Genomic DNA, 235818 nt, shown 5'->3' with positions numbered 1-235818 from the left:
AAGATTTAAATAACAAAAATAAAAACATAACCCCACAAGGCTGGAGAGATTGCTCAGTGGTGAAGAGTACTGGCTGTTCTTCCAGAGGACCCGGGTTCAATTCCCAGCGTTGACACGGCAGCTCACAACTGTCTGTGGCTCCAGCTCTAGGGGATCTGGCACCCTCACATACATGTGAGCAAAACACCAATGCACATAAAATAAAAATAAACACTTTTCTTTCTTTTTGGGAGATGTGTTCAGACAAGGTTTCTCTGTGTAGCTTTGGCTGTTCTGGACTCGATTTGTAGTTGGCCTTGAACTCACATCAATGGGCCTGCCTATTCCTCCCGAGTGCTGGGATTAAAGGAGTGCGTCACCATGCCTGGCTTCCCTGCCCCCCACCAAAACAGAGTTTCTCTTTGTAATTCTGGCTGTCCTAGAACTCACTGTGGACCAGCCTAGCCTCTGCCTCCTGAGTGCTGGGATTAAAGGTGTGTGCTGCCACCACCCGGCAATAAATCTTTAAAAAGAAGAAGAGCTGAGGTCCCAAGAATGGCACCCTCTCATTCTCGGCTCCATCAAGAAGCTGAGTGTCCAACCTTTTGATTCTTGGCATTTCGCACCCCTCGTGATGCCCAAAAAACTCCAAAATGTGTAAAATAATGCTAGTGTTGTTGTGAGCTATTCACCAGAGAAGATGGCCCAGACATGGTTTAAGCCAATAGAAAATCTTTATTATTTGATAGGCAAGTGCGATCCCACTGTAGTCCTGAGCCTCTCTCTCTCTCTCTCTCTCTCTCTCTCTCTCTCTCTCTCTCTCTCTCTCTCTCTCTCTCTCTCTCTCTCTCTCTCTCTCTCTCTCTCTCTCATTTGGTTTTTCGAGACAGGTTTTCTCTGTGTAGCCTTGGCAGTCCTGAACTAACTTTGTAGACCAGTCTGGCCTCAAACTCACAGCAATCCCCCTGTCTCTGCCTCCCGAGTGCTGGGATTAAAGACGTGCACCACCACCGCCTGGCTGAGCCTTTCTCAGGGTGAGCTTTTAAACACAAAAACCATGGGTGAGGCCTATGTAACCCCTATTTCTGAACAGGAAACTCTTTTTTTTTTCCCCCTCCAGGAAACTCCATTTTTAAGGGAAAATGGCCTGGGCTGGAATTCCAGTTTCAAAAAGTCCACAAGAATGTGACTCACCTCTGATAATGTTTAACTATTACCCTAGCAACGGACAGCCAATCAGGAGCGGCCAGGATTGGCCTGAGGAAAATAAGGTTGCTTAACTACTAGTTTTTAAAGCCCCTAACTCCTGACCAGAGTCACGTAGCCTCCTTGGGTACTGGCCAATCTCAACCGAGGCCAAAGCAGAATCTCCCCTTTCTGGCCTTTAAAGGAGGAGGTCTGCATGTTCCTCTCAGGGTTATCACCACTTTGTTTGAGTGTTCGACCCCAGCTTGCTGTAATAAAAAGGATCTTTAATTTTACATACGACTCGGTCTCCTGGTGGTTTTAGAGGTCCTGGCAATCTGGGCATAACAAATGTTCACTAAACAAGAACAGTTACCCAGACACATAACTATAGGCGCTAACAAGCAAGGTTAGTTCTTTTTGAGACTTTCCCAGAGCTATATGGACTCGGACGGATTAGACCTTTGTTTTAGTTCGGGCAGGTGATGCTGTCTGTGTACTGAGTTTTACAGCCTGAATGGAACTTCCGTCATGGAATCAGTTGTGCTAAGGCCTGGGGCCCTGTTACAGTCTCCCACTGGTCTTAGTGAGTAGTGGCTATTGCTCTTATTCAGATTAATTAACCCAGAAGGCGGAATAGCCAACTGCTGGTCTCTGAGTCTGGGAAGCAGGAGGTCTTCCAAACAATCTCATAGCAGGGTAAACCCCCCCTATGTGGGTACCGCAGGCCAAAGCGAAGCAAAGAGGCCTATCCATCCTTTGCTAGACTCTAATCAGAGTTCTGTTAGGTTTTTGTTTTTTCAATGTTTTTACCTGGCCAGAACTCAGATCTATATGCACAATGAAGTTTTCAATCTATGTTAGCTTTTAAGAGATTTTGGCTATGAAAGCCAGACCACTGTGGGACACCATTGCTAGCAGGGAGGCCAAACCAGGCGACCGTTCCTGGAGGACCTTTTTTTGAGCAGTTTCAGTCTGAATGAGGAATGTTTCTCCCCACCCGCAAAAGGTATCTATTAAAACTAGCAAGCATGGGCTGGAGAGATGCCTCAGAGGTTAAGAGCAATGTCTGTTCTTCCAAAGGTCCTGAGTTCAATTCCCAGCAACCACGTGGTGGCTCACACCCATCTATAGTGAGATCTGGTGCCCTCTTCTGGTGTGCAGGCAAAACGCTGTATATGTAATAAATAAATCAATCTTTAAAAAAAAAAAAAACTTAAACAGGGGGCTGGAGAGATGGCTCAGAGGTTAAGAGCACTGACTGTTCTTCCAGAGGTCATGAGTTCAATTCCCAGAAATCACATGGTGGCTCACAACCACCTACAATGTGATCCGATGCCCTCTTGAGCACTGTATATATAATAATAAATAAATCTTAAAAAAAAAACTTAACAAACAAAAAACTAGCAAGTGTGTTTGTGTTCCCTGAGCAGGTTGGATCTTGGTGTAGTTCATTTTCCCAGAGTTTGTGGGGGGTTGGTCTTCCATTCGGGCCCCTTCCTAGGTGAGGGCACTCAGTTTTAGATTTACTTGGGCACACACCTGGCATCTGGCTTAGACGGTCCACTCTAGTCTAGGTATAACATACCTCGGTCTGAGCAACTCAAAAAGTTTCTTTGGATCCCAGATGAGCAGCCCGGTGAAGGTCCGTTTCCAGCAGTTGTTTCTGGGAGTATTGTCTCTTTGAGAATTTTGGTTTCTTTAGAAACCCAATTATGTAGTTGAGTGTTGTAGCGCATGCCTTTAATCCCAGGACTTGGGAGGAAGAGGCAGGTGGATCGCTGTAAGTTTGAGACCAGCCTGGTCTACAAAGTAAGTCCAGGACAGCCAAGGCTATACAGAGAAACTCTGTCTTGAAAAAAAAAAAAAACAAATAAATGATCAACTATATCTACTTTAAATCTTTAAGGCAAACATCTACTCATTAATAGTTTTTATTAAGGACCAGGCAATAGTTGTGCACTCCTTTAATCCAGCACTTGGAAGGCAGAGGCAGGTAGATATCCATGAGTTCGAGGCCAGCCTGATCTACAAAGTGAGTCCAGGACAGTCAAGGCTACACAGAGAAACCCTGTCTCAAAAAACCAAAAAAACAAAAAACAAACAAACAAAACAAAAATCATATCAAGAAGCAGAGGGCAAAAAAAATAAGTATAAGGAAATTAACTGTCATTTCAGTCGCCAGCCCAGCTTGGAAGAGTCACATCAGCCAGTGCTACTATGAGCTTTTTTATTTAATTAAATTTTTTTTTTGTTTTTTTTTTTTTTTTTTCGAGACAGGGTCTCTCTGTGTTAGCCTTGGCTGTCCTGGACTCACTTTGTAGACCAGGCTGGCCTCGAACTCACAGCGATCCGCCTGCCTCTGCCTCCAGAGAAAGGCGTGTGCTACCACGCCCAGCTGAGCTGTTGTTCTTGCTTGCCAACCTCAAAAAGTCCCTAGCTTTGCTGGGCATGGTGGCTCCATGCCTTTAATCTCAGCCCTCAGGAGGCAGAGGCAGGCAGATCTCTGTGAGTTTGAGGCCAGCCTGGTCTTCAAGGAGAGTTCTAGGACAGCCAGGGCTATTACACAAAGAAACCCTGTCTTGAAAAGAAAAAAAAGTTCCTGGATTTATTTTTTTCTCTTTCTTTTCTTTTTTTCTTTTTGTTTTGTTTTGTTTTTGAGACAGGGTTTCTTTTGTAGTCCTGGCTGTCCCAGACTCATTTTGTAGACCATTCTGGCCTCAAACTCACAGATCTGCCTGCCTCTGCCTCCTGAGTGCTGAAACCAAAGATGTGCGCCACCACGCCTGGCTAAGTGTACTTCTTAACTTCAACTTATTCCTTAAGATTTTCTGCATCAGAGCTACTACCAACAACATCTTTATCTAACCTTGCTAAACAATCTCTTTTTCCAGATGATTTCTTCTTCTTCTTTTTTTTTTTTTTTAATTTATGTGTATTGGTGTAGGGGTGTCAGATCTTGGAGTTACAGACAGTTGTGAGCTGCCATGTGGTTGCTGGGAATTGAACGCGGGTCCTTTGGAAGAGCAGCCTGTGCTCTTAACCACTGAGCCATCTCTCCAGCCCCCTCCAAATGATTTCTAAGGGTAGTGGTCATTGCTAGTAATCTACATCTGCAGATTCTTTTCAAGGCTGGTGCTTGAATCATTAATCTGCTCCAGCAGCAGTGCCTGAGAGAGAGAGAGAGAGAGCAATCATTGTTATTGCGAGTGCCAGGGGTACTGCCTAGGGAGGGGCTGGAAGCCCCCTCAGAGCTCTCCTCATCCATTATGAGGATTATGAGGACTGCAAGGGTAGCAAGCAGAGCTAAGTTCCATAACAGCATGAAGTCCTCAGGACACAGTAGTTCTTGGGGGTGGGGGGGTGGGGGGGTGGGGTTGCCGGAGACACTTCCGTTGTAGGTATGCTAACTGATGGACCACATTCCTCCGTGAGTTCTACTGCTGTTGGCTCTTTCTCATGCCCAGACCCCAGCAGGGATTGGGAAATACAGCTCAGCTGATAAAGTGCACGTTTGTAAGAAGTTCCATCCCCAACACTGGTAAATTGGCCACTTGTGGTGCAATCCTTGTCCCACTGTTCGGGAGGTAGAGGCAGAAGGGTCAGAAGTTTAAGGTCATCCGTGGCTATACAGAGAATTCTAGTAGAGTCTGGTTTTTTTGCTTTGTTTTGTTTGGGTGTCTCAGCAGCTCACTAACTGCAGTCCTCCCTGAGACTGGCCATTAAGTGAGGTGCCAAGAAAATGAGTCATTGGTTTCTAATTGTCTGTTTAAGGTATTAGAAATCATCACGCAAGCCAGGCGTGGTGGCGCATGCCTTTAATCCCAGCACTCAGGAGGCAGAGGCAGGTGGATTGCTGTGAGTTCAAGGCCAGCCTGGTCTACAAAGTGAGTCCAGGACAGCCACAGAGAAACCCTGTCTCGGGGGGAAAAAAAAGAAAGATAGAAAGAAAGAAATCATCATGCCTGACTAGGGTGGCACGCATATTTAGTCCCAGCACTCAGGAGGGGAGGCAGAAGGAGGCAGATCTTTATGAATTCAAGGCCAGCCTGGTCTACAAAGTAAGTTCCAGAACAACTGAGGCTAGTGGAGACCCTCTCAAAAAAAAAAAAAAAAGTCACTATGTCCTCAGACTCAACATATTTAGAATCCCACTGCTAGAGTACAGCACTTTGCTTTTTATTTTTGACCTTATTGTTCTTTTTTTTTTCCTTATTGTTCTTTTAAAAAGAAAATCCGGGGCGGTGGTGGCACTCACCTTTAATCCCAGCACTTGGGAGGCAGAGGCAGGTGGATCGCTGTGAGTTCGAGGCCAGCCTGTTATACAAAGCGAGTCCCTACAAAGTGAGTCCAGGACAGTCATGGCTAACACAGAGAAACCCTGTCTCGAAACACACACACACACACACACACACACACACACACACACACACACACAAGCAAAATCCCAACGTTCAATTTTACCAATGAAGACTCAGGAGCCAGATGCTGGGGTGAAAGCCTACTAGCTCAGAGAGGCAGAGAAAGCACCCAGCTGACTTTCCTACTCCACCAAAGGAAAAAGCTCCTCCTTTTCCGTGCTGTCTCAAATACTCTACAACTCTATGCCCCTCCTTTCTCTGTTAACTTATGTTCACTCCCTGTCGACTAGTTGCTTGCTCAGCCTTTTGACCTACTGTTGGCTTTATTTAGCCCTTGGGGCTAAAAGGTGTTGCCTGGGCTGAACTACACCACAAGAAACAGGTTTTTCCAGTTCACAATCTCAGAGTTCACAATGGGGTCAAACCTCCTGCAACACCTTTTTTTTGTAAAGATTTATTTATTTATTTTATGTATGAGTGCTCTATTTGCATGTACATCTACATGCCAGAAGAGGGCATCAGATCATATTAGAGATGTTTTTTTTTTGAGCCACCATGTGGCTGCCGAAAACTGAACTCAGGACCTCTGGAAGAGCAGACAGATGCTCTTAATCACTGAGCCATCTCCCCAGCCCTGCAACGCCTTATCTTAAACGCAGGTGGTCACATCAATTACTGTGAAAAGTAAAAACCAAAAATACATAACAAATAGTGTTGTCAAAGCCTTTACTTAAGTATAATGGTTTCTGGCACGCCTTTAATCCCAGCACTCGGGGAGGCAGAGTCAGGCGGATCACTGTGAGTTCGAGGCCAGCCTGGACTACGAAGGGAGTCCAGGACAGCCAAGACTACACAGAGAGACCCTGTTTAATAAATAAATAAATAAATAAATAAATAAATAAATAAATAAATAAATAAAAAAAACAACAATCCTTTGGCACGGGAATTTTATGCCTTTTTGCTAATGGCAGATGGGCATAGAAGTTTGTGCACTCCACTTGTCCAGCACTGACCCCTAGAGGAAGTCTTTGTTACTACTTGGTACAAATGGAAGGCCAGGCTTCTTATAAGCCTCTACTTTAGACTGACATCGCCTTGGCTGGGAAGGGAAACAGTATCTAGGTGCTGCTCTCGGAACCGGCTCCTTCCACACATGAGAAGTGGTCTGGTTGCCAGTAAGGAGTGCTCCTGACTCTCTCCTTGGCTTCTGCTTACAACACACCGCTGAGATAGGGGGGAGGGGGGACTTAAGTGGGGATGGAAGCCGCTGCTTCGCTGATCCCATCGGGCAAGAGCCGTTTTACTGCCCACTGGGAATGGAAGCTCCAGCCTAACACGCGGCCTTCCCTAAGACGATACCAGTGGAAGAGGTAGTGGCGGCATGTGCGGAGCTCCAGGCTTCCTACTAGGCAAGCACGGAGTAGGGCTGAAGGCTTTTTTCTGAGGCTTTGGAGAGAGTTGAACTGTCCATGTCTGAAAGTTGTCTTTTTTTCTAAGCTGCTGCTTTCCTGGTCCTTTGCTAGAGAGAAGAGGCTTTTCCTAAAGTATCTAGTAACCTCCAGCATCTAGGCCGGGATACATAAAGCCGCCCTGTTACTCCTTGAGGTCTCAGGTCTTAGCTGGTCTATTTTCTCCCTACCTTTCAGTCTTCCAGTGGTGTTCAGGTGTGACTCATACATAATGAGAGAACCAGAAAAAACAAAACAAAACTGCATTCAGTCTGTCTTCCAGGAAATCAAAGTCCCCTGTCTTGTTTCTGCAGAAGAGTGGTGATACGCTCTAACCCGTGGGGGTCTGTTTGTATAATATCCTGGCTGGATCATTCAAGTTCTTTTTTAAAAAAATATTTTTATTTAATTTTAATTTATGTGCATTGGTGTGAGGGTGTCAGATCTTGAAGTTACAGACAGTTGTGAGCTGTCATGTGGGTGCTGGGAATTGAACCCTGGTCCTTTTGAAGAGCAGTCAGTGCCCTTAACCATTGAGCCATCTCTCCAGCCCCACATTCAAGTTCTTTTTTATTTTTTATTTCTGGAGACAGGGTTTTCTTGGCTGTCCTAGACTCGCTTTGTAGACCAGGCTGGCCTCGAACTCACAGCGATCCGCCTGCCTCTGCCTCCCAAGTGCTGGGATTAAAGGCGTGCGCCACCACGCCCGGCTCCACATTCAAGTTCTTATTCCTGCATTTGATGAATCTAATTTAGATGGTCTGCAAAGTACATTGGAATTCATTGTCTTGCTTCTAGAACGATCACTAAGCAGGAAAGAAGTGTGAGTTCACTACGGTGGTTGTAGATTCGGTAAACTGGATTAGTCTTCTGGAAGTATTCGGGATTACCCCGAACTGGCAAACAGGAGTACAGAGCATTCAGGAGGGCACATAAACTTCTGTGGCTATGTCAAAGAAAAAGATACAGAACATGGCTGAAATGTCGCTAACACATATGAAAAGAAAAGTGTAGTGAGAATTTTGTAATTTTTTTTTTAAGACAGGGTTTCTCTGTGTAGCCTTGGCTGTCCTGAACTCACTTTGTAGACCAGGCTGGCCTTGAACTCAGAGTGACCCACCAGCCTCTGCCTCCTGAGTGCTGGGATTAAAGACATGCACCACCACGCCATGTGAATTTTGTAATTGGTGTGCACTGCCAGGCCCAGCGAATTTTGTAATTTTTATTCCTTTAAAAAACACAAAAATAGCCGGGCGTGGTGGCGCACACCTTTAATCCCAGCACTTGGGAGGCAGAGGCAGGCGGATTGCTGTGAGTTCGAGGCCAGCCTGGTCTACAAAGTGAGTCCAGGACTGTCAAGGCTACACAGAGAAACCTTGTATTGAAAAAAACAAAAAACAAAAATAAGGGCTAAAGAGATGGCTCAGTGGTTAAGAGCACTGTCTGCTCTTCCAAAGGTCCAGGGTTCAATTCCCAGAACCCACATGGCAGCTCACAACTGTCTGTAACTCCAAGGTCTGACACCCTCACACCATTGCACATAAATTAAATAAAAATATTAAAACAAAACAAAACAAAACAAAACCACAAAAATAGGCCCTGGCTGTCCTGAAACTTGCTATGTAGATCAGGATAGTCTAGAAACGCAGAGATTCACCTGCCTCTTCATACTCCTCCTATGTTAATTTTTATCAGCCTTTTAAAAAAATTTTCCCTCTCTATGGCCATAATAGTTTGTTATTGTCTAGATTTGTACTTTTTACACTTAGGTCGGTGCTCTGTCTAGAATTCTTTTGCGTGAGGTAGAAGTCTTGCTAAGCGTGGTGGTATGAACCTTGTGACCCCTGCATTTAGGAGGGTGAAGCTGGTGGATCAGGACAGCCGAGGCTACCAATGTAGTGAGACAGTCTTAAAAAGAAAGTTGTGGCTGGCAGTGGTGGCGCACGCCTTTAATCCCAGCACTCGGGAGGCAGAGGCAGGCGGATTGCTGTGAGTTCGAGGCCAGCCTGGTCTACAAAGCGAACCCAGGACAGGCAAGGCTACACAGTGAAACCCTGCCACAAGCAAGCAAACAAACACACAAAACCCCAGAACAAAAATAGCCCCCCCAAAAAAACAAAAGAAAAAAAAAAGAAAGTTGTATCCCCAGTCTCCAGTTGTTAGACGTAGCATAATTGGTAGAATAGTACGTTCCTAGTTGTGTTAACCATGGCTACTTGTTGGGAGGAAAAGTGACTTTTGTGTAGGTCTGTTTCTAACCTCTTTAAACACACACACACACACACACACACACACACACACACACACACACACTAAAACTGAACAGTCCCCCAATCTTTTGATTTTGTTTTTCGAAACAGTATTTCCCTATACATAGTGCGCCACAGCGCTGGGCTCTGTTCCCTAATCCTCGTACTAACATCACATCGCTCTTGACAGCTGTAGTATTTGGTTTTGCTTTTTGAGACAATATCCTGTAGCCTACCCGGAAAGTGACCTTCAGTTCCTGAGCCTCCTCCACTTGCCAAGCCCTGGGATAACAGCAGTAAGCCATCACTCTAGCCTTGCAGCGTTAATTTAGTTTTCCTGAAAACCAACGGAACCCAAAATCACTATTCCAGAATTTCCCTCCGGAATACTTAAGGGAAAGGACTTAAGCAGGCTGATCTCGTATGTTAAACCAACGCCTAGTGGGCGGTGCATCTCCAAAGCGCATGTGTTTTCCCAAGCGTTGTGATTGGACAGAGCCAAGCTGTTCTACATCGATTCCGAGGCGTGAGGATGAAGTTGGTTGACCATGGTCTCTCCTTCCACTAGGTAAAAGCTAGAGTAGGAACCCTTTGGTGTGGACAAATGAGCAGGATAGTGCGCTGTCTAGAGCATCCTCCGTGCATCCGATTCGATCCGATCCGAGTCAGGAGCACCCTGGGTGGAGGCCGTGGGCCCTGCTGACTTCCGGTTCCCCTAGGCGCCCCACTTTGAAGGAGGCTGGGTTCAGGCTTGGGAACTGGAATGCTGCGGGGTGTGCTCCTCGCTGAGGTCGCGTGTTCTGCGTGTGCGCGAGTCGGGGCCTGCGAGTGGCACCCGCGCCTGGAGCGTGCTAGGTCGCGCGAGCACAGCTACTGCGGTTTGACGTGACCCGGCGCCGGTGACACCCACCAGGGAAAATTAGCACTAGAAAAGAAGATGTGGATTTTTTGGAATGCCGGGCAAGATACTCATTCCGGAACACCCGTGGGAATAGCTTTTTTAGATTAGACACTCTTCCAGTCCTGGCTGTGCCGTTTAACGGGTGCATCTTTGGCCGAATGTCTTAAACATTCAGCGACCGTTTCTTCAGTTAAAACTTTAGGTATGTGGCAATAGTGAAGTGCAGATGAGATTTCACTTGCAAGGGCTTGGCCAGTAGCTGCACGTAAGGTACTCAACACATGGCACACATGAAATTCTCTTCACTTCATAAGTCTTCAGTTATAGTAACTTGAGAGTTGATACACCTTTTCACACGAACACGACCTTGCACTCTCTCTCAGGTGGGTATCTGATTTTGTTAATTTTTTTAAATCTTTGTGCGATATTATATTAAATGTCTTTACAGGGCGACATGCAGCCTCCAGATGCAGTTAGTAAAACCCTGTAGGCATGGCTGGGGCCTGGCATGTGGCTCTGGCTTCCCACCTTTTTCTTCTGAGATAGGAGTGGTGGGCAGAATGCTCACACGGTCAGGGGGAGGCTTCTTAGGGCTGATTTTACCACTTGGGTCCTAGGGCAGCATGGCTTTTACTTCGATGCCCAGCACAGACGCTCTGAGCAACACACAGGGCAGGCAATGACAGTATAGTAGTTTAGCAGGGTCTCCACTGTGGGGGATCTACAAACGTCTTGGACTTGGCCGGCCGTCCTCAGAGCTTCCCATGTGCCACAGCCTGGAAGCCCTTGGCCTCACTCTCCATAATGAACTGAATGAACCGTAGCTCACCACAGCGGGCCCTTGGAACAGCAGGCGGTCCTAGAGGTCTGTAACCTAGAGATTCCAAGTGGTTATTATTGTGCCTCAAGTGTACACACACTTGCTACTTTTAGTGGAATTGCCTGTAAGGGCTTTCCAATCGTTTAAGGCTGTGGGGGCAGAGGAAAGCTTTAGAGGCGTGGCAGGTGACAAGGGGAGCCATCCCTTAGTGAGACAGTTTGAATTAGTCATCAGATCTGCTTGTTTTGGAAGCACCGGGAGGAGACCCCGCAGCACCCACTGTGCAGATCCCATCTTCCTTTTCACTGAGGGAGAGCTGGTGGTATTGCCGAGTCACGGGAGCTAAGCTGCAGCAAATTAATGATGGGCAGGCTTTTCCATACATGCCTCTGTGCAGAAGCTGTGCTCATTGGGAGCAGGGACAGAGTGCCTTTGAGTTGGTCATTGTAAATGGAGCTATCCTGAAAGATTGTTACAAGTGTGTATCTCAGTGCTGGCAGGGGCTTAGTATGGAGGCCCAAATTCATCCTTATACCCCAGCACCAGGCACTTGGGGATGCCTGGAGTTCCAACTACTCCGAGGCAGGAGGTCACAAGGCCAGGGCCTGGAGGCCAGACCCCTGATAGAATTACTTTTTCTGGGGATACGAAAATGCCTATTCCAGATGGAGAGTAGTGAGAGACTAAAAGCAATGATTTTATCCAAGTCCAGTTTGATAAGCCAGTGAGTTTATCAGGGTGACTTCCCAGAGCCCGGGTGATGGATTAGTCACAGGAAACAGCAGCAATTCCAAGGCAGCTGTACCACTGACATGCCCATCCCAGAATGTGAGATACATTATTGGCCTCTCTCCAACTCGCAGGCAGCTCTACACTGCTGAGCAGTCTCGGCTTTACTCATAGCCTTCAGGATTGGCACTGGGGAGTCTTGAACATTTTATTTATGAACTTTGAGACTTAGAAGTTTCCTGTTTCTTGAGCTCGGTGACCCCTCCTCGCTTGTTTAGTTTTTCCGTTCCAACATTCAGAGTTCGTTTGGGATCATTTATTTTTATTCTAGTACATTGATTAATAGCCGTTTCTTTTTTTTTTTAGATTTATTTATTTATTATTTATTAATTATGTGTACAATGTTCTGCATGCATGCACACCTACAGGCCAGAAGTGGACACCAGATCTCATTATAGATGGTTATGAGCCACCATGTAGTTGCTGGGAATTGAACTCAGGACCCCTGGAAGAACAGACAGTGCTCTTAACCTCTGAGCCATCTCTCCAGCCCTAATTAGCCGTTTCTTTTTCTTTCTTTCTTTCTTTCTTTCTTTTTTTTTTTCTTTTCTCGAGACAGGGTCTCTCTGTGTAGCTTTGGCTGTCCTAGACTCACTTTGTAGACCAGGCTGGCCTCAAACTCACAGCGATCGGCCTGCCTCTGCCTCTTGAGTGCTGGGATTAAAGATGTGCGCCACCACGCCCAGTATTTCTTTTTATTGTAGAGAACAGACTCTGAAAAACCACTTGCTATATTGGAAAGGATCTTTGTTCAGTTTCTTCTTCTTCTTCTTCTTCTTCTTCTTCTTCTTCTTCTTCTTCCTCCTCCTCCTCCTCCTCCTCCTCCTCCTCCTCCTCCTCCTCTTCCTCCTCTTCTTCTTCTGAGTTACAGGTTGACTAGGGATTTGGTAAGAGCAGTCAGACAAAGTTCCCTTGTGCTAGTCACACATCAAATGCTTATCTAAGAGGAACATGTAGCTTAGTTCCTTTCCTTTCCCTCCTTGTTTCACAGTCTAACTTGGCTGCCAACCTGGCTTGAGAGACGTGTACATAACCAAGCGCACTCTGAGGCATGTCTGCAAAGGCGGTCACAGAGACCATTCACTGGTGACATAATTACTGATGGATCTGCAGGTTGAATATATTACGGGCATAGAGTACATTGTGAACCATGTGTTGGTGGTACATGGCCCTGGCTGCTCCTGTCTGGGTCACCTTTTGGGACACTAAGAACCCTGTCCTACTGTGCCCTTCCACTCTGAGGTACTGCCTTACCTGAGGCCCAGAAACATTGAACCAGCCTGCTGAGGGCTGGACCCTCTGAAACCACGAACCTAGATAAATCTTATCCCAGGCTAGTCTCTCAGGTATTTTGTCCAGTGATGAAAACATTGCTTCTTGAGGAGCTGTCAGCTCTTTAACTGCAGCCCCGAGCTCTCTTCCACATTGTGGCTGGTCAGTCTCTACCGCCAGCAATTGTTTGTTTGGTTTTGGGTTTGTTTTGTTTTGTTTTGTTTTGTTTTTGAGACAGAGTCTCTCTGTGTAGCCTTGGCTGTCCTGGAGTCGCTTTGTAGATCTGCCTGTCTTTGCCTCCCTAGTGCTGGGATTAAAGGCATGTGCCACCACGTCCGGCTGTAAGACATTTTCTCTACCTCCCAGTGCTCCTGAGTCTCCCTTTCCTTCCTGGAGGAAATGTTTTAACTTGAAGGGAAATGTACAACAACATTAGAAATCCCAGCTTTTGCCTATGTCACGGTGTGCATTGTCATAGTCACATCTGGATTAAAGGCCAACAGCTGAGACTGCCTGTAACAGCAGTTCCAGGGAACCCGGTGTTTAGTGTTTAAGCTCTTTGGATGTTTTAGACACTAATCCTCTGTCAGATGTTAGCTGGCAAAGACTTTCTCCCATTCTGTAGGCTCTTTTCACCATTAGCAATTTTCTTTGTAGAGCAGAGAGGCCTTTGAATTTTTCAGGTCGCACTTGCTGCTTGTTGTCTTATTGCCTGTGTGCCTAGAATCCTAGTCAGAAAGTCCTATGTATGCCTGTTTCTTTAAATGTACACCCAACTTTAAATTGAGACTCAAGGAAATCTTCTTTTGTTTTGTTTTGTTTTTCGAGACAGGGTTTCTCTTATAGTCTTGGCTGTCCTGGATTTGCTTTGTAGACCAGGCTGGCCTTGAACTCACAGAGATCCGCCTGCCTCTGCCTCCTGAGTGCTTGGATTACAGGTGTGTGCCACCGTGCCCGGCTCACTGCAAATTCTATAAAAGAAAGCATTTAATTGTGTTTGGCTTACAGTTTCAGAGATTTAATCCATTTATCACCATGGCGGGGAGCATGGTGGCGTGCAGGCTGGAGAAGTAGTTGAGAGTTCTACATCCGGGTCTTCAAACAGCAACAAGAGAGAGACTCTGGGCTTGGAGTGGGCTTTTTGAAACTTCAAGTCCCCAGTGACTTCCTCCAACAAGGCCACACCTCCTAATCCTTACAAATACCACTTCTGTGGTGACCAAGTATTCAAGTCTGTGAGCCTATGAGGGAATTCTCATGCAAAGGACCCCATTCCACTCCCTGGCTCCTATAGGCTTGGAGCCATATCATAAGGCAAATGCATTTAGTCCAATTTCAAAAGTCCACATAGTCTTTCACAGTCCCAACACTAGTTAAAAGCCCAAAGTCTCTTTTGAGACTAAAGGCAGTCTCTTACCTGTAACCCTGGCAACATCAAAATCAAAAAGCACATCACATACTTCTAGCATACAGTGGCACAGAGTACACACTGCTATTCTGAAAGGTAGGGAAAGGGAGCAAGCATGGTGAGGAAACACTGCATGGAAGCAAGACAGAAAACCGGCAGGGCGTCTCCATGTCTGATGTCAAAGTGCTCTTCCTATCTCCAGCTCCTTTCAGCTTTGTTGACTGCAGCACACGGCTTCCTCCTGGGCTGGCTCTGCTTCCTGTTAGCAGCTCTCCTCAGCAGATGTCTTACAGCTCTGGCATCTCCAACATCTTGGAGTTTCTAACACAATCCAGGCTTCACCTTCACAGCGCCACACGCTGGCCTCTCTGGGCCCCCTGTAAACGTACCTTTTATTCGCCTGGTTTAATTGTTGTCTCCAAGGCTTACTGCCTCCATCTGCTAACCTAGGCCTAGTCCTAGAAGCTTCTAGATTCTGTACAATCTAATGTAGACCTACAGTGTTTTCAGCCTGTGAGATTTACTGCTGAATAAGCTCACCCTTTCTAGCTCTTTCTGAACTCTGACTGGCTGGTTTAACTCAGCTGTTGGGCTCAAATGCCTCTCCTAGCTGACTGGTTCAAACTGGCTTCTCTAGCTTCTGGCTGAATTGTTCTGTTTGGCTTCATACTAACTTTGGCAATCAATCTGTTCTTATCTTCTGGCTCCTTCTCATTCTTTGGCTTATTCTGTCTTCACCTGTTTCTAGCTTGTTCTCTCTCTGCAACCTGTCTCTGTACAACTGTCCCAGTAAAACTGCCTCTGCTCCCCCACTCCTTGCACTGCTTTTCTTGTGTTCTTTATTAAAAAATATATTTGTTTATTATGTATACAAGGTTCTGTCTGATGTATGCCTGCCCACCTACCAGAAGAGAGCACCAGAGTGCATTATAGATGGTTGTGAGCCACCATGTGGTTGCTGGGAATTGAACTCAGGACCTTTGGAAGAGCAGCTAGTACTCTTAACCTCTGAGCCATCTCTCCAGCCCTTCTTGTGTTCTTTGTTTTGTTTTGTTTTTTTGAGACAGGATTTCTCTGTTACACAGAGCCCTGGCTGCCCTGGACTCTCTTTGTAGACCAGGCTGGCCTTGAACTCACAGAGATCAGCCTGCCTCTGCTTCACAAGTGCTGGTATTAAAGGCCTGTGCCACCACGTTCTGCCTGCACTGCTCTTCTTGAGTCACCTCTCTTTCCAAACGAGAGTTGGGCATATCCTGTTCTGTCAAGTATTTCTATGATCCCATCACTTTGTCTGCTTCTCAATTAAACATCCCTTTCAAACATGGGTGCTTCCTTCTGTAAACTAACTGTACGTTCACTGTTCGAGATTAAAGGTGTGTGGGAGCAAAGGCCATGAAGATGGATTGCTAGTTGCCATAGGATCCTCATTCCTTCTTTAAGCATTGACTGTGTTAGAGAGTAAAGGGACACCAGCAGTACTGTGTGCACTATGTGTGCTCGTGTGTTATTGTGGTTATGAGTGGGGAAAATGAAAAAGAAAGAAGTCAGAGATCACTGTTCAGTAATAGGGTGCCATATGGAAGAGGGGGTACACACAGGAGGAATGGTAGACAGAAAGAAAAAAAGGTGGGGCTGAGATGGAGGAGTTCCAGTTAAAGGAAGACTAAGAAAGGAGGGTTAAAGATAACGCTCACAAAAAACAGAGCAGTCCTTTTTCTCAGGATGTTGAGTCACAACCACATGAGAACAGCTAGGGCGCTTGCCTATAGTGAGAAAAGAAAGAGAATAGAATACTAAGAAGAAGCAAAAGCCAACAGCAGCAATGAGGGACATGGTGGCCTGCTACACTGGCATACGTGTGTATTATAAACAGGAAAGAGCTGCAGAAGGGAGCAAGAGCTGGGCGGAGACTGGGTGTGAGGCCAGATACTGTGCCGACGCCCTGGCCAACTAGGCAAGGTCTCAGTCTTCTCAGCAGTGAAGGTGACGAGGAGCTGGGACCAACGAGGAGGCGGGTTCCCTAACTTCGGATGGTGAGGCAGAGAAGATGGGCTTTCTCGCCACTGATGGTCACCCAGGCGAGCGGTCTGGGTGTCTCTCCCTCCCACTTCCTCTTTGACTGAAGCCTTGTCAGGTCTGGTACTTAGTGGCTCTTCTTCCCGCTTTTTGCCTTGAGTGCTTGAATTACAACTCTGCACCATTACTCGTGGCCCTGCTCAGACTCTTCGAAAATAGACAGGTATTTTCAGATTTCTTTAGATAAATCTTTGTCTTCTATTTAAAGCCCTGTCAGCCCTTTGGCCCAGTTTGCTTGTAATGTGGCTTGATACTGCATGATTCCCTTCTTACAGACCTGGACCAATTCCTCCCTACTCTCTGGAGAGTTCTTAGGACTTTGTCTTGTGATTTTCAGATTTACATGTTTAATTTCTGTGCATAGTTTCTGAATAGAGTACAATTGCCCATTTTTACTGATGATTTTTTAAAATATTGCTCGAGGCTGGGCATGGTGGTGCATGCCTTTAATCCCAGCACTCAGGAGGGAGAGGCAGGTGGATTGCTGTGAGTACAAGGCCAGCCTGGTCTACAGAGCGAGTCCAGGACAGCCAAGGCTAACACAAAGAGAGACCCTGTCTGGAAAAACCAAAAAAAAAAAAAAAAAAAAAAAAAAAAAGAAAGAAAGAAAAAGAAAAAAGGAAAAAAGGAAAAAAACCAAAAAACCCAAAACAACAAAAACATTGCCTTGCCAGGCATGGTGGTGCACGCCTTTAATTCCAGCACTCGGGAGGCAGAGGCAGGCGGATTGATGTGAGTTTGAGACCAGCCTGGTCTACAAAGTGAGTCCAGGACAGCCAAGGCTACACAGAGAAACCCTGTCTGGAAAAAACTAAAAAACAAAAAACATTGCCTGAGAGAATAAAGGAGTCTTGGGAACAGATTCCATCTGTGGCTTACAGTGGTGAACTTTGGCCAAAGTAATTGAACAAGGAGTAATGTCATCACAGCTGACATAGTTTATATCTAAGCTGGTATTTCAGAAGCCATTGGCAAAACACTTCTTGGAAGAGAAAGAGCAGCTGACTGTGAGAGCTCATAACCCTAGCTGCCTGGCCTGAGGAACACAGGCGCTCTTGCTATAGGTCTAGAATTTACGAACCTCCTAGTGTATGAAGATACAAACAAGCCAGGTGCGGTGGCGCACACCTGTAATCCCAGCATTGGGAGGCAGAGGCAGGCGGATCTCTACAGTTCGAGGCCAGCCTGGTCTACAAAGTGAGTCCAGGACAGCCAAGGCTACACAGAGAACTCTGTCTTGTCTCAGAAAACAAAACAAAACAAAACAAAAACAAAAACAAAAACAGGAGGAGAAGGAGGAGAAATAAAGAAAATGCAGGTGGATAGCCTTAGCCTGTGAGCCCCTCAGCTCTGTCTCTTCCTTATGCCAGTTTATACAGCTCATTAGTGCAACTTCCGGCCTTAGGTCTCTCGCTGGCAGCTAGGTTGCTGTGACTGGCGTCCATTACTGCATGTGTAGGTGGCACATCCTCACTTCTGGAGGGTCTGTGCTCTGCTTTCTGTTGAGGGAGCCTTCCTTTTCTGAGTCTCCATTTCCTGTCCTGCTTCCTGCTGTGGTCAGATAGCCCTGGGAAGACACTGTCCCTTTTTCCTACCAGTTGATATATGGAAAACGTGAGAAAGTCAGTCCACCACCCTTACACTATTGTTTTGGGTTGGGTTTTTGTTTTTTGATTTTGAGGCGAGGTCTCACTGTGTAGACCAAGCTGGCCCCAGACTCACCGAGATCCCACTGCTTCCTCCTTCAAAGTGCTGGGATCTGTGCTTTTTTTCCTGTCACTCTTGCCTCCTGGCCTCTGATTTGGCCACACCCTGAACTGGAAGCTAATAAGCATTTGGAAGTCAAATGCATACTTTTAAGCATAGTAAAGCCTTCTCCCATGCCACTTTGAAAGAAAATGCCTTTGATCTTTCTTATATAGAAGATTTAGGGCTGGAGAGATGGCTCAGAGGTTAAGAGCACTGGCTGCTCTTCCTTGGGCCCTGAGTTCAATTCCCAGCAACCACATGGTGGCTCATAACCATCTATAATGAGACCTGGTGCCCTCTTGTGGCCTGCAGGTGTTACACTGTATGCATTATAAATAAATCTTTTTAAAATAAATTTATTTCCTGCTCTGGAAATATGATTGCCTGAGACAAAATTCCCTTCTACTTTTTTTTTTTTTTTTGGTTTTTGGACAGGGTTTCTCTGTGTAGCCATGGCTGTCCTGGAACTCGCTCTATAGTCCAGGCTGGCCTTGAGCTCAGAGATTCATCTGCCTCTGCCTCCAAATTGCTGGGAACAAAGACGTGCATCACCGCCACCTGTCCTACTTCTCAGTGGGATTACCCATATGTATCAATCTGGGCCTATTCATCCCAACTGTTTGAGAGAGGCCTGCAAGGCCCAACAACCTGGGGCCCATTGGTTGGTTGTTCTGCAGTGTAGAATAGGTTGGTAGGCATCTAAGCATTTGAAAGGTGAACATGTCTTAGTTGGGTTATCATCACTGTAATGAAGCACCATGACCAAAAGCAACTCGGGGAGGAAGGGGTTATTCGGCTTACACGTCCACATCATGGTCCAACATAGAAGGAGGTCAGAACAGGAACCTGGAGGTAGGAGCTGATGCAGAGGCCAGGGAGAAGTGCTGCTTGCTGGCTTGCTCCTCATGGCTTCCTCAGACTGCTTTCTCATAGAGCCCAGGACCACCAGCCCAGGGATGGCACCACCACAATGGCTGGGTCCTCCCCCATCATCAGTCCCTACAGCTGGATATTATGGAAGCATTTTCTTTTTTCTTTTCTTTTTTTTTTTTTTCTGAAACAGGGTTTCTCTGTGTAGCCTTGGCTGTCCTGAACTCACTTTGTAGACCAGGCTGGCCTCAAACTCACAGCGATCCACCTGCCTCTGCCTCCCCAGTGCTGGGATTAAAGGCGATCGCCACCTGGAGGCGTTGTCTTAGTTAAGAAACTAACCAGCCCAGGCTGTGTGAATATGAATATTTTTACCTATTCAGGAAAATGACGTCATAGTCATAGTTGAGCCCTGTTCACCAGGAAGATGGCTGACTCTGAGGATGTCTCTCCCCGTGTTGGTTATGCTGAGTTAGTGTGTAGTTCAGTTTACTGTGTGTCTGCTTCCGACGTGCCTTGCCAGACTGAGTGACTTGCTGTGCTGAGTGCAGCTGTGAACACTCCCCACTGGCAGTGGCATTGACTGAGGATGGGTCCTGTTAGTCCTGCACTGTGCTTGTCCTGTATGGATTGTGTCACATAGTCCTTTCTATTCTGTGACAAAACATCCACCGTGCCCGGTGTTAGGTAAATTCTTTTCTTTTCTTATTATTTTTCTTTTTTTACATATAAATTTATATTATTACACATATATACAATAAACTACCTACAGTGAGAACAACCATGAAACAATCAGGAATTATATAAATGATATAGTGTTTTGGCTGTTTGTATTTGGCAACCTTGAAGACTTAGGTAAATTCTTTTTTTGTTTGTTTGTTTGTTTTTCTGAGACAGGGTTTCTCTGTGTAGCCTTGACTGTCCTGGACTCACTTTGTAGACCAGGCTGGCCTCGAACTCAGAGTGATCCGCCTTCCTCTGCCTCCCGAGTGCTGGGATTAAAGGCATGTGCCACCACGCCCGGCTCAACTTCTTCCCTAAACTAACACCCCAAAGTTTTTCACATTACTCCAGAAGCCAGCATGGTTAGGGAGTTCACAGCAATAGCCCACTCCCTGGTATCAGGTTCAGTCTTAGTGACTTTCCATTGTGACACAACTCCATGGCCAAGGCAATTTACAAAAGAAAGCATTTAAGTTGTGCATGGAGCACACAGCTGTAGTCCCAGCACTGGGGAGGCAGAGGCAGGTGGATCACTGTGAGTTTGAGGCCAGCCTGGTCTACAAAGGGAGTCCAGGACAGCCGAGGCTACACAGAAAAACTGTGTCTCGAAAAATCAAAAAAGAAAGTGTTGACTTTGGCTCAGGGCTCCAGAGATTAGAGTGCATTGCAGAGCTAAGGAATGGCACCGGGACCAGCTGAGCTCTTCCAGCTGGACCCCCACAGCCCCCAACAAGCCCACACCCCAATTCATCCCAATAGTTCACCACCTGGGAATCCATCTCACCTGTTAGCAGGCCTGAGTGATGAGGACAGAGGCCTGGGTGGGAAGCAACCCCAGGGCTCTGCGCAGCTTGTTCAGTGTCTTAAGTGTCTGGAACCTCTGAGTCACTCTTGACGTTTTGCCCTTGTGGCCTTGGGCGCAGATGGGGCTCAGTTCCACGTTTGAAATGGGGCTGAGACCCTGCTGGTTGTGGTCTTGAGAAGTCCATGAGAAGATGTGCCGAGTGGTCCTTGTCCCCGAGGCTAAGCCCTGCTGTCCTTCCCTGTGCAGGGGCCCTACCAACCCACCTGCCTATTGTCTGGGACCAGCTGTTGTCTGACCATCGCCTGGGCTGTTCTGGACAAGGCAGGATTGTTCCACTCTGAGACCTGCCTGGTACAAGGAGCTGGGGTTGTAGTGAGAAAAAAATGTCCCCAAGTCCTCAACTCTGCTGGCTTGAGCCCCAGGCCCCTCCTGTCCTGGCCCTAGTTCATTATGTGGAAAAGCACATGGGATCTGCGTAACGTAGAGAGGGGCTGTGGCTAGTGCCTGCTTCTCCTGCTGTGTTTGCTTTTCCAGGAAGAGTATGCTGAAGAAGAAGGCCATGGACTTGTTCACCCAGACGACCATCCTGCCCCTGCTGTTCGGCTGCCTAGGGATTTTCAGCCTCTTCCGCCTGCTGCAGCGGATCCGCTCGAAGACTTATGTGAAGAATGCTGTCGTGGTGCTTACAGGTGCCACCTCAGGGCTCGGCAGAGGTAAGCGGTGGGGTCTGGGATGTCGGGAGTGGAAGTGGAATCAGGCTTCACGGGCACCACAGGGCAATGCAGAAGGGACCCGCTGCCGTGGTCCAGTTGGGAAAAGTCACGAGAGCGATGAAAAAGGCGAATGAAGAGGCTGCTGCTGCTAAGCACTGGCCTTCCTCAGCTCAGCTGCTTGTTGAAAGAGGGATTTTCAGATGTGGAGAAGTAGATGAGAAAGTGTTTGTACCTTTTCCTGGATTTGGTTGGTACACTGGCTTTGGTTTGGGGACATGGCACTGCCTTTCATAGTTTCTCATCAGGAACCTAGAAGGATTAGCGGTCAGAGCCATGAGGCCTTCCAGCTCAGTGCCTGTGCCCTTCAGTGATGATACCTTTGGAGCTCAGGGAAAGTGTGCTGGATGCAGGCTCCGCCCTTTCCTCCCATGGAGCTCTGCCAGTGACTCCAGCAGCCCAGGAAAGGGTTCACAACAGACCTGCCACTTAGAGTGCCCTGCCCTCTCTCCTCAGTCTTTGCCCCGCACAACATGGCAGCTCCCTGTGGCTCCAGTGCCATTCCAGGATGGAAGGCTGAGCCCTGGCCTGCAACTCTTGCCCCAGTATTGTGTTCCCAACAGGTGTGGTGGGGAGGGACAGTTACCGGCGCTCTCACCGTGCCAACACCGCTGAGAATTGAGGCCCTGTGACTGATCCAAGACTTGCAGCAGCCGCCGCAGAGCCAGGAGCCAAACCTAGGTTTGACCTAGTCCTAAAGCCACAGCTGGGGAAGTGTGTGGGGCCTAGGGATAGTCCAGATGCCCCCACAGGTGGGAACAGAAGGGTGGTAAAAGATGTGGGAAAGCCAGGTGCAGTGGCACATGCCTGTAATCCCAGCACTCGGGAGGCAGAGGCAGGTGGCTCTCTGTGAGTTTGAGGCCAGCCTGGTCTACAAAGCAAGTCCAGTACAGCTAAGGCTACACAGAGAAACCCTGTCTCAAAAAAAAAAACAAGGGGGAAAAGGTGTGGGAAGGCAGATGTTCTAGAAATACAAAGGAACAGACAGGCATGTGGTGTGCCAGAGGAGCTGGGGAGGTCTTGGGTTCACTTGTACACCTGATGCTATGGCTGGTAGGTGAGGTTCTGAGGGTGCCCTTGTGTCTACTGTTGGAGCTTTGGACTTTTTTTTTTTGTGTGTGTGTGTGGGGGGTTGTTTGTTTTGTTTCTCTGTGTAGCCCTGACCTGGACTTGCTTTGTAGACCAGGCTGGCCTCGAACTCACAGCAATCCGCCTGCCTCTATCTCCGAGTGCTGGGATTAAAGGTGTGCGTCACCGTGCCTGGCCAGCTTTGGGCTTTTTAAAGCACAACTGTGCAGGCCCAATGCCACTGGTCAGGTCTCTGTCCTTACGCAGCTACTATAAATAGGATGGCTAGCAGCTGCTGTTAGTCTCAGCGACCAGGGGCAATCTGAGTTTATTGTTTATTTTTATTTTCTTTGAGACAGGGTCTTACTGTGAAGTCCCAGCTGGCCAAGAACCTGCTATATAAACCAGGTTGGCCTTGAACTTGTGATAGTCCGCTGGCATCCTGGTGCTGAGATTACAGGCATGTGTCACCTTGCCATACTTAGTAAAAACAAATTTTCAAGTCTTTGAAGAGCAACCACTGGCTCAATTGGAAGGGAAGTGCGCTGTGGGTGCTGGACGTGAGGGTGTGCAGGACACTGTCTTTATAGCCGCACTTCTCTCCCAATTCCAGGACTGAAGGGAACAGCCAGTGTGACGAGGAAACCATATCTGAGCATAGTGAACAATGTGCTTCTCCAGGCTCCAGCCAGGGTGCTTCCCTCTGCCTCCTTTAAGGCCACAGCAGGAGTCCATCCAGATAGTGGACAGAGCCTTAGGTGGCCACCTCAGAGGCAGATGCTGCTGGCCCCTGGCATCTGCTAGGAGGCACATCCCTGGGGTCCTGCCTGCCATGCCCGCTGTACCAAGGGTTAGCGTTTCAGGATGAGTTTTCTATTTTCTTTTTTCTTTTTGGTTGTTTGAGACAGGGTTTCTCTGTGTAATAGCCCTGGCTAGCCTCGAATTCACAGCCATCCACCTGCCTCTGCCTCCCGAGTGCTGGAATTAAGGGCGTGCGTGTGCCACCATGCCAGGCCAGAATGAGTTTTCAGACTGATTCTCAAAGTATGTCTTCTGTTTTGTGCATTTAAGCTACAGGACCTTGTCCTTGAGGAACATTGACTGAATGTCCAGAATGTTCTGGGTGCTGACTTCTGGCAGCCTGAAGCATAGCTGTGCACAGCTGTCTTGATTGACAGCCCAGGCACCCCAGGCATGTTGGTAGTGCTGGGACTTGTGTGCAGCCATAGGCAACTGTTGGCCTTTTCCCTCAGCTTCCTACCTCCCGGTAGCAGCTTTTTCTTTCTTTCTTTTTTTTTTTCTTTCTTAGGCTTTTTCGAGACAGGGTTTCCCTGTGTATCCTTGGCTGTCCTGGACTTGCTTTGTAGAGCAGGCTGGCCTTGAATTCACAGAGCTCCGCCTGTCTCTGCCTCCTAAATGCTGGGATTAAAGGTGTACCCGCCTGGTTTGTAGCAGCTTTTTCAAGAAGTGACAGTGGAAGCTGGGCGTGGTGGTGCACTCCTTTAATCCCAGCACTCGGGAGACAGAGGCAGGCAGATAGTGGTGAGTTCGAGGCCAGCCTGGTCTACAAAGCAAGTCCAGGACAGCCAAGGCTACACAGAGAAACCTTGTCTTGAAAAACAAAACAAAAAGAAGTGACAGTGGCGTCCTTCAGTCCTGTTCTTCATTCTGTCCCTCCCTACACTCCCTTGTAGCATCTCTAGGAAGCAAAGCTGGCACAGGCTGTAGGAGATCCTTCTCTAGACGCTGTCTTCTACCCCAGTATGACTCCTCACTTTTAGTCAGGACAGGACGAAATGGGGTGAGGAAACCAGCAGGGCCCCAGCTTCTGACTAGGAGGATGACAGAGTAAGCCAGGTGAGCCGGTCTAGCCTCAGGAGTGCCAGCAGCTGGTCTGTGCACAGCCCTTCCCCGCCTGAGCTGGGGACCTTTGCTGCTTGCTTTGCTGGAGACTGTGACAAGGTGAAGCCAACTCCCCACCCCCTACCCCCTCACCCCCGACAGACAGACAGACAGACAGACAGACAGACACACACACACACACACACACACACAGGTAGAAGTGGTGTCTGGTCCTCTCATTAGGATGAGCCAGTGAGTGGCGTTGCTGGCCTTCTTTCAGAAACGACAGCATCCCTGACTGTGTACTTGTGCAGTCTGCTTAGCACCTCCTCCCAGAAGCGCATGTGAGGGGTGCTGGCCTGATGTGCTGGGGAATGCTGTACAGGAGGCTGAAGGGCAGCCACCGGGTACGGAGGTGACCTCTCTGTCCCATGAGCTGCTCAGTTGGCAGAGCACCTCTCTCTTTTGTGAAGGGCACTGAATCTCTTCTGCCCTCCTGTCTGACTCTTACCTGAGGAAAGGGTTGTTCATAGTAGTGTACACTGCATAGACCTTTGACCCTGCCCCTTCTTGGCTAAGCAAATGACAGCCCCACTCCTTGCCAACCTTTTGGTGATGGCTTTCAGGGGTTGAGTTGCCCTGTGAGGCAGGCTTGACACATCCCTGAGCCATGGGACCTAAGAAGCCACTGGACCACCTGGGCCTCTAAGATTGGTTCTGAGACCTGTGGTCAATCAGGGTCCATGTGTCCTGAGAAGATACATTCATGAGCATTTGCAGGGCAGTCAGTGCCTGGTTTGCACACTTACGCCAGCTCATTAATTTGTGGAACACTTGTGAAGGGCAGTTTGAAAGCATTAAAGTATTAGCCAGTCAAGGTGGTGCACGCCTGTACCCTAACACTTGGGTGGTAGAGGCAGGAGGACCAGGAGTTTAAGGCCATCCTCAGGAACATGTTGAGTCTGAAGGCCAGACTAGACATGAGACCCTGTCTCCAAAACAAACAAACAAAACAGAAAAACAAAAACAAAACCAGAAAAAGTATTAGCTGAGTGGTGGTGGTGCATGCTTTTAATCTCAGCACTTGGGAGACAGAGACAGGTAGATCTCTGAGTTCAAGACCAGCCTGGTCAGCAGATTGAGTTCAAGGATAGCCAGAGCTGCACAAAAAAACCCTGGCTCGGAAAGGAAAAAAAAGGGGGGGGGGGAGATTAAAGTATTAAAAACAGGTATTAAAAATACTTCATGGGCTGGAGAGATGACTCAGAGCTTAAGAGCACTGGCTGCTCTTCCAAAGGTCCTGAGTTCAATTCCCAGCACCCACATGGTGGCTTACAACCACTTGTAATGAGATCTGGTGCCTTTTTATGGTGGGCAGAATACTGTATAAATGATAAATAAATCTTTAAAAAATACTTCATAATGCTTTACCTTTGAAATAGTTGCCTGCTTCAACTTATTCAACCTCAGTCCCCTCTGGCTTAGGTACTGTTGTTTGCATCTTACAGAGAAACAGGCTGTAACTTAGGTAACTTACAACCCAGAGGCAAAGAAGTCTAGAGAGGTGTCCACAGACTCCGCTCAAATCCATTCTCTGGAGCACTGGGCTGCACTCTGTCCAACCTGCAGTGGCCAGGGCACTGAGAGTTTGCTAGGACACACTTGGGAGGGTCAGCAAGGAACCAGAGGCTCTTCCCGGTCTCCCTCTACTTAATTTTGCTGCCCAGACCTCTCTTCTCCAGCCAGCAAGGCCTTAGTCCAGCATCACCTTCCATAGCTTCTCAAGTGCCTTATGTACCATCCCCCTGCCTCCAGCGTTTCCTTGGCACCTTCCCTTTGGGGCCAGGACTCCTGAAGGGGTGTTTTGATTTTCTGAAGAACTGTGCATGTATATCTGCCAGTTGCCTTAGTGGTCTAGGGAGCAGTGTTGGTGGTGCTGGACATGTGGGACACAGCCTCCAGGGGCCACAGCAACAGGGGAGCTAGTACTACTTATGGAAGTGGATTGTTGTGGGGCGGGTTCCCAGCTTGCTGGGTCTCGAACTCTGCTTAGTCTTGCTGGGCTTCTTCTATTACATGAGAGTTGATGCCCACAGGATTGCTCAGCGTTACATAAGAACACCACGGAGGGGCTGGAAAGATGGCTCAGTGGATGAGAGCACTGTCTGCTATTCCAGAGGTCCTGAGTTCAGTTCCCAGTAACCATCTATACTGATGCCCTCTTCTGGCATACAGGTATATATGCAGATAGAGCACTCATACATAAAATAAATAAATAAAATATTCAAAAAAATAATTAGGAAAAAAAATCAACCATGGTGGCGCACTCCTGTAATCCCAGCACTCAGGAGGCAGAGGCAAGTGGATCTCTGAGTTCAAGGCCAGCCTGGTCTACAAAGGGAGTCCAAGCCAGCTAAGGTTACACAGAAACCCTGTCTCTGAAAAACAAAAGAACAACAATGAAAGTTCTGTGTAGTTGGGCGTGGTGGTGCACGCCTTTAATCCCAGCACTCGGAGGCAGAGGCAGGTGGATCGCTGTGAGTTCGAGGCCAGCCTGGTCTACAAAGGGAGTCCAGGACAGCTAAGGCTACACAGAGAAACCCTGTCTCAAAAAACCAAAAAAAAAAAAGAAAGTTCTGCGTATCGTACTCATGAACTTGTCCACTGTCCCTGCTTTTCTCCGCCTCCTAGATATGTGTTACACCGTTGGATGGGACTGCTACACTGAGCTCCCTCCCTCCCTCCCTCCCTCCCTCCCTCCCTCCCCCCCTCCCCTACACCAGTCTAGTCTGAGAGGAGCAGTGGGCCTTGTGCTGGGTGACTTTGAACTCCACTGCCTGGAGGAAAAATGGCTCTGGATCATTTCAACTATTAGAGTTTGTTTCTTTTCTCTTAGAATGTGCCAGAGTCTTCCATGCCGCGGGGGCTAAGCTGGTGCTCTGTGGCCGAGATGCGAAGGCCCTTGAGGAGCTCACCCGGGAACTCGCTTGTTCTTGTTCCTCCAAGGTGAGCCTGCAGCAAGGGGTCTGTGGGGAAGAGGGAAGAACCTCCGTGGGCCACAGTGGTCTACTCCATAACTGCTGAACTACGAGGCGTCCATCCGTCCGTCCGTTCGTCCGTCCGTCCGTCCTTCCGTGTGGCTACACTGGGCTGGCAGGCTCCATGCAGCTTGCCTCCACATGACCTCCCCAGCCACTACTTTAGGCTGACAACTAAGGAAGTCCCCTCTGTGCTCATCTAGTTGGGTGTTGTCTGGGGAGGTAGTGATGATGGTTTTAACATTTTAGTTGTATTATAATATTTATAGTACTAATCATTCTTAACATAATAGGCTTTGTTATCTGAGAGTTTCATACATGCATACAATGTGCTCAGTCATAGTTCTTACCCCGTCTCTTCTGGCTCCTCCCAAATGCCCCTTCCCCGACCCCCTCCTAACCTCATGACTTTTAAAAATAACCCAAGTCCATTTGTGCTCTTATAAACGTTGCCAAATCCAATAGCATGAAGAACCGCTAGGGTTTTCTCCTGTGAGTTATGATAGTTTCAAACCTTGCATTTCTGTTTTTGAAGTCATTTATGGTCTGCCTTAGTCTTTGTTTGTGAGTGTGTATTCTGTGTGTGTGCTAGTGCCCTTGGAGGCCAGAAGATGGCATCAGATCCCCTGGAGCTAGAGTTACAGGTGGCTGCGGGCTCCCAGCATAGGTGCTGGTGCTGGGAACTGAACTTGGGTCCTTAACCACCAAGCTATATATATCATCAGTCTCGTCTGAGTTAATTCTAATATATTGTATTAGGAAAAGGTCGAGTTTGGTTCTGTAATTTTTTTTCCCTCTTATTTTATTTTTTAATGTTTCGGGGGCTTGCCGGGCATGGTGGCGCATGCCTTTAATCCCAGCACTCAGGAGGCAGAGGCAGGCGGATCGCTGTGAGTTCGAGGCCAGCCTGGTCTACAAAGTGAGTCCAGGATGGCCAAGGCTACATAGAGAAACCCTGTCTCGAAAAACCAAAAAAAAAAAAAAAAAAAAAAAGGAAAAAATGTTTCGGGGGCTTGGCCCTTTCTCATAGGTTTGAGTTACTGTCTGGCTTCTTGTCATTTTAGCCCTAAGGGACCAACTCCTTGAACATTCCTCGTAGGGCAGGTCTGATGGACCCCTTCAGCTATTATCTGGGAATATCTTAATCTCTTTTTCACTTTTGTTTGAGCCCAGACTTTAGTGCCTGAGCCATCTCTCCAGTGAGTACTCTTCTCCACTTTTGATTTTGTTGTTGTTGTTATTCTTTTGTTTTTTGTTTTATTTGCTTTTTGACAAGGTCTCTCTGTGTAGCCTTGGCTGTCCTGGACTCACTTTGTAGACCAGGCTGGCTTTGAACTCACAGCGATCCTCCTGCCTCTGCCTCCCAAGCGCTGGGATTAAAGGTGTGTGCCACCACGCCTGGCTCTCTTCTCCACTTTTGAAAGGCTGTGGTGCTATATCCTGATTTAGCTTTTTATTTTTAAAATAATTTTTAAAATATTTATTAATCATTATTGTTTATTTTTTATTATCTATCTGTTTATTTATTTGGTTGGTGGTTTGTTTGGTTGGTTCGTTGATTGGTTTTGGGTTTTGGTTTTTCAAGACAGGATTTCTATGTGTAGCCTTGGCTGTCCTAGACACGCTTTGTAGACCAGGCTGGCCTCGAACTCACAGCAATCCACCTGCCTCTGCCTCCTGAGTGCTGGGATTAAAGGCGTGTGCCACCACCGCCCAGCTATTTATTTTAGTTTTATGTACATTGGTGTTTTGACTGCATGTATGAGGGAGTTAGATCCCTGGACCTGGAATTACAGACAGTTGTGAGTTGCCATGTAGGTTCTGGGTCCTCTGGAAGATGAGCCAGTGCTGTTAACTGCTGAGCATTTCTCCAGCCCCTCCTTACCTGTTTTTAAACTCTAGCATCTTTACCACTTCACTTACTGTACTTTTAGCTCTAGAATTTTTTACAAAATAATTTCTCCTAGCTGAAGAGATGGCTCAGTGGTTAAGAGCACCACCTGCTCTTCCAGAGGTCCTGAGTTCAATTCTAAGCAACCACATGATGGCTAGAATGTGACAATAAATAAATCTTTTTAAAAAAAATTTTTCCCCTTTTATTGAAATACTCACTTTTTAAAAAAACTTTATCTATTATCTGCCTTTGCAAATGTCTTCCTTCACTTTCTCAGCATTGCAGAAATAGTTGTTTTAATGTCTTTATTTATTACATTTAGCATCTCAGCTTCCTGGGGATTCTTTTTAGAGATTTTTTTATTTTTTATTTTTTGTTTGTTTGTTTTATTTTATTTTATTTTGTATGTGAGTACTCTAGCTGCATGTACACCTGTGTGCCAGAGGAGGGCATCAGATCACATTATAGATGGTTGTGAGCCACCATATGGTTGCCGGGAATTGAACTCAGGACCTCTGGAAGAGCAAACAGTGCTCTTAACCACTGAGCCATCTCTCCAGCTCACTCCCTCCCCATTTTCTTTTTTGGTTTTTCAAGATCAGGTTTCTCTGTGTAGCCTTGGCTGTCTTGGACTCGATTTGTAGGCTAGGTTTTTTTTTTTTTTTTGACTAGGTTGTTCTTGAACTCAGAGATCCACCTGCCTCTGTCTCCCTGAGTGCTGGGATTACAGGTGAATGCCCCTATGCCTGGCTTGTTTTGGTACTTTTGAGAAAGGGTTTCTCTGTGTAGCCCTGGCTGACCTGGACTCACTTTGTAGACCTGGCTGGCCTCGAACTCACAGAGATCAGCCTGCCTCTGCCTCCCAAGTGCTGGGGTTAAGGTATGTACCACCGTTGCCCTGCCAGAGATTTATTTATAATTATGATGTTCCAAGGCAGTCTCCTGGCAGCTGTTTTCAGTGGTAGCAATTGAAATAGAGCCACCTGTCTCCATGTCACACCTTTGGCGTGAGTGGCAGGTCAGCAGTATTTAGAAGCTAAGGTCCTCCTTGCCTGCCCTGGGTCCCATAGGCCATATCAGAAATATGGACCGCCTTCCCTGCAATTGACTGCCAGGATGTAGTGGGAGCGGCTCCCAGCAGCCCGGTAGCTGCAGTCCACCACTGGTAGCTGTGATTTACCAGCAAAGCATCCTTTGGGAGTTATGTTCAAGTCACTTCACAGGGTTCCCGTTAGGACAGCTGTCAGCTGGGCATGGGCTGCCAGCGCCTCCTATTTCTGCCATATTCTCTGCTCCCCCTCACTCTCTGCCCTTGCTGAGCTGCACAGCTGAACTGTGCTGGGCCCATTTTCCTAGCACCTGGCAGCGTTCTTTGTGAACGCTGTTCACAAAGTTAACCACCTGCCCCTCCAGGCTGGGGCAGGAGCCTTGTCCATTGTGCTGTGACCCGGTGTCAAGCGTACCGGGACCACGTGAGTCAGCTTTCCTGAGCAGATGACTAGCAGTCTGGGTGGACAGTGCCTGTGCGTCAGTGCCTGTGAGTGGTATCGTGATGTGCAGTGTGAGCAGCACTCATGCGGTAATGTACAAGTCACAGCACACATGATGCTCACCTACAGGGCTCACAGGCTGGCGGGTAAAAGTAAAAGGAGCCTGTTATCACATCCTGTGGTGTAAGACAGTCACCGTCAATTTAGGAGAAAAGTTGCCCAGACATGTGAATTCCACATCAGGAACTTCATAGGTTGCTTTTTCGGAAGAGGGTTGCCACAGCCTGTAACATTTGCGTCAAGTGGGACAGTCTCAAAACTCTGAAAAGTAGGAACATGGCTGTCATTCTTTAAGGTGCATTTTGTGTTTTGTGTTTAACCAGGGACTGACACACAAACCCTTCACGGTGACCTTTGACCTCACAGATCCTCGTGCCATCGCTACAGCAGCAGCTGAGATCTTACAGTGCTTTAGCTTTGTGGACATCCTCATCAATAATGCTGGTGTCAGCTACCGTGGTACCATCAGTGAGACCATATTGGACGTGGACCGGAGGGTGATGGAGATAAACTACTTTGGCCCTGTTGCTCTAACAAAAGGTAGGCATCTAGTCGCCAGCTTGGTTTCTTTTTGGTGAGACACTGCCTGTTTCTGTGCATTTGCCCCCTGCAGCAGGTGTAGCCATTAAAATGACGGTGTTTTACCTTTTCTGGGTTTATATTTGCATTGTATCTATTTTGCACCCTCACATCAGTGTTGGTCGCATTAGTGCAACTTTGCATTTCTGATCCATGGTACCTGCATCCCACTGAGGGCAGTATTTGAATGTACTTTAAAGATCAGAGGCCAAGCTCCCGATAGGGACCTGTGCTGTTTGTATGTTCTGTTCCCTCTTCCTCCTCTGCCATGGAAAACTCTGGTGTCTCCTCCAGCAGCACCGGGCACAGTGACTGGGAGAGGCTAACTTTCTGCCCTGTCCCCTCAGCTCTCCTACCCTCCATGATCAAGAGGAAGCGAGGCCACATTGTTGCCATCAGCAGCATCCAGGGCAGGATCAGCATTCCTTTCCGGTCGGCATGTAAGTACTTCTACCCTCCTTTCCCAGGGCATTTCTGCTTTATTTTATTTTGAATTGTAAAAATGATGTGTTTGGGCTGGAAAGATGGCTCAGAGGTTAAGAGCACTGTCTGGTTGGGCATGGTGGCACACGCCTTTAATCCCAGCACTTGGGAGGCAGAGGCAGACGGATCTCTGTGAGTTCGAGGCCAGCCTGGTCTACAAAGCAAGTCCAGGACAGCCAAGGCTACACAGAGAAACCAAAACCAAAACAAAACAAAACAAAAAAAAGAGCACTCTCTGCTCTCCAAAGGTCCTGAGTTCAATTCCCAGCAACCACGTGGTGGCTCACAACCATCTACAGTGGGATCTGGTGCCCTCTTCTGGTGTGCAGGTGTACATGCAGGCAGAATATTGTATAAATAGTAAATAAATATTTTTTTTTAAAAAGTGTTCATCCGGGTGTGGTGGTGTACACCTTTCAACCCAGCACTTGGAAGGCAGAGGCAGAAGGATTTCTGAGTTCGAGGACAGCCTGGTCTACAAAGTGAATTCAGGACAGCCAAGGCTAATACAGAGAAACCCTGTCTCAAAAAAAAAAAAACAAAACCAAAACCAAAACAACAAAAAGAGCTCTCCCTCTCACCTCTTACCTCTCTCTTTCTTATTTCTCTGCCTCTGTCTCTCTCCCTGGAGTATCCCTCCCCCCTTTCCTTCTCTCCCTATGTTCATATAATAAACCTCATATAATATAAAAACAAAAACAAAAACAAAACAAAACAACAAAAAGAGATGTGTTCACTAGCTAGATTCATACACTGTAGAAATACCCTATAGATACATTAAGTAACCCCATCAGAATGTTCTTTCTGGTGTGTGGGTTTTTTTATTTTCTTAAGATTTATATGCCGGGCGTGGTGGCGCACGCTTTTAATCCCAGCACTCGGGAGGCAGAGGCAGGCGGATCGCTGTGAGTTCGAGGCCAGCCTGGTCTACAAAGTGAGCAAGATGGCCAAGGCTACACAGAGAAACCCTGTCTCGAAAAAAAACCAAAAAAAAAAAAAAAAAAAAAAGATTTATTTAATTGCCAGGCATGGTGGCCCACACCTTTAATCCCAGCCAACGCTCCACAGAGAAACCCTGTCTCGGAGAGAAAAAAAAAGATTTATGTAGTAATATATAATTATTATAATATATAACATCTTGCCTGCATATACTCCTGCAGGCCAGAGGAGGGCATCAGATCACACTGTAGATGGTTGCGAGAGCCAACATGTGGTCCTGGGAATTGAACTCAGGACCTCTGGAAGAGCAGCCAGTGCTCTTAACCACTGAACCATCTCTCCAGCCCCCTTGTCCTGTTTTTTTGAGACTTAGTCTCTACAGATCCCTGGCTATCCTGGAACTCACTGTGTATATCAGGCTGTCCTTGATCTCAGAGACCTGCCTACCTCTGTCTCTCAGGCATTAGAGTTTAAGGTGTGTGCTGCCACGCCCAGCCATGACCTAAGTAGTCCTAAGTATTCATACCTTCCTTTAAATCCTAATTTACTCCTTATCCCTTAGGTGACCTTGGACAGGGCTCCCTAACTCTACATGCCCGTCCTTATGTGCAAATGGAGGCAGCTCAGCCTGGAAGGATGTTACGGGGAAGGACCTGCAGAGGCCCTGGACTGAAATCCCTTCAGCATTCTGGGGCATATTACTCCAATTTTTTTCTGCATATAATGGAGTGTCTAAAATGGGATCACACTTTACATAGTGTTTCTGACTTGCTCAGTTCACTAGATAAGCATAGAGTCTTTTAAGTAGATGCAATTCAGTAAATGGCTGTGACAAAAAAAGTTTTTTATAGATTATTTATTACCCTATGAGTGCTGTTTGCATATACACCTGCAGGCCAGAAGAGGGCATTAGATCCCATTACAGATGTTTGTGAGCCACCATGTGGTTGTCTGGAATTGAAGTCAGGACCTCTGGAAAAACAGACCATGCTGTTAACTGCTGAGCCATCTCTCTAGCCCTTGGCTGTGACAAAATTAACATAGCCATTTTCATTTATTTATTTATTTTTATTTTTTATTTTTTGAGACAGGGTTTCTCTGTGTTAGCTTTGGCTGTCCTGGACTCACTTTGTAGACCAGGCTGGCCTCGAACTCACAATGATCTGCCTGCCTCTGCCTCCTGAGTGTTGGAATTAAAGGTGTGAGCCACCACGCCTGGCAACACCATGCTTGGCAACGTAGCCATTTTCATAGACACTGGGGAATCCCTGTGTCCCTCAAGCTTTTACCTTTAGTAGAGATTATGACAGAAGTCCTTGGGTATGTATGTCTCTAGGTATTCTCAGGGCCATTAAGATAAGCCCCAAGAGCTGAGCTGCTGAAAGAAATTCCTTTGTCGATGGGCGTGGTGGCGCATGCCTGTAATCCCAGCACTCGGGAGGCAGAGGCAGGCGGATCGCTGTGAGTTTGAGCCCAGCCTGGTCTACAAAGTGAGTCCAGGACAGCCAGGGCTACCCAGAGAGACCCTGTCTCCAAAAAAAAAAAAAGAAAGAAAGAAAGAAGGAAAGAAAAGATAAGCCCCAAGAAATAGAAACTTTAGGTAACACCAAAACATTAAGACCACCTCCTTGGCGTCTAGTTCACGTGCTCACTGTTACTTCACTTGCCTGCCCTCCTGTTACACATACAGACAGGCACGCAGAGTGTAGCTTCTAGTGGGGTGCCTTTTACAAAAAGATGAAAGGTGGTATCACAAATTCCTTAGGTTTCCTTTTTATGTGTCATTCTCTGAAACACTGATTTGATGACAGCTGCTGCTCATCCACCTCTTAGGACCAGAGCAGTCTGCTAGCCCAGTGGAGGCAGGGCTGTACTGTTCCAGCCCTTGGAAAGGACAGTGTCAACACTCAGTTCAATAAAGGGCAGCTGGCCATTAAACAAAGCATATTCTTTCCCCAGGCCTGGACCTCTGTTCTGACTTTTGGCTCTAAATGTGTGTCCTTGGACCTTCACTTAACTTCAGGCCTTAAGCTTTCTTACTCCCCACAGTGACTCACAGCCGTCCTCATCCCTGCCTCCCAGCGCCGGCTCAGATACAATGAGATGTGCTGTGTAACTTACAAGCAGTGCAGTCTTATGCCTCTGTGGGTGTTTCTCTGTTGTCTTTTCTTTGTCTAATCCAGATAGCCTTGCACAGATACCTAAGGCTGCTCAGATGAATCTTCAGAAAAAAACACAACCAAATGGCTGTGATCAGGAAGGAGTAAGCAGCTAAGGCACAGTGTTAATAATGGGCAAACTGGAGTAAGGGTCACAGAGCATGTAATGAATTATTATAGTCCACATTTTACTTTGACTTAGTGCCACTAGCTTTTCTTCTCTAACTGCCCACTGACTACAGCAGGTATGCATGGTGGTCTGGATACTATGTGGTTAACTAGATTTGAGTCTGGCCAGCTTCCTAGGGAGAGGTCTACAGCACAGCATACACACTGGGGAGCGGCACTCTGCGTGCCCAGGGGAGAGGCCAGCTGTAACTGGCAGCCTTGTGGGCTTGGTCTAGACAGCATAGCTGAAAGCCCATGGCCTGGGAGCTTTGGAGTGGCCCAGCGGTCAATATGGACTTACTTGTGTTTTGAAGACCCAGAATGGCTGCTCTCTTCAATACTCGGGCTGCCTCCCAGAGTCACAGACGTTAGGCATTTCTCCACAGTCATCCAGGCCAGCACCTCTAGTCACACTGTCCTGCTGCCTCCTGGAGCCTGCAGTGACACTCCTTGCTTTGCCCTCCCAGTATATTTGGCTAACTGGAACCCCTTTTTGACGAGGACTGAAATATTTAGGACTCCAAACTAGAGGAAACAGGCTTTGTGTGGAGATGCTAGTTTGTTTCCTAAGAGCCTCACTCCAGTGTCACTCAGTGTCTCCTTGAGTACCTGGCACTGGACTAGGGAGCTGCTGCTGGGGGACAGAGGAGCCCCTGTCTCTCACAGGTAGCACAGCCTCAGATTCCTCCATATGAAAAGTGCTTGGGGCCAGGTGGTGGTGGCGCACGCCTGTAATCTCAGCACTCGGGAGGCAGAGGCAGGCGGATCTCTGTGAGTTTGAGGCCAGCCTGGTCTACAAAGTGAGTCCAGGATAGCCAAGGCTACACAGAGAGACCCTGTCTGGAAAAAAAACAAAAAACAAAAAACAGCAAAACCCAACCAACCAACCAACCAACCAAGCAAATTGAGAAGTGCTTGCACCAGCCTTGTGTCTGTACAGCCCTGCATGAGGCTCCCTGGGGCTATGCTCAGTAGCAACTGGGAACAATTTGTACAGGTTCCTGTGGGACCCCTCCCCCCCACAGGACTAGATAGACCCATTTAGCAGGGCTGAATATATTTATAGGTGTGTGTGTACATACACCCACCCACACACCATATATAGCATGTTTTCCCTTAACCATCTGAGGAAGCTGAAGACATGGTGGCACTTTATTCCTATCACTCGGTGTCTTCTAAGAACAAAACCACATGCATCTGTCAGAACCAGGACGTGAACATTGCTGTAGTGTTGTAATCTCCCCCTCCCCCTCCCTAGACAGGGGTTCTCTGTGTAGCCTTGGCTGTCCTAGCCTATGGACCAGGCCGGCCTGGAACCCAACAGAGATCCACCTGCCTCCGCCTCCCAGGTGCTGGGATTACAGGTGTGGGCCACGGCTCCCGGCGGTAGTGTTGTGATCTTACACGGTAAGCCCACACCAGCACGCTTTCCTGCCTCTGTCTCCAACTACAGATTCAGCCTCCAAGCATGCCACCCAGGCATTCTTTGACTGTCTGCGTGCAGAGATGGAACAGGATGGCATCGAGGTGACTGTGATAAGCCCTGGATACATCCACACCAACCTCTCTGTAAATGCTGTCACTGCTGATGGCTCTAGATATGGAGGTAGGTCAACAGACAGGACAGACAGTCCCTCAGCTGAAATGTCACCAAACTTCCCACTAACTCCTCTGAAGATCCCAAGGCCCAAGGAATCTTATTACCAGGACTTAGAAACTCAAACTTAGGGCTGATGGGGGCGGGGGATGTGGGGGGGGCGGGGCGTGGAAGAAAGAGGGGCATACGGGGGGGGGGGGGGGGGAAGGGTCAGGATCAAAGGAAGAAGGGAGCATGATTGGCTCCTGCACAGGGTGTTGGGGAAGCGGCTGGCTTCAGGGAGTGTTGGGGTGAGGCTGGGTCGGGCCCAGCAGTGTCAGGTCTCCAGCTTACTCAGCCAGAAGCAGTGCTGAGCTGACCTGCAGGTTCAGCGCATGGGCGGAGCAGCCTGACCCCTGCATATACATATAGGAACAAACAAACAGAGCAGTTGACTGCCATCTTGCGTCAGCTGGTCCATGTGTGCTGGAACTATTAGACCAAGCCTTATCTTCCTGAGCTTGGAGCAAGCCTGCCTTGCCCCCAGGATGTGTCCTCTGTGGGGTTGTGTTGCCACAGCCGCCCAAGTGCTGCAGGTCTTGAGCCCATCTGGCCAGGTCTGAATCAAGACCGCCCCAGTCTAGGTGGCTGCTTTGCCACACAAGCTGCTCCACAGAAAGCCACAGGGGGGCTGGAGAGATGGCTCAGAGGGTAAGAGCACCCGCTACTCTTCCAAAGGTCCTGAGTTCAATTCCCAGCAGCCACATAATGGCTCACAACCATCTATGAGATCTGGTGCCCCTTGGGGCGTGCAGGTACACATGCAGGCACAACACTGTATACATCATAGATAAGAAAATAAATCTTTAAGGAAGGAAGGAAGGAAGGAAGGAAACCACAGTGGTAGGAGCCAGACAGCTGCAAACATGGTTATCTCAGAAAATTTAGCTCGGACTGTTCTCCACTTCCCACTCTCCTGTGGTGAACACAGTGAGGACAGCCACCGGCGAGGGAGTTCGGGTTCCGGGCAGCGTGTGCTAATGGCCTCTTGTGCGTCTGCGGCTGGTTCTGCTCTGTTAGCAAGGTAGATGCGTCACCAGCAAAGAAGGAGCATGGATGCTGTTACCCTACCCCTCCCAGCTGCCCCAGCTGCTCCTCATCCAGCCTTCCTGCCACTGGGAACTGGGACAGCTGTTCACTCCACACTCAGTGCATAGGGGTGCAATGGGGTCACATGGTTGTGAAGCAGCCAGGACAGAGCAGATGATATAGCATGCCTAGCATCCCCTAGTCACTGGCTGTTGCCCAGATGCGGACTGAGGTCAAGAAGACTTTCCTGCCAGTGCAGGGGCTCAGTGGGTAAACACCTGCCACCGAGCCTGACAACCTTCCGGGGTTTTTACACTTATTTAAGTATTTTATGTACATAAGTGCTCTGTCTTCATGCATGGTAGAAAGAGGGAACCAGGTCCCATTACAGATGATTCTAAGCATGTGGGTGTTAGGAACTGAACTCAGGATCTCTAGAAGAATAGCCAGTGCCCTTAACCTACTGCTGAGCCATCGCTCCAGCGCCCATAATCATCTTTAGATGTGGGGTGGCGTCCACTCTGAGACCTATCTGTGTGGCTTTTGGCATCTGTCACAGACCACCAAACAGGCGCTCGCTTTGGTCCCCCGCACTAACTGGTCTACCCGGTCTCTCACCCTGTGTCTTTTATCCCCATTTACCTGCCCCTCACTTTTTCAGTGTAATTGTCCACTTCCTGGAAGAACTCTGGCATGTTGGCCCCATGCCTCCTCATTTGTCCTTACATTCTTTTTCAGTGTAATTGTCCACTTCCTGGAGGAACTCTGCCACGTTGGCCCCATGCCGCCTCATTTGTCCTTACATTCTTTTTCTTTTGTTTACTGTAGCTCTAGACAAGAACACAGCCCAGGGCCGAAGCCCTGCAGAGGTGGCCCGGGATGTCCTTGCTGCTGTGGGGAAGAAGAAAAAAGATGTGCTCCTGAGTGACCTCGTGCCGGCCATGGCTGTCTATCTCAGAACTCTGGCTCCTGGCCTTTTCTTCAGAATCATGGCCTCCAGGGCCAGAAAAGAGCGAATATCCAAGAACTGCTGATCTTGATAGAGCTGCTAGCTTGGCCAGCCTGATCGCAAGGGGTCCACAGCTGTGGCCTGGTGGGAGGCTGTCTCGTTCTCAGGGGTGGGCAGGAGCACTTCTGTTTTCCCCAGGAGCGGGTTAACCCTTACCTTAAGGAGTGAAGTGTAGACTTGGGCTGAGACTCTAAAAGATGCAAAATAAAGGGCTGAATAAATAGGGTCAGAGTTCTCAGTAGAGTCCTGTGCGTGCCAGATTTCAGAAGTGGTTCTGGAGCTTTGGGAACCAGACCCAAATCAGTTTTTTGTTTGCTTGGGGATTTTTTGTTTTTTGAGATAGTTTCTCTGTGTGGCCCCTGCTGTCCTAGAACTCATTCTGTAAACCAGGCTGGCCTCGAACTCAGAGATCCACCTGCTTCAGCCTTGAGAGTGCTGGCATTAAAGGTGTGTGCCACCAACCCCACCGTAGACACCCCCACCCCACTCCACCCACCCCCGGCTTCCAAAATCAGCTTAGTTGGGTTTGTTGGAGACCACTGACCCAGCTCTTATGGAAGAAGCCTGAGGAGAAGGCTGGTAATCCTACGATGTTTCCAGGTCCTGCAGCAGCTCACTGGAACATGGGTAAGTGTAAATGGATGCCTCCTACATAGTGCCAACCTTAGCCTCAGGAAAAACTCCCCTAGTCCTCTCCCCTGGCCCTGCTGACTTTCAGAGTAGCCTTGCAAGGGCACTGGGTACTATTCTAAGCTTAAGATGAACCTGTTAAGAGAAGAGCCAACAAGGAAAGCTCCTGCTTGGCTCTGGGTGTGAGGTGGCAAGAAGGCTCTCAGACACTGCGGATGTTAGCTGCGGTTGCACTTCTCACTTCTCAGGCAGCGCCTTGACTCAGGGTGGGAAGACTTCCTTAGAGAGGTCAGAAGGCCCTTGTGTTCACCTCTCACTGTTTTTGTTTTTCAAGTCAGGGTTTCTCTGTGTAGCCCTGGCTGTCTTGGAACTCCCTCTGTAGACAGGTTGGCCTGAAACTCAGAGATCGGCCTGCTTCTGTCTCTGAGTGCTGGGATTAAAGTCATGTGCCACCCCTATATGGCCACCTGATTTATTAAAAAGGCATGATGGGTTCACTGAGCAGGTCAACTTTATTTTCCAAGTTTAGAAAGAAAAATTTCCTGTTACAGAAACTGAAAGCTGAAACCATAGGAGGCCTGTTGGAGATTTCTCCACCATGTAAGAGTAAAACTCCCATATAAAGCTGTCATCGCCGGGCAGTGATGATACACACCTGTAATTCCAGCACTCAGGAGGCAGAGGCAGGCGGATCGCTGTGAGTTCGAGGCCAGCCTGGTCTACAAAGCGAGTCCAGGACAGCCAGGGCTACACAGAGAAGCCCTGTCTTGAAAAACAGAAAAAAAAGAGAACAGAAAAAAAGAAGAAAAACAGCTGCCCATGGGCTGACAGAATCACTTAGAGACCCTTAGATCCTGGACCAGGCCTCCTCTCAGTCTTCTCTTTGCCCAGATTTCCAAAGCTAGATAAAGGTGATCATTGATTTAAAAAGGAGAAAACCTTAAAAAAAAAAAAAAAAAAGAAAAGAAAAAGAAAAAAAAAGCCGGGCGTGGTGGCGCACGCCTTTAATCCCAGCACCTGGGAGGCAGAGGCAGGCGGATTGCTGTGAGTGCGAGGCCAGCCTGGTCTACAAAGCAAGTCCAGGACAGCCAAGGCTACACAGAGAGACCCTGTCTCAAAAAACCAAAAAAAAAATTGTTTTTAATTTCATGTGCATTGGTGTTTTTGCCTGTATGAGGGTGTCAGAGGCCCTGGAACCAGGATTCCAGACAGCTGTGAACTGCTATGTGGTTGCTGGGAATTGAACCCAGGTCCTCTGGAGGAGCAGCCAGTACTTTTAACTGCCGAGCCATCTGTTTTCTTTTCTTTTTTTCTTTTTGGTTCTTTGAGACAGGGTTTCTCTGTGTAGTCTTGGCTGTTCTGGACTCCCTGTATCTGGAAATATTCTCCCACATTTTCTTAGGAGGTTTGAGTTTCACATCTTACATGAAGGTGTTTGATCTATTTGGAATTGATTTTTGTGCAGGGTGAGATAAAGATCTAGTTTCATTCTTTAGCATGCAGATGCGGATGCCCAGGCTTTGTAGCACCACTTGTGTGTTCCTGGCATCTTTGTAAAAGCAGGTAGTTGCTTTTTGAGACAGGGTTTCTCTATGATAGCCTTGGCTGTCCTTCACTCGCTTTGCACCCGCCTCTGCCTCCCGAGTGCTGGGATTAAATGCGTGCACCACCACCGCCCAGCAAAAGCGGGTAGCTGTAATGTGAGTTTCTGTGTTTTATTTTGTCCCATCAGTGTTGATACCATGCTGTTTTGTTGTGACTGTAATATAACTTGAAGTCATTTATGGTGATGACCTCCTCCATTAGTTATTTTTGCTCAAGATTACTTTGTCTGGAGTCTGGTTTTTCTAGTTTTTTCTTATTTTTAAGAATGGCTTTTGAATTTTGATGCAATTGCATTGAATCTGTAGGTATCTGATATAGCAGCTAGTTTTCTTCCTTCCTTCCCTCCCAGACTGTATCTCAGTCCTGCCTCAAACTTACTCTGTAGCCAACACTTTAATTGTGGACCTTTAACTCCTGGTCCTCCTGCCCCTGCCTCTCAAGTGCTGGGTTTCCATGCACATGCCACCATGCCAGTTTATGGAGTGGTAAAGGTCACACCTAGGGCCTCATGAATACCTGGTAGTCACAAACTGAGCTACACTCTCCAGCCAAGATGGCCATTTTCACAAAGTAATTCTTCCAGCACGTAAGGATGGAGGTCCTTCCACCTTTTCTTGTCTTTAGTTTCTCTCTGTACTGTTTTATTGTTTTCTCTGTATAGGTCTTAATCCTGTCACTTTGCTGAGAATGCTTGTCAGTTGTTTTTCTGTGAAGTCTAGAGTCATGGAGAAGCATAATTTGCAAATAAGGAGACTTCTCCCCTCTCCTATCAGTGTTTTATTCACTTCCTATTGTTGAGCTTTTTTTTTTTTTTTTAACATTTTCTGGGTATGGGTTTTGTCTGCGTGTTTATCTACATGTGCAATGCAATGCTTGCTGCTGTGGAGACCGGCAGAGGGCATCAGATTTTCTAGGACTGGAATTAGTTTTAAGCAGCCATGTGCTTGCTGCGGGTTGAATCTGGGTCCTCCGGAAGAGCATCCAGAACTCTCTAACCACTCAGCCATCTCTCCAATGCACTGCGCTTCTCTCCTGACCCTGATAGGTGATTTAAAATGGCTGCAGATAGCCTAGGGTTAAAGGCTTTCAAGTTCCATGGGAGAAGAAAGTGAGTGGGCGATCAGACCTAGCAGCTTATTTTCCCTGGCTCACACTTTATCCTGGATGGCCCGAGAACTGTAGGTGAAATGTGGATACAGATCATGGGCGGCCTCTCATCTTCCACAGATAGCATCCACCCTCCTATCAGGGAGAAAGGACTCCTTAGTGTTCACAGTAGATCCTAGTGCCAGGGAGGAAAATCAGGGCCAGCAGCAACTGTACTAGGGCTGCAGCCTAGGCCCTGGTAGCACAAAGCTACAAAGCGCCAGCCTTTTCCTAGTGAACGGCAGCAACAAACATACTGCCCTATGTGGAAATGAGAAGACCTTCTCTGACCCACTGAGAAGGGCCACGCCCAGCTACCATTCTTTCCTCTCCACTAAATAAGCCATAGCTACAGCAGTCACCAGAGGACACCAAGGATTCATGCAATCTGCAGACTCATGTCCTCTGCTGCTCACACCAGATGCCCAAGGCTGAGTATGAGGGCAAGAGAGCCACCTGCAAGGCTCTGGGATGCACAGCTGCTCCCAGCCAACCTGAATCTCCTCTTCCTACCTACCAGAGAGCTGTGTGCTTGAAAGGCTCAGCCCTAGCCTACCTTCAACTCGAGTTTATTTTGTTCCAACATTTTCAGCCCAGTACCTCAATATGAGAGCTGCTGGCACCTGACGTTACAGTGTTGTGGCAGTCCTGACTTTCTGTTCTGTGTCCTGTCCCAATCCCCCCCTTCAAGCTTCAATTCCTTAAGTGTCTAGGTGATAATGGTTCGGTTCAGTCTCCACTTTGCTCTTTAAACCATGTGGTGTCTGACCACTGATGCTTCTTGACCTAGCAGCAGTCCATCCTGCAGGGCAGGAGACAGGGTGAGTGCATGCATCAAGGAAGGACAGAGCCACTGAACCAGATGTGTAACTGGGGTGAGACACAAATGGGACACAAGTGGAAGGAGCTCCCCAAGATCTGCCTGCCTGTTTACTCTTAACTGTCCCTGTAGACCCTTTACTCCTGAAAGTGGTAATAGGTAGGCAATTGAGACTAGATTGCTTTGTCAAGTTCCTCCCATGACCCGTTCCCTAAAGGGTCCCACAGAACTCTTATTGGGTGGCTCCAACAGGTTTAAACCACCACCCTGATAGGTGATTGGAAATGGCCGAAGATAGCCTAGGGTTAGTGCTGGATGGCCTAATAGGAGGGCCAAAGCCATTTTCTTCTCCACATAAAAAGGTATTGTGAAAGCATTGTGGTGTCACCAGAATGTGAGGTTGATATGCTGCCCCTCTCACAGGCCAGCCCCACCCACACCTGCCCTTCTGGCCAGGGGCCAAAGTACCAAGGTGGCATTTTAGAATCTGGGTTAGCACAGTTAACAAGAGTCACTTTGTTCAGGACGGCTTGGGAAATAGGAAAGAGCTGTTTGCACCTGGTTTCTATTTTGGGTAAGGGCATCTGCTCAGCTGGAATGAGGTCCACAGCCCATAGTCTACCCCCCCCCCCCATGCAATCTGATGTGCTGAAAGAACACAGCCAGACCAGGTGACTGCTTGTCACAAAAGCCCCTCCCATGCTGTGCTTGCCCACAGGCTCAGAGCCAGCCTTTAGTTACCTAGGGCTCTATCTCAGAGGCAGCAGATACCAATTCATCTGGGGCTGCTGTGGCAGCTACCTCTTCACCATCCTGAGCTGTTAGTTCTACAGCACTTGGAACTCAGTCAAGGTTTCTTATAACTCTGATTTCTCCTGTTACAAATGGCCCAATCAATCACCCCTGAAATTTCTCTAAAGCCTTTCTCCAGGTTAGGCCCCCTTCCTGATGCTGGGCATCACAATTTTCTAAGAAGCTGGCTTGGCTATCTACTACAGAAGCGCCATGCAAAACTCTTTGAGCAGATCATTTTCCACTGAGAGCCCTGGGAGAGAGCGGGGAGGAGGTGTGTGGTGGCCTTTAATCCCAGCACCCAAGGGGCAGAGACACCATCTCTGAGTTCCAGACCCACTTGGCCTACGCAGTCAAGTGAGTTCTCTTAAAACTCACTGCCCTAAGCCGGGTGTGGTGGCGCACGCCTTTAATCCCAGCACTCGGGAGGCAGAGACAGGCGGATCACTGTGAGTTCGAGGGCAGCCTAGTCTACAAAGCGAGTCTAGGACAGCCAAGGCTACACAGAGAAACCTTGTCTCAAACAAACAAACAAACAAACAAACAAACACCTCACTGCCCTGGGCAGGGGCACCTTGCACAACCAGGGCACTGGATTGAATTCAGGGCTACATAGGAACAGCAGAGATTTCTGTTTTCTTTTTGGTTTTTTCGAGACAAGGTTTCTCTATGTAGCCTTGGCTGTCCTAGACTCGCTTTGTAGACCAGGCTAGTCGGGAACTCACAGCGATCCACCTGCCTCTGCCTATGAGTGCTGGGATTAAAGGTGTGCACCACCACACCCGGTCAGATTTCTGTTTTCTGTGCTCTCCTAAATCAGTCTTTGGAGAAGGGCTTCAGGGATGGATGTCCTCAGATGAGCCAAAGGGAGAGCAAGGCCACCTTATACTGTATTCACTTCAACAGTTCATCAATAGTGCTAATGAACAATTCGGGCGTGGGGAAGGGGGGCATGACTGGGCTAGACTAGCAAGCCAGGAGCCAGGGTAGCTGTTGCTATTATGTCATGTGCACTCTAGCTGGCAGTGTGTTCGCTTTAGTGCTGCTGAGCAGCAACACATAGCATAGCAGGGTGTGTCTGCAGCACTTGCCCATCTCACATACAGCAGCAGCTACAGGCATAGAAAGCGAGAACAGAAGTTGAAATTCTCATAATTTTAATGGTCAATAGCTTCTGGTTGGCTTCTGAATGGTATAGTTAAACAATATACTTAAGATACCCCCACAGCGAGTTCACACCCCTCAGAAAGTAGCATTGGCTCCTGTCCATATTCCACTGCCCAGTCAGGCTTGCACAGCCTGGGACCCACTCCTGGGTTATGGAAATAGACATCTTAGTGTAGTGAGCTGAATAACCCCTGGCATACCCATGATCTGTTATTTTTGCTTAAAAAATAACAAGTATTAAACCAAACACTTTCCCAGGTGCTGTTGCTTCACAGAGAAAACCCAAGTGTTGCTGTAGGGATCGGAGTCCTGTGGGCTCCGTGCTTCTGCTTCGTGTCCCACGCTCCTGCAGTCATACGGCGTAGAGCTCATAAACCTTCTTTACACAGTACACCAGGGCAGCCAGTGCTATTGTGTTGTGCAGTCTCTTCCTGTGGAGGTCGTCCTTCCGAACCAGCACCACTGGTGTGGAGGAGGTGAGCGTGTGCAGAGGCAGGCGGGACAGTTTATAGGCATCATACTCCACCTGGTACTTGCAGCAAGGGTCAAACTGCCAGGAGATCCCATAGAGGGTGCAGCAGGCCAGGCTCAGCACACCAGCGGGCAGGGAGATGTAGTGGGAGTAATCCAGGGGCAGTGCCAACGGGGTGAAGAGGCAGGCAGTGCCTGCCAACACGGCCGTCTTGTGCAGGCAGTTGCCCACGGTGATCCAGCGTGCTGTCTCATCCCCAATCCGGGTGGGCTCGATCACAATGTACTTGTACTGGGCTTCCAGCGCCTGCTCCAGCTCATACTCAAACTGGTCCTGGGCGTTCTCCCCGCTGTAGATTTCATGTACTATGTAGCAGTCTGTGGCCGACAGGCTGACCCTTCAGTGGAGGGACAGAGACAGGAGGTTAGATTAATTGGTCTAGCTTATTTGGGTGTGCAGGGTTGGACAAATATTTGTCTCAGCTTCAAGGACATCCCACTTACAGAGTCATTTGCTTCAGAACCCAACCTATAAGACAGCAATTTTTCCCCATGGAATTATTGTGCAGCAAAAAGCCCACAGTGGTGAGCAGGCAAGGTGATCCACACCTTTATCTCAGTATCTGGAGGCAGAGCCAGGTGGATCTACAAAGTGAGTCCAGGACAGCCAAGGCTATTACACAGAGAAACCCTGTCTCGAAAAACAAAAAACAACAAATCTGGAGGCAGAGGCAGAGACAGGCAGACCTCTATGAGTTCAAGACCAGTCTGGTCAACACAGTGAGTTCCAGATAGCCAGAGCTACATACATAAAAAGACTTTGTCTTGAAAATGCTCCACTCAAAAAAGACTACTCCAAGTACAGGGCTGGGGGAACCCATACCCAGACCAGCATGCCTTTAGTAAAAAGGCACTGGCTTATACTCCGGTAATCCAAATGCTTTACCGTAATCCAGTGACTGCAATTATGCTGGGCTCAGGTAAGGCTTAATTAAATCACAAGCCCCAAGTCAGCTGTGCACCAGGGAGAACGCTGTTCCCTGGGGTGGGACCAGAAGCCTCAGCCTGGGGAATAGAGGTGGCTCAGATACAGAGCTTGCCTCATCTTCCCAAGGCCCCTAGACTCACCCCTAACAAGACAAAAAATAAAAATGAAAACAAGCCACAGCAGGTGGGCATGGCCGAAGTAGGCTGTTCACTGACATGCCATGCTGCAGGCTACTCAAGACCCCAACCCCAGGAAAGCAGTATTTTCCCATGAAAGTCTTGTGTGGCACATCTCTATTTAGAGTAAATTCCAAGGGGAGGAAGATGAACAGGCCCCTGCACTTGCCTCTTCACAACAGGACACATTCTCAGACACGTTTAGCAACTAAGTAAGCTTGAGCTCATTCCAGCTCAAAGTCAAGAGTTGAGAGCAGCCATGGTGGCACACTCTTGCAAAACCAGTGCTCAGGAGTCTGCACTAGGAGGCCTGTTCCAGGCTGGCATGAGCTGCACAGAGAGACCCCACCTCAAAACCAACAAGATCCCCTGATAATCCTATTCTCAAGTGGGTGCACTTATAGCTAAGAGATTCCCTTTGTGGCCTCATGTCCATCAGCCAATAAAAGCCAAAGCACCAATTTACACACCCATCTGTGAAACTGAGATTCCAGGCAGAGCCACTTCCAAATCATCCCAAGTCCCGCTCAGAGTCAACACAGGGCACCTCCCTGTGCACACAGCATCTGCAGCCAGCCCTCCACCCCCCAACACTCAAGGCAGAATGTGGGTTCAAGCTGGGATTGCAGTGCTCTTACAACGCACTACAACTCTACTGTCATGTCCTCTACCTGTTGCCTGTGGCCATCCTGAACACAGGAGAAAGGTTGTTTCAGTAAGGCATAACCAGCACCTGCAACAGACTGCTCTTTCTTAAAACCATGTCACTAGGCAGACTACACTTCTGATCTCTTCCTGGCCAGTGCCAGCATCTTCTGCATGCCTAGCTGGCGCCCAATCCACCCGGGCTAGCCCAAGAGAGCCTATCTCTTGCTGTTTGTCAAGACAAATGTGTGGGTGTGTTCATGATTATAGACATGTCTGGAAATGGGAGGCCAGTGCTCCATAATACAAGGTGACATGAAGCAGACACAGCCACGGAAGAACTGAGTCACTGGGTCATAATTCTCACAGGTTCTCACGGAAACAGTTTTGTGAACATCCCAGCTTGCAGCAGCTATAAACACAGGAATGCCCCCGGATCTTCATGTGGATGCCTGTGGTACATGCTCCCACTGACTGTAGAAGGCAAGTAAGCTACTTTTGTCATGGTCTTGATGATCAGGGTTACAACCAAGAAAGATGGACATAGAAGGTTTCTGTAACAACCCCTACCCCCACCCCCAGGAGAAACAGCCCTAGACAGAAAGCCAATGAAGAGATAAAGGGCCGGGTGTGGTAGCGCACACCTTTAGTCCCGGCGCTGGGAGGCAGAGGCAGGTAGATATCTGTGAGTTTGAGGCCAGCCTGGCATACAAAGAGTGTCTAGGACAGCCAGGGCTACACAGAGAAACCTTGTTTCAAACAAAACAAAGAAAGTTTAAAATCCTGAAGCTTTTCAGATTAGAAATGTACTGTCTGTAGCTGATCAGAACCCTGAGCTTTTCGCTGCACCCAGGCAACGATGCTGCAATGTGAAAATGACAGCTGAGAGTCAGGGGGCGGGGGACACTGATAACCAAATGCCAAAGAAATTGAGTCAAGTGGGAAAAGACAAAGTAGAGAACTCTTGTCTAATAATACAGCTCTGTCTTTTGTGTGTGTTGTATGCATGTGTAGATACTCAAGTAGGTGTGTGCATGTAGGGCTCAGTGTCAGATTGTTTTTCTCTATTCTCCCCACACCCCCCAGACATGGGTTTCTTCTTGGAGCCCTGGCCATCCAGGAACCTTGAACTCAAGAGATCCGCCTGCCTCTGTCTCAACTGCTGGGATTAAAAGCATGCGCGCTGAGGGCCTGGCTCCACCTTTTTTTTTAAAGGTGCCTCTCACTGACCCTGGAGTTTGCCAAACTGGCTAGACTGGCAGGCAAGGGAGAGCTCCAAGGATCCATTGTCTCTTTCTGCCCTCTGCCAGCACTGACTGAGGTTCCAGACACAGGCTGCCACATCCAGCTTTTATTCAGGTGCCCTTCCTACAAGCGGAGTACACACCATCTCCTCAGCCCTATAGATTGTACTTAAGAACACTGTCCTAGCTGGGCAGTGGTGGTGCACACCTTTAATCCTAGCACTCCGGGGAGAGGCAGGTGGATCTCTGTGAGTTCCAGGCCAGCTAGGGCTACACTGAGAAACCCCTGTCTCAAGCAAACAAAGAAGATTATGCTATGCACTTTGCTAACACTGGGCGAGTGTTACTCTATCCTGAGCCTGCCTTCAGTGGAGCAGGCGGCAACTCTGCTCCGGTACCTCAGGTCATGGCCTGCTGCCCTCCAGCTTCCTGCAACAGCTCTGCCATGCCTAGAGCATCCAGTGTGGGGTAAGGGAAGGGATTAGTTAGCAGGAGTCACTTGGAAATGCTGGCATTACAGCCAACATGGGCTATACATAAGGAAACTCTACAGTCCATACATGCTCTGCCCGCTCTGAGATACAGGTGCCCTGACAATGGCTGGCCGGCTGTGCAGAGGGCGCTGTAGTTCCTGTCTCACCCTGACCCAAGGCCAAATCTTCCCAAAGTCTAAAAGCATCTGTTCAAGAGCAAGTCTGTTTAGAGCTGAGCTGTATAGTGAGTGCAAAATCTGCCCGGTAAGTGAGAAAGAAGAAAACTGGGTTGTCCACTGCTCCGGGCAGCGGATGGCACGGCATCCTGTGATGGGGAGTCAAGCAGAAGGCTCTCTCATGCTTCGCTTAGGTACAGAGTTAATAAGGCCACAAGGTAGTCAGTCCTCTTCCTAGGGAGCTAGGTGGGAGCTAAGCCAGGCAAGACTTGCTTCCTACTCAGAAAGTTAAGTGGTAAGTTTTCAAATAGGGTATCCCTGGCTGGCCTTGTGCTCACAGAGACAGACCTGCCTGTCTCTGCCTCCTGGGATTAAAGATGTGGGCCACCAGAAATGCTTGGCTCAAATACAGGCTTTGTTATTATCTGTGATAAAGTATACCTAACAAAATTTAGCACCTTGTTAAATAGTCACATCATTAGACAACCAATCTCCAGAAGTTACAACTCCAAAACCACGCCCGCTGAGCCGCCCTGGTGTACCCACTGTTCTATTCCTAGGAGCTCAACTATTCTAGGTATTACACTTCCATGGAAGCACCTGTTTATGTGGAGGCACATGCCTTTAATCCCAGCACTGGGAGGCAAAGGCAGGTGGAAAGCCAGCCTGGTCTACACAGTGAGTCCAGGACAGCCAAGGTTACACAGGGAAACCCTGTATAGAAAAGCTCCGACTCCCCAAAAACAAAATAAAAATCTAGCATTTAGTCCTCTTCCTCCTCTCTTCCTTCTGAAATAGGGTCTCGCTACGTAGCCCTAGTTGTTCTGGAACTTGCCATATAGACCAGGCTGGCCTTCAACTCAAGAGACCCTTGCCTCTCCCTTTTAAATGCTGGGATTGGATTAAAGGTGTGCACCACACTCGGCTATACCTCGGGTTATTTTGTGTGTGTGTGCATGCACGAAGTCCGGGACAACTGGCAGACGTCAGCTTTCTCCTACCCTTATGTGAGTTCCAGGGATAGATCTCACCTGGTAATGTTTCTACCTGCTGAGCTATCTCTCTGGCCCCTTATTTTCAATTCTCTTGGATGAATGCTCAGATGTAGAGCTGCAAGGTTACACAGTAATGTTATTTTTAAATTAATTTTTTTTTTTTTTTTTTTTTTTTTTTTTTTTTTTGGTTTTTCGAGACAGGGTTTCTCTGTGTTAGCCTTGGCTGTCCTGGACTCACTTTGTAGACCAGGCTGGCCTCGAACTCACAGCGATCCGCCTGCCTCTGCCTCCCGAGTGCTGGGATTAAAGGCGTGCGCCACCACGCCCGGCAATAATTTATTTTTATTTTATGTGGATTGATGTTTTGCTTGTGTGTATGTCTGTGTGAGGGCGTCAGATCTTGGAGTTACAGATAATTTTAAGATGCCATATGGGTATTGGGAATTGAACCTGGGTCCTCTGGAAGAGCAGTCAATACTTTTTTGGCTTTTCAAGACAGGGTTTCTCTGTGTAGCCTTGGCTGTCCTGGAGCTCAGAGAAATCCAACAGCCTCTGCCTCTGAATGGTGGGATTCCAGGCAAGCATGGCTGTTTCACCATGCCTGGCTTGTTGCATGCCTGGCTGTTGCAGTCAGTAAGTACTCTTAACTACTGAGCCATCTCTCCAGCCCTTAAAACTCTATTTTCAATCCTGAGGACCTGTGAGCCTGTCTTTCACTGTGGCCTTATCACTTTACCTTTCCATTAACAGTGCAGAAATGTAGCTGGTCTTTGCTACTTTGTGTGTTCTTCTTTTTCCCACCCTTTGTCCCCACTCCCACCCCTTTCACCCCCTAACACTAGATAAAACAAAAACAAGGACCAATGGGAGAGAGCAAATAGGAAAATCCCTGAATCTAATTTCTTTCTTTTTGTCTCTTTTTGACCAAGGCTACTAACAAACCATAAACAGCCTCCCTAAATGACCAAAAACCACTGATCCTGCCTCTCAAGACCCTAGCACACATATACCCTATGAAAAGTTCCCAGAATTCAAAGTAATACAGTAGCAGAAACTACCTGCAGCTTACAAAAACTATGCCTCTGCTAGAGCATGAGGCAAATCACAGTCAGCAGCTGCAGTCCAAAGCAGCACCGCATCCCGACACCTAGGATTAACACAGGACCATATTCTTAAAACTTTTCTGTAGTTTTAAAAATTAATTTAAGTCGGGTGGTGGCTTTAATGCCTTTAATCCCAGCACTTGGGTGGCAGAGACAGACGAATCTCCATGAGCTCCAGGCCAGCCTGGCCTACAAATAAGAGTCCAGGATAGTCAAAGCTACACAGAGTAACCCTGTCTCTAAAAATAAAAAAAATAATTAATTCATTCATTTTCATTTTATGTGCATTGGTGTATAAAGGTGTCAGCTATTGGAGTTACAGACAATTGAGTTGCCATGTGGTTGCTGGGATTTGAACCCAGTTCCTTTGGATGGGCAATTAGTGCCCTCAACCACTGAGCCATCTCTCCAGCCTCATTTCTGTGTTTTTTTGTTTGTGTTTGGTTTGGGTTTTTTGGTTTTTTGAGACAGAGTTTCTCTGTGTAGCCTTGGCTGTCCTTAACTTGCTTTGTAGACCAGGCTAGCCTCGAACTTAAGAGATCCACCTACCTCAGCCTCCGAGTGCTGGGATTAAAGGCGTGCACTACCATGCCCGGCTGTCATTTCTGTTTTTTTAAAGAAACCAACCTTTCTAGAATTTTCATTACACACAAAGGTTCCAACTTCTCTACAGCTTCACTGACCCTTGGTATTTTATGCTTAATTTTAAGTTAAATTTTATGTTACATGTAAGGTTGCTTTGCTTGCATGTCCAGTGCTGGTAGATATCAAAAGAGAGCATGAGAGTTATTGACAGTTGTGAGCTGCCACATGGGACTAGAAGTCCGGTTCTCTGCAAAAGCAGCTAGTGCTGTTAACATCAAGACAGTTCTCTCTAGTCTAATATCTTCATTTGGGAGGAACACATACACGCCAGAGTGCATATGGAAGTCAGGACTTTATGCAGGAGTCAGCTTTCTCTTCCCACTAAGAGTCCCAGGATACAGACAGCCATGTCCAGCCTTTTACATGAGTGCATCTTACCCACTCAGCTACCTCCCCAGCCCCATGCTTCTATACATCACCTCCCCCACTTTTTTGTTTTTTGAGACAGGGTTTCTCTGTGTAGCCTTGGCTGTCCTGGGCTGGCTTTGTAGACCAGGCTGTCCTCGAACTCAGAGCTCTGCCTGCTTCCTCCTCCTCCTCCCCAAGTGCTGGGATTACAGGTGTGTGCCACCTCTCCAGGTAGAGCCTTTAAAACAACAACAAAAACCGGAGGATGTTGCCATCAAGGCATTCCCTTCTAAGTATGCCAAATGCAACAAGCTCCCAAGAATGTTTGTAACAAAGGACAAGAGAAAAAAATATTGTGGCAATTAAGGTATCTGTGGCCTGAAAATGTAGAGCATAGTCAGCGGGTCAGGCTGCTTTTATGTTGGTTTGTTTTCAGACCTGGCCTCACTATGTAGCACTGCCTGTATTCCAAATGTTAGGTTTAGGGTGTGTGCCACCTCAACCATCACATCACTCACTCTTAACTGAGCCACTTCTTTGAACACACACACATACACACATACACACATACACACATACACACACACACACACACACACACACACGAACACATTTTATCTTATTTTTTATGTATGGGTGTTTTGCTCCCATGTATATCTGTGCATCATGTGTGCAGTGCCCAAGGAGGCAAGAGGACCCGGAGGCTCAGGAACTTAATGTTACAGACAGCTGTGGGCCTCCATGTGGAAAACCCAGGTCATCTGGAAGAGCAGCCAGTGCTCATAAGCGCTGAAGCCATCTCTCCACCTGGCATGCATACCCTCACTGCAGGGGCAGAAGGGCTTCTCAGTCACTAGGCCAAATGGTACAAGGCTTGCTTGAATGAAACAAAGAAACAGAATCGTCCTCTTCCTGCACAACACAGCTACGAGAGCCTTAGTGCCGCTGCAGCACTACGCTTATGGAGAACACCAGCTCCCACACCCACACGAAGGAGGTGGCTTACAACCACTTGCAACTCAGCTCCAGGAGACCCAGTGGCCTCTTCTGGACTCCACAGATGCCTACTCTCACATGTGCGCACATGCAATCACACCCTTAAAACAAATCTTGCTGGGTGGCAGGGGCGCACACCTTTAACCCCAGAACTCAGAAGGCAGAGGCAGGCAGATTTCTGAATCTGAGGCTAGCCTGGTCTACACCATTCTATGACTATCTCCTGCTTCTCCCCTGCTCCACTTCGTCTACCTCCCTTTCTGTTGCCCCTCCTCACGTTCACTCTCTTTTGCTTTTAAGTCCAAGGACAGAACACCCTGAGCCAGTTTCCTTGGTCTCCCAGAGCACTGGAGGGTGCAGACCTGGCTGGGTGCAGAAACCAAAGAGGACTGGAGCAAACCCTCTGCAGCTGCTTACACACACAAACTGGTTGATAAAGTAAGAGCCTCACGCTGCTAGCACACAGACACTTCTAGCGCTGACAGACACAGGCAACAGTGGGATCCCCAGCAGTCGTCTGCACAGCCTTCACCTGAAGAACCGTGGTGAACCCAGTGGTCACTGGCTCCCCCAGGAACTCTGCACCCACTAAAGTTGCTGTTGGCATCAGGACCCGAAAGAGGCAGAAAGAATGTTCCTTGTGGGTGCTGCTCATGAATCACTCTTCCTACCCCTGCCACAGCTCTTCGCTCACTGAAGAAGCAAGCCACGGCCAACCCAAGCTAGGTAGAGAGGTCTCAGCCTGTTGCTCCTCCCTGGACACTGCCAGCCCTGCCTTTCTCAGAGGTGGGATCCACTGGAATGAGCTTGCAGAACTGAATCATAGAAGCAGGCATCAAAGCGAGTGGAAGCCAGACTGCTTGAGTAAAACCCAGAAAAACAGAAATATACACCAAAGGCTGGACCATGGCAGAATGGTGGACTTGGACATCCAGGTCTGTGAGCAGAGCGTCTGGGTCAGCCATGAGTGCTGTCACCTCTCAATAGCCAACAGGCAGGACTCCCACCCGTTACCTCCATCCAGTGGCTATAGCTGGACTTTGGTGTATGTCCCAGCCCTGCTCACCTCATCCAGACCAGGAGGAGGAATCCCAACACACACCAAAGCCAGAATGGGAAGCTCTTGAAATAGTAAGTGTCTCAAATCCCTAGAGTCCCCAGCTCTAAAAGGGAAGGACCAAAGCAGAAAGAGGGTCTATCACCCCAAGATGTAAACCAACCTGTCCACATAGCTGTTCCTCTGGAGTAGGCACTAACCCTACATTGGCCACCGGGACCTTGTACCCCTGGAATTCACAAATGACATGGTCTTCCACGAGAAGGTGGCAGGAAAGGCTGTGGAGGCATGCAACCCCACGGTCACTGACTGCATAACAGATGCACAGAACAGAGGAAGTTTGAACACCCCAGGCCACCGTTTATCATGATCAGATGCAGATCAAGTATCTCCACAGGACCATCAGAAAAGGAACTCAGAGTACAGGGCTATATGCACGCTCCAACAATCATGGAGATCTCGGGGATGCTCAGGGGCACTGAGAGAGAGCAGCACCAAGTAGCCCAAGAAAGGATAGACAGGGCTGTCTGAGAGTTGGTCCAGGCTGGCATACAGGTGGCAGAATGCAAATACCTTCTCTGCTTTCCTAGATGGGTAAGTGTGCCTCAAAGAGGCCGGCAATCTGTTTGCTGTGCTGGCTGTCAGTATGCTCAATTTTGGGCTAGAATTCAGGTTACAACTCAAGAGTCTGACGCTCTTCATTACAAATACTGTTGTTTCCCTAGGTTTAATGGAGTGGAGAGAAAAATCAACACATAGGGGACTCGCAGTTTGCTCCTTCCCCCTCCAATTTCAGTCTAGAGAAGAAACATTCCTATCTGCAGCGCTGATGGCAAAGTCTTCTCCGTGCTTACCATTAGTCCACAGTGAGTACTGGGCACTTGAAATATGGTCCAGGGTCTAAGAGCCAAACTTTTCATTGTATTTAACTTTAATGTCAATGTAATCACCACTTGTGGCTAGCAGCTACTGGACTGCTACAATAGTTGCTACTCAGCTCTAGTACTAGCCTGTGTTTCTAGCCTTAGGAAGCAGGAAAAGCAAGAAGCACCCATCCGCACACTAAGCCGTCAATCAGCACCAAGCAAAGCCTTAAGTACAACACATGCTCCATACTATGCAGAACATGGTTTTTCAAGACAGGGTTTCTCTATATTATCTTGGCTGTCCTGGACTCACTTTGTAGACCAGGCTGGCCTCGAACTCACAGCAATCTGCCTGCCTCTGCCTCCTGAGTGCTGGGAATAAAGGCGTGCACGACCACACCCAGCATCCTTCAGTTTCAGCACAGGGCAGGCAGCAAGGTGTGAGCACCCCTGGACGTGCTCTTAACATGAAACTGAAATTTGAGTCACTCCAAATGTGACATGGAACAAAGTCACTTAGGATCCATAAACAGCTTACTTGTGTCATGAGAGCCAATAATACACTCAGTCCTCAAAATCTATGGTGCTGAGCATACAATTATTCTGGCTTGCTCCACCCAGTCAGGCCACCAAGTAGGCAGGAATGGAGGTGTGCCCAGAAGTCAACTTGCTAGCCAGGGGGTTATGTTTCCAAGCGCTGCTGAGAGTAGGAGGACCTGAAGGAGATGGGATCCTCCGAATGGGTCTTTTGGGAAGGGCCACCACACAAAAGCAAACAGAGGGACAGCCTCCAGTCACTACACATTACCCAGAAGGAGGGCAGATGGCAACTCTCAAATCATAAAATCAGATACCCCATTCCTGGCAAACACACAGCATCTGTATGCATGGGTAGAACCTGCAGTTCCTGGCCAAAGGTCACAGCCTAAACACCTACAGGGCCCTGGCAGATAACCTTAATTGGTCAAGATGTCAGGTGAGCGGGGCGTGGTGGCCCACGCCTTTAATCCCAGCACTCGGGAGGCAGAGACAGGAGTGTCGCTGTGAGTTCGAGGCTAGCCTGGTCTACAAAGCGAGTCCAGGACAGCCAGGGCTACACAGAGAAACCCTGTCTTAAAAAAAAAAAAAAAGATGCCACGGGCGAACCAAGCAGCAGTTGCTCTGAACAGAGTCAACCACTATCAAGTTTTATAGCAAAATCTTCATTTAATTTAAATTCCCTTAAAAGCTGTTGGAAATTGCTAGCCAAGGGGTTATGGGACTCTGGATGTGGGAGGGAAGGGAGCACGACTAAGAGGGGCGGGTGGTGAACTGGGGTGAGCGGCTGGGAGGGAGTCAAGGACTGGACTCATACTATGGGTGGCTGGCTGACAAACTTTTATTTGTTTCATGACAAAGGAGGAAATTCTTTTTTCTTTCTTTCATTCTCTATCTTCTTAGGTAGACCAGCAAGGCTCCTGTCCCATGATTGAGGCATACCTGTTTGATCCTTTCAGTCTATATCCAAGATTAAGCATATGGTAGGGTCTGACACTGTAGGGTGTGGCCGTGCAAACTTCTGGTCCTAGCATTTGGGAAGCAGAGGCAGGCTGATCTCTGTGCACTCAAGGTCAGTCTGGTCTATGAATCTCAGGGCCCTGACTATAAAAACAAACAAAAAGTATGTCTGATTCTGGGTCTTGTTACTAAGAAGATTCTTCCTTATTACTAAGAGGCTGAAATTAAAATCCTGAAAGCATTCTTTAGGATTTAAGGACATGGAAAAACAACAAGATAATCTCCTTTTAGTGTCCTTATCTAAGAAATAAATGGAAGTTAAAAAGACCACTGCTTTTCCACGAAACAATAAATGCAGAATGGATTATTTTGCATAAATGAACTCGTAAGAACACTCTCGCTATCACTGCTGACAAGCAGGAAGAATTGTGTGGGACGGGAAAGCTCTCTGTAGCAAGGGTCATGAGATGCATCAGTCAAAAAGGAACGCAGACTAGTTGAGACAAAACTACTCATCAGAAAAGGGGGAAAGGCCCAACTTTCTTTTCTTCTGACATTCACAGTAAGATTCGGAGGGCTTAGCAAAACGGACTGTTCAGGTTAATCCACCACGGCCACCGATATACACTTCTAAGTGGTCGAATAGTTTCTAGTAACCTATTAGCTAAAAATACTTCCCAGTGGGAAAAACATACAAGTTCAACATGAAACACGCCAACTGCACTTGTCATCGGGAAATAACTGGAAGAAACAAAAACCCCTAGCGCCCCCAAACGTATTCAGTAGAAAAGGTCACTTTAAAGGACTTAGGGCAGAAGCGCTTGAAGAGAACCCTCAAGGATTGCTTGTTTTAGAAGGCGGCCGCCAGGCACAGGCTTTTGGAGGTGCGCCCGGCACGTTGCTGCTCTCAGCAGACGCCCCTAGAGCACACCGCCCCGCGAGCCTCTATCCTCCTCCTCTCCCCGGAGCCCATCCACGCCACATTGGGCTCCCAGGCCGGGCCAGCCACGTGCGCGAGCCAGCGGCCCGGAGTCCGTGCGTCGCTCGGTAGGACAGCGTGGCGGCCCTCCCAGCCGCTCGCCCCAGTTCACCGCCCTCCTGATGCGGGTCGCCGCCCCTCCTAGTCGCGCTCCCTTCCCTCCTCGGCCGTCGCGCCAGTCTGTTCCTCCCACACCCAGGCCCCCGCGGACTGGGCCCCGCGCGCGTCGGACACACGATCCAGAGTCGCGCGCGGCACAGAGGCTTCGCCGACTCTCCGGTCGGCCTTCGCCCGCGGTCGCGAGCCCAGCTTACCTCTCTCGGGAGCCGCCGCCGCCTGGACCCAGACGCCTCCTTCCCCACGCGGCCATCTTGGAGACTTTCGGCTCGTCGGGAGTTGGAGCCGACGCGGCTCGGGGCGCGCGCGGGCCGAAGGGAAACGTAGTCCGGTGGAGCGCAAGTAACGCGAGGGGAGGTTGCGAGCGGACTACACTGTCCACAAGGCGGCACGCCGGAAGCCAGCTGTAAGCTGCCGCGCGCAAGAGGGCGAGGGGTGGGCTCAGCCGGAGGAAAAGAGTCTCCGAGTCGCACAGTGCGAGTCGCAGCGCCCACCGCCTGGACGTCCTTGGGCGCCTAGAGCGAGTGGCTGAAGGAGAGCGGAAAGAAAGCGCCTACCACTCCCAGAACGCCTCGCGGCGACCCCGCCCTCGCGGACTGAGAGATCCAACTCTTGGCCCCGGCCATCCTGCCCTTCACGGTGGCCTCGGGCTTTAGGCGCTTGCCGTCTCCGGGTCTCACACTTTACGATGACTTGAGCAGCTTAAACTCCGTTTCTCGCTTCTCATCTGCAAGACTCGAACTCGCGCGCCCCCAGTTTGAAGGTTACTTCTGCCTCCGCAGTGTCAACTGCTCCCCTTTTCCTGAGAGGAACCTGCCAGGCTGACAAGATTCAGAGATTTTGAGGGTCTGTAGATGGGCTTGACCTAAAATGCCTTTGCCTCCCAGCCAGTTTTTATACGTCAGGACCTTAGACCTGTCTGGTTTCTAGTAAGTTCCTGGTTTTCACATTGAATATGCAACCCCGCCTCCAATTGCCAAACTCTAGTACAGTGCAAGTGTGGCCAAAGAGTAGGGGACATGTAAGAGAAGTATTAAGGATCAATAAGAACGGGTGGGGGGGGTGGCGCACGCCTTGAATCCCAGCACTCGGGAGGCAGAGGCAGGTGGATGTCTCTGAGTTCGAGACGAGCCTAGTCTACAGAGTGAGTCCAGGACAGTCAGGGTTACATAGAGAAACCCTGTCTCGAAAAACAAAACAACAAAAAGAATTGATAAGAATAAAGACCAGCAGCTAAGATCGCTGACAGGTCTAACAGGGGACTCCGGACCAATTTTTGGCACATGGCGGCTAACAGTAGTGTGCTGTTTGCTGTCCCAGTATGTCCACCGCTGTCTAATGGCCCCAGGAGCACTGCACACGTGGAGTGCACAAACACACAGACAAAACACCCAGACACATAAACAAACAAAAAAGAGTAAGGTCTGAGAAAAGCCAGTTGAAACTGCCTGAACGCCCTTCCCTGCCTAGGCTACTGGAGCAAGCATGCGGGAGAAAACCTTGGCCTGGAGAAGGCAGGTGATGTGTGGGCAGCCTATGAAGGGTCATGAGGTGCGTGACCAGGGACTCGCCTTAGTGCATTTTTCCAAATCACTACCCCATTCCCGTTGTAAAAAAAAAAAAATTGTTTTTTTGAGACAGTGTCTCCGTTGTAGCCTTGGCTGTCCTGGACTCTCTTTGTAGACCAGGCTGGCCTTGAACTCACAGCAATCCTCCTGCCTCTGCCTCCCGAGTGCTGGGATTAAAGGCACGTGCCACCACGCCTAGCTTCCATTCTGTCTTTTTAATAGTTATGGCTGTTTCATTGACTGTACTCTTCTGTGAAACTTTAAGCTCGTCTAAATACTTGTCCTCTGTCAAAAAAAAATTAGTCCATTATCCCTAAATTCAGCTTCCCTCAAGTTCTCAGGACATGACGAGAATGGAAGCAGCAGCTTGGCCGAGAGACCACAAGAATAGCCCCTGACCTAGGTCCTGACATGGTCCTTGCTCTCCTGTGAAATCTCCCGAGCCAGGCCCCCTCCATTATGTTTCCCTCAGCATTACTATCTTCCCAGCTCCCATCACAGTGGCCCATTAATCTGTACTTCAAGTCTAAAATTCCAACTTCTTCCGTACCCTTCCCACAAAACAATTCCAAAGGCCTAAAAGCCACGTGGTCAGGGTTATCACAGCAGCATCTCCACTTCTGTTGCCAGTTTCTGTCTTGGTTTTTTGTTTGTTTGGTTTTTTTTGTTTTGTTTTGTTTGCTTTTCGAGACAGGGTTTCTCTGTGTAGCCTTGGCTGTCCTGGACTTGCTTTGTAGACCAGGGTGGCCTCGATCTCACAGCAATCCACCTGCCTCTGCCTCCCGAGTGCTGGGATTAAAGGCGTGCGCCACCATGCCCGGCCCACCAGTTTCTGTCTCAGTCCCAGTTCTTGTTGCTGGGATTCCCTAACAGAAACACACATCTGGTCACAGTTGCAGGTTATAGTCTATCATGACATAGATGTGTCAGTGGGAGAAGTTTGAGAGAACTGGTCACATTACATTCAGAGTCAAGAAGCAGACAGCAATGGACACATACTTCTGCTCAGTCCCTCATACAGTCCAGGTTCCTGTCCATGGAGTGCCGTAACCCACAATGGGTAGGTAGCCTTCCCACCTGTGCTGGCTGGTCTTATGTCACCTTAACACAGGCTAGCGTCATCTGAAAGGAGAGAACCTCAATATGAGAAAGCGCCTCCATATTATACTGCTGTAGGGCATTTTCTTAGTGATTGGTGGGTGAAGGCCCAGCCCATTGTGAGTACTGCTATCTCTGGGCTGATGGCCCAATATGCTATAAGGCTGAGCAAGCCATGGGGAGCAAGCCTATAAGCAGCACCCCTCCATGGCCTCTACGTCAGTTCCGGCCTCTAGATTCCTGTCCTGTTTGAGTTCCTGCCCTGACTTCCTTCAATGAGGGACCATGATGTGGAAGTGTAAGCTGAATAAACCCTTTCTTCCCCTTCCTTTTGGTCACAGTGTTTCATCATTGCAATAGTAACTTTAACTAAGACATCACCCATCACGTGCCCATAGGCCAAACTAGGGAATTCCTCATTAAGACTCCATTTCCAGGAGCTGAAGAGCTGGCTCAGCAGTTAATACAGACTGCTCTTCCAGAGGACCCAGGGTCAGTTCCCAGCACCCACATGGCAGCTCACCACTGTCTGTAACCCCAGCTCCAGGAGTTCTGACACTTCACACAGATACACACGCAGGCAAAACAATATATATAAAGACTCCGTTTCCAGCCCTGCCATGGTAGCACACCCCTTTACTCCCAGCACTCAGGAGGCAGAGGTAGGTGAATCTCTGTGAGGTTTGATGTCAGCCTGGTCTACAGAGCAAGTTCCTGTCTCCAAAAACCAAACCAAAACACTCCATTTTTCAGATGATTGTAGATTACATCAAGATGACAATTAAAACTAACCATTATAGGCCGGGCGGTGGTGGCACACGCCTTTAATCCCAGCACTCGGGAGGCAGAGGCAAGTGTATCACTGTGAGTTCGAGGCCAGCCTGGTCTACAAAGTGAGTCCAGGACAACCAAGGCTACACAGAGAAACCCTGTCTCGAAAAACAAAACAAAAAAACAAAAAACTAACCATTATAGCCCCCACTGGGAAATGGGCCTGTGCTGGCACACAGTTGACTGCTGGCCATATGGGCAATCAGATATGGTGTGGCCACATTGGTGCTAATAATACTAGCTTCTGCATCCCAAGACTTTCCTGTGCTGCAGCCGTTTAATTGCCCACTTCTATTCTTTATTCCCTCATCCATCTGTCTATCTTCCTCGGGTAGTGGGAAGGGCAAATGTGCTACACTGCAAATGCTGACTGTTTCCTTCACGGTCCAGCACCTGTTGGCTTCATATGCTGACCCAGCCAGACTATTTCGGCAGACTGTGCTCCTTGCTCTTCTAACGCTCTGGTTTGTTTACTTCTGCCTTGTTATATTGTAACTGCTAACTCTTCCCTGTCTAATTACAGTGGGCAGTGCCACCCTGAGAGTATACAGATTCCTTGAGCATTAGATCCAAAGGAAGAAACTGCCATTTGGACTTTTTTTTCCCCAGACAGGATTTCTTTGTGTAGTCCTGGCTGTCCTGGACTCACTTGTAGACCAGGCTGGTCTTGAACTCACAGAGATCTGCCTGCCTTTGCCTCCCCATTTGGGGACTTTTAACTGAATGGTGATTTAAAACATAGAAGTAGACACTATTCATACAAACATGTCTTTTTTTCTTTTTCTTTTCTTAGGCCAGGCGTAGTGGCGCATGCCTTTAAGCCCAGCACTTGGGAGGCAGAGGCAGGCAGATCTCTGGGAGTTTGAGGCCAGCCGGTCTACAAAGAGAGTCCAAGACAGTGAGGGCTACACAGAGAGACCCTGTTTCTTGAAAAAACAAAAACAAACAATCAAAAAAGCCAACCAACAAACAAAAACACCAAAATCCCAAACAACCAAACAAAAGAAAAAAATCCTCAGAGCTGCTCATAGCAGGGAATAATATTTCATTTTTAGTGACTGAATCCTGGGAGAGGGACAACGTAAGCAATTGGTTTAAACCCCATTTAGGTAGAGTAATTCCAGAAGCATTTGGGATCAAGCTAGAGCTCCTGACTTTCCTATGACTATTCTCAGACATACCAGAGGATGCTTAGGAGTTAGAAGATAGGACGGTTGATTCCTATTTAGGGCGAGAGAAATGCCTCTGTGGCTAAAAGCATTTGATGCCCTTGTATACCAGGCTCAGTTTTCTGTACCCACACATATGAAGGATCTGGCATTCTCTTCTGACCTCTGAGAACACTAGGCATACATGCAGTACGTATAAGCTTATGCAAGCAAAACACCACACCAATAAAAAATTGTGTGTGTGGTATGGTGGCACACACCTTTAATCCCAGCAATCAGTAAGAAGAGGCAGGCAGATCTCTGTGAATCTGAGGCCAGCCTGGTCTACAAAAAGAGTTCCAGGACAGCCAGGGTTATTATATAGAGAAACCCTGTCTCAAAAAAAACAAAACAAAACAAAACAAAACAGTAACAATAACAAAAAAACCTTTTTGTTTGGTTTTTCTGGAACTTTCTCTGTAGACCAGGCTGGGCTCAAATGTAGAGATCCGCCTGCCTCTGCTTCCTGAGTTCTGGGATTAAAGGCATGGCCCACTATTACCCAGTACAAAAAAGTCAGGAGAAGACAACACAGTGAGGACAAGATGGAGGACATCTTTCAAAGACTGAGTGGGCAAGAGAGATGCTGTCTTTCCACTTGGAAGGCCCTAGTAGTCTCTCCACTTAGCACCCTTTGGATTTCGATGCATCCTTAGGAATTGGAATCATGTTGATCTTTGAAAGTGTCCCTGAGAGCCTGTATGCATGCATGCATGCGTGCGTGCCTCTGTAGGTGTGTGTGTGTGCGTGTGTGTGTAGTGTATGGGTTTATGCACATAAGCTTATAGAGGGCTGAGGTAGGTGTCGTGAGTTTTCCACCACTGCCACCATTTACTTTTTGAGACAGTGTCACTCAATGAATCAGGATGTCACTAGACTGTCTGGTCAGCAAGCTCAAGTAACCTTACTGTCTCCATCAGAAGTGGGCCTCAGATCCCTTGGAATGGAATCACAGATGGCTGTGAGCCTCTTTTCCTGGGAATCACACCCATCTGGTCAAATTTTAGCAGGAATATTAGAAAAATTCCCTGTTGCCTTGGAAGTTAAACACATACACCAGAACACAGACACAGACACACACATAGATGATTTATTGCTGTCAGCGAAATAAGAGAATAAAATTCTAAGATTAACAATTCCTAGGGGAAAGAGACTTGAAGTTTCTTTCTTTTTTGTTTTTTGTTTTTTGAGAAAGGGTTCTCCTTGGCTGTCCAGGAACTCACTCTTAAACGACACTAGGCTTGAACTCACAACAGTCCACCCGCCTCTGCCAAGTGCTGGGATTACAGGTGTGTGCCACCGTGCTCAGCTAGAGACTTGGAGTTTCTAAAAGGAAGTGACAAGGGCTGGAGAGATGGCTCAGTGGTTAAAAGCACACGCTGCTCTTCCTGAGGACCTGAGTTTGATTCGATCACCTATATCAGGCCTTTTACAACTGTCTGTAACCCTAGCTCCAGGGGAATCTGACACCTTGGACCTCTGTGAGCACTTGCATTCATGTGCACATACTCTCCTATACACATAATTAAGAATAATAAAAATATCTTGCTGGACGAACATGGTGGCGCATGCCTTTAACCCCAGCACTCTGGAGGCAGAGGCAGCTGGATCGCTGTGAGTTCGAGGCCAGCCTGGTCTACAAAGTAAATCCAGGACAGCCAAGGCTACACAGAGAAACCCCGTCTCGAAAAACCAAAAAAATAAAAAAGTAAATAAAAAATAAAAATAAAGTAGAGGCTAAAGAGATGATGTGATAAGCATAATAAAATATGCCTTTTAGACCTTTAGTATGAGCTGGGCGGTGGTGGCGCACGCCTTTAATCCCAGCACTCTGGAGGCAGAGGCAGGTGGATCTCTGTGAGTTCGAGGCCAGCCTGGTCTACAAAGTGAGTCCAGGACAGCCAAGGCTACACAGAGAAACCCTGTCTCAAAAAACTAACTAACTAACTAACTAACTAAATAAATAAATAGGCCTTTAGTATGACCCTCGTATGATGACCCTCAGCATACTAAAATATAACTTGTTATAGCACACGGCAGCTCACAGCCATCTGTAACTACAACTCCAGAAGACCTGGTGCCCTCCGTCAGGCATGCAGGCAGTACACAGACATACATGGCAGCAAAACAGCCGTATACATTTGTAAAAACGCTTAAAGGAAAAAGGGAATATATAGAGAGAGTAGTTCCTGCTTTAGGGGCTAATTAAAAGTCAGGGAAGAGATTAAATTCATAAGGAACCAATTACCCAGGTATTGGAAAACTTACAACAGCCTAAGGAAGTTGCAGTTATCCAATCCTAAGGAAATTGCACTTCTCCAACCCCTAGGCACCAAAGAAGACACAGAAACAGATTGGCTAATGAAAATAACATGAGAAGCCACGATGGGCTCCCTCCCCTCCCAACACCTATGACTGTAACTTGCAACCTGAACTGAGAAAATGCCTCCCCCAGATTGCTTATAGCCAAGACTTGCTGGGTTGGGAGGGCATTTTCTTTTTTCTTTTTTCTTTTTCTTTTTTTCTTTTTTCTTTTTTTTTTCCCGAGACAGGGTTTCTCTGTGTAGCCTTGACTGTCCTGGACTCACTTTGTAGACCAGGCTGGCCTCGAACTCACAGCGATCCGCCTACCTCTGCCTCCCGAGTGCTGGGATTAAAGGCGTGTGCCACCACAGCCGGCTCTCTTTCTTGTTTCTTATTTCCTTGTAGATTTGCAAATAAATTAGCAGGCTCAGGGCTTTAGCATCAGCCTTTTAGGATTAACATGCTTGTTTACACTTGTTTACTGGAGATCTCCGCAAAGAAGCCTATCTAAAGATCAAAGAGCCTCCTTTTACGACATCCCCCCCACCCCCCCCCACCCCCACCCCCTGTGCAGTCTCTAGCCAGAAGCTGCTTTAACAGCCTCAGCCATAGGAAACTGTGGGCAGTTTAAGCTCTCCTCCTCTGCTGCAGTACAGCCAGTCCCTAGAGAAGGAACCTTGGGCTCTTTTTTGTTTTCCTTCTTTCAATCCTGATCAGTTGCCTGAGCCATCAGCTGTGACCACCCAGGAGATGAAGTGAACGGGAAGGGCATCCGCATCCACCAGAGATCCTACCCTGGACCTCTTCAGAGCAGCAGCTGGGCATGACAATAAATACATCTTAAAAAAAAGAAGTGGAGCCGGGCGTGGTGGCGCACGCCTTTAATCCCAGCACTCGGGAGGCAGAGGCGGGCGGATTGCTGTGAGTTCGAGGCCAGCCTGGTCTACAAAGTGAGTCCAGGACAGCCAAGGCTAACACAGAGAGACCCTGTCTCGAAAAACCAAAAAAAAAAAAAAAAAAAAAAAAAAAAAAAGAAGTGGGGGCTGGAGAGATGGCTCAGAGGTTAAGAGCACCGATTGCTCTTCCAAAGGTCATGAGTTCAATTCCCAGGAACCACATGGTGGCTCAGAACCATCTATAATGAGATCTGGTGTCCTCTTCTGGCTTGCAGGCAGGATATTGTATACATAATAAATAAAGAAATCTTAAAAAAAAAAAAAAAAGAAATGTTTTTACTGTTTATTTTGGGAAACAGTGTGTGTCTAGTCCTTCTCTGTGGCAACTTTATGGGCTGGACAAGTGTGTGTTTACCCTCCTGTCATTGTCTTCTCCATGACCCTTGTGTGATGCTGTGTAATAACAGGATACTCACTGTCATGGCGGGGCCTTCACTATAGGAGCTCCTTTGTTTTGATAATCCAAGGAATCGGACCAGGAACTGTTCATCGTCTGAACATATGGCCTAGATGTACATAAGTCATATCTGGGAAATAACCCAAGGAGTGATTTTCTGTTAATTTAGTCACCTAAACACAGCCCCACCTCTAAACCACATATTTTCTTTCTTTCTTTCTTTCTTCCTTTGTTTCTTTGAGACAGGGGTTTCTCTGTGTAGCAGCAGCCCCGGATTTCCTGGAACTCATTCTGTAGGTCAGGCCTTTAACTCCCAGAGATCCCGCCTGCCTCTGCCTCCTGAGTGCTGGGATTAAAAGCTTGCTCCACCACACCTAGCTCTAAACCAGAGAATTTTTTTTTTAAACCAGAGATTCTTTTTTTTTTTTTTCCCTTTGGTTTTTCGAGACAGGGTTTCTCTGTGTAGTCTTGGCTGTCCTAGACTCGCTTTGTAGTCCAGGCTGGCCTCGAACTCACAGCGATCCACCTGCCTCTGCCTCCCAAGTGCTGGGATTAAAGGCATGCGCCACCACGCCCGGCTTAAACCAGAGATTCTTAAAGATGACAAAAGGGTTCACATGATTAAAGATTTAGCTTGGGATGGTGCATACTTTTAATCCCAGCACTCAGGAGGCAGAGGCTGGCAGGATCTCTCCAGGATAGCCAAAGCTACACAGAGAAACCCTGTCTCAAAAAACCAATTTTTTAAAAAATTGTTTTTACATTCATTTATTAGTGTGTGTGTGTGTGTGTGTGTGTGCGCGCGCGCATGTGTGCAGGCAGGTCAGAGGAAAACTTGCAGGGGTCAGTTCTTCCATCGAGTGCCTTCCAGGGATCAACTCAAGTCATCAGGCTTGATATCAAGCATCTATTCCGTGGTGAGCCATCTCCCCGGCCCCAGACTTATTTCTACGGAGAGCTCGGCTGCTCTCAGCCACAGGCCCCCCAGGTAGCAGCTGACCTAGGTAACCCTAATCTTGGAGCTCTAAATCCAGACCCTCAGCGTTTAAGATGAGCACTGGAGTATCCTGGTGAGTTTTTTGGGGTTTTGGGTTTGTTTTTTGTCAACTTGACTCAAGCAATCTGCCAGCCTCTGCCTCCCGTGTGCTGGTGTTAAAGGTGTGCCACCACAGTGCGCTCTTCTTGGGCCCTTTAAGTAGTAAAACAAGTAGTTGCAAAGCAGGATGACAGAAAAGAGACAATGAAGCAATCAGGAAGTACAGACAAATCTTAAAACCCAGACCAAAACCACCATATGATGCGGGAGATTGATGGGGGTGGGGTCCAGAGCAGAGAGGGCGGTAAAGACAAACACGTCAAGGTCATGGACGAAAGCAGGTCAGGCTGCAGGGAACAGATTTAAAAACAACAATTTAATCTTACAGTAAATGGAAACTTTTTAAAAAATTTTTATTTATTTTTATTTTATGTGCATTGTATGTCTACGGGTGTCAGATTTTGGAGTTACAGACAGTTGTGAGCTGCATGTGGGCGCTGGGAATTGAACCTGGGTCCTCTGGAAGAACAGTCAGTGCTCCCAACCGCTGAGCTATCATCTCTCCAGCCCCGTAAATGGAAACTTTTTATTTTTTTGGTTTTTCAAGAAAGGGTTTCTCTGTGTAGCCTTGGCTTCCTAGATTCGCTTTGTAGACCAAGCTGGCCTCAAACTCGCAGCGATCTGCCTACCTCTGCCTCCCAAGTTCTGGGATCAAAGGCGTGAGCCACCACGCCCAGCCTTTTTTGGTTTTTCAAGACAGGGTTTCTCCGTGTAGCCCTGGCTGTCCTGGACTCGCTTTGTAGACCAGGCTGGCCTCGAACTCACAGAGATCCGCCGGCCCGGCCTCTGACTCTGGAGTGCTGGGATTAAAGGTGTGCATAAAGGCTCCTGCCTTCAAAATGGAGTCAGGCAGGTTCCTCAATTGCTGTAGGAGGGCCCAGCTTGCTGTGGGCAGCGCCAGTCCTCCACAGGTGGTGCTGCCTTGTATTGGAAAGGCAGGGTAAGCACACTCTGAGGAGCTGGGCTATCTGCTTGGCTGCAGTGCCTGCCTTGAGTTCCGGCCCTGACTTCCCTCCAGACGGACTGTGGGGTGGGGGGGGCGGGAGGGGGGCACACAGGCAGAAACAGACCGTTGGAAACGTGGGCCAGATGGCCACCTGCGGTGCCTATTAGCATACCAAAGACAACGCTGAAGTCTCTCAGTACCTCAAGCACGGGTTAGAGTCTGTGCTGGCTCCTCTCAGCTCTTCTCACCACTCCCCCTACCCTTCTCTCCTCTTCACGTCCCTTCCTCTCTCTCTCACTCTTCCACCCTCCTCTCCGGCCCAATTCAGTCTACTGACCATACTTCGTCTACTACTGTACTCCCTGCTCTGGACTCTTCCAGATGCCTCTGCCTGGGCTCTCCCTCGTATACAGATCACCACCTCCTCCTCTCCCTCCTCCTCCTGTTCCTGCTCCTCCTTCCCCTCCTCCTCCTCGTCCCCCTCCTTTCATTCACCCCCCAAGTTCATTTTGGCTGTGGTGTTTAATCACAGCAAAATAAACTCCCAAACCAGACGTAAAGTGTGCAGGAGGGCCCCCAGCCTCAGATAACGTGGTGAACTTGCAGTGGCTGGAAGATTCGTGCACCATCACTTTGGAGAGAGTAGCTTAGCCCTCTCCTCACAGTGCCAGGGGCATTATTTCGGGGCGTTGGGGGTGGCGCCAGGGCCTCCCACAGGCTGGAGGAGCCCTGTTATCTTTGAGCCCAGCCCTCTCACGGCGCTGTCAGAATAGGCCCCTTCTGATCACTAAGGTATACTTATTTATAAGGAAAAGGCAGGCCACCCAAGCGCACAGCTGTGAGGCAGGCTGCTGACACAGAAAGCAGAATAAGGAGAGCCCAGGCAGGGTCTTAAATCCTGCTTCCTCCCTTCTCTCCTCTGAAACCTAGGCCTTTTGTGGCTGATAGGGAAGTGGGTCTGTGGTCTGTGGCTAAACCCCTGCATACTGTTCCTTCCGTCCTTCTTTCCTTCCGTCCTTTCTTCTAGTTTTTTTTTTTTTTTCCGAGACAGGCTTTCTCTGTGTAGCCTTGGCCGTCCTCGACTCACTTTGTAGACCAGGCTGGCCTCGAACTCACAGGGATCTGCCTGCCTCCCCTAGTGCTGGGATTATGGGGGTGCCCCACTGTGCCTGGCTTAATAGTTGCTATTTTAACTAACTACTTGTTGCTTAATTTGAAGTGTGGTGATCGGGTGCATGGATCAAGAAGAAAGGATCACAAAGGAGAGGGCAGGGAATGGTTTGTTTCTGTTTACTTCAACAAATGCGTTTTGGAGGAACTTAGTTTGAGGTACAGTGCATAATACAACCGCATAAGAACGCACAAGGCAGCAGACTTCTTTGTGCTTTGTTAGCTCAGATGTTTCTCTGCTGGAAAGCTCTCCCTTTCTCTGGCTCCAGCCTCAGCTGTGGGGTTAGCTTGAGACAGGGTTTCTCTATGTAGCCTTGGCTGTCCTAGAGTTGCTTTGTAGAGCAGGCTTTGGCATTGACTAAGATGGCTGCAGCTCTACTGCAGAGTCCTGAAAGTGCAGTGACCAAACGCAGTCAACAAACAAGACAACAAGATGCCAAGTTTAACACACAGTCATGGGATAAAGGCTGCCCAGTAATCAGTGTTAGGTCAAAGAAGGCATCATTTGGAGTACAGAGGTGACACTGTCAGTGCTGATAGGGACAGAGACAGAGCTCTACACTTTTCCATTGTCCCTGGTGTGGCCTGAGAGGTTCTTTTCAGAGACTCCAACCCAGGCTGAGGAGGGATTTGTGGCTTCTAACTCAAAAATAAGTATTGGCTGAACTAGTATGCATTAGGACTGGAGAGATGGCTCAACACTTCTGAGCACCCCTGACTTCCAAGGGTCCCAGTTTGGTTCTTAGCTCCCAAGCTGGGCAGCCAGTTACCACCTGCCACTCCAGCTCTAGGGTCTGGGACACTCTCTTCCGGCCGCAGTAGGGTAGTGATAATTCTTTTTTTTTTCCCCCAGTTTTTTTGAGACAGGGTTTCTCTGTGTAGCCTTGGCCGTCCTGGACTTTGTAGATGTCATTATAAGCCAAAGAGTTTAATTAAAAAATTTTTATTGTAGGGGCTGGAGAGATGGCTCAGTGGTTAAGAGCACTGTCTGCTCTTCCAGAGGTCCTGAGTTCAATTCCCAGCAACCACATGGTGGCTCACAACCATCTACAATGTGATCTGATAGCCTCTTCTGGCATGCAGGTGTACATGCAGACAGAGCGCTGTATATATAATAATAAATAAAAAACTTTAAAATTTTTTTTATTGTAAACTGGGTATGGTGGCGCATACCTGTAATCCCAGCACTTGGCAGGCAGATCTCTGTGAGTTTGAGGCCAGCATGGTCTACAAAGCAAGTTTAGAACAGTCAGGGATATGTAAAGAAACCCTGTAATGAAAAACAATACAAAACAAAGTATTATTTTGTGTGTATGGTGTTTTGCTTTTGTGTTTGTCTGTATACCATGAGCATGTAGTGCACCCAGAGACCAGAAGATGGCGTCAGATATTACACCTGAGGGGGGAAAACATTTCCATGATTGTTTTATTGTTTTGTTTTGTTTGTTTTTGAGACAGGGTCTCTCTGTGTAGCTTTGGCTGTCCTGGACTCCCTTTGTAGACCAGGCTGGCCTCGAACTCATAGCGATCCGTCTGCTTCTGCTTCCTGAGTGCTGGGATTAGAGGTGTGTGCCACTACCATGATTGTTTTATTAAGCAAACTTTACTAAGAGGTGGACAAGGAGCCAGGAGCTGTGGTGCATGCCTGTAATCCAAGCACCTGGGAGGCAGAGGCAGGTTGCTTCGCTTCGAGTTCGAGGCTAGCCTGGTCTACAAAGCAAGTCCACGACAGTTAAGGCTACACAGAAAAACCTGTCTCAAAAACCAAACCAAACCAAAATCAAGCCAAACTAACCAACCAACCAAACAAACAAAAACCCAAAAATAACAACAACAACAACAACAAAAGAAGTGAACAAGGGACCGACCAGATGGTCATCTCAACCTGTCAGGGTTTCAGAGAGCAGCCCCTCACTGGCTTTTGGGGTCCCTTTTACGGAGAAGGGTTAGGGTTGATAGAAAACAGCTGCACAGATAATTGGCCGTTAATACCTGGACAGAAGAGTGGGGTAAATAAGTGTGATGGGAAACAGCTGCTGGGATAATTGGCTGTTAGAAAGAGGCTATAAAATAAGTGCAGCCTGGCATGGTGGTGCACGCCTTGAATCCCAGCACCCAGGAGGCAGAGGCAGGAGGATCGCTGTGAGTTCGAGGCCAGCCTGGTCTACAAAGTGAGTCCAGGACAGCCAAGACTACACAGAGAAACCCTGTCTTGAAAAACCAAAAACCAAGCCAAACAAACAAACAAACAAAAAAGTAAGTGCAGGTCTAGATCGTGTGCAAGGGGGAGTCACCAAGGTATCTGGGAAGACACATTTTCTTGAGGCAAAAGGGTAATCATAGTCCACAGGTGCAGGAGGTTAGCAAGGCAAGAGGGGTGGGCATCCAGCATGTGGTTACAAGTCCAGCATAAGTTACAAAACATGATTTGCTCTTTAATCCCAGCACTCAAGAGGCAGAGGCAGAGGCAGGTGGATCTCTGTGAGTTTGAGGCCAGCCTGGTCTACAAAGCAAATGCAGGACAGCCAAGGCTACCCAGAGAAACCCTGTCTCAAATTAAAAGAAAAAGAAAACCATGATTTCCAGGGTACATTGGGCTTAAGAAATGGGAACTCAGCCGGGCGTGGTGGCGCACGCCTTTAATCCCAGCACTCGGGAGGCAGAGGTGGGCGGATCGCTGTGAGTTCGAGGCCAGCCTGGTCTACAAAGTAAGTCCAGGACAGCCAAGGCTAACACAGAGAGACCCAGTCTCAAAAAACAAAAAAAACAAACAAAACAAAACAAAACAAAAAAAAAAGAAATGGGAACTCACTCTTGTAAAGTATGGAGCCGTAATAACAGCGCACAGCAGTGTGGCTCCTGTTCGGTTTCATACAGATGCAGAAGTGGAGTTTCCGACAGTTGTGAGCCACTATGTGGGTGCTGGGATCAAACCTCTGGGGAACAGCCAGAGCGCTCAGCTGCTGAGCTGTCATGGCTCCATCATGCCAATTGTTAAATCAGTTTTGTTTTTTTTTTCAGCAGAGTCTCACTATAAAACTAGCTGGGTGCAGTAGCCTTTAATCCCAGGACTCAGGAGGCAGAGGCAGGCAGATCTACATGAGTTTGAGGCCAGTCTGGTCAACAATGCGAGTCCAGGACAACAAGGCTACACAGAGAAACCCTGTCTCAAAAAATGAAATAAATAAATAAATAAAATTCTTGATTTTTAAAAAAATATGTGAAACTAGATTGCATTTCCTGTGTTTGCCGGTATATGTAAAACAGAAAAAGGAATCTTGGTGTGGTGGTACATGCTTTAGTCCCAGCTCTTGAAAGGCAGAAGCAGGTGGATATATTTGAGTTTGAGGCCAGCCTGGTCTAACCCCCCCCTTAAAAAAATGGAAAAGAAGCCAGGCGTGGTGGCACATGCCTATAATTCCAGCACTCGGGAGGCAGAGGCAGGTGGATCGCTATGAGTTCCAAGGCCAGCCTGGTCTACAAAGTGAGTCCAGGACAGCCAAGGCTACACAAAGAAACCCTGTCTCGAAAAAATAAAATAAAATAAAATAAAAAATAAAAGCAAGCTGATGGAGGACTGAGAGGGGCCAGCCGAACTGCCCTTGAGTTTGTTAGTTCAGGAAGGGCAGTTAAAGTAACAGTGATTGTGTCCTATCCAAGCAGAATGGAAAAGCAACACAAAGTTATTTATTTATTTATTTTACATATGTATGAGTGCTCTATCAGTATGTACACCAGAAGAGGGCATCAGATCTAAGTATAGAGGGTTGTGAGCCACCATTTGGTTGCTGAGAATTGGACTTAGGGCTTCTCGAAGAGTGGACAGTGCTCTTAACCACTGAGCCATCTCCCCAGGCCCCAACACAAAGTTCTTTTGGGAAGCAGAGAGCACCTGTTAAGATGGGGGTAAAGGGGGTGGGGTGGTCAGCTGGAGGGATGGCTCAGCAGTTAAGAGCACTGTCTGCTCTTCCAGAGGTCCTGAGTTCAATTCCTGGCAACTACATGGTGGCTCACAACCGTCTATAACAATATCTGATGAAGACAGAGCACTCATATACAAACTAAATCTTTTTTTTTTTTTAAATGGGGGAAGGGTGTGCTGGAGAGGTCCAGAGGCTGGGCGGTGGTGATGTACGCCTTTAATCCCAGCATTTGGGAGGCAGAGGCAGGTGGATCCCTGTGAGTTCGAAGCCAGCCTGGTCTACGAAGGGAGTCCAGGACAGCCAAGGCTACATGGAGAAACCCTGTCTCAAAGACAGAGAGAGAGAGAGAGAGAGAGAGAGAGAGAGAGGGGTCCAGGACTTAAGAGCTCACACTTCCCTTCGTGAGGATTTGAGTTCTGTTCCCCGCAGCACCCACATCACGTGGCTCACAACTACCTGAAAAAAGCAAATCTTTAAAAAGAGAGAACACGTAGAACTGTCCATGTGTTTCCAATCCAGAGAGTGCTGCTTGGGATACCTTCTAAAGCTTTTACCCAAAGCAAGATTTGTTTTCCCTGGCAAACCATATAGTGTTCCATTTTAATCAGGCACAAGCTGTGAAGTTCTACATCCGTGCCTGAGTCAATCATCAAACAGTAAGTGGATCCTTGGGCAGAAAACCAAAGCAAGGAAACAACAACAAAAGAACCCCTCCCCCCAAATCCCAACAACAACAACAAAACCCAACCAAACTGACTTGTAAGCAACAGTACACTAAGAATCAAGTCAGGGGGGCTGGAGAGACGGCTCAGAGGTTAAGAGCACTGGGTTCAATTCTCAGCACCCACGTGGCAGCTCACAAATGTCTGTAAGACCAGGATCTGACAACCACAGACATACATGCAGGGAAAAACATCAATGGCCATAAAATAAAAATAAATAAGTTATTTAAAAACTCAGCTGGGCCCGGTGGTGTACACCTTTAATCCCAGCACTTGGGAGGCAGAGGCAGGTGGATCGCTGTTTGTTCGAGGCCAGCCTGGTCTACAGGGCGAGTCCAGGATACTCAAGGCTACACAGAGAAACCCTGTCTCAAAAAAAAGAAAAAAAAAAACCTCTTTTCTTTGGGCCGGCCGTGGTGGCACAGGCCTTTAATCCCAGCACTTGGGAGGCAGAGGCTGGTGTATTGCTGTGAGTTCAAGGCCAGCCTGGTCTACAAAGGAAGTCCAGGACAGCCAAAGCTACACAGAGAGATTCTGTCTCGAAAAGCCAAAAAACAAAAAAACAACAACCCCCCTCCAAAAAAACCCCCAGAACTCTTTTCTTCAAGGCTGCCAAATACAAATAGCCAAAACATTAAGAATGTAACATTTATATAATTCCTAATTGTATCTTTTCTTTAAGGCTGTCAAATGCAAATAGCCGAAAGACTAAGAATGTAACACTTATATAATTCCTGATTATGTCATGGTTCTTCTTGCTTTAGGTAGTTTATTGTATATATGTGCAATAATATAAATGTATATGTAAAATTATTTATTAAAAACAATTACAAAAATGAATTGAGTCAAGAAATACACCAACATTGCTCTGATGGACCCCAGATGAACTGAGATGCCAAGGGCAGCAGGCTGGAGGCTCCACTTCACTCTGTCCCCTACAGCAACCTGGAGACTGTCCCTTCCTAGGACTTCTATCTATTTCGGCAAAACCAGGATTTGTGGTTTGATGCACAGGGAGCTTCCAGGATGAGCTGGTTCCATGAGGCAGAGCAAGACATTTATTAAGAGAAATTATGATGCGCATAGAACTTGAAATGGTAAAAATGATGCTCTAAAGGATTCGCTAGTACTCTTCCATAGGAAATACAAAGTTACACCAAATAGAATGTGGCTAAAGGAGCCCAGCTCCAACATGACTGGAAGATTAATATAGTGACCAGGCTTGTTAAAAAAAAAAAAACTGTAGGAGCCGGGCGGTGGTGGCGCAGGCCTTTAATCCCAGCACTCGGGAGGCAGAGGCAGGAGGATCGCTGTGAGTTCGAGGCCAGCCTGGTCTACAAAGCAAGTCCAGGACAGCCAAGGCTACACAGAGAAACCCTGTCTCGAAAAACAAAACAAAACAAAACAAACAAACAAACAAAAAAACCAACTGTAGGAGAGCTGGAAAGATGGCTGCTCTTCCAAAGGTCCTGAGTTTAGTTCCCAGCAACGACATGGTCGCTCACAGGCATCTGTAGTGAGATCTGGTGGTACCCTCTTCTGGTATGCAGGTGTTACATGCAGGCAGAACACTATGCATAATAAATAAATACATCTTTAAAAAAAAAGAAAACAAAACGGTAGGAAAGGCCAGGCATGGTGGCACATGCCTTTAATCCCAGCACTCGGGAGGCAGAGGCAAGCAGGTTGCTGTGAGTTCGAGGCCAGCCTGGTCTACAAGAGTCCAGGACAGCCAGGACTACAAGAGAAACCCTGTCTGGGGGAGGGGGTGAGGGCGACAAACCTGTAGGAATAACATTTTTTGTACAATAATTGAAGTTTAGGGTTGCTGAGAAAACATTTCTGCTAATGTTTGTTCACCAAGATTGACTTCTGGCCAGTGTGGTGGTTCACACCTTTGATCTCAGCCCTGGCGGAGGTGGAGGCAGGTGGATCTCTGTGCGTTTGAGACTAGCCTGGTCCACAAAATGAGTCCAAGGCTACATAGAGAAACCCTGTCTGGAAAAACAAAGAAGCAAACACACAAACAAAAAATTGACCTTTAATTTGGCTCCATTCCCAAACAAAAGGAGACAACTGATATTAGGCACAGCCCACTTCAAAGAACACACTTCTAACAGGCCGCTTTAGGCGGCAGTGCAGTCACAAAGCCATTAGGATCTGGTGTTCCATTAGGTTTTCTGTTTTCTTATGAGGAACAGCATAATTATCCCAGGTGGCCAAGGTAAACTTAGATAACAACCACCCCAAAAAGAACAAGACTGGTGGACTCAAGAAACAACACCTAGGGTTGGATTTGGTAAAGCACATACATGCCTTGGCTGTCCAGGTCTCACTTTGTAGACCAGGCTGGCCTGTCACTCGCTCACATCCATCCACCTGTCTCTGCCTTCTGAGGGTTGGGGCTAAAGGAGAGGGCATGCTTCTAATCCCAGTGCTCAAAGGCAGGTGATCTTTGTGAATTTGAGGCCAGCCTGTTTTGTTTTTTTTTTTAATTTTTAATTTTTATTTTTTTTCAGCCTGTTCTTTTTTAAATTTTTATTTTTATTTTTATTTTTTTGAGCGACAGGATTTTCTGTGTATCCTTGGCTTGGCTGTCCTGGACTTGCTTTGTAGACCAGGCTGGCCTCGAACTCACAGCCATCCACCCGCTTCTGCCTCCGGCGTGCTGGGATTAAAGGTGTGCGCCACCACACCCAGCTCAGCCTGTTCTACATAGTGAGTCCCAGGATAGCCAGGGATTCTGTGGAGAGATCCTGCCTCAGAAACAAGCAAGCAAGCAAGCAAGCAAGCCAGCAAGCAAGCCAGCAAACCCTACAAGGCTGGCTGGTGATGGCACTTGTCTTTAAACCCAGTACTTGGAAGGTAGAGGGAAGTGAATCTCATTAGTTTGAGGCCAGCCTGGGCCACAGAGTGAGTTCTAAGATGGCTGAGGGTACACAGAGGAACTCTGTTTCCACAGAACAAAACGAACAAAAAAATTCAAAGTGTAAATTGGATGTGGTAGTGCAGGCCTGTAATCCCAGCATTTAGGGAGGCAGAGGCAGGCTGCTCTCTGTGAGTTCAAGGCCAGCCTGGTCTATAAAGTTAGTTCAGGACAGCCAAGGCTACACCAAGAAATCCTGTCTCAAAAAGAGCCTATTATTACTATTACTATTATTATTATTATTATTATTATTATTATTATTATTATTATTATTATTATTATTATTATTATTCCTGAGTGCTGGGTAAAAGTATGTGTCACCAGAGGTTTTTTTTCTTTATTAATCTCTAAGTGTGCAGTGATTTCTTACTAGGAAGGTGTACTCAGTCTAAAACAATTACAGTACAGCTCTAGAGCACAGAGGATAATAGGGAGGTGCTGAGCAAGAGCAAGATGCAGCTGAGTGTGGGCATGGGCTCCGTGAGGGGCAGCTGAGGTGAGGTGTCTTTCCATCCAGAGTTCTGGAGGCTCTCAGGTTACACCACTAAAAGTTGCTAAGATCACCCTTCTCCTTAAACATTTCTCAGAGTGTAATTTACAAGGTTAAAAGGTTATGAGGGCCTGAGGGCAGGGCGTGGTGGCGCACACCTTTAATCCCAGCACTTGGCGAGGCAGAGACAGGCAGATCACTGTGAGTTTGAGACCAGCCTGGTCTACAAAGGGAGTCCAGGACAGCCAAGGCTACACAGAGAAACCTTGTCTTGAAAAACCAAAACAAACAAACAAACCAAAACAACAACAAAAAAGGTTATGAGGGAATTGTAGAAAATGGCAGATGAGAGAAAAGTGTTAAAACTGGAAGTTACATGTCATCTGAGCCCTAAGTAAAGGATGGGGAGGTGGGGTGTGTGTGTTTGTGTCGAAGGCTTTAGGAGGTTTGTCTCTGGAGGCAACTGTCCCTGCCATAGAGTTAGGAGGTTCTTGGCTCTGTGACAGCCTGAAGGTAGGGCAAGCACATTCCAGGGTAACTGGCTCCTTTCCCTTCAATCTTTGCCTTCTGTGTCCCTGTAAGCATTCCCACCTCCATATCTGGACCTGCAGTCCCTGCCTTGTGACAACTGAGACAGAAAACACAGAGACAGATGACAACATTCAAGGTTGATGCTGGACCTCCAGACTGGGCAGTCAGTACGATGAAGGAAAGGCACCACCGTATGCTGGGTTAGCTCTGAAGAGTTATTTTACATGTATTTGTGTTTTGTCTGCATATACCCATGTGCACCACTAGGAAGTTAATGTGAACCACTGTGTGGGTACTGGGACTTAAGCTTGGAGAACATGCTTTTAACCACCGTGCTGTCTCTCCAACCCCATGACTTGGGTTATTTATTTAGGGTGCTGTTTTTTTGTTTTCTGGTTTTTCAAGACAGGGTCTCTCTGTGTTAACCTTGGCTGTCCTGGAGTCGCTTTGTAGACCAGGCTGGCCTTGAATTTACATCAATCAGCCTGGCTCTGCCTCCCGAGCGCTGGGACTAAAGGTGTGCGTGCCACGCCCTGCTGTTTGAGACAAGGCTTTTCTGTGCCTTGGCTGTCCTGGAACTCACTCTGTAGACCAGGCTGGCCTCAAAATCATGGAGATTTGCCTGCCTCTGCCTCTGCCTCCCAAATGCTAGAATTAAAGGAATGTGCCTGTTCTTTATAGAATGTTCAATCCTGGAGCTGCTGTGACACTCCAAGGTAGACTAGGAAGTGATGCAGTGATCACCCACTTTAAAGGCAAAGCCTGAAAGGCCCAATGCGCTGCTGCTCCCACTTGGAGCCTCCCAGCTCGACTAGGATGTAGTGACTGATAGCAATGAAGACTGACAGAAAACCAGAGAGCATATTTGACAACCAGAAAAGCATCTTTAATATCTTGAAGCCATAGGACACAGCTGAAACCCCTAAATGTGATCCGGGAGGCTGTAGTTAAAGGCTCAATCCACAGCCTCACGGGATCTCGTGTATGAAACTTAGGGCACTGAGCTGGAAGCAGGACCCTGAGACTAGTAAAAGGACATGTGGGAGGACTCGAACCAGCCCAAGTCCTGATCTGAGGAACAACGGGGGAGTGGCCAGGAACTCCAGGGGAGTGTTCCTGTTCACAAGCCAGACTTGCAGATGCTGGCCATGTACCTTATGAATTCAGCCCTTCAGAGGGATAAGGGAATTGCTAGAAATTGTGTCTATGTATCATTGAGGTCCTCTGCCTCCCAAAGCAGACCTCTGGCCATAGGTCAGATAGCCGGGACATCTAGAGGACAGGGACCAATTTGGATCCTGGGTTGTCTAGCTGTGTGGGTTGCAGGCTGGTGACTCCCTCAACCTGACCCTGTTCCTTCCCTGGCAGAACAGGCCCAATAATTGGTGTCTCTTGGGATTCCCATGGGAACTAGCACAGGGTAAAACCACAGGGCTAGCAGCTGCTGCGCCTCACGCTTGGTGCAGCACTTGTGGAGAGGTGAGAGGAGCTGGCATGCGCAGGGGCCCTGTGCTCGTTTTGGAAGATTTGCATTGCTCCTGCGTTTACCAATTTTCAGATAGGAATCCCCAAACGACCAATTCCAGGGCAAGGAGCAGCCCATGTGTCACAGGCCAGTGTGGCACCTTGACCTCTTCTAGAGACCCTGTAAAGCTGTTGCCCAGCCTGAGGAGTGTGGCCTCTAGGAGGAAAACTATGGGGTTCAGGTAATGGGAGGGAGGCAGATGGCTGGGGACCTCAGTCAGGCATGGCAGCCTTCAGAGCACAGGCGCCCTGCGGTGGAGCGGCCCCCCTATGCAGGCATGCTGAGGACCACGAAACAGGCTGGACACCGGGGAGGACCCCTTCCTACACGACCCATCTCCCCATTCTTCCTTCACTCCGGGGCTCCCTGACCTCACTGCATGTTAGTCTTTTGTCAGTTACCAAGGGGATCATGCAATGTGTTCAAAAGTCAGAAAAGCGAGGGAGATGTGGTCCCAAGAGCAGCCTTGGCCCAGAGACTACCTGTGGCAGCAGTGTCAGAGTGGGAAAGGCACATGGGTTACTGCCTGTGTGGACTGGGCAAGGAAAAGAAACCCCAGGGCGAGATCCGACCCCAGCACAGACCAACTGAAGGAGCAGGAAGCTTACAATGACTAGTGACTAACACATGGGCTCCTGGAGGGATCCAGGCCATGGAGCACATGTCGGGGGTGTGGGGGGAAGGCAGATGGGATAGCACCAGAGTGGCCCAGTTGGGCAGTATTGGCCAGGAGGAAGAGGCAGAAATATGGGTTATTGCTACACCGCAAGGCTGTGAAGCCCACGGAGCACGGTCAGTGGGACTTTAAGGCTGCCATGGCCGTGAGAATGCTCAGGCCACCTTGCAGGAACTTGAAACAAGCCCACCAAGGAAGCCCAGCCACTCTCCTTCGGTCCACATGACTCAGGACCCTCATTTGAGTACTGTGTTGTGGACACGCGGCCACTACAGCTGGCAGAACGCTGTCAGCAGTGTCTTCCCAGAGGCTCAGGGGTTTCTCTGGGCCCTGGAGAGAGTCCCTGGCAGGCAGACCGGGATGGTGGGGGCATGGGGGAGTGAGGAGTATGCTGGGTTATCCTGGAATTCTAGGAGGCTGGAAAAGGAGCATCAAGAACAGGGTAAGAGCCAGGGATGCAGGAGGTAGGGAGATGCTGAGGGTGGGGACCGTAAGGATCCATGCCCATGACCGCAGTGGTGAGTGAGGCTCAAGGGCTTTGCACTTAAGGACTCCCAGACAGGGTGCGTAGCCTCCTGGCACAGATTTCAGTACTCACAGAGCGGGCAGGTGTCTGCACACATGTCTGGAATGGCCTACGCAGCAGGGGGGAGACGGCCAGAAGCTGGGATACAAGAGAGGATACAAAATGCATTTCGTGTGCCACTTTCTCACCCGTCTCTAAGGTGACAACCAAGAAAGGCCTGGCAGGTCCGGCCGAAGGCCAGAGAGGGCCGAGGGCACTGCCCTCTCAGTAGGCCAGTAAGCCTCTGGACTGACCCCGGTAGGTGAATCCGTGGGAAGGCAGACCCCCGACAGGGACCTAGTCTTCTTGCAGAACCCACATGAGAAGCCAAAATGGGTGGGTGCCAAGGAAAGGAAGCCATCCACTGTCAGCTGGCCTGTCTCTTGTGCTCATGTGTTGGTGTGCATGCCCACAGACGGGCCTGGGCCAGAGCTGTATCCACTGCTCCTCACATGCCAGGAACGGTTGTCCTCTGCTGCATTCCACTGCCTGTGCCAGGGCACAGATCTGAGAGAGTGAAAGGGTTAGCACAGGCAGTGGCTGAGGCTTGGCACCTCCACCTTGGGAAGCTGGCACACAGGGCTCCTGTTGTTCTTCTTGGCTCCAGGAACACCCTCATTTGCAGGAAGGACACAACTTCAGGAAGTGGTGACAGGGAGTCTACCTCACCCTCTCGCTGATCAGAGAAGGGACCCAGTAGCCGGGCCAGATGGGAGGTGCAGCTGGTGGAAGGAGGCCCTCAGCAAAGCCAGAGGGTCTCTGTGGGACGGGGGTCTTGGCCACGTGGCCTCCCTCCATCGCACTCTGGGTTTCCACACATCCTTAGCCAGTAGCTGGTCCCTAGAATCCTGGGTGAGGACTGCAGATGAGTGTCCTTGCAAAAATAACTCTGAGCCTGTCCCCATGGGAACAGGTTCCTGAGAGCACTTGAGCTGGCTGAGGCCCACGGAGAAGGCCCACAGGGTGCACTCCGGCACTCGGTGGCCGGGGTCATGGCTGGAGGCGCTCCAGGTACTGTGGCAGGGGGTTCTCCTTGACATACTTCTGGATGTACCAGCAGGTGAGGTGGGCCTTCAGGTCTTCCTCCACCACGAAGTCCAGGGCGGCCTGGGTCAGCAGAGGAAGAACAGCTGTTTAGAGTGGCCGCTTGCTTGGGGACTGTGGCCCACCGCAGCCCAGGAAGACAGGTAGTCATCAGCTCTCTGTTATTCCTCCAGGTTCTCCATGTGGCTACCCTCCTAATTTGCTTAGGCCAATATCTTGAGATCCCTCCCTGGTAAGTGGGTTAAGGCACAGATCAGCTAGTGGCCAGGTCCTGTATGGAAGGCACCAGGCCCAGGAAGCACAGGGAGAGCAAAAAGGTCTCTGATCTAGGAGAGCCAGGAGCAGGGAGTAAGGGAGGGAGACAGGATTGGGAAACCAGCAGAGGGATCCCCTAGAAGCACAGAGGTAGGGGCTGCACCTGAAAAGTTGGTCTTTGTTTCACCTACTTGGTCCTCTGGCAGCTTGGGATTTCGGGAGACGCAGTGGAGGACCAGGGCATGAGCCCACTAACTTGGACACTCAACTTTGCATCACCAGGGCTTGCTTACTAACTAAGCAAGTGCTATATGCCAAGTCTTGGTCCCAAGGCTGAGTCAGGCTGTAGGGACCCTGTGCCACAGAGGGCCTAGGAACACCATAAGCAGTGTGCAAAGCTCTCCCACTGCCAGCTGCAAAGCCCTGGCCAAATGGCCTGTGAGGCTGTGCTGTGGTCTGGAAGCAAACTAGAGTTGGTCACCAGTCCATCTGCAAGGGGAGGGTGACAGCCATGTCCTACCTTCGCCAGGTGCTTGGCAATGCCACGCCCACGGTAAGCATCTGGGACTTCTGTGTGCTGCAGGTCCACAATCCGCTTGCCCACATACTCATAGAGTAGGACAGCCCGGTCATGACATCCTGGAGCAGGGAAGAGAAACAGCGGAGGTGTGGGTCCTCAGAGCTTCGTTAACTTGGCAGTCCCAAGTGTGAGGGACAGTATCTGGAGCCAGACACCGGTGTGCTGCAAGAGCCCAACTCTGAATTGAGGGCCTCAGGTTCCCCACCCCCAGACTAGGAACATGATGGTATTCCTCAAAGGGCCGTGTGTAGGGCTCAATGCGGACATTCTCTGCAACAGGCTGGTGCCCACAACACGCAGCCACCCACAAGTCCTTGCTACTGTCACTCTAGGGACCCCAACTCTGTGTTCTCAGCCAACCATCCCTCCCTAAGGTCCAGCTCAGGACACAACAGAGACCAACAAATCCACAACTTCAGTGGAGGAGGAGGAGACAGGAGGCGGGATCAGCCAGAGCCTCAGTCCTGCCAATCCCCCAGCCAGGACTCAAGCCAAATCAGAATCCGGTAGGCAAAGGAAGCAGGAACAAACGGGTATCCACCCTCCCAGCCCTGCCAGGACAAGAGTTCACCAGTCTACCAAGAATCCTGCTGGCAGACGCTCCTGGCAGACACTCCAATCCTAACCTGTCGTCCTCTGGCTGCCTATCTACCCATCCACTCAGGGTTTATTGAGTCGCCAACACTTTTCAGGTGCTGGGCACACAGCAAGGAACACGGATCTGCCCTTATGACTAAGGGGAGGAAAGAGAAACAGGACAAGCAAGTAGTGTAGAACATGCCCAAAGATGGCGAACAGATGTGAGACACGCCGGGTCAGGGAGATGACCCAGCGGGAGCAGCTGTACAGAGGCTCTGGGGCAGGACAGGGCCTCTGTAGGGGACGGTGAGCATGCTGGTGTGGCTAGCTACTGTGAACCAAAAGAGCAGGAAGTGATGGAGGAAGGTCCTGCAGTGCCCTCTTGACGTCATGACCTAGGTCCTCAGTAGAGGGCAAAAGAGTCCCAAGAGGCAAGTGCCTCAGCCTTGGTGGGAAGCAAAGGCCGGATGATTCCAAAACGGAAACCTCTGGAGAACCTTCTGGCAGTTAGGGTGTGCTCAATGAGAAAAAAAGCCAGAGGCAACCGCCCCACTACCCCAAACAGGATGTGGGCATAATGTTCTTATGGACTGTCTACAGTTTATCCTTGTCATTCAAACGCTGATTTCTCTGCCCCGCTATCTGGTTTTCAATCGGACATTGCATTGTGTTTATTCTAAGTATCTCCTGTCTCAAGTTTGTGTAAACACATCACCATTTGTTCTCTGTATTGCCAATAATAACAAACTAGCCAATGCTGAGCAAGAGAGAGAATAGGACACCCCAGTCCAGTGAGGGGGAGGAGAAAGCAGAAAGGATAGGATGGAGCCACGTGGAGAGGACTGGAAAACATCAGGAGAAATGAATCGGACCTAGGAGATGAGTAAAAAGCAAGTATAATGTGGGAAATCTGAATGGGAGGAAGCTGTATTAGCTTGGAGGTTTAGGATGGAGTAATTATTGGCTCAGCATTGTGCTCTAGGCTAGTTAGATATATCCCAGTCTGTGTGGTTACTTGGGTATATAGCTGGTTAAGGAGTAACTGCTGATGATACTGAAATTATAAATCAATATTAAATGTTTTCTTTTTTCTTTTTCGAGACAGGGTTTCTCTATGTAGCCTTGGCTGTCCTGGACTGGCTGTGTAGACCAGGCTGGCCTCGAACTCACAGTGATCCACCTGCCTCTGCCTCCCAAGTGCCCAGATTAAAGGCACGCGCCACCACACCTGAATCTCAATATTAAATAGTAATAATTCTTCAACAACAGGATTTCTCTGTGAAGCCTTGGCTGTCCTGGACTTGCTTTGTAGACCAGGCTGTCCTGGAACTCAGTGATCCACCTGCCTCTACCTGAGTGCTGGAATTAAAGGCGTGTGCCACCGCACCTGACATAACCCAACATTTCTTCCCCCCCCCACCCCCGTTTTTTCTTTTTTTTCTTTGGTTTTTCGAAACAGGGTCTCTCTGTGTTAGCCTTGGCTGTCTTGGACTCACTTTGTAGACCAGGTTGGCCTCGAACTCACAGCGAACCGCCTGCCTCTGCCTCCCGAGTGCTGGGATTAAAGGCGTGCGCCACCACGCCCGGCATAACCCAACATTTCTTATTTGAAAGGACTGTCTGTATATGAAAGAAATGCTCAGCTAGGTATGGTCCCAGCACTTGGGGAGACAGGCAGATCTCTGTTGAGTTCGAGGCCAGCCTGGTCTACAAAGTGAGTCCAGGACAGCCAAGGCTATACAAGGCAACCCTGTCTCAAAAAAGCAAAAACAAAAAATCCAAACCGAACAAAGAAATGCTCAAGCCTGTACTAGGGAGAGGTGGAGCCAAGATAGCAGGGGTTGCCCGAGGCTTCCCTGGCTGGAAAGGGGATTGGTTAAGGGAAGAGTAAAAGAAGGAGTGGAGGCATGCGCAGGAGAGGCCTTGAGGTCAGATCAGTTCATGGCATTATAATCCATAGCACAAAAATAAGACATCAGTGTCCGTCTGTCTGTCTTTTTTAGACAAGGCCTCAGGGAACCTAGGCTAGCCTTGAATGTTCTACTTTAGTTTTTGGTTTTTCCAGACAGGGTTTCTGTGTCCTAGACCTCACTCTGTAGACCAGGCTGGCCTCAAAACTCACAGCAATCCTCCTGCCTCTGCCTCCCAAGTGCTGGGATTAAAGGCGTGCACCACCATGCCCAGCCCTGAACACTCTACTTTCTCAAAAGCAAATTGCACTTCACATATTTTAACTTTCAAACAAGCTACGTATTACATGTTCAAACTTTCATGTGCCAGAGAATCAGCTCCTGACTGATGTCTGTGTCCCCAGCTTGTGCCAGGTGTCACAAGGGGAGTGACAGGCTTGGTGGAGCGTCCAGGCACCATTGAGGGTCCTGGCCTTCCCTATGTGGAAACCTCCCTCCTTACACTGACTTATTCTGGGCTGTGCCCACTTCCTGGCAAAGCCCAGCTGTAACCCCAACAGTCACCTGCTATAGCTGCAAGGCACGGGACGAAGGTCTGGTTCTGTACTTGGGGTCAATTAAGCTCACTAGAGAGAGATGGGCATGCAGACAGAAGCTATCCTGGGACGGACCTGGTTCCGAGGGATCCACCCATCTTCCTGACCTCTCAGATGCCCCTAAGTCACTGACTGTCCATCAGGCTCCGGCTATGTTTGGAGTAAACAAAACCGACAGCACTCCTTCACAATTTAGCAGGGGAGACACGGATGACAAGGTTCTCAGGAGATGGGCACAGAGAACAGAGGAGGGGTAGCGAGCAGGGTGAAAGCTGTCATTATAAAGAGGACATCTGGCTTTTGTGCAGAAGACCTGAAGGGACGAGGGACCCAGGACACTGTGCTGTGAAAAGTCTAGTGGTGAGAGCAGCAGAAGCCAAATCTTCATGAAGCTCAGAACAGTGAGGAGCCCAGAGTGGTTGGCCCTTGTGGGTCAGGGACAGGCAGTGTAGAGAACCAGGTGACGGGGATCCTAGGGCCACAGCATAGAGGCCTTGTGGGTCACCAAAGGATCAGTTTATGCTCCCAGCAGTCTTAGGGGTGGGGGCTTGAGTTCTTGCAAACTTGCTATCTTCAGTCTTTCTGTTTTCAATCCATGGCACCTACTCAGCCTATGGGTAAGCCTGGGCTACCACAGTTACCATAGGCTATTCAGGCCTGGGACACCCTGCCTAGGCCTTGAGTGTCTGGTGGTCAGGACAAGTCACCCCCTGTCCCCGTAGCTCCATCCAGGGTAGACACCCAGGAACTATCTGTCAAAAAACCTGATTCCTGCCATGCGTGGTGGTGCACGCCTTTAATCCCAGCACTTGGGAGGCAGAGGCAGGTGGATTGCTGTGAGTTTGAGGCCAGCCTGGTCTACAAAGTGAGTCTAGGACAGCCAAGGCTACACAGAGAAACCTTGTGCTGAAAAACAAAATGAAACAAAAACCCAAAACAACAATAAAAACCTGATTCTTCCCATTAGACCGATGCTGAGAATAGAGGTGGACTAACGACACATGGCAGCCCCAAGGCCTGAGCTTGGTGCCTTTGGCTGAGTCCCCAGAGAACAGTCAAGGACCCAGCAGGTGTCTGCTTAGGCTTCCAAGTCCTTGGGCTTGCTTTCAGATAAGCTGGCAGATCCAGCCACACCCCAACTGCAGCCCCTCCCGAGAGCAGCCACTAAGAGTTTGGTTAGCTGCTTGCTCATCTTTCCACATGCCACATCTGTACTCAGGGCCTCCCAGCTGGGTACCACCTTCTCATTCCAGGGTTCCCCCATTAGGGGCTTCCCCCAACTGTCCATCATCATGGGACAGAACGCACGTGTGGCACTGTCAGTTATAAGGAGCCTCAACACCCGGCTCAGTGGCAGGTCAGGTAGGTTCTGAGTGCCCCAGACCTCAGACAAGCATGCTGGGACAGTGTTGAACACTCTGGAACTGGAGGAGCCAGCTGGGCTCAGTACCAGTTCTGTCTTCCTATTTGGGGGGGGAGGGTAGAGAGTATTCTGGGAGGGATTGGAGTGAGCCTTCTACAACAAGTAGCAGTGCCCGAATCTGGAGAGCTGTTTGGCAGTTAAGAGGCTTTTTTGCTTCCTACAGAGGATCCCAGGTGAGTCCCTAGCACCTATGCCTGGCAGCTCACACCTGCTTGTAACTCCAGCTGCAGGATCTGATGCCCTCATTTGACCTCTACAGGCACTGGAATGCATGTTGTGCACACACACACATACACACTCTCACTCTCTCTCTCTCTGATAAAATAAAAGCAAATGTGTAAAGCATATACACACAAACCTGATTGGCTGACCCTGGCGCCCTACAGCTAATTTCGTCCAAGCTTCAGATGAGGACAAGCCTCAGAAGGCGGCCTGAGGTTCCACTGTGGACTCGCTGTCCGCCAGCCTGTGCCCCACCTGGTCTCCTGCCTATGACACAGTGGCCGTACAGCCAGCGTTTCCAACCTTCACCTTGGGATCGTAGACCCCCGAGGTCTGGTCTCCTCTCACATGGCACTTCAACAAGCTCTCGGCATGCTTCCGGTCACATCTGCTCAGGACTTAGACATTTCTTCCCGGCCCTGCTCACACTGCTGGGATTAGTTGTAGCCAGCTCCCCGCTCTGCCGTGCTCCACAGTATGTTCCCCATCAAACACGCCTTAGGGCTCCTGACCCATGTCATCTGTCCTGTTTTCAGGAGACCGCAGCGCCGAGGGTCGGAGCCAAATTCCTCCAAGTTCACATTTCCAGGCCCTATACTATTCGGCCCCTGGGATCTCTTCGCCTCGGCCTACCTGCCAGGCTACCCTATCCCTGCACTGCCCCTGCCTGCTCGGGAGACGCAGGGCCTTGTGGTCTCAACTGCTGCTTCCACGGGGTGCCCTCTTCACTGCCACCGCTGTTTCTTGTCTCCTGCAGGTCTTTACTTAAATACCACCTGCTTGAAAACCTGATGACACAGAGCAGCCCCACCCCAATAGGACTTTTCTTCTGCCTGGCCCCACTTCTCCCGAGGGCCTTTGTTTTACAAGATATTATGCAATTTCGTTGAGACCCGTCTTCCTCCCTAGACTGTCAGCCCTACACATCCTGGGCATTTTGAAGAACAATGGTAAACTGTAGGCGCTCTGTAAATACTTGTTGGCCCGGCCTGTGCGGGAGGGGCAGAGGAGGGGCCGTCTGCCTCTGGCCACTTAGTCTCCCTGTTTACAGGGCAGCAGGCTACAGAAGGAATAACCTCATGGAGATGACAGCCTGCTCAGTACTGTCTTTTTGACTGAGCCCATTTGTTTGGTTGGTTTTTGGTTTTTCCGAGGCAGGGTTTCTCTTGCAGTCCTGGCTGTCCTGGAACTCTCTTTGTAGACCCAAGCTGGCTTCGAACTCACAGAGATCTGCCTGCCTCTGCCTCCCGAGGGCTGGGATTAAAGGTGAGCACCGCCACGTCAGGCTTGACTGGGCCCATTTGGAAGAGAAAGAAAGAGAAAAAAGTAGCTTGAAGGTTTTCTGCCTTTCTCGGTGGACCTAATATGCCTCCACAATCACCTGGACACCTGGAGCCTTCCTGGAACTAAGAAAACTTCAGAAAAGAGGTTCTGGGGGGAAGAGGGGGCCAGATAAGGCCTCTCAAGTGACCGGGGACAAGTGTTGCTGCCAGCTGAGCTACCAACATCATGATGAAGGACTTGTTTCTCTATGGAAAGAATTCAGCGTGGGGCCAGCTGGGTCTAGATTTGAATATGACTTGTCAAGGCTGGGCAGGTAGGTCACTTCCTGCAGTCCCAGCCTCAGTTTACTCATCTGTAATGTTGTGGGGGCAGTATGTCACAACACAGGAAGTGACAGCTGCCTCGCCGGTGGTGGTTAGGTGACACAAACTGGAGACCAGGCCTCTTCTGCGTCTGACACAGAAGCATGGCTCAGGAAGTCAAGACAGGCTGCTTACAACTTACTGGCCGAGTTCAAACAAGTGCATCCCTTTAGAATAGGCACGGCGGCTTCAAAGTTGGGTCAAGGACATTACCAGGGGGCCCAGCTGGGAGGGGTGGGCTACAGAGAACTCAAGGTCCCGTATTCCTCAATCTTTCCCAGCCCCTCAGATCAATGGAAGGAGTGTGGGTCTGCTGGTACAAATTCTACAGATGAGGCCTTGACCTCACTTTCTGGTTTGAAAAGTAGCCATTTATCTATGCTTATCAGCACTTGCTGTGCACCAAGTGGGTCATTCTGAACCTTTTTACAGTCACTGCATTCTCATCCTCACTGCCAGCCAAAGTGATGTGCACTACAGCTATCCCCACTGCAGACTCTTGGAAGACCCGAGGCAAGGCAAACATCCCATTGGGCAAGTTGGCTAAAGTCTCAGAGCCACCTACCCGCCTCCTCCTCCTCCAGCCACAGGTTCCCTGTGTTATGCCCCAGGCCCGCGCAGGCTCCTTCCAGGGCGGCAGGAAGCAACCAAACGCCCGGGGGGATGGCAGGCCACCAGCGACCTGCTCTCTGGGATGCAGGGTAGCAGCCCTCTGTCCGGGATGCCGGAAGCAGGCAGCGCTAGCAGGTGCGGGCTGCCCGGGGAGGGCGCGCTCCGGCGGTGCCAGTCGGGGTTCGGGAGCCCTCCCGCCCCGGGATCCGTCCGCCCGCAGGTCCCGCCCCGTCCCGCCCGCGCGCGCGCGCGCGCGCGCAAACAAAGGCAGCGCGGTACCGTTGAGGCGCACGGAGAACTGACGGCGTTGGCGATCGTGCTCCACGCGGATGGGGCCGCCCTGCTCCAGCGCGCTCGGCGTGGCCGCGTGCGCCATCGCGCGCACCGAGGCTGGGGGACCGCGGGCCGGAGCGAACTGACTCTCTGGCGGCGCGGGCCGGGGAAGGGGGCGGGGCCGGAAATCAGCTGTGAGTCACGTGCGCCGCGCGCACGGTCTGTTTGGATACATTCCTGTCGTCTCTTAAAGAGGCCGCGCTGCGGGTTTCTCTCCCGGCCACAACAATAATGTGCTGGCCCCTCAGGGGTGCGGATTGTCCTCGCGTTTGACCCAGAAGCATCTTTAGGACCCACATGGACTCATTTAAAAAATCACGTAGCGACTTGTGGGGAAATTCTGACCCTACCCGCGACAGCCATCGAATATTAATTAGGCACTGGCCTCACTGAAAGTCTGAGGCACTGATATGCCAGACCCCATTCCCCCCCACTCCCCACCCCGATGCTGGGCATAGAAAGGCATATCTAATCTCAGCTGGAATCCTGTGGGGACGGGCGCTCCTCAGTCAGGCCATCCATCCCGAGCTGCTGTAGCTGCTGTTGCTAGATTGCTCCTGGGCAGGTTTGGGACTAGGTGAAAAGCCACCTCTCCTAAAGAAAAGCCAGAAATGCGAGGTCCCTGGGGAGCTAGCTACCAAGGAACCAGTGTCTCCCTAGAAGCATAGTATTTGGAAATACTCAACAAATAGCATTTGGCAAGCCTCCTGGCATGAATATTCGCAGAATCACGTTCTATTAGTTAAGGTGCAAATTTGATGTCCATATCTAGGAGACCACCGCGCAAATGGACATTCAGAAAGCTTGAGTGTATCATAATGGTTATGAGTTCAAAGTGTGTATGTGGGCGGGGTTGCGGGGGCGGGGTGCGGATAAGGACAGACCAACAGGGAAGCATTTAACAGCCAAATGGAGATTTTTGTTTTGTTTTGGTTTTGGTTTTGGTTTTGGTTTTTCAAGACAGGGTTTCTCTGTATAGCCTTGGCTGCCCTGGACTCACTTTGTAGACCAGGCTGGCCTCGAACTCTGAGCGATCCTCCTGCCTCTGTCTCCAGAGTGCTGGGCTTAAAGGCGTGTGCCACCACGCCTGGCCAAATGGAGATCTTTTGGGCCTCCTTCCAACGGGTGCCTGCCTTTTGACATAACTATGCTCCCCGACTTTTAACACTATTGACTAAACAGCCTTTCTTAAGAACATCCTATATAAAACAGGCCTACACAACATTTTACCTTTTAGTATCTAGTTTCTTTCTTTGCTTCCACCCGTGACCAGCCACGTTGTTGCTAATCGTGTTGATCACTGTGTCAGGTATTTCACTGGGAGCATGTACCAGTTTATTTGTCACGTGTTAATGGGCTGTTGTGTTGTTTTGGTTTGGGGCTGCTATGAGTAATATGCGGTGGATGTCCTCTGGCCAGCGTTCCCCTGGGGTAGCTCCCAGAAATGTATTGACGGGTTTTTACAGCCGGTATCTGTTTAGTTCTGTGAAAAACTGCAAGACCCTTTTCCAAATACTGATAGTTTTGTAAGTGGTAGTGGACATTTTGTCATGAAAGGCAGTGACTGGCTCTTGTACCTTTCCCAGGCAGCCAGGCCATTTACATATCCCGATAACGAACACTTTTGTCTGGATTTGTGCCGACTAAATTTTCATTTTGATTTCTTCCAACTATTTTTATTGTTTGGTTAGGGGGTCAGATAGACTGTCGAGAGTATCTTTTCTGAGCAAATAATTAACTTTTCTTCACACGTGTGTGCTGTATCACAGCATTAGTAAACAAAAGAAGGCTGTGGGTCATCATATGTAAAGCGACAGAAAGGGATCCTTCTGAGCCAGAGGGCTGTGAGCTTGGTTGAGTCAGGGCTGAAGGCAGTCAGGAACTAGGAAGATAAAGACCTGTGCATCCCAGGTGACTTCATTCCCAAACAATGCAAGAGGAGATGGCTGGGGTATTGTCCCAGACAGTGTCTGAGCAGGCCACTCATCCGCACGCTGCCGAGCCTTTGCATGACTGCCCAAGCACCACTTCCTGGGGAAGTCCTCCTGTGTATGTATGCCTATCGACTTGGCATCTGACCAGCCAGTCTGGACCAGGGGAGAGTCTGGTCTGATGATCTGATAAGCCTCCAACAGAACCTAGCACAGTGGTTCTCAACCTGTGGGTCATGACCTTCAGCCAACCCTTTTCACCAGAGATTACCTAAGGCTACTGGAAAAACAAGTGCTTACGTTACGATTAATAACAGTAACAAAATTACAGTTATGAAGCAGCAATGAAATTTTTTTCCCCTTTGGTTTCTTTGTGTAGCCTTGGCTGTCCTGGACTGCATTTTAGACTAGGCTGACCTTGAATTCACAGGAATCCATCTGCCTCTGCCTCCTGAGTACTGGGATTAACAAAAATAATTTTATCGTTGGGGATTCACCACCATATGAGGAACTGTGTTAAAATGTCGCAGCATTAGGAAGGCTGAGAAGCACTGGACTGGCACATGACAGACTCTTTTCTTTGACTGTTTCTTCCCTATGTATATGTCTTTACTTGCTGGGGTCTGCAAGCCCTGCAGAAATCCCTTTTGGAAGGCAGGCATAGCGCTGGGCTGTAGTCCTAACACTGGGGGGGTGGGGGTGGAGGTCAAGGCAGTGCTCAGCTGCATCCTCAGCTTGAGCTTTCTGAAGCTCTGCCCACCCAAACCAAATACATAAAGTCTGTTCTGGAAACTAAACGAATAAAGTGAGCAAGGAATATTTGCTGGTGTCACGGAGTGACTCAGTTCTGGAAGCATCCCACGGCTGGTGTGCCTGCTTGCGCCTCATGAGGACCAGAGTAGGGGTGTGGATCTGACTTACTTAAGTGTTCTTTAATCCACCGAGGATGTACTGAGCATCTCCTGGGGAGCAGGCACTGCTGTGAGGACACAGATGAACAAAACAGATGAGGCTCCCTCCCTATGCCTGCGGCTTTGCTCCACAAGCAGGCGCTCAAGGATGGAATGGTTTGATGGGGCGAATGCCTCCAGATCTAGCTGATTCTAGGACAGTGTGCTCCTGGAGGCAGTTTGGCTTTGGCCAGGACAAACACAACAGGCTTCAGCTGAGAGGGAGTCTTTTTAAGAAACACTTGATCTGGGTGTGGTGGTAAATGCCTGTAATCCCAGCACTCAGCGAGGCAGAGGCAGGTGGATCTCTGTGAATTCGAGGCCAGCCTGGTCTATAAAGTTGAGTTCCAGGGCAGCCAGGGCTGTTATACAGAGAAACCCTGTCTCAAAACAAAAACAAACAAACAAACAACAACAAGCAAACAAAGAGAGCTGGGCGTGGTGGCGCACGCCTGTAACCCCAGCACTCGGGAGGCAGAGGCAGGCAGATCGCTGTGAGATCAAGGCCAGCCTGGTCTACAAAGTGAGTCCAGGACAGCCAAGGCTAACACAGAGAGACCTTGTCTCGAAAAACCAAAAAAAAAAAAAAAAAAAAAAAAAAAAGCCAAAAAAAAAAAAACCCCCAAAACAAAAACAAAAACAAAAACAAAGAGATTGGTAGCAGGTCTTGTATTGATTCCTGGGTCTGTCTGTCTTTAGTGTCTGCAGTTCAGTAATCCCAGTGTCTCAGTTTCCCCTCATTTGTGAAATGGAACCGATGAACAGAAACTTGCTTGGTGTCCACGTATCTTGATGTTAGAGGCCAAGGCCTGACTGAGCAAGACCAGCTAGCTCATCTGTCGCTGGCTGCTGTGTGGTCTCAGTCTGGTCACACGCTGTCTCTGGGGTTTATTATCCCTCCACCAGGCTCCTGCACACGTGGTTTCTGTCTTCTCCAGGTCTTGTCCTGGAGCTCCCCTGAGGTCACACACCGCGCGTTTGCTGGGCAGAGTGACATGGGCATGGGTGGGACGGTGGTAGCCATGTCTGTTCAGCAGCTCAACATTTTTCTGGTGAGCACCCCACCCCCACCTCGGCTCTCAATTCTGTAACTATTTTTATTTTCTGATTAAAAGCATTGTGGTGGGGGGAGTGGGGGTGGGGTGGGGTGGGGGAGGGGGTGGAGGGTTTCATTTTAAAAGCTCAGAAAAAAGTAAACAAAACAAAACAAAACAAAAACCTATTAAGATAAAAGTCCCTCTTAAATCTACCTTGCAAGCCTGCTGTGGCCACTTATTCTCAGAGACCACCAGCCTAATCATGTCACCCGTGTTTCACTCACCCGCCACCACCCACCTGGGCTTTCTGAGCTGCAACGGTATGGTATGGATCAGGAATGTGGTTTTAAAAAAAAAAAAAAAAAGAGGAAAAGTAGCTGAGCATGGTGACGCACGCCTTTGATCCCAGTTCTTGGGAGGCAGAGGCAGGCAGATCTCTGTGAGTTCGAGGCCAGCCTGGTCTACAAAGTGAGTCTAGGACAGCCAAGGCTACACAGAGAAACCCTGTCTCAAAAACCAAGAGGGGAGAAGGGGACCAGGAAAAGTGCCTGCTCACATAGAGACTTCGTCATGAACACAGTATTTTTTTTTTTTTTTCCAAAATTGTCATTGGGTCACATTTGCTGAGGTTTCTGTTTCTGTTATTTTGGCTTGGTTTTAGAGACAGGGTTTTACTGTGTAGCCCAGGCCGGCCTTAAATTCCTGCCTCATCCTCCTGAGTTCTGGGATTCCAGGTCTACATCGCCATGCCCAGTTCAAAAATACTTTCCAATACCTTTTTTTTTTTGGAGACAGGGTTTCTCTGTGTAGTCTTTTTTTTTTTTTTTTTTTTTTTGGTTTTTCGAGACTGGGTCTCTCTGTGTTAGCCTGGGCTGTCCTGGACTCACTTTGTAGACCAGGCTGTCCTCGAACTCACAGCGATCCGCCTGCCTCTGCCTCCCGAGTGCTGGGATTAAAGGCGTGCGCCACCACGCCCGGTCTTCTCTGTGTAGTCTTGGCTGTCCTAGACTCGTTTTGTAGACCAGGCTGTCCTCGAACTCACAGCGATCCGCCTGCCTCTGCCTCCCGAGTACTGGGATTAAAAGCCTGTGCCACCATGCCCAGCTTCAATATCATTTTAATGAGGTCATTGCTATTATGGTTTAGATCTGAAATGTCCCTTCCAAGGCCTACATGTTGAAAGTCAGTCACTTTGACACTTTTGGGAGATAGGGCCTGTTAAAAGAAAGATGTCGGGGGCTGGAGAGATGGCTCAGTGGTTAAGAGCACTGTCTGCTCTTCCAGAGGTCCTGAGTTCAATTCCCAGCACCCACATGGTGGCTCACAACCATCAATACTGGCATCTGATGCCCTCTTCTGTCACGCAGATAGAGCACTCATATACATCAAATAAATAAATATTTAAAAAAAAAAAAAGAAAGAAAGATGTCATTAGGGGCGTGTCCTTGAGGAGGGCTGTAGAGCCTTGCCAGCTTCTTGTCTTTTATTTTGTGTCCATGAGATGAGTAATTTTATCACAACAATATACTGCCACAGCCCCAAAGGACAGGTCTCCAAGGCTGTGGCCCAAGCCAAACCTCTTCTCTTTATACATTTATTATCTCAGGGATTGTGTTTTTTGTATTTTTGGTTTTTTTTAGTTTTTCTTGACAGGGTCTCTCTGTGTAGCCTTGCTGTCCTGGACTCACTTTGTAGACCAGGCTGGCCTCGAACTCACAGTGATCCGCCTGCCTCTGCCTCCCGAGTGCTGGGATTAAAGGTGTGCGCCACCACCGCCCGGCTCAGGGACTGTGTTATCCTGGCAGAAAGCTGTTAACAGAGTCACAGAGTCATATTTCTTTTTCTTTTGTAAGACTTATTATTGCTATTTTATGTGTGTGAGTGTTGCCTGCACACATGTTCACGCACCACATCTGTGCCTGATGTTTGTGGAAGATGGAAGAAGAAAGCTTCGGATCCATCTTGGAACACGGTCCAAGAGTGGAGTTGTGTAAGCAGAGTTCTGAGCTTGCGAGAAGACTCCAAGAAGCCAAGAGTCTCCTGACCTCGGTTTTTCAACAACACAGACTTGTTCTTGGATTATGCTCTCTTTCTGCCGCGAGTGACTCGGCCTTGTGCTTACACGCTTTACTTGTGTGTCTTCTATTAACCCTCAGAGGATAAATTGTCTGATGCTCTGAATACAGTTGAGTATTGTATGAGACTTTATTTAGTCTGCTTCATTTATTGGCCCCATTCTCCTCTCCCAGGCTCTACCACCTCTGCAGCAGTAAACAGATGCCCTGGTCCTGGAGTTAGAATGTGGTGATTGGAATCAAATCTGGGTCCCTTGCAAGAACAGCAAGTGTTCCTAACTGCTGAGCCATCTCTCCAGCCCCCACAAAGTCATATTTCAAAAAATTAAACCATTGTCATTTCTTATCTGTCAGGCATTGGCACAAGTACTTCCTTGCAGACACCATGCCCACAAAGCCAATCTGACTGAGGCAGGACCTCTCACATGGCTTTAGGCTTTGTCAAACTGACAGTCAAAGCTAAGTATGATAGGCCTCATATCTGCGTCATATCTGTCACATGCTCCTGTAGCCTCATAATAGAGATGACTTAACATACCTGGCATAGTGTGAATGCTACAGAGATAGCTGGCTGCTGTGCTGTCTTTTTAGGAAATAATATCAATGGTAAAACCCTGTGCATAATCAGCACAGATGTGACATCTCTGTGATGTGATGTGTGTGTGTGTGAGTCTGAGTGTGTGTGTGTGTCTGTGTGTGTTGGGGCTGGAACTTAGGGCCTTATGGGCACTGACCAGGGCTCTCCTATTGAACTATAACTAGTCCCTGAATGTCCCCGCCCATGGTTGGCTGGAAACACAGATCTGGAATTTGTGTGCACAAAGGCTCACTGCCCGTTAAGAACTGAGGAAAACCTGCCTCCCATCTTGTCTGTCATCCACTTAGGTCTCCATAGTCATATGCAATGGGCCTTTAAAAAATTTTTTTAACTGTACCTTATGACTCCTTCCAGAATTTTATACCTATAAAAACACAAGTTAGTACAAATCTACATCTATTGTTTGTTTGTTTGTTTGATTTTTATTTTTATTTTTTTTTGAGACAGAGTCTCTTTGTGTAGCCCTGTCCTGGACTTTTTCTGTATACCAGGCTGGCCTTGAATTTACAGAGATCCCCTTGCTTCTGCCTCCTGTGCTAGGATTAAAGGTGTGTGTGTGTGTGGGGGGGCCTCCACCTCACTTCCAGTCCCTGGCTTTTGTTCCTCATCTTTCTTTCTTTCTTTTTTTTTTTCTTTCTTTCTTTCTTTCTTTTTTTTTTGTGGTTTTTTGAGACAGAGTTTCTCTGTGTAGCCTTGGCCATCCTGGACTTACTTTGTAGACCAGGCTGGCCTCGAACTCACAGCGATCTGCCTGCCTCTGCCTCTCGAGTGCTGGGATTAAAGGCATGCGCTACCACGCCCGGCTCTTGTTCCTCATCTTTCAACTTAACATTTAGCATATAATTCTAAAGTAAAACCCACTCCTTAGCAGCCTTTCCTGGAGACCTGCCTGAAATGGCCCTGTGTTCATGGCCTGGATCTTCCATCGCTGTGAAGTGCGCCGTAGGACAGAAGTTGGCCGTGAGAAGTTGGAGAGGCTCCAGTCCTTCGCTTTGGTACAGGCTCCAGTGGATGGCAGCTTAGGTTAGGCCTAAGTACAGCATCTTACTGGGTGTGGTGATGCAGGTCTGTTGACCCAGCTACTTGGGAGACTGAGGCGTGACCATCACAAGTTCAAGATCAGCCTTACAAAATTAAAGAACTTAAAGAGGGCTGAAGATATAGTTCGGCTACAGAGCACTTGCCTGGCATACACAAGGCTCTGAGTTCAAATCTCCAGTATTACAACAATAAAAAATAAACAATAAAAAAAAATATAAACAGAACATCTTTGGTTCAGCTGTCGGTCCCAGGTCACCTCTGAATTCACACATCTCTGAGTGAATAGTGAATATGTTGCTATTTTTTTTTTATCCTTTCTTCCCCAAGTATCCTCTCAGAAGAAAGCACTAGGAACAGAACTGAGTCAACACTCCTCATGCTCAGCTTTCTGTGTGTCACTTGATCAGTTCCATTTGCCTACCACAGTGTCTGGGGCCATGAGATGAGGACCATGGCCTGAGAGCACCTGAGGACTTTCCACAGGCCTTCTTGGTGGCAGTTGGGACATGACCCCCCACGAGGCTGAGTCCGGAATCTGACACCTTGAACAGTGGACAAACATCGACACCAAGCAGCTGTCCTGACCCACATGTTCCTTGGCAAGGGCAGCATGAAGAGGAACACAGAAGAAGAAAGAGTCTGGGCCCTCAGGCTGTGGTAAAGGTGAGGTGCTGCTCAAGTGAGGGAGACACCCGGGGGCTCCAACAAGAAGAGACATATGGACCTGTGGGCTGCCAGGCTTGCCAGGGATCTGGTCACTGCAGCTGACCATCTCGGTGGAAAGTAAGCCCCGGCATGGGCTTTCTGTGTTCACATAGTGGCAATGACACACTGTGGTAGCCGAAGGAGGGGCGATGCCTCCTACTCCCTCAAGCAACAATGAAGCTGTTCATTTGCCACTCACAGGTAGCTCCTCTGGGTGTGTATCTGTTCAAATCCTTCATGCATTTTCTTTTTTTTTTTTGCGGGGAGTGGGAGGTGGGGGAGGCTCAAGACAGGGTTTCTCTGTGTAGCCTCGGCTATCCTGGACTTGCTTTGTAGACCAGGCTGGCCTCCAACTCATAGAGATCCACCTGTCTCTGTTTCCCAGAGTGCCGGGATTCCAGCCGCGCCTGGCTACCTTCGGGCATTTTCATTGGCTTGGATGCTTTCTCATTCTCCAGTCATTGGAGTTTTTCACATACTCTGGTGCAAGTCCTGCATCTGAAATGTTTCGTGAGGAATTTTTTTTTCTCAGTTTGCTTTGAGCATTAAACAAGGTCATTAGCACTTAGTTAAGAGGGTGCTATCACTGTCAATAGTGCCACGATTAGTTCATTGCTCCATTGTGACACCCAGACTAGGGACGTGGGCCCTCAGCCCAGAACTGCTGATGGCGTCTGCCCACCCAACTTTTCTTAGTACCCCTAAACTTGTCACGCAGGTCCCTTCAGCTAGACCTTCTCCAGGAAGCCATCTGTCTCCAAGTAGAGCCTGGGGTCATGGCTGTTTATGATATTCATTTATCAAGACCTGTCAGCTGGCCCAGGCTGATTGCTAGAGCTCTTCATGGAAAGGAAGGGAGGTCCTAGGATACTGGTCTCACCCTCCCTGCCCTGCCTGGGACACACAGCTACAGTCGTCCCCAACACCCAGCCCACACCCACAGCCTGCAGACAGATCATCTCATCAGAGCCCTGCCTTGTCTCATTTCGGATTCCTGTTTGCTGCAAGAGACCACCGAGTCTCAAAGATGTGGCTATACAAATTCCTAGAGCCCACAGGGATGGGGCCAAGAGCTGCTCCCAGCACTTGCTCTAGCGGCATCATTATCGTTAGCCACCCCCCACCCAACTCCAGACTAGCCATATGGAAACCTACTGTGAGTAAACACAACTGTTGAACTACGCAGCAGCAAGCACTACGCAGCAGACTCTTCCAGAATAGTCACATTGTTAGGGGACAGGTGGCTCCACTAGCCTGCCTCTAGGGTCATCACCTGCCAGGTGTGTACAGGGATAAAAGGACCCTGCTCATTTTGCCTCCCCAGCTTTCTTGGTGCCCCCTTCTCTCTCCCTCCCTCCGTGTCCCCCCCCCCAGTTGCATGACCTAATCATTATTATAACATGCAAATCAGGAAAGAGGTTCTTCTGTTTGACAAACTAAAAGTCTGAGACCAGAGCTTGACTACTAGGTGAGATGGGACCTTTCATGTGATGCCCACTGTTTCAGAGGCCCCAAGCATGGTGTGGGCACAGCTTTGCTAACTATCACAACAGTTCCCAGAGTCCCACTTTACTTAAGTCCCCCCTTTCCCTCCCTCTTCCAGTTCATCCTGGGCCTCCATCTTTGCTCCCATCATCCCTTGGAGTACTCCCCTCCCAAAGCTATCCAAATCCCCTGGGAGAAATGGGGGTGCCCTGCTGGACGCTTGTGTGGAGGGCAGTTTGGCCCCATCTGTCTTTATTCAGATGTAAAGCTTGCCTTAAGAAGCCCTTTTCTGCCAAGCATGGGTGGCACGCCTTTAATTCCAGCACTTGGGAGGCAGAGGCGGGCAAATCTCCATGAGTTCGAGGTCAGCCTGGACTACAGAGTGAGTTCCAGGATAGCCAGGGGTACACAGAGAAACCCTGTCTCAAAAAGCAAAAACAAAACAAAACAAAAAAAAAGAACCCTTTTCCAGGGCTGTCTTCCCCAGATGCCCTCACATCTGTGAGGAGGGATGTCTGCACAAGGACCGTTGGGTCGGCATCACTATAAATTCCTGGAGCCACCTAGACGCTGGATAAATGCACCACAGCACCACCGAGAGCCACCCATTAGAGTATTGATGGCGTGGCTCCTGGGGGCTCCTCCTGCCCTGTTGCTGGATACTCTGGTGATGGGGCCTGTCAACACGTATACACACAACTGTCTTGGCTAAGCTGCAGCTCCTTCCTGTTTCTACCAGGCAGCTCCACCTGCCATAGCCTGGGGTAAACTCTCCTCTGGAGACCTTGTGTCAAAAAAAAAAAAAAAGGACTTCATGGCTGTAGCTTCTGTCAGCTATCACCTCTCTGCTTCTGTAGGACCCCTCCCCCTCCCTGTTATCACAGTAGTCCTTCTGCTTCTCTGGTACCAGTTCCTCCCCTGAGGTGTGACTCTGCCTTGAGTGGTAGCGAGGCCAACATTTGTTTATAAGACTTGCCGGTTCTTAGTTCTCAAATCCTTGAGCACAACATATAAACTCCACTCAGGAGCCTCCGTACAATAAACCCAGGCTCAGGACAGCATAAATCAGGAGGGCAAGGTGGGCACTGCTCTAAAGGGACCCAAGGCCTCTTGGTCACTCAGCTGACAGATGTCTCAACCCAACTGAGCTCTGGGTCCCAGGAGAGGAAATTCACTTCCTCAGCATCTCCCACCTACCCTCCATTCAGACAAGTTCTCTCAGAACCATACGCAGCCGAAGGACAAACATGTGAACATCCTTCGTAGAGACACAAGGAAGAGTAATTCCACACTGGAAATAGGAAGTGGGTACACAGGGTGTTGCCTGGATTCCAGGCAAGAGAACACCAGGGCTGGTACACAGGGCAAACAGTGGAGGGGTCACAGCTCTCTCTCTCTGCACAGGCAATGGAAAATAACCAAAGAAACCCTGGCACTTGGTACCACTTCTCCTTTACTGTTGGCCTGGACACAGTGCTCACTCCCAGGATAGATCTGTGACTTTACCTGGGAGGGATGCTAGCTTGCTCTCTGGCTTGATGTCCTGGTGGGAATCCACAAGGCCTCCGAGGCCTGGCCAGCAAGGCTGACTCCCTGAAAATAAGGCCCAAGGCCATGCTTCCAGTTAAAGTTGGCGGGTGTAACATGGAACCCTTTGAACAGCTCCTTCTGCCTGCCTGGCCCAGATTCCTCTCGGCAGGATGCTCCCCCTGGAGAGGCTGGGTACCAGGGGTAAGGTGTCTCCTAGCCTACCTTGGTACTGGAATGGTTGGGATGGTGACCAGGCTGGATGTGTGACTAGGTGGGTACAGCTGGTCACTGTGGCTCAAGGTGCAGAGCCAAAGCAGTGATGGGATCTTTATCTGTGGACCTCTGTGGAGAAGCTTGTGGCTCTTTCGTGAGCATGCAGTTCACAGTTGGGTTTCAGAGTAACCCTAGATTCTCTAAAAAGGTTTTATTTTTAGTTTTTTCATCAACTACTTATTGGCTTCCCTTTCTTCCCCCCCCTTTTTTTTTCTCCTCCACATTTGTCCTTATGCATGGTGGCCTCTTTATTTTCCCTTGAGGTATGCTTTTTATTTTTATTAAAGCATTGCAGGTACTTGGTGTTAGATGTCGAATCTCACTATAACAACAATACAATAACAGCAGCCACTGGCTGCTCAGCCTGCTCCTGCTGCATGCAGAGAGTCCATGTCAGCCAGTCACTGCCAGGCTCCCTACATGGGAGCTGAAGCGAGCCAAACTGAGCAAGTTCCTTCCTTCAAACTCTTTCAACTCTTAGCCGGGTGTGGTGGTGCACGCCAGCACTGGGGAGGCAGAGGCAGGCGGATCGCTGTGAGTTCGAGGCCAGCCTGGTGTGCAAAGTGAGTCTAGGACAGCCAGGGCTACACAGAGAAACCTTGTCTCGAAAAACAACAACAACAAAAAACTCTTTCAACTCTTACTTCCTTCTCTAGCGTTTATGTGTGCTGTTTCTGTTTTCCTTCCATTCGTTTCCATTTCAGAGAGAGCCCACGGCTTCCTACCATGGAAGGTAAAGATTCAGCTCTGGTACACAGGATTCCATACATCTGAGTCCCTGCAAGTTAGACAGACCAGGGGACCACTTGACCTCCTGGGCACCAGGCAGGTGTGAACGCTGTTAAGGCATTTCATTAAAATTGATTCTTAGTGTTAATACTCAAGGCTATGTTTGTGCCAGCTAGTTTTTTTTTTTTAAATGTCAACTTAGCACATGCCAGAGTCATTTGAGAGAGGACCTCAATTGAGAAAATGCCCCCATTACATCAGGCTGGAGGGCCAGAGAGATGGGTCAGAGGTTAAGAGCACTGTCTCCTCTTCCAGAGGTCCTGAGTTCAATTCCCAGCAATCACACAGGTTGCTCACAACCATCTATCTTGGGATCTGACGAAAGCAGGTGTATATGCAGATAGAGCCACTGTATATTTAAAATAAATAAATCTTTTTTGAAAAAAAGATCAGGCTGTAGGTTGTTAAATCTGTAGGGCAGAGCCAGGCATGGGCAACGGCACACACTTGTTATCCCAGCCAAGGCAGAGGCAGAGGCAGAGACAGAGGTAGAGGCAGAGGCAGAGGCAGAGGCAGGCCCATCTCTATGAGTTTGAGGTCAGCCTGGTCTACAAAGCAAGTCCAGGCCAACCAACATTACACAGAGAAACCCTCCCTTGAAAAACAAAAGAACAAACAAACAAAAGAAAATAAAGTGTAGGGTATTTCCTTAATGATTGATGGGAGAGGGCCCAGCCCACCATGGGTGGAGCCGTCCTTGGGCCGGTGGTCCTGGGTTCTATATGAGAGCAGTCTGGACAAGCCAGTAAAGGACACTCCTCCATGGCCTCTGCATCAGCCCCAGCCTCTAGGTTCCTGCCCTGAGATTCCTCAGTGATGAACAGTGATGTGGAAATATAAACGCTTTCCTCCCTTATGGGCTTTGGTCATGGTGTTTCACCACCACAGCAATAATAACCCTAATTAAGACAATATTGTAAGTGGGTTTTTTCCCCCCTGATGTTCATTTCTTTCTTTCTTTTTATTTATTTATTTAATTATTTATTTTTTGGAGACAGGATTTCTCTGTGTAGCCTTGGCTGTCCTGGACTCACTTTGTAGACCAGGCTGGCCTTGAACTCCCAGCGATCCTCCTGCCACTGCCTCCTGAGTGCTGGGATTAAAGGCGTGCGCCACCACGCCCGGCTCCTGATGCTCATTTTTATAAGTGAGCAAAGACACTGGGGTGGACAATGAAGCTCCCTAAGTTGGACTTTCCCTTGCTGCCTTGAGCGAAAGCACTATCAGTCTGACCCAACCAAACTACCCTACGCCAGCGCCAGCACCAGCACTCCACAGACACCCAGGGCAAACTATGTGAAGGGCACAGCTGACTGCCTCAACTCCTGAAGGTGTAGCCTCAGCCAAGGATGGTAGGAACAGTTTGAACTAGACAGGGTCTCTAGCTCAGGCTGGCCTGAAACTTCCTACGCAAAGGAAGATAACGATTTGATCTGCCTTGCCTCCAACTCCCAGGGGCTGGCGTTACAGGACTGAGCCACTATACCTGGTGCTGAGCACTGAATTTAGGGCCTCCTGCGTGACAGGCAAGCATTAACGTGAGCCCCTGTATCATCAGACTGCTTTCTTAAGTCTTGTGGAGCCTTACGTGACTCTGCGGTTATTCTCACTCTGGCCAGAAGGGGCACCATTTCCCCGGTAGTCTAGCTGAGGCGGCTGCTAAGGGGAAAAGGATATATGATTGGTCCAAACAAATGACTCTGATTGGCTCAATTACCGGCAGGCTCTCCAGATAGTTTCTTGTGCTACCATTCCTGGAGTTAACAATAGGGCCCAATAAAAGGTTTTTCCCAGGTGATCTTTCCGCCCTTGCTTTCAGCAGTGTGGGTGGAGCTGGTAGCACGTAAAGAATTAAGAAACCCGGGCGTGGTGGCGCACGCCTTTAATGCCAGCACTCAGGAGGCAGAGGCAGGTGGATCGCTGTGAGTTTGAGGCCAGCCTGGTCTACAAAGTGAGTCCAGGACAGTCAAGGATACACAGAGAGACCCTGTCTCGCAAAACAAAACAAAACAAAACAAAACAAAACAAAACACCAAAAATAAATAAAATAAAAAAATAAAATAAAATAAAAAAGAAAGAAAGAAAGAAAGGTGATTATAGCAGATACAGCAGGAGAAGAGAGGTGACAGGGGACAGCAGAACAGCAGTGGTAGTGACATTTGAGCAAGTGGCAAGCTAAGCTGTGAAGGCAACAAAGCAGCCGACTATCACCCAAAAAGCCAGCGGCAGCCCTGGTGATGGTCCCAGCGGCCCTATGAGAAGGCCTGCTACATATTCTGGGCTCCCCCTTATCGGGTGACACAACTACCCAGCCGTGGCTAAGTTGAGGAAGGAGTCAGGCAGGCAAGTTGGGGGTGGTGAGGAGTCAGAGCAATTGAGGCCTGTGAATGGGGAAAAAAAAGCCCTGAGCAAGCACTACGGAGGCTCAAGCACCAGGACCAAGAATTCAAGGCCAGCCTGGCTGACGTCTTGAGGGTCTGTCTCCCAACACAGGCCTGCCCCCGTGGTCCTGTGCCCCACACACATATGTGTGTACACACACACACACACACATGGGAAGCACACATGCACGTGAGGCAGAGACAGAATGAATAACTCAAGGTCACTCTGCTGCTCTGTGGTCTAGGTTGGAGGCCAACCCTGTGCAGACAGAGTCTGGGACTGCCCATGAGATAAAGCCGGTGCGACAGTAACGTGCTTCTGCCTCTCTTTTCTTGACTGTGTGACCATGGGCAAGTTACTGGGCTCTGTTTGTGACGGTTCTCACCAAATCATGGCAACAAGACCAACCTTGTGGTCCTGGGTTCCAGACAGCAGGGCAAGCACTCTGGTTAAGAAGCCCTGCATGGTACTTTGAGCTGTCCTGGATCATTTTGGGTTAGGATCTGGCCTCCTCCCTCCTAGCCAGGAGACCCAGTGGAGATGCTTGGGTCTTCATTTCCTCACCCGGGAGAAGAATTTCCAGCTATGCCAGCTTCACCAAGAACAGCCATACTAGGTCTGGCCACTAGAGAGCGCCCACCCCAGTTCAGCAAGCCTTGGAGGTCCTGTAGAGGGCAGGGCACTGCACACACAGAGCTGTGCATAACTGCTGCAGCTGTCAACAGGCCTCTCCACCTGTGCAACCATTGCATGCAAACAAAGCTTTGTGCATCGCATGGGTATTCATGGGGTATTCGGCCAGCGCATGGGGAGGAGACTGGAACAGCATGTGGAAGGGCTGCCTCGAAGGGAGAAAGGGGCCTCTCACTTCTGACCGCCTCAGAGACGCTTGGGGTTTTTGAACTGCTATGTCCTCTCTTGGAAATGCTTACTCTTTCCCTTGTCTCTTCAAGTCTCTGCTTCTATGTCACCTTTAAGGAGGCTTTTCTTAATTGTCCTCATTAAAATCCCACTGCCACTTGAGACACACTGTCTTCTCCTTTTTTTTTTTCTTCTGACAGCGTTTGTCAACCTGAGACAGCTTAGGCCCGAAGTCCCTTCCTTCTTGAGAGCAGAGAGCTGTATCAGTGTTTAATGTTGATCCCACAACGCTAGGCACACAGTACATGCTCAGTGAATGAGCTGCCTCCCTCTGCTGGGATTGGATCACCTCCTTTCTGCAAGTCTCTATCACTCCAGGCCCTGCCTACTTTACCTCCCGCCCACATGCTAACACGGGCTAAGAACCTTCCCACATCTAGCCTCTGTTTCCCTTAGTTTGCAGAGGGGACTGCTCTCCTGGGAGTCAGGGCAGGAGGCAGCCTGTTAGAAGCTGAGTCCAATGCTCTGGCCTCTTTCTTTCTTTTCTTTTTCTTCTTCTTCTTCTTCTTCTTCTTCTTCTTCTTCTTCTTCTTCTTCTTGCTTTTCAAGACAGGGTGTCTCTGTGTAGCCTTGGCTGTCCTGGACTCAATTTGTAGACCAGGCTGGCCTTGAACTCACAGCGATCTGCCTGCCTCTGCCTCCTGAGTGCTGGGATTAAAGGCGTGCGCCACCACGCCCTGGCACTCCGGCCAGTTTCTGAGTGCTCATGTACTCCCCCAGCCAAACTGTATCATTTAGAGACAGGAGGGTAACAGATGCTGTTGCCAGAGGTGGCTGGAGATAAAAAGCCTGGTGGCCCTTCCACCACGCCCCTCACTCAGGCAGCTGACTGGCTTGCAGGTGCAGCCTAGCCTGGCTTCCTGAGCGGATGTCCACTCCTGGGCTAGCTTCTCTGTTTCTTGCAAGGATCGTCTCTTACCTCTTTTCCTGGCTACTATTTCATGAAGGTCGCCTTCCCTGACCCCACCCAGGTGAGGCAGGGCCTCTTCTTAGGACTCTTACTTCTATTTATAGCACCCCACATGGAGTTTGTGATCCCTGGGCTGTTCGTCAAGTTCTCTGACTAACCCACTAAACTCCTCCTGTGTGAGGACCTCGTCTGAGTCACCCTGGTGCCTTGGAGGCTGGCACGGGACTAGAGTCACTTTATCCAAGTCTGCGGCATGCTTTTCCTACTTCCTTTGTTCATTCTTCGAATAGTTCTTAGGCACCCTACTATGTGTGTGCCTTGGGATACAGCAGGGGATGAGACATACAGGATTCCTAATGGGGAGGGGCGGGTGGCACGGAAGGAGGGCAGGGATAGAAACTAAGTACGCAAGAAGGCATTGGTGGCCTGTGCGTTGGCCCGAGAACTAAGACTCACTCGAGCTCCGATTGGCTCCTTGACCTGTGTTTCTGGCCCTCACTAGACCTGGCTTTCTATCCGATCCCGGAGACTCCTGATTAGTGTGAGGACAGAGGCTCAGCGACCGACTGCCGCCGAGATGGAACCCCAGTCAAAGCTGGCCAAAGGTATTTCAGTGTTTGGAATGGCAGCTTATTATCTGAGACTACCCCTAACCCCCAGAGTAGAGCCGCTACAATGTTACAACCAGAACAGTTACTTTGTCACTAGGCATCACCAGGTTTGCTACTGAAAATCTCCGCGCTGCCTAGGTGCCGGCGTGCCAGGTGCTCGTAGCTGCTGCAGTCACACGGACTTAAACGCTTGCTCGCTCAGTAAGGCGCAGTATAAACTCTTTCCCACAGTCGGTCAACACTCACCTGGCACGCGCCCGCCGCGGGATCGCGCTTTTCCTGCTGCCCTAGGGGGAAAGCCCGTGGTCGCCTCTCCCTACAGGGGAGCACATGGAAGCTCACCCTCACTATGGCGCAGCCATTTATGAGTCCAAGCTCACTCAGGGAGCATCTTTTAATCCCACCTGGTGCTTTTTAATAGCACCACATCGGCCCGGCCTATCCACCCTAGAGATGCTGAGATTTTCCAGATTACGACCCGCTCACGGTGGTGGGCACGGCTGGGTCACCGAGGACCTCGCCAGCACAATCCCGCGAGTGGGTAGGGCTGTCATCTTGATAGGCAAGAGGGCGGAGTCGGGCTGGACTAGAGGAAAGCAGGGCTGGATTCCGGCTCCTGGAGGGTGAGGCTCGTGCGTGACAGCCTGGTCAGGGTCTGATAGGCAGGGGCTTTTTCGGGCGGGCCAATCAGTGCGATGGGCGGGGCCTGCGTGGCGCCGTCGGCAGGCGTCCGGCGCTGCCCGGTGTGGCTGTGGCGCCGCCCGCCTCGGACGCTTGCTACCGTCGCCTCTCCGCCTTCTGTCGCCCGTCGCCTGCCGCTCTCCGTCCGCCGCCAGCAGCCATGAGCGCGCCCGGCCCCGGTGTAGTCTGCTGTCCTCTAGATTAGTGCTCTCCACCGGGTCCGTCCGCAGCATGGAGTCGCCGGCCGCGAGCCCGCCGGCCAGCTTGCCCCAGACCAAAGGTAGGCGCTCCGGTTCCACCGCGCGGCCCGAGCCAATTTCAGTTCGAGCCCTCCCGTGACCCTGGACTCCCTTCCAGGCCCGGCACAGGCATCGACATTCCAGTCCAGGCCCAGGACTGGGTCCAGCCCAAGCCCGGGACCTCACGGGACCTCATTGGAATTCTGATCTCAGGCCGTGGGACTTCACCCAGGCAGGACCTTGTGCTTTTTACCCTACTTCCCAAACTGGAGCCTCACCGTGAGCTCCTCGTTTAGGCTTCCGGGCTGCATCCTAGACTCAGCTGAGATTACAGTGATCCTTCCTACAGGGCTACACCAGCCTCCCTCAGGCTAGTCTCCTGGATTGTGTCCGGGCTGGAATTTACTCTCCTCTGGGCCCCAGGGCTGTGTTCCCACTGCCGGAAACCTGCCTACTCTTGAATTCAGAACACCTCCTGTCTTCCAAGTCCTTCCACCCTTGTGAGCGAGCCCTCCTTTGCTCGATGTCTTGCTGGCCTGCACACTGGCCGCCTGCACTTCTCTCTAGGGTTGTATCTGTACAACTTCCTGGCGTCTGCACCTCGCAGCTCAGCCCATACTACCTGCTGCTGCTGGTTGATTCAGTTGCAATCTTCTCACTGCACCGGAGGAGCTAACCTCTTCCTGCACCTAGTGTTTCATGGTCTGCTGCTCAGATCTGCTGTTTGGTACCTGGGCTAGCTGCTGAGCCAGGGGGCTGACTGTACAAGTCTCGGACTTGTCTTCTCCAAGTAACTGTCTTTCCTGGAAATTTCTGTGAGGTGGCAGTGGTGCTGCGTGGGCGCAGCAGCAGAAGCAGCATTTGTCATGGGAAGTGAGGGGGACAAGATTTGGAGAGATCTTTCCTCCCCCTCCCTGCCCCCCTCCCCCGGCCCCCTAGGAATAAAGAAGGATGTTTTTGACATGTCAGAGACTCAGTAGGCTGGGTTACCGAAAAGAACCAAAAGAACCGATAGCTATGAATGGGTTGCCCCTCTGCCTTCTGAACCTGCCACTGCCTCACCCGGCCAGTCCCTTGCCACGTTTAGGCTTTATTAATGAAATGGATATCACGGGTGTGATGTGAGACTGAATGTAGAATAGTTTGCAGCAAGCATGGTGGGGTGGTCAAGCACCTAGCATAGAACCCAGTACGTAGTAGGTACACAGGGGGAAATAGGTGTTGCACATCCTTAATTGTTTCCAGCTTTTTCTATTGGAAAGGCTCAGTCCTGTGGGGGTCGGGGCGCTGCTTTGGATTGCAGCTGCAGGGCACCAAGGAGAGGACTAGTGGGCACATAGAGGGCGCTTGGGCAGTGGTGGCCTTCTCTTCTTCTGACCTAGAAAGCTTCAACCTCGGGAGTTCTGGTCCTGGGCAGGCTGTCCTGGGCAGGCAGGGGGGGCCTTTTCAGTCCCCTGCAGCTGGCTTCCGTGGCTGTGCAGGAGCCCAGTAGGCGGGGTAATTGCATCTTACATAAGTAGGAGGCCAGATCCCTGACCATTGCCCAACTTCTGTGAGTAACTAGGGAGGCACTTGTTGGGGGAGGTGCCTGGGGAGGGACTTGCAGTGCAGACCTCGTGGACCTTGAGAACCAGGAAATTAGATGCTGCTCCACTCAGGAAGGGTTTGGAAGCAGTGTTTGTTTTGGAGGCATTTCAGCTCTTCCAGGCAAGAGATGCCTCATCAAAATAAAAGTTACAGTTGCAGATTACAGATTATGGGTGGCATTGCAAAGCTCCATATAGGGATACACTGTTGACCCTCATGGGCTTGGGGACTTGAGGCCTGGCGCTGGATGCTCTGGGCCTCTCTTCTGAGAGGGCCAGTATGAATTTGCAGATTGCAGGTTAGGTAACATGATATTGCATGGGTTGGGTGGAGCTCAGAGTCTCTCCGAGGCTCAGGATTCCTGTAGCCTTTTAGGGGTCTGGAGATTGCTGTGGTGGGGAGTGACAATATCCATTCACCAATGGATTTTTTTTTTCTGCATGCTATACATTGCCTTGTTTATTCCCCATAGCCCCATTTGCGCATAAGCAGAGGCTCAGAAACACTAACCATTTACAGAGGCTCTACAGCTATGATGGCGGAGTGTGGCTACAGCAGGACTATACAAATCCCAGTGCTCCCTGCATCTTATTCCTATGTGAGGTGCTTAGGGGAGCAGTAGGACACTGGCACCCTACCATCACCCCCATGTTCACTGGACCTGGAGGCCTGCAGAGGACCACCTATTGTGTGTGCAGTCTTTCCAGGGGATGCTTCCTCCAGTGTGATCCTGCAATAGATTCAAAGAAGTAAAGGCCCTGGCAAGTCCACACCAGTATGGACCCTGGCAGGAACTCTTTACCACCTTTGCAGAAAACTTAAAACAAATCAAAACAAAAAAATTACGTGCTGGGCTTGGTGGCGCACACCTTTAATCTCAGCACTCTGGAGGCAGAGGCAGGTAGATCGCTGTGAGTTTGAGGCCAGCCTGGTCTACAAAGCGAATCTAGGACAGCCAAGGCTACACAGAGAAACCCTGTCTCGAAAAAAAAAAAACACATTTATGTATGTATATATAGGTGCATGCATGCGACAGTACAGCACATGTATGGAGGTCTCTCTGAAAGTTCAGAATACAGTTTGTGGGAGTCAGCCATGTGGATCAGCCTTCTACCATGTGGGTTTTGGGCCTGGAACTTAGGTCATCAGGCTTGATAGTAGGTGCTGTTCCCTGCTAAGCTATCCTGTCAGCCGGGAACTTTGGACAGAGTAGGGAGTGGTAGCATCTGACCTTTATCTATGAACTTCCCAGTAGACAGTTGGCAGCCTGTCCTTTGTGCCCAAACCTGGGACGTTCTTCCCACATGTGTGAGGCCTGTAGTTTCCACAGTTTTGTTGACTTCTCCCATCTCCTAGCTCATCAGTGGCTCACTGGCTGTGGTCAGAGGCTATGGGCAGCTGGTATAGTAGCACATGTGGTCCGGGTGGTTTGTGTGTGCATATCATTATCTGTCCTTGGGGAACACTGTATATGTATTGTCAGGGATGGCCTTTGACACTCTGTTGGGGGTGTTGTCACTGGAGCTGATTGGTGGCTGGGGCCTCTGGCAGCCTAGAGAGGCTACAGGAACACGGAATGTCTTGTCCTGGCCCTGTCTGCTACAGTTATAGCTTTCCTCCTGTCCTGGCAGTTGGAAAGAGTAGAGGGTGGCACCTTGGGGACTTCCCCCAGTCCTGGTGTGACGCACAGGAAACTCTCTATCAGCCAGCCTGTGGCTCAGGGCCTGAAGGCAGTAAAGTTCCCAGTCAGCCTGTGTGGGGAGAGGCAGCCAGGCTTCCGGTGGGTGAGTCAGCAGGCACTGGATGCTGATTCACCACAGGCATGCCAGTCACTGCCTATAGCTTAAAGGGGGCAATGCCTGACAGGCAGCGTTAGGGGGTTACATACCTCACCCTGCAGGCTGCCCCTGGCTCTGAGCTGGACACCACAGGTGGTCTGTTCTGGACCTTGTGTTGAGCTGAGATTCTGGGCAGGTCCTCCTGAACTGCCCAAGAACTTCCTCTGTTAGGTAAACGACTCTTCCTTCCTCTTGTTCACCACAGTAAGAGTAGGTGGCAGCTGCTGTTGGCTGCCCTTGCCCAGGGAACAAAGCCTGGGCAAAGTCAGGAGCAGCGGCCTTACAGGGTCAGCCAGGTTGAATTACCTGGAGTCAGAGCTCCGCTCTGCCAGTTTTGCAATGTAACATTGAGCAAGTTGCATCTGGCGCGTTCTGGATACTTTGTATAGGTTTCGGTCCATGAGTAGCAGCCGCATCTTTCAGAGAAGAGGCTGGAGGTTTTGTTTGTTTCTTTTTCTCCCAGCAGAGCGAGCATGGGAGCCCTGCCTCCATGGATGCAGACTTCTATCTGGTGGCCAGGTGCCAGGCTCTGGTCATTGCAGCTATGTTAAAATGGGCCTAGGATGCGATCCTGACTCCATTACTTCCTCACCTGGGCAAATGGCATGGCCTCTTTGACTCTCAGTCCTCTTCCGTGCAGAGGGAGGAAGCGCTTCCCCCCTGCAGGGTGGTAGTAAGATGGGAGATAGTGTTTCCCAAACAAATGGCATCTGTTATTATTTGATTGTTGGGATTGTGGCTGCTTTTCATTGGGAGGTGAGTAAATACCTCTGATGATGCACTCATAGGATCTGTGACACAGGGCTTCTCAGAGAGCCCGAGTTTGCCAGGCTCTAGGCCAGGAGTTCTCAACCTTCCTAATGCTGTGGCCCTTTGATCCAGTTGCTCATGTTGTGGTGACCTCTAACCATGACATTGTTTTTGTTGCCACTTCACACCTGTAATTTTGCTCCTGTTCTGAATGGTAATGTAAATATCTGTGTTTTCCAATGGTTTTAGGCGACCCCTGTGAAAGAGTCATTCGATCCTCAAAAGGGTTACAACCCACAGGTTGAAAATCCCTGCTCAGGCTGGAGAGATGGCTCAGTGGTTAAGAGCGCCACCTCCTCTTCCAGAGGTCCTGAGTTCAGTTCCCAGCAACCACATGGTGGCTCACAACCATCTATAATGTAATCTGATACCTCTTCTGCAGATAAAGCACTCATATGCAATAAATAAAATAAATAAATCTTAAAACAAAAAAAATCCCTGCTCTAGGCTCTTTCTCCTCTGCTTCCTAAGCTGCACTGTAGGCTGCCATTACTGCCCGGGCCTCCTGAGGAAATCAAGAAGGGAGGCAGAACTGAGGTGGTTGGGCCTTTCTGCAGATCTGTCTCTGGCACTCAGCTTTGTTGTCCAGTGGTGTTGAAAGCCTAAGTGAGGGAAGCTTAGGGGGTACGGGACTGGCCTCTGGGTGGAATCTTCTGGCCTAGTTTCTTAGGTGGTAGAATTTCATCCTTGTCAGACCTGGTGCTGGCCTGGGGAGTAAGTGGGCAGCAGGACTCATTCTGAATTCTCTCAAGCCTCCTCTTGGTTGTTTCTCCACGTTGCCCAGATGTGTCAGGCCTGTGTGCCCAGCAGCCCCTGTAGATTCTTCATCCGCATTTCATGTGAAGAGCAGAGGCAATGGCAGCCCGTAGACATCAAGCCTAGCAAAGCTGGCCTTGGGATGGTCAGCAGCTTCCTAGCCTGTGTCCTTCTTCCTGCCTGCTGGGTTATGGTAGTGCCTTGGCTGAGCTGGAGTTAGTTCCAGGGCTGCCCTGGATTCTCAGGGAAGCTGTGTCCAGCAGCACCCACAGCTAGTCGCCGACCCTCAACATCTGGGCTCTCCTTCCATGTATGGGTCCAAGGTGAAGCCTGCTCTGTGACCCCCACCTTTTCCCTCTCCTCCCTCTTTCTCACTTCTCCTTTGCTCCCCATCTCCCTACCACTGCTCTTTGTTTTTTCTTTCCTCCTCCTCCTCTTCCTCTTCCTCCTCTTCCTCCTCCTCTTCTTCCTTCTTCTTTTTGAGATTTAATTACAAATATGCCCCACCATTCCTGGTTTTATGTAGTGGTGAGGGTTAAACTCAGGGTCTCTGGGCATTCAATTCGGGGCCTCATGCATGCTAGGTCAACACTCTACCAGTTAAGCTATGTCCCCAGCCCCTTTAGTTGTTTTTAAAGTTGAGCTTACTAGCATTCAATTGGTAGAGGCAAGGGATCAGAAGTCCGATGTTGCAGCTAGGCATGAGGGTGCATGCCTTTAATCTCAGCACTTAGGGGTCAGAGGCCATAGTGGGACCTTGTCTCAAAAGGACAGATTCACTATCACCCTCAGCTGTGTGTTCTTACATGAGACCGCCTCAAAATACATAGATAAATAAAATTGAGCCTTGCTGTGCCCAAGGTGTGTTTAGCCCTCTGCCCTACAGAGGCCCAGGCTGCTCCACACCATGGACTACAGGGTGGGCAGCCATGGGATGGGGACAGGAAGAAGCTGGTGTCAGCTGGTGTGGACCGCCATAGATCCTCTTCACTCTTGGCTTTGGCTTCATTTGTACTGCAGCCTCAGTGGAAGGAAAGTTTGGTGTGCTGGTTGATGGAAGTGCTAGTTTAGGACAGCACAGAGTCTGTGTGCGTAAGTGTTTTTCTGGATATCCCCGCTTGTGTGGTACCCCACTTTGTGTCTTGTTATTGGTCCCCTGGATCACTGCAAACGCCATCAAGTAGAGAAGCTTGTTTTGAGTTAACAAGTGTGTGGCAACAGGTCAGGCTCCTTGGGGACAAGGCTGCAAAGTGCCCTGGGTATTAGCATCAGGGTTTGGGCATAATCAAAAAGTATGTAATGGTGCGGGGAACCCAAGGGTCAGTACTTTGGCCTGGCACGTGATAACAGTCCTGAGTTGCCATGGGAATGGGAAAGGGTGGGCTCATAGAGGAATACTTTTTAGCTGAAGGCAAATGGGCATTTTGACAGCCCCCAGGATGAAAGGTCTCACTTAGGTCTGGACAGAGGAGGACTGTTGCTCAGGTTGACCTATGAGGCCAGTACTAGGCCCTGGAATAGATGGGGGCTCTGCCTTCAGCAGCCACAGCCTCTTCCCTTTTCCATCTGTGCTTGGCCCTCCTGCCATGGCCAGAGGTCCTGGTTCAGTCACTCTGTGGCTGTTCCATTACGTATCAAGTGCTCAGCTGATGATCAGACACTTGAACTAGCTGGCACATTTTTAGCCTCCAAAGGGAAGCGGCTCATCAAAAAGCCTGCCCTTCTTTTTGGAGCTCAGTTTGCCCTGTTCAGTTGTGGGTGGCCTTGTGTGTTCTCTGAAAGGCTGCTGCATGTAGAGGGCCCGCTGAGCGGGAAGGTGGGACATCTTGTTTCTGACACTTTTTTTTTTCCTGAGACCGAGTTTCTCTGTGTAGCCTTGGCTGTCCTGGACTCTCTTTGTAGATCAGGCTGGCCTCGAACTCACAGCGATCCACCTGCCTCTGCCTCCCAAGTGCTGGGATTAAAGGCGTACACCACCATGTCCAGCCCTTAATGGCAGTGTTAGCTTCTAATTTGCTTTCCCAGGCCCAGGAACCATATGACGCACTGGTGGTAGGGGTGGGGAAAGTAAACAAGGCATCGATGTCATTTTGATCATTGGGAACTATGGGATGGGACTTACTGTCTTGTGCCCGGCTCCCAGTGGCCTGCTCTCAGGCTTTCCCTGCTGATAGTTCGATGTAAGAGCAAGCCAGCGTGTTCAGGGTCACTTCCATACCCCACCAGATGCCCACAATGCCCTTTGTCAAGCCATCTCTCCCTCATGGAGCTCCTGAGAAGAGCGTGGTAGGTGGCCTCAGATAGCACCCCTCCCCGTTTCCCCGATCCTTTGTTGTTGGCCACTGCTGGGTCCTGAGCCTTTTCTCTACATCACACTGAGGCCCTGGTGCTCAGAGAGGCTTAATCATTCGCCCAAGAGTGCACAGCAAAGAAGTGGCAGAGTGACAGTCGAACCCAGCCACTTGGCTCCGGAGTGGCCTGTCTGGAAAAGTAACTGAGAAGTGACAGTAGAAGCCAGAGGACTCGGGGACAGCAAGGGCACTAAGTTGCAGCCATCAGGTGCAGGGTCAGGCCCAGCCTGGATGGGGTGGAAGGGCAGAGAGAATGGTATAATGCAAAGGAAATAAAGTGGAAAGCAAGGTGGCTCACCCAGGGGTGCGCGAGCGGGACAGTGGCACAAGTGGGAGACGGGGCCAGAATTTTATCCTCATCTGTGGGTACTTTGTGGGACCTCAGGTTAGTGGTGGAATCTCTCTCAGCCTCAGTTTCCCCCCACTCTTTGCCCGAGGAGCTGCTATGAAGTTGGAGTGAGCTATTTAGATGTCTGGTCCTGGGCTGGCCTGCACAAAGGACTCTGAGATCCTGGCAGACTTGTGGTTTGCTCACGGTGGCCAAGAGCCTCTGTTTGTTGTGGCGACAGTCACCACCTTGGGCCACACCTGGGTAGCCCCGGGCTGCCTGACCATCTGGGCCCAGCTCTGACATTGGCATTGGATAGTGCCAGCAGCGGTTGGTGGCTCGAGGCCTGTTTCTGGGCTGTCTCCATGGTGGCCTTACCCATTTCTTCTGACAGCTGGCACAGCCGGCCCAGTAACTCAGGTCATTCCTCACATGGACTGGTGGCCCTGGGCGCTGCCCAACCTGGGACAATCGATAAGAGAAGCTCACTACCATACCCAGCTGCAGGTGTGGGCATGATCTTGACAGAGGGGGCAATTGGGGTTTGGCAGAGGGCACATCTTATAACACCTCCTGGTACACTGCAAGAGACATAGCGGAGACGGGGCAGAAAGTAGAGGTGATAAGGTGGGGTAGCATTATGAACCCCACTTAGACAGGTTTGCCAGGGCTGGGGCTGGTGGTGGGTGGAGTGTCAGACTGCGGCTCTAGATGTTCCAAGCAGAGTTATGCATTTTATTAGAGAACACTTTACAGTTTTGTTACAAAGAGTTTCCCATCAGGAATGAATACTAGATAGAATAGGCCAAAGTGCTTTCTTTGCTGGCTTGCACATATGCCAGTCTGGGGACATACAGAGTTCTTACAACTGTCTAACTCTACCCCTAGCACATGTAGCCAGAGGTGATACCTGGCAAAGACCTGGACCCACAGGTGCATGAGACCCAGGGCCCGTCTCCCAGAGAGACCCCCTGCCCTACACACACCAAAGGGGTCTGCCGTGAGCTCGGCTGCCTACCTCGGTCTTCTGGTCGGTACTTTTGAAAGTCACTCTGGCCTGGCCCGAATACACAGGCCTTATTGCCTGGGTCACATCCCAAGCCCTGTGTTGTGTGTGGCTACGGCTGGATCTGCCAGAACCTGGTTTAGACATGCTTCAAGGCCTGGGTCTTCTGGGAAGACGGTGGGCAGCTTACCTGGCTAGGTGGCCAGAGCGAGCTGGGGGTGGCAGACGGCAGGAAGTGGTGGGAGCCTCTGTGAAGGGTGGGCGTTTGAGCAGTGCTTTTCTGTTCTGTGTGACTCTGAGGAGACTTGTTACACCTAGCTCTCTGACTTTGCTTTTCCTGGAGTTTTCTCCTGTTGTGGGGGTCGGTGCTCCTGCTGCCTGGAGAAGCTGAGACTGAGCCAATGCACACAGCCAATGGTGGGCTCTGAGCCACATGGCCCTGGTAGTGGGTGGTGGAGACCCTGGGCAGTCCATACAGGCTGCCCACCAGGCCAAGTATTCCCCTCCCCTCCCCATTGCCTCAGTGATTGTCTGTAGTCTGGTGTGACCAATGTGGAAACTGAGGCACAGGGAGCAGAAGTACAGTGAGTGGGGACCTGGATGGAGCTTCGTCTCAGGCACTCTCCCACCAAGGCTGACCCTAGTAGAAGAAGGACACCGTGTGGCAAGGGTTGCTGTTATGAAGTCCCACGGCCACAGGGCAGGCAGCTTCCCAGCAGCAAGGTCAGTAGTTCCCATAGGCCGTGCAGGAAGGCTCTCTCTCTGATTTCTCTCAGGTCTCTCTCTGGCTTAGAGGTGGCATCTCCTGTGCCTGATTTATCTTCCTTTTCCTCTGTGGATACCAGTTGTGCTGGGCGAGCACTCACCTGGCAGGCATAGAGCTCCGGGATCCATCCCCACGTGCATATGTGTATGCACATGCACACACGCAAACACACTCAACAGTCCTGCCACACTGGGTTAGGGCCAACACTAATGATTTCATTTTGATTTAATTAACTCTGTGGGAAAACAACAACAACAACAACAAACTATTCTCCAAATAAAGTCATGTTCTTGGGTACAGGGGAGGGGGAGTTTGGGAGGTTAGGCCAGGACTTTAACATACAAGTTTTGAAAGACATAGCTCAGCCCATAACAGACGTAGGACATGAGCTTTGTGTGGTTGGGAACACTGGTACTGGGCAGACTACATTCCATTCCTGGTGGTAAGAGGCCTGGAGACTCATGCATAGCTGAGCATTAGTGTGTGTGTGTGTGTGTGTGTGTGTGTGTGTGTGTACGCTATAGGCACAGCTGTCTGGTGCCTCCCAGCTGCTGGGCAGCTCTCCAGAGGGTGGGGCTTGGCTCTGCCATTGTCAGGGGAAAAGGCCTGAGCCAGGCCCCCAGCCTGAGTGGGACCATGCTCTGCACACTTCAAAGCCCTGAGGCTTCTCTTGGCACTGGCCACACTGACTCTTGGGTGTCTATGTTGGGGGGGGGGGGGAGTGTCAGGAGTGGGGAGGTACAGATAGCGAGGACCAGGGGCCTGAGTCACCTCTGTCACCAGCTTTGTCCAGCCCAGGGCTAAGAGTTGACCAGCTCCCTGTCTTCTCTCCACTTCAGGAAAATCCAAAAGGAAAAAGGATTTACGGATAATCTGTGTGTCCAAGCCACCTGTGCCCAACCCCACGTGAGTCTGTCTTAAGTTTCTCACTTTGTTCAGACTTAGAGAGGCTTCCTGAAGGAGGCCAGGCGTAGGAGTAAGAAGTGGAGATGTGGGGGTCAGAGGTGGGTGACCTGGGGGACTCCAGTAGAGACTTAGGAACCTTGGCTGTTTGCTCTGTGCCTTCCCAATCCTTGTCTTGGGGGCTCTGGCAGGGCTACCTGGCAGCACCTTACGCGTATGCCTAGTGGACTAGTCAATGAGCAGAGGCGGCTGTGGAAGCCTCCCCCTGGCCGCTGTGCACTTCCTCCTCATGCCCCCTGTTGTTCCTTCTCCCAGAGAAGCTTATGGATCTGATCTCTCCACAGACCTCCCCGGAACCTGGACTCCCGCGCCTTCATCACTATTGGAGACAGAGTAGGTGGTGACTGGACCCGGGGAGGCCTCCTCCTTCATCCTATAGGGCCATTGAGAGGTGGCTGTGGTTGGCAGACAGAGCTGGCCTCTGGGGGGAGAACTCGTTTCTTATCTTGCTGCTTGTGGCCCCCGACCACCTGCTTCTCTGGAAGAAGTACACCCCACCTGCCTTATAGGGCTGTGGAGAGCCCAGAGCTAACCACACTGCCTACCTCAGAGTGCGGGCTATGAATGCCACTTAGCTATCATCTGGAAACAACATGTGGGACTTGCAGGCTCCTCAGACTCTATTGTACATACCTCTGAGTGTCTTGGAGACCACCTGCCCTTGAGAGGCCTGACTTGGGGATGTACACCAGGGCAGACTCTCCTCGGGCCTCTTCTTGGCAGATCCTACCTCCCCTGTCACTGCCCTGTCACTGCCTGGTGTCCTGTCAGTCTGGTTGCACAACCCCGTGCACCTCGTTCAGGGGAGGGAACGCCCATAGATGTTCAATGGATGATTGACTAATGTCTCCCTCTGCTGAGCTTTGTGTGAAAGAGGGAAGGGCTTCTCCCAAAGTCTTCAAGTTTTTAGTTTTGCACCCATTTTATAGAGCTCAGTGGCAGGCTCAGATTGGCTAAGTGCTTTCCACAGAGCCACACAGCATGGCGTATAGCAGCTTGGAGCTCAAACCGAACTAGCTTGTCCTCTGCTCTTCTTTCTGGGGGGAGGGACCAGAGCCAGCCTCTGGCTTGATGGATACTAATCGCCTCTCCTTTTTGCCTTTTAAGAACTTCGAGGTGGAAGCTGATGACTTGGTGACCATCTCAGAGCTGGGCCGTGGAGCCTACGGGGTGGTGGAGAAGGTGCGGCATGCTCAGAGTGGCACCATCATGGCTGTGAAGGTGAGTAGGGCTTCACCCTCCCTGGAGCAGCACTAGAGGAGGCATGGGCTGAGCTGTAGGTTGATTGCCCGCCTTGTGGCCCTGTCCCTCATGGTCACCATCAGCATCGAAGCAGACCTTCTCAGACCAGGCCAGGCCAGGCCAGGGGTTCTCCAAGGTTCCTGGCCCTCGTGGACTGGGTAAGGGGAGGCAGCCAAGACACGGCCCTGATAATGCTGTTCTCCTGCAGCGTATCCGGGCCACTGTGAACTCCCAGGAGCAGAAACGGCTGCTTATGGACCTAGACATCAACATGCGCACGGTCGACTGCTTCTACACTGTCACCTTCTATGGTGCCCTGTTCAGAGAGGTAGGCTCTGTCTCCTTCCACCTCTTGCCAACCATTACTGCCTTTCCACCACTGTTGTGTGCAGTTGCTGGGGCCTTGCATGTCAGGGGAGCTACCTGCCACCCAAAACAGCTCAGCTGGGATCTTGAGGGGCAGGCTTGGGAGCCAGGCTTTCCTGTTTCTGGCCAACTCTCTGTGCCTCAGATTCCTTGTCTGAAGATGAAGCAGGGGGCTGAGCAGCTAGCTCTCTTCAGGTTGTGGTCAGGGGCCCAGTACTCAGTGGCAGCTGAAATTTGTGGTTGTGGTCATTCGCTTTGTGCTAGCCCCTGAGTGGGCATGCAGGGTGACCCCCTCCCCCCAAGGGGGAAACTCTGTGGAGAGGTAAGGATGTAGGTTAGATTCGAGATGGGGAGGACTGGCTGTATGTTACGGTAGAGGGATGCAGAGTGAAGCAAGGTGGAAGGTTTAGGACTAAGAGCACAGAGCTAGCTGTCTCCTGAGCCAGCGGGAGGCGTATAGTGTGGGAACAGCATGAGGTGAGCCCCAGAGTCAGGGAGGAGCAGGGTCTTCCCACAGTGGCCTGCCATCTTGGAGCTCTTGAGTGGTCCGTGATGTTTCTCTGTTCTGGCTTTCCTTTGGACCCTTCTAAAGTCCTAGTGAGCAAGTGTCAGCCAGCTCTGAGCCCAGGAAGTCCTGGGCTGAGCCGCCTCCCCCAGAGGCCATCCCAAGGCTATGCAGGTTTACTGGGGAGAAGAGAAGTCATTTGCCAGTGAAGAAAATTGGTTCTTGTCCCCTTTGTGTCCTGACTTGAAAGTCTCAGGACACACTAGGCTTCTGTTTCCTTGGGAACACTGTGGCGCTAGGGCATGGATGGAGGGCACGAGGGTGGCGTTAAGGTGGACTGCATGGTAAGGTGCCGGAACGGCAGGCAGTGGTGGTGAGGGGCTCGGGAGTGTGTGTGTGTGTGTGTGTGTGTGTGTGTGTGTGTGTTGGTGTGGGAAGTTCACTGTGTCCCTTCCTAGGTGGAGGTTGGACCTGATGCTCACGGCTAGGCTGTAAAGATCGGGGCTGGGGAGGCCACTGGGAGCCTGTGGGCTGTCCAGGGCTGGGCAGCATTGATGGACCAGCCAAGCCCTGGGTGTTGTCGTCCTAGGGGGATGTGTGGATCTGCATGGAGCTCATGGACACGTCCCTGGACAAGTTCTACCGGAAGGTGCTGGAGAAGAACTTGACAATTCCGGAGGACATCCTGGGCGAGATTGCTGTGTCTGTGAGTGGCCTGGCGCTCTCTCTTCCCCAGTATGCTCAGAACCTGCCATGTGACCGTGTGACCCTCCTCGCCTCCAAAGGCTCAGTCCTTCTGAAGCCTGAAAGCACAGTTCCTTACTGAAGGACTGGGGCTCCCCAGGCTGGGTCACTCCCCACTTCCAAGCCCATGAGTGCCACTCTCAGGGTGCCCCTCACTTTGAAGGAAGGCGCTTTGTACTTTCCACTGCCCTATACTCATGACAGCTACTGGAGGTCCAGGCTGCATTAGGGAAATGCTTGTTTCCTGAGTCTACTGCTTCTAGAGGAGGGGATTGAGCATTGCTACAGTGCAGGGGTGGGGAGGGGGAGGGGCAGTGGACTCAAGGATGCCCTTCAATGCTGTTTGCCTCTGGAAGCATCAGCCTTCGCTCTCGCCTAGTCTTCATAGGTGGTCCTACTGGGGGAGCGAGAGGAACCTGGGGACCTGGTAGGTCTTGGTGATGGCCCTTGGGAAGCGCTGCTTGGGATTTGTGGAGTAGGAGGACGGCAGGAAGCTGACTAGTCTGTCCCTAGGACAGCCAGGATGATGGGCAGATCTGCGGGTGGGGGTGGGGGTAGGCCAGGAGGGGATGGGGTTTTACTGCTCTGTCATCATTGTTGTAACCTGGAATAACAGCAGATCCTGCCTCTCCCTCCCCCATTCAGATCGTGCGGGCCTTGGAGCACCTGCACAGCAAGCTGTCTGTGATCCACAGAGGTCAGTGTCCTCCGCCAGCCCCTGAGGCTCAGGGAGGGACAGACTGAGATACACCTGCTGGGGCGTGGGTCACTTTCTGCAACTGTGCCTTTGGGTCTGCTGTGCTCCCAATAGGAGGAATTAACCGTAACCGGATCCCCGCTTTTTTCTGGGTTCCATTGCACGCTTCTTATGCTATGAAACATGTCACTAGGTTGTGGCATGGCGCTAGGAATCTGATACAGGCTCCCGTACCCCACATGTAACCGTCCTGAGATTTTCTGGGATTCTTTTGCTTTTGTGGCCACTAGTCTGGGTTTCCACCCCACCCCCCCTCCACCCAGGGCTGTACTTAGTAAGTTTCACGCACCTAGAAAATGAAGGAGACTAAGCAGACCTTGACGTTCCCATCCCATTCTGTCCTCAGCTCGTCAATGTTGGCCCTTTGGCATGGATCCTTCCTGTCATTTTCTGTGCATCTTTGTTTTTTAAACATCCACCTGGACCTTTGTTTGGAGGTTCCTACTTCCTGTGAGGCAGAGGATGGGGCTCCTCATTTGCATGCACAGATTCATCCCATCTGCACCCCCTCCCCCATTGTTCACTACCTTCTGTTTACTAGATGTGTGTCCACAGCACGTGACGTGCATGGTAGTGTCTCCAGAGCTCCGGTGTTTCTCTTTGGTAGTGACAGGCTGAAGCACATGGTGACTTGTCGTCCAGCTGTGTGATGGGGCCTGGTGCTGTACATCTCACATCTCATCTCTTTTCCTTGTCCAGTCCTTGGGGGCCCTGGGTAGCCTGCTGCTGGCCTGCAGGGCACTGGAAGAGGCAGCATTCCACTTAGCATAGGCTGAGAAAGGCATTTTCTACTTGTAGACGTGAAGCCGTCCAACGTCCTCATCAACAAGGAGGGGCACGTGAAGATGTGCGACTTTGGCATCAGTGGCTACCTGGTGGACTCTTTGGCAAAGACAATGGATGCTGGCTGCAAGCCTTACATGGCTGTGAGTGGGGGGTGCCCCAGCTGCCTATGTGGAGGACAGGACAAGATTTTTGCCTCTGTGCAGTGGGGATGGAGTTTTCCAAATGTACCTCCAGTCTTAGGGACCCTGCCACCCTGGCCTGCACTCCATGCTCCCTGTTTGGATGAAGTTGTAGTTTTCGGAATCTGCGATCTCTGTTGTTAGGAAGGCAGGGTCCCTTAGCACTGGGGCCCTGGTGGGAAAGCAGAGATCGGCTCTGGCTCTTGCTGGCAGGGAAACCTAATGGCACTCAGTTTTAGAGTGGGGAAAGGGGTAGTTGAGGGAGCCTCGGGGCTGGCTTGGGTGTTCAAGCCCTCTAGTCTGTCTTGCAGCCCGAGAGGATCAACCCTGAGCTGAATCAGAAGGGCTACAATGTCAAGTCTGACGTCTGGAGCCTCGGTATCACCATGGTACTGTCTGCTGGGCTGGGGATGGGTCTGTGTAGTGTGCATGGGCTCCAGGTCATTTAATCCCAGAAGAGAAAGTTGGTTTCTCTCTCTGTGTGTGTGTGTGTGTGTGTATGTGTGTATTGGTGTGTGTGGGGTAACATCAAACATTCTTGTTTGAGTGAGCGGATATCTGGGAGTTAGAGAACCCTCTTCCTGAGGGCTGTTTAACCATCAGAATGTTCTCTGTAGTCTGTGGTGTTAGACTTTTTCCTAGAGCCATTGGTGTAGACCAGGAAGTCCCAGCCAATGCTAAGTTTAGTTCTTGCCATGTAAGTAATTTCCAAACCAAGAAGGTGAACTCTTGGCTGGACGAGGCGGCACCTGCCTGGGATGTGATTCCTATGGTAGCACCCTCTTTTTCTGTTTTTTTTTTTTTTTTCCCCTGAGAAAGGGTTTTTCTGTGTAGCCTTGGCTGTCCTGGATTTGCGTTGTAGACCAGGCTGGCCTCAAACTCACAGCGATCCACCTGCCTCTGCCTCCCGAGTGCTACAATTACAGGCATGCACCACCACGCCAGGCTGGTAGCAGCCTTTTGTAAAGTGATTCTTTGGATGGCAGAGGCAGCAGGATCAGGAGTTCAAGGTAATCCTCAGCTTCATAGTGAATTTGAGGGTATCCTGAGACTCTGTCTCAATCCCCAATACCCTTTCCAACTCTCAAAAAAGAAAAAACAATCCTGGGTTTCCTTCTGGTGGCTAGAGCCTGTCACTGAGACCTTGCGCTGTACCAGTCAGGTCTCCATGCAGGAGTCTGCCACGCCCTGTTAGCTACACTAGTTCAAACAACAGCTGGATAGGTGGGCCTTAATACTGAAGTCTGTTTTGGGGAGGTTTTTGGAGGAGTAGCTGAGGTCAGCAGGGACTTAGGACTTGACCTCTGCCTTGTGGGAAGGTGTCTGTGGCTGCCACACCTCACGTCTGGCACACCATCTGGAACCCTAGTTGTTAGATAAAATCTTCTAATTTTAGACTGAAAAAAACAAAACAAAACAAAACAAAACAAAACAATGGTGGTCAAATGCATCCCAGGCCAGGGCTAGCCTTAGTCTGAGCTACGTCTGCCAGCTACGTCTGTCAGAGGAGCGTAGTACTGGCACCCCAGTACTTCGGCTGTTGCTAGGTGTGAGAGCACTCAGTGACAGCACCACGGGCCTGGCCAGGTTCCCTCCTCTTTGTGATTCTGGGTACAAAGTTTGGGTCACCCCGTGTCTGGAGCCTGCTGATTCCGCTGTTCCTACTGCAGATCGAGATGGCCATTCTGAGATTCCCTTACGAGTCTTGGGGGACACCGTTCCAGCAGCTGAAGCAGGTGGTGGAGGAACCGTCCCCACAGCTCCCAGCTGACAAGTTCTCCCCTGAGTTTGTGGACTTCACTAGCCAGTGGTGAGTAGGTGGGCTGGGTCCTTTCCTACAGCAAGTAAACCCTTGAGCCACCTGGTACCAGAAGGCAGGGGGTAGGGCACGCCAGCAGAACAAAACCCGAGGCCCAGTGGCAGGTTTTACTTTGTTTTCCCAGAAAAAGATGGGTTGGGTAGATCCAAAATGGGGAGGGGCAGTGTGAGTGTGCTAGCATTTATTACAAAAGACTAAAATGCATAATGAAGTTTGCTTTTATTGGTATCGAGATGTTTTTACCAAATGACAGAATGTTCATGGACTCTTTATAAAAATCATTGTTTTGAGCCAGGCAGTGGTGGCACAGGCCTTTAATCCCAGCACTCAGGAGGCAGAGGTGGGCGATCACTGTGAGTTCCTCATCTATAGAGTGAGTTCCAGGACAGCTGGAGCTACAAAAAGAAACCCCGTTTGGGGGGAGGGGAAATGGAGCTGGGCTGTGGTGGCGCACGCCTTTAATCCCAGCACTTGGGAGGCAGAGGCAGGCGGATAGCCGTGAGTTCAAGGTCAGCCTGGTCTGCAAAGCGAGTCCTGGATAGCCAGGGCTACACAGAGAAACCCTGTCTTGAAAAAAAAATGTGTAAAGTTACAAAAGAATAAGAGAAGCAGTTATAGCTGAGCACAGTGGTGCACGCCTGTAATCCCAGGACTCAGGGAGGCAGAGGCAGGCAGATCTCTCTGAGTTCAAGGCCAGCCTGGCTTACAAGTGATTCCAGGATAGCCAAGGCTACACAGAGAAACCTTGTCCCCCCAAAATAAAACAAAATCCCCCAAAACAAAACACTAACACTTGCCTCACCTCCACCCCCCAAAAAAGAAAAGCAGTTATACAAACACAGACCATAATTAACTAGCTGCCTGGAAAGTAACAGTAGATTCTTATAAATAAGTCTTGGGTTACAAAAGAGATTTAGAAAATACATTTTAAGGAAGAAACTAATGAGAACAAGTCAGCTTTTGTGTGTTTTGGCCCAGAGAAGCTCAGAGAACAAGTTTAAAGCTGAAAGCAGATGAACCCAATAGCATGACTCATTGGTTAGTTTGACCCTTTTTGATTGGACTTCACGCTCCAGAACCATTGGCCAAAGTCTTCCTTTCTGATAAAGGATAATCTAGCATGTGGCCATTAGGCAGAGCACTTTAGGGTTGGTGCCACGGACATAGCCTGGATCACTAGGGAGACAACTGGACTCCAAGAGGCAGGGAAAGTTGCTGCAAGACTGTAGTTCGTACCCGTGGACCCCCCCCAAGCCCCTTTGCGAGACCCCCAGACAGTCTCGCTCCTTCTCTGAGCCTCAGGAGTATGCTGCTTAATGGGGGCAAGCTCAGCCTGGCTAGATTCGCTTCCTCCGTGTGAGCCTGGCTCCACTGCCCTCTTTCCTAGCCTAAGGAAGAACCCTGCGGAGCGCATGAGCTACCTGGAGCTGATGGTAAGTGTGCATGGGAAATGCCTGCCCTGCCCTCTGTGCTGTGCAGTGGCTGGGGTGGGGATTGGGAGGGGGTCGGGGTGGGAGTGGGGGGTAGAGCTGTCTGGAAGAGGGTTGCGTCCCAGGGTGGAGGGGTAGCTTTTCTGCCTGGCCCCGGCACACACTTGTGCAGTTTCACCTTTATTCACACGTGCATCCCAGGCTTTGCGGTAAGGTGCACAGTGCTGTGACTGGGGCACAGGCGTCAGTGTGACATCAGGGGAAGACTCTTCAAGGAGATGCCATTTATGTTGAGCCTGGAAGGATGGATGTGAACTCTTTGCTTGTGAAGGAAGGGGAGAGGGTCTGGTAGGGCCTGACCCCCTTGTGTGATGGGAGCACTGTTGCAGGAAGGCGAGGCAGAGTCACAAGCTCTGGTGGTTTTAGAGGGCTTCTAGGTGCAGCAGCCCCAGAAGGACCAGCAGGCGTCAGCCAAACAGGAGACGTGTGCTGGCTGGACCAGGCTTGGGAGGAGGGAACCTCCCTTTATACCTTCTTCTGCATCCCTTCACCCCCAGAAATTGTGCTTCTGTTTCCTACCAGGAACACCCTTTTTTCACCTTGCACAAAACCAAGAAGACAGACATTGCTGCCTTTGTGAAGGAGATCCTGGGAGAGGATTCCTAGGGGTCTGGCCCGGGACCCCGCTGGTCTTCCGTCATCCTTCTTGCTGGGGCAGCCCTTCCCTACAGCTATAAGCTACTGCCATTCTGGTCCTGGGTGTTCCAGGAGGAATTGAGGGGGCCGTTCCTGTGTGGCTTTGCAACTAGCTGTCCCAAATGCCAAAGAATCCAACCTCACCGGGTCCCAGCCAGGCCCATATGGGCCCCACCGTGCCTCTGCTGCTGCTGCTCCCAGGGGCTCAGGCCTCCACCCAACGGATGGATTTGGAGGGGCTTGTGTACCCCGGCAGATGCTGTTGCCTCTTGAAGAGCAGGCAGCCAGTGCCTCTATGGACAGGCCGCAGCCTTGGTACTGTCCTGGATGCCACCCAGGTTGTATATATATTTTAAATCACAACTGAATGGACTTCGTACACTGTGGCCTGCATCAGGGACATCTCTATCCTGACTTAGGTGCTGAGGACATACTATGGGGATCAGCCATATGAATCCCCTAAGACTTTCCTGGGAGATGAGTTGAGCTGCCCAGGGCCTTCACTCAGCACTGGCCAATGGTCTCTAAGGGTCACACTGACCTAGCCCCAGGCCACCACCTCTAGTGGCATCTGCCTTTCTTTTTAAACTATTGTCCTTGTTGCCTTTTGCTTTGTGGGTGTCGCTGGTTTTTCTTGCATGGTTTGGAGCTGATCACTCAACCCTGGGTACCAGCAGGCTCCCAGCTGCTCCTCTGCTCGGGCTGGAGTCCACAGGATGGCTCAAGCTCCCTGCTCAAGGCCACCTGGGGGACTGTACCTACTCTGTAGGTGTGACCAGCTCATGGGAGCTAATAGGTTTACTTTGGTGGTGTTTTTAAAAAAAAAAAGAAAGAAAATATATTTTTGTGAAGAAAGGCCTGCCTATCCCAGCCTTTCCCTGGGCAGGAACCTATTGCTGTTTTAATTAAAAAACAAACCAAAAAAAGAAAAAAGAAAAAGAAAAGAAAAGAAAACAAAACGTGTGTTTGAGACTAACTGTGACATGCCTGTTCTCTCGTGGGGAGTTGGGGGCTCTAGGAAGAATCCTTTCTTTGAGTCCATGCCAGGACATCATAGCTAGGGCCTGGAGGCTGCCAGTCTTCCAGGGCCTCACACTTGTCTGGCCACAATTCACAGGAAGGCACAGGTTCCTAGGGTGCTATGTTTTGGTCCATGGCCACCAGGGCTAGATCTCTGTAGGAGCAACCTGACTCACTGCCATCAAAGTCAGCTGAGAGCCGGGCGTGGTGGCTCACAGTTGAAATCCAGCACTCAGAGAGGCAGGCGGTCCCCTGTGAGTTCGAGGCCAGCCTGGTCTACAAAGCAAGTCCAGGACAGCCAAGGATACACAGCGAAACCCTGTCTCAAAAAACTGAAAACAAAGTCTCCTGTAGGCAGAGGGAGAGATGACTGGGTAGGAGGTAGCACTATTGTACTGTTATCTCAGCTTACAGATGAGAAAACGTGGCCGGAGAACTCCCAACGCTTACTCAAAGCCAACTGAGGCCCAGGACAGGCAGTGATGCCTGCAAGAAGGCTCTGAGGCTGCTGCTTGGTATACAGTCCTTGCTAGGGCAGTGTGACTCTGTGCTTTTGTAGATGTCACCTAAGAGACTCCCGCAGGCCCTATCCTCCTATAAGCAGGAATGTGTGTGGTTTTAGTTCAGGTGCTTGGTTAACTTTCTAAAGGACTTGTGTGTCCACACTCTACCCTTTGGGATCATCAGGACCTAGGGGCTTCCCCTAGCTTGGCAAGCATAGGTCCTCTGGAGGGTTACTACTGGCTAGGAAGGAGTTAACATGCTCATGCCCGGGCTGGAGAGATGGATCAGAGGTTAAGAGCACCGACTGTTCTTCCAGAGGTCCTGAGTTCAATTCCCAGCAACCACATGGTGGCTCACAGCCATCTATAATGTGATCTGATGCCCTCTTCTGGTGTACATGCAGACAGAGCACTGTATACATAATAATAAATAAATAAATATTAAAAAAAAAACATGCTCATGCCCAAGCCGGAAGGCTAGAGTGTGACTTCAGGCATAGATGGGCCATGGGAGGAGAGTCAGTCTACAAAGTTTTGAGAGCAAATCCTGTCTCGTTTTCCTGTGCCTACCTTACAGGAGGGCATGACTGCCCATCAGGACAGATGTGCCCTGTCACTGTGTCTCTGTGAGAGAAAACTGCTAATCCCTAAAGCGACGTGACCAATTTTTGTTTGAATAACGAAAGAGAATCTTACAGCATAGAGACGTGAGCTCCCATAGGTTAAAGAGGGAGTGCCTTTCGGCTCGCGCATGCGCAGGTTCTTCCTCAATACACTCCTTAGTCTAGGGCGCGGCCAGATCGTCTATTCCTGGCCGCCAGGAGGCGGCAGAGCCTTGGCCTTATCCAGCTCTGATAGCCGCTGTAAATTCTTTAGAGTGCCGCGCCTCTCTCCCCATGCAGGGCCCTCTGAGGGAGCCGGCTCTGCCCCTGGCAAGCCATTCCGCTTCCAGAGTGCAGCAAGCTTTACAGAGCGCCCGGCGGGGTGACAAAACAAGCTCTGCAAAGTAGATAACTTACAAAACGCATCCCAACTCCGCCCCGTGGGGCTCCAAAGGACTTAATAGTTTACTTCACACTTTTCTTGCTGAAATCTGGCTAGCACCTCACACCGTATTCCTTTCCATATACGGCAAATAGCAAATAGTGGTTTCAGTCCCCTTACCGCTTGAAGATGTTTCGGCCACCGTCCAGCGTGCAGATCACAGTGACATTTCAAAAGCATGGCCCGGTGGCTACAGTGAAGGTCCCACACCAGGCTCCTTGTTTTGTGGCAGGCTCCTTTTGTTCCTATTTCCACTCCTTGGGGGGGGGGGGTCAAGGTCAGGGGACTAGGAACCTATCAGGGCCCTACTGAGACGCATTGTCTCTGCTTCCCCATCAGGAGCTGGCTGGGACCTGCAGGCATCTCTAGGCCTTGGGTTAATGTCTCTGGACCGATGGAGACAGAGGCCAGCACGCACGCCACCACAGATAGACCTATACTAGAGCCGCACTTACAGGACACCCCTTAGTGGAGGCCAGGGCAGGCGGCCTCTGTTAATCATCAGCACACCCCCCCCCCCCCACCTCACCCACCCCCTCGCCCCAGTACTGTGCTGCAGATCCTGCCTCAAAGCTTCCCTGTTGACCACTGACTTCTAGAATTACCCAGGAGACAAACCTCTGGGTCTGGCTATGATGGAATTTCTAAATTAGGCTAACTGAGGTGGGAAGACCCCCACTCTAAGTGTGAGGGAAGGAGGGAGGCGGGAGGGGGAGGGGCCACCATACTGTGCGCTGCTTCCTGGACTGAATGAAAAGGAGAAAGCAAGAGGACGCAGCAGCGTCCATCCATCTCCCCCTGCCTCTTGCCTGGGGATGCACTGTGGCTGGCTGCCTCAAGTTCTGGCCACCGTGCGTTCCCGTCACGGTAGGCTGTGCCCTCAAACTGAGCCAAAGGCTAAACCTTCCTCTCTTCAATTGCTATTGTCAGGCATTTTGTCACAGTAAGAAGAAAAAATAGCTGGGCTGGAGAGATGGCTCAGAGGTTAAGAGCACTGCCTGCTCTTCCAAAGGTCCTGAGTTCAATTCCCAGCAACCACATGGTGGCTCACAACCATCTACAGTGAAATCTGGTGCCCTCTTCTGGCCAGCATGCCTACATGCAGGCAGAACACTGTATACATAATAAGTGTTGAAGAAGAAGAAGAAGAAGAAGAAGAAGAAGAAGAAGAAGAAGAAGAAGAAGAAGAAGAAGAAGAAGAAGAAAAATAGCTAACACCTTTCAGGTGGCCCGTAAAGCCCCCTAGAAGCCGGCCCCGCTACCACGCTGCTCCTGATTCAGTGCTTTTTTTTTTTCCCCTCCCAAGACAGGGTCTCTGTGTTGCCTTGGCTGACCTAGACTCATTTTGTAGACCAGGCTGGCCTCGAACTCACAGAGATCCACCAGCCTCTGCTTCCCGAGTGCTGGGATTAAAGGCGTGCACTAGCATGCCCGGCTGATTCAGTGCTTTTATTTCCGTAGACTCGAGCATGCTTTCCCCTGAGACGCTCTGCTCAGAGATCACCTCCCCAGAAAATCTGCCCACCCGTGTGGCCCGCTTCATTTCCTTCATGGTTATCCATCAGCATTCTTGTCCCTTCTCTGCCTCTGGGACTGGACCAGGAGGGTCTGGTTGCGCAGAGCTTAGTTGAGTGTATGTGTAAGAACTGGAAGGTGGGGTGGGTGAAGCCAGGCCCGGCCTGCCTGGCAAGCTGCTCACTCACACACCCAGGAGGAGCTGCTTCTGGGCTTCAGGCTGGGTCAGGAGAAGCCTTCTGCCCGCCTGGCTGTGTGGCTGCCAGCCACTCTGCCGTCCGGTTGTGAAACCCTCCCGGGCTGCCAGCAGCTTCCCTCATTTCTATCTCAAGTGCGTTTCCGGTTTTGTTTAGGTTAGTTTTATTTTGTAGGGAGCAGGATTCAAGTGGCCCCATCTCCCAGCAGCAAGGTAAGAGTGGCTGCCCAGGACTCTCCCCAGCCACTCTCACACCCACGGAAACTTGAGTGTCTGCTTTACCTCTCCCCCCAAACCCCTGCCAGGGAGGTCACTCTATTTAGACAAGCTTTCCAGAGGGTCCTCATCTGCCTGCTGGCCATGTTCTGCTTCTTCTTGAAGCCTAGGACATGAGGGCCATGGGCACACTCTGGCATGTGAGGGCGTGTTTATATACTAGCTGCCATACATCCAGTAGAGTCCCCTGTGTCCCCACTCCCTGCGCAGCAGGCAGTAGGGCTCTCCAGAAGCTCACAGAGGCTCACACAGGTTCCGGCCACTCAGAGAGAGCAGAACCAAGGACAACCCAGATGTCCTCTCTACCCAAGCTCCCATGCCACCACAACTGGGCTACCTACCAAGGCAGGTTTAACAAGCCACAGTGCAGTACAGTGGGAGCCATGGACTGCTCTGTGTCTTTAGAGTACCAACACTTTGGAGGACTTGATTTTGGGAGGTAGTGGTAGCTACTATCTCTGGTTGGGGATGGAGCAGTTGCTCTGTGCATGCATTTTCCAAACCTTCCTTCCATGGTGCTCTACTGCCCACGGCACCCAATGAAAATGAAATCTCTATAGCAGGGAAGTCTGTGTTCTCTGTGGGGCTTGGCACGTGGGAGTTGTTATCTGAGCACCTACTGTGCAGCAGGCAGCATTCTAGACCAGGAGAGCCAAGCAGGGCTTGGAGCCCCCAGCCTGCTCCCAGCCAGCTCAGCTAGGATCTCAGATGCTACAGTTGCACCTTTCTTGTTGTCACTCCCCAGGGAGAGACATCTGGTTCCGTTCAATTAATTAATGGGGATCATTACGACTAATGAAGCTCAGTTACAATTCAGTCATTCCATTTGATTAATTGAATTACTTAAATTGAATTTAAACATTCCCAGGTGGGAGGGCACTTACTGAGGACATGGAGTTGAAGGAGAGATGGCACTGGTCCCTGTGAGCTACACACAGAGTAGACTTGACTTCCAAGGAAAGGTTTGGAGCTGGAGGCATGTGACAGGATTGCTTTGTGCTATGTCCCCAGCTCAGTCAGGTGACACCATTTGCCTTCAGAGCTCTATTCTGTGTCCCTTCCTTTCCATCCCCAGTGCAGACAGCCCTTAAGTCCCACTCCGACCTTGAAGATGTCCTAGCATCTCTCTGGGAGTCCACTTCCTCTGCTCCAAACCAACTTCCCCTCCAAACGTTGACCCTGCAGGCCATGGTAGCTTCCAGCAACACCCTGCAGAGTGCAAACACACTTAGCTAAGGGCAGCTGACTGGATGCTCCACTCCTGTGCACCCTTCCTCCAGTCACACTCAGACCCCAGTTCACCATCTTATTATCCATAGCTGCTGCTAACTGAAGTCTTCCGCATGGAGCCAGGCTTGTCCTTGAGCCTTACTCTGGGTGTCTGTCCTGGAATGGAAAGTGCCACAGGCTGCTGGGCTAAGTAAGCCAGGCCTTCAGCAGCATGGGAGCAAAGACAGAAGCGTGACTAGGTCCCCACATGCTGCTGGGTGCTGTCAGCCTTGGGAAACCTCACTGAGTTGCCACGCCTCTCAGGGCTCAGGTTTGCTGGCAGAGGGGCCTTGTGCAGCTTGCCTTGAAGGTGGCCGCAGACAGGGTAGGTGCCTTCGCAGGACACAGGCCAAGAGTCACTTGCACGTCACTCCCTCCGTTACCTCTCATCTAACCTTCCTGTCAGGAGTAGCCTTCAGGGTTTCTGGATAGAGAGTGTCTGCCCAGGTTTCCGGAGCTCAGGCATCTGTGCTTAGACCTGAAGCCATCAGGACAATAGGTATGAGTCTGGTCCTTTCTGTTCTAGTGGGAAATAGGACATTGCCTGCCCAGGACCACACACAGGGCTCCTTCCCTAAGCAGGGGTTTGGGTGTTGGGCAGCCAGCCTACCCAGTACGGATTCACCTGACTCTTTTTCCCTTCCCATGGCTCTACTGTCCCCTTACAGGAGCAGCTACCCGCAACAGGTCCTGAGGTGCCAGCCCTTCCTTTTCCTTAGAGCCCGTGTCTCTTGAAGATGCACTGCTCACCTTCCCAGCCACTCTTGCCCACAGCTGTCTCTGGGCCAGTGCTGCTTGTAAATCAGGTCAGCTAGGAACTGGTGTTTCTCAGAAGCGTGCACAGGCAGTGAGAGGGATCTCAGTGACCCTGTCCTGTGCTGTCCCTTTCCGTTTTCAGAGCTGCAAGAGCTCCGTTCATCACAAGGATGACTGCGCTGGTCATGTTCCTTTTGCCAGCTTCTGTGTCCAGATGCTCTATTTCCTTTTATTTCAGGATTCACAGCAGCCGAACCCTCTCAGTGTCCTAATGTAGTGGGGAGACCAGGTGAGACAGTACCTCTGAGGGCTGCGGTAGAACAGCTGCTGGGGCCATGAGCTACACACCAGCTCCTGATGTCTTTCCCCCTGGGGTTTCCTCACAGCTCACCCCACTCTGTAGCTTTCTTTCACCCTTTTCCTTCCCATGCAGCCCCCTCCCCCCACCCCCCATGCTAGCCGACTTGAGGAAAGTCTCTGCGGTTCTGTGATTCTGTGCTGGGACATACTGCTAGCACAGGCTACCCGGCAACTGAACCATGGGCCTCATGGTGTCCTCTCACCCATGGATGGCGTGAGGATGGATGGAAATTTCGGCTGAGGGTTCCAGGGCAATGTTTGCCTTTTGGGGGGGGGGGCGAAGGTGAGCAGGAATTACAGAAGACCCAATGTGAGGCCCAATTTCTGGGTTCCTTGTGTGTGGCACCCTGTTGAGACCTTGTTTCTGGCATCCCACTCCTAATCCCAAACCCTAATCTCAGACCAGCTTTAAAGGGGTGTGGGATAGGCCAGAGAGATGGCTCAGCGGTTAAGAGTACTGCCTGCTCTTCCAGAGGTCCTGAGTTCAATTCCTGGCAACCACATGGTGGCTCACAACCATCTGTAATGTGATCTGATGCCCTCTTCTGGCAAAACAAGTGTATGTGCAAATAGAGCACTCATATACAATACATAAATAAAATCTTTCTTTAAAAAAAAAAAGTGTGTGTGTGTGAGATGGACCCTTGGCTCACAACAGGATGAGCCCCAAGGTCCTTTAGGGTCTAGCTTCAGCAGGATGGAGTTGCTCATTCCAACTGCCCTGACTCCTTCATCGGTTCCCACTGGGATATGGGCCTGAGTGAAGTTCTTTTGTGCCTTGCCTCCCCGTTTCTGTTTCCCCTTTGGGGTATCACGAGCTTGGACTGGAGGGAGTGAAGCTAAGTCAGGGCAGGTGGGAACAATGCAGGATCTTGGTCAGTGGTGAGTGCTTGAGAAACAGCCTTCTTGGGAAACAGCTTCAGTAAGGCAGCTCATTTAATGGGGGAGGGGGGCTATTTAAACCTTTGGGGAGTGGATAGAGGAGTTAGGGTGAGTGTACATTGGCTGGGGCCAGGGCTAAGGTGCTGGGAATGCCTTATTTGCGAGAAGAGGAATTCCAGGTGCTTGCTGGACATGACCTTTTAAGGAGAGACGGAGTTTAACCTGTAACTTGGCTTCCGGGCTGTGTGACAACCTCGAGGGGGGCAGGGAGGGGGGCTGGGTGTAGGGTTAAGTGCACTGGGACAACACAGGCCCAGGAAGAGCTGAAGCAGTCCTACTCCAGCGGAGGGTCTCAAGATGAGATTTTGGGGTTTGGACATGCCTCAACCTTATTCTTGCTCCCCCAGTTCCACAGCTGCCCAGCCCCACAATGCCTGAAGGATCTTTTGAGGCTCAGCTTCTGAAGAGCCTAGTCTAAGATAACCTGTGGGGCCTGGGCACCATGGTGGGTCAGCAGAGCCAGAAAACTGGGTGTGGTTTAGGCTTGGCTGCCTATTGGAAAACAAAGCAAATCCCTTATGAGCAGCCTTATAAACAAAAGGCTCTTTATCTATACCGACAGGTGGTGGATCAGTGGTTTGTGGCAAAATGGGGCTTGTACAGGGCCATGGCCTAGATCCCTTCTATTGGGCTGCTCTGCCTTTCCTTGAGTGTCTGGTCCCTGAATCCACACAGCCCATGTGATTGCACGACCAAGTGTGAGGCTGGGTGGGAGAGAAAGGAATCAGAGCTCCCTTGTTGGGGGGATGACCTAATGAATTTTGATGCAAATCACTGCTTGCTGTCTCTGTGACCCTCCTTTTGATGAATAAAAAGCCATCCCCACCTGGGCAGGGCAGAGGGGATAAAGGTATGGCTAAGGTTCACAGGCTTAGAGAGAGAGAGAGAGAGAGAGAGAGAGAGAGAGAGAGAGAGAGAGAGAGAGAGAAAGAGAGGGGAATCCTGGGAAGAAGAAGAGAAAGATCTGGAAGGGAGAAGAGGCCACCATGGGTTAGCCGGAAGAGAAGCATGTGGCAGGCGTGGATAGAGATTCGGCCCAGATGAAGAACATGAGCAAGTATTTGGGATTATGGATGGGAGGTAGCTTGATAGAAGTTATTAGAGGCAGATGGCATGGGATGTAGTTTAGAGGATTGATATCTGCCCTGCTCCAGGTTAACTAAGGATATTTTAAAATATAACAAGTGTCAGTGTCTTAATTGATAGCTAGCCGGGCCTACTGATAATACAGATAATTAAAAACAATACTCCCTTCTCCTAGAAGTGGGACATACCAGGAGCTCACAGCCCCTTGGTTATCTTTTAGTCATGTGGTTAAGGGGGGGGGTCATCTGCTGGCTATACTCCCAAGGCTTTGTGGCCACAAGAGAGGGACCCAGAAATAAGAGACACCTTTCCATATCTCCCAGAGGGAAGATACAAGGATGTCACTTTAAAGCAGGAAGATCCCCCCCCTGCTCCCCCCCCCCCCCCCGCCTCATTGAGAGAATATCTTTCCACAAGGATACATGCTGAGGGCAGCCATGTAGGAAGTGTCTCCTCCCAAGGGGCCATTCTGGGAGGTGTCTGGTGTCTCATGTCCCAGTCAAGGGAAAACTTGGAGAATCCCTGGAGTTCAGCGGTCAGCCAGTCTAGCCAATTTTCAGGGGGATGTTTAGCACATAGTGGCTTTTGGGGAGAGGGGAGCAGGAGAGAAGGCTGCAAGGAGCACGCCAGCTTGAGGAGGCAGTGTGGCTGACATAGAACCCTGAAGGGCAGCAGAGGTTAGGGACTCTACGAGCCTTCCTTCTGTGTGGATGTGTGCGACTATGTATACAGGGTAGAGGCTGGAGGCCAACTCCGAGTGTCTCCTCTATTGCTCTCCACTTTATTTTTTGAGGCAGGGTCCCTCACTGAAACTGGAACGCACCGATTGACTGGCTGACTGATGAGCTCCAGGAATCTTCCAGCTTTGCCTTGTCAGGACACATGCTGCCATGCCTGGCTTTTTACATGGGTGTTGAGGATCCAAATTCCACAAGCAGTTTATCAATGAAACCATCTGAGAATGGAGGCCCAGCGAGCGTGCCTTAGTTTCCCTTACTGGATCTGAACCGCTAATGCTATCCAGTGAGGCTGGGATCAGCCTCCACTCACGCTTCTGGGGTTGACAGAACCAGTCATGTGGGGCTCACAGTCATGGCTCCTCGTCTCACATGAATTTTATTCACTAATTAATCATTGTCTCAAGTGTCGCCTCATCATCTCATCGTCATACCCGTGCTGGATGTGTCCTCTGCCTCCAGGTTCCCCAGCATGCATGTCCCCCGCAATTAGCCTTGTTGACTTTTCAGAGTCTGTACAGTTCTTTGGGAATGTGTCTTAGAAAGGGTGTGTGTGAGCAGAGTTACATCTGCCTATGTGTGCGGGGGCGCAGTTTGTGAAAGCACAGGGCTTCAGGGCCTGGTTGAGCCAATTCTGCCAGCTTCCTGCAGGGTCAGAGAAGCTTGTGCCCTGTTGGAAAAGTGCTTTTGTTTTTGTTTTGTTTTGTTTTGTTTTTTTTTTTTTAAGGACAACAGAACATATTAAGGAACCTGAAAAGAAAAGGTCCCCGTGTAACAATTTGTACAAAAAAATTTACATACAAATTTTCGTTCTGGAAGAGTCCAACATAGCCAACACCAGAGAGAGAGGTATAGAACGAACCTTTCGGCACCCATCAGTCCTGGCTCTGTTGCCCTTACCCACTTCTCCTTAAATTATCTAGAAATACATGCCATTCATCTCTGACATGGATTTATTTGTTTTTCAAGACAGGTTCTCTCTGTGTAGCCTTGGCTATCCTAGACTCACTTTGTAGACCAGGGTGGCCTCAAACTCACAGAGATCCACCTGCCTCTGCCTCCTGAGTGCTGGGATTAAAAGCATGTGCCACCACGCTGGTGTGGAACTCACTTTGTAGACCAGGCTGGCCTCGAACTCACAGAGATCCACTTGCCTCTGCCTCTCCAAGTGCTAACATTATAGGCATGCACCACTGTGTCTGGCTACGCATGGATAATTTAATCTCCAACTATTCCAGTGTGTTTCTGGAAGATTAGGGCTTTTAAAATGACAATAGCAATATTTAGTATTCATTCGTTTAACAACAATCCCTCACTATTGGCAAATACCTAGTTTCTGTTTAAATTTCTAATTGTCTCATAAGTGTCAAAATTAGTAAAAGAAGTGAAACAAGGGCCCTAATGTGTCTCACAGTGCAGCTGCCTGGCACATCTGCTCAGCATTTTCTAGACGTGTCTCCAAGCATTCTTCCTTAGAATTTATCCGTTGAAGAAACTAGGTTATTAGGTTCCCAGTGTTCGATGGGGATCGTGAGCAGAGTCTACAGAGTGACTGGATTCAGAGCCAGGTGTGGTGCCACATGCCTGTGATTGCTGTGCCTAGGAGACAGATGGAGGAAGATCAGGAGTTCAAGGTCATCCTCAGCTATATAGCTAGTTTGAGGCCAGCCTGGCATACGTAAGACTGCTTTAAAAAACAAAGCCATAGCCAGGCATGGTGGCGCACGCTTTTAATCCCAGCACTCAGGAGGCAGAGGCAGGCGGATCGCTGTGAGTTCGAGGCCAGCCTGGTCTACAAAGCGAGTCCAGAACAGCCAAGGCTACACAGAGAAACCCTGTCTCAAAAAACCAAAACCAAAACCAAAACCAAAAAACCCAAAACAAACAAACAAAATAAAAACAAAAACCCAAAAAAAAAAACCAAACCAAAACAAAAAAACAAACAAAAACAAAAAACAAAAAAACCCAGCTATGATTCTTTTTTTTCCGGGGGGAGGGTGTTGGTTTTGACATTTTTATTGGAGAACTGGGAAGGGGCCTCTTCCATCAGCAGGAACATTCACAGGTCCTTCAGCCATTCCAGGCTTGGTCGCTGAGGGTCCTGGGGGTGGCTGGGCACATCGGGCAGATTCCCATGTCTCACACAGGCACTGGGTAGCTGTAGGGTGTGGCCTGGTTGATTATTTCTGCATTCTCAGTATAGGGGCTGATATTGGGCATAATTACAGCAAGGCCCCAGACAGAGAAGGACACCACCAGCAGTGGCTTCTTTGCCCAGGTATCTTGAGGAAGGCGGAGATTCTCCCGGCCATCTTGGGCTTGGTTTTTCGAGACAGGGTTTCTCTATGTAGCCCTGACTGTCCTGGACTCGCTTTGTAGACCAAGCTGGCCTTGAACTCACAGCAATCCACCTGCCTCTGCCTCCTGAGTCCAGGATTAAAGGTGTGCGCCACCACGCCCGGCTCCCACCTGGTGGTTCTACCAGTGAGAGCCTCAAGGTTCTCCAGTCCTGCCTGCTGCACAGCTCCTGACCCCGCCTCCCACTGTGCTCAGCTGTTCGTGATCTATTCCACATCCCTCACTCCACCTGGCAGAGCCTCCAGGGATCTGTGCTGTCTTCTCTTCTACGTGGTAAACTCTCTCAGCTTCCTTACGGGAGTGAACGAGAACGCGCAGTTCGTCTTTCTATGTCTGGGCTCTCTCAGTAACCTAATAACACCCAGTTCCGTCCATGTTGCTGGCTGCATTTGACAGAATTGTATCTCTTCAGTGGTTGATGACGTTGCGCTGGGTTCACAGAGCACATTATTTATTTTTAAAATACGTTCTTTTGAACCTTTATTTTGTTTTGTTTTTAAAGCTCTGTACACACACACACACACACACACACACACACATACACACACACACACACACACACACACACACGAGTATAGATGCCCATAGGAGCTAGAAGAGGGCATTAGGATCCCCTGGAACTGGAATTACAGATGGTTATGAGCTGCCTGATGCAGATGCTGGCAATGGGACAGGGGTGGGGGTGGGGGTGGGGGCGGGCGGAGTCCACTGCAAGAGCAGTGCATGCTCTTAACTGCTGAGCCATCTGTCCAGCCCCCACCTCAGACCACACCTTTTAAACTGCTCATCCCTCGGTGGACATCTCAGTAGATCTCCTCTCCTGGCCATTGTGAATAACGCTGCACTTGCAATGGGTGTGCAGGCTCTTTTTTCATCACGTGACCTATCTCCTTTGGCTTTGTACTCAGTAGTGGGACCACTGGGCCACATAGCAGTTGTCTTTTCAGGGTTCGGGAAGCCTCCATGCTGCTTTCCACAGTGGCTGGTCTAACACCGTTCCACCAACACCCTTGCCAGCATTTACTGTTGCTTTTTGTTTCTTCAGTAATATCTGTTTAACTGGGGTGAGGTGGCTCACTGTAACTTTATTTTACATTTTTCTGGTGATCAGCATGTCTGAACATTAAAAAAACATACTTGTTGACCACTTACTTGTTTATCTTCAGTTGAGAAATGTCTAGTCCCCATTTAAAAAAAAACAAAACAGATTGTTCAAATTTTTGTTGTTGTTGTTTTCTGGCTATAATTTTTTTTTTTCTGGCTATAATTCTTTTCCAGACGAACAGTTTGAAGATATTTTCTGTCAGTCTGCAAGCTCTCTCTTCACTCCGCTGACGGGTCCCTGTGCCATTCACAGCTTCGGAGTATGACACGATCCCATCTGTCTATTTTTGCTGTTGTTGTCTGTGCGTTGAAGGTTTTCTCCAAAACACTGTCTTTGCCAGCGTCTCGGGGTGTTCCCGCTCTGGTTTCATCTGGTCTCCTTCCGGCTTCCTCTGCTGCAGTTCTCACTTGGTTTAGACTCATGGCCTGTTCTGAGCTGACGTCTGTGTGTGGCAACGGGGCTCCTGTTTCCCACTCCCCGCCCGCCTGCCTGTCTCTCTGCATCCCATTTACCCAGCTCCGTTTATGGAAGAGACTGCTCTTTTTCCACTGTGCATTCATGGGTTCTTTGCTGAAAATAAGTTGGCTGTAAATGCATGAATGAATTTCTGCATTTTATACTCTTTTCATTGATCTGCATCCCCTCCCTTTTTTTTCAGGCCAGCACCATGCTGTTTTGCTTTTTATGGCTTTGTGCTGCAGTCTGACACTAGCTATTGTGATGCCTCCACTTTTACCTTCATCCTCTGATTTTGGTTGGTTGTGTATGTACAAAAGAAGATCCCTTTATTTCGGTCTCTTAAAATCTGGAGATCTAAACTGGCAGCACGCCTTTAATCCCAGCACTCAGGAGGCAGAGGCAGGCGGATCACTGTGAATTCGAGGCCAGCCTGGTCTACAGAGTGAGTCCAGGACAGCCAAGGCTACACAGAGAAATCCTGTCTCGAAAAAAAAAAAATCTGGAGGTCCATGCTGCTTGCAGTAGTCCTTAAGGATGGATCAGTCCTTTGTATTCCTGTGGGATTTGTTGACTCATTCTCCATCTCTGGTTTTATTTATATGATTATCTCCTCATTCTACCCTTGTGAGCCTGGCTAATGAGTATTCAACTTTATTCATCTTTTAAAAACTTGTTATTGATCTTCTGTATTTATTTTAGTCTCTCTTTTATTTGTTACTGCTTTAATTTTTTTTCTGTACTAAATTTGGGTTTGATTCTTTAATTTTTTTTTTTTCTTGAGACAGGGTCCTCTTCTGCAGCCCAGGCTGGCCTTCGGATTTACTCTGTAGCTGAAGCTGATCTTAAATTTGTAGCATTTCTTCTGCCTCAGTGTTCCAAGCTGTTGTCTCTTTTTAAATTTTATTTTCTTCTTTCTTTCTTTCTTTCTTTCTTTCTTTCTTTCTTTCTTTCTTTCTTTCTGGGTAGGGTTTCTGTGTATAGCCTTGGTTGTCCTGGACTCATTTTGTAGACCAGGCTGACTTCAAACTCACAGAGATCCACCTGCCTCTGCCTCTGCCTCCGAGTGTTGGGATTAAAGATGTGCGTCACCACGCCTGGCTCTTCTTATTTATTTTTTAGACAGGCTTTCACTGTGTAATCTTGGCTGCTCTGGAACTCACTATCTAGACCAAGGTGGCCTCAAATTCACAGCGATGCACCTGCTCCTGCCTTCTGAGTGCTGGGATTACAGGCGTGCGCCTCCATGCCTCTCTCTTTTAAAAAATTACTGAATTAGCCAGGGGTGGTGGCACATGCCTGTAATCTCAGCACTCAGAAGGCAGAGGCAGGTGGATCTCTGTGAGTTCAAGGCCAGCCTGGTCTACAAGACGAGTCAAGAACAGCCAAGGCTACAGAGAGAAACTTTGTCTTGAAAAAAACCAACCCTCCCCCAACTACTGTATTAAATTATTGTGTGTGAGAGACTGCATACATGCAAATGGCACCATGCATGTGTACAGGTGTCTTTTTTCTTTTTCTTTTTTTTTCTACCGTGGGTTCTAGGAACTAAACACTATTAGCTGCTAAGCCATCTTGTTAGCTCTGCGACTTGTTTTGTGGCTCAAAGCATACATGGTCTGTCATGGAGAATAGTCCATGCACTGAGAAAGACAATATGAATCCTGACCATTGGATGACACACTCTGCTTGTATCTTGGGGTCACTTGGTCGACACAGGGGTGGTTTAAATCTGATGAGAGTGGGGGTGTGAAAGTCTCCAGCTATTAACCATATTAAGCATCCACCTTGGCTTTACTGTGGTATTTGCCTTATGTGTTGTTGCTATTGCTTGGTGCAAGCGTGTTTGTAATTAATTTTCTTCCACTGAACTTATGCATTTGTCTTTATACAGTTGACATTCTGTCTTTAGTTACTTTTCTATTGCTGTTATAAGATACTATGGCAGCCAGGTGTAGGAGACAGAGGCAGCCAGATTGCTGCGAGTTCGAGGCCAGCCTGGTCTACAAAGCAAGTCCAGGACAGCCAAGGCTACACAGAGAAACCCTGTCTCAAGCCTACTCCCCCCACCCCAAAAAAAGACACTATAAAAGTTAGAGCTTATTGGGGCTTACCGTTTCAGAGGGTGAGTCCGTGGTCATCACGGTAAGAGCATGGCAGCAGGCAGATGCGCCACAGGAGCAGGAGCTGAGAGCTTGCATCTTGAGACACAAGCATGAGGCAGAGAGAGAGAGAGAGAGAGAACTGGAAATGGTGTGGGGACACACCCACTCCGACAAGGCCACGCCTCCTAACCCTTCCCCAACCGTTCCACCAACTGGGGATCAGTTGTTCTAACATATGAGCCAATGGGGGCCATGCTTGTTCAAACCAGCACATCTTCCTTGCCTCCTTTTAAGTTTATTTATTTATTTATTTACTTTAGTTTTTATGTGTGAATATTTTGTCTACATATATGTATGTGTACCACATGCATGCCCGGTGCCTGAGGCGGTCAGAAGAGGGTGTCAGGTCCCCGGGAACTAGAGTTTAAAATGGCTGGGAGCTGCCATGTGGGTTCTAGGCCCTCTGCAAGTGCGACAAGTGTCCTAAACTGCTGGGCCTTCTCTCAAGGCCCCTCTCTTTCAGTTTCTGACTTAAGATTTATCTTCCGTGGTGTAAGCACAGATGCTCTTGTGGTTTCTATTTGCGTGGAATATGCTTTCCAACACTCTGCATTCAGCTTCTGTGTCCTCACTAGTAGAGTGGATGTCTTATAGTACGCAGTTGAATCTCTTTGAATATTTATCTTAAATTCATTCCGTCTGTCTGTCTGTCTGTCTGTCTCTCTCTCTCTATTTCTCTGTCTCTCTCTCTCTGTGTCTCTGTCTGTTTGTACGTATGTCTGTCTCTCTGCCCTCCCTCACTATTTACTCTTAGTGATCTTCTTTGTCTTCACCTCCGAAGGAGCTTGAACCCCAGTGCCACTCTGTATTTGGGGGTACTTAAGTATTCAAGGTTGTTACTGGTAAGTATGAAACTATCCTGTTGTCTTTTGGAGTGTTTTTTGTTTGTTAGAATAGAAATAGAAAACCTATTTAATGAGATTACATCTAAAAACCTTACCCAGTCTTGGGAAGGCACAGGAAACTCACAGAACCCTGTTAGGCTGGACCTAAAGGGTCCTCTTTGGCTGGAGCTGGAGCTGGTGCTTGATGTGTGCCAGGCCCTGGTTAAGTCTCCAGCACAGCCCCCCAACCCCCCCAGTCACAAAACCCAAAGTCCAAACCAAAGAGATTTTTTTTTCAAGACAGGGTTTCTCTGTGTAGCTCTGGCTGTCTTGGACATACTTTGTAAACCAGGCTGGCCTCAAACTCACAGAGATCTGCCTGCTTCTGCCTCCTGAGTGCTGGGATTATAGGTGTGTGCGACCACACCTGGCCAAATCAAAGATATTTCTAAAAGCAAGTTACATATAGGGGACAGAGCCTTTATCTTTTTTTATTATTACGTTTATTTATTTATTATGTATACAATGTCTGTCTGCACATACACCCACAGGCCAGAAGAAGGCACCAGATCTCATTACAGATGTTATGAGCCACCATGTGGTTGCTGGGAACCAAACTCAGGACTCCTGGAACAACAGTCAGTGCTTTTAACCTCTGAACCATCTCTCCAGACCCAGAGCCCTTATTTTTTTTTTGTTGTTGTTGTTTATATTTATCTATTCGGTGTGTTTGTGTGTGTGAATGTGCATGCCACTCTACACATGTTGAGGACAGAGGGGTTGGTTCTCCTCGTGACATTGATCCAGGGATCAAACTCAGGTCTTCTGGCTTAGTGACAAGTGCCTTTATTCTGGTAAGAGTCTTTACCTGCGGTGCCATCTGAATGGTCCCAGATCCCCCATCTTTTGTGTGTTTTGTGTTCTGTTGCTCTTCTAGTGGTCAAGTCGGCTTCTTTTTCTTCTTCATGTGTATCTATTGTGCCAATGGGTTTTATTATTTTGCCTGGACTGTTTTGACTACTATTGTCCTTTGACTCCAGGATTCTCTTAAGTGGTGTGTGTGTGTGTGTGTGTGTGTGTGTGTGAGCTGGTATAGTGGTAATGAATTCCTTCATCTTTATTTGTCTAAGAAAAAAATTCTCTCCTCTTCACTTCTTTCTTTTTTGTTTTGTTTTGTTTGTTTGTTTGTTTGTTTTGAGACAGGGTTTCTCTGTGTAGCCTTGGCTGTCCTGGACTCACTTTGTAGACCAGGCTGGCCTCGAACTCACAGCGATCCACCTGCCTCTGCCTCCTGAGTGCTGGGATTAAAGGCGTGCGCCACCTCTTCACTTCTGGAGAGCATCTGTGGAGGGTATAGAAGGCAGCTTTTTCTTTCATAATTTTGAATATGTTTATCCCATTCCCTCTTGGTTTGTACAGTTTCTCCTGGGAAATTTGCTGTTAGCATAATGAGATGTCTTTCTTTCTTTCTTTTCTTTTTTAAAAAATGATTTATTCATTTATTTAATGTATTTGAATGCTCTATCTGCTTGTATACCTGCATGACAGAAGAGGGAATGAGATCAGATTATAGATGGTTGTGAGCCATCATGTGGGTGCTGGGAATTGAACTCAGGACCTCTGGAAGAGCAGCCAGTGCTCTTAACTGCTGAGCCATCTTTCCACCCCTCGTAATGGGATTTCTTAAGTGTGACTTGCAACTCCCTCTATCTGTATCTGTATGCGTGTGTGTGTGTGTGTGTGTGTGTGTGTGTGTGTGTGTGTTTGTAAGTGTGACCAGACTGGCATGTATACAAACCTGTGGTATATTTTTTTTAAATTGAGGATTGATGTGGGAGAGCCCCCTGTGGGTGGGCAGTGCCATCTCTGCGACAGTGGCTCTGAATGTATAAGAAAGCAGGCTGAGAGAACACGAGGAGCAAGGACTTCTGTGTGGCCTCAGCATCAGCTCCTGCCTCAGGTTCCTGCTCTTGAGGTCCCTGAATGGGACTGTGCTGTGTGCCCTTTCTTCCCAAGTTGCCTTTGGTTATGGTGTTCATAACAACAATAGAAAGGAGACTGTGACACCATGGCTGGTCTAGGCCAAGCTGGCCTCAGACTTGCAGCAAACTCTTGCCTCTGCCTCCTGGGTGCCATGGTTACAGGCAGGCAGCACCTCATCTTGCTTTGAATTCTTTATTAGTCTTAACTTTTGACATTTGGACTATCCCGTGCTATGAAGAGGAGGGGGTTGGGACCCATTCTATTTGGAATCCTTTGAGCCCACTGGTGTCTGATGTTTACGCTTCTCCAGAGGCTGGGGGCAGCTTTTAGGTATTAGTTCTCAGAATAACTTCCCCGTGTTTCCCTTTTCTTCTGTAACACCTATAAAAGGAATATTTCCTTACTTAATAGTGGTGTTCTGCCAGTCTAGGCTTTCTTCATTCTTTTTATTCTTTATTATTATTTTTTTGGTCTGAGCTATTTCAAAAGAAATCTCTTCAAGTTCAGAAATTCTTTTTTTTCCCCTTCTCCTGATCTATTCTGCTGTTGAGATTCTCCATTGGATTTTTATTTATTTATTATTTATTTATTTATTTTTGGATTTTTATTTCGTTGATTCAATCCTTCAGTTCCATATTTCTGTTTGGCTCTTGCAATGCCTGTCCTGGTCTTGAGGGTTTTTTGTTTGTTTCTTTGTTTGTATTTTTTGAGGTCATTAGTTGCTTTCTTTGGTTTCTTGAATTCTCCATTTGGACTCTTTTGAATTTCCCCAAATTTCCTTGTATGCGGCAGTCATCTTGCCTGGTTTTGCAGGGTAGCTCCATATTGTGGGTGACTCAGAGTTGACGTTAGATGTGGTGCTTTGGCTTGGAGTAGGGCGTGAAGGTAGAGGCTCGTTTCTTTTCTTTTTTGGGTGGGAGATTCAAGACAGGGTTTCTCTGTGTAGCCCTGGCTGTCCTGGAACTCTGCAGTTCAACCTGGCCTTGAACTTATAGAGATCTGCCTGCCTCTGCCTCCGAGTACTGGGATTACAGGAGTGTGCCACTGAGCATGGCTGAAGGTAAGAGTTTCTATGTGAACGTCAACGCTGCAGTCAACATCAGCGGTGCTTGTGTGTGTCTTGTTGGCTTAGATGGCAAGTGCTTGTCGAGGTGGCAGTGTGACCAGGCAAGGGATGAGGGATGCCAGGGCTGTATGACCTTAGGACTTAATGGGACAAGCACCCATCACTCAGCATGGCTGAGGCTCTTCAAGTGGCAGGGTCACTCTGGCTATGAGGAAATATCCTCAGGTCCTGCAGAAGCCAGTGCTACCTCCAGTAGAAATGTCCAGCAGCAGGTGACAGCACCAGAAGCATGGGAGCATTGCATGCGCCCTGCAGTCTTGGGCAAGCTCCACTAGAGTCTCTTCCTTTCTAAGAACTTAATCTCCATAGTTGGAGTCACTTTCATACATATATATAGCTTCTGCCCCATCCCTCCCCCATCCCCAGCCCACCCCCCCACCCCGACTCCCACTGGTTCCCTCTCTATTCTGTGCTCATGTCACATAGATTTAAGTCTGATTTCCACATATGACCAAAAAAAAAAAAAAAAACACCATACAGTATTTGTTTTTCTGCCTCTGCCTTATTTCATGTTATATAACGGCCTTTAATGCCATCTGTTGTTCTGTGAGTGCCATGGTTTCACTTTTTTTTTCTTTAGGACCAAAGAACGCCCACATTTCAACATGTATATATATATACACACATATATATATGTATATATATATATATATACACCACATTGTCTTTATCCATTCATGAGCTGGTGAGCATCCAGGCTGTCTGTCTGTGCTGTGCTGACTTAGAGCCCTTTTAGTATACATCAAGGAGTGCCATAGCTGGGGATACAGCACATCCACGCTGCTTCCCGCAGGGGCAGCGCCTACCAGTTTATGCTCCTACAAGCATCACGCATAGCCTCCTCTTTCCCTACACCCCGAACAGCACTCATCGTATGCTTCTTAGCCAGCTGCATTTATTCTTCTGAGAACTGTCAATAGGCAGCTTGCCCATTTGTTGGTTGGGTGGTTGGGAATTATTTGACTTTTGGAGTTCTTTGTAAATTTTAGACATTAACCCCTGTCCGGATCTAAAGCTGCCAGAGACTTTTTCCCAGTCTGTAGATTCTGTACTTGTGTCCCCTACAAGCTCCACTTTAGGTGGAACCTCTAGTAGTGGGAACTGTGGTGTCAAGGCCTGGAGCACGGTGGACATGTCGGGAGGCCCCTCAGGGATGAGCACCACTGCTGTGGAGCAATGGTAGTGGCAGGAGTGTGGAACACGAGGGACATGTCCCCAGCATCCGCCACGGTGATCATTACTTGATTCAGCAGCTCCCAGCAACAGCAGCAGAGGAGCTGAGGGTAGGGCCAACAGAATGGTGTCTTTAGGCTGCACAGTGGCCAGAGCTCATGGGAGTTCTATGGGACGTGTGTGGTGGCAGGGACCAGAGGCCTGGGACTGAGGGAGCAAGCAAGTCTCTAAGAGGGCACCTTTACTGTCCCCTGTTGCCAGGGCTCTGTTGTGCATGGGTGCTGGGATTCAGGGCACAGGTTGGTCTTGCTCCGAGGCTGCAGCCTTTTGTGTGAGTGTGAGGAACTTCAGACTTTTCTTTCTAGAACTCTTTATATTCCGACGCTCAGAATTTGGCTTCATTGACTCATTAGTCATTTGCAAATAAATTAATAGATGCACAATGATGGTTCTGACCCTATGATTCCCTTTGTATTCATGGTTGAAATAGTTCTACAGGGAGCAACCACCGCTTAGTCAGATTTGCACTTCTTGGCTGCCTAATGGTGTGGTTGGTAAAGGAAAAGCAGAATCCGAGATTCCCTGCCTCCTCCAACAGTTCTCTAAATAAAACTGCTCTCCCCACTGCCCGAAAAGGTTAAGAAATAACTGAACTCATGAATGCAATGATATTCTGTATGTTTTAATTGGTTGCAATAATTACTGTTATTGAGGCTGGAGTTGCCGTGTCTTTCCAACCAGGCCCTGAGCTCTTGGCCTTGCCTCTGGTGTTCTTTCAGAATGTGCCTGCTATCTGGTTTGGAAAAGTGTTTCAGATTCATCTCGAATCCTTCGTTACTCAAGTGGATTTGGCCATATCTCTGTGGAGCCCAGGGCCTCGATAGTGGGAAATTGTGCTTAGAAGGCACGGTCTGGGCATTAGCAGGACAGAAAGCTACTGCACAGATCACAATCTTTATGTCCTTAGTTCAGCTTCCGGTCCATGTTCAGCAGCACTGGCTTTTTGTTTTTGTTTTTCGAGACAGGGTTTCTCTGTGTAGCCTTGGCTGTCCTGGATTCCCTTTGTAGACCAGGCTGGCCTCAAACTCACATCAATCAGCCTGCCTTTGCCTCTGGAGTGCTGGGATTAAAAGCGTGCGCCACCACTGCCCGGCTAGCTGGCTTTTTATTTAACCTCTGAGATCTTAGTGACACTGGGGCATCAGTCAGAAAACTGTCCTCTTGGGCTCACGGTACACAAGTAGCAATATGGGGATGTGATGGAAAACTCGTAGATGATTTTTTCTGTTGCTTTTTGTTGTTGCATTAATTAATTAATTAATTAATTAAGCGAATTGTGTATGGAGGGGCAGTGAAAGTGCGCATGTGTGTGGAGGTCAGAGGACAACTTCTGCAAGTGGGTCTTCTCCTCCCACGTGGGTCCTGTGGATTGGACTTAGGTCATCAGGCGTGGCCACAAACACCGCATGTATGGCAGCAGAGGTGTCAGGCTGTGGCTCACAGAAGTCCCCTGAAATGGTTCTTCTTTGTGTTGGCAAAACTGGGGTGCACAGGCCCACTTGTTTCCTTCTGTTCTCAACATCTACACGTTATAAATATGTATTGTGGAGGCCTGCCCCTTCCTGAAAGGAAATGGAGGAGCAGTGGATCTTGAGGAGAGGGGAGATGTGTGTAGGGGACTGGGAGGAGTGGAGGGAGGGAAGGCTGTGGTCAGGATGTACTGTGAATTATAAAATGAAAAAAAAAAATAGCTCAGAGCTAAAAACAAAAAAGCAAAAACCCCAAATAAGCATACATTGTAATTACATTGTTCTGAAATCAAATCTAGAAAACAAGTCATTGAGTTGACAACAAAAACTAGCTACGGTATTTATTCTCAGATGCCCTCTGGAGTGTTCACAGGACAAGGTGCCTGGAGTTCCCATGAGGCTCTCTGCACACAGCCTTTGCACTTGGCACTTTGGATGCTAGCCTCCCTGTCTCCCGTTTGGTCCCTTTACAGAAGATGCTGCCCCACTCCAAACCCTGGTTTTTCTGCTGTGGAATGAGGGTGGAACCTGATGAGCTGCTTTTCCTGGTTCATGATGCGGTCTTTCCTTGACTCATGTGCATCACCGAATGTCTCATTGGCTGTCACCCTTCTATGGGATGTTTTGGATCAGTTTTTCCTTCCTTCCTTCCTTCCTTCCTTCCTTCCTTCCTTCCTTCCTTCTTCCCCTCCCTCCTTTTCTTCCTCTTGTTCTTACTTTCTTTCTTTTTTGAAACAGGGTGTCTTAGGGTTACTGTTGCTGTGACGAAACACCATGACCAAAACAACTTGGGGAGAAAAGGGTTATACAATTTATGCCTCCACATCACTGTTCATCACCAAAGGAAATCCTGACAGGAACTCAGACAGGGCAGGAACCCGGAGGCAGGAGCTGATGCAGAGGCCATGGAGGAGTGTTGCTTACTGGCTTGTTTCTCATGGCTTCCTCAGCTTGCTTTCCTAGAGAAGCCAGGATTATCCCAGGATAGCCCCACCCACAATGGGCTGGGCCCTCTCACGTCAATCATTAATTAAGAAAATGCTTTACAGGCTTGCCTACAGCCTGATCCTATGGAGACATTTTCTTAACTAAGGTTCCCGCCTCTCAGATGATTTTAGCTTGTGTCATGTTGACATAAAACTATCCAGTACGCGGGGTCTCGCTCTATAGCTTTGGCTAACTTGGAGCTCTGTATGCAGGCCAGGATGGTCTTGAACTCACAGAGATTTACCTGCTTTTGTCTCCTGAGTGCTGGATGAAATTTCCTTGATAGGAGGCAACTAAATGTTGTTGTGATCACAGCGCTGTGATTGAGAGATTCTGTTACCTGCAGCTGAACAAGTTTCAACCGGTAAACTCTGAAACAGCTGACAGTCCTAGAGTACATCTAAGTATCTTATTTTCCATCAGTGTCTGCTTGGGCCTGGTGAGGGCCCCTTAGCTGTCATATGGCAGGTGGCTAGAGGCCAGAGTGGGGAGGGTCAATTTGACCCTTTATACCCATCCTTTCACAAGGCTACCCAGGTTTCATGAGTACTACATGGTTTCCTACAGCTCCCTTAATGATCATCAGCCTGTGTTATTAAGGTACCATCTCCCGACATAACCACGCTGAGGACCAAGCCTCTAATAGGTGAAGCCTGGGTAAATGGGTGGAGATAAATACCACTGAGGTCATAGTAGTGCATGCTCACGCTCAGTACTCCCGCTCAGTACTCCCGCTCAGTACTCCTGCTCAGTACTCCCGCTCAGTACTCCCACTCACTCTCCCTAGGTTTTATTCACAATAGGTCCCAGAAAAAAAAATATGACCTTCTCCAGAAGGTCTAAGAACACCCCAGAAAGCTGGAGTGGTGACTGTCCTTTGCCACACTGTTCGCCCTGTCTTCCCATTCCTGACGCCAGTCCCTGGCAGAGTAAGGAGGGTTCTTATCTCTCCTTCGTAGAGCTGTGCCCAAGTCTTAGAGAAGTGCCAGGCAAGTAGCTATTGCCCAATTAATATTTGAGAACAATATGCATATTATTTTAGCATCCCCACCATGTCCTACCAAAAGTAGGTAAAAAAAACCAAACAAACCAAAAACTAAACACAAGAAAGTGTGCATTGGCTAGGAGGTGGTGGCTCACGCCTTTAATTCCAGCACTTGAGAGGCAGAGGCAGAGGCAGGCAGATTGTTGTGAGTTTGAGGCCAGCCTAGCCGACAAAGTGAGTCTAGGACAGCCAGGGCTATTACACAGAGATACCCTGTCTCGAAAAACCAAACCAAACCAAACCAAACCAAACAACCCCCCCCCCAAAAAAAAAGCAGAAGTGGAGAAATTGAGAGCAGACTGCTGACCTCTCCCATACACCACACACCGTATACACCATATACCTTCCTGGCAAGTGAAAGAACCATATAGGAAAGCAAGAAGCTAACTTAAAAAGATTTCTCTAAAATGCTAATGGAGTTTACTGGCCAATAAAAAGGTCAAATGTAATTTATACAGTCACGAGATCTCACTTATGTTTAGGAGAATGGAAATTCTGACACAAGGCAGCGGTGAAAACGTGCACAGGATCTGAGCCCACTCGTACAGACCCACAGAGGAATCAGACTTGCGGAGACAGACAGGAGAAGGGCGGGGCTGGGACTGGAGGAGCTACTGGGAGACGCTGTTTGATAGGTCCAGGATTTCATGCTAGGGAGAGCAGAGAGTTCTAGAGATGACGGTAGGGCACACAGCACCGTGGATATATCTAATGCCACAGAACCACATATTTAAAACAGTTAAGATGAGGGTTGACTGTTAAGTATATTGTATCAGAATTCAATCTTTATATGCCACACACAACATGCACAGCCAAAAGAGTTTATGGAATGAACGTCTGGTTTAAAACAAACTCCAAGAGGAACCTCCCAAGGCCCACCTCTTGCCTAAAGAAATAGTGTCACAGTGATTTTGTTGAAGCCCTGAGTGCACCCTCAACTTCCCCCCCACCCTGCCATCAAAAGCTCCTCCTTTAAAGGTCAGGTGAATCGTGTCCGCTTTTTCCTGCATTCTGTAGGCAGTGGCTGATGCGAACACCACGCCCTCTGGGGCTCCTTGCTCCATCAATGTTTTGGGGAGTGTTTTTCTCTTTCCTTTCTTCCTTCTCTCTTGCTATTATCTGCTAAACTTGTATATATGCCACATTCGCTTTGCTATGTCTCACATGCCTTATGTGAAATATAAATATGTAAATATGTAAAGTGCTAACTATGAAGACTGGCATCCTGGAAAACAAACAAACAAACCTCTCTTTTTATAACCTCTCGGCAGAGAAGCCTACTTAACACCAAAGACAGACGCCCCTGTGCACATGTTGACGCGTTGGATGCTGGATGGTCAAACAGTTTAATGTGCTTGTGGACAGAAATGTACCTTAAGCAGAGCAGGGAGTGCGCGACACAAAAGCGAGGAAGAAAACAAGAGAAAAATGCATGTCCTACAAATCAGACTGATGGAAACCTCCCACATCACCATTCTAATGTGTGCTGGCACACTTAAGAAGGCTCATAACGGCTGGAGAGATGGCTCAGCAGTTAAGAGCACCGACTGCTCTTCCAGAGGTCCTGAGTTCAATTCCCAACAACTGCATGGTGGCTCACAACCATCTATAATATGATCTGATGTGCACTGTATACAAAATGAATAAATATCAACAACAACAAAAGAAACAAATAATTAAAAAAAAAAAAAGAAGGCTCATAAACAAACGAATCATCCTTTCACCAAGGAATCCCACTTTTAGGAAACAACCAGAGATGTGCACTAAAATTCAAGTACAAGACATCCTTCATAGTCACGTCTGTAATCAGGAAAAAAATGGGAGTGACCCAAATGTTAAGCAGCAGGGGACAGCTCCAACTATCAAAGCGCCTGAATGGCTCTCCAGAGACTTGTCTGTGCAAGCAGGGGACAGGGGCTGGAGTTTAGCTTCGTAAAAAAGAGCAGACAATACTCTGGCTGGAGTGCAGCATGCCGTAGCCGCTTTGAGAGACAGTCTGATAATCTTTTCAAGGCAAATACATGTATATTGTGCAACCAGAAAACAGCCTCAGTCCTTAGCCCAACAGAAACAAAAGCATGTGACCGCATGAACTTGTGGCTAGGTGTCCACTGCAGCTTTAAAAAAAAATATATATATATATATTTATTTATTATTATGTATACAGTGCTCTGCCTGCACGTACGCCTACATGAAGTGGGTGTAAACATGTTTTTGTTTGATCCCAAGTGTGAGAGAACAGGTGATGTTTACCCACTAAAAGACCAACCACCTCGTGCAGGGGGCTTGGTTTTTGCCAGCTGAAACGCATCTTAGTACAGACTCTGAGAGGAGATATATATGTGAGCGCAAAACAGGAGGCGGGTTTTTTTTTTTTTTTTGAGTGTTGGTATTGTTTGGCTGTTCGTCACTTCACTTTGAGATGCTCCTAGAGAGACCTGCACCAGAGAACACTTCAGGCCTCCGGGTTCCAGCTGCTGTTCCAGGTTCCAGCCCCAACTTTGGTTGAGTGTCTGGTCTGCTGAAATCCTGCCGATTACGCCAGGGGAACCACTCCAAAAAGGTCTACTTCTGTTCCCATTCACCTCTTTTCTCTCCTAAGGTAGGTGGGTTGGAGAGGATGTGTAAGAATTAAAGAACCCCAAATAAAGTAGGCTTGGAAAAGGTTGAAGCCTACACCTATAGGTCAGAAGAGGGCACCAGATCTCATTATAGATGGTTGTGAGCCACCATGTGGTTGCTGGGAATTAAACTCAGGACCTCTGGAAGAGCAGTCAATGCTCTTAGCCTCTGATCCATCTCTCCAGCCCCACTGCAGCTTTATTTACAACAACAAACAGGAAGCAGCCCAGTACCAGCTGCTGAGTGAGTGATGATCATGCAGTGGAATAGGATACAGCACTGAAAAAGGTGGGGCCTCCGGCTCTATCTCCTGAGTGTTGAGATGAAGCAGGAGACTGCACTCCTATTATGAAATTGATCACACATGTCATTTTGAAAAAGTAAATCAGGGTGACGGACAGGAAGTAAGTCAAGTTTGGCAGGGGTTAGGGGTCACCTGAAAATAGGCGGAAGGGGCCTTAGGGTGAAGGAAGGGCTTTGTATCATGGCTGTGGTGATGGCTCCAAGGCTGTCTGCAAGTGCCACTTCAAATTCCTATAGAGGTTGGATGGTGGTGGTGCACGCCTTTAATCCCAGCCCTCAGGAGGCAGAGGCAGGTGGACCTTTGAGTTTGAGACCAGCCTGGTCTACAAAGTGAGTCTAAGATAGTCAAGGCTACACAGTGAAACCCTGGCTTGGAAAACAAAACTAACCAAACAAACAAACAAAAACTCAAACCAACCCCCCCAAAAACAACCCCTCCAAAACAACAAAAGACAAAACAAAACAACCAAACCAAACAAAAGACCCAAAAGAATCCAAAAATCAAACCAAACCAAAAACCCTAGAGTCTTCTCATTTAGGGGTGCATTCTTGCACTAGACTCCTTGGGTTTGATCCCCACTGCGGCCAAAAAAACAGAACAAAAAGACCCAATTAAGCTAAATATTCAACTATTTTTAAAAGTTACAAAATAACCTGGTTAACGAGGCTTCTATTCTTCCCATTTCTTTTGTGCACATTTGTGCTGGTGCAGAGGTTCTGTGGTAACAAAGCCCACAGTTTTCATGGCTAGACCAATTCTGCTTCCCAGTCTTACCCTGGTGGCATCCTTCCTTTCCTCTTACGACTCAGAGGGTTTCCACAGTGACCACCAACAAGGGCAACAGCGTCTGGCTCCTCAACCATCCTAGCTCGGAGTGTTCACTATGAATCAAGTCACATGACCACGCCCCAGCAACAAGAAGGCGGCTGGGAGGTTCAGGAAAGACGAATAGCTAACGGGGCTCACTCTTTTGTCTCATTCCTTCAAAATCACTTCTTTTGCTTACACATAGGACCTAGCCCTCACTTGCCAGCCTTTAGCAACAGCCCAGCCTGTGGGCTCCCTGAGTGACATGCAGTGGCGGTCAATCCTTCAGGCTCCTCTCTGCCCACAGCCTTCTCAGTTTAAGAAAACGGGACACTAGCCTTTCCACATAGACAATAACACAACGGGACAGGGACCAGAGAACCGTTAGAACCTGTTTAAGACATTCCAAATCCTGAGCCATTTGGGGACCCCGCCCGCTCCAGGTACAGTCAGGCTACCCTGTGAACCTCCCACAAGGTCTGCAGGTCAGCTGCCACTCTCCCCAGGAGGAAGCCACCTGCTAGCCTCTTCCAGAGCCTCGCTGTAGTTTGCGGCTTCCTTTCCATCTTGCCCTAGGGAGAGAAAGATTTCTACCTTCCCCAGCTTGTTTCTTAGAAAGCTGATTAATTACTGCTTGCTGTCTGACCCACCGTTTGCTTAATAAAAAGCCATCCCACCTGGGCAGGGGAGGAGATAGGTGGGGCTAGGAGAGAGAGAGGGATCCTGGGAAAAGGGAAGGAGAAGGACTGCCAAGAGCAGGAAGGAGAGAGACCTGAAGTGAAGAGAGGAAGGCCGTCATGAGTTAGCTCTTGGAGATGCACATGGCAGGCGTGGATGGAGAACCCGGCCCAGATGAAGAACATTAGCAAGTATTTGGGATTATGGATGGGAGGTAGCTTGATAGAAGTTATTAGAGGCAGATGGCATGGGATTGAGGCAGGGATCCCATGCCTGCCCCACTATGGGAGGTAGTTTAGAGGCTTGCTATCCGCCCTGCCCCAGGTTAACCAAGGCTATTTTAAAATATAATAAGTGTCTGTGTCTTAATTGATTGCTAACTGGGCCTACAGGTAACACAGATAATTTTAAAAAACAATAGCTGATGGTCTGATTTAGACCCATTTTAAGTTTCAAGTCATCAAGGGCTTTGGTAAGCCCGGGCATGAGAGCTCCACTCCGCTCCCATTAGAGCCTGAGGCCTCTCCTCTGGTGTGTTCGCACCTGGCAGGAATGCATCTCCTCCTTGTCCCAGCAATGCGGTGAGCAGGCTGTGTGGAGCGGCAGGTAGGAGGCCATGCCTTTAATCCAACCTTTAGCCTGAGACACTTTCACCTGCTGACAGGGTTTGCAGGCTTTAAGGTTTCAAGTGCTTAACCTGCTGAACTCAGGCTCCCTGGGAAGGAACTAGAAGCTGCAGGGGTGCTTCCTGCTTCCCGCCCATCCATCTTTGTGCTGGGTTTCTGGTTTACCTGGTCCCTTTTGATTCTTTTCAAATTCTCATCTTCCTTGTAAGTCTCACCAAAAGCAGCTAAGAACTGTAGGCACAGTAAGTTCTCTCTGCCCCTGGAGCTGGGAACTCAGGACTAACTTGGTTGCCTTCTAAGGTGATCACAGGACACAGTGTCACTGTGGGATGAGCCTCAGCCATGCTGGGTCACTGTCTCAGGCCATTTCCATCAGAGATAGAGAGACAGACAGACAGACAGACAGACAGACACACACACACACACACACACAGACAAAGACAGACAGAGACAGGGAGAGAGACAGACAGAGAGGAGGGAGGGAAGGAGGAAGGGAGAGAGGAGGAAGAAAGGAGGGAGGGAGAGAGAAAAGGAAGGTTGACTTTAGAGACAGTTCTGCAGCCTAAGGGGAAGCCAGCCTGCTTCCATCTTCTGTGCACTGACATTTTTTGCCTTATAGTTACAAATTGGCTACAATCTCCCTTTCCTATTTCTCTGCCTCACGAGGACCATCCTTCTCTCGCTCCCCGGAAAGGTAGCCATTCATTAGCCACTGGCAGTGGAGGGTGTGGCGTCTGGAGCGTGGAGGTTCTAGCAGGGGTGCCGGGACTCAGGTGTCTCTGATGGGCGAACAGTTCTCTTCTGCTGGGGAAGAGTGTCCTCTCTGACCAGGTGGGCGAGTTCTAGAGAGGTATGCACGGAGGGTACAGTTAGCTCAGCAGAAGCAACCAGTCAGTGGGTGACAAATGCTGTAGCCAGCTTGCCCTCTGAGAGTGCAGTTCTCCAATGCTTTGGGTTAGTCAGGCTTCATCCTCCATATCTGTCTACAGGAACTCTCTGTGGTTGACGGAGCTGTTCTCAATCTCCTTTCGTACGGCAGCTACCAGCCCCATAGCCCCTGTGCAATTAAGGTAACCTGTGCACCCAAGGCACTGACTGTGCTGAGGGAATGTGGCTTACTATGAATTCGAGCATCTGCACATGGCTACGTGAAAGCAGCACGGCCACAGGCTGTACGCTCTGAGTGAACGTGCATGTGTTAGCGACAAGTGCTATGGCAGCGGAGGGGAGCTCTGGTGCCCAGGGCAGGACCTCATGAGGAAGAAGCGGAGGAGGCAGGATGGCTAAGGGCATCCTCCTTGCAGGAAAAGCCGAGTGACCCTATAGGCACCGGCATTCTGACTGGACTAGGCCACAGCTCCTGGAGGGCTTGGTGAGGAATGCCCTGACCCTGCATGATCTAGGAAGACAGGGTCCCCCACTTAATGCAGACGCCGCCTTTGCAGCCAGCTTGCGGTTTACCCGCGGTGGACGCTGTCGTTCATCCCATTGATAAGCACATTCCGAGCTCTTCTGACCTGCCAGGCTTTCTGTGCATGCTGCTGGCATCTCAGAGAAAAACAGAGCCACAGTTTCTGCTCCTGAAGAGTCTCTGGTTTGATGAAAGAGACAATTAGAAATGGGTGACCCAAGGTACTCACAATCAGGGGGAGGTTTGGTTTATCAGAAATAAGGTTCATAAGGTGGAATATTGGTGGGAGCAAATTCCAACAGGCCATATAAGTGCAGTGGCTGTGGGTGACTGAAGCTCTCTCTTAGTGAGACCTCATATTTCCTCAGGGTGTTCTGTCAGCTCTGTTCTTGACAGCCACGTCACAGAGTGGGCGCGGTTGTGCATCTGAGGTAGGTTCTGGATTACAACTCAACTATGTCTAGCTTTTTGCACCTGTCCCACGCCAGCTGGTCTTGACTCCCGAGTGTGACACATTCCCGGGTGAGCTGTGACCTCAGGTCCCCACATAGAGATGTGTGTGCACATGTAGGCTTAGGAGGCGGGTGTCGTGCAGAGATGACTAAAGGCTGAGCTGACCCAATCAAAGCCGGTCCTTTCCAGCTTTAGCCCGACAGAATGGCTCCCGCAAAGAAGGGTGGCGAGAAGAAGGGCCTTTCCGCCATCAACAAGGTGGTGACCCGAGAGTACACCATCAACATTCACAAGCGCATCCATGGAGTGGGCTTCAAGAAGCGTGCTCCTCGGGCACTCAAAGAAATTCGGAAATATGCCATGAAGGAGATGGGGACTCCAGATGTGCGCATAGACACCAGGCTCAACAAAGCTGTCTGAGCCAAAGGAATAAGGAACGTTCCCTATCGCTTCCGAGTACGCTTGTCCAGAAAGCGTAATGAAGATGAGGATTCCCCCAACAAGCTCTACACATTGGTAACCTTCGTGCCTGTTACCACATTCAAGAATCTACAGACAGTCAATGTGGAGGAGAACTAACCTGCTGAGTGTCAAATGAAGTTAAGAACTGCCCAAAAAACAAAAACAAAAACAAAAAACCAAACAAACAAACAAAAAAAACCACCAACAACAAAAACCAAAACAAAGCCTTCTACATACAGAAAGAAAAAGTCCTCCAGACAGCACATTTCAGCCTTCAGCCCAGACCTAAGTGCAGGAGCAGGACCTTGCTGCCAGCCGCTCTTGTCCACGCCATGGCTGAGCTCTTGGGCGTGGTCTCCTCGCTTCGCTTTTCTTTCTGATGTGTCTGTCGTATGTCTGCTGCCATGGGATGAAGGCACACCCCTTAGCTGCTCCTTGTCAGCTCGTGTGGTAACTTGAATGAGAAATGTCCCCCATAGGCTCAGGTATTTGAACACGTGGTTCCCAGTTGCTGTTGCTGTTTGGGGAGGTTTTGGGAGGGGGCGGCCTTGCTGGAGGAGTTACGTCACTGGGGGTGGGCTTTGAGAGTTCACAGCCATGCCCCATGTCCAGATCACGCTTTCCACTTTGCGCTGGTGATTGAAGATTTCTGGTTCTTTCTGCCGTGCCTGCCACTTGGTGTGATGCCTCTCTGCTGTTACCTTATCTCTCTGGAACCCCAGATTCAGATGAACTCTTCCCTCTGTAAGTTGCCTTGGTCCCGGTGCTTAATCACAGCAACAGAGCAGCATTTTCTATGCCTGGAGGGGAACGTTCCCTTCTGGGGTGAGCAGCTCAGGCTTGCCCCAGAGGGAGGTACAGCAGTGAGGAGCAATGGTGGTGTCAGCAACAATAGGACCAGGAGTGTCCACTGAGCACTTTTCTCAGCTTGTACCTTTTGATTTTCATGATGAGAGTCTAGGCTTAGCTATGCATCAAGTCTGTCCTGAAGGTGAGAAATGGAGGCAGAGAAAGATGAACTGGCCTGTCCAAGCTCACACAATGAGTCAAGGTGCAACTCAGCAAGCAGGCGTGGGAGCACACCCCTGAGACCCCAACATTGTAGGCGGGGGCAGAATCGCCAGGCTACATAACGAGAGAGAAAGAGAGAGAGAGAGAGAAAGAGAGAGAGAGAGAGAGAAAGAAAGAGAAAAGAAGATGAAGAAGAAGAAGAAGAAGAAGAAGAAGAAGAAGAAGAAGAAGAAGAAGAAGAAAGAAAAATGTATGTGGCTTTGCAAGGGCCCTAATACCAATAGCCTTGCTCACACCCACCACACTGACCAGATTTGGGAGCTGGGACATGAGGCCACGGGTCAGGCTAGCTGCTTTGTCTGTGACACTATCATTTACTGTCTTAGAGCCGGGGAAACGCAAATAGGGAGGTGGAGCCACATGCCCAGAGTCACATAGCTTGTAGGTTTCGGCGCCAGGAAGTGGCTGTAGCAGAACTCTGAAGACAAACATGCCATGAACATCCCACGTACCAGAGCCATCTTGGGTTGTGGGGCATGCGTGACTGTGACCGTGTAGCCATCTTTCCCTTCCAGAGAGGCCCATCTCAGAAATGCGCATCTCTGAAGTTCCCTCTGACCCGGCCATGGGGGGAGAGAGAGGACGTTTGGGGAAGTAGGCTTATCTTGCTTGACTTAGGGGAGCTGTGAATAAATGTGTGTCTCTAGCCCCGCCCCCCAAGAGCATCCACACCAGACCAAAGTAGCAATGCCACTCAAGTCCCACTTGGTGAATCTAGGATTATTAGGGTCACTACTAACAGGAGTATGAGTGAGGAGTCACTTTTAGGAGCCAGGGATAACTTCAACATAGCCGCCTCACTGAAAAGCCCACCCCAGCATGGGCGATGACTCGCAAGAGCTGTACCCATGAATCCTTCCTAAGGATCTGCAGGCAGCTTGACAGGCCAGAGTCCGCCAGGCAGCTCTGTGGGTGAGGGTGCCTGCTCACCTAGCACCCGTCTTCTGTTCTCAGAACCTTTGGACAGGGGTGACTTGTGACTCTGTAAGGACTGTTTCCCTGGTCTTGTTCGTTTAGTTTCTCAGTCTCATGAGCCTCAAGAAGGGCATGTCATTTTGGAAGAAGTTCCCAGGTGGTAGCCCTAGGTGGCCAGGAAAGAGTGGTGGGAAGGTGAGCACTGGTCCCTTGAAGGGGCTGGGGTCCCCATCTGCCCTCACTATGGTCTCAGACCATCACAGGCGACCATAGAGCCTGGCTGTAGGAACCCTGCCCTGTCTTACCTCCCAAGCACTTACTGAGCTAAGCTGGGCTTAACTCAGGGTCCAGGTCTAGGAGGCAGGAGTGGCCACCCCAGGAAGACAAGTGCATGCTGGGCCAGATACTCATCTCTCCAGCCAGCAAGCAGAAGTCTAGGCTTGGACTCCAGGTCTTGCTCTCTGCAACCCAGGTCTGATATTGCTTAGGAAACTAAGGTCCAGGGACAGGATGGACTTACACTCCCAGCACCTGCACGGAAGAGCCCTAAGTGAAAGTGCCAGGTGCATGGCGAGGCCTTGCCTACCTTCCTTCAGCCCATAGGATCATCGGGGACAGTAATGGCCTTTCCCTCAGAGGATCTGTTTGGAGAGCCGATGAGGTAGAGCAGCTCCTAGTGTGGGCAGGTGCTTAGACGCAGTACAGGTGTCACTAACTCAGGCTGCTAGGAACACTTATGACAGTCCAGTGAGGCAGAGAGTTGAGAGTGGCCTGAGATCCTGAGCTGGGGACTTGAGAAGGTAGTCTAGGTGGTGGCCTGGCCGTGATAGGCTGTAAGCTTTAAAAACTGGTGTCCCTTGGGCGGGGAGGGCTGTTTGGCTGTAGCTTCCTTGGCTCTCATGGACAGGCCACAGCACTGGTGACATGGGATGACATGAGCTCCTATGGCCTGGGACAGGATCAGTTTCCTCTCTTGTTTTATGCCAGTTCTTCTCATGCAGGGTGGCAAAGTGGGCTAGCAGGCAGATGCCTCAGGTAGACATCAACTCGGGCCTAGGAAATGCACCTGACCACCACCCAACTCGTGGGCTTTTTTTTTTTTTTTAAAAACTCGTGGGCTTTTTATCACTTTCTTCTAAGCTAATATTGGGGGAAATGGAGGGACAAAGAGGTTATATATTTTGCCAAAAGCCAGACAGCTAGGAAAGGACAGAGCTAGGATTTGAACCCAGGCCTCCCCAGCCACAGATATCACGAAAGTGGCCATGAAATCATCAGCCTTGTCAGGACCTTTCTAACCCCTGGCCTGCACCACACCCCATTACACTTCCTGTCACATCTTCCTGTCAGCTCACCTGCGCTCCATCACACATTCCCTTTGGCTGACCAAGGGACTCATGGCGCTCATCCTAAAATAGCTTCTTCTTGGTTGGAGGGGCTGGGCCTGAGGTCAGCTCAGGTGCTACTCCAGCTACGTGATCTTGGAAGCACATGGGTTGGCCAGGTCCGGGCTGGGGACTTCTGTAAAACCTTACCTGTTGGCCCTGGGAGTCCACCCTGTGGGATGGGAAGAGATCCCGCCCAGTCCTCCAGCCACGGTCTAGCCACCCTGCCTTTCCTCAGGATCCAGAACCTTTAAGGATTCAGCGTGCATCTTGACCCTCCCCCCCTCCTCTCCTCAGGCCCTTCTCCTCCTCCCTTTGATCTGTCTGCCTTGCTGCAGAAGGAGCTATTCATAGCCAAGATGATGCAAAATTTATAAAGTGTGGCTGGCAAGGCTGAAACCGCCCCCAGCGCATGGCACGCTGCCCCCGCCCCCACCCTGGAGGTTCTCTCTTCGTGTGAGGGTGTATGTGAGAGTGAATGAGCGTGTGAAAGCAAGTGGGTGCGTGTTGGGGGGCTGGATTGCTTCACTATTAAGCTGCTGTTGCTGCCATGGTCCTGGTGGGTCGTCATCTCCTTCCGTGCCCTGTCCCTTCCTACTTTTTGATTGATTGATTGATTTTGTTGTCGCTGGTCTCTGTTTTGAGAAAGGGGCTCGCGTAGCCCAGGCTAGCCTCAGACTTGCATAGCAGAGATTGGCCTGGAACTCAAGTCCCTCTTGCCTCTGCCTCCTGAGTGTTGAGACTGTGGGCGTGTGCCAACCCACCCAGCTTCAGGCTGCTGGTTTGGAATAGGGATGCCTTGCGGAATGGCTGCTTCCGGCTGAGAACGCAGCGTGGCCACATAAACTTGTCTTTTTCTGCGGTGAGCGCACTGCTTGCTCCTTTCCAAGGCTGAATGATTCTGTCCTGTAGACAGATGTGACAGTCTACCTGTGCCTCACTGTGGATAGACGGAGCTTGTTTTTTTTTTTGCCTTCTGGCTGTTGTGCTGGGGCCCACGTGCTTTCAGAATATGTCCTTCAGTCCCCCCAAATGGAGACCTTCAAATTCAGTTGTGGGTCATAGTCGCAATGTTAGGAGGGCCTGCTTTCTTTCCGGTTGAAGCCTTGCAACAAGCCTCAGGAACCCCATTGCTCCCCACCTCCCTCCTGGAGCCCTATTGAGCCACCCCTCTCCCTAGCACTGAGCGTGTCTGCTGCAGGACTGCACCACGGCACACTTCTCCCATCTTCTAGCCGCCTTGTATTACCTAGAGTTCCAGCCGAGACTTCAAACCCAGTGGGACAAGATACAGATGGCAAAGTCAAGATCACAGGGGAGTAGGCCTGGCCTAGGGAGTCACAGTCAAGTAGAAATGGAACCTCAGTTCTGTTAGGCCCCTTAGTCTTTGGTGTTTGGCTGAAGCCAGGCATGGGGGTGCATGCCTTTAGTCCAAGCACTGGGGAGGCAGAGGCAGGTGGATCTCTATGAGTTTGAGGCTAGCCTGGTCTATAAAGAGAGTCCAGGTCAGCCAGGGCTCTGTGTAAACAGAGAAACTCTGTCATGAAAACCCCAAAATAAATAAATAACTAAAAAATTCAAATATATTAAAAAATTCACTCTCTTTAAAACATCCAAAGTCAGCTGGTGCTAGGGTTGACTCATGCTTTGATCCCAGCACTCAGGAGGCAGAAGAAAGTGGATATCTGAGGTCAAGGCCAGTCTGGTGAGTGAGTTCCAGGATAGCCAGGGCTACACAAATAAACTCTCAAAAAACCAACCAACCAACAACCAAGTAAACAGACAAGAAAATAAAACAAAACAAAAAACAAAAACCAACCAAGCAACAGCAGCAGCAGCAACAACAACAGAACATCCAAACTCTTTTTAAAATTTCAAAGACTCTGAAACTCTTGACTTTCTTTAAAAGGTAAGTCTCTCAACTGTGGATTGCTGTAAAATCAAAATAAAGCACATATTTTTTACTCCAGGAAGGAAGAACCAGGCACAGTTACAATCAAGTCAAAGCAAAACCAAAGCCCCACAGTGTGAAGCTCAGGGTCAGACTTCTGGGACTCACGCACAATCCTCAGGGCTCCAGAGGCCGTAGACAGCCCCACGTCTCCAGCTCTGCCATGCACAGCACAACCTGGCCCATCTCACAGGATCAGGCCGGTCCATCCACAGCCGCTGCTGTGCTTGCCTGCCATCCCATAGTACTGGCATCTCCAAAATGCGGGGGCCTCTGCTGCAATGGGGCTGCACCTTCACCTGAAGACTCTACTGGCCTCTTTAGAGACTCTGACCCTGCATATGGAGCCAAGCCTCAACTTTTCTCCGTGACCCCTTTAATCCTGGAGCTTCCACTGAACTGTGGCTGCCTCCACCAACGGCCTCTCTTGGTTTCCCAGGGTAGCAAGCTTCAGCTGCTCCCCATGACCCCTTCATGCCTCCAAAACCCGTACTGCCTGGGAGACTCTTACACATTAGCGAATTTGGCTGCTATCACGTGGTATAGCCTTGGCCCGCTCTGTATGCTGATCCTGAGGAAACAGTTCCCAGAAAATAATCTTGTCTCAATGATGTTGGCCTCTTATTAATCATAGACCACAGCCCTAGCTGAACAGAATCAATTGTCCCAGCAAGACAAGGTTTTGTCTTGGTGGTTCTTAATTCAAACGTTCATGTAAGTGGTCCTGGTAGAACCTTGTTTCCCTCTGAAACTTCAAAAGGTTGACCTCCAGTGTCTGTGTTGCTATCAGTATTATTTCCTAAGTTCCCCCAACAGCTCTTTAAGCTCTGAGAACTCATTGGCTTTTTAGCCCAAGTTCCAAAGTCCTACCACAATCCTCTAAAAATAAAAAATAAGAATGTGACCAGGTATATCACAGCAGTACCCCATTCCTGGTGCCAATTTCTGTTTTAAGTTTCTATTGCCATGATAAAACGCAATGACCAAAAGTAACTTGGGGAGGAAGAGGTTTAATCTCACTTTAGAACTCTTGGTCACACATTGTCATTGAGGGAAATGAGGGCAGGAACCCAAGACAGGAACCTGGAAACAGGAACCGAAGCAGAGATTACAGAAAGATGTTTCTTATCGGCTTGCCCTTCATGGCCTACTCAGCCTGTTTTCTTAGACAATTTGTGACCACCTGCCTAAGGTTAGCACAACTCACAGTGGCCTTGCTGTACCCTGCTTAAACTCTATCGTCCCTTCCATTGAGGCATACTTTAGTTCCTAGCATGACTGTAACTCCTCTGCTTAGAATAAAACAATAGATGATAAATGCATGTCCTGATTGGATTAAAGATAAATGTATATTCTATTAGAGTTAGGACTGAAAACATCCTGCTATGGTCCTTACACCCAGAAAGCTGAAAAGCCCCTAAGAGCTCGCCTGCCCTAAATCCCAGCCAATTAGCTCAAAATGCTTTGTCTACCTACCTGGACATTGTGCTCAGAACAAAATCAATTCTTCCTATGTTTAGCTAGTCAAAATGGTGTATTGCCCTCCCCCTTGCTTCCCACCTGGATACCTGGCTGTTACCTGGTTACAGTTTTTCTTATAAAAAAGCCTGCCTTAGAAGCAGACTAATGTGAGGGGAGAGTCGGGGGGGGGGCTTGGGAGGGGGAGAAAGAAGCAGACCAATAGACCAATGTCACGGTCTGCCTCCTGTGCCCAGATTATGACCCTGACCAGTCAGTTTATGTTTGGTTTGTGTCCAGTTTATGTTTAATTTTTATTTAGCATTCAAACTATTGAGGCTGCATAAGAAAAAAAAAACCAGGAAAAAAAATCTTGGGTGCATGAGACAGAAAGAGAAGCTTCTCACCCTGGAATCCAGTCAAAACCTCCCAGTAGTAGGAAACAAGCGTTCTACCACATAACAAGTGCTTAAGTCCTTCCTTCCTTCCAACCCATAAAATGGCATCCTCCCCCCGCCCCCCCCCCCCCGGGAATCTTATAGAAAACCCATTTATAGGAAAGGATATGAAGTAAACCCCTTGTGTGACCCTAGTAGCTTCCAGTTTTAAATCTTCTCAGGTTATGTATATTCCCCTCCAAGGCAGTGGTTCTCAAGCTGTGGGCCATGACCTCTTTGGGGGGGGGTTATCATACATCAGACATCCTGCATATCAGATATTTACATTATGATTCATAACAGTAGCAAAATTACAGTTAGGAAGTAGCAGTGAAATAGTTTTATGGCTGGGGCTCACCACAACATGAAGACCTGTAATAAGGTGCCACAGCATGAGGAAGGTTGAGGACCACTGATCCAAGGCATCTTTCAGTCCTACCCTGTAATCCCATTTACACAAAGTGAGAGAAGGCAGAAGAAGAAAGGTATCATGGAAACGTTTGAGATGTAAATTGAGAGCCACCAAAAGAGTGTATACAGGCAATGCTAGGATAGCTTATTGTAACTCCCTTCAGGAACCTGTACCCCAACCTGGATGAGCCTTCCTTTCTGAGAGTCTTCCTGGAGGAGCCAAGCCTACGTTCCAGTCTGTGTTGCTTTCTCTCACTGTCCCACGAGGAGACATCCCTACACCCGGCTGTGTCTTTTAGTACCTTGCTTTCTCCCAACCTTCATGTTTATGCCTTGTGTGGGCTAATTGAGACTCACTCCATAGGCTCATAAATGTGAATGTTTAGCCCCAGGGGTGGCACGGTTTGGGAAGGGTTAAGGGATGTGGCCTTGTTTGAGGAGGAGTGCCAGAGGGACAGGGTTTGAGGTTTCAGAAATGTCCTTGCCGTTAGCTCTCTCTGCTTTGTGCTTGTGTCTCAAGATGTGATCTCTCAGCTACCTGCTCCACTTCACGCCTACCCGCCTGCAGCCTACGTGCTCCCTGCCACGATGGTCACGGGCTCTAGCCCTCTGAAACTGTGAGCCCCAAATAAACTCTTTCTTCTCTAAGATGCCTAAGTCATGGTGCCATGTTACAGCAATAGAAAAGTAACTAAGGCAGAAGTTAGTACTGGGGTTGCTGTGACAGTCCTGAGCGCATTGGTTTGTTTGTTTGTTTGTTTGTTTGTTGTTTGGATGAATGGGGAAGTGTTCAGGACTTTGGACTAGGAAAACTGTTGAGCTCTGCCAGCAGGGTTTGGCAGGCCATCCCAGTAGGGGCTTGTAAGACAGCAGTGCTGAGAGTAACGTGGGCTATGGAAGTCCAGTTTATAACAATATTAGCAACTGGGCTAGAGATATTTGGCAATATTTTGGTGAATACCATGGCTGCCTTTTGCCCATTTCCTAAGAATCTGCTTGAGGTTAAATTGAAAAATATTGGATTGCTTTCACTGGCAGAGGAGATCTTAAGACAGGATCATGTTGACCCTGTCTTGTGGTTATGAGCAATCTTTCTAATAATGAAAAAAAGGAGGTAGCTGCAGACAGGGAGTAGTGTCAGCCCGAGAGAGAGAGAGAGAGAGAGAGAGAGAGAGAGAGAGAGAGAGAGAGAGAGAGAGAGAGAGAGGTGTGTTGCAATCAATAATTCTGGAGAGCATTGAACCATCCAAACCCTCTTACATCACACATGGAGTTAGAGGATTTGGTCCTGCTGAGTTGTGGTCTTGCTTTGGTCCAGTATTTTTGCACTGTGCTCCAGTTCTTCCCTTTTGTAATGGCAATGGATACTCTGTGCCATTTTATGTTGGAAGTGTATAATTTGTTTTTTTTTAGATTTAGATTTTGTATGAATTTACAGTTAAGAGACTACCTGGAGTCTCCGAAGAGGCCTTGAGCTTTTTAATTAAAGAGTGCTAAGACTATAAAAAGACTATGAGGACCTTTGAAGTTGTGCTAAGTAAATTTTGCACTATGATATGGGTCACAGACCTATGGGAGCCAAGGGGTGGAAAGCGGTGGTTTGATAAGGACGGACCGTTTGGGCTCATATGTGTGAATTCATGGTTCGTAGTTGGTGGAACTGTTTGGGAAGGATTAGGAGGCGTGGCTTTGTTGGAGGAGGTGTGTCACTGGGGGTGGGCTTTGAGGTTTCAAAAGCTCATGCCATCCCTGGCTAGCTCTCTCTGTCCCATGGTTGTGTCTCAAAAATGTAAGTTCTGAGCTACTGCTCCAGTCCGTGACTGCCTGCTGCCATGTTCCCCACCATGATGGTCATGGACTCCAAGTCTCTGACACTGTAAGCCCCAAGTAAACTCATGCCTCTGTAAGTTGTTTTGGTCATGGTGTTTTATCATAGGAATAGAAAAGTAATGGAGACATGCTTATATTAGATTATCTTTAATACAATCTCCAGTTCTGCTTCGTCATACTGGCTAGTTTTAAAATTCTTCTTGGTAGCAAAGCCGTGAATCTTAATTTGGTCTCTAAGAGATGAGTGGACCGCCTCGGGCTGCTGAGCTTGGCAGTGTGGAACAGGGTCAGTGACTCCCATTACTCACATGATGGTGTTTGCAGCCAGTCATTGCACACGTGAGGAAGTTGAGTCCTTGGTGGAGTGATGGTTTCCAGAGCTCTCCACACGGTTGGTGTGGTAGGGGTGAGTTGGCCAGCCCACCTGGCTCCTTCTGTCAGATTTCAGACTGCGTCCCTGAAGCGGGTCCTGGGTCCAATACCGTTGCATTCCCTAGTGCTAGATTATTGATATCCCCAAGGAGGACATATCTTAGGATCCCGAGGAAATGAATGACCCAATCAACAAATGTGTACTCCAGACTGCCCAAGACTCCTCGTGGTGGGCTGATGCCTTTGGTAGGAGGACAGAGCATACTGAAATGGCAAGCAGGAAGAAGTAAGTGATTTAAAAAAAAGTATAAAGTAGAAGGATTCAGGATGGCCTCAAAGAAGACCAGTTGGAAGAAAGTAAGCAAATGGGATTCTGGGAGAGTGATTTCCTCAGACGAGATCAGCAATGCCCAACTGCTTTGAAGGAATTGTTGGACTTGGTCCAGTCAGTTTTCCTCTGGTGACTTAGCTACCAGGACAGCCTTACCTTTGCAGCTAGTAGACAGTGTTTTTGAGGGTTTTGATGACACCCGAGTATGAGGAGCCTTTTGGGGGTACCAGGCAGCCTGATGCTCTTGTTTCTACTGTTGTGGTCTGGCCACTGGTGTCTAGTTCACACAGGCTACTGCCGCTGGAGCTCAGGAGACTGCCGGAGGTGTGGGTTGTGGGCTTTGAGGAGAATGTGACGTGTATATCCCGGGCCTCTGTGGCAACAATTGCCACAGAGGACAGCTGCTTCAAGGTTCTCCTCAAGTTACCCAGCAACCATTCCTGATCTTGACTAGCCCTTCAGACTCCCACTAAGACACGGCATCTATCTGAACATCTACAAGATGGGGCGTATGCCTCTTCATACTGTATCCCTGCCTCTGGAGCCCCGGAGAGAATAGCTTCCCCCAGAGGGATAGAACGCCGTGCAGCATTGTTGTGAACACAGTCTCCATACTCAACAAATCCAGCCCCTTGTGGCCAGCATGGGTGTGAACAAGGACAAGGATGTTACCTGAAAATAGCTGACTTGGAGCTGCAAAAGTTTCTTGTGCCATGGGGGTTCTGAAATCATGTCCCCCTCTGAAACAAACCCCCTCAGGACTTTACCTCATCAGGATAGGAGCTGAGCCATCTCAGAAGGCAGCCTGACTCTCACAGGTTTGCCCTGGCTGCTATCCCAGTTTCCCTGAGGCTGGCTATCAATTGCTGTTTGTCTAGTTTTCCTCAGAGAAGAGCTGGCCCTCTCCTCTCAGAGTCTATGGCCACTTCTGGACCAGTAGAGAGCCACGGAAGCCCAAAGCCCACCCACAGGCTGCTGTGCTAGCTGAACAGCCCTGGAAGGTGGCCCAAGTGCCAGAACCACAACTTTGTACCTGTGGCTGACACTTAGTGGCCTGGCTCGAGTGGCTACACTGTGGCATCATCTCTGCTTTGGTTTATGTAAAATCCAAGTAAAATGTCTTTATGAGGGAAAAATTCCAGCTCTGACAACTGTGGACTGTCCACAATGGAGACAGATGCTCTTCCTATGCTTCCAGCCCTAGACCTGAGGGCAAGGGATGCTGGGGAGTTAAACGGAAGGACTATTGCATGGAGGCCCAAGCGTGAGCACAGTGAGGCATCCATCAGTGGGTGCTTTATTCCTGCCAGAACCCTGCCTATGGCTCATCCTTGCGGGGACCTAATGGACAGTAGAGATTTAAAAAAACAGGGCTTAACCAGTCCCCTAGGTAAACACCAGACCCCCCGCCCTTCAGTGCTATGGTCTCAGTGACTTTGATTCATCTCTTCTATTCTCACCCTTTTTGATTGCCCAGCATCCTTCCTCCTCTTCTCTGGTGTCAGCCTTTCCTGAAGCTTTGCTGTACCACGGGTCCTTAGGTCCGAGCAGTCCACAAGAACACCTGTCATGGACTGCCGTTGCACAGATGCCTACTATACCTCCTGAGCCAGGGGTCCAGTTTATTATGGTTATTATGGTAGGCGAGTGATGAGGGGCTGAACGAAATCTGCCAGGCACTAGGAGTTGGTTCCTCCAGTGAACTCCATGTCTCAGGCAAAACACCCTAGTCTCTTAAATGTGAGACAATACGTAGGGAAGAGAAAAAGTGCCATGGTGCCAGGCTACCATATGACCCTGACATCACGTGTAGCTCCGAGCGTATTTGATCATGCCTCTAGGTATGGGAGAGCTGGAATTTTTTCCCTATCAGACCAGAGATCATCTGATGGCCAGAAAGTGACAGGGCCAAGGCTGGCTTACCCTAATGTTTTGCCTACTGGAGGTCAATGCCTCTTTGTGGAGAGAAATGCTTTGGGGGGGGGGGGGAAACACATGGATGTTCCAGGCCCCACATAGGAGACACCAACCCGAGGGCCGGATATTCTTGGGTCTCTTTGGCGATGACTCACCTGATCATGTTGCTCCACATCACTTCATTAGGCACAGATAGGGTTGATTGCAAATCCCGGGTGTCATGAAGGGCCAGCCTCAGTCTTGAATATCCCTTTGAGCTGGTCCAACTCCAGGCTCTCTGGTGACTTCTCAGTATACATGGCATCTGCCCATGAGGACCAAGCTCCCCGATTTTAGCCTCTGGAAGGGATTGAGACCTGGGATGGTGAAAATAAACATTGTCATCTTCTATGTAGCTCCTGGACAGCCATATGGACCTTCATTTCTTATTTCTGCCCTCTCAGGAACATGAAGGAAAAGACTCGGCCTCCAGATCCAGAATATTCTTTGATGATTTCATATGCGTATCTTGAGTGTACCATCTCCAACCCTTCTCTCTGATCTGGATTCCTCCATCATCGTGCTCCTTCCTCCTCTCGTGCTCTCTTCTTTTTCTAACTCACTGGGTCCAATTTCCACTGCTGGCAGCACATGGGTGTGGGGCCATCCACCTATCAGTGGACGCACTCCAGAGGAGAAATACCGTCTCCTCTTCAATTCCCAATATCTCCTCAGCTTGCGGTGGAGCCTCACGAGCCCGTCTCCCACCCATGCTGGAACGTCAACTGGCTTGATCTCACGCGTATAAACTACAACCCATATTTTGTATGTGAAATGTCACCCATAGGCTCATGTGCTTGAATACTTTGTCACAGATGGTGGCACTATTTGGGAAGGTTATAACAGGAAGTAGGCCACAGGGGGCAGGCCATTTCCTGTTTGCTTTTTTTTTTCTGCTTCCATATTGTCAATGTAGTATAAAGGGCAGGTTTCTTGTATCCACCACAGTGCCTTCTCCAGCACAGTGGCCTGTATCCCATGTGAGTCAAAGCAAACCCTTTCTCTTAAGTTGCTTTCATCAGGGTATTTGATCATAACGGCAGAAAAGTAACAAGGGCAGAAATCAGTACTAAGAACTGGGCATGTTTCAAAACTGGTTTGTGGGAAGAACTGGAAGAGTCCAGAACTTCAGGGTAGAAAGCCTTTGGATGCTGTGAGCAGAGCTTAGTGCATTGTTTTGATGGGATTTTGGGAACCCAGAAGGCCAAACAAAATGTGGGCTTGGCTTATGAGGTGTGCTGGCCAGTTTTATATCAACATGACACAAGGCAGAGAGTCATATGAAAGAAGGGAATCTCAGTTGAGAAAATGCCTCCATAAGAGCTGGCTGTATGGCATTTTCTTAATTAGTGATTGATGGAGGAAGGCCCAGCCCATTGTGGGTGCTCCCATCCCTGGGCTGGTGGTCCTGGGTTCTATAAGAAAGCAGGCTGATCTGGGCTTGGTGGCACACATTAATCCCGGCACTTGGGAGGCAGAGTGAGGCTGCTGTGAGTTCGAGGTCAGCCTGGTCTACAAATCAAGTCCAGGACAGCCAAGGCTAACAAAGAGAAACCCTGTCTCAGAAAAGAAGGAGGAGGAGGAGGAGGAGAAGGAGAGGAAGGAGAGGAAGGAGAGGAAGGAGAGGAAGGAGAAGAAGCTTTGCCAGATATGTACTTAGAAATACCAGCTGTGTTAATAAGCCCATTTACTGTAACACACACGTTTAACAGTTAAGAGAGAGTAGTTGTTCACCCTGACGGTGGGTGCTAGTGTCACGCAGGTTCCTTAAGTGGCAATGATTGTGACCTGTGCAGCCACTGAGCTGTAGAAGTGAGGCATGTGCTGCAGGTCCCTGTCGTACTTAGACCTGGCCAGGGCCCAGCACGGCCCCCCAGGACACACTGAAGTAGACTTGCTGTGTAGTCTTGGTGTGGAATTCTGGCAGTTCTGCTTTTCTCTACTAATCTCAAGTGCTCTGTGATTTGAGTATTCGTGTCTTTCTAACTTCTAATAAACTCACTCCAACTGAAAAAAGAAGAAGAAGAAGAAGAAAAAGAAGAAGAAGAAGAAGAAAAAGAAGAAGAAGAAAGCAGGCTGAGGTTGGAGAGAAGACTAAACCATTAAAAGCTAGCATCACAAGCAAAAACTATAAGAAAGCAGACTGAGCCAGCTGTGATGAGCAATCCAGTAACCAACACTCCTCCATGGCCTCTGCATCAGCTCCTGCCCTGTTTGAGTTCCTGTCCTGACTTCCTCCAGTGATGAACAGTGATGTGGAAGTGTAAACCAAATAAACCCTTTCCTCCCCAACTTGCTTTTGGCCAAGTGTTTTATCATAGCAACAGTAATCCTAACTAGGACATGAAGTTTCAGAGGGGAACAAGAGTTTATGGGGACTGGCTTAGAGGCCAAGCACTCAGGTTTTACTCTGGCAACAACTCCGGCTGCCCTTTATCCTTGTTCTGAGAATCTGGGGAGGCTGAATCTAAAAGTGATGGAGTACTTTCTTTGATGGAGGAGATTAAAAAAAAAAAGTATTGTATATTGAGTCTGTGGTTATTGCTAATTCCTCTTTTACAGGTCTAAAAATGAAAGAGAGGAACAAGTGGGGCAGAAAGAATGTACAGTTGGGAGAGGGAAAGCACACTGGGACTTTTAAGACTGTGTCGGAGGCAAGTGATGGAAAAGAGGCTGTAGCAAGAGACCAATCCCATTCGAAAGAACCCCCTCTTCTGCGTTGGAATAAGAGGAAAAGTGACCCCCAAGAGGCAAGGCCATATCCAGTTAAGCCTTCCACCCGTGAACAAGGAGAGCCCGAGGTTCCCACTCTGAAAGAGCAGCTGTCACGGATTGTCTTCACCAGCGTCAGCAAACGGAGGCAATTGTGGTCCAAGGAGCAGCTCTATCCCAGGCTGGCAGTAGGCGTTGGCAGTGTTATCAGTGTAATACTGATTTTGGAGGCATAAAAGATGCAAGATTGCAGGCCCAATGGACTATTCATCTGCTGTGTTAGAGAGCCACCATGGTCAGACAATGTGTGGCAGGGCCGGAGTCCGCATGAGGAGGGTCTGGGAGGCCATTCCAGGAAGCTGTAAAGGTAAGGTTTTGGTTCTAAAGGAGATCCCAAGGGGTTGGAAAGGCCAGGGTTGTGGCATGTCTGCCTAGAAGGGCTGGGATTGGAAACAGCCCAATTCGGAGGGTTTGCATGTGCTGCAGGATTTGGTGTTTGCGTGTGTTCTGCTTCTGTGAACAGACATCATGACCAAGGCAACTCTTATAAAGCATTTAATTGAGGGCTTGCCTACAGCTGGAGAGGTTTAGTCCACGATCATGGTGGGGAACAGGAAGGCACACTGGCAGACATGGTGCTGGATACGTAGCTGAGAGCTACGTCTTCGTCTGCTGGCAGAGAGAGAGAGAGAGAGAGAGAGAGAGAGAGAGAGAGAGAGAGAGAGAGAGATTGGCCTTGGCATACGCTTTTGAAACGTCAAAGCCACCTTCGGTGTCACACTTCCTCCATCAAGGCCATATTTTCTAACCCTTTCAAATGATGCCACTCTGTGTGGCCGAGAACTCAAACTTGTGAGCCTATGAGGGCCATTTACATCCAAGCCACCAAACCATGCTAGGTTTCAGACTTGATATGGTCTAATCTTTTTTTGCCAAGACTCTCTTCTTCCCATTTGGGAAGGTAAGATGCACTTTGTGTCCTTGTGTGATGGAAGTGTATAATTTGTTTGTGATTGTATAGGGGATCATGGTTAAGAGATTGTCTTGGGTCTCAGAAGAGACTTTGGTCTTTTGGGCAGTGTTGGGACTGTTATAGACTGTGGACTTTCGGAGTTCGGCTACGTGTATTTCGCATCGTGAGATGACCATGTGCCCGTGGGGCCAGGGACAGAGTGTTGTTGTTTGGATGTGAAATGTCCTCTGCTGCCTCATGTGTTTGAACACTTGGTCCCCAGACGGTGGTGCTCTTCGCGGGGTAGATTCTGAGACCTGTAGGAGGTAGAACTTTGCCAGAGGAAGTACCTCACTGAGGATGGACTTTGAGGTTTCAGAACCTTGCTTTACTTCGGGCTCTTTCTCTGCTGATGCGATGTGAGGGACTGACTTTGCGTTCCTGCAGCCGTGCCTTACCTGTCATGATGGAACTGTAAGCAAAAATAGGTGCTTTCAGGCTGGAGAAATGGCTCAGAGGTTAATCCAAAGGTCCTGAGTTCAATTCCCAGCAACCACATGGTGGCTCACAACCATCTATAACGAGATCTGGTGCCCTCTTCTGGCATACAGATGTCCATGCAGGCAAAACACTATACTGAATAAATAAATATTTTTTTAAAAAAAAAGTGTTTTCTCCCTTAATTGGTCAGAAAAACAAGAAGGCACCATAGCTACGTTGAGTTCATGAGCAAAGTGTCCATGTCATACTTAGAAGACAGCATTTTACAATAACCTGTTGCGTCTTATGGTTTCCACATTCCTTTTTCCTCCTCTTCTTCCATGATGCTCCTGAGCCTTGGCGGCGAGGTGATAGAGATGCTTCATTTCAAGCTGAGTGGTGACTTATTCTTAGCATCTTGGGCAGTTATAAGTCTGCCTTGACTGCTGCTACCCACTGCAAAATGAAGCTTTTATGCCCGAAGTTGATAATAGCACTGACTTAGGAGACTTAGCAGAGTTATATAAGACAGTTTAGCGAAACAACAGGAGCAGCTTCCCTTCTAGGGCCTATGACGTCTTTGGCTATGAGCTTTGTCCAGGTTTACAGCACCAGACACGAATTCCCTCCTGTGCAGCAGGCTTCCAATCCAATCAGAAAGGAATTGGTTACCCCATAACTGCCATGCCACTGTGGGACACATCTGGTGGGTTGGTACTGTAGCATACAGATTCCACCATTGGACAAATCCATTGATAAATTTTCTCCCCCACCTAGAGACCTACATATGAACTATGAAGATGAGCCATCAGGGAGAGAGTGCCTTAGTGAATTTGAGAATGATTTCTCTATGTTCTGCAACCAAAGTGTGTGTGTGTGTGTTCAGCAATAAGGTCTTACCACCTAGTTATGCTGGAAAACCTAGAGCAGTGGTAATAAGCCATGGTGTGTTGGGGGTCTCTGGTGCCTCCTTGACCAATAACTCCTTGCGAGGTGTCCCCCAACTGACATTGGGACTTTCTTCTGGGGCAAGCATTGTCCATGTACTTCCATTCAAATGACTTAAAAAAAAAATCAGCTCATAAAATAGCCATTTTCACCAGGATCTTTCATGCCTCCTGGCATTTATCTTTCTGGTTAATTCCATTTAGTAACATGTTTTTCCGGTTCTATCTATTTTCCTATAAATTTCATACTTTTGTTTTTTTTTATAGCTGAATGAAATTACATTTTGCTTATGTACCATATTTTGATTATCCATTCACCTGTTATTGGGCATCTAGGCTGATTCAATTTCTTGACTATTATGGGTAGAGTGGCAATGTACGTGGGTTGCAGGTATCTCTGTTGTAGGCTGTGTTCCTCTATGCGCATGCCCAGGAGTGGTATAGCTGGATCATATAATAGCTCTATTTCAAGTTTTTTTTTTAAAAAAAGCTCACATGGATGTCTTTAGTGACTATACCAACTTTTATTTATTTTTATTAGTTATTAATTTTAGCTTTTGAGACAGAGTCTCTTTGTGTAGCCTTGGATGCCCTGGAACTAGCTCTGTAGATCAGGCTACCTTGGAATTCACAGAGGTCTGCCTCCCAAGTGCTTGTTGGGTTAAAGGTGTGCGCCACCACCACCTGGTTCAATTTTTATTTTTATTAACAATAGATAAGGTTTTCCTTTCCCCACATCCTCACCAGCATCTGTTGCCATTTCTTTTCTTGATGGTGGCCATTCTGAGTGGAGTGAAATGGACTCTCAAAGTAGTTTTTAAAAAAGATTTATTTTACATACATCATATATATGTGTATATATATATATATATATCTGCATGTACCCCTGCAGGCCAGAAGAGGGCATCAGATCCCAGTAGAGGTGGTTGTGAGCCACCATGTGGTTGCTGGGAATTGAACTCAGGACCTCTAGAAGAGCATTCAGTTCTCTTAACCGCTGAGTAGTTTTAAGTTGCATTTTCCTTATGACTAGTAATGTTGGATACACCTTAAAATATAACGTCAGGTGTGGAGGTACATGCCTTTAATCCCAGCACTGAGAAGCAGAGGCAGGTGGATCTATATGAGTTCAAGGCTAGCCTGGTCTATAGAGTGAGTTCCAGGACAGCAAGAGCTACATAGTGAGACCCTGTCTTAAAAAACATATATATATGTTGTGTTGGTTTAAATAAAAATGGCTCCCATAGGCTTATAGATTTGAATGCTTGGTCATCAGGGAGTGGCACTATTTGAAACTATTAGGAGGCGTGGCCTTGTTGAGGTAGGCGTGGCCTTGTTGGAGGAACTATGTCGCTGGGGGTGGGCTTTGGGGTTTCAAGGGCCCAAGCCAGGCCCACTGTCTTTCTCTTCTTGCTGCCCGTGGATCCCATGTCTGCCTGTGTGCTGTCACGCTCCCTGTCATGACGATAATAAATTAAACCTCTGAAACTGTGAACAAGCGCCAGTTAAGTACTTTCTTTTATAAGAGTTGCCATGGTCATGGTGTCTCTTCACAGCAATATACCTCTGAGTAAGACACCCACACCCACACCCACACCCACACACACACACACACACACACACATGTGTTTGTGTATATATATATGTATCCCATTTGTATTTCTTCTTTGGAGAACTCTGTTCGGTTCCATAGCCCATGTGTTGATTGGGCTGTTTATTTTATTGACACTTAGTCTCCTGAGTCCTTAGTATATTCGGGATACGGATTCTGTTGAATGTATAATGGTAAAGATTTTCTGCCATTCTGTAGGCTGCCTCTTTATGTGATGGACAGCGTCCATTGCTGACAGACAGGCGCTTTTTAATTTGACAGGATCCCATTTGTCAATTACTGCTCTTATTTTTCTGAGTGATCAGAGCAGGGCTGTTTTTGCTTTTGTTTTTTGTCTTTCCCTGTTTTCAAAGACAGAATCGCTATGTAGCTCAGGCTGGCCTCAAATTTGTCATTCTCCAGCTTCCGTTTTGGAGCGTGGGGACTGCAGGTACGTGTGCCACACCTGGCTGGGACTCTATTTGGTGTTTTCAAAGCCTGAGAGTGCTCCTGGCTTTTTCCTGCCTACATACTCTCTAAGTCTATCCCTTTTGAGGGAATGCTGTTTGGGAGGTGAGAAAGCTTCTTCTTTGTTTTGTTTTGTTTTTTGAGACAGGGTTTCTCTGTGTAGCCTTGGCTGTCCTGGACTCTTTGTAGACCAGGCTGGCCTCGAACTCACAGAGATCTGCCGGCCTCTGCCTCCCGAGTGCTGGGATTAAAGGCGTGCACCACCACGCCTGGCCTAGTGATATAATTTTTAAAAATCACTTATCCTGCTGGGTTACAGTGGCACACGCCTCTAATCCTATCACTTGGGAGGCAGAGAGAGGCAGGTGGATCTCTGAGTTCCAGGTCAGCCTAGTCTACAGATCCAGTTCCAGGACAGTCGAGCCTATGTGGAGAAGTCCCCTGTCTCAGACTCATCCACCCCCCCCCCCCAATCACTTATTCTACAGTGAAAAAAGACTAATATGAGGAGTCTTGGCTAATTAGACTATAACTCACAATGGGATGGTGGAAAGAGCTTAAGGGTGTTTTTTTTTTGTTTGTTTGTTTGCTTTTGTTGTTGGGGTTTGTTTGTTTTTTCCTGAGACATGGTTTCTCTAAGTAGCCTTAGCTGTCCTGGACTCTTTGTAGACCAGGCTGGCCTCGAACTCACAGAGATCTGCCTGCCTCTGCCTCCCGAGTGCTGGGATTAAAGGCATGCGTCACCATGCCTGGCGGAGAAGGCTTCTTTTATGGTCTTGACTTTGTATCCCGGGGCTGTGGAGGACTCCCGCCTTGCTTCTTTCTATCCCCCAACTTCCCCTCCCCCCTGCCACTGGTTCTAAGAGTCCTGGAAGGGCTCCGTTTGTGAGCTCTGGTCCTGCCTGCTCCCTGTTGTAAAGGCAGAGCCACGTGCTTGCCCCTTCTCCTTGTCTCAGGCCCCCCGCCACACCCTTGTTCCTCTGTCTACCCCTATGTTCCCAGAAGCTTGGAATAGAGAGGCTGCTCAAAATGAACGTGCCCTTTTTGCTCACAGGGACAGCAAGACTTTTCCAGGGTTATGTGGTGGCCACTGAGCTGGGACCCTCCTCTGGCACTGTCTACCTGTGTGTGTTAGTCTTCAGGGTGCTGTGAGCAGCCTGCCTGTGGAAGGAGGAGCGTGTGTGCGCGTGCGTGTGTGCGTGTGCGTGTGTGCACATGCAGTGGTCTCCCCATGTGGTGTGAAAGTAATGCAGTGGGGGATGGGAGACAGGGTTCCCCTGTGTCTGAGCCTAGGGAGGGGGGTACCTAATGTGAATCAAAGGGCTGTTCTAGGGAGAGCAGTGTCCAAGCTGGGCTGACTGGGGATCTTCTTGGGGCCAAGACTGTCGGGGTGGAGGGGTGGGGGGCACAGCCACCGTGAGACATGCCTTGGCCTGTGGGGATCCGACAGGGAATGCACACACAGCAAGCAAACAGATACACAAGGAGGGTCATGTGGTTGCAAAGACTCCCAGGAACACAGTCCTCTCAACACAATCAACACAGAGACATGTATGTTTACACTTGCACAGACATACACAGACACACAAGCAGAGGGACATTTTGAGACATGTACGGTCATCTTTCCATATCTAGGGGAAACTGGCTCTATACCCAGGTACCCACAGCCATGGTTGTTCAAGTCCTTTGTATAAATGATGTGTCTGTATCCAGCCTGCAGCCTCCTGCAGTCTCTTATGCTACCTTTTGGTGACTTAATAGCTGCCCCAATGCAAATCTCATATGAATAGTCTGTAGCATTGTTTAAGGAATAAAGAGGAGAAAATGCTGTGTGTTTAGTATGGAAAAAGCAGTACAGGCTGACGACACAGCATACCCAGGGCTGGCAATGCTCACCTGCGGTGTGCTAGAGAAGACAGGGGGAGAGCTTTTAGGATGTTGGGAGCTGGCACAGGCTGTGTCCACATATTGTTATGTATGTGGATTCACTACAGCTTTATTTCTGCTGGTGTTTGTTCATTTGTCTTTTGTTTTGTTTGTTAGCTTCTCTGTGGCAAGATTTACAGGTATCAGTCACCATATTTGACTTTCTATTTATTAAAAAACATTTACGTAATTAATGTGTGTAGGTATTTTGCCTGCGTGTCTGTTTGTGAACTGTGGGCATGCATTGCTCTCAGTGGCAGGAAGAGGGTGTTGGATCCTCTGGAGTTACAGACAGCTGTTAGATGCCATGTGGGATCAGACAGTGGATTCTGGGTCCTTTGTAAGAGCAACAAATGCTCTTAACCGTGGAACCATTTCTCCAGCTTTCCTATTTTTATTTTGTGTTTGTAGGATCCACGGCTTTGGAAGATCGGTTATACTGCATAGATATGCAAGATATGAACAGGCACACACACACACACACACACACACACACACACACACACTCACTCACATAAAACATGCATGCACACATGCACTTGCATGTGCACACACGTACTCGCCTGTGCACACATGCAGCCGCATGTGCACACACACACTCACATGTGCACGCACGCACTTGCATGTGCACATAGACTCAAACTGATCACTACATACCCGTGCTGCCCAGTCTGTGACACTGTGCAGGTATATACCACAGGGCCCCAATCTGGCCTGAGCCAGGCAGCAAGCCTGAGAGTAAGGACCTTTGCTCTACAAGCAATGCACATTATCAAACAAACCAGGGCAGCAGGAGGAAGAGACTGGCACCCTCAGCCCCATTCTGTGCTCTGCTAACCCCTGGGTACTGACCTGGCACTTTTCTGCGCAGCCCCATTATCTACCTCCATCTCGCAGTTTCCTCAGCTTTTCCCAGCACCTCTCAATCCTACAGTGCCTTTCTGTGGATATATATATATGCCCAGGCCTAGAAAACCATGAGGAACAAGTAGTCCACTACAGACTCTGCTCTAGCTCCTGCCTCCAGGCTCCTGCTCTGAGTTCCCTGAGTGATGGACAGTGATGTGGACATGTATGTCCAATAAACCCTTTCTTCCCCACATTGTGGCTGGCATGGGTGGTCATCACAGTAATAGAAAAAAAAAAGCCCAACCCTCCTACAATATATGTAACTGGTTGCAGGTCTTTTCTGTGGCCCTTGGTCTGAGCAAAAGAGGCAGCCAGTGTGAGTGCTGTCCTGTTCTCTGTTGTTTTAACTGGGTACATTACCATTAACCCTGGGCACCCTGTTTGTGCAAACATGCTCATGTTAGCTTTCTTGCTCAGCTGTCAGGACTTTGTCATTACTGGGCTTGTGGGCCTGCTATTTAGGACAATCTTGACCTCCCCCCAGGGTGGCCAGCCAGGCCTGTGTGACCCTCACCCATGTGTATCCACTCACCCTTGGGACATGAGGTCCTTCATAATGAGATCAGTGGATCCAGGAGAATGGAATCAGGTTTGTCCTGGAGCTGAGCCCAGGATTCTGGGAGAGTAGGAAGGCCGGGCAGCGGGGCCTCTGGGGTAGACCAGCACCACAGTGTTCAGGGCGGGCATGACCCTTACTTTTTTAGAGTTCTTGTTTAGGGGCAGCCAAAGCTTCCTGAATGACCTCCTTTCCCAAGCCTGGTGTCAGTGGCGGGTATTATATCAGGACGAGAAAGCAAAAGGTACAGCCAGCATACAGGCAAAGCGTGGGCATGTGATCGTTTGCAGGGAGCGGAGCAGGGCTGTGGGCTTGACAGGAGGGGAAGAGAACAGCCATGTCACCCAGAGTTTCAAAGTGCCCAGTAGGCACCAAAGAGCCAAGTTAGTATTGGGAGCAGGAGAGAAAAAAGGGGCAGGGTCTTCTCTGCCTTGAGGCGGAGTGAGTCGAGGTGACCTTACAAATGAGCCCTGTCCCCCTTAGCAAATAACGAACCCAGGATAGAGCGGAGGCCGATATTTTATTCATGGCTGGTGCAGAGTAATCAATTACAGGCTCCTGCCATCCAGCTGGGCACGGCCTTCATCATCCTGCCATCCCAGGCTATTTCGGGTTGGGTTTGGCCTCACCTCCCCCACCATCAAGGCCTCTCCCGTCTAGGGTAGGGGGGCACTCATTATGGGTTGGTGAAAGAGCACAAAGGTGTGTTTCCACTGAGTGCTGGGTAAACAGGCTCAGAGAGGTGGGAGGACACAGCCTAAGCTCCCACAGTCACAGAGGGTCAGAGTTCGTGTCCTCCCGTACAGCTTAAGGCCCATGGGCAAGGGCTCCCAATCCCAGGCTCTCCCTGAGCCTTGCTTCCTCCTTGGACCCTCCCTGCTGTAAACAACCACCTTGCCACCCACTAACTGGGCTCTGGGGGTGGGGAGAGCCTTGGCAGGGACCTTGGAGACATGATAATGCCCTCCCTTCGGTGTGCCCTGCACACAGGTAAGTAAATCCAAGCTGTTGCCTAGGAGGTGCTGACCAAGGAAGTGAAACGTGGTCCTATAGCTGGACTGGGATGTACAGAGGGAGGGACTAGGGACAGGATGAAGAGCGGGGGTGGCGGGCAACAGGAACAGTTGGCCTCTGCTTGACACTTCCCCAGAGCCTGCCTGTGAAAGAAGCTCAGGCTCAAGGCTGGGCTGAAAGAGTGTGCCTGATCCACTGTCACCTGGGCCGTGTCCTGATGTACTCCTTCCCTGGCCTGACTAGGGTCCAGCTTGGGTCCTCTGGTTTCCTGTGGATGTGCAGGTGCGTCAGTCACCTGTCCCCACTAATGTGTGGCTGTGGACTTACCCACCCAGGGCCCATACAGTGTCTGAATAGTCCTATTCAGCATGTGTTCAGCTACCGTGGTGAGGGAAAGGATGAGGTGAAGACCATGAGCTCCCCAGGGACACGATGGCCTTTGCCTGGAGCTTGCTGCCCGTGAGTCCTCTTTCTTCCATGACACTAATCAGGAGTGTGTGCCAACCCCTGTGCAAGGTGACGGAGTGTTGTGGAGCTGCTATTTAAGCTAAGGAGACTGGTAAATAGCAAGCAGCAACTGGCACCTTGAAGACATAACTCAGGAAAAGGCTCATGCTGCCAGGGAGCCCTTCCTTGAGTCAAGATTTGAGGGACAGCATTCAAGTCATAGGGAACAGTTAATGCAAAGGTCCTGAGTTGGGCCATTCCTAGCATCATCATCATCGTCGTCATCATCATCAACACCATCATCATCAACACCATCGTCATTATCATCACCATCGTCATTATCATCATCATCGTCATCATCACCATCGTCCTCATCATCATCGTTATTGTCATCATCATTGTCATCGTTGTCGTCATCATCATCATTATCATCGTTGCCATCATCATCACCATCATCGTTGTCGTCATCATCGCCATCATCACCACCATCATCGTCGTCGTCGTCACCATCATCATCTTAGAAAATAGCAAATCCTCCCAACAAGTCCAGCTACTCCCACCCTTCTATAGTACTCCCTTACCCTAAGCTGTAATGTCCGTCAGCTCACAAATACGTCAGCAAGCCTCGGTCAAGCCACAAACCTGCACAGGCTACAAGTTCCAGTCCCCGCACCGACATGACAGACTGTGAAGACAGGATGCCAAGGGAAGGTAGGCACACCAGGCCATCTGTAGGTGGCTCCACTGTCACGAAATGTCCACAAGGACCACGAGGGCAGAAAACAGGCTAGACGCTGCCTCTCTAGGGCAGGGGGAGTAAGGTGTACAGGTGTAAGCTTTCCTTTCGGGTGAGCTAAGCATTTTGGAACTAGGCAGCCTTTAGCTCTATACATGTACCACTATGTTGTATTTTACTTTTTTTTTTTTCTGGATTTTTAAAAGACAAGGTCTTACTGTGTAGCCCAATCTGGCTTCAAACTCATGGTGATCCTCCTGCCTCAGCCTCTTGTGTGTTGCATTACAGACATATACCACCAGTGCTGGATCTGCTAACAAACAAAAATTTTAATGCCATATAGAGAGTGCCTCGATTTAAGCAAACCGGGGAGACGGTCCTATCCCTGATTCAAATCTTCCAGCCACTCCCCATGACACCACACAAAACCCAGCAGGGCCCACAGTCTGGCAAAGCCACACTCTCCCCTGAAGCCCATATCGCTCCCACTTCCATCTCGGAGCTGTAGGTTCTAGCACCACCTTTGCCAGTGCTGAGCCCTCTCCCAGAGTAGCTTCTGCTTAATTCTCCTCCAAACCCAGGGCCGTGGGGCTTGCCTGGCCTGTTTCCTGCTGCAAAGCCCTTGCTCGTGACCCTCAGCTGCTGCCTTGGGCTTCTTCTCCTGCCTCTGTGGCATTATTGGAACCTTCAGGAAGCTACCCAAGGTCAGATGGAGCAGAGACGAGACAGACAGCTCATGGCTGACAGAGTTGCATGCTTGTTATGATGGAGTCGCTATAGTGGCTGGAGTCCCTGGCTCTGTCCTCAGGAGCCTTTGCCCTCAGAACGCCTACCTAAAGGATCTTAGAGATAACTGGGGTGGCATGACACTAGCTTGTAATTTCAGCACATGAGAAGCAGAGGCAGGAGGATTACTTTGTCTGAGGCTAGCTTGGGTTATACAGTTACCCCCCCATCTCAAATCCAAAACTAAAACAACCCCCCAACTCCCAAAAGCCCAAACAAAAGGACCCCAAACCTAAACCCAAACGAAACAACCAAAAGCTTTTGGACAAAAGTCTGGGGGAGTTTGGATTCACTAAGAGAGCTAGAGGTGGTTACCAGTTGTTCCTCAGTCCCACTCAAAAATTGGGTGTGTGTGTGGGGGGGGGGCTGGGTGAAGGCCTGGCACATGGTCAAAGTCTGGGAACATCAGAATAATGGGCTGCTGTTCCTTTTTTCTTTTCTTTTTGGTTTTTTCGAGACAGAGTTTCTCTGTGTAGCCTTGGCTGTCCTGTACTCACTTTGTAGATCAGGCTGGCCTCCATCTCATAGCGATCTGCCTGCCTCTGCCTCCCGAGTGCGGGCTGCTGTTCCTCGTTCCTGGGCTTTTTGTCCTTGCGGACAGATCATGGGCCTCGGATTCACTGAGCACAGACCAAGGGCTTGCATGAGTCCACATAGCCCTGAGCCCCGTCTAGAGGGCCCTGTAGGAGGAAGAGAGGAGTACCATAGGCTCAAGAGAGCCTCCAAGCAGAGGAAATAGCCCGAACAAAGTCTGTGTGGAGAAACTGACACCTTGAAAGGCTGGCTCTGGTAGGAAGGATTGAGATCAAAACAAAACAAAACACAGACAAACAAAACACAGCATCCTAGAAGGTCAGGAGGGGTTGTCAGACACCTCACAGATACGTTGTGACCCCCCGAATCTTCCAGAAGGGCACCATCTTCTCAAACCCGTCCTTGCATGGAAAAATCCTAACGATCATCTAACAAGGAAACCAGCAGAATCCGTTGGCTGTCTGCTCACACACCATCCACCTATCCATCCAGCTATCCCTCGAGTCCAGGCTGATCACCCATCTATTTTTCTACCTACCAGTTCATGCATTCACCCATCTATTTACTGACCTGCCTACCCACTCACCCATCTACCCACTATCTACCCACACACTGTCACCCCACCGCGCTCTTACCAACACACCGTTTCCCCACTTCCCCACCTTCCACCATCTATCGATCTAGCCACCATCTCTGGCTCTGCGTTTCTTTCCTACACTCAGACCTTTCTAGCACCTGGCATCATCCTTCTTATCTCATAAGAAGCCCATTCTTAGTTTCTGATTGCCCGAGAGCTCCAAACACGAACTTCACACTTAGCTGGGCTTTCAAGGCTAGGCCGTGCCGTCTCGTCTCTCCTTTCGCTGCCATTGCTGTGTCTCTGAGTGGATGTGTGGCTGGGCGCTAGGTTTGCTGTGTCAGAGGGATAAGTGCCACAGCTTGCTTTCTCTGGCCGGGGATGGAAGCAGGAGTCTGTGACTGGGAGCCTAAGGCCAAAGAGAAGGAAGCCATAAGCATCAGATGGGTAGGGAAGGTGTGTGTGAGACCAGATTTATGTACTAAGACCGGGTTTTTACCACATGGAGTGAGGGATGTAGTGGCTCTGTTCTGTTGATCACTGTCAGCCGAATGTCTGTCTGGCTCCTTGAGTGCCCTGCAGTAAAAGGGAGGGAAGTAGGGCCTATAGGGTGGAGGAGGGGCTGGGCCTTCCACCACTTACCCACTAGGCTCTGATGACCTTGGGGCCCCAAAGAAGGGCCTACTATGGGAGGGGCACGTTCATTAGCAGAGTTAACTGAGCCTAGGGAGCCAGGGGCCACCAGGGCCCAGCTGCAAGGCCATTAGCAGTGCATTAGCCCCAGCCCCCACTGGGCCTTTGTTCCTACCCTCTGTTTCCTGGCAGTGTGCCCACTCCCTGACCCCCAACCCTTCAGGTCTCAGAGGTCCTCAGATCGTTGAGGGATCGCCTGTGTAGGGCTGGGGCAGACCCTGTTGGAACTGTTGAGAAAAGGTGTCAAGCTATGGTGGGGGACAGCCTGGGGGGTAGCAGCAAGCTGCTAAACCTTAGGGTGGGCACGCAATGATTTCAGAAACTGTAGGAGATGGAAAGGCGGGCCTTGGGGCCATCTGGTCAACCAGTGCCTCTACCTTTGTCATAGAGATGCCGTAGGCTGGCCTCTCAGCAGTCCACCTTTGGCGTTTGTGACGTGCTTCTTAACACAGAGGGGCTGTTTCACTCCATAGGCCAATCAAAGAATATTCTTTGAGCTTCAGGTCTCGGGCAGGAGGGTGACTATCTTAGACCATCATAAGGGCAGGATTCACCCACCCCCATTTATTCACTGAGTGCACATTGTGTGCCCTTCCCTGGAATGTGCAGTGAGAGACACTGGGTTGGGGAGGAGGACAGCTTCTTACAGTTAAGCCGAGGCCAGCCTTAAAGGTGTGGAGCCCCAGGATCAGAAGCTGGTGCAGGCTTTCTGGGATCCTTGCCCGGGCCTGGATGTGGAGTGTGGCCGGTGCTGGGACTCTAGTCTGGCAGTATCGGGGAGGAGAGGGTGGACTTGAATCCACTCGAGTCATCAGGAAATCCAGTCCTCATGATTCGTGGAATTAGATTATCCTAATTAGAATGGGAATTGAATTAGATGCCTCCCAGAATTCTAGGGTGGAGGCTGGCTGGCAGCTCGGCAGGGCCTGGCCTCTTCCTAGGCCAATGCCCGAGACAGTGAGCTGTCTCCCACGTCTCCCGTTCGCTCACCCAGAGGCCCCTCTGTGGGGTTCCTCGCTGTTACTGGCCTAGAGCTGGGTCACAGGTACACTCTCTGGAGTTTTTAAGGCTTTTGTGTGCCAAGGCATAGAATTGGATGAAGGATGCATGGTTAGATGTACAGAAAGCTTATTAAGGAAGGAAAAACATTTTGAGAATGGGAATAAGTTAGTGAGCTGAGGGAAGGACACGTGCTGAAAAAGCCCTGAGCTACTAAGCTCATGACCTAGGTCATTGACTAGGTCATTGACCTAGCACCTGTCTCTCCCACGCCTCTTAGTGTTTGTCCCAGGATATGACAATGCCTATAGTGAGGGTGGGATGCAGGAGGCTCTGCCTTGGCAAAGACAGCGAGGACTCTCCTCTAAGGACTCTCTCAGCTGGGGACACAGGCTGACTGGAAGCTCCATTGAGATCTCCAGCTGGCTTCCCCTGTCCATCTGCTCGGGCTACTTCTCTCAGTCGGGCTACTCCAGTCACTAACGTTACACTAAGTGTCAGCTGCTTCTGTCTTCCTGCTACTCACTGTTTAGTCTTTTACTTGCTAACCTCACTCATCTGAAACTGCAAGCAGGACTATTGTAGTTCAATCTCTGGACCAGACGGGACAAGTGTATGTGTTTGTGCCTGTGTTTATCTCTATATTTTGTGTGTCCTTCTATGTGTGTATTTGTACGTGTTTTTATTTATGTCTACATGTTTCTGGGTGTGTGTGTGTCTGTATTTATCAGGCTATGTCTTATCTCTGTGTGTATCACTGCTGTGTTTCTGTTTGTGTCTGTGTATATGTCTGTATGTTCCAATGTGTCTCTGTATGCACTGTTCCTCTCTCTCTCTCTCTCTCTCTCTCTCTCTCTCTCTCTCTCTCTCTGTGTGTGTGTGTGTGTGTGTATGTGTGTGTGTGTGTGTGTGAGTGTGCGTGCGTGTGTGTTGCTGTTGGAGGGACTGCAGAGTCGATGGAAGTCCTTTTTCTTGGTTGTAAGGAAGAATCAATCACTGGTCGGAACAGGGAGGTCCTCTTGCGCTTTTAATCACTTCCTTTATGAGTCACTGATGGATGGATCTCAGGCCTGTGGGCAGGAAAGGACACTTGCCTGAAGATCCTTGAACTTAAGAGAGCTTCTTTGCTTGTAGTGGGTGGGAAAGCTGGCTTCAGGGGCAGGGACTGAGAGCACCTTGGGGAAGGCCCACATGTACCTGTGTACTGGACATCACCAAGATGAGCTCTTCCTGTAGATCCCCACTACCCACTGGCTGCAGTGGTCTCCCGTAATCCACCCTGTCAACCCCACTCCATGCCCTCCCCTGTCCCTCCTCTGGGTCACTCTGCGTCTCAGCAGGCTGACTCTGATGCCAGGACTCCCAGCAAGGTGGGGACCTTTCTTCCCTGGTGGCCAAGTTCTGAGTTTTGAGATCTCATAAAGCTCTCTAGCTTGCCTCACCAGCCAGTAGGAGATCCCCACTTGTCTGCATCTAACCCAGAGACAGGGTGGGGTGGGACAGACTAAGCCTGTGGAAGTCTGGAGTGGTCCAGGTAGAGCTCTGCACCCCCCAAAGAACCAAAAGCTGAAAAATACTATTGCTGTAGCAGAGTTTTGGGGGGACCCAGCAGATCTAACAAGATGGCTCAGCCAGCTGGCCTCAGCAGATCAGTTAAACAGACAAGTGTAAACTGGAAAAAAAAAAAAGATTTATTCAATGTGGCTACCTTGGGGGAAACAAGAGGCTCAGCAGCTCCCTAGTCCATGAGCCATGACAAAATTTAGGTTTAAATGGAGGGCAAGATGTACACTACTAATGTGTAGTCCCACCCACATTAACCCATTACTACCTAGGCTCAAAATCTCTGTAAGGAGAGCCGGGCGTGGTGGCCCATGCCTTTAATCCCAGCACTCGGGAGGCAGAGGCGGGCGGATCGCTGTGACTTCGAGGCCAGCCTGGTCTACAAAGTGAGTCCAGGACAGCCAAGGCTAACACAGAGAGACCCTGTCTCGAAAAACCAGAAAAAAAAAATCTCTGTAAGGCTGAGAAGTTGTGTGAAATTTCTTTCTACAAGACCATCCCATTCTGGATGCCCCAGACTTCAGCCTTTTCCTTCTCCCAACAAGACATTCCTAGAGAAATTTCAGTCTGGGGAGTGGGGGAGTGGGGGGGGGGTGGGGGGGTGGGGGGGCTCCAACGTCCCAACAGTTTGATGGCTGAAAGGAGGGGGACAAATATTTCCCTTTAGAATATCTTCCTTCCAACCAAGACAGGTTACATTGCTATTTCCATGTTTCACAGAAACATTTGGAATTTTAAACTAATTTGGCTTCATGGTTACATCTGGTGCTTGAACAGCAGCTGGGAAAGGGGAGCGTGGTAGAGAACAGACGCTGGGGGTGGGGGTGGGTTTCTGGAGCAGTAAGGGGTTCCACTTTCTCTTCCCATTAGGTTGAGTTACTAATCTCCTGAGGTCCTGGGGAGGGAGAGGTCTCCAAGGAGCACTGAGCTTACTTTAGAGCCTTCATTGATGCTGAGAGAGGCACTAATGGCTGGAGGGACAGGATGAGAGACAGGAATAGTCTAGCACCTAGGAGGAGCGTGTGTATGTGTGTGTGTGTGTGTGTGTGTGTGTGTGTGTGTGTGTGTGTATGTATGTGTGTGTGTCTGTCCTTGGAGGCCTCCCCATGTCTTTCCTCTGCCTAAACCACTGAAGCTCAAGAAAGACTCTAATCCAAGACAGGACGCTTTTGGAGTGGGCAGGAGTCCTGGCTGTACCCAGAGGCAGAAAAGCCGTGAGTTGCCACTAGGGGCCTCTTAGGTCCTTCCCAGGAGCCCCATTTCACAGGTGGAGCAGGTACTGAGGCCAAGCCTGGAGTCTCAGCCGGCTCTTCCTCCAGTCTCCCTTGCCTGGGCCACTTATTCTGTAGTTTCTACAGCCGCCCCTCTCCCCTTCAGTTCCTTCTTTCTCCTTTCTCAGCAAAAGGAGGTTCTGCCCTTAGCACTTCCGTAGGAGGAGACATCAAGATTGAGGTGGGAAAGAAAACAGACAGCAAGGGAAGGCTGGAACCCCTTCCCTCCTTGGGCTGCATACAGCAGCAACCAGGGCAAGAAAACCCTGCATTGTACCGACATGGGAGAGACCAGGTGTCATGTAAATGTCCTATAAAGGGTCGCCAGCCTGTGGCCCAGTGCTTTTTCAGCGCATTCCCATCTCAGAATGTTTCTCTTGTCTGAACAAGTTTTCTCTGTGTCTCGTCTAGTTCTTTGCCTTGAGACACAAGAACCTGGAAGTCATCGGCGAGTGACCCTGGGACTCAGATGCCTCAAGTGCCTACAGCACCTCCAGCCGCCCCTGCTGTAGGGGTGGGACACAGGAGCATGTGCTGGGCTAGGGACACTTCTTGCCTCTCACTTGAACATCTCAGCCCATGCCACTTTTGTACTTAAAGCCTTCCAATGAGTGGTAGTCCAGACCTTTAATCCCAGTACTCAGGAGGCAGAGGTGGAGGCAGGAGGATCTCTGTGAGTTTGAAGCCATGTAGCCAGGGTTATATGGTAAGCCCCTGTTATGGTCGGGGGCCGGGGGGACACCCCTTTCCTCACCCCATTTGCATGGCATCTGATAGTTTACGTATAATCTCTTACTCCTTTATTTGTCACCAGCACTAAGACTTAAGTTCCACAGGGCAGGGGCTCTGTCTGTTCTGCTAGGGCACTGGTTCTCAACCCTCCTAATGTTGTGACCCTTTAATGCAGCGCCTCATGCTGTGGTGACCCCCTAACCATAAATTTATTTAGTTGCTACTTCCTAGATTTAATTTTGATCCTGCTATGGATCATAATGTAAATCTCTGACATGCAGGATATCTGACATGTGAGACCCAAAGGGGGTCTCGACCCACAGGTTGAGAACCACTGCGCTACTGCCCAGCAACCATTGCTTTCTGTAGACCAGTGACTGTTTCCTTGCAGCACATCTTTCTTACTCCCAGTTGCCAGCCCTGGGCTCAGCTGGCAAGGAATGTGGAGGCCAAAGGGTGAGTGGTATTTCCCATCCCTCTGCTCTTGTTTTCTACTTTGTGAACCAGAGGTCTCTGATGGGGCCGGGGTAGAAGATGAAGACCCAGTTACGTGGGAAGCTTGGGTTTGCTCTGCCAGCAGCAGGAGGCTGAGGGGGATTTATAGAGACAGTCGGGGTTAGATGCTAGAAAAGTCCCTGGGAAGTAAGAGAGTGGAAGGGTGAGAAAGCTGATGCTGTAAGTGATAAGGGAGGGGGTAGACAGGCATGTGGGTGAGGCCCGGCACTGGAAAGGACATGTGAACAGCTTCTGCTGGTGATGAGTGGCTGGGTGGGGATGGATGAATGGATGGATGGATGGATGGATGGAAGGATTAGTGGATAGCTATGTGGGTGGGTGGGGATGGATGGATGGATGGATGGATGGATGGATGGATGGAAGGATTAGTGGATAGCTAGGTGGGTAGGAGGATGGATGGGTAAACAGGTAGTGAGCAGGGTAATATGTTTGTCTGTGCTTTCTGTAAATAACGTATCTAAAGTTACTACAGCCTTAGAGGCCATTTCTGTATCATCTACAGACGGGGAAATAGAGACTCGGAGGAATGAAACAATCCGTTCTTAAGGCCTCACGGTTTGAGACAAGCTTTGAACTCAGATAGACCCGATGAGGGCGGTCTGTCCTGAGAGATCCAGCCGGTCATCCAAGGTGTGACCACAGGCTTAGGACTGTGCCTTATGTCCAGTCAGTCTGGAAGGGAAAGAGACAGGTTAGAGAGATGGCTCCTAGTGGTGAACTATGTGACTGGGAAACGGAAGTGGGGACCCTGGCCTTCCTCCTGTGCGCACTTGTCCTGTGGGCCCTACAGGAAGGACCCAGGCATTGGAGCAAATCAGGTTGGGATGCTGGTTGTATTACTTCCTTTTAAAATGGGTGAACAAGGGGGGACATGGTAGGTTAGGACACCTTTGATCCTGGCACTGGGGAAACAGAGGCAGGTGGACCACTGTGAATTGAAGGTCAGCCTTGTCTGTATAGTGAGTTCCAGGAGAATTAATAGGTACATAGTGAAACCCTGTCTCAGAAATCAACCAACTAGGGCTAGCGAGATGGCTCAGTGGTTAAGAGAATTGACTGCTCTTCCAGAGGACCCAGGCTCAAATCCCAGCTCACAGCTGTTTTTAACTCCAAGATCTGAAACCTTCACATAGCACACATGCAGGCAAAACACCAATGCACATAAAATAACAATAAATAAATGTTAAAAACCAGCTACCTGACCCATAGTAAGGCAGAGTAGTCAGGTGTGGTGACAGACACAGTTAATCCCAGCTGTCTGACGATAGAAGCCAGCCTGATCTACACTGTGGGTTCCAGATCATCCAGGGCTACAAAGCGAGACCCTGTTAAAAATAACAACAATAATAAAAAAAATAATAAAGCAGGGAAGCAAGTCCTTCGTTGAGGCTTCCTTATGATGACTCTGTTCTGTTACCAGCTATCCTGATACTGTTTTAGGTACCGGGGACGTAGCAGTCGATAAAACAAATATTCCTGACTTTCTGAAGAAAACTGGCAATTAACACGACAAATGAGTAAATTAGACACCATGTCAGGTTCAAAATAGTTAGCTAGAGAAAAACAAAACCTTGGGAGGGACACAAGGCAATAATGGTACGGCTTTAAATAAAGTACCTGGAAGAGCCCATCATCCCTTGGGAGATGTGTGAGCAGTGACCCCAAAGCAAGTGGTTCAGAAGCCTGCAGTGTGGTGTGTGTGTGTGTGTGTGTGTGTGTGTGTGGTTTGCAGTGAACTGGGGTAAGGCCCTGTGTTCAGAAATAACTAGGAGAGGAGATAAGGAGGGGAATGGAAGATAAGCACTGAGAAGAAATGAGGGAGGCTGTAGCTAAGCTGGGGTTTGAGCTGAACATTATTTATTTATTTATTTATTTATTTGTGCTGGGGATGACCCCAAGGTTAGCTAGGTCTGAGTCTTATCTCCAGACACATGGAACAGGGGTTTTTAAAAGGCTCCCCTAGCCTGCTGTTTTTCCTGGCCCTTGGAGCAGCCCCTTTTCACCATTCTTGGGTTCATCCTCCCCCATCACATCCCCCTACACCCCCACCCTCCCACCCCCCCTCCCTCGCCGTTCTCATCCCTTCATGGCTGTGGTCTCACCAGGCCCAGACAAGCGCCCCGCCCGGGCTTAGATGGGCTTGGGTACCAAAGTGGGATCCCAGCTCTAAAATGAAAAGAGATTGCAAAATGGGCATAAAGGTTACACTGTAGAGTGAGCAGGGTCCCTGCTGCCTTCAGAAACCGGCTTTTCCATCGGTAAAGTCTGTGGTCAGTGTTTTCCACAACAGGAACCCCCAAGGACCAGCACAGCACAGGCAGGCATAAACTGAAATCATTCAAAAGCAAGTTGACAAAATACCTCCCTCAGCCACCTGCTATCCATTCCGAGGACGGAGACAGGAGCCGAGGGGCATTGGAGAGGCCAGAGGGGCAGCCCGCACAGCGGGGCTATGTGCTGACACAGCCTTGAATTCCTCATCTGGCTTAGCTCACTGCACTCATTTTGTGCCTAAGCCCTGGTGTGGCCAAAGGCCCAGGAGGAAGCCTGGGACAATGGGGGCTCAGTTGGTCTCTGACCTCATGGCCCTACCCAGCCTGCCTGATCTCACCGTCAGCTCACCCCACATTCCCCGACAAGCTGCCTGGAGGCCCCCACTCAGACCCCAAGGCCACCCCCACCCCAGACAGCCCTGGCTTATTGGCATCCTCCTTTAAAGCAGCGCTCCCTAGCTCCAAGGAGGCGGTGGTTGGCTCTGAATTTCCATGCCCATAGTGAAACTGTGGGAGACAATGCCTCAAAATAATTGTTTATTTTTTAATTAAGAAGGGCTGGGGTTCAGTTCAGTGGTGCAGCACTTGCTTAGCCTGTGCCAGACCTTCCGTTCCATTCTCACACAGTGGCAGTGCTAAGGACCGTAGAATCCCTTTGAACACATACGAGCTTATTTCTTGTTCCCCAGACAGTATAGTACGGCAACAACTCCCACAGCATTCAAGCCATATTCAGGGTTGTGTTCCTACTGATGTGTCCAAGTACATGCATGGGTGAGCACAGATTTTGTGCAAATCCTGCCCCCTTTCCTCCCAGGCAGCTGCCACCTGAGGGCTTGGGAGTCCTTGAACAGATCCCCTCTAGGCTTAGGGCATCATATGGCAGAGGGCTTTCTGAGCGTCTACTTTGGATGTCGCATGTGAGCAACAGGGTGATCGGAACTCCATGAGAGTTCGGAGGTCACATAAGGAGGAGTGAGGGGCCAGGTGCCATCCAGCTGCCAGTTCTGATGTGGGTGGCAGCTGCTTCCTCCGTACCAGCTGCTTGGAGGGGACTCTGGAGTGGCCAGAGGCGTAAAAACCTGGCCAGGATGCTGGGGGAGGGGGAATGGGCCCTGCAGGCAGATGAGGCACTGACATTCCGGGATCAAGGGTCTGCAGCTTCCCCGGGCACAAGGTAGGCAGAAGCTGCCTGGCCACAGCATGCCTGCCTTGTCTCAGGGCTTAGACACACCTTCCGCCTGAGTTCCCCCATGGTTTGAGGGCTGATGCGGGTGGACCTCGAGATGAACAAGAAGATGAGCTGGGTCTTGAAGCACATAGTGACAAGACAAGGACCAGACCGGTGCAGCCTGGCTTGAGGGCATCATGGTCAGTGGGTCCCAGCATCCTGATGCCATCGCTCGAGGCGTTCTGTCCTTTCTCTGTGCTGTTGATTTTGCCTCCGAATCCTAACTTATGGGACTCTCCAGGAAGCCAGCTAACTGTCCTCAGGGTTTAGAAATGTTTCTGCAGCTGATCTGGTGGAACTGGTCTATGATGCCAGCTACCCCAGAGGCCAAGATAGAGGATCTGAAGGTCCAGCCTGGTTTAGGCAACTTTGTGAGAGTTTGTCTTAAAAATAATGAGTAGCTCAGTGGTGGGTACTTGCCTAACACGTGGAAGGCTCTGGACTCCATCTGTAGTAACTAACACACACACACACACACACACACACACACACACACACACACACGAAAGAAAGACAGATACAGAGAAGGGTGCCTTCATCTGAGTGTGCTTGAAGTTTGGCCACTGTGAACTGGAAATGAATGTGAAGGACATTTGGAATCTGCCAGCCCTGGGTGGGCCATGACCTTACTAGGTGGCAGTACCAGTTGCTGCTGACTCCTGGGGCTTGCTGCTTTGGTTCGTGGCTGGATTTCCACCAAAGGTTAGTAGACGTAGTAGTGCACCCCCATGCTAATGCAAGCACCCAAGTTCCGCCCTGCATCCCTCTCTAGAGCTTTCTGGAAGAAACAGCCAGCAACCTAACATGTAGCAAATGACAGGGACAGAACAACAGTGCCTAGAGTTTACAGAGGCTTGCTCTGTGCCAGCTCTCAGACCAACTGCTTCCCCTTCATGCGGCCCTCGCTATAGCTCTGTGAGGCAGGCACTGGTGCACTGGGACAGAGAGAGAGGCTTGGTGAGTTGTCTTAGGTCACACAGCTTGTGAAAGACGGGGCTTGGATTTGAACCCTAGTCTTCTGGATTCCAGAGACTGAGCCTACACCTTTCTAGTGGAATGGATGGCTGATCACTCACGCATGTTTAATTAGAAGACGGAGGCACAAAGATCATGAGTTTAAAGTTGTGTGTATCTACACAACAAATTTGAGGCTAGCCCGGGCTCCTTGAGAGGCCATCCCTCCCTGTCCATCACAAAAAAAAAAAAAAAAAAAAAAAAAAAAAGAAAGAAAGAAAGAAAAAAGAAGACATAGTTGATCCATTAACAGGGTCTCTGCTGAATTCTTCATGGTCACTGAGGGACATGTCCCCTCTAGGTCCCATGCCTCTATATTCACATCTTTAGTCAGATTAATGGGTTGCAGGCCCCCTCATACTGTGGCTGGGCTAACTTGAGGGAAGGCTTCCTCTATTTCAGGGGTCGTCAATGGTCCTTTGGGGGTGGGGGGGAAACTCAAGATGGCAAAAGGAAAAGCAGTTGCAGTCTGGGCAAAAGGACGGTGGGACCTCAAGGGTGTCCCTAAAGTCAGCAAGCCTCCTGGGCTAGAGGTTGTGTGACAAAGGCGTCTTTGAGAGTGGACCCAGGCTCCCTGGAGTTCCTGTAAGATCCAGGACATTGTTGTATTTATTAATCACCACAGACAGGATGGGGCCGCACAGCTAGCTGCCCCAGGACTTGGGGGAATGGGAAGCAACCAGTTTACAGGGCAGGACAAGAGTTTGCCAGAGGAGGGACTTTAACTAGGCAGGGAGGACAGAGGGGATAAAGAGAGTTGTTGAGGGATGTTTCTCAGAGTTCTGTGACGGTGGGTTCCTGCAGAGGGACACGCTGTGGCCCGAGGGCGTGTGGGGTCACTAGAGAGCAGCAGATGAGGCTCTTCACCAGCCCTGCCGCTGTGCGCCACTTGATCAGCCGGGGCTTTCTGTGTGATGGCTCTTGGGCTCCTGGCGATGTCTATTTATTTACTTAGTGAGTACTCAGAGAACTGACTAAATGCTGGACCACCAGGTAGCATTCTGGAGTGATGCAGGGACCCCAGGGAGCACCACATCTATTCTATGGCTGAAGAAACTAATGTTTTGAAGAAGAAGAAAAAAAAAAGACGGTAGAGGTTTAGGCTCTGAAATCCCACCTCCTTCCTTCCTAGTCTGCTCTGTAGAGCAGGCCAAGGATGGTCCTATAAATAGGATCCCCAATTGGCTCCTGGAACTAGGCCTCTGGTGGCCAACTGACACCTAAGGGCTAGGGTCCTGTAAGGTCAGCTCTGACCCAGCAGCTTTGCAGCTCCATGCCTTCTGGGCTCAAGATAGCTCAGTTGATCTCCGTTCCCTAGGACCATCACAGAGCAGTGGCCCCTCGGATGGACAGCCTGTGGCACACCCAAGTTCAGCACACAGAGGCTCCGAGCTGGCTCTAGTCCGTGAAGCCTGAGTCTGTCTCCCACACAGAGAATCACCTTCAGAGAGAGGGTCCCTGCAGGAGTGGGAGCAGCAGCCAGTTAAAGCTAGCCTGTTCCCCTTTGCTAAGACTTCTAAGGCCATGAGAAAGCTAGCCAGCTAGCTACTCCAAGGTGCTCAGCTAAGACAGCACTCGCGAGCGCCTACTCCAGATCCACTGTCGTGTGATGCTCCCTGGAGAGAGATGAACAAAGAACCCTGCTCACAATGGCTAGGACTCCTAAGCAGAAGACGTGAGATCAGTCCCACCAAATTCATCTTAGCGAATCAGTTTATCGGGAGTCACCTCCAGGAGCACGGATGAGTCAAAGGTGGCTGTATCATTAAAAGCCGCACCCCCACCCCACCCCACCCCCACCCCACAGCATGGATGCTAGATGCATGAAAGCTACATCCCTCTGCAGGGAGCTTCATTTAGAGAAATCTCCATTCTCCAGCGGTTGGTCCCCACTTATGCAGGGCCCTTGAGAAGGAAGAGCCTTGTGAAATTCGTGGCTTTCTAAAAGCCCCAGAAACTCCTTCAGCCTGGCTAATCTTAGGAGCCTTTCTTCCTCCGTCCCAAAGGGAATGTTTCAATATGGACCAAATAGCAACCTAACACTGATCCTGGGCTGTAGGGCAAGGACACAAGGCTACTTTCGGTCTTTTTGTCTCTCCTTCCCCCACCACCTGCCCTCCTCCCCCGGCCAAGATTTGTCTTTCCTCATCACTGTATCATTGGCCTTTATTCCACTAGTAGAGTCACTTGAACAGTAAAACTTGCTGAAGCAATCAATGCTTTCCATATCAAAGTCAAACCAAACAGCTCTGGAGATGTTCACGGAAGTATAGGACGTGTCAATGTGCCTTATATCCCCCTAACTGAACAGAGCCCACAGAAGGAGACCTTACCCGGCAACCCTACCAGTACAATAGGTTCCCGTCAAGTGAGACTAAGTCTAGTCCTTGGGAGGCAGGGTCCCCTCCCAGGCCGTAACCGCGAACACTTGTGTCTACGAATCCCTCCATTTTCAGTTTGCTCGTGCAGATGCATTTGTAGCTTTTCTTAACCACGAGCAGGACCCAGAGCAGCCCCAAATCGGCCTCCTGTTGTCCTTTCTCAGGGAGGCGGAGTGTTTGCACAGTCCTCTCTTCACGTCAAGATGAACACAGACCCCTGTCGGTCAGGCCTGTGGAGACTCTTCAGAGGGACTTCTAGCTTTCTTGAACTCCTGCTGAGGAAGGAGGGCCAGGGTCCAGCTGCAGGGGTTGGGGGAGGGGGCTCGGGGCACATGGGGCAGAGGCCTACGTCCTTGGAATGATGGCCCCATGTGGGGACCACCTGGAGGATAGCAAGGGGGAGGCAGTGCCCACGGGGTGGAGAGGGGCTGGATAATTGGCCAGATTAACCCGCAGGAGGCCTCCTCGGGAAGCTATTTTTAACTCTGAGAGACTGAAGCCACTTCCCTCCCTCCCTCCCTTTATTGCCCTTTATTTCTGTCCTCCTGGGGCCTGAAGGCCTGGAAGCTTGTCCCTTTAGAGGAAGAGAGGAAAAGGGAGAGAAGAGTCGGATCCCCACTGTACCCCATGTGACTTTGCGCTCACTCCTCACACGAGGCTGAGGAGGGAAAGGGAGGAGTTGTGGGAGGGGCCCCTTGGAAGCCTCTATGCTCTTTTCAAATCCATGGCTTCCACAGCCTCTTGAGAATACCCAAACACTTCTTAAATTAAAGCAGGGCTTTGGCTCACACTCAAAAGCCCAAGGGTAGATCTGTGGGGGCTCAAAAGACCCGTCTGCAATCAGGTTCCTCTAGGTATCTCAACTCTGCTTGCTTCAAGGTGCATGTCACTTCAGGTGGGGCAAGTGTCCACAGCAGCTCCCTGCTACCAGTGAGCAGCCCTGGGAAATACACAGGCATGCACACACGCACGCACACGCATGCACACGCATGCATGCACCCTCATCTTCTCTACCGATATGGCAAAAGTCCCGGGATAGGTTCTCTTTTGTTGGCTTTGATCACATGCCTGTCCCTCAGCCAGTCACTGTAGTGCTCCCTGCTGGCCCACGACCCTTGGTGGCTGAGGCTCACAGGAAACAGGTGGTGGGGGTATGAGATGGGACTAGAGGACACCATGAAGGCTCTCAGAAGGGGGGGCCTACGCCAAGGCTGCACTTAGACGTGTGGCTGGCGAGTCTTAAAAGTTTCACAGCCTGGGCAAAGAGCCTTGAAACCCCTGCCTCTGGATGCCTGTGAGTTTGGTTAGAGCATGATACAGAGTTCTGGCCTTCAGCCTAGCCCCCTGGCTGCCGTGTCTTGGACATCAACAGCCAGAGTTTTAGAATGGGCAGGAGTAGGGCCTAGCCCTGCACAGGGAAGCAGCAGCTGCCAGCTCTGCCAACTGATCAATGTTTACTTCCGGACAGGTGGGCGGGGCCGTGAACTCACTGTCCTATTCTCAGCGTGGTAATGGTTCTTGAAGTTTGTGCCTCAAATCAATGCTTTTGGCTCGGCCAGAAGTTCACAGCAGCCTGCGCAGGGGAAGGGCATGTGTGTACGTGATGGCATGTGAGGTCCCAGCCTCCCCCCACAGCTCTCCTGGAGACAAGGTGCCCATCCTTGCTAGAATTCTACCATCTAACTGCGGTGGGATGTACCTGCCTATTACTGTCAGTGCAGATTGGCGGGTGTTTAACTCTACCGTGTGATGCCTGGCAGACACACAGCTGGCACTGGACATTACAACCATCACTATTATAGTTGTCAGCAATGTATATCTTGGTACTGAAAAGAGAGGCCAGTTTAAGGACCTGGGCTCTGCTCTGTGGCTCATAGCTTGAGTGATAGGCCTCTTTCCACTTGACAGATTGCCTAAACTGTGGGCAGGGCTCAGGCAGAATGCCCCCTTGTGCCTCTTGACTTTCTGCCCATGGTTCCTATCACAAATGCTTCTCCTGATGCCCATGGGCACAGTTCTTTCTGACTCCTTAGACAGGGTATTGATAAGAGGCAGGATGCGCATTGGAGCAGGAGGCCAGGCTTGTTCCCCAGATGGCGACACACACACACACACACACACACACACACACACACACACACACACACACACCCTGTCCTATGACCATGCAGGTGATCTGAATGTGTCTGTGAGCACTGGGTTGAGCAGGAGAACTGTTCCTGAGTGGGATTCTCCACTGTTTTCACCACTCCTATTCTGAAGGCACTGCCCATGGTGCCTGCCCCAGTCTGCACACAGGAACCTGTCCCTGACAGGAACTGGTGTGACAGTCAGGGAGGTGAACAAGAAGCCAGGCACCTGGGGAAGAGGCAAAGAAAAACAAGGGGGAGAAGGAATGTTCTAGTGGTGGTCTACCACAGGGGTGTCCTGTGATGCTCTGAAGGAAAAAGCAATGAGAGAAACAACAGTTCTGTTGGGAAAGAGAACAGGTGGCTAGGACAGGCTTGGGCTAGTGGCTTGGCCAGTATGTCTGGAAGGGAGAATGGAAAGGATGGAGGGCGGGAGGGCAGAGGCTACACCAACATCTAGGATGGGCAGAAGAAATTCTAAGTGGGTTCCCTGGAGAAGGTGTTCCTGTGGATCCCCAAGTGCTGCCAAGCCAGCAAAGACACCGAGGAGGGACTGTTCCAGTTGGACTTGGTTGTCAGAACTGCTGGCAGCTGCTGAGCAGGGAGGCCAACGCTTGAGACTGTTACCTATGGAGACAGCATACCCAAGCCTTCTGGGTGTTTCTCTGGATGGCTTTGATGCTCTTGCTGTCCTCATGACAAGGAAGAGTTTCCAAATGAGCTGATAACTTCCTCTGGCTGCCCCAGCCTGAGGCTCTAAGGGCACACACAGGCACGGGGCTGAGAGAATGGACAGGCCCCAGCTATAGCCTTGTCTGGGAGGATTCTCTCAGATTAAGGGACAGCCAGCCAGGTCCCCGGGAATGTATGCATGTGACAGGACAAGTCATCTCCACGCCATGCAAAGCAGGGACTGTTTTTCTGTGCATACGGCTATTCATGTTTTACAGAGAAGGCAATGGGACTTCAGTGAGAAATATGCCCATGGACCCAGTGCTGGGGAGCAGTTGTGCAGAGGCTGGGCACATCGTAAAAGCATCTCCCAACTCTGGAGGGAGGCAGGATGCATTTCCTGGGCCTAGGCATGACATGACCTACTCTGCCCACATCTGGGGCCCTGGCTAACGAGAGGGCCCTGTGTGGCTGCCGTCTGTCCCTGTCACCGTATCTTAAGCATGGGTGTGCTCTCCGTAGGGAGGCTGTGAACATGAGCCTGGTAGAAGACTCGTCATATGCTAGAAAGAGATGCAATTTTGCTTAAGAAATGAAGTTGCTCCCTGCTCATAAGCTGCAGAGTGGGATGTGACGTCTAGAGTGTAATAGTTGTGGGAATCAGGGCCATTTCTCCAGTGGGTCTTTTTGCTGGATGACCTTGGACAAGACACTTGTCCTATCTGTCACCTGTGGACTACCTATGAAATGTGACTGATAACAAGGCTTGGGAGATAGACCACCTACCCCTGGCTTTACGCAGGCCTCTGAGGCCCTTGCCCAGATAAGCAGCCGAGTGGCCTGTATATATGCATGTGTGCTGTACTCTAGGGGGCCCCTTGAGCACATTACAGGAGCTGTTCAAGATCCTACATCCAATGGAACCCCATACTGTTCTGCCCATTTTTCTTGTTGACCAGCATACTATGAGCTCTTTAGGGGTGTCTGTGGTGGAGCCCTGCCCTGAGTGTGACTCAGATCTGCTCTCCTTGAGAGGGTAGAGAAAAGCTTGTGGGCAGAGAATGGAGTCCCTCGGGATACCCATTTTCCTCCCTATTATAGTCCTGCGCAGTAGCTAGACGGGGAGGCATGGCCATCTTAAGGACACATTTGATCCTGAGATTCCCCTCTACCACTCGATATCTCTGTGACTAGATAAGCAACTACCCCCCTCTGTGCCTCAGTTTCTTTATCAGTAAAGTGGGTCCATGCAGGTGACCTTCCAGAGGGTCATAATGACAGCAGAACAAGGCAAGCTAGGTCCTTAGCACAGAGGCCAGCACAGATTGAGCAGCCAAGACCCACCAGCTGTTTTATGTAGCCCCTTTGCCCAGTTAACAGCTGTGTGTGTGTGTGTGTATGTATGTATGTATGTATGTATGTATGTATGTATGTATGTATGTATGTATACTCATTTCCTTTAACCTTTATCACAGTTCCAGTGATCCCCATAATGTCCATGTGACCATGGGGAATCCAGGCACTAAGTATTGAGGTGCCTTGCTTGCAGGGTTGCTCAGTCAAAGAGGTCGGATAAGCATAGTTTGGGGTGGGAGAGTTTTCTGGGGCCTTTGAGGTCCTGGATGAGGAGTTGGCTCCCTAGAGTTGGGCTGGTGGGTTCTGCAGAGTTCTGGAGAAGCTGCCAGAGCCTGGGCATCTGGGTGGCCAGAAAGCCGTGCTTCTTGGCTAGGAGCCTGCATCTAGTGTCTCTGCTATTCAAATGCATAATTATATTTCACATTATGGGGGAGCTGGAGACCAAGGGGCCGGGGAGCTTTGTGAAGCTTATGTTCTGCCCATAGACCTGCCTTCTTGACCTGTTTCTTCAGCCTTAGGGTTGAGCTGGGGTGGGGGTCAACCCCAGGAAAAAATGGGATTTCCCTGAGGCCAGCTAGGCTGATCTGTCTGCCAGACTGAAAGGTCCAGGCCCTGCAGGAGGCAGAGATGGGAGGCTCAGACAATAGGCTCCAGGAGACTGGGAGAGCAGAGTAGCAGGGGCGCCTTCCAGACAAGAGTGGGCAAGAGGAGGGGAGGCACGCGGAATCGAATCAGCAGAAAGGCCAGGAGGAGGAGGAGCACAGAGAAAGCGAGAGAAGAAAGCTAACTACAACACAAGATGGGCAGAAGAGATGTGGTATTAAAAAGGATGGGGTGTGCCTGTGACCCCGTGCTTGGGGTGCAACGGGAATGCATGAGCTCAGAAGCCAGCCTGTGTGGATGTGATGACGGATTCCACCCCACATGGGCGTTTGTGACTAGGACTGCACCTGTGTGCCTTAGCCACTGCGCTCCTCATCACATGCATCTTGTGCAGGTGACGCCTGAGCTTTGGCATCCTGCTGTGTGCGGCTTGTCCAGATTCCCTCGCCTGTGTGTAGTCTATGCTCACCATGCACCTGTGTGTGCTCGCGCGTGTCCCTGGGAAGATGTGTGTGTGTGTGTGTGTGTGTGTGTGTGTGTGTGTGTGTGTGTGTGTGTGTGTGTGTGTATGTGTATGTATGTATGTGTATGGGTGTGTGTGCCACGCGCGTGCGCGCGTATGTGTTCGCGCGCGCGCGCGCTCCAGTGCGCAAGTGGCTGGTGCGTGTTGGGGGCAGCTGGGGCCAGGAGGGGCCACTGGGCCAGGCCAGGGCGGTGGTGGGCGGGATCAGCGGCGTCGTGGCGCAGGGCGGGCGTGCTTTTGGCGGAGAGTTGGAGGAGTTGCCGAGCTAGGCTACTGTGGCAGCGGGGCGCGGAGCTGGGTGCGCGCAGAGCTTCTGCCTCCCGCCGCCTCCTCGCCCTCCATTCCTCGTTCCTCGTCTTTCCCTGGCCACGCCGCGACTGCGCTGCCACCGCCTCCCTGGGAACAGTCGCCGGGGGAGGGTGCCCTGTGCGGTCGAAGCCCGCTGGGAGGTGCAGGACACCCACACCCGGCGAAGGGGAGCGCGCCCGGCCCTGCCCCGGATCAGATAACTGCGGCGGGGGAGGGGGTGGGTCGGCGGCGCTAGTCGCGGGACTGAGCGACAGAAGCCAGCAGCGAGCCCGGAGCGAGCGCCGAGCGGCTAGGGGGGCGCCGTCTGGGCGTGCGCTCCCGACCCATGGCTGGCTGGTGGCACCCGGCGCCCGGGAGCGACGCGCCCCTCGGCGTGGAGCGCTCCCAGGGGCTGCGCTGAGGCGGCGGCAGCAACGGTGGCAATGCAGCCAGCGCAGCGGTGGCCGGGACCGGGAACGGCCGCGCGGAGCTTGGAGGACGCGGGACGCGCCGCGCCCCGGCCACTGACGGAGGTAAGAGCGGGCGCATGGCCCACCCTCTCGGCCCCAGGTGCCCACAGGCAGCTGCCTGCCCCGGGTTGTGCAGCAACAGGGAAGGTGAGGCAGAAGAGCTCCTTCGGTTCCTTTTTTCTCCTTTCTCGTGGTGAACCACCGGATGAAATGCTGACAGCGAGCTTTTCTTCCCCTGCCATGTTTCGGGATATAGCCACCAGGGAACTTTGCTCCAGGCTAACCTCTGTCCCGGGGTGTGTGTCTGTTGTGAGGGGAGACTCTCGGAAACTTTGAAGAGCTCTTGATTTCCCCTCGGCCGGCTGGATTGAGGGGGCTCGCAAGGCGGCGGGCGGAGCCACTTTTGCGCGCGGCATCGGTCCTAGGCGTGACCTTATCCGAGAGACCTGTGATCAGGATGGGGTACGGAGGGAGTGCACAGGCCTGACAAGCGACCCGAGAATGCCCCCCCCGCCCCCCGCTAAGACCTGGATTCTTTGGAGTCATTTCTTTCTCGCCGCCTGTGTAATGGAGTAAAAATACTCTGGAGGTGGTTCTTCATGATCCAGCTAGCCTGCAAGTCCAGAGCACATTTTTACTTCTTTAAAGTCGGTCTTGAGAAACCCACAGAGGTCTCTCCTGGGCGCACAGGTCTATCCTGGTGTCCTGTGGAAGAGGCAGCTGGGATGGAGAGCTCCTAAGGAGCTTCGGAGGAGAGCTGGATTGCTGAGGCCCTTGAGAGTGTCCTGCCTCAGTTTGTGCACATGTCGTGCGAATACCTTAGAACCGGTGCTGGGAAAGGAGCTCACTGGAGACTGTCACTTCGGTGAAGGCCTCCCGTTCTGGGAGGTTCTGTCTCCCTACAGCACGGCCCTGGTGGGATTGGGGCTGCCCTTCCGGCTATCCCCAGCGTGTAATATTGTCCTTGGCTCTTTCTAGTCTCTTTCTTACTACCTGTACCCAAGCCCGAAGCAGTAAAGATCTGGAGACTTTCTGGCCCTCATATCTGCCTCCTGAGCGCTGGCTAAAAGGCTCCGGCTCTCCGAATTGCCTAGGCGCCCACATGCCACTGAAATCAGCTGCCTCCTCCTCCGAGGTGGGAACCCAGAAGGCTTAGCCTCCTGGCCTTTATACCCTCTCTGAGAGATGAGCAAAAATCTGCCCTGGCTGCTGTCCCACCTGACTAGACTCCAGCCTGGCACTACCCCAGGTGGCTGATTTGAAACCCCCCCTCCATCATCAAAATCTGCCCATGTGACAGGAGACAGTCAGGGAGGGAAGGCAAATCTGAATACCAGGCTCCTCTTTGAAGACCCCTTTCTCTGTATTTCCAGGAGAGCCCCTGCCCCCCCTCAGGGCCTGTGGGGGGGACTCCTAAGAGACTTCTCAGCAAAATCATCCTCTGTGCTCAAGGGGTCCCTCCAATTGGTCAAGAGACAGCAGGCTCTCTGTCATGGCAGGTGACTCTGGAGATACTGAAGCACTTGGGAGGATAAATGTATTAGCTGTAAGCATACGGCCCATGTGATGCGCCTCAGTATAGTGGGAATAGGGAGAGACTCAGACATCCTTGGGGACAAGGTAGGTAGTTGTGATGTGCTAGACAACATAGCAGGACCATCTTCTCCCTTGGGACACTGCTGTAGATGTACAGGAAGCACCGTGTAGACGCAGTGTTAGTGCAGGCCTGGCATGTGTGAACTTCAAGCCCCCAATTGTTCTCTTTGGTCTTGGGTTGGGTGGGCACAGTGAGGTGATGGGTGAGTCGTCTAGGCAGGGCCCCCTGTAGGTGTGTGCCTAGTGGACGGAGTTTTAAGAGGCTGTGCTATGCTGGCGGGGGTGGGTAGGGCAGTGGACATGGGGTGTTTGCAGCAGGTGCTCTAGAGCCATGCAACATGTTAGGTCAAAACAGAAGGCTTTCCTACCACAACTACTCTGTTTCTCTCCCCTCTCTGCTCAAGGCAGGGCCAGGTAGCACTGGATGGCCCCCTAGCAGTGAACAAGCAACGGTAGCAATAACAGTAACAACCCTGGTCATGGTGGCACCTCTAGGCTCTGCGACACTGGGGCCAGTGCAGCCTGCAGACAGTTTCCTTTGGCTCAGTCAGGCCTCCAGTGCCTGGGGCCATAGTTGGCACAACCAGTCACGGCACCCAAAGGCCTTGGCACACAGCTAGGGTGGAAGTGACTGCGTCATCACTCCCACTGTGGTCCTTGCCAGCTCCGAGTCAGGGTCTGCTTGTGCACTGCGGGCCTTGCTCAGTAGTCACTCTTAATTCACGGCTCCTAAGTCCTGCTCTGGGCAAGACCCTTCCTGCAACAGATGCAGCTGGTCCCTGTGGGCCCTTGGCCTTGGCCAGGGTTTTGCTGTGAGTGAAACATGGACACATGGACACAGTTGCCCCTCCCCTGTGGCCTGTCACTGGAGCCTTGCCAGGGACTGACACGGAGGAGAGGCAGACAAGGGGGCTCAGACAAACTGCCCTGCTCGTGGACAGCAGGAGGGAGAAGCTGAGCCCACTTCTTGGGAGGGTTGCTGGGGAGCAGTGCGTGAGGTGGGCGGGCAGCAGGTGAAGACAGTAGATAAAGCAAGAAAGGAGGCAGCTGCCTGGGACGGGGCTTCAGGCAGGACCACCCACTGCTTCAGAGGAGCTGTGGTGATGAAGGGGCTTTTCCAGAGGAACTGACCCCAGGAGGAGCTGAGGGCCCAGAGTTGGGCCAGCTAATTTAATTTGTTAATGGCCCGCCAGTACAGAAGGCCATATTGGCTCAGTTATATGGCTGGGAGTGGAGGCCAGGAGGCATTGGCGCTTCTGTGTAGCCTGTGTGTTTCTGACCCTGAGCCTAGGGCTCTCTCGGGGACAGGTTGACACATTTGTTAAGGGCATTTGTGTGCTGGGCCGCCCTCCACCCCCCAGGCAGTTTCCACCAAGCCCTAGGGCCTGGCTTCCTAGATGCCAGGAAGCTGCTTTTTTGGGGACCCGATGAGGCCTTGGCATGTAATTAGTGTTCCAGAGATGTTCCCTGAGGCCTCAGCAGCAGTCGTCTTGTGATGCAGCATGAGCTATGGTGGGTGGGGGGTCTGGAGTGTCCAGCGTACAGAAACAAACAGTAAGTGACTGCTTAATAGGTAGGTTTCATTGCGTAGGGAAGAGTTGGCTTGAGGGCACATGGAGTGCTAGGGAGGTTGGTGGACCCACAGATGCTTCTCCTGGCCTTGTTTCTGGGGATGAAGCCTAGAAAGTCCTGGGATACGGAGGATAGACAAGGGGGAAGACAGCCTTTGAACATGCCTTTAAGAGTATTGCAGGTTCAGCAAAGCTGGGGGTGTTCAGAGGGGACCCCATGCAGGACAGCTGTGAGCGTTTGGTGCCCAGGCCTTGGGAGTATCATGGTAGCCTAGCCTTCCTCTGGCCACAAGGGAAACTGGTTAGAGGGAAGTGGGTTTCCATGGAAGCGGCCTCAGATGCTGGCCTCCTACTCTGGGCTCTTCTCTGTGCCCATGCTCACCCACAGTGAGTTTCCCTGCTTTACTGCTGAGGTGACAACTACAGAGGGAATGCGAGGCCGTAGGGACCTTGGAGACCCTGGCCCTGCGCTCTTCAGGCCTATAGTAGCAGACATGGCTCTGGGAGCCTGGCCAACAGGCATAGGAATGCTTTTCTCAGCTGCCCCCAAGAGCAGCTTTGCTCTCGCTGGCTACCAGCTGCTTCCTGATGGTGGGCACAGCCTTGTGAGTCTGGCTTGGAAGCCCTGTAGTAGCCCCTTCGGGCTTTGGGCAGCTGAAAGGTTCCTGTCTATTTTTTGTCTGTGGCCTGGTCTTTTGGAAGAGCTCACACTTGGAGGATGGCTAGAGGTTAAACAGTAAAAGGTGTGGAGTGGCAGGCTATTGTTGCTTGGGTCCTTACTGTGTGTGTGACCTGCTCTGGGTGGCAGCACTTTAGTAGTTCCAATTTTTTACTTTTGCTTCTCCGCTTGCTATCCTTTCAATACATCACTCCTGTCCTACATGGGGGCTTATGAGGTACCATCCCCCCTAGCTGGACCACTCCTTCCCAGACAGGGTACCTGACCCCTTCCTTTCCACCTTCATGCTCTGCCCAAATGCCATCTTCTTCCCTTTAGCACCGCCCCCATTCCTCATAGCCGCAAAGCCAGGCTCCTCCCTCCACACTACTGCTTCCTCTCTGTAGAACTCAGTGCCATCTGCCCCCCCACCTCCCTACCCCCCCCCCCCCCCGCCCCAGGGTTTTATTTTTCTGTCTTCTTTATCCTTTATTGTCTTGGCCTATAACTTTGAGTTCAGGGGTTTGGTCCTGCTGTCCCACAGCTGTGCCCCTGGGGCCTGCGGCAATAGTCAGTGGACAGCAGGCGCTCAGTACGTCCAGCGGGTGGGTGTGTGGTCTCAGCTGTGCGCCGCTTGCCATGCTGCGCTTATCTTGTAGTGGCAACTGTGGTCCATCCGCAGGTGAGGATACAGAGCCTCGGGTGGTACCAGCATAATTCCCAAGCTGTGGAGCTTGTTGAGGCTGAGCTGGGAGGCAGAGTTGTGCTCTGAGCCTTTGCCTTGACGTCCGGTGGCTGAGTAGGAAGAGTAGAGAGTCTGGACCCGGTCTGGCTGGAGCCTTTCTGTTCCCACTGTCCCAACCTGGCTGCCCCCAGCTCAGGATACCCTCACCCCCAGCGGCATGGGGGTAGTTAGTGAGTCTCATCGTAAGTGTGAGCGCACTGAGGCCAGCATGGAGGTGACTTTTGGCTCCTTGCCATTCTCCTGGGTGGTGGTGGGTCTTGCTCCCCGCCTTCTTATCCAGCCTGGCCTTGAGAGGTGGCATGAGGCAAGCTGACTCCCACTGGCCACTCATTTTGGGGCCCTGTATCTTACTTTTCCATTCCAGTCTCTTGAACTTGACCTCCCTGTTTTATATATCTTCTAGTTTTTCAGATGTGCAGTCATCAGCTTAGGAGTGGCTTCTGCTGTGAAGAAAACATGATGTTTTCTTGTGGTCAGTGTGTGGCCTTTCCCTTCTGTCCTGGATATCCCTCTGGCTTCTGAAAAAGCCAAGCTTGCACCTTTTGTGTGTGTGTGTGTGTGTGTGTGTGTGTGTGTGTGTGATTGAGTAGATGCGGCTTGGGGTCCTATCGGCCCACCTGGAGACAAAGGAGAGACCAAGTCAAGGTTGAATTGGCGTCTTGGGTAGTTCTCTTTGGTTTCACCCTGGGGGTTGGAAGCATGCTGATAGGGGTGACGTGGCACCCACACTGTGGGAGTGGGTCTCCCAAGGGTCTCATAGCCCTTTAGAGATGAGTTTGGTATCTCTGCCCTCCATGGCCCCTTTTTATCTGTGTGGAGACTTGGTGTGGTGTGGGGTGGGGGGGGCATGAAGTCAATAGAAGCTGTGGGCTGGTGAGTCTGAGAGGACAGTCAAGAGGTCTAGAGACGCTATTGGGGTCCAGGCCAGAGGCATGCCCTCACCCCTGCCTACCTCCTCCTCCTTCCAGCTGCAGCTTAGGCCCCCCTAAGCTGGCTGCTCCAGCCCTGCAATTCTTCAGCACTTAAAGCAAAAATAAATCTCTGCCAGCAGCTGGCGTTCTGGGTGGCAGCAGCCGCATCACCCCCCCCCCCCACACTTGCCCCGACCTCTGCCTCTGGGCTCCTGGTTCCAGGCCAAGGCCAGCCTTCCACTCAGGCCTGTGAGAGGATGTGGAAGCCTGTGGGGGCTTGGTATGGCCTGGTGAGGTCACATGGAAGGCATTGTTGGGGGGAGGGGGGGTGGCCCTGAAGCTCTAGAGTCTCCAGCAGGAGGGGGAGGTTCCATTTCAACTTGGTAGAGATGGATTTAGGCGGGCTGGAGCAACCTCAGGGTGACCTGGTCACCTGCAGGTCATGGAGGTGACCCCCAGCCCCCCTCTTTCATATTTGCTACTCTCTGGCCCAGCGCTGGGCATTTCTTTTCCTTCTCTTCCAATCTTTCCCTTCTCAGAGAATCCTAGAGGTCTTGACTTGTCAAGTGCTATGACGCAGGCCCCGAGGATGTCAAATTTTAGCATCGTTTATACTTTCAACAAATAGCTTTGGGCACACGCACGTGCTATGCCGTGTGCTGGGAGGGCTGGGGCCATAAATGCTCACAAGCCCTCCCTTTGCAGGAGGCCCCCCACAGGGCTGATATCTCTCCGGGTTGGGGAAGATAAAATAGACAAGCAAAGGAGGAGTCATGGACTTGGTCATATTCCTTTGTTAATTATTACAGTCTTTAATTATGGGAATGTTGCACGGTACAATTAAATAGTAAGAGTAGAAAATGACTCTCTTCTCAGGCCTGCCCTCTCTCCTCACCAAGCGCTTCTTGCTCTCTGGATGGCTGTCTTCCTCTGCGCCTGTGTAAATGTAGCTGTTCTCTCTCTCTGCCTCCTCCCTCCCTGCCCCCCACCTGTGCTTCCCATCGCCCCCCCTGCCCCCCCCCCCGATTCAGGATCCTGGCCATGTGGTGCCCAGTGCTCACTGGGCTCAGGGCTCCATTCCTGTCTCCAAGATGAGGGCTGAGTCACCAGAGTCTGTGGGCTCTGGTTGTGGAGCCTTTGAACTTGCAGAGCCATTGAGTTCACACATCATGGGTTCTTTGTGAAGTTTTACCGGTCTGAGGCAGGGAACCTGAAATTGCAGAATTGGAGCAGCTTAGCTCCAAGAGAGGTTCTAGGTCCTTGCTGGAGACCTCTTTCTGGGATCCCAGGGAGTTCAGGCCTTCTAGATTCTCAGAATTCAGGCTCAAAGAGCATGTGTGTGTGTGTGTGTGTGTATGTGTGTGTGTGTGTGTGTGTGTTGGGGGGAGTGGGGTGCCTGGGGGCTGTGTTTTCATCCCCCCCTGGTACTTCAGCTGATTTCTAGCCATCCAGCCCCCTAACCTGTGTGAGATTTAATCTGCCAGTGCTGTGGGATTTAGGGCGACTTGTTTGGACCTAAAGGGAGAAGCGTCCACTGCTTTTTCCTGAGGCAGTTTTGTGTGTGTGTGTGTGTGTGTGTGTGTGTGTGTGTGTGTGCCTGCTTCACTGTCTGCCCTTTTGTTGACCAGAGGCTGAGCCACTGGGCCCATCATGGTCTTCAGACAGGCTTAGTCTTCTGCCTGGGGCAGCTACTGTGAACGCTGCCTCTGGGTGGGTGCTCACCGCTTGCTTGGCCCTCTGCCATTCCTGAATCCTGCTTTGAAGGGAAGGGAGACCCTGTTTAGAAATTGGAGGGTGCCCTGGTTCCAGGAGAGGCGACAGTGAGCGAGAATGGGCTTCTGCTTCAAGCCTCAGTTTTCCCTTTTGTGAAATGGGCACCCGCGCTTCCCTTCTCTCAAGACATCATCCTTCCCTGCCCTTTGTACTTGGCTCTGTGGTCAGGGCAGGGCAGGGCGGCTTCCTCTCCTCTCTTACCCCTTCCATCGTGCAGCCGGAGGTTTGGCCATGCCAACTCCTCACCTGCTGGCTCTCAAGCTGTCAGCAACACCTGTTTGATAAAAGCAGCCAGGCCTTTCCCTGGGCCCTAGGAAACGTGAGGACCCGCTAGGAGTGTCACCAGGCACCCCTGTGGTAGCCCTACGGTGGCCCAGACCCCCAGATCTGTGTGACAGAAGGTACCTGCCATCTCCTCTCTTTGCTTTGCTGGATGTGAACTGAACTGGGCCCAGCCAGGGCAGGCTTAAGCAGTTAGGATCCTGCGCTTAATCTTGTAGCAAATGCCCAGACCCACAGTACCAGGCTCTGTCCTCTTCTGACCCAGATGCCTCTTGCTAGCCTTTGGCCCAGCTGCAGCTGGGCACAAACTCCTTAAATACGTACAGGTTGACTGGCAATAGATTTGGGGGATGGGGGTGATGGCGACCAGGAGTTCTAGAAGTCTTTGCATGAACCTGTGCCCCAGAGTCTGCCTCTATAAAATGGGAACATTAGAACAAAGAAGGCAGCCGCGGCCACATACCCATGCTTCTGTCTGGGGCAGGATGTGTGGACACAGTCTGTGAGGCCCAGGAGAAGTCAGAAGTGGTAACAAAAACAGCAGGGAGCATAAGACCCCCTATTGGTTGGGGTGCTGCTGTGTTGGGGGTTGAAACAGGATAAGAGGCTGAGCCTCTTATCCAGAATGCTGAGATTCAACCCACATTGAATTTCAGAATTGTTTTTCAGATTTTGGAATATATGTGATGGGATATCTTGAGGGGGGGGAGGGGTCTCAAGTCTACACACAAAATCCATGTGTGTTTGTTTCATCGGTAACTTATATACAGGGTCTGGATACGAATACATTATCGTTAATAATTTTGTGCAACCTAAGTTTTTGTGATATTGAATATTCTTTGTCACTTGAATTCTCCCCCCACCCCTGCTTACCTGAGGATGGAATCTAAGGCATCATGCATGGTAGACAAATCCTCTTGTCACTGATCTGTACCTCTGGCACCAGAAAAGTAAATTCTTAAAACAGAAAAAAATCCTGGCCAACATGGTAGATCAGCCCATAAGATACATGGCCTTGCCCCTGTGTCCAGTCTTCCCTCTGAGGCATGGAGACGGTAGTGGCCCTCTCTTTCTGGGCTGTTTTTGAGCAATCTGAGTTCACACATAGCTCAGGCACATGGAAGGATGTAGGAGATGTTACTTTCTATGTCAAGATGGTTTTGAGGTTTGCCTGGTATTTCAGGCCAGAGACTGAGTTTGTGCTTGGCTAACTGGCTCCTTCTGATGTGTTAACTCCTAGATCTTCCATCCAACCCTAACTGTCACTGCTTTCTAAATAGCAGGTTCTGGGAATGGCTCGGCTAGCTTAAAGGGAGTAGGTCTCTGTAACTTTGAAGGCCCTCCATGGTATCACACTAGCTTAGGGCCACCTCAGCAGAGCATCACACTAGCTTAGGGCCACCTCCATGGTATCACACTAGCTTAGGGCCACCTCCATGGTATCACACTAGCTTAGGGACACCTCGGTGGAGCTTGTGCATGCCAAGCCACCGGATGCCCTATTTGACAACACAGCTTTTGACAGCAAGGACTTTCTTTTTCCTTGCTTTAGACGTGGGACATGGTCCAGGCTGGCATCTTCCTGTAGCTCGTGTCCAGACCTCAGCTCCTTTGGGGAGGGTGTCTTCCAGATCTTCCTTCTATCTCACTCCTTTGCAGGTTCCAAAACCAAGGTGCAGTGAGGTTGTGCGGTGACCAGCCTGTCTCCTCTAGTCTGTGTGCCCAGAACTCAAGTGTGTGGTATCCATAGCATCTGGGTTTCCCCAAAAGCTCACTGTCACTGGACCCACGGCCCAAGCCTTTCCCTTGTTTGCCACCAGACATGTCCATGCATAGATGTACGGAACCGATGATGCCGGTGTCTTTGGTCCTTCCCCGTGATCCAGGCTAGTATCAGGATATCTGGGGGGGGGGGTGTTGGCCTGACACACGGTGCCAGTGTTTCCTGAGAAGTGGTATGACACCTCCCTGAGATTTGGCTTCTAAAGATAATAATGAAATGACTGTTACCAGATCTGCTGGTGCAGTGCCTTCCAGACATTATCTCATTTAATTCTCAGTGTCCTGGACAGGCGCGGATGAGGCCGGGGAGGCAGGTGGCCAATCCAGATGTCAATCAACACCCCCAAACCATGAAGGAGAAGCCTCAGTGTCTGAAGAGAAGCCTGAAGGATGCTATGGGTTGGTGGGAGGTGCCCGGCCTAAGATCTTCTCCCAGGGTGTCTGAGAATCACGCTTGACTGTGAGTAGTAGTGCCGGCCATAAGCACCATAAGCTGGATTGGCCCAGATTTATGTGGGGGCCTGTGTGACTTGAAGCTAGCGGTGTCATCTTTCTAACCCTCACTTCCGTACGCTGAAAAATAGGGCAAAGTCTCCCTTTCACACTGATTGTTCCGGAGGAGTGCCTGCCTGGCCACACCTCAAAGCTGTTTTAGGATTCTAGATGGTGGAGGACCACTTCCCAGGTAGGGACACTGAGGCCTCAAGGAGAGGAGATGCCATCAGGGGTCATACTCTGACTGAGGGATCTGAGGCTTCCCGTCCACCTGTGGGTTAAATTTCTGAATGTGGGCTGGTCCAGTCAGCTTTGTCCTTGCTCTGGACCAGGTTGGAGGACAGACAGTCTATCTCTTGGGCCCTTTTGGGCTGGGATCCTGGGGCCAGGGCCATGGTTGAGGTCAAGGGCATATGCAAATTCTCAAAGTGCTGACACTGATGTCTCCAAATGCGCCATGTCCTGGGAGCCACTTGGCCTTCACTGCTGTTCTCCAGACTCAGTGGGTGTGGAAGGTGGGCACAGCAGACTTTTCAAGAATTTGTTTACAGATAATGATATGGTGCCTTGGGATGCCATGGTGTGTCACGGTGGAAGTGTCACTGCTTATAAGGCAGGGTTTCTTTAAACCGTCCGCTTGTGATCGCTTTTACCCAATACATTTTTTTTTTCCGTTTTTCGACACAGGGTTTCTCTGTGTAGCCTTGGCTGTCTTGGACTCACTCTGTAGACCAGGCTGGCCTTGAACTCACAGCGATTGCCTGCCTCTACCTCCCGAGTGCTGGGATTAAAGGCATGTGCCACCATGCCCGGCTCCAAGAAATTTTTATGTGACCCTAGGTATAGAGGTATATAAGATAGGTTAATTAAACATTTACTGGTAGTAAATCATAAAGCAATTTATTTTAAAGCAAATCTTTATGTGTAGCTTCATCATTCAGTAAAGATGAAAACAAATTTGCATACTAATGAGATGGGCATAGTTGTTTTTACATAAATAATTAAGCTCTAGCTGGTTATTGGATACTCTAGGTCATAGACTTTCTTCAGCGTTTTTCAGTTGATGGGTATTTTGATTTTATGACTGTCAATGGCGAGAATGCCTTTTTGCATAAATACACGGTGCAAAATGGCATGACTATGTTTAGGGTCATTTCAGGCACGGTTGAAAGTTCTGCTGTGATCTCAAGCCAAAATTCATTTGACTTTTTAAAAAATAAAATTCAAACAGCATTTTATTTGAAACAGGGTCTCATTGTGTAGCCCCGACTGGCCTGGAACTCACAATAGACCAGGCCAGCTTTCAACTCACAGAGGTCCATCTGGCTCTACCTCCTGAGTACAGAGATTAAAGGTGTGCACCACCATGACTGGCAACAACTTAAAAAAAAAAAAGATTCACTTATTTTTATTTCACATCACGTGTGTGAATGTTTTGTCTGCATGTATGTATTTGCACCACATACATGTACGCTTGGTATCCTTGGAGGTCGGAAGAGGGCATCAAATCCCTGGGAACTGAAGTTACAGACAGTCATAACCTGCCGTTTGGGGGCTGGGACCTGAACCCAGGTTCTCTATAAAAGTAGCAAGCGCTCCTTTGCTGCTGAACCATCTCCAGAGCCCTGCCTGGTGGTGACTTTTTAAAATCAAACATTCTAACACAGTACAATCTATATTAGTTAGCTCCTTGTTCCTGTGGTAAAATGCCGTGACCAAAAGCAGCTTAAGGAAGAAAGAGTTTGTTTTAGCTTCCATTTTTAGAGGGATACAGTCCACAGCGGTAAGGAAGGCACATCGTGGCAGTAGAGCAGGAAGCTGAGAGAGTGAACAGGAAGTAAGCCTCACAAGCCCGTCCCCAATAGTGTTCGCCCTCCAGCAAGGCTCCACCAACTAAAGGTTTCACAGCCTCTCCAAACTGAGACTAAGTGTTCAAACATGAACCTACAGGGTGGGGGGGGCATTTATCATTCAAACCACCATATAATCCAAAGATATGCTAATTATATGCTGAGAAATATAGTAAGAAAATATTAAAAGTCCTGGCTTACCATTGTGTTTCTGTAGGAGCAGAACACCGTGTATGCATTAAAAACACTGCGGTTCATAACATACATCTGAGCCAAGGTGTTTCGGGTAGTGTTTGTTGGTGCTGCATGGCTCAGTGCCGAGTGGGCATGAGGTGTTCAGAACCAAGGCTGCAGTGAAGTTGTGCAATGCAATATGGGAAAGCATTGCCCGGAACACCTGGGTCATGACACACTGACTTTGAATTGAGTTTTGATCATTGAATGTTAAAAAAAAAAAAACAACTTCCTGTTGCCATTTTTTATTTTTATTTTTTATTTTTTTGTGACCTTACATTGAGTTACCATATGGAGTTACAATCTACAGTTTAAGAATATGGCACTTAGGAGATAACTGAGTTGTTGCTGCCATCCATCCATCCATCCATCCATCCTCTCATCCAGACACCCCTCTATCCATCCACCTGTCTATCCACCTTCATCCCCTACTCCCATCCACCCACATGCACCCCTACCTCCATCCATCCACCACCCATCCACCCACCCACCTTCACCCCCGACCCGCATCCACCCATCCACCCACCTTCACCCCTTACCCGCATCCATCCACCCACCTTCACCCCCGACCCGCATCCATTCTTCCAACCACCTATCCATCCATCCCTCTGTTTGGCTTTAAGGATCCTCCTGGGTCCTGTATCCACAGACTCCTATGACCCAGTGAAGCCTTTGAGAGAGTGGTACTGAACTCAAAAGGCTCCCAGGTGAGCATCTCTGGGTCCTGGATTCCAAAGGAAGAAGAGTCTAGCCCAGAAAGGCCCTTAGAGTACTTTTGAGAACTATCCCCGGGCTCTAGGCAAAGAAATTCTTACTGACTGCTACCCAAGTCCCCTGAGACTTGTGCAGAGTAAGAGTTAAAGGATACATGGCTGGACGTGGTGGCACACACCTTTAATCCCAGCTGTGTGGAGGCAGAGGCAAGCGGATCTCTTTGAGTTCGAGGCCAGCCTGGTCTACAAAGCAAATCCAGGACAGCCAAGGCGACACAGAGAAACCCTGTCTCAAAAAACAAACAAACAAAACAACAACAAAACCAAAGCCCCTAAGCAGCTGTAGTGTGTTAAGGGGCAGGGGCAGGTGGCCAGCCATACAAACTTCTGCGTGTGTCATGACCCAGCCTGAGGCCTCATCTCACCAACTCATTACTGAACCTGTCACTCATTTCTTTCTTTCTTTCTTTCTTTCTTTCTTTCTTTCTTTCTTTCTTTCGTTTGTTTTTGTTTTTGTTTTGCTTTTTCGAGACAGGATTTCTCTGTGTAGCCTTGGCTGTCCTGGACTCGCTTTTGTAGACCAGGCTGGCCTCGAACTCAAAGCGATCTGCTTGCCTCTGCCTCCCAAGTGCTAGGATCAAAGGTGTGAACCACCACCGCCTGGCCGTGTCACTCATTTCTAATCTAGTCCCTGGTACCTGTCCCCCACCTTCTAGGTCCTGGGCCCAAGACTCCCCAATAAAGCATTAGACTTTGTGGATGGTTTGATTTTCTGAGAAAAATAAAAAGAGAACTCGCTTGCCTATGCGACAGCTGCCCGTTTTCTGTTCTTAGCCCTTGCCTATAGACGGATTATCACTCTCTTGTCTTCAGGGCCATGTCCCCTTTGGTTGTCTAAATTCATTGCTATATCCAGGGTTCTCTTTTGCTACTGGACTCTATGTAGACTTGTTAGGAACATGTCTTTTCGGGGATGACTATTGAGAGCCTATGACCCCAGGACACTGGATGGCACACAGTCCTGTTCCGTGGAACTTGTGTGTCAAGGGGCTAATGGCCACAGACTCCACATGAGCAGAGACCATTAAATCTGGGAACGAGCCAAAGGATGTCTGAGAGAAGAGAGCAGGGCGGGGGACAGAAGTGGTTGATGCTGGACCTGTAAGGGCAAAGCAGGGACAGAGCAGGAGGGCCATTCTCTGATGGGTTTGTAGACTGGGTCATCATCTTCGCATGTGTGCACCGGGTAGTGCCAGCTCCAATGGCCTGGGCTCCGCAGGGAAGGCTGGTCTGGCTGTTGTAATGGGATGCCAAGGAAATGACAGATGGACAGATGCCCCACAGGGCTTTTCTCTCTGGGCTCCACCTTCAGCTGCAGCTGTTTTGAGGGGTAGTATAGCATGGCCGGTCCTTACCCTCTTCCATCCGGTTAGGCATGAAGACTGGAAGGAGCCTCCTCCCTCAGGGCACTGCGAGAGGCTGGCTCTGGAGGGATTTCAAGCCACCTGTCTCTCTCCTCAGCCCCGGGGGGGGGGGTGGTGCAAATGTGGGGTGGAAGGTTAGCCACAGAGCCATGCCTTCTTTACAGCCCAGCAGCCTCAAACAGGGGATCCTAGGTCAGCGAGCTTGGAGGAGGGGGGGGGGGGCTTCGCTAGGCTGTGTAGACAGAGCCAGGCTCCCTACACGATAGACACTGTGTAATGTGCGAAGATGTAAACGGACAGAGGTAGAGGGCCTGATGGTGATGCGGGCTTTGGTAGGGTGAGTGCTGCGACAGACTTCGGTGCATCTGAACGCAGTAGGCTGGGAGGGTGGGGCCCTGTCTGCACAGCTGCAGGGAGAGAAGGCAGTGTGGACACTGTGGATGACTCTAAGGCACAAGGGTCCCAGTGGGACACCAGTCCCCTCGCTTTTTGACCCTATATAACCTCTGCCCCACCAGGGTAGCCCACTACTTGGACAGAACTGTTCCTCTGAGACCAGGCTATCACCCCAAGACCACATGTCTCTAGAGTCTCTTGAATCTTCTCTGCAAGTCTGCACCTCCTGTCCCTAGTGGCCAGGTTTTCTGGCTCACCTCAGCACCAGCTATACCTGGTCCTCTTGGCTCAGAAAGCCTACGGAGTGGAAGCTTGCACTATCTAGAACATCAATTCTCAACCTGTGGGTTGTGATCCCTTTTGGGAGATGGGTTGGTGTCTAATGACCCTTTCACAAGGGTCCTAAGACCATCCAAAGACAGAACAGGATGGTAGACCCAGACCTTTAATTCCAGCACTTGGGAGGCAGAAATAGGCAGATCTGTATGAATTCCGGGCTAGAATGCTCTACAGAGCAAGTTCTAGGACAGCCAAGGTTACACAGAGAAACCCTGTCTCAGAACAACCAAAGAAAGACACCCCTCCCACCGCCCAAAAAAAGACCATCAGAAAACACAATATTTACATTACAATTCATTGCAATGTCCAGATACAGTTATGAAGTAGCAATGAAAATACTGTTATGGCCGGGGGTCCCTACCACCCTAGGAAACTGTATTAAATGACCACAGCATTAGGAAGGTTGAGGACCACTACTCTACAGGTTTGTGTGAGCCAACCCTGCAAGACACTAGGACTCTGTTCTAATCCCTATGAGGCCACAGGCTCACAGAAGCTTAAGATTTCCCCTCCCCCCCCCAAGGCCTCTGATGCACTCTTGAGCCAGGGTTGGAGGATTCAGACCTCAGACCCAGGCTCAGGGCCCACAAATTGTCCCCATGGTTTACTACACCTCAGGACTGGCCTTGCTTAGATCTGTCTGCCCTTGGCATCTCCCTGAAAGTGGCCTGTCTTGAAGATGGCCTTTTTTTATTTTTCCTATGCCTCTCCTCCTGAGTAGGACTTCTTTTTCCATGGACCCCTTCCCACTTTCATAGCCTCAGTGGCTCCTTCTTTGTTCAAGTTCTTCCCTTTGCTCCCATGTTTTTCTTATGGATCCAGCACCGGCCTGGCTCAAGTCCTATAGTGCCTTGGGGGGTGCGGTGGGATCTGGTGGACACAGGCTGCGGGGGCCGCCACCTTGTTATTTTACAATTGACTCCTGAGTATTGCTCTGCTCAAGGCACTGGGCCTGAAGCACCGATTTCTTCAGCGCTCACTTCAGATGAGGCCACAGTAGCAGAGGTACAGTTTAGTTTCTGGGTCTGTCTACATTCCCATTTTGAGCAATGTGGCCTTTGGGAATGTTCTAGAGCTTCATTTAAGCCTATGGTCCCTCCAGTGTGGTTTCTTCAAGCTCAGAGGCAAGGGTGGCTATTGTCAGTGTTGGCACTGCTAGTGTCTAGTGATGGTGTTTGCTGCCCCTTCTTACTGTGTTGTGTAGAGAAGGGGCTGAGCTCTATGCTGTAGTGTACCCTGGATCTCCAATATCTGCAGGCTGGTTCCCTGTAACCTGGTTTCCTTGTCTGTAAAAGTACAATGTCTGCCTCACACTACTCTTTTTCTTTCTTCCTTTTTCTTCTCTTTCTTTCTTCCTTCCTTTCTTATTTCTTTTGGTTTTTTTGGGGCTGGGTTTCTCAGTGTAACAGCTTTGGCTGTCCTGGAATTCACTCTGTAGACTGGGCTGACCTCGAACTCACAGAGATCTCCTTGCCTCTGCCTCACGAGTGCTGGAATTAAAGGCGTGCGCCACCACTGTCCAGCTCATTCATACTGCTTTTTATAAGGCTTCAATGAGTTGGGGGGTGGGGTGGAAATCTGGGGACAAGGCTCTGGATTATTGCTTTGCAAGCCTTCAGGGAGCCCTGCTGTGCCCTCACTTTGTGGGTGACTAAGAAGTCCGCAGAGGAGTCAACACCAGCAGCTCAGCTGGGAGCTAGGGGTGGGAAGGTGAAGATCTTGGGCAGGCTGTGGGTATTCTGGGAGGGATGGCCCTGCAAGAGCAGGAGGTGTCTGCTACAAGAGCTTGTGTTGTCAAGGGGGAGTTGCCAGAAAATGTCCATCTGGGGTTTTTTTGGGAAACTTTTTGCATCCCGTTAGGCCTGCAGCAGTATGTGTGTAGGCAGAAATGATGGCATTTGGGATAAAGATGGAGATACGTCTCTAGGCCAGGCTCAACACTATAGACTCCATATGGACCTGGTGGTCCTCACTACAGTCATGCCCAGTTCTGGCTTGTTTCGAGTGGGGGAAGGGGAGTTAAGAGAAGTACAGTGACCTGCCTGAGATCTTACCATGACCAAGCGGCAGAGCTTGGAGCAGAGGTTGTGAACTGGCCCAGAGTGGGAGAGCATTTAGGGTTTGGTGTAGGCTGGGGAGTGGTTGGACCCTCTCCATGGCGTGGGTAAGGGCCATCTCCAGAGTGTGCGCTGCCCTCTCTTACTGTGTGGCACAGGAACAGTGAGGCGGTGGGCCTAAGTAGGCAGCCCCAGATGCCAACTGTTGTGTCTGGGCCTCTGCCAGGCCTAGCTTGTAGAACCCTGGGTGAGGTAGGCAGGGGCTGTTACTCAGAGGTGCCCACTGCCCTGATGTGGGCTGCAAAATTCAGACTGCTTGTCGGTCAGAGCTCAGGAGATACCTTCAGCAGATGCCAGGGAGACAGGCTCAAAGAGGGGCACCTGGAACCCTAAGATAACACAGCTGGGGAGTTCCAGGGTTGACCTTCAAAGCGTGCTACATGCTCTGTCTCTGAACACTGCACACAATGGTTAGTCCTCATGGCTACCTCAGCCTTTAAAGACACAGTTAAGTGATTTACAGACGAGGTGACTGTTGCTCTGTGAGAGTCCCTTGGCATTCCCGTGGGTCTCCAGAGGAGATGTTCCAGGGAGCATACAGGGACCGCCAGAACCAACCCCCCCGCAAGCTAATATTGATGCGCAGAGCCTGTGTTGGCCTGGGTGAGCGGGGGGGGGGGGGGCTCTTTCTTGAGAATGGTCAATGTGATTACCATCCGAGCCTGCTGCTCTGATTCATGGGCCCTTTAAACTTGTCCTGTCCTATTAGCTGGGCTGGTAGTCACAGTTAGCCGAGCTGGCCTCCAGGCCTGGTGGATGGGCTGTACACAGAGGCAGGTTAGCTTCACAGGGGACGAGGACACCCTTCCTAGCTGTGGCTCAGGCAGCATCGGCGACTGACAACCCTGAACCATCCTCACTTCCTCTGGCACAGCTCCCTAGATTCTGCTGTCAGGTGTTTTGGAGACTCTAGCTCTGGGGTCACAGTTCCTGGGGTGACCTAAGGCCTCAATGGGGGGCACATTGGTCATCAAAGTCACATGTCTACTTCTTTTCCTACCCGTGTGATCCCAAGCAAAATCTCTGGTTCCCTGAACCTTGGTCTTTAAAGTGTTACAGTGGTGCCAACCACACAGGACCACTCAGAACTCAGCTAGAGAGGCTGCATGACGGGCAGGACCCTAAGGACATTGGTTCTCAAGCCACACACTCTGTCTAGCCCTGAGTGGGTACTTTGGCATCTCTGAGCAGCAGCTTCCTCTTCTATCAAGGGAGGGTAGCTGCAGAATTGCCCCTGCACGCCACTTTCCGCAGAGGGTAGCAACCTGGGGAATTTCTATTACTGTGCCGAAGATTCCACAGCCTCTTGAGCAGTGGTCACCTCAGAAAACCCAGGTCCTCAGACCCCAGAGGAGGCATTTCCCAGCTGTCACTGCCAGACCTAAGGTTACAGCTGCCACTGTCTGCAGGGAGTGGCTCGCCAGCGGCCGCATCCTGAGCACTCTTATCTGATGAAACAGCAGCAGCATGCAGGGGTTTAAAGCTAGGGTAGGGAAGTGTCTGCCTCCCTCTCAGCCTCCTCACCCCAGCAGAGAGGCAGCTGAGGCTGGGAGCTGGGGACAGACAGGAGATGGAAGCTCGTGAATAAATCACCGCATGATCTGGGCTAATGCATTGGCTGCGGACAGCATGTGCAATTAGCGCGCTAATTGTCAGGACTGGTGACTTTTGTGCAGGCGTGGCCCAGCATGCCTGTGTTGCAGAGTGCCAAATGCCTTCTAGGGCTCAGTAACCCTGGGAGCGTGTCTGCCGCCCCCCCTCCAGTGGCATTATGCCCTGTTGGCTGTCCCCTGAGTGGTCTTTCCAAGCCTCTGAACCTAGGCACTCAGCTAGGCCCACTTGGCCTGGGGCTGCTGAGATGAATTTCCTCCCCCACTACCCCCCCCCCCAACTTTTTTTCATCATGCAACCTCCTTTTGTGTTCAGTGCTTGGTCTTTTTTTCTTTTTCTTTTTTCTTTTGATCCAAAGCTGTCCCAGACTAGCTAGATACTGTCCGTTGCCAAGGTGACCAGACCATCTCTCCCACCCTGCAGCATTGCTTGGGTTGGGTGTGCACATTCTCTCTACTGCATAGTCCTGAACAAGGTGTTTGTGTCCATGCCTGTGTACACACAAGAACAGACACAGAGTCCTGGTGTACACAGCACTACCAGTGCACAGATCTGCTCTCTGGGAAGGCACACACACATGCAAGAGCAAACAGATTGTGTGCGTGGTGACAACTGCGCACAGACATGTTGACCTCTGTATGAGGCAAGAGCTGTTGGCCAACTGTGCCAAGGGTTTCCCAGGCCCCACCCTGAACCCCTTCTAGCACCATAGCTGCCTGCATGCACAACTGTGGGGTGAAGGCACCAGCTTGTGGCAGCTCACAGTGCTTGGTATGAGGCCAGATCACAGCTCTTGACACTTACAGTACCCTAGAGATACTCCAAGGGTCTTTCTGGGCCTGGCGTCTGGTGCCCCCTTGGGGCCAGTGGCAATGCTGCCATCCTTTCCTGGCTCAGAGTTCCTATATATGCTTTCCAACCATCTCCTGAATAAGCTTCCTGCTCCCAAGCCCTTGTCCAGATCTTGGGGAATGTTCTAGAAGAGCATGCACCCTGCATCACGCTATGTGTCCGTAAAGATGCCACATATATCAGTGGTTGTGTATGCTGCCTGCTGTGCACTCGAATCTGCCCCAGACACCAAGCATAGAGCAAAGTCATTAATTTTTCAACGGCTGTGATAGGGAGGCGATACGCTTAGGCCCATTTTAAAGTTGTGAACACTGAGGCAAAGGTTATTCACATATACTGTGCCTTTGCGGTGAAAGTGAGCAGGCTAGAGAAGGCTGCAACCCCCACCACCTGATACCTCACTGGCTCAGCACTTTTGCTAAAGGTAGAGCTGGCAAGGAGGCAGACAGGAGCCACCTTACTCACTTGTAAGCCTTGCCTTCTGTGCCAGCAGTGTGTCCCAGTGGTTTCGCCCAGATGCCCAGCCCAGATATGAACTGACCAGCCCGCTCTTTGCTCTGGTGCCTCTCTCTGAATGGAGGTTTCTTCTTTGGAGTGGCAAGTTTCCCAGGAGTAGCTCTCAAGGCTGCTGAGAGGCACAGACGGTAGGCACAGAATGAAGCTCTCATTCTCTGGAGCCAAGCAGGAACAGGCTTCTCCTGAGGCTTTGAAGACAGACCTGCTGGGGAAATTCTCGCTCTCCACAGACTGATCACTTTCTTGAACTCTAGGCTTATGGGCAGCTGGAGGCGGACACCAGGTCCTGAGGTACCAACTCAGGCACTTGGCAGCCCCTGCCTCCTCATGGGATCAGTTAGCTACCTAAGCCCTTGCTGGGAGGCACACAATCTGAGAAGGCTTCCTGTAGGAAGTGCTGCTAAATCAAGCCTACGGCAAGCGTTACCGGCTCTCTGCACTTGTGGCTCTCAAGCCCTGAATCCCTACCCCTGCTACGCCAAGAACTGGCTGGCTATGAGCATGGTGCTTGTCCTCCTGAGCCCTCGGTTCTCACCTCTGTAAAAGGACGGTGGGCATGCACCACACTCTGGTACACTCTGAAAGGATGGCAGCAGGATCAGTGGCCCCAAGGGGGCACCAGGGTCTAAGCCCAGGAAGACCCTCGGAAGACCTCCAGGGTGCCATAGATGTCAGGGACTGTGACCTGGCCTGATACCAACTACTGTAAGCTGCCCGAGCCGGTGCCCTCACCCCACAGCAGGCAATGCATGCAGGCAACTATGGTGCTAGAAGGGGGCGCAGAAAGCTTAGTGTTAAGATGGTGGTGACACATAGGTACGGAGTCAGAACAGCCTGAGAGGATTCACTTTTCACCTTTGGAGGGTGGGGTTCCCAAGCCTCGTCTTTAACTGGGGTCACCAAGAGCAGTACCATACTAGGGCTAGACAGACAAAGCAATGCCCCGACGGGCCAGCGTTGCTGATTCCCCTGTCCTTGTCTTCTGCAAACCTCTCGTCAGGTTCACGTTCTTTTCTAGGCTCCCGGCCTGGAAAGGACTTTGAGGTGAAGGTGAGCAAGCTGAACCCCAACTGTGGATTTTATCTGGGAGACTGAGGGTGGCTCATGTGTCGAAAGGCAGGGCACCCATGGGCCCTTTACTTCCTGCCCAGTCCTCACTCATTCTTATACTGTGCACTGTGCAGCCCACCCTGGCCTCGGAGCCTTGGAACAAAGGCATCTGCCTGGAACCCCACTTCTTGTCTCAGAATCTAGGCTCTCCCCACCATTGGTGGCCGTAAAGCACCTTCTGCAGCCTAGTCTTGTGCACTGGTGGCTTTAGCGGCTTTATTCTGGAATTCCCCTCCCCCGCCCCCCTCTCTCATCAAGAGGACAGAGGCTTTTACTCTGTTCATGCTATACCATGCATAGGTCGAGTGCTCAAAAACATGTCTTCAGGGGCAACACATGAAGGGATGAGTTGACAGGGGACAGATGTGGGTCCAGGCTGCCCTGTGCATCTAGCAGTATGCTAGCTAGCTGTGCGCATTTTACAACCACTCATTCTGCACTGTGGTGCTTTCCCTACAAAGGCCACTGGGAGCACCGAGCTCCTTACTGAGATGGTATCTGCTGGTGTGGATAGGATTCTGGGTGCTGCCTGGTGGGACAGGGGAGGAGCTGTGGGAAGGGCCACCCCATCCATCACAGCCAGGGCCACACACTTTGCTCTCCTCTGGGCTTGGACAAAGAGCAGCAGAGAGATCCTGACTGGCTGTGGTCAAGTGAATTAGTTACTTTTCTCAATGCTGTGACAAACTAGCAATCAAAGGCAACTTAAAGGAGGAAGGGTTCATCCTGGCTCACAGTTGGAAAATACAGTTCATTACGCTGGGAAGGGATGATGGCAGAGCGTGAGACCATCGGTCACATCGTATCCTCAGTCAGGAAACAGGGAGATGCATGCTCGTCCTCAGTTTACCGTCTCCTTTTACTTAATCTGGACTCCAGCTGGTGGGCTGGTGCCGCCTGTGTTCAGTGTGGGTCTTCCCTCTTCAGTTAAATATTTCTAGAACATCCTCACAGACACGCCCAGAGGTACGTTTCCACGGTGATTCTAAAACCAGCAAAGTTGACAAGATTAGCCACCATGCCAGGTAGCCTTTTTGTGTGGAAGGACTTGAGTGGGGGAAACTTTGGTGTCAGGCATGCTTAAATTGGCCTTTTGGGGGAATGTCTCGTTTCTCTTGGCTTCCAGGAAGGCCAGCTAATGGCAGGGAAGAAGGATCCGAGCAATTCCAGACATGGGTGGGGGCTTCCTAGGGAGGTATTCGATTGGAGAGCTGGAGAAGAGAGTATCTGTGAAAATGGGCAGCCAGACAGATGCCCCAAGGCTGGACAGTGGTCATGGGAAGAGTGTGGCATGGAAGGAATCCTGCTGCTGCCTTAAATGCAACCCTTGGGGGCAATATCGGCCCAGGACAGAATCTACCTTCCCAATGCTGGCTACCTTTGACCTCCCCAGGCCCTATGTTGGGGCTCCTCGGGGGAGTCAGACTCAGGTCTTATCCTCAGGGGAGGCCCTGGCCCGGTAAGGTAGCCTCAGAAAGCGAGGCTAGCCTGGTCCTAGTGACAGAGGGAAGTGCAGGCTGTGGGGAATTGAAGGTGGGCATTGAAGGACTTGAAGGAGTTAAAGAGAGAATAGAAAGGGCTTTGCACAGAGAAGTTAGCACACAGCAGGGGAGGTTAGGAAGCAGCTATCTGCAGCAGTGTCAGGTTGGGGGCCAGGATTGTTAATTGTCTTGGTACATGAAGAAGGGGAAGTCAGCGCGAGCTCTGTGTCATTGGGTAAGACTGTCCCTACCTGAGGCACCGACTTCTCATCCTGTTAGCCTTCTGTGCTCTCAGCCTCTCTCCCCTCTCTCTAGCACGCTCAGCTTTAGCATACTACCCTCCAGAGTCCTGCGGCACACCACGCCACTGCCCAGCCTCAGGGCCTCTGCTGGTCTGGTGTGCCCACTCCTGCACGACTCTGCGCCTTGTTTCCTCTTTCAACGCTGCTTGGCCACTGCTCAGGCACTTTCTGATGTACTGGCAGAAGCAAGGCCTGAGAGACATGCAGGGTGCTTTGGAAGGGGGGGGGGCGAGTGAGTTGGGAAGCCTTGAGAGACTGCAAGGAGGAGACATCTCTGAGCTTGAAGGGTTCACTGAGCTCTGAGCAGCAGAGAAGGGCATTGTGCTGGGAAAGGCCTCTCGGAGACTGTGTCATGTGGGGCTTGAGACACTGCAAGCCGTGTGAGCCTCCCTGGCATCTGGGCTCCAACTCTGCGCACCCTGTCTATTGAACGTACGAGTCCTTTCTTTAAAAATAACATTTAGCGTCCATTCTTTGAAAAATGTGTACATGTGTATGATGTATTTTGAATGTATTCACATCACTACCACCTCTCTCCCAGCCTTCTTTTCTTCTATTCTTCTTCTTCTTCTTCTTCTTCTTCTTCTTCTTCTTCTTCTTCTTCTTCTTCTTCTTCTTCTTCATCATCATCATCATCATCATCATCATCCAATCACCCCCAGTCCAGTTAGTGCAGCTCCTATGCACACTGGAGACGGACAATCTACTAGCAGACATATCTTCAAAAAGTGACTGTCCCTCCCTCAGCAGCTGTGCGCAACAGCCATGCGATGTCTCAAAGACAACATTCTACAGCCCTCCTCTTATCCGTCTTTCGGCTCTTACATGCTATCTGCCTACCCTCTAACAAGGTTTCCTGAACGCTAATACACACGTCTCATTTGTAGCTGAGCACTCATAGTTACTTAAGGTCTTAGTTGCTTTTCTATTGCCGTGATAAGGCATCATGACCAAGGCAACTTCGAGAAGAGTTTATTTGGGGCTCACAGTTTCAGAGGGCTAGAGCCCGTGACCATCGTGGCAGGGAGCATGGCAGCAGGCAGGTTGGCATGGAGTGGAACAGTAGCTGAGTACTTATATCCTGAGCTAAACCTGGGGTTGGGGAGAGACAGGGGAGGGAGGGAGGGAGGGAGGGAGGGAGGGAGATGGATGGAGAGAGCCGATAGGAATCATTAAAACTACAAAGCCTGTTCCCAGTGGCACACTTCCTCCAATAAGGCCACACCTCCTAATCCCTCCCAAAGAGTTCCACCAATTGGAGACCAAATATTGAATCTTTTGAGCCTCTAGAGGCCTTTCTCATTCAGGCCATAACATTGTACTCCTCACCACCCATAGGCTTTAGATATATCATAATGCCACACGCCTTTAGCCCAACTTCAAAAGTCCCCATAGCCTTTCGCAGCCAGTCTCAAGACAGTGTTAAAAGCACAAAGTCCAAAGTCTCTTCTGAGACTCAAGGCAATCTCTTAGATTTAAGTTCTATAAAATAGAAAAGCAAATTACATACTTGCAGCACACAATGGCACAGAATATACATTACATTTCCAAGAGGGAGAGGTAGGGGCATAGTGGGGAAATACCAGACTATTTAATAACTCATGTCTTCTGGGGGCAGGACTTGTCTACTTCTACTGTGTAGCCCTGCTTAAACGCTTTTTAAAATATTATTTATTTTAATTAGCTTATAAACCCACGGGTCTCTATAAGGCTGTGTCTTTAGTTTTGACTAACCCACTCTCTGTCCCCTACTGTCTACCAACCCCACTTAAACCTTTAGCCTGGAGTACCCTCCCCTCTGATTTCTTGTCACCTATGTTTTATCCCCTCCGGTAGGTGTGTTGGACTGTCAGAGGGTTTTTCTCTGGGCAATCCCAGAGATTGTGCTGAGTCACTAAGCACCCGTTGGTACCTCACCAGATAGTTACTGTTATTAGTTTTACTTGAGTTGCAAGATCATGTTTCCAGATGGCTTTTCCATACGGCCTTCACCTGGTTTAGCCTTCCCTCACCCCCTCCTTACCCTCTCCATGTCTGGACCTTTCTACCCCTAGGACCCCCACTCTGCTCTTTCCTTTCGCCTAAATTTTACTATCCTTCCCCCCTTAAAGTGTTGCCCGCCCCTACAAGGCTTGTTTCTGTTTTTGTTTTTCCTTTTATATAAACTTCGACTGAGACATATAAAACAAAAAAAGGTTGAAAGCAGGGTCAACATTTGAAAGCAAACTTGTGGTGCTGTCTCTCTGGGCCTGAATGAACTCAGTAGTATAAATTTTCAAGTTCCATTAATTTGCCTGAAAATTTCATTATTTTTAGTTTTTTATTTATTATAATTTATTCACATTCCATCCCCATTGTTATCCCCTTGCTCTTATCTTCCCATCCCTACCCTCCCTCCTCTTCTGCCCTCTCCCCCTCCCCTAGGCCTCTGACAGAAAGGGACCTCCTCCCCTACCATCTGACCACAGCCTGTCAGGTCTCATCCAGGTCTCATCCTGTGTCCCTTTCCTCTGTGTGCCTCAGGCCTCCCCGCCAAGGGGAAGTGATCAAATCGGGGGCACCAGAGTTCATGTCAGAGGCAGTCCCCACTCTTTCCACAACCATGGAGAATGAGCTATATCCATTGGCTTTATCTGAACAGGGGGTCAAGGTTTACTTTATACATTGTCCTTGGTTGGTGCAACAGTTTGTGCAGCCCCCCCTGGGTCCAGATCCACCAGCCTTGATGGTCTCCTTGTGGGGTCATTATTTTTTTCTTTACTCCTGAGAATTTCACACATGTATACAATGAAATATGATCATATCCACTCTATTGCCCCAACTCCTTCTCTATCTCTCTCAACAACCCCCTCTCAACTTCATCTCTCTCTCTCTCTACACACACACACACACACACACACACACACACACACACACACACACACACGTACTCTTCTCCCTTGATGATCCCTGAGCCTTGGTGTGTGTGGATGATATAGGTGTCCTGGTTATGGCTGAACACTGTCTTTTACTCTTGACACGGTGACCAGTTTTTCATCTCTGCAGTGACTGTTGTCCACTGCCTAAAGAAGTTTCTCCAGCCAAGACTGAGAGCCGCCCAGGTTTATATGTAGAAACATCAATAGAAAGTAATCAGACAGCCTGTCCATTTAGCAAAATAATAATAGTGAGTTCTGACCTTCTGAGCCATGGACTCTTGATCAGGGTTTTAGGTCTAGGCGTGAAATCCCCTGCTGCGGAGCAGGCCTCAGATTGCATCAGAAAGTGGTTAGTTACCCCGTCACGGTTCTGCCACTACTGCACCAGTAGGCACACCTTGCTGGGAAGGTTGGTATTGCGTCGCACAGGGTCAAGTGCTGGGTAAGGCCACTGATATCTTTCCCCTCCCGCACCTGCATGGCATCTCATAGCACCATGAAAGCCAGCCAGCAGGGAGGAGGAAGCTTTCTGGTCAGTTTAAAACTGGTTTCTTTATTCCGTGCAGCCAAAGTGTGTGGTTTCTTCAGCAATAGGGTCTTACCATGAGGTTATGGAAGGTAACCAAGAGCCATGGCTGTAGCCTGGGAGTTTCTTTGTTAGTTTTGAGATAGGGTCCTTTGCTAGTCTGCAGCTCACTGTGTAGAGCAGGCTGGCTTCAAACTCACAGAGCTACGCCTGCCTTTGCTGAGATTAAACGTATGCACCATGGTGCCCAGCTAGCGTGTGTTGTTTTGAACGCCCGCGGGGCCTCTCTGACCAATAACTCTTAGGGAGGGATCCTGTGCCTTGTACATTTCCACCCATGCAGGGTAATTCTACGTGGACTCACTCTATCTCTTGTTTAAGTTGTGTTTTGAAATTAGCTTACTAGACGGCAGGCTTTCAAGAGGCTATTTAATACACATCCTTAGTTAGGGTTAACGCCCCCCTTCCTCTAGTTTCTCACTGCTCCCCTAGTTTAGTCCTCCAACCCCCAGCAATGCCCTCCCTCGTTTCACATGCTTCCCTCTATCCCTCTGTTACGTTCTTTGGTTGGGCTGTGAGATGGTAGGCTTCCGTGCGGGTATTGTTGCGTCTTTCCTTTGGCTGATAATCGCCTCCATCCCTGATTTCCTCCGTACTCCTGTATCCCTCCCCACTCAGCCTCTTCCTGTTTTCCTCTTCCTGTTCTCCATCATCCCTCTTCCTTAAGGTGCTCCCCACAAGGGCTCCTTCCCACTTCGCTGAGTTCTACTTGTGCTTCAAGGTAAACAAAGGTCCACTTAGGAGAGAAAGGATACATGTTTCTCTTTCTGAGCCAGAAAGAGAATGTGTGTGTGTGTGTGTGTGTGTGTGTGTGTGTGTGTGTGTGTGTGTGCATGTGTGTGTGTGTGTATATATATATATATATATATATATATATATATATATATATATTTTTTTTTTTTTTTTTTTTTTTTACACTTTTATCTATTTACTTGAAAATGTCATGGTTTCATCTTTTTTAACAGCCAGGTAATATTCCATTGTGTGGTGGACATCTAGGCTGATTCTATTTCCCAGCTGTTGTGAGCACAGCAGCAATGAACATGGCTGTGCAGGCATCTCTGCGGTAGGAGAGAGTCCTTTAGGAATATGCCTAGGAAGATATAGCTGGCTCATATGACAACTTTAATTTCCTGTTTCCTGAGAAACCTCCAGAAGAATTCCCAAAGTGTTTGTACCAGTTTCTACTAGTTGGGTGGTTAGTGGACGTCAGTGGTGGAAGCGGAGTTCTCCCTTTACTGCCTCCGTGTCAGCCTTGTTGCCATTTGTATTTCTGAGGACGCCATTCTGTCTGGGATGAGATGGAATCTTAAAGTAATTTTAATTTGCATTTTTCTGCTGGCTAACCAAGGATGCTGAGTACTTTCTAATTTTCTTCCTAGCCATGTGTATTTCTTAGTCGTTTGAAAAAATTTTGTTCGGTTCCTCGCCCCCTCTCTTTTTGGTTGTTGCTATAAGAAAGGGCATGGTGGTGCACGCCTTTGATCCCAGCACTCTGGAGGCAGAGGCACGTGGATCTCTGTGAGTTCAAGGCTAGCCTGGTCTACAAAGAGAGTTCCAGGTCAGCCAAAGCTGCACAGAGAAACCCTGTCATGAAAACCCCCCAAAACAAAACAAAACAAAACAAAACAAAAACTCTCTGTAGTCCAGGAACTCACAGAGATCCTCCTGCCTCTGCCTCCCACTGCTGGGATTAAAAACACAGATCCTGACACCTGGTTAGCCTATTTTTCCATTGAGTTGTTTCTTTTCTTAATGTTTAATTTTTTGAGTTATCTATTCTAAACCCTTTGCTCCTAGAGAGACAGAGAGGTGTCTATGAGTTTGAGGCCACCCTGATCTGCATAGGGAGTTCTAGGCTAGCCAGGGCTACATAGATTGACCCTGTCTCAAAACCAAACCAAAACATCTTCTGCCATCCCGCTGGCTGCCTCTTTACTCCGCTGGCAATTTTTAGCCTCAGGAGATCCCGTTTGCTGATTGCTGGTCTCAGCATCTGTGTACAAAGTGCATCCCCTGGCGTCCCCTCTGGGAGTGTCAGTCTATCAGGTCTTACCCTGAGGGCCTTGATCCATTTGAAGCTGAGTTTTGTTCAGGGTGAAAGACAAGGATGAAGTTCATGTTTTTGTTTTTTGTTTTTTCCCATGTCCAAACCCAGCTCTCTCAGCGCCATTTGTTGATGATGTCGTTTCTCCAATGTGTATGTTTGGTATCTTTGTCAAAAATGAGGTGGCTGTAGTTGTGTGGACTTATATCTGGTCCTTAATTCTAGTCCATTGATCTGTGTGATTTTGTGCTAGCACTGTGCTGTTTTTGTTACCATGGCTCTGTGGTGTAATTCGGTCAGATACTGTGACACTTGCCACAGCAGTCTTTGCTTTACTTTGACTAGCCTTGGGCTTTTGTGCTTCTATGCAAACTTTTGAATTGGTTTTTTTTTTTTTTTTATGTCTGTGGAGAATGGCATGAAATTTTTTTTTTTACCTGAGTCACATTGAATCTGTAGATTGCTTTTGCTAGGGTGGTCATTGTCGAGTATTTCGGGTATTTCTTCCAACCCATAAACATGGAAGGTCCATGTTCTAGTGTGCTCCTGAATTTCTTCTTACAGTATTTTTATTGTAGGTTTCTCCTGTCTTTGGTGAGGTCTATTCTCAGGAAGTTTATTTATCCTATTGTCGTGGCTGTTGAGCGTGGGGTTTTTCTCTGGTTTCTGTTTCAGTCTGTTGCTGGCATGTAGCATCTTCCTGCGCTGATTTTTGTATCCTGCTACTTGGCTGAACATACTTATTAGTTCTCAGAGTTTTTTCATGGACTCTTCAGGGACTCTTCTGTGTGTAAAACATCTGCAAATGGGGGCACTTTTACTTCTTTCCTGTTTGTGTCTCTTGTACTTCCTCCTCTTGCTGAGACTTCAAGCATCATACCGAACGGCGGTGGGGATCCTGCCTTGCTCCTGATCTTCGTGGGGGGCTCTTCACATTCGCCTCCACTGACTGTGATGTTGGCACATGTTTATCGTGTGTCCTTCATCATACTGTGATGTCGGCATATGTTTATCGTGTGTCCTTCATCATACCAAAGTGCGTTCCTTCCACCTCTAGCCTCTCCATGGCTTTTATCATAAAGGGGTGTTGGATTTTGCCAAGGTGTTTTTTTTTATGTCTATTAAGATGATCATGTGATTCTTGTCATTTAATCCATTTATTATGTGATGAATCACTTTTATTGATTTTTGTATTTTGAATCATTCCTGCATGCCTGAGGTAAACCCAACTTGGCCGTGCTGCTGTTTTTAAAATTAAAAACAATTATTTTATGTGTGTGGATGCTTTGCCTGCATGTGTATTTGTGCTCAGTGTCCGCAGGGTCCTAAAGAGGGCGTTGGATCCCCTGGAACTGGAATTATCCACGTGAGTTGCCATGGGTCCAGGCAATTAAACCCGAGACCTCTGGTAGAGCAGCCAGTGCTCTTAGCTGGAGAGCCATCTCTGCAGCCCCATGAATGGGTTTTTAAAAAATGTGATATTGAATTTGGTTTATGAGTATTTTATTTAGGATTTTTACATCTATGTTCACCAGGGAGATTTTCCTGTACGTTTCATTTTGTCTTTATCTGGTTTTGGCATCAGAGTGATACTGGCTTCATAAAAAGAGTTTGGAAGCTTTCTTCCCTTTTCTATGTTATGAGATAATTTGAGCAGTGTTGGTATTAGATCTGATTTGGAGTTCTGGTAGCGCTCTGCGGTGGCTCCATCTGCCTCTGTCTTCTTTTAGTTGGGGGAGTCTTTTACTGCTGCTTCCATCTCGTTGCTGGTTATAGATCTGTTTGGATTATTTATTTCGTCTTGGTTTAATTTTGGTATGTCAGATGCGTCTAGAAACGAGCCCATTTTTAAGAGTTTTCTAATTTGGCAGGGCACACATTTTTAAGTACAGTCTCACGCTCCTCTGAGTTTCACTGATGTCTGTTGTGGCAGCTCCCTTTTCATCTTTAATCTTATTAATTTGGGTCTTTCACTCCTGCCGGTTAACCTGACCAACGATTTGTCGGTCTTGTTTATTTTCTCAAAGAGCCAACAGTTGTTTCATTAACTCTTTTAAAAAACTTTATTCTTATTATTTATTTATGTGTATGTGCCTGTGTGCGTGCCTGTGCACATCTGTGTGAGTACCCGGGGAGGTCCCAGTAGAGAGGCTCAGATCTCCCTGCGATGGAAACACAGGCGGCGGACAGCTGTCTCCTGTAGACACTGGGATCTGAACCTCCATCTTCTGAGGATCCTAAACCTCAAGCTGTTTCTTTAGCCCTCAATTGGCTAATACTTTGTATTGTTTTTGTTTCTAAATTACGAATTTCCGCACTGACTTTGCTAATTTCTCCTCACCTGTTGTTTTGGTTTTGGGTTACTCTTGTTTTTCCTAGGCCTTAAGATGTAACATTATTTATTTGAGGTCTTTCAAATGTTTGATGCAGGTGCGTATAGCTATAAACCTCCCTTCTAAAACCGCCCTCACCGAGTTCCAGTGATTTTGATATGCTGTGTTTTCATTTTCGCTTCATTCTAGAAAGCTTTGGTTTCATTCCTGATTTCTCCATCATTTACTGGTGTGTCGCTCAGTTTCCACAAGTCCGTGTGCCTTCTGTAGTTACCATTGCTGCTGATACCTAGCTTAAGCCGTTGCCGTCAGGTGTAGAATACAGGATGTCATTTCGATTTTCCTGGATTGGGGACTCGCTTTGTGTAGTTTTAGAGATGGTCCTGTGGACTGTTGAGGAGAATGTGGACTTTTTATTGTTCTGCTGGAATGCTGTGCCAATATTTGTTAGGTCCACTTGATTTATGATGTCATTTGACGCCAGTGTTTCTCTGCTTAGTTTTTGTCTGGATGACCTGACAGTTGATGAAACTGGAGTATTAAAGAAACCATCAAAGCCTGGCGGTGGTGGCACATGCCTTTAATCCCAGCACTCAGGAGGCAGAGGCAGGTGGATTGCTGTGAGTTCGAGGCCAGCCTGTCTACAAAGCGAGTCCAGGACAGGCAGGGATACACAGAGAAATCCTGTCTCAAAACAAGCAAACAAAAAAACAAAGCAAAACAAAAATAATGAAGTCACCATCAGTCATGGTGTTGGGGTTAATTTGTGGCTTTATATTTGTTCTATGAAACTGGGTGCGCCTCTATTTGGGGTGTGTGTGTTTAGAACTGTAATGTCTTCTCAGTGGGTTATTTCCTGGTGAGTGTGATGGGGTCCTCCTTATCCTCTGACTGCGTTGGTTTGAAGTCTGTTTTGTCAGCTACTAGGGTGGCTGTCT

At 49.7% G+C, this 235818-nt stretch overlaps 6 protein-coding genes, 1 long non-coding RNA gene and 2 pseudogenes across 15 annotated transcripts in view; 6 read left to right on the top strand and 3 right to left on the bottom strand.

Moving 5' to 3' along the window:
* The first annotated feature begins 9639 nt into the window (after positions 1–9639).
* Positions 9640–39024, top strand: DHRS7B (dehydrogenase/reductase 7B). 5 transcript variants are annotated; one of them, XM_084763751.1, is made up of 7 exons: positions 9640–9790; positions 21170–21348; positions 27212–27321; positions 31121–31337; positions 31724–31816; positions 36579–36731; positions 38619–39024. In XM_084763751.1, exons 1-7 carry the CDS (start codon positions 9771–9773, stop codon positions 38822–38824), a joined length of 978 nt encoding a protein of 325 aa, XP_084619877.1. In that variant the 5' UTR covers positions 9640–9770; the 3' UTR covers positions 38825–39024. The 5 variants fall into 5 exon arrangements, with proteins under 5 accessions (XP_084619877.1, XP_084619880.1, XP_084619878.1 ...); XM_084763754.1 differs by lacking the exon at positions 9640–9790 and adding an exon at positions 9814–10325; XM_084763752.1 differs by lacking the exon at positions 9640–9790 and adding an exon at positions 10332–10506.
* Positions 39025–44932: 5908 nt separating this feature from the next.
* On the bottom strand, positions 44933–58280 carry TMEM11 (transmembrane protein 11). Its single transcript, XM_084763758.1, has 2 exons — positions 57933–58280; positions 44933–45828 (listed from the first exon to the last, which is right to left on the bottom strand). The coding sequence occupies exons 1-2, from the start codon at positions 57986–57988 to the stop codon at positions 45312–45314; spliced, it is 573 nt and encodes a 190-aa protein (XP_084619884.1). The 5' UTR covers positions 57989–58280; the 3' UTR covers positions 44933–45311.
* LOC311587231 lies at positions 45837–65769 on the top strand. Its single transcript, XR_014775796.1, has 3 exons — positions 45837–54350; positions 55002–55142; positions 65462–65769. It is a non-coding gene; the product is annotated as an uncharacterized lncRNA (long non-coding RNA).
* A 12996-nt stretch (positions 65770–78765) lies between these two features.
* Positions 78766–90005, bottom strand: NATD1 (N-acetyltransferase domain containing 1). The gene is made up of 3 exons (XM_084763762.1): positions 89814–90005; positions 82487–82605; positions 78766–81774 (listed from the first exon to the last, which is right to left on the bottom strand). The coding sequence occupies exons 1-3, from the start codon at positions 89908–89910 to the stop codon at positions 81658–81660; spliced, it is 333 nt and encodes a 110-aa protein (XP_084619888.1). The 5' UTR covers positions 89911–90005; the 3' UTR covers positions 78766–81657.
* Positions 90006–106990: 16985 nt separating this feature from the next.
* Positions 106991–127913, top strand: MAP2K3 (mitogen-activated protein kinase kinase 3). 2 transcript variants are annotated; one of them, XM_084761141.1, is made up of 12 exons: positions 106991–107099; positions 118307–118373; positions 118715–118763; positions 119538–119651; positions 119881–120000; positions 121133–121249; positions 121933–121984; positions 122843–122970; positions 123321–123398; positions 124680–124819; positions 126216–126261; positions 126841–127913. In XM_084761141.1, the coding sequence occupies exons 1-12, from the start codon at positions 107072–107074 to the stop codon at positions 126922–126924; spliced, it is 1023 nt and encodes a 340-aa protein (XP_084617267.1). In that variant the 5' UTR covers positions 106991–107071; the 3' UTR covers positions 126925–127913. The 2 variants fall into 2 exon arrangements, with proteins under 2 accessions (XP_084617267.1, XP_084617268.1); XM_084761142.1 differs by lacking the exon at positions 106991–107099 and adding an exon at positions 107805–108066.
* A 10804-nt stretch (positions 127914–138717) lies between these two features.
* Positions 138718–138970, bottom strand: LOC311585959 (NADH dehydrogenase [ubiquinone] 1 alpha subcomplex subunit 3-like; annotated as a pseudogene). Its single transcript has one exon. The product of its transcript is annotated as an NADH dehydrogenase [ubiquinone] 1 alpha subcomplex subunit 3-like (transcript).
* A 19520-nt stretch (positions 138971–158490) lies between these two features.
* On the top strand, positions 158491–158923 carry LOC311585975 (large ribosomal subunit protein eL31-like; annotated as a pseudogene). The gene has a single exon. The product of its transcript is annotated as a large ribosomal subunit protein eL31-like (transcript).
* A 45247-nt stretch (positions 158924–204170) lies between these two features.
* Positions 204171–235818, top strand: part of KCNJ12 (potassium inwardly rectifying channel subfamily J member 12) — a 48632-nt gene continuing 16984 nt past the window's right edge. The window contains exon 1 of one of the 2 annotated variants that reach the window (XM_084763748.1): positions 204171–204301. The gene's annotated coding sequence lies outside the window, so the exon portion shown is untranslated. Of the gene's footprint in view, positions 204302–213880; positions 214017–235818 lie in introns of those variants that run through there. The other variant, XM_084763749.1, reaches the window with a different exon arrangement.
* TNFRSF13B (TNF receptor superfamily member 13B) overlaps positions 204212–235818 on the top strand; it is a gene marked incomplete at its 5' end in the record, with an annotated part of 143367 nt that continues 111760 nt past the window's right edge. The window contains one exon of the mRNA XM_084763756.1: positions 204212–204301. Within this exon, the coding sequence (XP_084619882.1) occupies positions 204212–204301 (90 nt within the window). The remainder of the gene's footprint in view (positions 204302–235818) is intronic.

The sequence above is a fragment of the Acomys minous genome, assembly GCF_964271855.1.
Source record: "Acomys minous genome assembly, chromosome: 16".
NCBI classification, from domain to species: Eukaryota; Metazoa; Chordata; class Mammalia; order Rodentia; family Muridae; genus Acomys; species Acomys minous.
This window is presented reverse-complemented; position numbering and strand designations above follow the sequence as displayed.

What these genes read in the sequence shown, in the direction of transcription:
- TMEM11 (XM_084763758.1), bottom strand. Translation starts at nt 57,988, where the DNA reads ATGGCCGCGTGGGGAAGGAGGCGTCTGGGTCCAGGCGGCGGCGGCTCC. An exon ending in GGCGGCGGCTCCCGAGAGAG is followed by an intron (nt 45,829 to 57,932) that starts GTAAGCTGGGCT and finishes CCTCCACTGAAG; the next exon opens with GGTCAGCCTGTCGGCCACAG.
- NATD1 (XM_084763762.1), bottom strand. Translation starts at nt 89,910, where the DNA reads ATGGCGCACGCGGCCACGCCGAGCGCGCTGGAGCAGGGCGGCCCCATC. An exon ending in GTTCTCCGTGCGCCTCAACG is followed by an intron (nt 82,606 to 89,813) that starts GTACCGCGCTGC and finishes TCCCTGCTCCAG; the next exon opens with GATGTCATGACCGGGCTGTC. An exon ending in TTGCCAAGCACCTGGCGAAG is followed by an intron (nt 81,775 to 82,486) that starts GTAGGACATGGC and finishes CTGCTGACCCAG; the next exon opens with GCCGCCCTGGACTTCGTGGT.
- DHRS7B (XM_084763751.1), top strand. Translation starts at nt 9,771, where the DNA reads ATGGTCTCTCCTTCCACTAG. An exon ending in CTTGTTCTTGTTCCTCCAAG is followed by an intron (nt 27,322 to 31,120) that starts GTGAGCCTGCAG and finishes GTGTTTAACCAG; the next exon opens with GGACTGACACACAAACCCTT. An exon ending in CCCTGTTGCTCTAACAAAAG is followed by an intron (nt 31,338 to 31,723) that starts GTAGGCATCTAG and finishes CTGTCCCCTCAG; the next exon opens with CTCTCCTACCCTCCATGATC.
- MAP2K3 (XM_084761142.1), top strand. Translation starts at nt 108,018, where the DNA reads ATGGAGTCGCCGGCCGCGAGCCCGCCGGCCAGCTTGCCCCAGACCAAA. An exon ending in CAGCTTGCCCCAGACCAAAG is followed by an intron (nt 108,067 to 118,306) that starts GTAGGCGCTCCG and finishes TCTCCACTTCAG; the next exon opens with GAAAATCCAAAAGGAAAAAG. An exon ending in ATGGTGCCCTGTTCAGAGAG is followed by an intron (nt 120,001 to 121,132) that starts GTAGGCTCTGTC and finishes TTGTCGTCCTAG; the next exon opens with GGGGATGTGTGGATCTGCAT.